Source organism: Rhinolophus sinicus, linkage group LG11 (genome assembly GCF_036562045.2).
Source record: "Rhinolophus sinicus isolate RSC01 linkage group LG11, ASM3656204v1, whole genome shotgun sequence".
NCBI lineage: Eukaryota > Metazoa > Chordata > Mammalia > Chiroptera > Rhinolophidae > Rhinolophus > Rhinolophus sinicus.
Window position 1 is genome coordinate 76,664,381 of NC_133760.1, and position 288,358 is coordinate 76,952,738.

Genomic DNA, 288,358 nt, shown 5'->3' on the forward strand with positions numbered 1-288,358 from the left:
ATCTGAAGTGAGTTGCCTATAAGCAGCATATGTAAGGGTTTTGTTTTCTTATCCATTCAGCTCGCCTAAGTCTTTTGAGTGGAACATTTAATCCATTTGCATTAAAAGTAATTGTTGATACATGTGTAGCTATTACCATTTTATTATAATTTTCATAATTTTGATCTTTTTTTTCTTTTCCATCTTGAAGAAGTCCCTCTAACATTCCTTGTAATACTGTTTTGATGGTGATGAGCTCCTTTAGCTTTTTCTTGTCTGGGAAGCTCTTGATCATTCAATTCTAAATGATAGCTTTGGTGGGTAGAGTAGTCTTGGTTGTATGTTCTTTCTTTTCATCACATTAAATGTTTTGTGCCAATCTCTTCTGGCCTGCAAAGTTTCTGCTGAGATATCAGCTGATAATTTTATTGGAGCTCTCTTATAAGTTACACATTGCCTTTCTCTTTCTGCTTTTAGAATTCTCTTTTTGTGTTTAACCTTTGCCATTCTAATTATAGTGTCTTGGTGTGGGCCTGTTTGGGTTCATCTTGTTTGGGACTCTCTGTGCTTCCTGGGCTTGTATGTTTATTTCCTTGACCAAGTTAGGAAAGTTTTCAGTCATTATTTCTTCAAATAGGTTCTCAATCCCTTGTTTTCTATCTTTCTCCTTCTAGTACCCCTATGATGCGAATGTTGTTATGCCTGATGTTTCCCAGAGTTCTCTTAAACTCTCCTCATTTTTTTGGTTTCTTTTTTCTTTTTGCTGTTCAGATTGGCTGTTTTCTGCTACCTTCTCTTCCAAATCACTGATTCAATCCTCTGCTTCATCTCATCTGCTGGTGATTCCTTCTAGTGCATTCTTCATTTCAGTTATTATATTCTTCACTTCTGACTGGTTGTTTTTTATGGTTTCTATGCCCTTTTCAATGCTTGCTATCTTGTGTTTCTCACTAAGTTCCTTGAGCATCCTTATAACCAGTGCTTTGAAATCTGTCTCTGGTAGATTGCTTTCATTCATTTTGTTTAATTCTTTTGCAGGAGTTTTCCTCTAGTGTTTCATTTGGGATGTCTTTCCTTGTTTCTTCATGTTGGCTGCCTCTTTGTGTTTGTTTCTGTGTATTAGGTAGATTGGTTATGTCTCCCAGTCTTGGTCGAGTGGCTTTATATAGTAGATGGCCTGTGGGGCCCTGACACAGTCACCCTGGTCACCTGTTCTGGGTGCTCCAGGAGTGTCCCTTGTGTGGGTTATGTGTGCCTTCCTGTTGTAGTTGAGCCTTGATTGCTATTGGCACATCACTGGGTGGGATTGACTCCAGGATGATTGGCTGTGGGATTGGGCCTTGTCCACAGCTTACAGTCTCAGTGTGGGCAGCTTACCCCATTGAGTGGGATGCCTCTCAGTGGACTCTGGTGCCTATTGAGACCACCTTTTGGATGTGCCACCTGTGGGGCTAATTGGGCAGTGCTCTGCTGTGGTCTGAAGCCAACTTCCAAGTATGTTGACACTGGGGCCTCTTGGGAGGGGCGCTGGTGCAGGCCCAGGTCACCCACTGCCTGTGACCAGCTGGGGGCTACCTGGTAGGAGCTACAAAGTGATCTGTAGTTGTTTGCTGCCTGTGTTAACCCTGGCACGTGGGAGAGGCAAGGCTGGGAACCAAGGACATTTGCCACCAGTACCAGGCCTGGGCTAGCTCTGCAAAATTCCAGGGCACCCAAGGCCTGCTGCCACCTGCCAGCTGTCTCAATATTCAGCCACTGACAAACCCTCGTGTGGTACGAGAGTTGGGTGAGGCAGGGTCTCAGGGAGTCACTAAAGTAAGAAGAGTTGTGGTCATCAGCTTAATGTAGACTTTGGTTTGGTGCCAGTGTTGAGCCTGGAGCTACTCAGCAAAAGTCTCAGAGCAAACTGGTGCCAGTCACCACCTGCCTATGGCCCAAGGACTCCAATAGTTTTCCAAGAAAGAGTGCAACGTGAGTTGGGTAAGGCAGGGTCCCAGCTGAGTTAGCAGGGCAGAGCAGCGGAGCTCCCCAGACCAATGAAGTTCAGATTTGTCTGTGAGGGGGCGGGCTCAACACAGGAAGGATGGCACCTGCCTGCCAGCTACATTAAAGGACGACCCCACACAGTGAAAGTGGCGACTGTCCTCTAGGCCTTGCTCTGCAGCCACATACCTGAGTCTGTCCTCTATATGCCTCTGAGTTCCTGAGTCCCTTCCCCTCCACTGGAGCCTGAGGTGAGTGTCTATGTGTGAGTCTGTGTGTAGACCCTTTAAGAGGATGCCTGGGTTTCCTGCTGCCTTCCATCCCATCTGGTCAGTGGCAATCCACACTGTATATCACAGTCAGATGCTGTGGGAGCTCCTTTTCCTGGCCCTAGTACTCTGGGCTGGGGAGGCCAGTGTGTGGCTGGAGTCTCTCGCTCTTCAGCGGGGAAACTCCATGACTGAGATATCACTCTTGTTTCTCAACTGCCACACGGAGATTTAGGGCTCGTTTTGCATCTCTACCCCTCCTACCAGTCTTGATGTGACTTTTTCTTTATATTCTTTATATTCTTTATTATAAAACTTCTGTTAATCCAGACTTCAGATGGTTCTCTAGGTTGATAGTTCTATAACTTAGTTGTAATTTTAATGCAGTCACAGAAGGAAGCAGGCACAGTATATATCCACTCTGCCATCTTGGATCTCTTTCCATATTGTATTTTTTAACATTTCATTAAAAAAAGGGAAGATGGAACTTTCTGAATTTGGACACGATTTTCTGACACTGCCTTATGGTACAATTTCAGGAAAATTAATATCACATAAAAATGAGCAAGAGTAAATTGTCAAGGTCAAATCCAATACCAAATTGTCATAAGAAAAAATGAGAAAATAGAGCTGAATAACTTTCTTAACAGATAAGGAAAAAACATCAGAAAGATGTGTCCACAAAACAGAACGATAATGTAAGCTATTGTTTTAAAACAAGCTAAAAGATTTTAAAAAGTTAATACATACCAAGAAAGAACAATACAAAACAGAATTTTAAAAACTCAGAAGTGAGGTGATAGAAAGAATTACAGATGAAGAAACAGTATGTCATAAATGAAGACTAAACTAAAAAGAGTACAAGGGGAAAAAACTAATAATGCCTAAGAATAATGGAAGGTAAAACAGGAGAAAAAAAGAAGAAAATTTTTATAAAAAATAAAAAAATAAATGAAAAAAGAAATATAAAGTATTCTAGAGAATGTAACAAATATTGAAAATAAGATAAAAAGATCAAACATAAGGTGATAGGAATCTCTGAAAAGTAAACCAAACCAAAGGAACAAACAAATACTAAAATCTATGATTCAAGAAAAGTTTACTGAATTAAATTATATATTATATATATATATGTATATATGACTACATGTTGAAAGATCACACTGCACACCTGAGAATATTGATTCCAAATAACCAACATAATACATATTCTAGTAAAATTCCTGGATTTTGAAGAATAGGGAAAAAAAAATTATTTGGGTATTCCTGCAAGTTTAGGGAGGGATATGACTTACGTATAAGGGGAAGAAAATTATATTATCAGCAGAATTTTTCTACAGTAATTCTCTAGATCAGAAGAAAGTAGAGTAACATAATAAAGATATTCAAGAAAGATAATGTGAGCCAAAGACTTTATATGAAGAGACTTTCACGTATGAAGGGCACAGACAAACTTTAATCAGGATAGAACTCAGGAAGTGCAGTTCTCACGAGCCCTTCCTGAGGAGTCTTCACAGGGCTATTTTCTCTGTGTATGTGTGTCTATGTCTGAATATTTCTCTCCTTTCTCTCACGAAGACACCAGCCAATGGATCTGGAGCCCAACCCCTAATCCAGTACGACTTCATCTTAACTAATTATATCTACAAAAGCCCTATTTCCAAATAAGGTCATATCTGAGGTTCTGAGTAGAGATGAATTTGGGGGAGACACTATTGAACCCAATACAGTGGAGGAATGAAAGCAACATAACACAATAAAGCTCCTGCTTGGAAAAAACAGAAGCAATCAGTGGTCATTTTTCCACAGCAAACACTATGTTGCAGAATCACCACTAACTTTATTGTCAGTGTAGTGTATTCATCTTCCATTTTAAATGCACTGGATTGTTACTTCTTGGAGGCTCTTCCTTATCCATTGGCCCCTAAGGTGAGTGTCTAGAAAGGCACTGATTGAGATTTTTCTCCTTGAGAGCTGTGCTATCATAAAAGCCCCTTTTGGAGTGTTGGGGTATTTGGGATAACAAAAGGAGATGAGCTACAGGCCCACTACGCCAGGCTTGAGACGGAAGGTAACCATATGCCTGTCACTTTTGTTTCAGGGGAACTTTAATGCAGTATTTCTCAGCCATGATACCCATGACATCTTGAGCCAGATAATTCTTCGTTGTAGGGGGCTGTTTTATGTATTATAGGGTATTTAACAGCATCCCTAGCCTTGACTTACTAGATACCAGTAGCACCCTACCCCAGTTGTAACAACCAAAAATGTCTGCAGATTGTTTTTTGTGGAACAAAATTGCCCCAGTTAACAACCACTGCTTTAAATGATTCCATAAATCTATTAGCTATTATTGTATAAGCAGCCACCTCAAAACTTAGTGGCTTTAAACAACAAAACATTTATTTTTCTCACAAATTCTCAGCTTGAGCAGGAAAGGCAAGAATCCTTTGCCCCTGCTGTATACCACGTCAGCTGAGAAGGCTGAACTGGAGCACTGCAAGATGGCTTCACATGACCAGCCTGTTGGTACTGACTGTTGGCTGGGACCTCAGTGACCTGTGCAGGTGGGGGCGTCAGGTATTCTCGAACACGGCCTCTCAGAGTAGCTTGGGCTTCTTTATAGCATGGTGACTGGGTTGCAAAAGCAAGTGTTCTGAGAAAGTGAGGTGGAATTCATAGCGTTTTTATGTTCTGCCTGTGAAAGTCACACATACAGTGTCACTTCCATCATGCTCTATTGCTTAAGGTAATCACAAAGATCTGCTCAAGTTTAGGGGCAGGAGACACACACCCTGTCTTGATGAAAGGAGTGTCAAAATCACAGTTTACAAAGAGTACATGTATAGGATGAGAGATATTGTTGCAACTTCTTTGGAAAATATAATCTACCACCTGCCCTATTGTAACAAAAGTTCACATCCTTTCCACATACCAAATATAATTGTTTAATCTTCTAGGACTGTCAATTCTCCTCAGTTCAAAGTCTAGCATCTGTCATCTAAATCCAGTCCAGGTGAGACTGATGCTCCTCAGGTCTGATTAATCAGGTACAGTTCTTTGAGTACCACTCCTCTTGCTCTGAAAAGCTATGAACTAAAGAAACAACATAGCTGTCCTTCACACACACTCAACAAAGAGTGGACAGTCCTAGAGTATCTGCTATATACAATCCCTTTGGAGAATGGGTAGAACTAGAAGCACATAACAGTCACTGTTCCATAGCAATTCTGAAATCCAGCTAGGAACATATTGTCACTTTCTTGATCAGGACTCATTCCTACTCCTTGGACATCGTTCTACATGGACCTTGGCTCCACTCTCTGGGACCTTGGTTCTGCTTTCTGACTCATTCTTCCTTTCCCATAAAAAATGTTCCATATTTGCTTCTGAGTCATTTTCTCACCCTTCTTCCTGTATGCAAAAGTTGGGAGTCCAAAGGCCTCTTTGTATTTTGTATTGACCCTGTTCCTTTCAGTACAAGCTGTTATAATTATTTTAAAAACCTTGTGTGTTTCTTATGTATCAGTGTATAATGCATTTTATTAGGCCAAAGCCACACCTACAAATCTCTTTGATATTATCCTTTCTCTATTTTGTGCTCCCAGTGTGAGATTTCCATGAGGTAACAACATATTTAGTATTCTTTAGTATTCTTAGAAACTCTTTTAAACGTAGATTTATGAGTCACACTCTTAAAATCATTAAAGGGTCTTTGTCTGTCTGAAAGGTTATATGAGTCCCTATGTTAGATATTTCTAAAATCCTAACAAAGGCTTTTACATGCCACCTTGGATTTAATCTTTACTCAGAAGTCATATCTTAATTCTTAAATTAATAAAACATTTGCCATATGGAAATGCTGGATATGAAAAACAATTTGACTTTTGAATCCAGAAAGTACCAATCCCCTTTCAGTTAACAGTGCATTCTTTAATTAATCTTTCTTCTCACATTTTATCATAAATCATAAATTCAGGCAGTAAAACGGTGGCATTGTTAATTGTCTGAAATCATTAAGTTCTAAGTATTTCCTATTTTCTACGTTACTGCAGACAATAGTCTTGGTGGCAAACTTTCTGCCACTACATCACAATCGCTTGCTTTCCTCCAGCTTCTAGTAAAATATCCCTATTTTCCTTTGAAGCCATCACTGACAGCCTCCTCCCAGTCCCTTGGCTTCATCTGTCTCCTAGAAATCCTCTAAACTTTTACACAGCATCTGCGAGCCTTCTGAGTTTCTTCTCACTTCTGCCCAAGTCCAAGGCCACGTTTTCAATTTTTTTGGCAGCACTCTACATCTATTATCCAAAAGCGGTTATAGTATTTATTGCTTTGCGATAAACCACCCCACAGTTAATTGCCTGAAACAGTCATTTTAGTAGACTTAGAAATTGTGTGGACCAGAAATTTGGCCAGAACACAGTGGGAACATCTGGGAAGGTCTTTTTCCATGATGTCTGAGGCTTTAGCTGGAAGTGTTGAAGGCTAGGGACAACACGGTGGTTGGGAGCCAGAATCATATGGAGGTGGCTTCATACATGTGGTTGACGCTGGCCGTTGAGCAGGACTATCAGAAGAGCGTCTACATATGATCATTCCACGTGTTCTTTCTGTATGGGCTGGTGAGAACTGCCTCACAGCATGGCAGCTGAATTCTGAGAGTGAATATCCCAGGGAGCCTGGTGGAAGCACCTGACATCTTTCTGAACTAACCTTATGTTCAGTGGAGGGTTAACTCATCAGACTCTGCATATTTCAAGCACTGCATATTCTGTATAAAGACTGGCTCTCACTAGCTCCTAGGAGATAACCTCTAAACCCTTGGAATATCCTTCCTGATAAGAATGTCTTTGTATACGTGGAAACTTAGGGCATACCAGATAGTTTATACTAAAAGTGTGACTTGTGGTAAGGGGCTTCGTCCATGCTATCAGTTTGACCACCTGAGGAGCTATAGACTGAGAACTGAGGTCCACCAAACAGGCACTCCACACCTTTGTGAATGACCGCGAACAGTAACACTAGACACAGAGGCTCAGATGAGTTTCCCTGGTGGACAATACCTCATGAGTATTGTCACACAGCATTACTGGGAGAATTCAGTGCCAGCGTTGCAATTCTACTGAGAGAAGAAAAGTAGAAACTCATGCCTGATATCTCCCAGATTCTGTCTGTGTGCCGTTTTTCTTTGCTGATTTTAATTTGTATTTTTTCACTGTAATAAGCCATAATCATGAGTATGATAGCTTTTCTGAGTTCTGTGAATGCTACACAATCCTTGAAACTGAGGGTGGTTTTGGAGACTCCAGACATAGGAAAGACTTTTTCCTGTGTGTGTGGAGTTTTAGCTGAAAGACCTGAAACCTGGGGGTGATCCAATGGTTGCAGGATAGAATCATCTGATGATGCCTGCATGTGTCCCCGGTGATGGCTATACTAGGACTATCAGCGAGAACATCTACAAATGGCCTCTCCATGTGATTTTCCTATATGGGCTACTTTGAACTTCTTTACACTTGGTTAGCTGGGTTCCAAGAATAAATATACCGAGAGAGCAAGGTGAAAGTGCATGACATTTTTCTAAACTAGGTTCATAAGTCTCATGGCATCGCTTTGACTCTGTTGGTCAAGACAGTCACAAAGGTCCACTCGACATAGACCTCACTGTGCAATAGGAAGAATGTCAGTTTCACATAGTAAGACCGTGGTATGGAAGATACCACATCTTTGGAAAACACAATCTGCCATGCTTGCAATGTAAAATGTTTATATCTCTAGCTTGTAGCCATAGATTTTTACCTCTTAGCAACAATTTGGGGTCTCTGTCTATCTCCTCTACCCTCAATTTAATTGCCTTCTCTAGGCCACTGTTTTAGAACAGCCAGAGATAGTAGAAAGCTTCACTTTAGTGCTGGGCAGATCCCAGTTACTGTGTTTTGAAATAAGGGTTTGGAGAGGGATAATTTCTCAAATATTTCCTTGTGGGCATATTCAGGGAGTGCTGAGTAGTATTTATGGAATTACTATCTAGAGCAGCATGCTTCCTGGGTGGAATACTTTTGAGCATTAAGCACTGAGGGCTTTTTACATTTTGCTTAGTAATTAAAAGCGCTGTGGAAAAGCTCTGTGAATAAAGAACCATGAGCACTGCTATCGCCTGAATGTTTGTGTCCCCCCAAAATCCAGATGCTGAAATCTAATCCCCACAGTGATGCCATTAGGAGGTGGGGCTCTTGAGAGATGATTAGGTCATGAGGTCAGAGTCTTCACAAATGGGACTTATAATGCGCTTATAAAAGAGACCCCAGAGAGCTCTGACACAGGGAGAAGATTGCGGGCTATGAACCAGGAAGCAGGCCCTCATCAGACAGCTAATCTGCAGATGCCTTGATCTTGAATTTAGCAGTCTCAAGAACTATGAGAAATAAATAGCATTTTTGTTATAGTAGCTGAAAGGACTAAGAGAAGTACGATACAAAATTTAAACAAATATCGTCCATTGTCTTACATTCTTTTAGCAATAGCCTCAATTTAATTTTTAAAGAATGTAATTATAATTTTTCTTGTAGGTAACGAGTCCATTGCTTTAGTGCAGAAATAGAGCAGTTGGCTTGTATGTAAAGTACCGTGCTATATGCAGTTCCTACAAGGCTCAAAGCTCACAGATACTTTTAATTTTACATTAATTATAACACAACACCTGGGCCTGATGAAGTATTACTACTTAATAGTAAACTAATTTTACTTTATAGTAAAACATTCTTCTACTTTATTGTCATTTAATAATTTATTTTTTTTTACTTTAAAAATTTATACAAGATCTCATTTTTTAAACTGCCTTTCCTTGAGTATACCATTTCCTGAGAGCTTAATATATTATGGCTAATGGAAATGTGTACTTTTAAGATTGCCTCTTAGTTGTACTATAAATACGAGTCTCTGGTAAGCCTCAGTGTGAACAAAAGCTACTAATTTATTTTTCATAAGTTGAATCAGTCCTAAAAAGGGATGGCACCAGCCGATTGGTGACTATTTTAGTGTAGTGCTGCGGTAATAGCTGGATAAGGGGGAGAATCAATTAGGGCGCTGAAAGAGATGCAGATTTTGTTCACTTAAAACTCAGGCTTTTAAGCCCCGGATAAAAACCTAGCCTGGAATGCATTCTGAAAGGCTAGAACCAAAAGAGGATGTAGGAATTCCTAGATGCCTATCATTTAAACAAATGGATTAGTCAAAATAATGATGTGAGAGATATGCCAAATAAGGCCAACTTGCTTTTTTTTTGGATGTGTGAAAAGTAAATTGTGCAACGAAATTTCCATCGTATTTCATCTGTTTTTGATAGATCACAGAAGCTGTATCAGTGTTCATATACACACTAGAAATTCCAAGAATATGAAAGGTGAATGAATTAATTGACTTGTTTGCTTCTTGTTATTAAGATTTAATTTCTCTGTAACTTTAAAAAGTAGTGACGTATACATATTCAAAATATGTACACATACTCAAAAGTATGACGTATACATATTTAAATATGTATATAGTTAATTTTATCCTGTTGCTTCTGCTTTTCGTGAATTAACAGGAAATAAACTATGTCATGATACATTTCACTGCCTACAGCAGGCTACTAATTACATTCGATTTAATTGAAATCAATTTATTTCCTACTGAGAGCTCATAGTCAATATGGCATATAACCCCAAAACGTTAGATGATCTTGTTTCTCTCAAGTTCTAGTGTGAAGAGAGTAAGTAGTAGTAAAAGTTAAATAGCAATTAATTGATTCAATTAATGCAACTTATAAGTGATAGACAGTAAGTGCTACAGACTTTAAAAATGAGACATGTGTAAGCATGTTTACAACAGCTCTGTTCGTAATTGCAAAACACTTGAAAAAACCAAAATTTTCATTATCATTGGAGGAGATAAGGAAGTTGTTTATATTCACACAATGGTGTTCAACCTTTAAAGTGAATGAGCTATAGCTATATGCATCGACAATGATGAATCTTATACATAATGTTGTGTTGGGGCAGCTAGGTAGCTCCACTTAGAAAACGATACAGTTAGATCCAGTCCTTATACTAAATACCGATAAAAACTCAAGGACTTAAATGAAATCATTTAAGTACTAGATGAAGACACAGGAGATTTTTTTTTATAAAATTGGATTAGGAAAGTATATTCTAAATTAGATTAAAAATTCAGAGCTATTTTAAAACAAATTAATTACATGAAAAAACTCCTCATGTCAAAACTATCATATGTGCAAAGTGAAAAGACAAATAACAAATCAGAGAGAAAAATTGTTACTTGTGCAATTCTAAGAATTAAGATGCTAAGGAATAATTTTTAAAAAGTATCAATAATCTAAGAGAAAATGTGCAAAAGAAATGAAAGCTATCTCACAGAAAGCATAAGAAAAACTTGTACAACTTTACTCATAATAATACAGTTTAAAATTAAACTACAACAGATAACATTTTTCACCATGAGATTAGCAAAAATCTAAGTTTAATGAAGCAAATGGGAAATGGGCACTCTTACGTATCATTGGTATGAGTATAAAATAGTACATCCTTTATGAAGGCAATTTGGTAATGCCTATCAAAATGACAAGTGTATTTCCTTTTGACCCAAGAGTCGAACTCACAGGAATTTATCCTACAGAAATATATGCACACATAAAAAACATCATATGTTATTATCTGAAACATTGTAATAGTAAAATATTAGAGAATATCCAAGTGTCCATTAATAAGGCACTGGTTATAAAAAGCTATGGTAGATACTCATCATAGAATATTATGTATGTAATTATAAAGAATGAGAAAGTGCTCTGAATACAGATATGGAATGATCTATATGTGATAAGTTAAGTACCCTTTTAATTTAAAAAATGGGGGGAAGTAAGAATACAGTTATGTTTGCTTATATTGGAAAGATTCAAAAGAAACTAACAAAAGTGATTACCTTTTGGGGAGGAGGTGGGGTGACATAGGGTGGCTGCAACAGGGGAGGAATTAAGACTTCAGTATATTGTATTGCATTGTTTTGATTTTTAAATCACATATATGATACCTACTCAAATTAACTAATAAACCCAGCGTGATAAGAAGGAACAAAGTACAGAAAATAAATACAGCATAATTGCTTTTGTGTGAAGTTAAAAAAGCAAGGAAAGTATAACAGTTTATTAAAACATGATTTCCCCTGGAGAAGGTTTCATGTGCATTTGAGAATATATATTCTAATTCTTGGGGAATGTTCTACAGATGTTCTCTATTACTACGTTTATAATGTTGATCAACTTTCTATTTCCTTGTTGATCTGCCTACTTAAAATGGGGTATTGAAGGGTCCAGTAATTATCGTTGAATTGTCTATTTCTCCCTTCAATCCTGCAGTTTTTGCTTCATGTATTTTGAATTTATGTGTATATATATATATATACACACACATAGATGGACAGACATAAATATAGATATAGATAGATATAATTGTTTTATCTTCTTAATGAATTAATCCATTTATCATGATAAAGTGTCCCTTTTGTCTCTAGGAACAATTTTCATCTTCAAGTCCATTTTTCTGATACTGCTGTAGCCACTCCAGCTCTCTTTGGTTACTGTTGACATTTATCTCCTGAGACAGAGTAGGGGGTGGTAAGAAAGAGGAAACTATTGTTTATTAAGCTTCTAAAATTTTCTATACTGCATTATGCAGGAAAATTTCCATATAAGAAATATTCTTTAACTGATGCTGCTTTAAAGAATGCTTAAAGATGATGATGCTTTCCAGGAATGAATATTTTCTGGCTTACCTTTATGTTGCTATTATATAATGAAGGGCTAAGTTTTGATAGACAAGGCATGGAATATTTCAAAAATCAAAAAATCCCATTCTATGTATCACATTGAAATTAGTAAAAATCATTCCACAGTATAACTACAGATGGGCCATGATTGCATTTATAGTTTAATAAAGTAGACCAGGTATAACCTTCAGGAACACATGATTTGGAATATGATTGATGTAGAAAACACATACACACTCTCACTCACATCCCTTAATAAATAATTGATTTAGGTAGGTATATTAATTTTCTATTGCTGCTATAATACATTATCACAAATTTGGTGGCTTAAAAAGTATGAATGAATTATGTTACAATTCGATAGGTCAGAAGTCCTACAGGAGTCTCACGGGGCTAAAAATCAAGGTGTCAGCAGGATGTGTTCCTTTCTGGAGGGTCCCGGGAGAATTTGCTTGTTTGTTTGTTTGTTTTAGCTTCTAGAAGCTGCCTCAATTCCTGGCTGATATTTCCCTTCTTCCATCTCCAAAGCTAGCAACGTGGCATCTCTCTGACCCCGCTTCTACCATCACAGCTCTTTCTCTGACCACAGCCAGGAAAGGTTCTCTGCTTTTCTTAGAAAGGTGATTAGCTTGGACTCACATGGATAAGGACCCCATGGCAAGGTCCTTAACCTTAATCACATTTGAAAACTTCTTTTTTCATGTAATGTAACACATTCATAGGTTCTGGGGATTAAGAGGTGAATATTTTTGTGAGGCCATTATTCTATCTATCATAGTAGGATTAATTACTGGATTCTAAAACCATTAGTAAAAAGTTGATGGGGAACACAGATTACGTGCAGGTCCCAAAAGAAAAAAAAAATAATTTTAAAACAGAGAGATTAGCTTGTCTCCCCTGTAATGTAGGAATCACATTTACTATCACTAATAATCGGATATCAGATATTACACACCTTTCAGTGTGCTGCACAGTGTTGTAGAGATTTGACAATTAGGCTCGTAAACTCATCCTAGAAAAAGTGCTACATACCTCATTGCTGAATATCACTACAGTTACCTTCGAAGTACTCCCCTTGGGAAGCTATGCACTGATGCCAGCGCTTAGTCCACCCTTCCAAGCAATTTTGGAACTCTTTTTCTGGAATAGCCATTAGAGCTGTCATCGTATTACCCTTGATATGTTCTGAATGTCATCCAAATGTCTTCCTTTCAGTATGTCCTTTATCTTTAGATAAAGAAAGAAGCCATTGCAGGCCAGATCAGGTGAGTAGGGTGGGTGTTCCAATACAGTTATTTGTTTACTGGCTAAAAACTCCCTCACAGACAGTGCCTTGTGAGTTGGTGCATTGTCGTGACGCAAGAGCCATGAATAGTTGGCGAAAAGTTCAGGTCGTTTTTGTCTAACTTTTTTTTAATTTCTATTTTTTTGAAGGGGAACAGTGTGTATTTTCAGGATTTTTTATTGGAGAACAGTGGTGTGTTTTTTCCCAGGACTCATCAGCTCCATCCAAGTCAAGTTGTTGTCCTTTCAATCTTCATTGTGGAGGACGCAGCTCAGCTCCAGGTCCAGTCGCCGTTGTTAGTTCCAGGGGGCGCAGCCCACCATTGCATGTGGGAGTTGATGGTTCAACCTTATGGTTGAGAGGACGCGCTCCAACCAACTGAGCCATCTGGGAGCTCTGTGGCAGTTCAGCTCAAGCTGTCGTGTTCAATCTTAGTTGCAGTGGGCGCAGCCCACCATCCCTTGTGGAAGCTTAGCTACTGCTCATTGACTTTGTTCTAGTTGTGGAAGGGGCAGCTCGCTGGCCCATGTGAGAATCGAACCGGCAGTCCTGTTGCCCAGAGCTCGCGCTCCAACCAACTGAGCCACCTGTCCACCCCTCGTCTAACTTTTTTACGCAGCTTTTTCAGCACTTCTAAATAGTAAACTTGGTTAACTGTCTAGTTGGTACAAATTCATCATGAATAATCCCTCTGGTATCAAAAAAAGGTTAGCAACATCATTGCAACAAGTTCACGAACTTAATTCTCAGACCTCAATATACAGCATCACCTGGGAATTATTCTTGTGAAAAATGTGTAACTTGACTACAATTCAGCCTATAGTTTTAACCTCCAGTGTATAGGAAATATGGAGGATGGAGGATTAATTTAAAGAATACCACAAGGAAATGGACAGAAAAATCAAGGATATGTAATATTCTACAAGACAACTTATCTCTTTGAAAACTCTGTATCATGAAAGAAAAAGGAAGAGGAAGTGGCAATTGCTTTAGATTAAAGAAGACATAACAATCAAATACAATTCTTGGTCTTTGATTAGATCTTGGTTTGAAAATAAAAAGAGCTATAAAATATGTTTAGGAGACAAATGGCGATACATAAATACAGACCAGAAAATAGATGACATTAGGAAGTTTTCTAAATTTGTCGGATGTGATGATAAAAGTGTCAATAGGTAGGAGAATGCTCTTATTTTCTGTAAGTGTATGCTAACGTAGATAGGTTGAAGCAGCATAATGTTTATAATTTATTTTCTAATGACCCAAAAGAAAACATATACAGAAAAAACAAATATGACAAAATGTTATTGCTGTAGGAAGTACACAGGGGATATTGTGCTCCTTTTACTTTCCTGTGTGATTAACATTTATTTTCATTTTAGTAGAACTTAAAAAGTCCAATGTGAAAGTACATATACACATAACATATTCAATTGCATTATAATCTGTTGGAGGTTGTCATGACAGAAATGATGTCTGCAGGAATAATTAGACAAAGGAAAAAGTTTAAAAAGTAAACATTTGTCAGTTTTTTCTCACCTTTTCTCAATTCTAGGCGACGGACTTATTTTCCTCTTTATTTTAGAGGGGAAAAACAAATAGTTTCTAGCATGATGGAATTTGTTTTTAGAACATTCAGTTCTTTTCAGGCTGCTTGGGGGCTCACCTTATATGGAGCTTCAGGATGTCCTAAGCAGATAACCAGTCTCAATTCTTGAAACAGACAGAGTATGTCTCATTCATGTGTTATGTGACCAGGTTGCCAATACAAGAGACTACATAGAGGTCTGCAAAGCACGCACCGTGAATCACTTGAAGGACCCGCTGAACTTCAGCTCCATCAGGAGTGTCAGGCATCCAGTGAACCGCTGCTGTTGTGAGCACCAGGTCTTCTTGCATGTCAACTGCCGCGAAAGCCCTTGTAATAACGGCTAAGAAACTTGAGAGCTCTCGCCCGACAGACATTGCAGAAGGTTGGAGACCCCTGGTGGCAACATAGAGGAAAACCAGCTCACCGCAAAGTCCCAGTCTTTCTAGTAGGAAAAAACAGAGTAAACGGAAACTGAAGCCAATCTCTTTGAGTCTCCTTTACTTCTCTGACCTTTTCATTTCACTTTTATTTCTCCCTCTATTTAAATACTTTGTCATCCTTAATGGTTTTTCCGTGCCACTCTTCTCATTTACATGTTCTCTTTAACTTATCTCATCCATTCACCAGTTCATACTGTTAGCATGGTTTTCTCTACTGAGCCCACACCTGTATTTCCAACTCCCTGCTAGATATTTCTATTTAGATATCTCTTAAACTTAACATACCAAAATAAAACTTATTGCCCAAACCTGCTAATCTTATATTTCCTATCTCAGGAAATGAGATGGTATCACAATACAGCCAGGCCAGAGGGCTTATACTTCAATAAAGCATAAAGGTACAAAGAGTCTTGCACAGTTAGAATGTATCAGGCACAGGGATAGGTACTGGGATAAGGAAAATAAAGACACACCTTAGAGTCGAGTGAAGAAAACAGACCCTTTAATGTGACAGAGGAGTGTATATCCTGCTTTGGGAATTCTGGGAAGGAGACGTAACTCAGCCTGAGATGGAAAGATTCAAGATGAAGGATTCCAAGAAGAAATCACTACCAAGCTCTGTATTGTACACAGTAAGAATTTGTGTTGTGAGCTGACTCCTGTCCCCACTACCACACTCAAAAGTTGAAGTCCTCACATCCAATTCTTCAGAATGTGCCTGTATTTGGAGATAGTCTTTAATGGGATAATTAAGTTAAATGGGGTCATTAAGGTGGGCTCTAATCCACTATGACTGGTGTCCTTGTAAGGAGAGGAACTTTGGGCATGGATACAGAGAGAATACAATGGGAAGACACAGGCCATATGTGAGCCATAAACACCGTCAACACTTTGATCGTAGGTTTCCAGCCTCTAGAACTGAGGAAGTAAATTTCTGTGGTTTTTATCCACCCAGTCTGTGGCACTTTGCTATAGCAGCCCTAGCAAACTAATATATTCTGATTTCTTTTCCAAGATAAAGGTAAGAGACCGTTCTAAGCAGAGGGAAGAGACTATGCAAAGCAAGTAATCATGATAGATTATAGCTTACCTGGGAATCTATAAGCAGTTCAGTAGGACCAGGTTACTGGGCATGCAGTGGGGAAGAGACCTGGGGAATTTGAGGCAATGAGGCTGGAGAGATAAGAAGAGGCCAGATTATGAGGAGAGCTCCACTGTACCAAATTAAATAGTGGAAATTGGGGCAAAGAAATAATAGTACTAAGGAAGTAGTCGTTTGCTCCCTCAAAATAAACTTAATCATTGGTGTACAATTCTTAGGGCTTTGTCTAATTCAGTTTTCCATCTTAACAGCTATTATTTCATGATGACAATTACCAACTGTCCACTAGATAGAGCAGTATTTTAAATAATCCTTTTCTTTTACAGGACGTTTATCCCTCCTGGGCAATGTAAATATTACTTTATCAAATTTTATGTCAATATTCTTTCCTCCACTCCTTTATTTCAAGCTTCAGTGATTTTTTTTTTTTCTTCAGTGTTTATGTTTTAACAATATCTGGAATTTGTTATAGCACATCTGTTGGGTTGGTGCTTATATAAGTTGGATTTAACAAAAATAGCATTACTTTTTAAAGTCAATATCTCTATTTCTCAAGTCTTAATATTTATTTTGCTTCTTTACAATTAATTTTCCTAATATCTAAGGCATGGGTAATTTATCTTTGTTGTCCTCTCTGCAATTTCCCTCTTATCTGTTGATTCTTGACTCTCCCATGGATAGAATAGAATTGTTGTTATAATAAAATAAGGTGTAAGCTCCATGGAGGGAGTAGCCATGACCCACTTTTTCATCAGTATGTTACCAGTACCTGATATAGTGCCTGATACATGATTGATAATAAATGTATTTTAAATGAAAAATATAATTTACTCTCAGCCACCTATCAACAAATCCTTATGAAACAGTTGTTCTTGAATTAAAGTAGTACTTTAGAACCCCCTGGAGAACTTTTTCAATATACACAGGTGCTAGTTTTCCACACACCAAATCTGAATTTGGGAGAAGAAAGGAGGGACCAGGCATCAGTACAGTGAAAAAGCTTCCAGTATTATTTTGATATCCATTACTAATGGATAAGGGGAGAAATTATTCCTTTCACCTCAGTTAAATTCCTCCTGCCCTGAGTGCAAAGATAAAAAAATAAGCTATGTAGTGAGAGAAAATGGAGTAGGAGATTTTACCTAGAATTTTTCAACACTTCCTTTAGCATATTTTACTCATAAGACTGGTCTCCACTGAGATCAAAGTTCTGTGTAGCATTATCGTTAAAATGGTGTCTTTGTACACGTGTGCTCCAATGTTCATTGCAGCTTTATTTACAATGGCCAAGACATGGAAACAACCAAAATGTCCTTCGATAGATGAATGGATAAAGAAGTTGTGGTATATATACACAATGGAATACTATTCGGCGGTAAGAAAAGATGATATAGGAACATTTGTGACAACATGGATGGATCTTGAAAGAGTAATGCTGAGCGAAATAAGTCAGACAGAAAAAGCAGAGAACCATGTGATTTCACTGATATGTGGTATATAAACCAAAAACAACAAAAGAACAAGACAAACAAATGAGAAACAGAAACTCATAGACACAGAAAATAGTTTAGTGGTTACCAGAGGGTAAGGGGGGTGGGGGGTGGGGGGTGGGAGATGAGGGTAAGGGGGATCGAATATATGGTGATGGAAGGAGAACTGACTCTGGGTGATGAACACACAATGGGATTTATAGATGATGTAATACAGAATTGTACACCTGAAATCTATGTAATTTTACTAACAATTGTCACCCCAATAAATTTAATAAAATAAAATTTTTAAAAAAAATGGTGTCTTTGTATATATCTATTAAGTCCATCTGATCTAATGTGTCATTTAAGGCCTATGTTTCCTTATTGATTTTCTGCCTGGATGATCTATCCATGGATATAAATGGGGTATTAAAGTCCCCTGCTATTATTGTATTGCTGTCAATTTCTTCTTTTAGGTATGTTAATATTTCCTTTATATATTAGGTGCTTCTATGTTGAGTAATAAATATTTACAAATATTATATCCTCTTGTTGGATATATTATAATTATAAAAGGATAATATCGTATCCTTTTATAATTGTTTAATGCCCTTCTTGTCTTTTATTATAGTCTTTGTTTTAATGTCTATTTTGTCTGTTATAAGTATACCTGTTCAAATTTCTTTTGGTTATCATTTGCATGGAACATCTTTTTCTATGCTTTCACTTTCAGTCTTTGTGTGTTCTTACATCAGAAAGGTCTTTTTTAAAATCCATTCAGTCACTCTCTGTCTTTTGATTGATGAATTTCATCCATTTACAGACACACACACACACACACACACACACACACACACATACACACACACAGGAATACTACACAGCCATAAAAAAGAATGAAATCTTGCCATTTACAACAACATGGATGGACCTTGAGGGAATGACACTAAGTGAAATAAGTCAGACAGAGAAAGACAAATACCACATTACTGAAGTTATGTGTTGAATCTAATAAACAAAGCAGAATAAAACTCATAGATGCAGAGAACAGAAAGGTAAGGGGAGGGAGATTCGGGGTTGGCATGAAGGGACTCAAAAGATAAAACTTCCAATTATAAAATAAATGAGTCATGGGAAATGTAATATACAACATGCTGACTATAATCCATAATATTGTAGTGCATACCTGAATCACACCAAGAGATTAAATCATAAAAGTTCTCATCACAAGAAAAAAAACAAAACACCAAGAACTCTAACTTTGTATGATGACAAATGATAACTAGGCTTATTGAAGTGACCATTTCGCAAATATTGAATCATTATGTTGTATCCCTAAAACGAATATAACGTTATATGTCAATTATAGCTAAAAAAAAAAAAAATAGTGGCTCTAGAAGGATGGGAAGACCACGACCTAGGATCAAAAGCCTGGGTGTATTGCTAGCTTTCATATTTATTAGGTTTGGGAGATCAAGTAAAACAGATAGCTCTCGGAGCTTCGGTTTCCTCACCTGTAAAATGAGAATAATAATGTCTATTTGAAAAATAAGTAAATGCAAGCATTTGAGGTATGAATTGTTTTGACTAATTTTTGTACTTGAAAAGTACCACTTACCACTCTAACCTTTAAGGCATGTGTTTAGTCAAGTTCTATTTATAGAAACAAAGATGGGTAAAGTTCTTAGTAATAGACTTCTAGAGTTAGCTGCCCTCGTAACTAAAGTGACTGCTAATTGATTTCTCCTTCTATAACTCAAATCAAGGATGTAATTGCAGTGGCTTTGGGCAATGGCTTTCTTCACTGCCCTTTTAAGATATGACAGGTCTCTCTGCTATGTCTTCTAAGGCCCACATATGACCAAGTTGATAGTTTTTCACCACTAGAGATTTTTTCCCCTGTGTTTTTCTCAAGGAACTTTTCATTCCAAACAACTGAACCTCTTAAGATAGTTTATCTAAACTTGAACAAATGATAGAGTTTACACAAAATAACGTTGTCCCAAGGACTGAGGTGCTGTTGGGCCTCATATACGTCTCGGATCAAGAGCTGGAAAGCCACAGGAGCTGAGAAATACCATAAAACACCAATATCTTATATTTTGGGGATGCTTTATGATGATAACTTCTATTTAAAATAGAGAATATGAGACCGAAGGACAGAGAAGTTGATCTAGAAAAAAGGAGGACAAATAAAATCTTGAATATTTGGCTGTCAAGCTAAAAACATTGATGTGCTTTACATTTTTATTTTAAAAATTGCTTTAGTTTTTTGTTTATTTTGAAATTAATATTGAGTACATTATTCAAATATTAGAAAATGGGAAAAAGCAAATGCAAACCCCCACATTCCTATCATCTCAGTGCAGTAACTGTCTTTGGAGTGTGTTTTCTTATGCATTCCCCACCCCCATGCTCCCAGATGCAAGCATGAAGGTACATAAGCTTGGTTAAAGGTTGGAGTTGGGTACCCCAAGGAATTTCTTCATTGTGAAGGCCTAAGTCCTTGGGTTCCTTTCTTTGTGACATTCAAGGGAAGCTGCTAGAATTGGAATTTATAGTTCTTTCTGAAACTGCTCTGATCTGTCAGTGAACCAGCTATTCAAGTTTCGTTGGTGTGGTGTGAATTCTTATGGAGGATGAAGGAAATGGTCTTTTAGGATCCGATGGAGAAAGAGTGTCAGCCTACTCAGACAACAACTCCAGGAGCCCAGATGGCATTGGGAAGTGCCACAGTGTCCATAAGGCAGCTGGAAGTGGAATTTCCCAGGACCTTAGAGAAATGTGCAGAGGAAACAATGCCACCATGAACTATTGAAGATACATGGGGTAAACTTGTTAGATAGATATTTATATAAAAATTCAAACGGAAAAAGTGAGATATAAAGGGTAAATCCAACAGGCCCACTATATGATAGCTGTTCTAGAAAGAAAGAAGAGATGTGGTAGGAAGAAAGGTATCAAAGACATACTAGAAGAAAACATCTCAGAAAAAAACCCCGCAAGTATAATGATAGAAAGAACAGAGTTCAAAACAGGATATAAGATAAAAAATGACTCACACCTACACGTATTCCCATGGGATTCAATTACTCCCTGAAAAAAAAAAGAAAATTCTAGTATCAAAACTTTTCTTCAAATATAGCTGTATAACACCTGAATAATTCAAATCACCAAAAATAATTCATCTAAGTGACAGCAAAAGATGGAAATAAAATTAAGGAGGTTTTTACCAAATTCTTGAATCTCGTTCCTTGTGGTAAGAAATTACTTTTGCTTACTTGTCTATAATATAACAGATGAACCTCTGTCTCTTTGTCTATCTCTCCTAAGATCAGTGATAAGGGATGTTGGGGATGGGGGAGTGCTTTTCATTTCTCATAAGTGAAATAAAAAATTGATCCTCACTATCAAAGTAGAAAATAAATGAAACTTCATAGATAACAAAGAAACAAACCCTTTGACTAATATTTCTGTCTTACAGTTCTAGATCTTTCTGCACACTGTCCTACAAAAACAACTATTAATTAAGATCCTACTGAAGCGAAGGGAGTCTCCCCTGCGAGTTGGCCAAGAAATACACTAAAATATTTGTATATCTTCCTTGGTTTTTATTCTTCTCTCTAGTGGCTAGTCCCATCTTTTTCAAGTTCCAATTAAAATAGCCTTCAATTAGGCATATTCTTTTGCTTTCCATAGCTCACCACTCTTAGATACAAGATCAGGATGACACTGATGATACACTCCCAATGCCCCAGGATAATTGCCCTGGGATCCTTTCTTCACACACTTCCTGTGAGATTCCAGTGAGACTAAATATTTGACAGGAACTTCAAAATACCATTTTTGTTATTTTTTAAATATGTGAGCGGCTATACTTTCATTTATATAAGTTTATACTTTACTAACATTTATACACACATTAATGAAATATAAACTTGGAATTTTGACTACATAAAATCGATTGTCTTCCAAACCACAAATTACCCTTGGATTGTAGCAATTTTCTGTTTAATAGTTGCATTGTTTCTGAGGTGTATTGACTAGGTATATAATAGATTTTAACTGAGTTATTTTTATTCATGATCTTTAAAACTAACAAGTACTTATAAAACATCCAAGGGCATCTAAACTAAAATTCTAGTCATTTTTGTAAACCAAATTTGACAAAAATAATTCCTTACATATTGGAAGATGGGTTATACCCTAGGAAGCTGAATTTATGACTAGCTTCCTACTGGGTTTTGATTATCTCGTTGATGCAGACCACAATGGGAGCTTCCAAATAGATGTTTCCAAGCTTTGCATGCCCTTAAAAACAAATCCAGGGATGTTAGCAGAATGGCAGAGTAGGCAGCTCCAAGCACCTGTCTCTCCACAGAAACAGCAAAAAACAAGCAGAAATTGGCCTAATCAACTTTGTGGGAACTCTGGAAAGCAGTCAAAGGTTTACAAAAACTTGGTGAATGCTGAATCAAAAGCAAACAAACAAACAAAGGCAGCCTAACAATGACAGGAAAGCTTTGTGGCAGTTTTACATGCCCTTGCCCTCGCCTTCCTCAGCTTGGTGGTGTTCTTGAAGATGGCAGCCCATCTACCCAGTGCAGGACCCTGGCCCCTGGTTCCAGAGGGAGCAGGGCGCATCTTATAGGCAAATCGTTGTGTTTGTCTGTTCTAACCTGTCTGGGGGGCTACCTGAAACACTGTTGCAGGGTCTCTGTTTTGCTTAAGTTAGAAGTCACTCAGGATGGGAAAATGGCCAGTGTTGCTTGGAAACATTGTGAGGAGGCAATGAACAACCCACAGTCCCACAGTCACGTGAGGCTAACGATGATGGCTGAGACGCAACAGACTGCCTAAAGGCTGGGAAGAAAAGCTGGGGAGAATTTTATTGTGAGAAATCAGGGCATGGAAAAACACCCAGGTACACTGGGGAATTTAGAAAGCCACACATGTGCCCAAGGTGGGCCAGATGTTCAGAAAACATCATAGAAGACCCTAAGCTTTCACCTCTGGCTGATATCCAGGCTCAGTGTAAGCAGGAAGTGGCGTCTAAGACGAGCTGTGAACAGCCTGGCTAAGTGTAGAAGGAGTGCCTTATCACGTAGCATATCTGCAAAAATTAGGAGAAGGTTTTTTGGCTTTTGTTTTTGCTCCTGGTGTTTAAGGAAATTGCTCTCAAAAATATTAGCTGAACACAAGACAAAGGAACAAAGACTTCAGTCACAACACACAGACATGGGAAAGCCAATCTTCATATTCATATGGAATCGCAAGGGGCCCTGAATAGCCAAAACAATCTTGAAAAAAAGAACAAAGTTGGTGGGCTCACATTTCCCAATTTTAAAACTTACTGCAAAACTACAGTAATCAAAACAATGCAATGTGGTATTAACATAAGGCTGGTCATACAGACCAATGGAATAAAACATGCTACAGCATGGATGAACCTTGAAAACATTGTGCTAAGTGAAAGAAGCCAGACATAAAACGTCACGTATTGCATGATTACATTTATATGAAATACCCAGAATGGATAAATCATGGAGAATGCAGATTTCCAGAGACTGAGGAGGTGGAAGAGCAATGGGGAGAATTTGCTTAATGGGTATGGAGCTTCATTTTGGAGTGATGGGAATGTTTTTGAACTAGACAGAAGCAGTGGTTGCATGCATTGTGAATGTACGGTTGCAGAATTATTACTTTAACATGATTAATTTTATGGTACATGAATTTCACTTCAATAAATTATGGAGAAAACATAAACATAAACGAACAAATCCAGGAAACACTTGAGACTGGCTTGAGGCAAATTTTCTCATTTCAGAAGCTATAGCTCATCAGATAATTCCATAGGGACAACCAATAAATACATTCTTACCTGATGTTTCATGATAATGAATCCCCTTTCTCCAGGAACAAATACATCACTTGTTCTAATCACTTTACACCAAACACAGTCTCCAGCAATGTCACAGGGAGTGAGTCAGGTTGTCACAAGGCAGTTGTTGATCCAGGGTTACCAAGGTGGGTTTTATAAACCCCAAAGGTAAGAAAAGAACCCGACATGAAATGTTTCTGAAGAAGCTTCCCCGCCACACAGTGAGTATATTGGCAGTCCCTTTCCATAAAACCATGACTCTGTAGCTCGTAGGCGACAACTCATGATGGAGAGAGCTTTCAAATAGTATGTGGATGAGCTTAGGAAGTCACAAGGGCACCTCCTCCCTAAATGTACACTTCCTAGCACAACATTTATAAAATAGAAATAAGAGGAAGAAGCTAATCTAAATTGATTATTTCACGGACCTTCTTGCGAATAGTAATTTAGGGCTAACTCATTCTGATGAAAATTTGCACAACTTTTGCCAGGTTTCATGTTTTATACCATGGGTAAGTCATATGCTTAATGAGAGGATGCAGTAGACTCATTTGGGGGGTGTTTTCTAAGCCCACTACTGAATCTTCTCTGAAAATGCTTGCTTCACAAGAAAATGCTTGCCTTCGCCCCTCCCTTTCTCCCTGAATAAAGAAAGAAGAGCAATTCAATTGAAGGGATGCTAATTACTAGCTAGGTGGCAAGAGATTCTGATGAAAATTGACACAACTGGATGGAAGTAGAAGCTTAAGTATATGTGTTAAAGTGCTTCTCAGGCTATTTCACGTGGCTTAGATTGAAAATGCTATTTGTATGGCACGTTGAGGTAAATGGGTGAGGCCCTTTGATCTGGAAGTGAGTAGCCAAAATCTGGCTGTTCTAGGCCTGCGGACCTCTACATACTCATATGTGGTACAACCACCATGCCCCAGCTCACCTATGTAGAAGTTTTTATTCAAGCCATATGGAGAACTAAGGGGAGGCTTAAAAATAATAGTATAATAAGCCTAAGGAAGATACTTCTTTATACACATTAGAATGGGTAAAATTTAAAATACTGACAATATCAAGTATTGCTGAGGGTGTAGAATAACTGGAACCCTCACATATTGCTCTTTGGTGTGTAAAAGTGTGCAACACCTTGGAAAACAGGTTGGCAGTTCCTTAAAAGGTTAAGTGTGCATCTACCCTATATCCCAGTTTCCTAATGGGCACTTGTAGGTATTTGCCCAAGAGAGATATCCATATATATTCACAAAAATCTTATACAGGAATTTCATAGCAGCTTTTTTCTTAATAGCCAAAAAAGTACAAACAACTCAGTCTATTAATAAGAGAGTGAGGAAAACTTGTGGTATATTCACACAATGGAATACCAGTCAGCAATAAAAACGAAAGAACTATTGATACATGCAACAACATCAATGAATCTCAAAAACCTTATGTTAAGCAAAAGAAATGTGACCCAAAACAGTAAATCATAACTGGTTCCATTTATATGATATTCTAGAACAGAAAAATTCAACTATGGTGATGAAAGTCCTATCAGAGGTTGGTTGGGATGCAGAAGTTTGACTAGACATGGCCTGAGGAAACTTAGGGAGATAGGGTGTTTCACATCTTAAGACAAGTGTTCCATGGATCACACTATAAGAGTGTGATCCCAAAATACGGTGAATGCTACTGCCGAGTGCCATCCAATGAAAAGGTGATGTTAACTGTGATTTTTGACCTTGATGGAACTGTGTAAGCTGAGTTTGTACCCAGGACACTACGGTGAACTCTGAATATTATGATCTTATTAGAGCATTTAAGAAATGATGTGTGTAGAAAGCCACCTGAAAAATGGGTAAATGGCTTCATCCTCCATCATGAATATTATCCTCTGTGTCACACAATGCTCTATGTCACACATCACTTCTGGTATGGCAATTTCTGTCAAATAAAAACATCATGGCATGTCCTCGTCCACCTTATTCACTGGATCTGGCCCCATTTGACTTCTGTCTCTTCCCAAAGTTAAAATGATTCAGGACATTGAGGCAGCCACAAGAGCACAGCTAAAGACATTCACAAAAGAGGACTTCCAGAACTGCTTCAGAGAGAGGCAAGTATATGGGATAAATATGTGTGAAATGATGGGGAGTATTTTGAGGGAGATAAATGGCAATGCGTCTTTTACTGTAATAAATTTTTAAAATTTAAACATTCACCATATGTTTTGATCACGTCTTATACATTTGTCAAAAGCTCATCTAGCTGTGCCTTTAAAAGCTGTGTATTTATTGGATGAAAATGGCACTACAATAAAGTTGATGAAATTAAAAATAAAAAAGAAATAACGTAAGCATACAATTCATTACTGTGGTAGTAATTATCAGGAAAAAATTTTGGAGGTACTAAGTCTGATTACCTCTGGTGAGTGGGATTGGGGAAGTACTGGGGTGGGAAACCATTGATTTTCACGTTATACAATATATTAATTATTCTGTTTACTGTGAAGATATGTTTTTTTATTTGTTTGCTTGTTTTCAGTATTTTAAGGCCAAGAAAAGGACTTAGGGTGGTTAAGAGGAAGGGCATTCATTTTTAAATTTTATTTTATTTTATATTTTAAATTTTATTAAAATTATTGGGGTGACATTGGTTAATAAAATTATATAGGTTTCAAGTGTACAAGTCTATAATACATCATTTGTATATTGCATTATGTGTTCACCACCCAGAGTCAGTTCTCCTTCTGACACCATATACTTGATCCCCTTTACCCTCCTCTACAACCTCCCTCCCTTCTTACCCTCTGATAACCACCATACTGTTTTCTGTGTCTATGAGTTTTTGTTTGTCATGTTTGTTCATTTGCTGTTTTCAGTTTTATATACCAAATATCAGTGTAATCATATGGTTCTTGACTTTTTCCACCTGACTTATTTTGCTTAGCATGATATTCTCAACATCCATCCAAGTTGTCACAAATGACAATATTTCATCTTTTCTTATGGCTGAGTAGTATTCCATTGTGTATATATACCACAGCTTCTTTATCCAATCATCTATTAAAGGACACCAGTTATTTTCATGTCTTGACCACTGAGAATAATGCTGCAATGAATTTAGGGGGTACATATATTTTTACAAATAAATGTTTCAAATTTTTTTGGTAGATACCTGTCGGGTCCTGCGCGACAAGGGTTGAGGGGAGCGAGGAGGGTGGCACAGGGTTAAGAAAAGACAGTAGCGGTGAGTAGAGTTTAAGGTGAGTAGAGTTTAAGCGGGGCCAAGGGACTGGCAGCCTCAAAGACTGGGCTGGGGTGCCTCATCGGCCAACGGCCAACGCATTAGCTTTTATTAGTTAGGTGGGGATAGAGCTTGCCAATCTCAAGACCTGTGAATGCTATACATCATAATAGGAAATTGATTCAAGCCAATCACCCTTGCCTGCAGGCAGCAGAACCATAAGTCTCAGGATGTTTGTACTTCCCCAAGGGACAAAACCTTTATGCATATGAATAAATGGAGAGCACACCATTGAATCTCTTCCCTTGTAGGTTTTGGTAAGGAATGTAGCCACAGAGGCAGAGGCTTTCCTTAACCGGGGGAAGGTGGGCGCTGTACCCACCTCTATGAACCCCGTGGGTTCTCCTGTTGGTCCCCACTCGACTGCGCCTGGCAAAATGGGACAGCCTGCTCCTCTAATCAACAGTCCGTATCTGCTATGCACTTAGCCAGGCACTGTGGAAGGTAGACTATCACACTGCTTATGTTTCAGGATTTCTCTCACTATACAGGCAACGATTGCTCTATGGGTACTTTGGATCCTTCGACTTGGTATAATTCTGTTCCTGTTTGGAACCTCTTCTGCTACACTCCAGGATATTGATAAAGGCAGGGACAAGACAGACTGGGGCTCCCTTGCCTGAACTTGGGAATAGACTTAGGCACTCCATAACACCTGAATTTGGGGATGAAGGGAATGGATATCTTTGTTTTATTTAGGACATTATAGACAAGTAGAGTGATTTTGATAATGTTTGTTATGATGATTTTTAAGCTTGAATTTGTAGTCAAGAAGTAACTTTTTAGAAAGAGGAAGGGTTTTCTCAGATGACAGGAAACTGGTGAGAGAAGAGACGAAGGTTGCAGCCTGATGTTTTTGATGTTGCTGGTGTTTATTGATTCCATGTCAAGTTCTACCCATTGGAGCCAACTTCGTAAAAATAGAAAACTCCTAGAATATTATTGGCATATATAGTTGTCACAAATTCTTTGGATTTAATTGAAAAATAAAATAATTCTGTTAGCTTTAAAAAAAGAATTGAAGCATAATTTACTCTAACCAGTAAAATTTTCATTTCAATACACCATAAATCTTGATGTTTATGGAGCCTCTTCCTCTGAGTGGTAACAATTAAACATTTTTATTTCTCTGTGTAGCAAAACCTGTCAAACCTAGTAGGAAGACATTGAAGACAATGCTTAGGAAATTTAACAGTATGGAAGAGTTTTGCTGCCACCTAATGGACTAGTGGAATATTTTTCATTATTCTGCAATGCACAATTTCCTTTTTACCTCATACAACATTCATATAAAACTGTAATAATTATTTGAACAAATATACTTGATTTGCACATGACTTTTTTTACTACATTACTTTTAATGTTATTGTTACATGTTGCGTGTATAAGTGTTATGATGGTGGTAAAGCAGTAGGTATGATAGAATGTGAAAATAAGTTTGATTAGGTTTTAATAATGATTCATTTTTAAATAATTTTTTTTAAGTTAAATGTATTAAAAACTTAAGGATCTAATATATGGCTTATGAATACTGATATTTTTTACTCAATAAACTTTAGGCAATTTGGATAAACTTATGAGTGAAATGAAGAATTAGCCGTAATAAGAAAGAATGCTGGGGAAATAAATAGGAAAAGCATATACATGTGGAGAGAGAGAGAGAGAGAAAAAAAAAGACATATTTGCTTACTCAGCTAAAAATAGTCAAATTTGCTTTCTTTCTAGTTATAATCTGCTTTTACATTGTATGTATCTAAAATATAGATAGGGATTGATTTTTGCCACTTTTGCTCACTGATGAAAAATGCCTGGTGCATTCTAAGTGTTAGTAACTATTTGTTGGATAAACTGTATTTATGTGACTATATAAACTCTAGAAAGGAAACCAAGTTACCCATAATTCCACTTATAACCCAACAACATCAGTCTTTTGATAACACATTACTGTATAACTTGCTGTGCACTGGGGCCTTCGATGAGGACCCCATGTCCACTGCTGCTGTTTGTTTTTAGCTGGTGTAAACTTCTCTTCTGGTCTCTTGGCATTGACATGGTGTAGAGATTGCTGCTGGTGAGCTTGGTAACTTCCCCCATCTGGCTAAATCCTATCTTGACTCCTTCCAACCATCCCTATCCTCTAAGGTCCAGCTGTGACTCCGATCAATCCTTTACATGGGAAGCTGACCTCAGAGCTCTGTGCTGTACGTTCATTTCCTACTCGTACAGGCCCTCACTTCATCTGCCTTCTACCCCACATGGGAACTTCTGCGTTACTTCTCTGTTACCCGGGAGGCAAGTGGGAGATGCAGGAACACCAAGGCCCACGTAGCTGGACCCCTTTCTCTGCCCTCGCTGCTCTAGTGTTTTCTCCACAGGGTGAACCGGAGCACCAGCTTGGTTGCTCTCAGATTCATTCTCAAAGTATTTGGAGTTTCTATCAGAATCTCTATAAACCACTGGGTTGAGGCCCTGTTCAGGTATCTGTAGTTCCCTTACCCTGGACTTGTCTCTTCTGAATTTCTCTCCTTATTCCCTGTACCTCCTATCCCACTGCCCACCCCCATCCCCAACATGCGCCTTCCCAATCGTCCCACTTGAAACTGATAGGCACATATGACCTTCCTGAATCTTCTCTGCTTGTGTCTCATAGGAATGTTTTATAGTCAGACCTCCCAGCTTGATTTGCAAAGGGAGACTTTGGATTTTAGACTATTCTTTACTCTCTCAGCAAAGCCCGACTTTTAGGAGTATTCTCTTCCTGTGGATTTAAAGATGTAAACTTTGAGCTTCAAAGAAAAACAGTAACTTTTCTGTTTTAAGCTCTTATCACTTTCTTCTTTTCTAGGACATTGAGCTTTATGCCTTAGCCGTAGTGGTGAAAGGAATGGCCTTTAAAAGAATGAGAAAAATAGGAAAGTTAGGATGATTTACCTCAAGATCTTTAACTTATGACATCTGCAAAAGATCCTATTTCCAAATAAGGTCACATTCTGATGTTCTGGGTTGACATGAATTTTTGGGCATCACTATTCGACCCACTAAGTCACCATTTATGAGGTTTGGGTAGAATAAGGAAATAAGCAAGAGAAGTGTTTAGTAGCTCTAGGGTTGAAGGGGCAAGCAGTGGAGATTGTGCCCTAGGACCGCAAAGAGCTGTAGCAAGGCAGGGGGCCCCACGGCAGGGATGCTATCTGCTGCATGCAACCCCTGCCAGGGCACTGGGCTCCGGGCAGGTAGAATGAATGCAGTAAGGAAACTGTTTCTCCTTCCAGTCTCCCAACTCCCTTCATATGCTTCCCATTCACCAAATCCTATCAGAAACCTGGTGTATTAATTTTTTATCACTGCTGTAAACATAACCACGAACTTGGTGGCTTAAAGCAATTGAAATTTATTATCTTACAGCAAGGTAGGTCAGAAGTCCTACAGAGGTTTTAATGGGTTAAAATCAAGGTGTCAGCAGGGCTTGTTCCTTTCTGGAGGCCTAGGGGAGAATCCTTTGCCTTGCCTTTTCCAGCTTCTAGATGCTGCCCACATTCCTTAGCTCATGCTCCCCTCCTCCATCTTCCGAGCCTGCAATGGCAGATTGAGTCCTGCTTTGCTGTGTAAGAACATAGTCATAGGGTCTAGGGTAAGGATGTGGACATGTTTGGGAGGGGCCGTTCTCCTGCCTATCATGTCAGTTGACAGTCTGTAAGATTCAGCCTCCTGGGCAGGGTTGGATCGAGGTTACGTGGGGATAAAACTTATACACTTAGGAGGCCCTCTACATGAAATAATTCAAAATTACCTTAGGCCAAGGCTTGGAAGGAGCAACTCCTGAAGGGCCCTGAAGCTGAAAGCTCACTAGCTCTAGAGTAAGTGAGCCTCTGCTCTTGCACAAAGCAAGGCAAAACAGAGCAGAGAATGGCCTGGCGTGGGGCTGGGGCAAGTGGGCAAGAATAAGGACAGCATGTCTTATCAGTTCCTCCAAATGACAATGAAAAGATTGACTTGTTTGGAATTGGCTGGCATTTCACTAGTGCCTGTACTTCAGAGTGATATCAATCTTCTTCCACCTAAACCAGCTGATATTTGATCATCTGTTAATATGGATAGCATGAGAGACGGCCAATAGCTTGGGGAAAATGACTTATACCATGCCTTCATAGAGCTTCACCCCTTCTTTTCCTCTTACTACGTTTGGGCAAATGTATAGTTGCGCCATTGGGGTTGGTGCATTTCCACTCAATGCTATTCCTTAGCCTTTTAAGGCAGCACCATTTTATTGTCACCTGTCCCTCCAGCCTCCTCCTCAGAAGACCTGTAACAAGTTGTTCTATCACTAATACAGAGAAGGTACAGCAGGACCTTAGATTTTATACTTAGAAGTTCAGGCTTATTGTGTTGCCTATGGAAATTCCATCTAGTCTACTCAAGTCTAAGTTTGCATCTTTCTTGTGACTATGTAGTGTATTTGATATAGAAGTTTTCTTCTAGACCCACTACGTTATAGGACTTTCGGTGCAGTCACATGAGAGTGAGTCAGCAGTTTAATTCCAATGTCTGCCTCACCACCACCCAGGGGCTTTCTAACAAGAACTAAGACTGTTATTAGTTTGATTATTACCCAAGTAGAATAAGAAGGAACTCCATTAGCAAGAACAGGGAAGTGAAGAATACCAATTGGCCATGTCTTAATTGTCTCAAAAAAAAGTGAACTCCATTGTAGATTTTACTTTGTGAAAATAGATCTACTTCCTAAAGAAAGTTTTGTTTTGAGGGTATTTGCTTGTTTAGTTTTATCTCTGCAAGTTAGATGAATTCCCCAATTGCCGTAGTTATACCAGCCTTTCAAATAGGAGTTGCATTGAAAACAGAAAAGTAAGAGAATTATCATAGTGGTAGACTGAAGAGGATGGCATACATAACCTAATGGTGGGTTCCTGGCTCGTATTCCTCTGTTCCCTGTTTAGGTCCATTGAATGAGCAAACCACAAACAACCACACTGAAGTTAGGTGTGGGTCATGTCTAAATTCACAGTGTGGGTTCTGTTTCTCATACTCTGCCAGTCAAGGCCTTTGCCTGACAGTCATATATTAAAAAAAGAAATTAGTGTAGTGAACACTTCTTAGATTTTTTTTCTTTAGATACTGAAACAAAATATGAAAGGAAATGGTTAGCAATGGAGTAAAAACCAAAGGAAACTCAGGGAAAGGGAACTTAAAATAAAAGTGGTGGTGATTTCAAGTGCCGGCCCCTTCCAGAAGCTCAGTGTCTGACTTAAAAAGTCCAAGGAACACAACTTGATCTTGAATTCACAGCAGGGCCAGCACGGAAGGCTGCTTTCACATGTCCCACGCAAGTCTTAAACAGAACTCGTCTGCACTTCTGGCTCTGTCACTTACTCACTGTGTGACCTTGGGTAAGATGCTTCAATTCTTTAAGCCTCTATTTTCTAAGATTTAAAATGGGGATCATATTATCTTCCTTAAGGTGCTGTAAGAATTAGGCATAATGTGTGTAAAATGCCTACGACCACCCCAGGCAATTGTGGTACGGTATTACCAATATTACAGTTGCACAGAAGTTCATAATTATTTTGGGTAACTCTTTTCTTGTATATTTACTTTTAAATAAAAATCAAGATTTTAATATAATCTCTAGCTGGGGCATTATATGCATTCATTTTTAAAGGGAATGATAATTTTGGGTGAATTAGACAGCATGCATCTTTCTCAATCTTTCTCAGTCAAAGGGGTTTTCTTTTGAGGATACGGTCTGCAGATGTTTATTTAAGATGTGCCTCTTCTTTAGAAGAAGAAATGAAGAGCTTAATTACAGCTAAGTTTTACATGGTACATTCTATAATTCTTAGTTTTCAAATGCCTGGACCATTGATCATTTTAAAAGTACTATGTGGAAGAATCAAACTATTTCCAGCAGTATTTTGCATAAATACAAAGAATATAAATTATTAAGGGAAACATGTATATGAACATTGGCTTTATAGTGAATGGTAGCAAGGAAAGTCACTTACCCATTTTCCAGATTTTTTTCTGAATAAGTAAAGAGATGTCATAAACTATATTTCAGTTTTTCATTGATAAATGGGAGGGAAAAAAACCCCCATAAATCTCTTCCTCTCACGTCTCACATCTGTGACACCTGTTGAGTTCCCTGTGGCAGAGTTTCTTCGATGGCATCAACATCCATTCTTCCCTTTTTATTAAAAGAAATCCTGACTTTCAGCAGCATGCCTGGCTGCCTTACGAGGCATTGTTTTCCAGTTTCCCTCTGAGACTTAGTTCTGACCAAAAGGATGGGAGAGAAAGTGATGTGTGCCACTAGAAGATGACAAAACTGGTGCTGGCTCTCTGGCCCAGAGATGGAAACCCCCTGTTGAGAGTGGCCGTTGACTCACACCAGTCCTGGCACCTCTTATCTCTGTACGATTATATGAGCACAAAATAAATGATCTTGCTTAAGCCACTGTATTTTAGGTCTCTGTAGAAGCTTAGCGTATGCCCATCAGAGGAACACAGCACTCACCTAGAGAAAAAGTAGGCAGTTTCTAGATAAACACTGTTGTGGGGTCTTTATTACCCTGAGTCTATACTCTTTAGTGCTGGTCATGGCAGTATAAACATCAGAGATATTTAAAAATTCCAGAGATTTTTATTGAGCAGTGGTTTATGGGGCAGAGCTGGTGCCAACGTTCATAGTCTCAGAGGTTCTCAACAGCTATTGGAGCAGCTGCTGTCTCCTGGCTGCCTGGACTTCAAGATGGAGACTCAGAGAACCGGTCACCTTCCTCCAGTAGTGTGGGTCTCTGCCCTGGGGCTTTTTGGCCTAGACTTCCCAGGATGGGCCTCCCTGCCCTCTTCCTGTGTACCTGGTACATGACCCCAACCAGCCTGAGCAACTGACTTTGTAAGTGTCCATTGGAAATGCTTGGGAATGTGGGTCCCGGTTGGGTTTCTCTGCCATTAAACACTGGGCTATATTTTAAAGAGTTTCCTTTTGATTGGTTAAAATGTAATTGAAATTTAGAAAAATGCGTTCTGTAGAGAATTTGAGATTTGTAAACCCAGACACTGGTAATAATCCTGCTAGTCATATGTGACAAAGGGAAATTTTGTTCAACAATAGAAACCAGCAACTATTGAGTATTATGCAAAATTATGTGTCACAGTAATCTCATGATGTCTCCGTTCAATTTTCTCCCTGTTAATTATAAGTTTTATGAAGGATTTGACTGATTTAGGGGTTCATCTCTGAGTTCCAGGCTGATGTGCCTGTGTACTTCGTATGCCTACATTGCCTCTTGCGGGCTGCTCTTTCTAAATAATTCTTCTGATGTCTACAGCAATAGGTCCACAGGTGTTTTCTTTCCCTATGTGTTGCCTCTATGGTTTCCTCTTTATCTGGGTTTTCTTGATTCCCAATCTTCTCAGTGAAAATTACTTTTTGAAAAATAACCAACTTTAGCAAATAAAAACTTTCCTCCTCTTCCTCCCCCTCCATGTTCTTCCCCTTCTTCTATGCAGACGCTGTTCTTGTGCATCTCTTAATGCAAAGACCTTCCTTCTTCCCTCACCATATCATGAGACTATTCCCGACATACTCAACATACTTGTATACACACCTACACATGCAGAATACTCCATATCTCTCCAGTTTGACTCTTGTCATAGTAACATAGCTCTGAGAATGGCTGCAGAGAGAAAATCTGATATATATCTATATCTATATATCTATATCTATATATATCTAATCTATCTACTATCTATCTATCTATCATCTATCTATCTATCTATCTATCTATCTATCTATCTATCTATCTATCTATCTGGTGGCAAAAATATATACACATTTTGAGAAAGGGAAACTGTATTGTAATACTCAATATATACCAATAACAAAATATGAACACAAGTTTGACTTCGGCAATTACAAGAGGTGCTCAAAATTGTTACCATCAGCGTCCAGACACTTCTGATTGCGGCAAACTACTACTTGAGCAACGTTGACCCAAGTGTCCACTTGTATACAATTTTTTTTGGCACCCTGTGTGTGTGTGTGCGTGTGTGTGTGTAAATTTTTATATAAATATAAATCAGTATATATCAAAGTACTTGGAACCAATTGTGTCAGCTGGACTAATTTAATAACTTCCTATTTCCACATTTGGCCCTCCTACAATCTATTCTCCACAAAGTAGCCTGGGTGATCCTTTGAAAATGTAAGTCAAATCATGTTTTCCCTCAGCTCAAGCCTTCTAATGCTTCCATCTTGTTCAGAATAACATTGACCACCCTCATCATTGCCAGCAGTGAACTTGGTTCCTCCTCTACTGCTTTGACCTCCTTCCTCACGTTCATGGTCTTGCTCATGTTGCCTTAGTCGAAATGGCTTTCATGCTATTCTTCAACCACACTAAGAACACTCCTGCTACAGAGCCTCTGCACGTGCTGTGCCCACAGCCTGGAATGCTGTTCCTTCAGTGTCTGCACAGTTTACATTCCTTCACGGAATTCTCTGCTCAAACGTCAACTTAACAAGGAGGCCTTTCTTGACCTCTCCTCCTCTCACACACAACCTTTGCTTGTCACTTTCTGTTTCCTTCATCACAGCAAAGAATTTGTCTAACTGCTCAGTTATCTACTCCTTTGGTGCCTAGAGCAGTACCTGGCATGTGGTAAATAATTAATGAGTATTTAACACATTAAAAATAATTAAACACTTTGCTAACAAAGTACTTCCTGAAAGACATGTTCTCAATTAGTCTATAAACCAGAGTTAGACATTAATTAAATGCTTAAATAATTATTGGAATAGAATTTGCCTTTAATTTCTAAACATTTATTTCTTATCCCTTGTGATATAAAATACTTTATTAGGTGATTGGGGATTTAGAGAACAATGGAATATATTTCCACCCTCTAGTAAGAGCAACACATAAAACTTGTAAATCATTTTATTTGATATTCAACTTTGTTATACAGACAGAGAAGCCATTATTGCCCCCATTTTACAAATGGGAAACTTCAGTTTAGAGTGTGTAAGTGACCTACCCAAAGTAATGCAACAAGTTAGTGAGGGGCCCAAACTTTGCTACTGACTAATTGGCATTATTTCGGCCAACTCTCCAGATCTCCAAGCCTTGTCTTCTTTCCACTTTACCACGCTGTCCTTCTAAACATCTTCTATAGAGGTAGCATAGCTCACGGGGTAAGCAGAAGTTTGTTCTTCTCCATGTGGGTAGTTAATGATACACTGCTTCTGAGAATAGAGCAATTGTAACTTCACCTCCTGAGACAGTGAGGATTGGTGAGGTTAAACACATATCTTCCAGATCCCGGTAGTTAATAAAGTCATTTTATTTTTATTGTAGCATACTACAAGCCCAGCATAGGTTATAGCAGGGTTTTGACCATCAGAGTCAGAGGGGCCCCTGGGTTGGTGGCCACTGCAATTGAATACCTACTTCCACAATTAACAAGGCAGCTGGAAAGGGGGGCTGAAGGACTATGCCGTCCCCTTTCACTGGCCAGAAGTAGTCCCATGGACACTCCTTCGGGTAAGTCAGAAAGGAATATGGATGAAAATTGCAAACACTGGCAATGATTATCATACCTACCCATTGACAAATATACACACAGACACACAGGTGTATGCATGTTACTTTTTCTGGGACGATAACTCACTTGCCTCTGACTGTGGTGAGCCCAGTGTTTCCTCCTTAGGTTTACTGGTTGAGTTCTCCAGGAGGGTTTGTAAAATCCAGGCAAATGGAAGCCAGATGATGGTGACAGAAATAATTTGTTTCCTCCTGGGAGCCTGTCCCCAACACCACAGTTTGTGTTTGCCTCTCAGTTTTTATCTTAACGTTTATTTGTATATAGTTGATAAAATAATAAAATATTTGATGAAGGGGAAGAAGGAAAATAAAAAAATTGGGTTGTCCTTTGCAAATGCAAACTATTCAAATCATGGTCTGCTAAATGTTGCTTATTCTCTTTAACATTATAGTCAAAAGTATGAGAAATGAATGTAATGCCGAAAAGAGGAACTAAATCATGGTTTATATAGCTTGTCCTCCCTTAGAGTAGAAAAACTAGAGAAGTAGGAGTAAACAGAAAGATAATGCTTACCGTACATAAAAAGCAAATGGAGAGATTGACTCTCACTCACTGTGTTCCTGAGCCTTACCAAAGGTAATGTTTTTCTTCTAAATTATTTAATTATAACTGTAAAATATAAAATTACTTATATCCAGGGCTTTAAAAGCACATAACTATACATTTCAACTTAATTTTGTGTTTAAGTATTATAAACAAGCAAACTTTAACTTACATTTTACTCTATAAGCTAGAAATAGATACAATTTTTAATGCTAATTTTAAAATTATTGGTAACCTTTGATTATAATGCTTCGGTGGTGAATTAGATAAAATAAAAAGGAAATGGTGAATTGAAGAACTGATATGTGAGGCTTCTATAATGTCATTCTCTTTTGACTGTGCAAGAATGGTTTCAAACTTTGCCAACATTTATAAAGAATTGGCACAAGTATGTTTATCTCATTTTATGCAATATATGTGTTTACAAAGAATGGATTTACATATCATATATGTGATTTACATATCATATATGTAATGGATTTACATATCATATATGTAATTACATATCATACATGTAATTAAGAAATATAATCTATTTATCTGTCATCTATTAGTCATCTACCTATTTATAAAAAGAGCACAGACAAGAACGTTATTTTATAGAACATACTTTTGATAAAGATCATATGCATTATAAATCTGAAATTCTGAAAATTGCATTTCCTTAATGTGAGCATAAATAGCTTTGAACTTCATAATTTACTATAAGACACTTATTTCTCATAATTTACTGCAGTAAATATATTTGCAACTTAGTGATCATTTCATTTATCATGTTGAATCCTATTTCACATAGCCCTTGAATGGAGAGAATGAGTTATTTAAAAATAAAAACTTTTAAAATAATCACTCTAATTAGATATAAATGATAAGAAATACAGATTATTCAAATTCATATTTGTAAGGTTGACTTTAATTATTGTTTGAAGCATGATAAATTATATAGTAAATAAATTAGCACAGCATTTTATAATATTTTAAGAACAGAAATGAAGGATTATTTGATTATAATTTTTGGCTACTTTATATTTTTAACATGAGCAGATATCAAAAATACAAACAAGTACAATTAAGCAAAGGCCCTCTTCAACTCACATAATATTACTGAGGATTTGTAAAATGCTGTAAAATATAATTTATATTGTGATAGTTTGATATTGGTATCACATTTTATAGTTGTATGCTATTACAGAAGAAAGGGAAAACATAACTGTTTATCCATCACTGACTACTTTCAGCAAGGGAAGCACAGAACTTCATAACATATTTTTATAGCTCGGAACTTACATTTCTTTTCTTTTGGATATCATTAAAACTTCCTTTAGCATACCTTTCACTTTTGGGGGGAATTGTGTTAGAGTATTTTAAAAAACAGAAAATCAATTGCTTAGAGAGCATAATTAGGATGTGAATTTGTTAAACTCTGCTACAGATACATTTAGTTGCTTAAATTATATGAGGCCGACAAGAAGAGGGAGCACATGCTTCAGAGATTTGCATAATTTTTCACATAACTAAATAATTTGACTTACTCAGTTTAGATATTTCTTCTTATCCATAATGCTCCTTTAAAGCCACTGAGTTTTAGCTGATAGTTCTTGTTAAAAATGAGAAATGATGTAAAGAAATAATCATTCAAAATACACTGTAGGTTGGGAAATGGGCCAGAAATACCTTTTTACAGCATTATATGGGAGAAGCTCAGGTGACAAATATAGGATTGAATTTTAGAAATATTTTTCTGTTGGTTTGCTTATTACCTGTACCCATTTACAGACTTCATAGAATTTTTTTTTTTTGTAGTCAAACCTGTTCAATTTGAATGGCACTATTGTTATTCCTTAGAAAAATATTATGAGACAAATAGGAAAAATGATAATGAATGTGAGCCACACCTATTATTAGAAAGATAAATATGAAAGTGGAAAATGGAGAAGGATTTTAATTGCATGTGGAAAAGAATAGATAAAGAGATATTGAAACAATTTAAGTATCTGAATAATAAGATCTGTGGGTGGCATCACACAGAGAGTGCTTCTTCTAGAGAATACGCTTTAAAAATATTTGGAAATAATTTCCAAAATGTGAACTGTTGACAATCCTCCTCAGATTGTCTTCTGATGCGATTAGTGTATTCTTCCCCAGATCAGAGTAGAAATCACAAAGCTATTTCTCTAGTTAGAACAAGCTGCTTTCCTGAACAGACCCTTCGGTTCAGCTTCCCCAAAATAACCAGAGGATCCCTGTACTGTAACACCCAACCTCACATTGACCGGGAACCTCAGATTATTAGATTTTGTAAAACTATATGAATTGTTCAAAAATACTGGAAAGACAAGAGCGGTCATATTTCTCCTTAGAGGGAAATAAAATAAAATTTCATTTCCCATTCACCAAATCTAGTATCAGTGACTTTGTGTCTCCTTCTTCATTTTTGGGGTTGTTCTTGGATGCTAGGATTTGCACAGTTCAGAGGACACATTGTGGAGGTTTAACTGTTAGTCTTCAGTTGTCCACGTGATGGTACTGTCTCTCGGGCCCAGTTGTGTCCTGTCCCATGTGGGGCCAGCCACCTCAGAGGGCCAGGTCCGTGGCGCTGGAACTTGCTGCCCTTTTGTGCCACCTGACCTCAAGAATCCGGCTGCCAGGAATTGGGAATTTTGCTTCTTCACCACTCTTCAGAGGTTTTCCTTTTCACAGAATCCAATTTAATATCTTTTAAAATGTGAGGCTTTTAAAAACAAAAGTATAGTTAATTCCCTAGTGCTTAAGGAAAGCGCAACCCTAGCTATTTTATTTTAATCTTAAAGTAGTGTTTTCTTAAGTTTATAAATGAGAAGATTGTGGCTCAGAAAAAAATCGGAAACTTGTGTATGTTTACGTGAATAGTTAATAGGGGACATTGAATTTGAAACTAGGTACCTAATATATGCCAGATGAAGAATTCAAAGTTGAACAACATACAGCCATGTGCTGAAGGAGACTGGTATTTGGTGGAAAGGAAGGCAAATGAGATGCAAATGAATGGTTTTCGGTGTGACAGAAGTTAAAGTTTGTAATTATATTGGAACATAAGAGAGAAAACAGAGGAGGAAATGGACAATTCAACATGGGTTGCCCAAGTAAATCTTCAAAGAGGAAGCAATAATTTTGAGAGTTGAGGAGTGAAATCTTACAAAAGACAGAGAAAGGTATTTGGGGCATTTTTGCTTGTATTATCTTGTAATCACTTCCAACCCCACATTTACCATCTTACATTTTGTTTTCCTTCTGTTTCTTGATTTTTTCCCCCCAAAACACTGTCCGTTCCCTACTAAGTGAATTTTGTCACAACACATCATTTGTAATCACTAATCCATTTCAGTTAGTGGAGTATGTTTTTCTTACTGTGTTATTCCATAAGTACTGAATATAGTACATATAGTATGTGCACTGTTGAATACATTCAATTTGTAATGTTATTTGTTCTTGCTTATTTGTTCTGAACATCTGAGATCTTCTCAACTGTTATAAAGGGAATTAATGAGGGGGGAGGGAAGAGGAGAAAATGGGAAAAGTGAGCCAAGGAAGACAAAAGAAGAGAATAAAGAGAGAAGAGAGGGTGGGGAGTAAGGGATGGAAAGGAAAAATAACTGTTAACAAATGTAAGCAGCTCTATGCTAGTTCTTTTATGTGCTTGCGAAGCTTCTACATTGAAAAGGAAAGCATCCTGTGATCAGCAATTTCAGGGATATAATTAAAGAAGGACACGACTTAAAAATAGAGCATGGGCATGAGAAAGTATAGGAAAGATCAGGTGAGACATGTTGGAGGCCTAACATAAAATCAAAACTCTTGCTATAATAGGAAGTCCCCACATTATTTTCTAAGTGATCAATTTTAGTTGAAGATATTTCAAAAGAAAAGTTAGCATTACGCACCGAAGCAGAGGTGAAAAGAGAGTGCCAGCAAGGCCCACTTAAGCTACGTTTTTCATATGGTCTAAAATGTGTATGTAGAGCAGAATTACCTGGTCATAGGATATAAAAATGGCAAAGTATGCAAATGACCTTTTAGTTCAAAACCTTCATTTTGGAGATGAGGAGATGGAGACCTAAATGGGACAAAAAGGAACGGTTAGGAGACTTGCCCAGATTCCACATCGTAGGTTCTTTTCCTATTGAATTGAGGCCTACTAACATCGATATGGAAGATGGCGATTTGTGGGCTACACTTAGGAAATATAAAATAAGCCCCTGAGAAATCAAGCAGAAATTCTAGAGAATCATATTAAGGAGAGAGCTACAAACACATGTGACCCATTGCTATGTGGCCAAACTGTTTCAAAGATTCAAGGCTGTGGATAGGTGCATTCAGGGGAAGCCCACATGAAATTAGATATTTCTCAGGGTCGTAATATCTCATTTTCTTGTCTTTTAACTGTCTTTTGTTAATTGTGAATTGATTGTAATCTCAGAAGTAGAACAGATAAAAAGTTTAACTAATTTTTAAAATGAACTCTTCCTCTTGAAATGTTTTTGCCACCTGTGATATATTTTTTATACACAAGTAATGAGTTTCAGAAAGAGTAGTGTCTACTATTCAAATTTATTTATGCAAATGTGCTCAATGACCTGTCTTTGTGCTTTAAGAGAATGAATTCTCTCCCTCCCTTTTGCAATTCTGGTCCTCCCAATGACTGAGCCTGGGGACAGTGTAGACTGGGAGGTCCCACTCTGCTCCTGGCACAGGCCCAGATTCCTTCAGAGTGTGACAAGGGCCAGGAGAAGAGGGTACTTGCCTCAGGTGCAAAATTTAAGGGGACACCAACAAACTCAGAAATCAAGACAAATAATATTTTTATGCAATCTTTTAAAAAAAATCCTGAAATTTTTAACACAAAAAAACTGCATAACGAACAAAGAATTAAAGGATCAGTTAACAGCATGAAGCCGGGGCAGATCAGAGCCTGAGGCAAGAGGGAAAAATCAGTAATACCAACCTAAAATTGGGAGAGTAACAAGGAGTTTTAATTTACTGGCAAGCTAGATTTTAATTAGGCAGTCACGACTCAAGGAATGTTATAACAAGGCAGAAAGACAGAAGCATTTATTCAGTCAGCCAACCTAATCTTTTTCGATATTTTAAGGCTCCAGTTAAATGTGTGGACTGAAGATGGCCAGGTCAGGAATGTGCTTGAGAGATGCTGGTAAAAGCGAATGATAAGTTTTCATGAGTGGACATTCTCCCTGGAAATGTTTCTCCAGGACTGTGAAGACATTAGAGTTGGTAAAAAGCAAAGCATCACTGAGTTTAAAATAGGATCACAGTAAAGAGCAAAACAAAAGAAATCTTTGAGTTAGTCCTCTGAGGTAGAGACCCTGGCAGGGTTGCCGTAGGTCCGATGACACAGTGAGAAGGATAATACAACATGGAAATATCTCAACTGCATAGCAAAGAATTGCCTTTGGGAGAGCAGTCCTTCTTTGATAGCTTACGTAACATATGACATTTGGCTACGAGGCTGAGGTTGCTTCCCTTTACCTGGCTAACTTCTCTTCGTACTCCAGTACTTAGTTCAAGTATTAACCTTCAAGAAAGCTGTCTCTGGTTCCCCAGTATTGGTTACATCTCCCATTATGTATGTTCATTGGACCCAGTATTTAGCATTAATCAAAATGAGAGTATATCAGTCAGAGAATCAGAAATCACACTAGATATGTGAAGCAGAGTGAATAGGCGAAATCATTATGCAGGTGGTGAAAAGGTTGATTCCACATCCTGGTTCTTTCCCTATTAAACTGGGGCCTATTAAGATTGATATGGAAAATGTCAGATTTGTGGGCTACACTCAGGAAATGTAAAAACAAGGTGAGGTAAAGCAGACTGGGAGTGTATTTGTGATTTGTTAGGGTGCCTAATGGGGTGCTAGACCTGCCAAGGAGGACAATTTGGCATGGGTTAGTAAAGCTGAAATGAGGAAATCAGGGCCAAGGATGTCACAGAAGGGTCATAGCCACGTTCAAAGACACCACCTATAAGGCAAAGAGAGAGGACTAAATACCCAAGAGAGAGGACCACCCATGACTTCTCTCCTCCTACCATCTTACAGTATCATATCAATGCCTTGCATTATCCAAACCTTACTGGAAGTCAATCGGCAAAGGATTCTGGAAAATAGAGTTTGTAGGGGTCTCTGGTCCCCTGTAATACATCATAGATTGTAGGGGAAGGAATTGAGCTGGGGCAAATAATTAATGTTGGTATACGCAGTAATTATATATTAGTTAATGCTATTATCAGGTCAGTGCCCATCTCTATAGACAATCTGCAATTCCCATGGGTCAGGAATGTGTCTGACTTACTAATATATTACCAGCATATTTCACAATGCCTGGCCCATAGAAGATTTTGGTGAACGAAAAAAATATGTGAATTAATCTCGTAATCCCCAATATACTTTCAAGAGTCACGATCCCCACTGAGAGTTAGCTGTGAGCTCCTTCCACTGCCAGTGTGAATAGGAACCTCATTAGATATCAAGAAATAGTAAAGCCTCCATCTGAAGAAAGTGGGGAACAGAGATGAGAGAGAAGAAGGAAAGGAAGTGGATTAGAAAGTGACAGAATTTCAGACCTTAGAAAAGTTTCTTCTGCCTGCATCTCCACGCCTTGACCCATCTTGCCCTCACACTTCATGGGCCACCCCAGTCCATGTATCTACTTGGGAAGATCTTTGTCAGAAGAGGGAAGACATGCATCATATGAATAATGGCCACAGTAGCTGAATCCTCATGAACTAACATTAAAGGACAATCTTCCTAAAGTCTGTTGCATGACTAAGTTTAGTGAACACTGTGTTGTTTACCAGTATATTAGGGCAGGATCACTCTTCTCTCTTTATGATTTCATCTAATCCTCTGCTTCAAGGAATGGGCCACATACACCAGATTTCAAAACCTAGGGACACTTGTTTCCCCTCTCCTTCTGTGAGTCCAATTAGTGTGCATTAGCCACGCGAAGTTGCCTTACAGTTCACTGATGTCCTCTTAATTTTTTCAGACTTTTTCTGTAAGTTTAATTTTAAACAGTTTCTACTGTTATCTCTTTAAATTCACTAATCGTAGGGTTGAATCTGCTGTTAGTCCTATCTAGTGCAAATTCATTATAAATTTTATTGGTTAGCTAATACGTTAAAGGAACAGAGATGGTTTTTGCTTTTTATTCTTTGCTCAATTATTGCTAATCACTATTGGTAAAGTGAATTATTAGACAGGGAATGCAAAACACAAAACAAGTAACTACAACTGTGACATCAAAGAAAGAAAATAGCCACATCATCACTACCATTGCTTAATTTACTTGAAGAATAAGGAACATCAGTGCTATTTGTCCAGCCTGTTGGTGTTTCCTGTGGTTATAAGCTTTTCCAATTCCCAAGCTAGGATTTATACTACCCAGTGTCATTTTTACCTAGATGCTGCATTTTAATTTTCTAGAATTTACATTTAGGGTTTTGCTTTTTTTATACTTTTATTTATTTTAAGTGTGTTTTTCCAGGACCCATCAGCTCCAAGTCAAGTAGTTGTTTCTATCTAGGTGTGAGGGCGCAGCTCACAGTGGCCCATGTGGGGATCAATTGGCAACCTTGTTAAGAGCACCGCGCTCTAACCAACTGAGCTAACCAACCACCCCTACATTTAAGTTTTTAAAAATTTGTGTGTCTCTTTAATAGCTTATGCTTTCCTCTACCTTCTTGAACATATGGAGTATAGCTATAGTAGCTGTTTTGATATGCTTTTAATGGTTGCTGCCTTCTGTGTCATTTGTTGACCAGTTTTTATTGAATGTTTTTTTCCCCCCACATGATCGGTCTTACTATTTTCCTACTTCTTTGCATGCCTGGTGATATTCGACTGGATGGCAAGCATTGTGAGTGTTGGTGCTTGTAGTAATTTTTAGAAACATTTTTGAGCTTTGCTCTGAGATGTAGTTAAGTTGTTTGTAAACATTCTGATCCTTTCACAACTAGCTTTAATCTTGCTGAGTGGAATCAGAGCAGACTTTAAGGGTAATTCGTCCCCATTAGTAAGGCAGTATCCTTCCCAGGACTCTTCTTGATGCATGCCCTATGTATTACAATGTTTCTTTTGTTCCCAGAATTTAACCTTTGTAAACCATTCCAAACTGTGCATGATCTCTGGAAATTGTTTTTCCTACTCCTTTCCAGTACTTCCTGGCCCAACCAAAAGGTGGTTTGCTGGTATACATGGTCTGATCAGTCCTTAGTTGAAGACTTTGGGGCACCCTCTTCCGATCTCAGCAGCAACCTCTCTTTGTGCCTCTGTCTGCTCTGGTACTCTGCCCTACAGATCTAACTACCCTGGGCTCCCCAAACTCACATTTCTGTCTCCTCAATTAAGAGAGAGTTCTGGGCTCTGTTTGGATTTTCTCTGAGCTGTGGTTTGGAAACTCTCTCCAGGTAGTAAGCTGAAACAATCATAGAACTTGGTCGTTTATTTCCCTTCTCTCCCGCAATACTGCTCTCTGCTGCCTATTGTTCCATGTCTGAAAACCATTGTTTCATATATTCTGTTTCAGTTTTCAGTTGTTTAAGGTATGGGTGTAAATCTGGTCCTTGTTCCTTTATCTTTGGTGGCAATAGAAGTCACTGACATTTTTTACTAAACTAAAGTTCTCACACACATTGATCCTACATGTTATTTTTTAAATTCAGAGTCTCGGTGCACTTGGAGAGATCTGAGTATTACTCTGGACCGTCATTTGACAAGATGATAAGACACATTAAAAAAAAATGACCATGGAAAAATCTATATTTATGTTTAAATAATTTTACTGCCACATTAGGAAACAATAAAAAAGTCTTCCAGGAATTTAACTTTGTTGAAGCATGGATGTTTCAGTGAAACAAAAACTTCAAAATGAAGTGAAACAGATCAATCCAAATTTTGTTATTATCTTTTGAACCAATTAAATTGGTCACTTTATATTTTCTCACACAAAAGTTCGCTATTTTGTCCATTAAAAATGCAAATCTCCCAATTATGAAAATGTGTATGATGATATAAAGAGACAAGTATATTTGTTCTGCTGAATGAAAGAAAGTCCATTGTAATAAGTTTTCGTTCTTAATAAAACACTTAAAAAATTCAGTTGGAGAGTAAAAATTTCACAAGCTAATATCAAATGAAAATGTTTTTTATGTTCAGATCAATGTTAGAAGAAATCTATTTTGAATTTAACTAAGATTGATCAATTAAGCTTTCCAAAGAAATTCAGACTTTCTCACACGTTTATTCATTTTCATATACTAATGATGGAGTATATGGAATGCTACATACAACTTGCTAAGGGTCCATTGCGTTATTTTCAAAAGAGATCAATGGAAACATTGTAGTTTAAATAAAATTAAGTTTGGGATTTATAATTTTGAAACCTCAAATGATGATTTTATATTATTAATTATACTTATTTAAAAGTGATGCATTACCAAAATTAGTGTTTAGCAAATCAAGCTTTGAGTCAAGAGAAAGCCATATATCACAAGGGCTTTATTTCTATATGATCAAATATAATATGAATTTGAGTCACACTCACATGGCTTCCAACCACCCTTACTCTACCTCTGAGTACGAATATAGGAACACAAAAACTCCTCTCATGAACTTTTAAATGTTAGTTTCACTTCCAGTTAACACAGTATCAAAATAGCATTCCCCTAACTCTACACTGTACAAGAAAGTAATGTGACAATAATACAAATGCAAACATATTCTCTAAACGTGTAGATGCCAGGGTTGTTTTTGTTTTCTGTAATATCCTTAACCATGTGATGCAGTACCATGCGACAGTGGTAATTTAGTTATTGAGCAGGAAGGAGTGCTGTGAATTTTTTTTTCTTTAAGGTCATTGAATCACATGTCTAGTGACTCTAAAATAAAATTCAAAGACAAGGAGGCCTGGAATCATTACTTGTATTCAATGTCATATTAGAGGTCCCAGGAAATATAATATAATTTATTTCTTGACTTCTAATTTAAAAACAGATTTAATTCTTTTTATTATTAAAAAAAATATGCATACCATTGAGAATCTTGAATATAGAGAGACATTGAGAATAGCGAGTCACAGTTCCACTGCCCAAAGAAGAGGAGCTTTAACAGAAGTGAGGTCTTCTGGTTAACATTAAGCAATTTTAAGTAAGAGACAGAAGACTAACAGTAAAACTATGAAAGTAAACAAAGTATAAAAAAAGGGAAATTTTAGAAAAGTGTGAAAAATGTTTTGGTCTGTTGGAATGTGTAATTATTTGGATTTTAAAGGCCAACAAAAACAAACTTCTTAATTTCAGAATTAACTTACTTGGTAGGGAATAAAGATAGGGAGCAGGAAGTTTTTCGGTGTGGTCTGATTTCCATTTGGTTTCACATCGTCTGTCTTAAAGGCGATTACTGTATGGACGCCCCATTACCAAGAGGCAAGGGAAACTACATGAGGATGTAACTGTGAATTGCTGAATCCAGTAGCCTTAATGTCTCTTTTGGAGTTCTTCTCTACTGTCCGAAGGCTAAAAAGTTATCTGCATTTTCGCTACATTTAATTGGATGTAGAATGTAGCGGTTGAGAGAATGAGAGAAAAGAGTGAATTTTTGTCTTGAAATTTAGCGATATCATCACCAAATGTGACATCAAATTTATTATTTAGAAGTAACTCTAAAAGACTCTGTTGATCACTGCAACTTGAAATATGATGATGCTCGAACTTGTGTATTTACATACATATATCAGTCATACCCTCACCTTGTTCTATGTGATTCTTGCACAGTATTACCGTTTCTTTAATCACTGTCAGCACTCTGTGTCTGTGGGTTCCGCATCTGCAGCTTCAATCAACTGTGGATCAAACACATTAAAAAAAAATTTCAGAAAGTTGGTCCCTAAACAACACAGTATAACAACTACTGACATAACATTTACATTGCATTAAGTATTATTAGTAATCTGGAGATTATTTAAAGTGTTTGGGAGGATGTGCATAAGTTATAGGCAAATACTACGCCATTTTACATAAGGGACTTGAACATCTGTGGATTCTGGTGTCTGGGGTGGTCCTGGAACCAATCCCCTTGCAGATACTGAGGGATGACTGTATTTGTAAGCCTCCAAATTACATATCATTGTTATTGATTTATTTAGATGCTTGTTTGTGTTTAACTGCTTGTTAACAACTCTGTGCTCATCATTCATTTTTAGCCTCCAAAACCTTCCTTCTCAGATAATTTTCTTTGTAGTTCCTTTAGTGGGGGTCTTTTTGGCCTTCTCTTCTCTCCTCAAATCTCCAATATGCCTTCCTCCAGCTTTATTCTCAGTTGATGATCTTGTTTTCTACTTCAATAAAAAAAAAAAGAAAAAAAAAAAAGGGAGGTATGAGAAGAGAACATGCAGATTTCCAGCCTTACTGCCTTCCCAGCATCATCTGCATGTACACTATGCTGTCCCGGCCAACACTTCAGACTGCCCCGTCCCATCCGAAGTCGAGCTTTCCACCCAATATTGGCCCCTATTCTTTGGCTGACTCCTCCGGCAATTCTTTCCTCTTTCTGCTGCACAGCTACTTGTTTCTTTTCTACTGGACCTTCTCGTCAGCGTACAGCACATTCTTACTTTTCCAATATATTTCTAACATATTTTACTCTGACTTGAATGGCCAACTACCATAACATTTTCCTGCTTCTCCTTGCAGGAAAGCTCCATGAAAAAATTACTATTCAAGGCCTTTTCCACTTCTTCTCTCAAATATGTTGTACAACTACCCAGTCAGGTTTGTGCCCAAGATGCCACCAAATTGCTTTTTTTCAAGGTTACATGGCCACATCCTAAATTTTCAGCTTCCATTCTACTTTACTATTAGCAGCATTTGACAGAGACTATGACTCCTCTTTAATATCAGTCCTAGACATGGCACGCTGTACTTCTTTTGGTTTTCCTTCTATCTTGTTCTCACTCTTTCTCAGTGTTTTGTGCTCATTTTCCCAATCAGTTGACATTTCCCTGGTCAATCCTTCGTCCGTTTCTTTTCCTACATTCACAGTCTGTCACTTGGTGATCTCATCCAGTATTTTGCCTTTAATTACCATCCATGTGGCAATGACTCTCAAATTTACATCTCTAGTGAAGACCTTTCTCCTGAACTCCAGACTAAATTACCCAACTTTCTGTGCAGTAGCTCTACATTGATGTCTAATATTTGATTTAACATGTCCAAACTGAACTTCTGATATCCTCCCTCTTCCTATCAAAGCTACCTCAGCCATAGTTACAATGCTCATTAACAACTCCCTTTTTTTTGGTAGCTCAGGAAAAATAGTTTACTCATGTTGATTTTTCTCTTGCCCAATCTGTGAGCAAATTCTGTTGATTCTGTATTCAAAATAAATCCAGAATCTAGCTACTTCTCACCACTCCCCTGTTCCCACTCTGGTCTGAATTATCCTTATCTTGTACCTGGGTTACTTCAAAGTCTCCTAATTTCTTTACTTGTCACGTCCACCCCCACCTTACGCACAGTATATTCTCACATAGTAGTTGGTGTGATCCTGTTAATATCCATCATGCCACTCTTCTTCACCCTCTCTTTGTCCTCCATTCCCTATTTCACTGAGTAGAAACAACGTCCTCTTAGTGGCTCTCACACTGAGCTCCAGCGACATTGGTGTCCTATTTCTGGAATTCTTCCACGATAGGATTGTGTACTGTCTATTCTCTTTCTTTGGAACACTCCCTCCTGCGAGAGATCCCTTACATCTTTCAAGTCTTTGCTTAAATCTCACCTTCTTAATGAATTCTATTCTGACAGCCCCATTTAAATTTTTAATTGTCTGTCTTCTCAATCCTATTTCCCTTTCCCTGGCCCATTGTTTTCACAGCATATTTTACTTATTTATTATGGCAATTATTTATTGACTCTTTGTTTCCATTGGAACATAAATTCCAGAAGAACATAAGTTCTTTCTGGTTCACTTGATTCACTAATGGATCCTAATCACTGTTTGACACGCAGCAAATGCATGATGCATTTTTGTTGAATGGGATGAATGAGTGAACGGGAGATAATTTTATAGAGTATAGGATTCTAGGTTGGCAGCTATTTTCTCTTAACACTTGGAAGCTATCTTTTTCCTGTCTTTTGGCCTCCATTATTGTCATTAAGAAGTCAGCCACTAGTCAAATTGGTGTTCCTGTTAATCTGTGTTTTCCTTCTGGATGTTTTAAGAACTCCTTTTTGTCTTTGATGCTCTACAGTTTCATTTTGATATGTTTAGTATGGATTTCTTTTCACTCATTCTAATTGGGAGTTAGTGAGGTTGCTCAATTTGAGGCTCTGTGTCTCTCATCATATCAGGAAAAACCTCACCCATTGTCATCTCAAATATTTCTTCTGAAACAGAATTCAAACCTTTTATTTTCTGTCAGTGTTTTACCTTTGTCTTCTGTATCTTTTCTCTCATTCATTTCTGGAACTCAAGTGAGCAGGCAAATGTTAGAATCTCTCTATTTTTCTGTCTCTTAACTCTCATGTTTCTCACTTTTTGGACTCTCTGTGCTCCATTTTGAGTAGTTTATCCACAGATGTCTCAGCATTCACAAATTTCTCTTCACTTTCCTCTAATCTGTTGTTTAATCCAAACTTTGAGTCTTTAATTCTAGATATTACATTTCTTCATTTCAAAAAATTTATTTTTATTTTTACTTTTTCAAATCTCTCTGGTCAGTTACCATAATCTCTTCTTCACTGTACTTGACAATATTCTCTTTTATTTACTTAAGTATGTCAAGTAAACCCTTTTTGTAGGCTTCTGATTGTTATAAGAGCAACCATCTTTGGGAGTCGTTTTGGCAGTTCCTTGATTTACATCTTGACTCTCACTTGTAGTTGTTTGATCCTTCAGTGTTTGGAGACTTCTCACTATGAGCCAATCTTGAAGCGTTTTTTGTGATATGTGTTAAAATTTGTCTCACTTTTGTCAAGAACCTGTATTTACTGGATCACTTTAGTCTACATATCTTTAGCCTGGATCACTTTAGTCTACATATCTAGGCATAAGTACATATTTTTGATGATACAGGTAGTGTAAAATTCTTCTGAGACTGCGGCTTGTGGTTAGGAATGGGAGACTTAAATTTTTCTGACCTCCACTCTGACTAAGTAACAGGCTCAGTAACAGGGCAATTTTTTCCAGACACTGACAGTAGTATCCTTTCTTTGGGGGTTTTCTGTTTGGCAGTGTTTTTTGTTTGTTTGTTTGTTTTTTGTCCACTCAGTTCCCAGACTTTGTCACTTGTGCCCCAACCATGCATCTATTAAATCTTGATTTCTGCTTGTCAGGGAATCACAAACAGCCCTGGGCAAACTCCGACTCTGGGGCTTACTCTCCTTGTGAATTGGCAGCATTTTGTTTGTTTGTTTGTGGTGGTTGAGGAATTCCTTGACTGTTTTCCCTTGGTCAGACAGACATTAAAATACTTTTTAAAAGTGCTATTTAACTGTATTGGTGTACTCTACTGGGAGGTTTTCCACTTACTGTCATGTTCTTCATAGTTGCTGGAAACAGAATTCAAACCTTTTGTTTTCTGTCAGTATTTTACCTTTGTCTATAACTTTACATTTGTCTTTATTAGTTTTACTTTGAGTTTGGAAATATAAAGGGAGTAGTGATGGTTGATTTTTATCACTTACCATACTTGAATCTTGAACTATTACTTTTTGAGTTGTCATAGGACTTATGATATTTTAATTTGTAAGCAACCTGAGAAGTTTTGCCTGCTCTAGTATTCCCTAGTTTTTGCGGATGTCATGGGTATGTCTGAGACAATGTGATGGAGGAATTTAGGTCCATACCAGTGGAGATTCAACTTGCCACCTGAACCTAAATTAATCCAAACTAACTTGATTTCCTGAAAGTACTTTTGAAACTGAAACTACTTGAAGCCTGATTAGAGCTTCTGGGTCCCTTTACAAATCAAAATTTTACATATTTTTGGCTTCTGAGTCTAGGTACTTGGTTGGAACTACTCTGGTTTCTAAGAATTGCCGGTAATTCATTGAGCTCAGAGCATTTGCTGGATATGAGTCTAGCAATTCTGATTATCTGCATGTGTGCAGAAAAGGAAGTGGCCTCTGTGGTGTGATTTGATGGGTGCTGCCATGCCCCTCCTGTCCAAATGATTTCCTTCTTTATTTTGCTGTGACCCAGAAATGACTGTTTTAGCTACTTCACCTCAGACAGCACGGGCAAGAGTCACTATCTTCACATAGCTCAGGGGAAAGGCAGAATTTATAGCCAGGAGCCTGCTCCCTCCTTAGCATGGATTTACGATAAGACAAGATGAAGGTCACTGTAGAAGGTTGAGAGACCAGGGGGAAGAAATTCAGGACAGCTAAATTTCCAGGGAAAGAAGAATCATTCCTTGGTTGTTTGGACAATTTACTATTGTGAAAGAATTAGAATCAAGAATTTCCTAAGATCAGGGAGAAACGGTGGTTGATTATTATCAGGATACAGCTGTAGTTGTATTATTTTCACTTTTTTTTGCGGTAGTAAGCCAGGATTGCATTCTTTTCCTAGGAATACAATCTAACACAGAGAAATAGGATGTAGATATAGATATAGATAGATATAGATGATATAGATATAGATAAGATAGAGATGATGAACATAGATATGGACATGGACATGGAGAGAGAGAGAGAGAGAAAGAAAGAGAAGAGAGGTTGATTTTAAGCAATTGGCTCACATGATTGTGGGGCTGGCAATCAGTAGGGTACACCAGCAGGTTGGAGATTCAGTTCAGAGTTGCTGTTGGAGCCTTGAGTCTGAGCTCTGCAGGGCAGGCAACCAGATGGGCACAGTTCCTATTCTTGAGGCAGAATTGCTTCTTCTCTTCAAGCCTTCAGCTGATTGATGAGGCCCACCTACATTATGGAGGCAATTTGCTTTAATCAAAGTCCACTGATTTAAATTCAAATCACATTTAAAAAATATCTTCATGGCAACATACAGACTGGTGTTTGACTAAAGGACTGAGCATGATAGCCTAGCCAACCTGACACAAAAATTAGTCATCACACAATCTAATGAAGTCTTAGTGGACTGCCTACCAGTTTCATTTAACATGATCCCATTTCCTAAAGCTTCATACCTCTTGCATCTTGCCTTTTGCATAATGAAATTTAGTAACCCAAATACCCAAATGAGTGATATTCATGAAGTTTTTGTGCTGAGGCACTAACTTTTCCTAATACTTGAGTATCAGTGAATCATGAAATGTTTACAAAATTCTGGGCTGAGGAAACATGTCTGAGTCCTTCATGTCTAGTTTTCTCTGGGTCTCTCCCTTCTTCCCCATAATGCTGTGTTAAACATTATCATTAGAGGCATTGTGATATGCTTGTAGAGGGGGGAGATACAGAGATATGTGAGAGGAATGTGAAGGATGGGTATCCCCACTCCTCTGATTCCTCCCAGATCCGGTTTAAATAGTCAGGATCCCATAATTCCCTAATAAAAGCATCAACAACATACATACCAAGGGGTGATGTGCAGAATTCAGTTTAGCAGGACATCTGCTCATTTCTTGATTTAGACTTCAACAACTTCAGTTCCTCAAACACGTTTTCTCTATCTGCTCCCAGCTGGGAAATCCTAGCCTGATGTTTTTCTCTTTCATGTTGTACTTCATTATCACGAAGAGTAGGCTTCACATTTTGAAATTCTCATACTCAGCAAAGAATTCCCCTAAAACATTGTCATCTTTGTTGAGAATATCATTTGAATTCCCCAAGACTACAGGAATTTAACCAACAACATCAGCAGCACATAACATGGAGGGTCAGTTTTCATCCTGGAATGACAATTATTACCCCACATGCCCTCCAGTCAACTAACTCTGCATTTTCTCTGAAGGTCTGTTATGGCAACCTCTCTGCATTCCTTTGGGGAGACTGGTCTTCTGTAGCAAAAAGAGATCATGTAACAGAGGTACAAACAAGATAAAAATTCATTTATCTCTCATGTTGGTAGTCCAGCTAGTCAGGTGGTCTGGGGATAATGATAGAATCTTTTCTCCTGAAGGTCAGCCAGGTACAACCAGGTTTGGTGGGTTGGCTGTGTCATCGCAAATGTGCTTCTGTTTCTGGTCTAAGGCAGTTGTTCCAGTGGTCACCATTTCCCAGCCAGTGAGAAAAGAGGAAAGTTCAGGCAGGCTACCCATCTAAAAGAGATAACCTAAAGTTACATGCGTAATTTTCACTCCTACCCTATTAGACTGAACTCAGTCACATGGCCACGCCTAGCTACAAAGGACGCTGGTAACTTCGTCCTCTATCTCGCAACCATGTACCCAAAGGGTACTATAAAGGAAAGAACGGAAGAAGAATAAACATACATACTGGGTGACAATCAGTGGTTTGTGCTACACTTAAGCCTGGTGTTAAATTGCTTGTTATTGAGAGTTAAGAGTTTTTACTATAAATCATAGAAACATGTCTGAGTTGGCTTTAAACCAAAATAGAGAATTTGTTATAAAGATACGGGGAACTGGAGGGGATGCCTCTGTACCTCAGGAACTGAAAATTCTCAGGACCCTCCTTCTGTCTGCATCTCTGGTTCTCTCTGCAGTTTTGATTCATTCTCTTCCCATTGCCTGGCTTTCTGTGGTCTTCGGGCCATGTGAAAAAAAGAGCATCTACAGAGGCCCTGATTTAACTTGCGACAATTCCAACTGCACGTAGAACTCATTTGGCTTCTCTGAATCCCAAACCCAAGTTTCTGGCGGGGGGTGGGGACAGAGAATCAGATTGGTCCAGTAGGGCCAGGTCTCTACCTCTGTCCACTTAATTGTGGTAAAGAGGTAGGGGTCAGGTAGTGTAACTATAGCTGCCATGACAGTGGGAGTACATTCTGAAAAGTCGGGAGGGGGTCCCTAAAATGTGTCCACTGCCTCCAGCCTTATCAGTAGTTTTAGCAATCCATCACTTCAAATATGATCCTTACCTCTTGTTTCCAGCTCTTCCAGTTTACTGCTAAAGCAAACATTTCTAGAAACCAGCAGAATTCATAGCAAAATGTCATTGGTTGGGAGTTGGGAAGAAAATGGAGAATTCCTTCTGAAGATTTACATTTTTCTTACCGTATGGACAATCTTTTCATCACAAAAAATTGTACTTGAGAACGAGCAGCTCTGACAGTTGTCAGCTGTCAGCTGGCCTGAACTAACAGCTAAGGTGCGGTGCTCTCCTGCTTATCCTAACACTTCTGCTGCGACATTGGACTATAGTCGAATGATATTTCCAAGTCGCTGACTGTGGCGTTCGACTTTATCCCATGAGCTCAGTGATCCAGAAAGGAAGTTTAGGAAACCAGATGTACATTTTTCTATATTTTTGTGTTATTCAAGAATAGGACATTTTTATACTTTAAGGTCATCATTTATTTTAATAAAATGTAGCGCCTTAAATGTATTTACCTAAAACTATAAATGCTGTAATTATTTTTTGTGGATTTTTGACACATTTTGGAGGGAAAAACTTGAAATCCATTAACGCAGTGAAATTAAACAGCACCGGCATCTCATAGTCCACTGATTCTGACAAGAAGACAGAAACAAAACCCTGCGCAAAACGCAAAAATGACCAAACACCTCCCTCTCCTGGCTGACGTGAGCAACTGCTGCTTTAGACTCATTCCTCATTCCTAGAAAATTACTGATACCCAGCTTCTTTCTGATAACACCCAGTTTACGGCGAAGGCTGCTTCTTTGTATCTGCCCTGAAAATCACCGAATGCAAGCTCAGATCTTATAAGAAGCCCCCCTGTAGTGCCCTCAAGCTGAGGTGTTCCACATTTCCTCATGGGTGCGGGCTCTCTGGCCCTGGCAAGTAATGCAACTTGGTTTGACTGCCGTGGTGCTTCCACAGTCCTTGGATGATGGCACTCCTCTAAGAAATCGGATTGAAAGAAAAACAAAGCAAAACCAGCAAAACAAAACACTCTAAACATACTCTAAACTCATATGCACAGAGACACTCTGTCACTTTTACCTTTTATACAGCTGTACCTAACATGTTTTTTGGGCTAGGGAATTGGTTTGTTTACAAGATGATTAAAGATACCTAGTGTTAGAATTTAGGGAGCTCAGTAGTTTGATCCAAGGGAATGTTGTTACAGAAACACTTTAGTTTTTACTTAACTATTAAAAATTTGGAAAAATCCCCATGAAGGGTTATTATTCATGACCTTAACATAATGATGAGAATGTAACAGTTTGAACTGCTCCAGATCTTTTTCACAGTTGCAGATATATAAAATTATTCAAGCGATTTAAGTTTGGAAATGGCAATTAGTCTTTTAATTTTTACTTTCCCTGGCAGCAGCCTGCCTAACTGCCATATCCCTTCTGTGAACTTCTGAACAACTCCGACAGCACAAACTTATTTAGCATACATTCTTAATTAACATGTAATGCAAATGCTTCTGTTTACATACTTCCATAATTTACTGATTATAAATTTCCAGAGGGTATTGACCATGTAATAGTTTTTTTCCTCAAGTCTCGTATGGGCTTGGTACTTTATACAGAATAATTGTTTTATAAATAAGTGGCTGATATCTGGGTGCTGGGGGAAGTTTGGTGGAAGCCTGGAAAAGACACTAGATTGCATAGATTGTGTCATATTCAACATGCCGTCTCCAGTGGGTAGTATAGGACTGACAAGTCAGGGCTGCCCTATAAATATTTGCTGGCTGATAGGAAGACACAATGCTATGGCCGCAACAGTGCGGAGAGTCTGATGAAGGTTTCAAATAGGAAGGGGGAAATTGAAGGTAGTTTTCGCCTGACTTACCACTTGGCCTCTAAGGCTGGGTCTGCAGACTACCATATCCCTTTAGGCAACATATTTAAAATAGTAATTGACATTCATATGTTGCAAGACACTGTCACGATATCGTTGCTTTAGTTTATGTGAAGCTTTTATTATGTGTTTTAATGATGTAATACCCTGAAACTATATAAAAGGTGTCCTTGAAAGAAATTTGGGGTATTTGGGGGGATCTACTACTTATTCTAGGCTCTTTCAAAGATGCTGGAATACTGTCTTCAGACAAAATATCTCCTTATGGGATGGAGTCACTAAACAGGAACATTTATTGAAATGCGTTATTCATTGTGTGGAATACTAAATAGAAAGTACAATTAAATTGGCTCTCCTTTTTGGTGAAGAATGCTAAATGGTAGGATCTAAACAAAGAGTAGGTTCTCTTCCTGTCTAAGCCACACTTTTTTTTTCACTTATCTCATTTACCTCTTAGCTTTATTTCTCAGATTTGCCTCTTTTTCTATATACAACAACAAACTCTCTGGTCTTGGTCCTTATTGTCAAAAGCTCAGATTATTTTAATAGCCAACCAATACGTTTCCTGAGAATCCTTCACCTCTCTTGGTAAACTTGTTCACTCCTGCCTTGACAGCCTAATCTGGTGTGACTGTATTTTCTAGAACATTCCTTCTACTGCCTTATGTCCCAGCATAGACACTGTAATGGCTCCCCTTTGCTTTTTAAAACTGTGGACCTGTTTCTCTTGAACTTCTACAATCAAGCCTACTGGACATCATGTCCATTTCTGTCCAAATCCCTCTGGATGCCTGGCCCAGCTGGCTTTCTCTCTGTCTTCTGCTTATGCAATGGTTGTTTTTGAAGTTGTGTCCTTTTCGTTTGTAATTTCTCATCTGGTCTCTTATTTTGCCTCCCTTATTTCTCCCAGTTCCCTGAATCATTTAAGATTTAGTTCAAGCCCCCACTCCGCTACAAACACCTCTTTTCCAGGGCACAGATATAATCATCTATGAACTACCATAGTAATTCTGGCCAGAATCCCATAGTTTCTCACTAAATTGTGTTCCAGTTTTTTCTTATGATTTGATTGACTTTCCTAACCTTTATTATAAACTAAATAAATTCAAGGCTCAATGGCTTTAAATTTTTTATTTTTTTTTTACATCACCCCCATTCTTGGAATACTTCATGAATAATATTAAAATACTAGGGAGATGAAAAGTGCTTTAATCAAAGAAAGCACGATCAAGAAATGACTCTTGAATGAAGAAGGTTTGTTGAAAGGCTGGGGACTGGCTGGGAAGCAGTGAGAAAGCCCCATTGTTCCCACACTGAGCGGGATGGAGTGCTGGGCAGTGAATGGAGGCTGTCAACTCTGGTTAGACTTGGCCATTGTTCCTGGGAAGCCCGTTAGCTCCTTTAGCTCCGTTAGCTCCGAGTAACAGATAATTCATCAGAATGCTCTTGTACTTTTTTTTCCCCTCTTGCTCTGGGGCATAAACTGCTCTACTTCACAGGCTGAACTTTTTACCTCTTGCCCTGCAAGGCGGAAGCATGCTGTCTGAGTGCTTCCATTTTGAGATAACCTTGTAGGAATCCTCATTGAATTGCTTCAGAAGAGTAGCTTCTCCGCCCTCTAGCGCAGCAATCGGCTACAGCAACCCCAGAGAGTGTTATTTTTCAGTCAGAGGCAGAAGCCTCCTATAATATGGGCTCACTGGGCTTCGGGGGGGAAAAAGACAGCATTTTGCAAGCCTCCTTCTAACTGAACAACCCCGTGTTGCAGTTATTATTGTATTTTAGTCTTGTAGCCTTTGTTACAGAGGTTTTTGTGTGTTAGGAGGGGGTGCTTTAGGTGACCGTTCAAGCCTTTCCTTTTTTTCTTTAATTTATTAAAGTTCAAATTAAACAAGGCTCCTGCTGTTACCAAAGTTTTCTGAACTATTTTGTGCAAATGTTATGCACCCTTTGAAATCAATACAATTAAAAGTTGTGTTAAAAGTTCTACTTTTCAAGGCTATGAACTTTTTCTCTAAGGATTTTGGACATGTTTCAGGTCTTTGATTTCTTCACATTTCAGAAAAGAAGCTATACATGTTCTTTAATTGCTTTTTAAATTGGCAAAGTTATGTGCTGTCTTTTAGACAAAAATCTTTAAATGGTTGCATTTCTCTGTAGATTAGTAGCTTGTTAATTTTGAGGATGAAATGAACTCAGGAATAAAAATCATTTGACAAGGTATCTCAGGAACTCACTTCAAAAAGAAACAATAGATGCAGATTCTGTTTAACAAGGCCACATCTGAGATCAGAGCTTCTGCATGACGTACTGGGGACATCTAGTGGGCAAAAGTCAGAATAGAAGATAGACTGGTACACCCAAGCAGGAGCCTAACTTTCAGATAATGCTGTGCTTTTAAAAAATTGGAAAATATTTCCCTCCTGTACCAAAATCATTATGCTTCTGTGAAGATAAAATGTTGTGTACATTTTAAATCTGATTTCAACTTTGTTATTTTGAACTCATTATGAATCCAATGGCCTATCTTCTTCGTTTCAACTTGGTACAGTTTTTGTGGCAGCGTCCGATTTTATACATGCTATACATGCTATGTGTAGAGGGAGATATATATCAACCTTGGAGAGGTAAATTTACATAGAACAAATTAATGTTGTATTTAGCTAGTTGTGTAATCTCGGGAAAGCCTATCTAAATCACACAGGATTAGACAAATGTTTCTTCTGGTTTGGAAATCTGGAATCCTGTTTGTATATTATTTCCATTTTTTATACTATTTAACACTTTTCTAGGGGTTTTCAAGACTATCATATAAATTTATTCTTAATAAAAATGTTTTAGTTATTTAGTTCAAATTTTATAAATTGATAGGACGGTAAGGTGATTCGTGTACTGAAGAAAGAGTCTGGGTTTATTGACACTCATTCTGGTACCCTTCTAGTAGATTCCACTGTGGATGCATTGCAAGTAAATTTCTTAATATTTGAGGGAACCCAGCTAAATTGTCAACAGCTAATAACTACCAGCTAGCATCAACTGTGACCATGTCCTTTACATAAATCTTTTCTAATCATTTTAATAATCTTGCAGAAAAGGATCGTCAAACCCAATTTATAGTTGAGAAAGAGTCAAAGACATGAAATAACTTGCCAGACTGTTTGTGACAGGACCTATATTCACATTTAGGTCTGTGACTTTATTACACAGAGCTGAAATCATCCCATGAGAAAGCAAGCTGTGTGCCATATATGTTTACTTCCCCTGGGGATTTAGAAGCCTGTAGGTTGGTGTTCCCAAGGTCTCAGACTAGACCTGTTCAACATAAAGACACAGAAACATAAATACAACTTAAAGCTGAATATCTCAGAAGATTTCTTAAAAAAAATATTTTAGAAGACAATTAAAACAACTTGGTAAGTCTCTTACCATGGGAAAAAAATCATCAAGAAAATTTATGACAATTGCTGGTCACGATGAAGAAATAATGTTTAAGATATGACAGAGACACAATGGGACATGGAAGTTTTAGTATTGCTTAGCCAAAGACAGATTTAAGAAAGAAACAATTCTGAATAGTAAAATTGACTAAATTGGAGAAATATTACATGAAATGAACGATTTTTACACATTCCAGTTTTCCACTCTCATTGGAATGGATGATGCAATGAAAAATATTCATTAGGAAGCAGTTTTGAATAGAGAGGATCAATTAATTAGATATGGTGACTTAAAAGGTCACATGATTTATTTTGATAACATTTTGATTTTATTAATTTTACTTGTATTTTTTAATATCATTAAAGTTAAATATTGATAATATCATTAGAAACAATGTATTTTTGATATTTCACTAATTTTCATACAAATGTTTATTTAGTTTTACAACTAAATTGAGAAGCTATTTGGATGAATTTATATTTATATAAAACAGTACTCAAGAATCAATTGATTTTTAAAAACTTGAAAGTCAATGAGTTAACATTTAAAATAACTTATTAATATTCAAATTTCTATCAAGTTTGAAACATACTATAATTCATTAATGGAAAGTGTTTACATTATTATTTTTGACTTATTTAAGAGAAATCCAGTGTGTTCCATAACGACATTTGGAAAGAATAAATCTTTCATGGTGAAGAAAGTATGTAATTGCAGATTTATTAGTTATGTAAATGTAGATTTCTCTGCATTTAGATCTAAATACAAACATATGTTGCATTTATAGCTACACCACTGGCTTGATGACATCTGCAATAATTTATTCAGTTTTTAGCATATGCTCATACCCATATTTGGGTTTTATGTAACTCTAATTAATATACATTTTAAAACAATGCATTTGATTATTTAATTATTTGGACTTGTTTTCATTAATCTAGTTCAAAATATTACTGCTCAAAATCATCCATTAGCAATGTCATTTTATTATGGTTCCCCCCACCATTTTTTTGCTTGAGTAAATTAAATGCACAACTTGAAACCGAATTCCTACACAATGCATACAATAATCTCAACACCTTCTTGGTGATATAGACAAACATATAGAAAGGATTGATGTAATTGAACCAAAGGACGTTATTTTATTATATGCAGAATAAACAAATAAGTCACATAGATACTAATAAGCTTTAAGTAAGGCCTTTTTACATTCACTGTGAGAACTAATCAGTCTTTGCAGGGAACTCTAGAAACAAATTTTCCAAAGCAATGTTTTTTTTCTCCTTAGTTTTAGTGATCATACACTTTATTAAAATGTAGGAGCTAAATACACATTATTTTAGTTTAAATGGATTGAAAATTAGAAATGCAAATTCTCCTTGTGCTGCATCTATAAGCCCGCATCTCTTTTTATGGTAATGCCCTTTTAATGGTTTAAGCCTATGAAGAAAAAAACACTGAAGATTTTTAACTAGCCGCTTTGCAGGGGGCAGAAAGGAGCAAAGAAGATTTAGTGGTGAAAAGAGCAAATAAATAGGTGCTCCAAGATTAAAAAGAGGGTAGAAGTGCATGCTGAGCTGTTGAAAGACCTCTCTGTGTTTAAAGAAAAATATTGTTTGGTGCTTTCACCAGTGCATGATCAAAATAAGAGGTCCAAATTAGTTCATGGCTGCCGCAGCTCCAAAACATCATGCCGAGCGCCGTCTTTGGGAACGTTTTAATGAGGAGAAGAGGTCATCAGACTGTGACATTGCTTTTCAGAATTCTTCAAGAACAACACAGATTTCCTGTTCCAAATGTGGCAGAGAATAAAACAACCTTAGTAGTAATCGTACAACTTTTGAACCATGTTCCTTGGAAATGCCGTACAGTGCTCATTTTGTAGCTTTAGTTAGCCATCTCAAAGGAAATGCTTCCATATTTTCCATGTGCCCTTATTTCAAAAGTACAGTGAAACGTTGGAGCTTTAACATGGATTATATTTATAAAATAAAGTTTTATTCAGGCTTCTAAAGAGATTTTAATGTTTTCATTGCTCCAGGTGAAATGGTACACGGTGGCTCTGTTCATTAACATTTAGCATCAGTGCAAAAAATCAAGGATTACCACATACAGCATAAAAGAAGGGATAGTATGACTTTGAAATGAAATTCACTACAATCTTAGTTTTGTCGCATTTCAAAACGTGATTTTAAAATGTATAAGTTGTTAATGACATTCTAGGTCAAATATTCATAGTCCAATTCCAGTCCTATGGCGACTGGTGTTATTCAAATGTGCAATGTATTTGAGCAGAAGCCGAAGAGATTTTCCTGTTGCCTAATAAATAAGACACTTATTTTGGTTTCAAAGACCAGTATTATAATATTATTTAATACTTCAAGTATAGGTTGGTGCATTTGTGCCACTCCACCACGCAGCTATCACATAGTTGTTTTCCATTAATATGGCCATATTTGTAAGATGTGTATATGTAGAGAAAATATTTATGTCCATATATTTGATGTACATATGAAAAACAAAAGACAAAAAAGAACTTGTAACCTTTCATAACATTCACAACGTTATTAATCTCAAAGTTTTCTCGAAATATTTTTTATCCAAAATAAAGGATTCACAAATAATCATATTTCCTCTTGATGTGTAAAATTAATTGTCAACTGTGTGAAAATAATGTCAGAGACCTACAGAGAAGAGTTTGAACAGCAGTTGAGGGGGAAGACAGGTCATTTCTGCACATAATAATGTTTCTGATTAACTTGGAAGAGGTGATTCAATTTGTGTACAGTTAGTTGATTTAGAGGTAACATCTTTTCATTCCTTCTTTCTTTTTTTTGGTCTTATTTACTTTTAAGAAATTTTTAACATAGAACAGAAGTTAAGCATAGACTCCCTGCTTTATGTATATAAAAGAATAAAAGCTATTATCTACTTTTGTAGCTTTTCAACTATTTAATCGAAAAGTTTCTATTAAATAGTTGAAACTTACATAGGTCATTTACTTGATTCAGTCTTTTATATTGATTTTATTTATTTTAATGTATTCAGCCTTACTTATTTATAAACCAGACACAGTTAAGTTGACATCCTTAGCATGTGGAATTTTTCTACAGGGACCTAGCGAAGTAGTTATTTTTAGCTTCAGCTTTTAGTCTGGATTGTCTGGTCTTCTAGCTTTTGGCGTGGTTTGCAGGCCTTTCCTGTCAGTGATTACACATTAGTTTATGCCAATCTGTTTTCTTTGTCATTGTTTTGGGTTGTTGCCTTTGAGGACCTATTTTTCTACTTTATCTGCCCTATAAATTCAACAGTATTCTACTTCATAAGCATTGTTCTTAAGTCTTAAAGATAGCGTAGGCATCTAATAAGCTCTATTCATGAGGTTTTAGTTAATAGGTTATGCCTGAAGAGTAACACAAGAAAATGAGAAATAGATTAAAAATCTAAAAATTTCTTTCAATTATTTCAAAGTACAATTCAGTCAGAAAGTAAAAGGATGAATTTTGGGCAAATCAACAAGAATGGCATGAAGAATCTTTAATTGAAATGATTAAATTGTTATATTTTCCTGAAAGCATTTACTAGTGAAGGAACTTTAATAATTCAGGAAGAAATTATTTTTTGTTTGCTAAATAAGAAATGTTTGCACTTTTTGTTACCAGAAATCTAAACATAAACCATTATAAACTAAACAAAAAATCAGTTACTATTTATCACTATATAAATTACTATATAACTTTTGAAAATCAAAAACTCAAGATTATAAGCACTTAAAAATTGATGATACCTTTTATTGCATACATTTATTTCTCTTTAAGGAACAATAATAAAGTATTTCTTCATCCCCTAATCTAGGAGAAAACTATTTTGAAGAAAAATTTAAAAGTAACTGGGCAAAGCTCTAAAATTGGCATTGTGCTGGAAAAAGGACAAATAAGAGATAAAGAAGAAAATAAAGTGATTTAAAAATTGGTAGATATTACATTTAACTTTTATATAAATATTTATTATATAAACATTCACAGTAATATTTAAGGATATTTTACCATTTAAGAAAATGAACTCTCACTTTTTCCCACCTACTAATAGTCAATAGTTTAAGTGTTTACTAAATGCTCTAGTTCTCAAAGGTTGCCCCATGATCCCCAGGGAGTCTCCAAGACCCTTTAACAATGCCCATGATGTCAACATTATTTCCATACTGATTGTATGATGTTTTTTTTTTGTTTGTTGTTTGTTTTTACCATTTTCACAGTTTTCATATTTGCATTGATGGTGCAAACACAATGGTGAGTAAAATTGCTGGAGCCTTCTCACGAATTAAGCCAGTGGCACCAAATTGCTAATAGTGACTGCATTCTCACTACCATGCACTCATGGTAAAAAAAAAAAAACAAAAAAAAAAAAAACAAAAAAAAAACAACACAAAAAACAAAACAAAATTAAATGCTGGTTTTATTTAAGAATATTTTTGATGGGGCAGTAAAAATTATTAACTTTATTAAATCTTGACCCTTGAACAAATTCCATTTTTTGAAGAGTTGTATTTAATTGGTGATATTCCAAGTAACTCCTGGATATGGAACTTGAGTCTTTTTTGCGTTTGTATTTTTTATTCAGTGTAGACCTAAATGGCCAAATACATCACTGAAGCAGCACCAACCAAAGAAGCAGCAGTCTGTTCAAATACTTGGGAAAATGCTGAGAAATGGTTTTTTTGAACAGTATTGTGTGAACAACACTAAAGGATACAGCTTATGGTTGTTGAAGGGGTTTCAATGAGTAATTTTGGTTATATAAATTTTTTTTGACTCATGAGTCAGTAGTGACTCTTCAGTCACTAATGCCTAAAAATAATGCTGCAGCTGCTCTGCAGGCCACCCCATAACCCGCTGGAAAACAAACAAACAAACAAACAAACAATAAAACATTCCGACTTCTCCATCAAATTGTTCTCAGCAGATTATTTTTGGAGCATAAAGTGAAGCCTAACGATCTAATATGATTACAGGCAAAAGTAAAACTTCAAAGGAAACATTTTAGGAGTGCAAAAATGTCAACAATAATTAAGGACCTGCATTCTACCACTTATGTGCCATGTAGAAAAAGCTCTCCTCAAGTCACTTTATATTTAATATGTGTTAGCATTTCAAGGTACTAAATGCTGTAAATCATCACCTGCAGGGGGGACTTGCAGGGCAGAGGCTCATCTTAATTTATCACTACTTAACAAACTCTTTCTCATGGATAGTGGAGATGATATAAGAGGGAGCAAATACTTGAGGAAAAATGATTTTTCAAGTACTTTCATTCCTCTTAGAAAAATATGTTTAAATATAGCACTAAACATTACTAATTAAAATCATTTCTTTTTTCTATTTATTTTCCAGAACTCTTTCTATGAGGCAGTATTGTGTCTGTTATTAGTAAAAATGATATAAAATAATATGATTGCACCTGTTTTTACAATAGGTATAAGGTTACTAAATTGGTAAATGAGGAATCTGCTCTAGATATATCTTTGTGGCCAAAGTAAAAATGTATGCTCTGGATGATGATATTGTTAATTAATACTGATTGATAGGCTAGTCTTGATTAGTGAGTTCATATTATCCCAGAAGGACGTCCATAGCGGCTGAGCTTTGTGCCCTGGCCTGGTTTCTCTCCTGTCCAAGATATTTATTAATTATTTGCATGAGGATTCTGATGACTTATTGACCCAGCTTACACAGGGTGTGAAAACCAGCCATATCTGTTTACCACTGATATTTCATATTTAGTAATTATTTATAAATTTACTTTAAAAAACTTGCTGCATATAAGCAATACTATAAATTAGAGTATGTGTCTTAATGTGCTGGGTGAAATTTTATATTAATACACATTAACATAAGTTCTATTAAAGCAAAAGGAATCTACATCATATAATCAAGTTATGTAGTAAAATTAGTGTGCATATCACATTTGGGGAAATTTTGATCTCGGCAAAGACTTGGTAAAGGGAATGAAGGTTAAGGGAGGTCTTTGAGAAGTAATGTACAGCGTAAAGACAGCAGAGCTGGAGACACATTGGTTAGCTCTACATTGACAGTTTTGCCAGTAATAAATTGATCTGCCTGTGGGACACAGGTGGATTTGTCCATTAGTTGGCTGAAAATATAGCCTTAGGGAGTCAGAGTTGTCACTTGTGTAAAACTTACATTATGTAATATATTTCACTTTATTTGATCTTCACCACAAATCTGTGACCCAGTTACCATTCTCATTCACTCATTGCTTTATGTAACAAATGTTTATTAAGTGCAAAAAGTTAATACTACACATTTAAGATCTGGTTAAAGTCCAGTAAAGAAACTGATAAGGAACAAATATTCAGAATTCTGAGTCATTTTCTTTTCCTTCTTTCTGCATTTAATAGAATTCCTTCCATTTGCTTTTATGTTTACTTAGATGTTTGTCATACTGTCCTCGATTGGCAACAGTGAAAAATACAGGCCAGGTGCTAGCTTTCATGGAATTCATAGTCTACCTAATGAATGGATAAGAAAACAAACTGTTAGCAATCTCTGATAAGGACAATCTTAATGAAATTATAGGGAGCTTGTAAAAGAAAACAACACACCTAACTTACACTTAGGTGTAAATCACAGGAGATTTCTTATTTGTAAGTTTGCAGAAAGAAGTTTGCCAAGCAAGTGTGTGTGTTTGCATGTGTGGTAGCAGGACTATGATGACATTGATAAGAATGTAGAAAAAACATTGAATCATAATGTGAGGCCAAGGAGAGTGCTGGGAGTTGAACGTGGTAGGGAACAACCACCAAAGGGGAAAAAATACGTCAGAAAAAGCAGTATTATCTGGGCTGATAATAACCTTCTCTTCTTCACAACGTGGTTAAGAACTAATTTCAGAAATTATTAAAATGTAAGAACATGGGGAACCACAAAGGTAACAAGAAACACAACATACACGTACAAAGAAGGTTGTAGTCTAGATCTTGTTCTTTCACCACTTTATTGGTGAATCTTGGGAATCAATTATATTACCTTTAATACACAAATGACATTTAATCTTCTCTATATGCTAATTGAAATATGGTTATCCAATGTAAAGGCAACATATGAGAAGGAAAATATAAATTTATGCTTGTTTCCTTTTTGTCTGTCAGTAACAACTTTTCCTCCACATTATACATCCATATTATGTTATAGCTTATCTATGTTGCCTTCTCTGGCCCAGTCACACCCAAATATTACTCTTATATTCTTTATCCACTTGTCCTTATACAACATTTTTACCTAAATTAATATTTCTATAGTCCTTGGGTTTATAAGTTTTTTCTAAATGAAACAAAAGCCAGAAATCACAAGAAAATATCTGTTGATGAACTACTAGAAAAGAGGTAACTCAAAGAACTCTTTAGAACTTTTCTAAAGAACAAATTACACATGCTGTGAATTAAAATGAAAAATAGTCAATAAAACTGATGCTGTGAGCATGTGTCACATTCCCTATACTCAAGAAGTTAAACCAAGTTAAACCTATACCCAGTAGAACATCATATATGAAGCAGAAATACTTAAAGCTAGTAGAGAGAAGTGAATGTGTACCTAAAAAAGAATGAGAATTAGAATAATTGAAGGCTTCTCATCAGCAACAATAGAGGACAGAAAATAATGGAGTTGTGGAGGGAAAATAATAATCAATCTAAAATTTTATACCTAGCTAAACTATTACTCTAGGGTTAGAGCAAAATAAATCTACTTTAGAAATAAAATTACTAAAACTTATTTATCAAGACTAAAATCGATGCCAAAGGGAAGGTGTGTTTTGCAAGAAACAGTGATGAACACAAATGATAAAAGTGTCAATATATTTATTTAAGTGTTGGCTGTATAAAATAATTAATTTTTGTTTTATAAATCAAAGCTACTAAAACTAAATATAGACTGGTGATACTCAAAGTATGGTCATCAGAACTACTCATTATTGATCTGCAATAAGTATAGGAATTGAGAGTAATTGCTTGAAACATTTTTAGACACTTGACTTTGCCTCAACATTATTGATTGGGAAGATTACTCTCACCTACTAAAATCAGAGATTATTACATTACATAAAAACCAAAGTCTAGACATGTATTGTTTTCAAGAGCTCCATCTGGAACAAAACCATTCAGAAAGGTTGATATTAAAATAAAAAATAATAAGCCAGGAATCTAACATAAAGAAATCTGAGAGCAATATTTAAATTAGATAAAACTCTGCATCTGAACTCTCCTGACTCTTAAAATTACTATTGCTCTACACAGAAACACTTCTTTTTTTGTTCCCTGCCCCGCTAAGAAGTCTTTCATTCTCTTGCTCCACTCTGAACTGGTTGTTGTTGTGTAACCCAAGACATAGCAACCCTTTAGGTATCTTTTTTTCTCTTCTTTGTTGGAGATCCAGTGTTTATCTTTTTAATCTCACTTTATTCCCTTTTGTATTTACTCTTATAATTAATCAAAATACATTATTCAGTAGTGAATCAGAAGAGTATACAAGGGTAATAAAATGTCAAGATCTTACATGTCTGTGAGATTTTTTTTTTTTATCCCACCCTACACCTTTGATAATAAATAGTTTGGTATGAATTCTAAACCAAAAGTCATTTTCCCTCCTATTATGAAGGATTATCTCCATTTTGTTCTAACCTCCCCATTCACTGACAAATTCCATGTAGGATTCCTATTTTTTTTTCCACTAAAATTTCTTGATAGTATGCCTTGTCATTCTTTTATGAAGGTGGTTGAGGACCTTTCAGTCTGAAAATTATTGAGCTTCAGCTCTAGAAAATTGTATTTATTAATTTATTAATTCTTTAATCGTTTTATCTCTGCCTTTTTTTCCCTTCCAGAACTCACCGTAGTTTACTTAATATTGTATTTTCTTTCTTTCTTTTTTTTTCTCTCCTATTTTTAGCACATTTTTATTTCTGCATTTTGGGATAGTCCCTTATATTTATTTATTAATTTAGTTAAAATGTATATTTTTTTCATTTTTAGTGCATCTTGATTTTTAGTTCATAAAATACATTCTTTTATCATTCTGAAGCTATTAATGTCAAGCTTTATTATTTTTTTCCTTTTACCCCCATACACATTGCCTCATTTACTCTAAATTTCTTTCCTATGCCATTCTTTTTGGGCATTTTTTTTTTTTTTTGTACTGTTTGGTTTAATTTCTGTAAAGTATAAATCTTCAACCTCCTCCCATTTTGGAAGAGGACTAAATGAAGGGTGGGGATATGGGGATCCAACTGGTCTTAGTCACATTTTCTCATGATCTTCCTGTTTTCACTGCTGGGCCTCTGTTGTACCCAATTGGCTCTTCTTGTTGTCCTTCTGTACAAGCTATGAAATTTCAGTTTGCTCAGTTATTTTACATTCATTCTAGATGGTTTCTAAACCTACAACTTTAGCTGTGATCTCAATTGTCCTATGTTGCAATTCCCAAGTGGACATTTCCTTCAGAAAGATACTTCAGGCTGAAAACATGTCTTAATGAAGTCGTCAGTTCCCCAATGTTATGAATTTTACTCCTCGTTTGTTTTCAGTTTCTCAAAATGGCATCATCTTTGAGTTGATGCTCTGGGTTACCCTTCAAGCAAGTCTCAGTCAATTTTATCTCTGTAGGGTCTCTTGGAATTGTCTGTTCCATTTTGTCCTGATAACTACTGTGCATACTGTATTTTCCCCAAAATAAGACTGGGTCTTACATGAATTTTTGTTCCAATAGATGCATTAGGGCTTATTTTCAGGGGATGTCTTATTTTTTTCATGTACAACAATCTACATTTATTCATGTACAACAATCTACATTTATTCATTTATTCATGTACAAAAATCTACATTTATTCAAATACAGTCATGTCATCTTCTTCTGGAACATGGTCATAACTCTGCAAACCCTGAATTCCAGCTTGAATTTCTTGTGACTCCATTTCCTGTAGAACCATTGGCCCCAATCTCTCATGTCCAGCAATCGAGCTCTCGTTAAATGAGCGCTTCTTGTCCATGTAGCCTGCTAATAGTGCATTGGCGACACAGCTGTCAGTGATTTTATCCCATGAATTCTTCACCCAAGTCACAGCCTCTTGCAGGCTAGGCTTCACAAAGTTTCCACGCTGATTTCTGTCCATTCTATTTTCAGTGTAATCATTGATTTCCATGAGCAAACGGTCCTTGAATGGCTTGTTTATTGCAATATCAAGAGTCTGGAGATAGGCATTCATTCCTGTGAGAATCATTATTTGATCTATTCTTCTCTCTGCAAGGAAGTTCTTCATGTCTTTAGCGTGGTGAGTGCTGGTTGAATCCCAGGCTTGCAGATCTCTTTGGCCACCTCACAAAACAAGTGGCTGCATGGAATTGACCCACTTCCTTACAACTGCTTGTGTGCACCAGGGTTTTTTGGTTTCAAGAACACAAATGCCTGAAACATGTTCAACTGTATCTTTCTTGCCCTTAGTGATGATTAGAAGTGGGACTTTCTTTCCATCCAGACGAATAGCCAAAGTACAGGTAACACGTGCACTTTTGTAACCAGTAGAAGGAACGTAGATTGACGAGGCACCTTTCTGATCAATTTTCATTTGAGATCCTTGGCCCATAAACACTGCAGTTTCATCCACAGCAATCCGGTTGGAGAGTTGGCATTTAGAAAAGTCGATGCCATAAACAAAGGACTTGAATGAAAGTTCACGTTTAATAACTTCAGTATATCCCAGCTTGAACAATGTTGTTGATCTTAGAGACAGTTCATATCACTGAAGGAAGCCATCCAGCCAGTGTTGTGCTGCTTTGAATTATTCCAGGGATATTTCTAACTGTGGTGCCGTTGCAAGGGCAAATGCTTGAATATCAGCCCTGCGCACAACCAAAGCCTTTGCTCTCCTATCAGCAATCCATTCACAGATGATGTCTTCCAGCTCAGGAAATAATGGTTGCCGACCTGATCCACACTTGTGCTTCTTAGCATTTCCCTCGTCCACCTGTTGACTGAGGTTATCATACTCTGCTTGCCATTTTCGGACCTTCGGAGATCCAACTTATTCTCTTTGCAGAAAGCCGTAAGATTCTTGCCCCAGTAGTCCTCCACGATTCCTTTCTTGTACTCGACAGAATAGCTCTTTCTTTTTGCACTCCTCTTGTCTGGGGGTTAAAATATTATTCCCTTTAAATCTACCATTAAGTCAAGTGTTAACTGAAGACTTACGAGACAGGAGTGGCAACAAAAATGATGACAGTTATGAATGATGGTCCACACAAAAGCGACGAAAAATTGCAGGCACCAAAATTCAGAAAACGTTTCTTTATTTCACACGTGTGCATTAAGTACGTCCATTACAACACACGACGTATTGAATTATGAAGATTCACATTAGACACAACCACATCCATTCATTATCAAGTGTGCATGTTATTCGTGCATTGTGTGTGTACTCTGATTGGTCATTTGGCAATAAGTCTCGAGTTCATCTGTTTACATAGGCATTTACCTTTTGTTCAAAGGTACCTGCTTGGGTATTTACAAATATTTAATTATAATTTATATTATCATTTATTTCAAGTATTAATGTCAATAGTATTTATTTATATTTAATTACATATTAATATTATTTTATAATTCAATACATCCTATGTGTGTTGCAAGAGACATACTAAGTGCGTCTGGCGGACAATATTAACTGGGGCTCTTTTGGGGGGTAGGGTTTATATTACTAGCATCCTGAAAAATCATGCTAGGTCTTATTTTCCAGTTAGGTTTTATTTTCAGGGAAATACTGTACTACCAATTTTACTTCTCTAAACTGATGGACTATGGCCTCTTGATGGATTTGTCATGCCTCCACGTTTAAGAGCATTGTATGAGTTGCTATCTGATTAATTGCCCTAAAGCACAATTATCACTCAGCTGATCAAAAACATTAATGTCTTTTTTTTTTTTTTCTAGATTAAAACTAGATTTCTCAGCTTGGAGTTGAATGTCTTCCATAGTCTAGTTCCAATGTAGATTTCCAATATAATCTCTCATTGTTTCATGTCATGTTTTCTGTACATCCTGATAAAAGGAATGAATGAATATTCTAAGACCCATCCTAGCTTAACCATCTCTGTGCCTTTGCACATAAGAGAATCTCTGTGCCTGGAATGCTTTCTATAATACCCCTGAACTCTGCATATATAAACCATACCTGTACTTTAAGGTGAATCACAAATTCCTCCTTTCCCATCAAGTGACCTCTTATCCCTGTTTAACATAACTGTCATACATTTCGTACTATACCGACTGCTTTCCAGGGTTATTTGAGTAGTCAATTTACTGTGTACTCCCAAATGTTTAGTATAACATCTTGCCAGCTGTGGGCTGTGTGAAATTAATACTGTGGCGGTATGAAAATATAGACGATCTGCATAATATGTGGTATCCTTAAATATTATCATGGAATTATTTGCTATCTATTGATATATGTAGGCCTTCTCACCCCAGTAAGATACTTGAAGACAGTGACTCTGGCATTTTCATTCTTTGTTTCTCCCCACAGTACGTTGAACAAGGCCTTGCATAGGTATCACTCTTTTGTGGTGAAATGGCAATATATACAGCATATAAGTAACTGTCCTTCTATAATGCCTTTGAAAATGTCAGTTTGAGGAATTGGGGGGAAAATTTACATAGGAGAAGCGTGTGTGTGTGTGTGTGTGTGTGTGTGTGTGTGTGTTTTATTTCCTCAAGATAGAATCAGCTGCTTCTCCTTAAAATAGTCTAATTATTTTACCGGAGGCCTAGTTATAAAACTACTTGCAGCTGCACTAGAAATAGAATTCTGGTGTTGCTTAATGAGATTTTTCAAGTTCACATTACTTATTCTGCAGACTTCTTCATTTGAGTAGATTATTTAATATTTTATTTGTTTTATTATTCACATTTTGGGGGTAAAATATTTCCGTTCACATTCGAAGTTGGTTGAATTGTATGCCAGAGTTTGAGTGCAGAGAACTTTCTCTAGGTCCTGTTATTTCTAAGTGTGCAGCTGCCTAATCTGTCTGAAATTCACATCCTTGGAGCAGGTTTTCTACTGCTGCCCAAGAAGTAAAACTTTGTCCTACCTTAGAATGCAAGTTAACATTTCCTTACCTGCTTAATAACAATTCCTTTCCCCCTGTATTTCCTCCCCCCCACTTTTTTTTTTTTTATCTGAGAAGTGAGCTTCTTTCACTGTCTCACCCAAAGTTTTATGATTAAATTCTATATATATTTTGGAATATGTTTAAATGTATCCTGACATTTTGGTGGATACTTTTCTATTTAATTTGTCACTGCTATTTTACATGATAAAGGTGGATAGACTTAAGGTTTTTCCATCATAGAATATAATCGAGACAATCTTTCCCCCGTACTCTCCCTCCTCTTTTTTTGCCCCCTCACCAGACCACTACAAGCACTTTAATTACAGGATCCTTCTCTATCCCTTTCTAAACCAGCCATTTATTTATTGCACCCTCGTGTTGTTTAATACCGTACTGAGATCTGTGGGAGATACAGACATATTTAAATCATCATATTTCAGACATAATACTTATAAAACCATTAGAAACTTATTAAACAGTAAACTTGGTGGCAATAACGCTGAATGTAAGAAGTTAGAGAAGCAAGAAGTGAGCTTGGCAGGAGTAGTAGAGGAGAACGCCTGAGGAAGGTGGATCAGAGTCCTCAGAGCTGGGTACGAAGGGTGGCTGTGTCTGAGATTTGGGGTCGAGAAGTAACAGTGTGGAACGCAGCCAAATGGGCAGGCAATGTACATGCTAAGTGGAGCGTGGGGCGACGTGAGGAAGACCAGGCTTGGTAAAGGTGACAACAGGATCCACTTAAATGCTGAAGCTTTTAGCAGTGTAGTCGTACAAAACGATGTGTAAAGGAACTGACTTCAGGTACATCTCATAGGGGCTTGTGGTACATAATAAAAGAAGAAGAGCTCATAATGTGACAAAGTAGACAGCTAATTGTAAAGGTTAAAATAATGGTAATTATTGCTTTTGAGACCATTTAGAATTATAAACCAGGAGAAACCAAGTGGAGAATGAAAGGAAAATGGGAGGTTGGAATCCAAGGGACAAAAAAACGAAGCTTCAATGTTACCTTACATTCTTGCAGCAAACCCCAATGATTATGAATTCCAGTACACTTTGTTCAAGTGCAGTTATGGTGCTGGGACCACTAGGTGGTGGTCTTTATTAGTTGGTCGCTTGTGATGCTTTAAAGATAAGAGTTCAGCAGTTGCAAGAAAACCCATGTTTTTGTTTCGTACAAGTTCCGATATGTAACATTCATACCTATGGTTATACATTTATAAATGTTTCCCTTTCTCCTTTATTTTTTCTGATCTCAGGTGAGATAAGGAAATGGGAAGGAAACAAAAGTTTAGATCTCAGTCATCACACTTGTTTGGCTTTAACACCATTCTTTGGCATTTCCAATCTAGGTCACTGCCCTAGGGGAGTGAGAGGCAGGAAAAGATATCTTTATTTTGATGGCCTTTATTGGTATCATCTCCAAGGGTTTCCTACCCCAAAGCCAGTGTTGACCAGTGAGATGAATTGGGAAGAAGGCATAAGCAGCTTGGCTGACAGGTAGTTCCGTGCCATCACCTCGTTTTACTGGTCTCCAACCCTCGTTACATCTGCTTGCCCTAGAGCCTCATCTTCTGCCCCTACAGAGACCCTACCATGATGGAATTTATAAGCTAAACCACACTGTACTTACTCTAAGTTGAAGAAAGTCTGTTACCTGGCAGGTGGAGCGGGAGGTGACTGACTAGTCAATGAGCCTGGCACATAGCCGGCACTGCCAATGCTTGTTGACTGAGCACTCCAGTGATGAATGAATAAATGAGCATCAGTAACAGTGGAGGCTCCAGAATGCCGACAAAATGTTTCCATGGAAATCTTTTTACCTGTGTGCGTGCTCTTCAGTACTGTCAGTGCAGGTGTGCATGGATTACCTGGTCTTTTGCACGCTGCTGACATAGAGCCCAACCACCATGGCTGAAACTGATCTGTAGGGAAATGCTTTCTGAGTTCTAAACATTCAACTTACTAATGAACTTTTGTTAACCTGTGACTTTATAAGAAGTTCTTATTAAATGAAATAATGGCACAGTGCATAAAAGTCACTTTTGAAGTGCTTAGTCACAGCAACATGTAATTAACAGTAAAAGATTAAAGTGCAAACAGGGGTCTGATCTATCCAAATACCTTTTAAACGCCAAGCTTCCTGACGAGCTTTAATAAACCCTTGCAATTGTAACAACTATTACAACTTCAGTGGCTTCAGTAAGTCTGAAGGCTCCTCCTAAATTTATTTCCAACATTTCCCTGTAGAGAAGAAATTCTGGGCGCCTAACTATACATTTGCTACCTCTTCTGAAAATTAGGTTGTCGTTTTCTCTTTAGCACAAGAAAGGAAGGTTATTTGCTTTCCTCCCAATAGCTAAATTTTAATGAATTTTTTATTTTACTGATTTATTCTTGATTTCTTTTTCCTTTCCATTTGACCTTTTGGGCCAATCACGGCTTTTAGCCAAGGATCAAAGAAATCTGAGTCCTGGCTTAGGCAAATCCTTGACTCATTTCTTTTACCTTATTTCTCTGCCTTATCGCTGTCTGGCAGAGATAGTCGTCACATAATATTAAATATTTGGAATCCTGACTCCTGATATAGTGAGTCTATAACACAATATTTTTTGATAGCAAATCAATATATTTAATAGCTGTTACATTTTAAAACAGTAATTTACTTTTATTTATTTTTTGAGGTGAAATCATATAACAGAAAATTCAACATTTTAGCCATTTTAAAGTGTACAATTCAGTGACTTCCAGTACATTCACAATAATGTGCAGAAAGTATCACTATCTAATTCCAAAACATTTTCATTACCCCAAAAGAAAGTCCTTACCCATTAAGAAGTCATTCTCTATTTCTCTCTTCTACCAGCCCCTGGTAACTACGAATCTTCTTTTTCGCTATGGGCTTGCCTATGCTGAAGATTTCATACAATGAAATCTTTTTGTGTCTGTCTCTTTTCACTTATATATTGTGACTTTTTGTGTCTGGCTTCTTTCACTTATAATATTTTCTCGGCCTATCCTTGTAATATATATCAGTACTTCATTCCTTTTTTGTGGCTGAATACTATTCCATTAATTTATATAATGCATTTTGCTTATCCGTTCATCTGTCGATGGGCATTTAGGTTGCTTCCACTTTGTGATGGACAGTGCTGCTGTGAACATTCACATCCAAGTTATTATTTTCAGTTCTATATATTATATTTAACTTTTAAAGAACCTACTTTTATTTTCACATATGCTAAATATTCATTATTAGTTAGAAAGTTATTAGATAGGATTTATTATGCAACCATGAACATTATTTATAAATGATGTGTTGGGCTGGCTGTTGCTCTATTAGCTCCTGTCTCTCTGTATTCAACAATAGCAAGGCTCCAAAGACACAGTAACTTAGACAGTTTAAGGAAACGTGTAATAGTATTTCTTCAAAATTACTTAGGCATCTTTCTCCATTCTGCGCTTTCATTCAGCAAACGTTTATTTGGTTCCAGCTGTGCATCAAGAGTAATTTTAGGAACTGGGGATAGAGGCAAAAAGACAAATACATTTGCCCTAATGGAACTGCAAGTAAGAAAGGAGAGAAGATGTTAGCTATACAGAAGAGCTGTGAAGAAAATGATACAGGGAATCAGTATTCTTTATCACTGACTATAAAGTCAGTGCTTCCCAAATTTCAATGTGCATGCTATCACCTGGGGATGTTGTTAAACTACAGATTTGAATTTGGTAGGTTTGGGTGTAGCGCGAGAGTTTGTCTTTCCTACAGATTCCCAGGTGATGCCGTGCTGCTTTGTGCAGACAGAGAAGGCCTTACTCTTTAGTAAGTGGACTTGCAGCAAGGATATGGATGGAGAATATGTGTCAGGAGCCAGCTAAGGAAAAACCTGGGGAAGAAAATCCCAGGAAGAGAAACCAGCTTTTGCCAAGGCTCTTTGTAGGGTGTGGGCTTGGTGCACCTGAGGGGAAGTGACGTGGAGCAGCAATTCCATCTCCTTCCCTGACACATAGGAGCTACACAGACATAGAACATGCCAGAATCGCTCGACCGCCTGTTATACCAGTCACAGCCTATTCCTCAGCAACAGACGAACAAATCATTCCTAAATGAAAATATACCTTTGCATCAGCTTCCTGTATCTCGTTCAATATACTTTTGCAGAGGTATTCTCTTCTCTCGTACAATTTATTACAACTCTAATTTCTTTTTAACCATTAACTCTTTTTTTTTTTTTTTTTGGTATCTTGCCCTTTTCACTTACCATTGCGAGCATTTCCAATGTAATCAACTATTCTGCAACATGATTTTTAATGGATATATAAAGTATATTTAAAAGTTCTAGGATTTATGTAGTTTTTATTGTTTTAATTCTTTGAGGGGGTATTATAAACGAGACTATGATGAATTTTGTTGTATATAAATCTAATGGCACATCTTTGATTAGTTCTTTTATTTAGAAACATAATAACTGGAATTTTGATTAACAAAGTTTAATTACCCTTCAGAAAAAAATGTTTTAATTTATATTCATACTATCAGTAAACAGTCCTTATTTCACTCCCTTTTCCTTCATATAAACTGGTAGTGTAATTTGTTTCTTTTTACTTTTCATTGAGATATACTCTACATACAATAAAATTCATTGTCTTAAAGTGTATGATTAAGTGGTTTTTAAAGTATATTCATAAGTTTGTACATGTAATTTTTTAAAAAATTGTTAAATTTATTGTGTTTAAACTCTTATTATTTACACGTTTTTAAAATTTTGGTTTGTTGTTTCTCAGACTTTCTATATAGTTATTTGTATCACTTACAAATAATAATCATGTATTCTTTCTATTACTTTTAACTCATTTCTCTTCCCTGACCTATTGCATTGGTTGGATCCATGTTTTTCTCAATGATTGCTAAGACTAATTTACTACATGATATAGATATTTAGAAGCATACGTTTTGAAGTCAAATTGATCTGGATTTAATATTCCACTTAGTAAATGGGTAGCATTTGGAGCAAATTACCTGTTATTGTTGAGTTTCAGTTTCTCCATTTGATCACAATAAGCCTTAATAAATCAACTTATTGAAAATGTTGAAGAAGATAGAAGATATAAAGTGTTTGACAAGTGTTCAATATATTCATATAGTGATTTTGATTCTTTTTTCATGCAGTTTTAAAGATCAATGCTGCCTACAAAAAACCCCAAAAAACAGAAAACCCAAAAACAAACAAACAAACAAAACTATGGAAAGATGATACACAATAGAAGATTTGGGCTGCTATTAAATTATGCTTATATAAATATAGCTGTTGAGCAGTTTCCTCCAGACATCCTTGAGCCAGACTGTCTCTATCTTTTCTACACAGATACCGTGTTTCCCCGAAAATAAGACCAGGTCTTATATTAATTTTTGCTCCAAAAGACGCATTAGGGATTATATTCAGGGGATGCCATCCTGAAAAATCATGCCAGGGCTTATATTCCAGTTAAGTCTCATTTTTGGGGAAACACGGTATTTATGTGTTTTATTTTGCTTCCCACCTGTAGCCAGGATCTCATTACACCAGCTCAGAACTAGAGCTGTTTATGTCATTAAAAACCTCCAGAGAATCTGCATTCTCCCTTGGATAACCCACAGAGGTGCCCCACAGCCTTTACAGCCATAAATTCTTAATCTCTAAATTAGATACCTCCGACTGTACTTGTGGACTTTTCTCTTTGGTATTGTAATCTTTCATAATATGTAACTGAGTTTGTTTTCATTAGAGAAAGACTGTTAGACTGTACTAATCATGTTTAAATCCTTTAAATATACCTCACTTATTACACTGAAGATAATGGGATAGCGCTGAACAATTGTGTATAGGTACAGGATTTACCAAGGGGGTAAAAGAGGTGCCAGAATGCCTTAAAATTAATTTCCCCGTTAGGAAAGGATGCCAGCAGGCAGGCAGTTGATCAAAAGAAACTGTTTTAACTTTTTATGTTACAGACACAATCTGCTGGTTACTTTTAATTGTAATTGAGCACAAACATTTTAGTGAGAGCTTAGTAAAGTAGATTATTTTGGAATTTGCAAACATTATACTGTTCTGAATATATTTGAAATGGAAGAAATAAATAATTGAATAGAAAGTTCTAGTGTTTTCTAAATGCTGAGAAATGTTTTTTCTTTGTTTGACTGACCATCATCAGCAGTATAAAGGGATGACTCAGAGACAGGGTGAGTGAGATGTCTATTCTCATCCCAAGTCAAGGCATACGCTGGAAAATCGCTTCAGGCCATAACTTTGGCATGCCATGGGTTAAATAAAGGTCAACTCCAAGTGAAAAATAAAAATCAGTTGATCTTTTGGTGCTAAAGGGGCAAAATAGTTATCATTTGAGATGCTTTTAGTGCTCTTATAATTCAAGGATTTTGGATTTCTTTTTTCCTCAGCTGAGAATTTTCAGGCCAGTGGTGTCCATAATGTATACCTGTGCCTTGGGGCATTTTGAAGGGGAAGAGAAGAAAATTTACAATATTTTTAAACATGTTCTTACCTACACAGGCTCTTGCATGATATTTAATAACTCAGTGATGTGGCAGCCCTCAGGGGCTGACAGTACTTTTTATATTTAAATTGATCGTCATTTGGAACACAAGTATCTAGAGAACTGGGTTCCATCTTTAACTCACTGTTTATTTCTATAAAAGATATCTAAATGCAGAGTTGTAATTATTTTTAAATATTTTTTCTAACTAATTTGTCTTCATTAGGGAGGTGGTTAAAGGTTGTGGAGTCAGTTTGTCAGTCAATGGGAGCTCAGGAGCTCCATGTCCATCTGGGTTTTAATCTTGGACCCTTCATATTCTTTAGACAAGGACAAAAGTACCTGCCTGACAGAGTGTTGAAAGGATTGCCTCTGATGGTTCACATGATGTGACCATCACATAGTAAGAGTTTATTGAAGGTCAACTTGTATTAGAGTTATTATTATCCCTGCTCTGTAACTTCTGCAAAGAAAATACTGTAAGCAGCAAAAAAATCAAATAAAGGGCTATTCAATTATCTGGTTAATTCTGACACATACTAACAGCTGCGTTACCAATGCCATTGAGTGCTGTGTGATGAAGAGGCATGTGGGTGATGGAGACACTGGGCACATTGTGATCAGTGGTGGGAGACTTTCTTGTGTTACCTTTGTAATTCAGGTAATTCTCAAAACGCAATCTGCAGGGCCAGCCTGGTGGCTCAGGCGGTTAGAGCTCTGTGCTCCTAACTGCGAAGGCTGCCGGTTCGATTCCCACATGGGCCAGTGGGCTCTCAACCACAAGATTGCCAGTTCAGTTCTTCGACTCCCGCAAGGGATGGTGGGCAGCGCCCCCTGCAACTAGCAACTGGCAACTGGACCTGGAGCTGAGCTGCGCCCTCCACAACTAAGACTGAAAGGACAACAACTTGAAGCTGAACGGCACCCTCCACAACTAAGATTGAAAGGACAACAACTTGACTTGGAAAAAAGTCCTGGAAATACACACTGTTCCTCAATAAAGTCCTGTTCCCCTTCCCCAATAAAAATCTTAAAAAAAAAAAAAAAAAAGCAATCTGCTTAGCCAAGGAGATCAGGTGAGAGGTAGGTAGACAGCCTTTTAATAATTCTCAGGACAAATCATATTTAATATATTTCTACCATAATTCATTTGTTTGTGGGTCCAAAAGTGCGAGTTAAGTTTCTGCAAGTCTTTGCTGGAGACAATGACAAAGGACAGACTCTTCCAAAAGTGGTGTCTGCTCCAGATAAAATGAGCAGGGTCCCAATGATTCCCTTTCTTTTGGTTAAAAGATGTTGATTGTTATTTTTTTTTGCATACGCTGAAAGGAAAAAAAAACAACAACACAAAACCAAACATTGTGGAATCAAATGCTCTTCTCTCCTTTTAAGAAAAGCCCCTCCTATAAGAATACAAAAATGGATGATTTTTCATATTAAAAACTATCTCTTTACTGTAGAAAACGTCTTCCTATGTCTAGTGATACAGGATCATGAAAATAAGGTTCGTTGCAGACCATGCCAGACAAAACGGAGAGCCTGAGAGCTGAAGAATCAGTAGACCCTTCCAATAAGAATTAGCCTGAAATTAATGTCCACTTTTGCAACATATGTTCTTATTTGTTTATTCACAGTATAGTAGATTCTATTATTTTTAGAGTTGTAAGGGGCCTTACAGGCACTGCACACAAAAGATGGCCAGTAAATATTTGCTGAATAAATGCATGAGTATTTGAATATGCCTCTCATTGTTGAAATCCATTCTGTATTTTCTATACTACAGAGAGTCATTTAGCCTGTGCTTGAACATTCTAATGAACTGAAAGCCTACAAAACTCCAAGGCAGCCTTTTTCATTGGTGGATCACTCTAATCATATATATATATATATATATATATATATGCCAGATTTTATCACTGTGTAATTTCTACCCTTAGGTTTTAGTTTGGTTTTATGGGGTAACATTAAAATAAATCTACTTCCCCTTTCACATGAAAGTTCATTACATATTTTAAGAAAGCTAATATGTCCTCATAATTCTTTTCTTCTCCAAACTAAACTACTGTTTTCCAGATAAGAGTGTTTCCAGTTCCCTATCCATCCTTGTTCTTCTTTTTTTTCTGTTTTTCTTTTTTTAAATCTTTGGTCAAAGTTTCTAATATATTTATTTATTTTATCATCTACTGTGTAAATGAGTAAATCTTAAACAAGCAGCTGTGATAGCTATTTTGTACTTGTTGTTTTATTCAGTCCTCACACCAGCCATGTAAAATAGGTTTTTCGCAACAAAACTCTAAGTCAAGGCCATTCAGATAAGAGACATGATTTGGATTCATAATGGCTCTAAATAACCACCAAACTTTGTGTAAGTAATTTATCCTTTGTACACCTCAGTTTTCTCCTCAGTAAAATGGGAATTATAATGATTCCTACTTTGTAAGGTTGTCATGAAAATTAAATAAGTTAATATTTGTAAAGCACTTAGAAAAACATTTGGCCAGTAAAAAGCATTTTAAGTGTCCGTGAAGTAAGCAATGGTAGTTTCGGCTTTCACTCTATACCGCACTCCCTCCCTATAATGTTTCTTTTAAAATGGGTCTGGTATGCTGAATAAAGGTCCCCCAGATATGTCCACATCCTAATCCCTGGAACGTGTGGCTATTACCTTATATGACAAAAGGCACCTTGCAGATGTGACTATTGTATTTTTCTATGTATAATGTACACTTTTTTGCTCAAATTTGTGACGGAAAAATAAGGATGCACATTATACATGGGTAGCACTAATTCCATATCTATATAAATGTTTTTATTTTTTTATGCTTATTAGTTAAAAGTGTAACTCTAGAAATTAATAACAATATCTGTATGCAAAATAATACCCTGAAATTTGATAATTGGTTTTGTTGAATTTATGATGACCTTGCAATAACAAAGAGTTCTTGGCCTTCTATATGATGCGTAAATACTGTAAATTTGTTACTGGTACATAAAATTTCTTGTACCTTGTATCTGTTCTTGTGTTTTGTAACCATTTGTTACATAAAATTTCTTGTACCATAATATGTTTAAAAATAAATGCTAAAATTCCTTTATAATACAAAAAACAAGTACCTAAATGTAAACAAATAAAAATTTGATTTAAAAAATTAAAACAAAAGATATTTTCCCTGAAAGTTTGGGCCAAAAAAATGGGTGTGCATTATACACAGGAGAGCATTATACCTGGCAAAATATGGTAAGTGAAGGACCTTGAGATGGGGAGATTATCCTGGATTATCCAGGTGGGCCCAATGTCATCGCAAGAGTCCTTATAAGAAGGGCATATGACTACGGAAGCAGAGGTTGGAGTGATATACTTAGAAGATGGAGGAAGGAACCACAAGCCAATATAGGCAGCCTCTGGAATCTGAATAAAACAAGAAATGGACCCTCCTCTGGAGCCTCCAGAAGGACCTAGCCCTGGTGACACCTTGACTTTAGCCCAAGGAAACTGATTTCAGATGTCTGCCTATAATGATAAGAGAGAGAGAAAAAAATTAAGCTACCAAATTTTTGGTAATTGTTTTACAGTATCCACAGGAAACTAATACAGTGGACATCCAAAACTGTTTGAAATCTTGTATTGGAAAGAACGCAAATATAAAGAAATTGAGTTACTTCTGTGATGAGTATCAGGCATTGTATCCTAGTCAGCATATAGGAAAATGCATTTTTCATTCAGAAGTTTCCAAACTGCATATGAGAAAGAGGCTTAATTAACAGAAAGCCACACTTCACATTAGACCTGCCCTATGTTGCCTCCTTTGCTTGCATGTTACCAGTGCTCATGACAATCAGGGTGGGCAAAATTTTTCTCATTTGACACCCTTGTCTTCATCCTCTGTCAAATGTCCTCCCATCTTCCTTATCCTTGGGACTCCTTTTAGACTTTTGACAGTGAGATGCTGCAATGTCTCTTCCTAGCTGGTGTCTTTCTTTTAGTCTCTCAAATGTTTGTGGACATTCTTTGCACTTCTGTCTTCACTGAGGGAGTCTCTGATGTTTCTTATTGTTGTTGCATTTCTGTTGCTGCTCTTGTGAAGCTTCAGTTTCTCTAGGGGGCAGAAGAAATGCCTTTCACCCAGATCTACTTCCCATGGCACAAATTTGCATGTTTTGGGAAGCTACATCTTTTTATCTTCCTGATGTTTGGATGGGAATGTGCAGAAACCCTCCATCTCTTTTGGAACTTTACCCAATTCCCTCTACTGTGTAAACCACTGTCAAATGTAAAGACGAGAATCTCTGCTTTTAGAAAAACAGACCTGTTACCTTTCCTCTCCACAAATTATCACAGACTTACATAAACCCGGTAATTCATCCCAAGTTCTCACTTTTGTTATTTCTTTTGTTTTTGTTTTTGTTTACAAGGCCACAAAAACACTGCTTGGACACTTTGAAACTTTGGTCAACAGAAGTCTCCAAATCTAATCCATATGAATGATAAACATGGGTATTTCCCACGTTATGTCTATTTAAATTGGGAACCCAAATGAAATGTTGTCCATTTTCCACTTAAATGGGTTTGGCCTATTAGCTATGCTACCACACTATTAATAATTATAGTAATTTATTGAGTCTCTACCATATGTCAAGTACTATTAGGGGTGTAATGTATTAAATTGTTATTAATAATGCTTCCTAATCATGTGATAGTACTAATTAAGATAATAACAATTTTATTTTTAAATGTTGATTTTGTCATTCAGTGTGAATGTTATTTCTCCCAACTTATCTTTTCCCCCTATATTTGAGTCACATCCATTCCATGTATTTCTGTAAATCCTGTTAAATATGTTAAACAGCAACAGATGAATGAAAGGTTCTATGTCCACAAAGGTTCTGTAATATTACAAATGTTACTCATGGTCAGTTTCCAAAATCCTGTTTGTTTGACTCGAACGGGCCTAAAATATAGGCTCAAGAGCTATTTTCAATATACTGTATCAATAAGTGAAAATCTTGGGAAATGTTAGGTTCATGTTGAATTTTTATAGTTTTTATTTTTATTGGGAAATATTGGGGAACAGTGTGTTTTTCTAGGACCCATCAGCTCCATGTCAAGTTGTTGTTTTCAATCTAGTTTTGGAGGGCACAGCCTACTGGCCCATGTGGTTATTGAACAGGCAATCCTGGTGTTATGGACCCTGCACTCTAACAACTGAGCCACCCGGTTGCCCCACATGTTGAATTCTTAATCAGCTTTCTTTGGAAATGGTAGTTTTAACAACTTTGAATCTAATAATTGACCTCACACAGACTTATTTTATCAATGAGCATATTATAAAAGATCTTTGCTGAAATTGAGAATTGCTGATAGGATGTTATGATCCTCCTGCAAATCACCTTAAGAAGACACATCACTAATTACATTTTGTAGAATGGTCTGTTAGATTCACAACAAATTACCACAAACTGGGTGACTTAAAACAACAGAAGTTTATTCTCTCGTATTCTGGAGGCCAGAAGTCCAAAATCAGGTTGTTAGCAGGAGTTATCCTTTTGGGGGGCTCAGTGGGAGATTTCCCTGCTTCTGCCCAGTGCAGTCCCAATTTCTGCCTCTGTCTTCACCCGGTGAAGTTTCCTGCATCTCCTCTGTGTCTCATCTCTTCTTCCTATAAGACACCAGACCTGTGGATTAAGGACTTATCCTACTCCAATATGATTGCATCTTCACTTGCATTTAAATGACATCTGCAAAGGCTCTATTATGAAATAAGATCATATTTACAAATACCAGAGGTTAGGACTTCCAGATATTGATTTTTTGGGGGTGTAGAAGAACACAATTCAACCCATAACAAATAGGGATAAAGAAAAGTCAGTGCAGTGACCAGGACATACATACAAAACATGAACCTAGAACTTTAGCCTACATACAGTACTCTTTTGACTGCAGGTCCTAGTGAAATCTTTGTTTTTCATGACTTCATAGACTGTTTAATAATCTGCTGTAGCATTTCATGGGAACTAAAAATCAAACTCACTGTCCTTGGTTTCCAAATCTATCATTTCCCATTTTTAATAAGTTACTCTTATCATTAACTTTGGTTCCTCAAATAATTTTTTTGTTTCCAAGCTCATATAATTGTTCTGGGCCTGGACAATTTAATTTATTCAGATTGGTTTTCTGATCCTTTATTACTTTCACTCCTATATTGGGCTTTAATTTTATTTTAATGATTGTTCTATATAATCCAGTCTAAAGCATTATTCAGAGTTGAGTAGTTCTGCCTTTTGCATGTTATCCATTTTCCTGGGCTGTAGTTTGTCACAGAAATTGGTAGTCTATTCCTAGATTCAGCTTCTCTTTACAGTTCTTCTGCTGTCTTCCACTAAAGAGTTGGTAGTTCAAAGTGGGGTACAAATTATCGAGTGTACAAATTGGTTAACCAATCAACCAATTGATAATTGTTGAATCCTACTGTGTGCCAGAGGCTGTATGAGATGGGGCTCCAACCATGTAAGAAACAACATATAAGAATTCTTGCCCTTGAGGAGCTTGCATTTTAGCATGAGGGGCAGAGAAGATGAAACAGACAAGTGGAATAGTGCATGGTAACTTCTGAGGAAATCGTTGAGCAAAGGTGTCGCCTGTATACAGGAGGAATCCCTTACCCAGCTTTGAAATAATTGCTAATACCACACTTTTGTAATTAGGCATATTCCCTCAAATATTGTTTTCTTATTATTGTAGATTATTACCTACCTTTTGAAGGCACATCCTCCACTGACATATCCTGCTATGCCTAGGACTGGAGTTATCACACTGAGCATCCAATGTATGTGTTTGCCTTACAATAATGTGCAATATACTATAAAATAAGAAGAGCACTATTAGAGTTGAGCAACATTAACTTCTTTTTTTTTTGCAGGTTTATATCAATGATACAGTTCTCTAGAGGAAAAGCAGGAAGCAAAGATTGGTATCATATCTTATAACAGCTTAAATCAGAGTTTTTCTAAGAGATTATTTAAAGATATACATTAGAGCATTAATTCTAAATTCCCTAGGGTGTGTTTGTTTAATGCAGCAACTCCACATTATCACAATGTCTTATGTAGCATGAGATTTTACAGAGACTAGAAAGAAGAAGATGTTTTTCCAGATACAGTGAACCATAGTATGGGTGGCCATTAGCTACCCATTCAGTTCCTCCAGCAGCTTCCTTGTTTTACTTTCATGGCTTTTTAAGAGGTTACTTCTAGGACAGCACCTCTCTTCAGTCTGCAATAGCTCAAGTTAGAAACGGATGGGGGAAATGTGGTATCTATTGTGGTCTGTTTTTCTGTGTGACAGTTGTTCCTATTTTGTGTTTGTTTCTCTTTTAATGAGGATACAACTTTTATCCAGGGAGATGTATGGGTCACTTGTTAGTGTGCTTAAATGTACTGAGGCAGTCCACCAGCTGGCAATTGTGACTTGTGGCTGAATTATTTTTGCACAGCGAATGGTTTTCCTTTTGACATATTTTAATATACTTGCACACTGAGAGCAAGAGTGGGGTGAACAGAAAACAGACTGTTTTATTAACCCAGCAGTCACCTTTGAGGTTTGTACACGTCCACTTTTTTTCTTGCCTTTGTACATAATCCCAAGAGACTGATACCTGGCTTTGCTCAGAATAACAAAGTCAGACACAAATCTCCAAACACAATTGTTAGCTGCATGCCAACTGTTTCTTCTCATCTTTTTTTTAAAAAAACTTGAACATTAAGAATTGTATGTTTATGGGTGAACCTTAACCATTAAAGAATGAGTTTGTTTTTCTTTCAGATGCTTCCCCTATCATTTATTAGATTTATTTTACAATATGTAATCTCAAAAGATAAAAGAAAATAATTTTTTGCATTTTTTTTTTGCAGCACTCCTCTTTTTCATATCCATTAACAGTGAGAAGAAAAGAAGAAAAATGTTACAAGCTTTAACCGGACTCCAATTTCAACTGAAAGAACAATTAGGAGAAAAGAAGAGAGGACTTCAACTCAGCCAGGAAGCCAGGGCCCAGCATACACAGTTCCACATGCAATTTTCATACAAACCAATGTTTCAGAGACTTTTCCCAGTAAGACCAGAAATCTCTTCAAGTCAATTATCATCTGTTCCTAAGGTATATATCTGTATACATATAGAGCCATAGTTTCTAAGCAAATATAGTAGGTAATCACCTCTGAAAATCCATACATTTTAATTGTACTAAAAAGTGGAAGAGAAAACAAGAATAAATATCCAGAGCCCTCTCCCAGTTCTGAATAAGTGGTTACGATTCCCAGTAAGTGGCTCATTTAACAGCATGTAAATATTATAGCAACAAAGCATCCAAAATGCATAACTTTCTCTTTCCTATCATCATTATCGTAATAATACGACGACTTGATATTTGGGAGCATTTTTACTTTACAAGGAAGGTTCGGATCATCTCATTTGACTGTTGAAACCAGTCAGTGAGCTGTGCTGTATGTGTAGGAAGATGAAGAATAATAAGTTTTCTAAAGGACCCAAGATTCCTCACACAAGTAAGGGGTGTGGTGCACAGAAAGGACGGTGTGTTGGAGCTGGACTCCTCCTTGTGCTTTGCTGTGGCTACGACTTGGGGCCTTTTGAGGCATTCCTCTGTTGAGTGGCTCAATGTGAGGGATAATAATTACCAAAAGTGGGTATGAAGTTTGATTGAAGGTTATTTTTTGTAGAGGGTCTATCTCAGTGTGTATAGGTGCCAAACGCAACACAGTAGGAGGTTAGAGTACATCACTTTGAAGGACAACACAGTAAGTATATGACCCTAGCGCTAGTAACTTCTTTAAGAGAACATGCCTAGTAAGTGGTGGAGACAGCACTGGAATCCATTTCTCCCGGTACACTTCTAAAATTCATAATAATTTAAATACTATATTTTGAACAGCTACTTTTGACCAAGTTCTTAAGCTATAAATTATAGGATACAGATATGAAAATAGAGACCTTGTTACAAAGGTATTATAACATAGAGGGGTAAATAGATAAATACAATGAAAGAGAAACTGTGCACCATGGTGTGGTGCATAGTAACCGTGTGTGTGTTTGGTGATGGCAGGGAAGCTTTATTATTGTGGAGACATTTGAGCGGCATCTAAAAGTGTTGCTCCATCCATTCTTAGGGAATAGCTATATTAATCACCTTTGTTTTACCTTTCATGTTAAACTTATTCTTAAAAAAATAAAACTGTTCCATTAACGTCTAGTAAAGTTTCAACCACAAATGTGTATTAATTGTAAAGTAAGCTTTAAAAAAATTGCTTGTTAAGGTAACAAATATGTTTTGTTTATAATCATTTCTGACTTTATTACCCTTTTTTCAGTCCTTGTAACTTTCTTTACTAAAACATGTTGAAGCAGGCATGCTTTTAAAGGGAAAGACCAGATAGATTCTGAGGTCTACAGTCTTCTTGGGGTTGTCATCATCATCCTCACCTCCTCGTTAGCAGATCAACATTTTTAGCATTTATTAAGCAAGCGCTGGGAGGGCCATCATGCTAAGGCTTTTACATGCATTATTCCTGATTTTTCAGTAATTCAGTAGAGTAGCCGTGAGCCCCATTTTGCAGACAATGAATAGAGGCTCAGAGATTGTAAGAAATTAGCTCAAAATTACACAAGTATCAAGAATGTCATGGTTCTGTGACCACAAGGATGCTGGCAGTTATTATTGTCCCTCTAGTTGGGGTTTACACGTTCTTACTAGCTTTATTAGTGAGGACCCAGATGATTGCCAGTAAGAACAACCCAGATAGAAGTAGGTTAAGCCACAGAAAGAACTTGTTGTCTTCTGTCTGCTACTCAGAAGGATGGCTGATTCAGGAGTCACTGGAACCAGGACTTCAAATATTGTTAAGAACATACCTGTCTCTCACCTGTACTTTCCTCTGCATGTCTTCTTTTTCTGGGACCAAGTCCTCCTTGCAGCAAACTGTAGGCTTCATTCCCTCCAGGTTCACATCCTCACAACTTGCCACTTAGGAAAATGGAGGCTTATGTTACTCAGCTCCAGGGTGAGAAACTCCAGATAAAGATTTGCCGGGGTCACTTTTCCAGCTCTTGGCCCAGTCATTGGCATGATGGTGAGAGCTGTGCTCAGTTGCTCAGTTTTTACTGGTCAGATGTTCACTTTGACGGCTGTTGGGAGGGGTGGAAGAGAAGTGGGGAGCAGTGCTCTCCAGCCGTGGCCTGTAAGAAGTCAGTATGAGCCAGGCAGTCATCTCAGTTTGGGGTTGTTGACATAGGCCATTGGCTACCATTCTTGCTGCCTTAGTTCGTTCTCGGCCAGTTAACACCCTAAATTATCAGATCTGTTAAATCATATCTGCAGGATGGAGGCGTTTGTCTAATTTTGTCCACTAAGCTAAAGTCTGTCAAGTTTGATTGGAACATTTGCAGTAGGTTTGACTCTGATGTATTTTCTAGATCTAAAACTTTGGTTATTTATATAATCTAAAAAGTTCTGTTTCTGATTGGGAGCAGAATCAGCCTCTAAATTGAAAAATAAATGAAAATAAACATGTGATGGATATAGTTTTCAGACTCCGTGGAAGTGATATGTGGACAGACACGCCTTACGCAATGGGACCATTTGGTTAACTTAGCATCTTTGGCTAGCATGCGTCAGCATCTCAGAGCCTGATCAGTACTATATGATGTGATAAAAACTAAATTTCTCTGCTTAAAAAGCTGAGGAGCAGACACTTGTCTGAAGTTAGGAGGGACTGCTCACTCAAAGCTCTGCTTGAAGTCGTCAAGTAGCGCATAACTTTGAGTTTTTGAATGTTGAGGCATGCTACTCTACTGTAAAGGGTTGTAAGCTTTAGAGACTCGTGCTGTGATACACATTTTAAATACTATATTACGAGACTTTTCTTGATAATGCATTGTAATATGTTTCAATAAATATTGGTTAATTTATTTTAAAGCATAAAATTTAACTGTTTTAGAGTATGTAAAATAGGAGACTTTGGAATAATATTTCCTTCTAAGCAGGCTCAGGAGCCAGCCCTGTGTTGGGTGTGAATGGAGAGACTCTCTAAGGGGAGATCCAGCCTCTTACAATGTTAATTTCATTTGTTGATAATGTGTAGAAAGGATAAAAATTACAAGAAAAATGTAGTCTCTTTTCTATAACAATTTCAAACTTCTCTTGAATTCCTCACTGCCCTCCCAACATTCATATCTTACTAGGGGTAGGGGGTGATAAGAGATGGAGGAGGATGAGATGGCTAATTGGGGAGCAGATAGTGAGGTAAAAAATTAACTTTCCAGTTAAAGCTTTGCAGTTTAAAGTGGTTACTTTCAGGTTGAATCTTCTTTTTCTAGCAAACCCTGTCTTTCTGGGTGTGAGGTGAAGCTATGTGTCCGTAAGTTCTCTGACCTGACGAATTCCTCTGTAATGCTTCTTGGTTGGCCTGGCCACCTGGCTTTCTGTTGGCTTCCTGCTAGGTGTGTGGCTGATGGGATTCAGGGCCTGCTCTGGGCAGAGGCAGCGTCAGCTGTCAGTGCCAGTGGACCTTGGGCCTCAGTCACGATCCCAGGCTGGGCTCTCCTCATGCCACCTCTTATTCACTGGGGGGCCTGCAGGAATATTTGTCAAGTCATCATTTCTGATATGCTGAGGTCACTCAAAGCTATCAGAGGTCTAAATGGAAAACAGCAAAAGCTCCTATTGTTTATGTTTCTTCCTCTCTCTCAGGGTTTCGGTTCTTTTGCAAACTCTCCATTGCATACACAGTAACGGTTTTGCCCCTAAATAGAGTTGGACCCTCATATCTGTTGTCTTGTCTCCTTTTGTCCTTTTTGTATAACTCTGTGTGTGTGTGTGTGTAAACACATTATTTCTCGTTGGTCTGCTAAAAACTTCCTACATCTTCCTTTTCCAGTGTTGGCATTTACCTTTTTCTCTGGGGTCAAATGGCAGAAGGGCTGCAGAGAAAGGAGTTGGGATACAGAAAGGGAAAGATCCACAAGAGTTGTATATTGAGGATATTAACTCTAATGCAGAGATAACACTATAGAACAAGAGAAGACAGTAAAAAGAAAATCATTCACAGAATCAGTTGTAGATCTTCCATGGTTAGACCCCATTTCTAGTTGTACTTCAGGTATCCTAAATTTGTTAAATAAACTGTAAGATTTGGTCATTTCATCCAGATATAAATCTCATTTACATTTCTACTGAACAACCTTTTGAAGTTATCTATTTGAAAAACCTCGTAAAACCTAATTAAATTCAGACAAAAAAAGAAAAAGGAAGTTATATCAAGTGTCTTGTGTTTTATACTTTACATATTTTAAAAGTGTGTCTGAATCTAGTGTTGATAAAAGGGGTAGAAATCACAGAAGCTGTAAAGCTGAAAACATAGTGACAAAGATGTATCACCTGTAAAAAGTTTCTTTTTGTAAAAAATCTGAATGAAGGCATTTCTTTCAGAAAGTTCTCTTTTGTTATGAATGTGAAGTATGCATGATTCAGACCTAAGCAAATGTAGCTACTACAATTGGCTAGTGAGTAATGGATGAACTGATATGGTAGCTCTGGTGTTATGCTAAGTTCATCCAATTTATAATCAACTTCATAATCAAGAAGCCTAAAGAAGACACCTAATCCCATTGTGTTGTCTGAGCAACACTTAGTATGCACGTGAGAACCGTAGCATCTCATACACTGAGAAATAGCTTTCTGGCCCAAGAGATCACTAATGGAGGAAAATCGCTCCCTGCAGCCAAGGAACCAAGGTGTGGGAGTCACTGGTTCCCTGAGGGTCCGAAAGTTCAAGACAGTCTGGCGCTGTGACTCTTACTAATCAGTACTTGCTTCTCAAGGTCTGCCTCGACTTTAGGTAATGAAGCTGAGAGGGTTCTATAACCTTCTGGGTAATATATTGCAGCATCCAAAGAAGTTGTAATATTAATGTTCTCCTTCACAATGATTGGCCTATAATTTTAGCCTAATTTTCTTTTACTTATCTTGAAGCAGAAAATTGGTCACCTTTGCCTTTATAATCTCCCTCCATAAATGTGAAGATTGTTGTCCATTTCCAACTTTTCCTTGTCTGTCTCCTGTTTTTGAAACTTTAAATGAATTATTAGGATTAGGAGAGGTAACTACTAGTTATTAATTATGAATGCACAATTCATAAGTACGTATCATGAGGATTGGCCGAAAAGTATTTTATTAGAGTTTTAAAATAATATGTACTCAACATATAACTTTGTTTTGCTAAGTTTTAGTGGCAACAGTGCTATATTCATTTTCAATTATTTTTTAAATATGTAAGTCCAGATATATAGAGGCTAATTATTTCTAGTAGCTTCCACTAGATGAATAATGTCGTCTATATGTGGTAACTGACCCTGTGGGTAAAATCTGAAACATGAATAATTGAGAAAAACTGGAAGGGTATACATTTCCATTCCAAGTTACATTTTTAAATATTAATATATAACTATATAAGCTAAGAAATTCAGCCCAAGATTTAAGGAAATGTCTTGTCTTAGTGTTTTGTTAATTGTTTCAGCTCACTCGTTTCAGCAGTGCCTAATCCCTCCTGCTTTCCTTTCAACTTTCTAGAGTTTCGGTTTAAGACACTGTCTTTCCACAACTTTTTTGAGACTTGTACAGTCTGATTGCACACTGTGTAAGCAGCAGTTTTGGCAGAAACACTTTTCACTTCCTTGTGGACTTATTAGAGAGAAAAATAACTTTCCATTTTCTGTTTCTTTGTTGGCTCCAACTTACAACAGTTTCCCTTTGTCTGTCAGAGACCTATGCCTATTCCCTGCTCTGCTTTCTCTCGAGGGGCCATCTTGTTTTTTGCTTAAACAACGGAAATTTATATTTTTACAGGAGGTCTCTCTTTATCTTCATATGGTCTTCCCTCTGTCTTCTCTCTGAATCTTCATATGGTCTTCCCTCTGTGCCTGTCTGTGTCTAAATTTCTTCTTTTTATTTTAAGGTTACAAAAGGATTTTTTTTTCTTCTTTGTTATGTGAGTTTCAGGTATATAACATTATAATTCGACATCTGTAAACACTGTCAAATTATAAAGTGATCACCCCCAAAGTCTAGTTCGTATCCATCTACAATTGACCCCCTGCACCCTTTCCACCCTACCCCCAAACCCCTCCCCCTCTGGTAACTACTCATATGTTCTCTATGAGTTTGTTTTTGTTTTGTTTGTATGTTTGTTTTGTTTTTTGTTTTTGTTTTAGATTCTACATATGAGTGAAATCATATAGTCTTTGTCTTTCTCTGCCTGATTTATTTTATTTAGCATAGTACTCTTAAGGTCCATCCACGTTGTCACAAATGGCAAGATTTTATTCTTTTTAATGGCTGAGTAATATTCCACTGTATATATGTATCACCTCTTCTTTGTCCAGTCGTCTATTGATGGGCACTTGGGTTGCTTCCATATTCTGGCTATTGTAAATAGTGCTGCAGTGAACACAGGGTGCTTATATCTTCTCAAATTTGTGTTACTTTCTTTGCCTGCTCCACTTTCTCACCCCGTCCTTCATGTGTTTTCCCATGTTCCAGGCACTTGTTATCTCAGTTTATTTCCTACACAGCTCTTCAAAGTATCTGAAAATACCTAATCTATCATGTTGGGGGTTTTGTTGTTCTTTATTTGTTTACTGTTTCATTGTTTTGTTCAACACTTAAAATGTAAATTGCGTGGGAGTGTGAACTTGGTCTGTCTTATAGATATAGCACTGCGGACTAGAACGAATACAAAATGTTTGTTTAATAAATAGTTTTCTTTAAAACTCCATTTTTGGGATTACTTACTTCTGACTTTTTACACTATCCTCAGGCAAATTTTTCCACTATCACAGTTTCAATAAATGTAAATGCTAAAAACCTATAAATACTTGTTTTCAGTTTAGAGTCCTCCTTTAGCTACACATCCAAATATCCACTGGTTCGACCTCGGTGCCTCTTCTAACTCAATATGGCCCAAACTAGATTAGTCATCTAGTGTCCTCGAATTCCTTCACAAATAAAATGGAACAAAGACCCTGCTCACTCTTCAGGGTTTTCAACTTCATAATCTGAACACTCGCTCAAGCCTTGAAACAGAGATCAGCCTTTCACCCTCTCTCTCCCTTTCATTTCTGCTATTGCAAACTCCTGTTGAATGTCCTTCATAAATACACGTAGTCCTCAGATCCATCCACTTCCCTCTATTGCTGCTGCCACCATGCTTGTCAAGGTCACCATCTCTTCTCATCTGCGTATGTGACTATAATACCTCATACCGATGAGCTCGTGCTTCCTGTCTTGTTTCCATGCAGTCCTTCCCCACATGTCTCCCCAGGGATCTTTCTCTATGTAGATCTGACTGTGGTACCCTTCTCCCAAATAGGGAAACACACCAGCAAAAGCTTTTCAGTGGCTTCCCATTCCTTTAAGATAAAGCCCACAACCCATAAGTTGCCTGGTGTTGTTGGTATATATTTACTCCTATTACCATTCTTGCTTGGAGACCTCAGAAGAGTGAATGATCTCTTCTTAGGCAATTTCCCTTACACTATACTTTTTCTCAGCTGGACCATAGCAGAAGAAAAAATTGAGATTATGTTCTTCGGTAAGGACTTTGTATCCTTTTTTTCCATCTTGACAATTGAAAATGGATTATTAAACTTTGAAAACAGAGAAATGTGGTAGGATTAATATTTTATGATACAAATATATTCCTTAAGATTAAAATAAATACAAAAGGATACTAGAAAGCAAAACTTAGAATTTTCCTTAGAATCATCTCTGCCAACACACGAACAAATGTTCCATTGAATCCCAGCTTTCAGATATTATTGAATGACCAAATTAATTTTGTTTAGAAAATGTTCAAAGCACTTATTGCTTGTGTCCAATTGTAGTCACCAAAATGTATCAATAGCACCCTCTAGCATTTTCTAATTCTGAGGTATCACTTAATGACTTTTAATAATTTACAATAAATTCATATTATCTCCCATCCCTACCCCCAAGCTTTTTTCTGCAATCAATGATATTTTAAAAGTAAAAATTCCTTTGCTATTTCTCTTGAACAAAAACACTCCTTCTCCTTCTCCACCCATTATTTGGATAGTCAATCATGTCTCCTATCAGAACAAATAGTTTAAATGTTTTAAAAATTGTAATCCTTGAATTGTGTAAAGTATGAAAGCTATATATGTGTTAAACTTATTTAAAATGGTTACTTTCTGATTCTACCTTCATCTTTTTTTTTTCCATTACAGTTGGAGCATATTGCAATTGCCTTCTTTCTTCACTGTTATTAACTTTTCCCCTTTTATCAGAAAAAGGATCTCGCTTTCTTTGATTCTCTTATTGATATTTTAAAAGAACTCTTTTGCCCTCTCTTGCTGTCTCTCTCAGGCAAGTCACATCTCAATTGTACTTTATCCTTCATTGTCAGTCTTTGTGTCCATCCTCTTATCCCAGTCTAGTTTTTTCCTTTTTTGGGGGTTGGGGGGGTGGTGGTGGGGGAGAGGTGGCACTGCTGTTTGGAGCTTCACATCAGTTTCAGGCCTTAAGCAAAATGCATTAAATTCAAATGGATATTGCAGCTTGTATCAAAAAGGCAAGGTTTCTTTGTTTCAGTAAAATGTAGCCTTACACAACACACACCCATCCAAAGAAATTTTAGAATAAAACTTCTAAACAACTAATACTGTAACTAGAAAATTCTGATCTTGGGCTTTAGTCATTGAAGATGAGGAACGACATCTGCTTCAGAACCCCCCCGCCTCCCCCCTCCCCCGTTTTTACACGTGCATTTCCGATTCAGTATGCTCTTGCTCTTTCTTTTATCTGTGCCCATCTGCTGGTATGGTGTGTTCCCACCCTAACACATTTTCAGACCCTTGCCATAGGGCAAAAGTACCAAGCAATTATTTGTTGAGATAGATAGCCCACAGAATACTGTAAGTGACATCTGTTCTGTAGGAAATCCCTCCCTTGTGGCAGGAGTGTCATATTGGCAGCTCATAGAAATATCGGAATTGACATACAGAAACAATTGAATGTTTCATCTTATCCTGAATTCTCTCTCATAGAGCATCTAATACCAGATGCTTTGGAGGGCTGTGTAACCCCCTGACTCTTTCTCTTGTTCTCTTTACACCTATGATAATTGGTGACACTACACTATGGGGAAAATTGCTTCCTGACCCCAGCTGGTAGCCAAATTATGCCCTAAAGCATGAAGATTGGCATATTTTAAAGTTTATTGTAGTTAAGCTGGTGAAAAATGGAATGTTTTTCATATTAATGTGGTTACTAGATTGTTTGATCTAAATAATAAGTTCCACAAATTATTCTTAGTAACTTATTATTTGGCAAAATTACACTGACAAACATTTTAATCATTTAAAAGTGATGATCCCCACGTTTGGCAATTGATCCTACTTCTTTAAACTATTTGAAACAGATGATAAGAAAAATAGTTCACAGGACACAATGTTTCAAGACTTGAGTCTTTGTACGAAAGTGTATTTGGTAAAATTTACATTAATTGGTTCTGAGTAAACTCTGAATTTATTTATTTTTTTCTCTATTTGATGTTAAGAAAGTAGGCAGAGTTTGGAGCCGAAATTATTATTGGCAAATTTGAAATATAATGTACACAGTAGGTTCTGGATAAATTCGCACTTAGTTCAATGTTCCAAATCGCCTACATTAATGCTTCTACAACCTTCAGTGATCCTTAGAACACCAAGAACATCTGCAGAATCAAAAAAGTTAGAGAGGATTTTAAAATTAGAGTTGAAATGAAAGTACTCGGTTACATAATTCAATCCATTTACCTACATTTATGTTTAAGAGTTAAACATTTAGTAATAAGCTGTCTCAGTTATGTGTTGTCACAATACCTACAACTATGAAAATGAATGACCCCAAATAACAACTGATTGACTTGTTTATGATTATCTGGGTCAGCGGTATCAGCTGGGCTCATTTTAGTAGTTCTTTTGCTGCTCATCCTAAATACTACCTGGTCACTCTCCTGGGGATTGATGGTCTAAGAGAGTTTCACTCAAAAGTCTAGTTGTTGGTGCTGGCTACCGGTCAGACCGTTTGTCTCCAAGAGGATAACTTGGCTTCTTCATATGTAGCAGGGTTCTAACAGCTGGAAGAAAGGGGGTCAGCTTTAAAGGGGAAATTGTTTTAAACTTCCGCCTGCATGATGTCCCATCAGCTGAGCCAACTGGCTAAGCTCAAACACACTGAGGAAGAAGACACGTAATGGAGTAGATACAGAAAGGTATGATTTTTGGGGGTTGTTCTAATTGTAAGAATCTATCACACATTGCTATCCGGGGTTATCAGTTGGAAGAAATTTCTCTCCCTAAATACTAACACAGCACAAGCCATTGTGCTACATTCTGTAAACCTATACGAGAACTGCATACATAACATAAAGATCAAACTAATTCCTGACTCTGTCTCTCTTTTTGTATATTTTAGATACAAGTCCTTTGTCATACCCGTATAGGTTGTTTGCAAATACTTTCTTCAAGTCTATAGTTTGTCTCATTACCTTTTTAATAAAATCTTTCACAGGGCAAAATTTTTTAATTGTGATAAAATCCAATTTATTAATTATTTCTTTTATGGATTATATTTTGATGTCATGTTTAAGAACTCTTTCTATGCATTGTTAGATTCAATTTGATAATCTTTTGTTGAGGATTTTTGCGTTTAAGTCCATGAAAGATATTGATCTGTAGTTTTCTTTCTTTCTTTTCTTTTTCTATTGTTTTTGTCCGACTTTGATATCAGGATAATACTGACCTTACACTGAGTTGGAAAATGTTAGTTACTCTTCTTTTTTCTGGAAATGATTATGTAGAGTTGGTGCCAGTTCTTAATGTTTGATAGACTCTTCCCTTGAGGCCATCTGGGCCTAGAGATTTCGTTTTTTGTAAGTTTTTAAATTATACATTTAATTCCTTTAACAGTTATAGGGTGTTGAACTCGCTAATTAAAACTGTGGATTTTCCGATTTTTCCTTTCAGTTCTATCAGTTTTTGTTACATTTATTTTGATGCTCTGTTGCTTGGTGCAAACACATGTAAGGTCACTATGTCTCCTTGGTAGATTGACTCTCTTATTATTATGTAATATTGTTCTTTGTTGCTGGTAATTTTCTTTGCTCAGAAGTCTACTTTACATAGTATCAATAAAGCTACTCTTGCTTTTTAAAAACGTTAAGGTTTGACTGGTATATCTTTTTTCTGTCTTCTCAATCTGTCTATATCATTATACCTGGAGTAAGTTTCTTGTAGATCTGTCTGTATCATTATATGTGAAGGAAGTTTCTTGTAGACAGCATATAGCTTAATCAACATGCTAATCTCTGTCTTTTAATTGATATATTCAAAACATTTACAATTAATGAAATTACTGATATGTTAAGGGATAAATCTATTTGTTTTCTATCTGTTCTCTCAGTTTCTCATTCTGTTTCCTTTTCATGTCCTTCCTATGGATTATTTGAATATTTTTTAGTTTCATTTTATTTATTTACAGTGTTTTTGAATATATGTCATTGTATAGCTTTTACTGGTTGCTCTAGGCATTTTGGTATACCTATATCTACTCTTACAGTCTACATATGTAACAGTCTACTGCTATTGACATTTTACTACTTTAACTAAAGTGCAGAAAATTAACTTCCATACGTCTGTTTAGCCTGCCCATTTTTAAAATGTGATTTTCTTAATTTTTCTACATACTTTGAGCACACATCAGATGGCATTATAACTTTCGCTGCAACCATCAAATGTGATTTTTAAAACTCATGAAGAAAGAACACATAAAACTCAACAATAACAAAACAAATGACTCACTTAAAAACTAGACAAGAAAATCTGAAGAGATACCTCACTGTAGATGATATACAGGTGTCAATTTCACATTTTAAAAGATGCTTGATATCATATGTCACTAGGGACTTTTGAATTAAAACAACAACAATGGAATACCACTACATACCTATCAGAATGGTCGAAATCTAAAACACTGACAACACCAAATACTGGTACTGGCAAGGATATGGAGCAACAGGAACTCTTACTTATTGCTGGTGGGAATGCAAAATAGCACAGCATTTGGAAGACAATTGGGTGGTTTTTTACAAAAGTAAACATGCTCTTTCTTTTAGATTTCTACATAGGTCACCATGTCATCTGTGAACAAATGCATTTTTATTTATTCTCTTCTAATCTTTATTTTTTATTTCCTTTTCTTGTCTTATTGAATTAGCTATAAATTCTAGGAGGATGCTGCAAAGCATTGGTGAGAGAGGACAACCTTGCTTTGTTCTTGATACTACTGAGAAAGCTTCAGGTTTCTCACTACTGAATATGATGTTAACTGTAGGTTTTTTGGTAAATGTTCTTTATCAAATTGAGGAAGTTCTCACTTATTTCTAGTTTGCTGAGAGTTTTTATCATGGTTTTGGATTTTGTTAAATGCTTTTTTTGGATCTATTGATATGATTATGTAATTCTTTAGCTTGTTGAAGTGATGATTTATATTAGTTGATTTTCTAATGTTGAACTAGCCTTGTATACCTAGATCAAATCAATTTGCTAATATTTTGTTGAAGTTTTTTTTCATCTATATTTATTGGGGATATTAGTCTGTAGTTTTCTTTTCTTGCAATGTCTGTCTGGTTTAGGGTAATGCTGATCTCATAGAATGAGTTGGAAAACATTCCCTCTACTTCTGTCCTCTGAAAGAGATCGTACAGAATTGGTATAATTTCTTTGTTAAATATTTGGTAGAATTCACTAGTAAGCTCATCTGAGTCTAGTGCTTTCTGTTTTGGAAAGTTAATAATTACTGATTCAGTTGCTTTTATAGATATAGGCCTATTCAGATTGTCTATTTCTTCTTGTGTGAGTTTTGGCAAATTGTGTTCTTCAAGGAATTGGTTCATTTAATGTAGATTATCAAATTTATGGACTTAGAGTTGTTTATAATATTCCTTTATTATCTTTATAATTTCATAAAATCTGTAGTGATGTTCTTCATTTATTTCTGATATTGGTGACTTGTGTTTTCTTAATCTAACTGGAAGCTTATTGATTTCATTGATATTTTCAAAGGACCAGCTTTTGGTTTTATTGATTTTCTCTACTGAGTAAAGTGAAACTGTTTTCAGTTTTATTTCTGCTCTAATTTTCATTACTTCTGTTCTTTTGTTTAATTTGTATTTAATTTGCTTTTCTGCTGGTTTTCTTAGATTATTGATTGATTTTAAATAGGTCCTCTTTTTAGCATACATATTCAATGCTATACATTTCCGTTAAAGCATTGCTTTCACTGCATCCCATGAATTTTGATAAATTGTATTTTCATTTTCATTTAGTTCAAAATATTTTAAAATTTATCTTGAATTTTTCTCTTTGACTCTTGTGTTATTTAGAAGAAAGCTGGTTAATCTTCAAGTATTTTGGGATTTTATGCTTTCTTTGTTTAATCAATTCCTGGTTTAAATCCACTGTGGTTTGGGAGCATACAGTGTAACCTATTCTTTTACATTTATTAAGATGTGTTTTATGGCCCAGAATGTGGTTTATTTTGGTGAATGTTCCATATGAGCTTGAGAAAAATGTGCATTCTGCTGTGGTTGGATGAAGTAACCTATCAATTTTAATCATATCCAGTTGATTGATGGTATTGCTGAATTCAACTATGTCCTTAGTGATTTTCGGCCAGCTGGATCTGTCCACTTCTGATAGAGGAGTGTTGATGTTTCCAACTATAATAGTGGATTGAACTATTTCTCCTTGAAATTCTATCAGTTTTTGTTTCATGTATTCTATAGTTAAAGATTCTTAAGTCTTCTTGGAGGACTGACTTATTATTATGTAACATCTCTCCTTGTCTCTGATAACTTCCCTTGCTATGAAGTATACCCTGTCCAAAATTAATATAGCTACTTCCACTTTCTATTGATTAGTGTTAGTATAGTGGATCTTTCTCCATCCATTTACTTTTAGGCTATACATTATATAATATATAGTTATATAGAAATATAATCTTTATATTTAAAGTGAGTGGACAACATATCATTGAGTCTTATTTTTGATCCACTCTGACAATCTCTGTCTTTTCATTGGTGCATATAGACCATTGAGGTTCAAGTAATTATTGATATAATTGGATTAATATTTATCATATTTGTTACTGTTTTATCTTTGTTGTCTTTGTTCTTTGTGTCTATTTTTGTCTTCCGTTCTTCTCCTGCTTTTTGTGGTTTTCACTGAGCATTTTACATAATTCCATCTTCTTTCCTTTCTAAGCATATCCATTATACTTTTTAAAAAACTTTTTTAGGGTTTGCCCTAGAGTTTGCAATATACGTTTACAATTAATCCAAGTACACTTTCTTTTTTTTTCAAATAACACTATATTACTTCATTGTAGTACAAGTAATTAGTAATAATAAACGAACCCTAATTTTCTCCATCTTGTTCTCTGTATTATTGCTATTATCTATTTAACTTATATGTAAGTGTGCACACACACACACGCATACATAATTAAATAATTGTTACTATTATTATTTTGAATAAACTGTTTTATGTTAGATTAGTTAAGAATAAGAAAAAGTAAAGCTTTATTTACCTTCACTTATTCCTTCTCTGGTGTCCTTCCTTTATGTCGATCTGAGTTTCTGTGACCTATATCATTTTTCTTCTCTCTAAAGAATTTTTGAAAACATTTCTTGCGAGGCAAATCTACTGGCAACAAATTCACTCAATTTTTGCTTGTCTGAGAAAGATTTTATTTCATCTTTACTTTTGAAGGGTAATTTTTACAGGTTACAGAATTCTAGGTTGGTGTTTTACTCTCTTAACTCTTCAAATATTTCACTCCACTCTCTTTTTTTGCTCGCATGTTTTCTGAGGAGAAGTCAATGTAAATATTATTTTTGCTCCTCTATAGGTAAGATATTTTTTCTTTTGTCTTCTTTCAAAATGTTTTCATTATCTTTGATTTTCTAGAGCTGGAATATGATACGCCTATGTGTATCCTGCTTGATGTCCTTTAAGCTTCCTGGACCTGTGGTTTGGTGTCAGACATTAATTTGGGGGAAATTCTCAGTCATTATTACTTCAAATATTTTTTTCTCTTCCTCTCTCTCTTCTTTCACTTTCTGGTATTTCCATTACATGTACGAGTATGTTACACCTTTTGTAGTTGTCCCACAATTCTTAAAGAGTCTGTTATGCTTTTTCAGTCTTTGTTCTCTCTCTTTTTCATCTTTGGAAGTTTCTATTTTCATATCCTTAAACTCAGAGATTCTTTTCTCAGTCATGTCCATTCTACTAATGAGTCCATCAAAGCATTCTTCATTTCTTTTATAGTGTTTTTGATCTCTAGCATTTCTTTTTTATTCCTTTTTAGGATTTCCATCTCTCTGCTTATATATCTATTCTTGTACGTTGTTTACTTTTTCTACTAAAACTCTTACATGTTAATAATAGTTATTTTGTTTCTTTGATTTTAATTTTTAGTCTTATAATTCCAAAATCTCTGCTGTATCTGACTGGTTCTGATGCTTGTTCAATCTCCTCAACTGTGTCTTTCACCTTCTGTGTATCCCTTGTAGTTTTTTGTTGAAAAGTGGACATGATGTGTTGAGTGAAAGAATTCACTGTAAATAGGCCTTTACTCATATTGTGGTAAGTTGTGGGGGAAGGGAAACAATCTATAGTCCTGTGATTCGGTCCCAGCCTTTGCCTGAGTCTATGCCTCTTGACTATGGTCCTCACAGCTTCTCAGTCCACACTTCCACATTTTTAGGTGGGGCAAGATGGCTACATGGGGCTGAAGTTGGGTATTTCCCTTTCCCAGGTAGGTTAGGATCTGATAAAATCATTTCTTCTGATGGAAGATCTTATTAAGAACAAGAGAATACTCTGGTTTATTTCAAATTGGTTGCTTTTCACCTCCCTCTGCTAGAAGCAGGTGGAGATTTTTTTTCTAATTATTCATTGTGAGAACCTGGTGGAGTTCCTGGAGGTAAACCTCATAAAAGTGGGATGGCCTCATATAACTGGGTCCTCCTAGAGCTTTATCACTCTCAGTCTGGTCCTTACTGGGGCTCCAGCAATTCATCATTTAGAGTTTAGGTTTTTCTACCATGCTTCCGGTTCCCAAGATGTTTTCTGCTTATGGATTTCTGCCCAGGTAAGTTGTGATTCTCTACATCTGTTTGTTAGTCTCTCCAATTTGGGGGCAAGAGTTTGCCCTGTGATCTCACTTTTCTGATGGTTTAAGAAAACTTGTTGATTTGTTTTAGTTTGTTCAGCTTTTCACTTGTTTTTAGGATGGAGTGGCTACTTCTAAGCTCCTTACATTCAGGACTAGATACCAGAAGTCACACACTTTTGTTTTTGCAGTTGGTATAGTGGCATTAGTGAAATGTTTTTCATTTTTAATTGAACAGAAAACACAGAGGAAATAGATTTTGAGGTGAGATAATGCAACACAGTTTTGAAAATTCTGTGGTTTTATGGCCAAATATTAGACCACATTTTGAAAAGGTCAAACTCTAAACGGAATATTAAGTAACCAACCCTGTATTATAAACTCTATAAATCTTGGATACCATTTCAATGCTATCTTTGCAAGTGGGTATTATACCTGTTAATTAAAGTTGAACATATAACCAACATCCTCATTATTAGTGTCTAAAAGTAGCATTCATCTGCTGGGTATTCTAGGCACATATATTTAAAGCACAATGTGCTACATAAAATCAATGATAGTTTAATTAGCATCTGATGGGAGTTAGCAATTTAAGTTCAATTTATAGCATAAAGGTTAGATGTGGCGAGCTTATTCTATAATACTGGTGTTATTATAATAATAAATAGTAAATTGACCACTGAATGAAAAAAAAATAGAGCAGAGGAAAACCATCCACAAGTTTGATAATCTCATCCCAATAAAAATATAAATTTTAAATACATTTGTTACTACATGGTAGTGCTTATGGGAAGCTAAAACCTGATGTCTAGTCTAGACCTAGATAATGAGAAAAAAGTAATCACATTAACAGCAGTTGGTCTTACCCATCTGACTTCAAACTAATTCTGATTTTCATAAAATTATTCAGGTTACCAGATGCTGGGGGCAAATTCCCTGTAGTGTTTACAATCTCGCACTGAGGGATCAAGATTATTTGTGTCCTCTTCTACCTCCTTAATGTATTTAAAAATACCTCACATATTATTTTCTTGGTCTCTAACCTGTCTTAGTGGTTTCTATATGTATTCCTTATACTTTACAATTTTCCTTGTGGTATTTGTTTTTGTAAACTCATCTCACTTTTATAATAAATTCTATCAATTTGTACAGCATTGGGGAAAGTGGATAATGAAACAAAACAGGAAAACCCTATGTACAATAGTTTTGCAACCACCTTTAAAAAGTTAGTTTCTCAGGAAGATGAGACAAGTGAACATAACCAAATTTCTGATACTGATTTTTTTCCGGGTGGGGTTATTTCTCTATGAACTTTCAGAGCTAGCATTCCCCCTTAATGTGTATCCATTTAGGAATATATATATTTTTTAAATCCACTGAGACTTGTTTCATTATCAGAGCTTCAGAAATCTGTTAATTCATAATAGTTAGAAAAAAAGTGGGGATTTTTCTGTAAAAACTGAGAGACTATTTTAGGAATAAATAGATGTAAGGATAAAAGTAGGGAACATGAAGTTACAGAGAGAATATTCATTGGGTAAGAGCACAATTTCAAAGCAATACGTTAAAAACATAAGAAACAAGAAAACCCCAAAGCAAATCCACTCCAAAACTATCTAACTGGATAAGTCATATATTAAATTGTAGGTTAGGTAAACTTAATCTTCAAAATTCAAAACTTCAAATTCTGCATTCTTTATTGTTTTTCCTAGAGCCCTTTTCTGCCTATTTGTTGCCTTGTATCTTTATCATCTCTCTTCCTCACATGTGTATCTTTGAGAAATTTTCTTTTGCTTTAAAACACAAAATTGAAGGTCTCTTTTATGAATTGAACTGCAGATTTGTCTTCTACTTTCCATTTTTAAATATATATATATATATATATATATATATATATATATATATATATATTCTTTAGACCACACTACAGAGTTCATGAATACATGGGTCTTACCATGGTTTCATGTATGTCACATCTTGCCTCTTACTAAGAAATTTTCCCTTCAAGACAAGGCCCAAGTCTACAGTTGTGTTTGAAACTTCAAAGTGTTTAGTCTGCTGATTTGTTAACTCAATAGGTACTCAGTAAATGTTAATTGGTTGAATAAATGAGCCAATGAAAGCAATGCAAATTCTTTTGCCTTTGTTAAGAATGGTTAATCTATTCTTTCTTTGAATTGTTTTAAATTGCTGTAAAACATCTGTTGGGTGCTGTTTGTGGACTTAACTTGCTTTTTGCTGTGGTCTATGGAAGGTGGAGGGTTTTCTAATAATGATCATACTCACTTCTGAAGTGTACATTTTGGACACAGGATTAGAGGTCCAATCTGGAAATTATTCAGTGACTCCTGAGGTGACCAACATTTTTTACATTAAAAAAAAAAAAATTAAAAATAAATAAATAAATAAATAAATATAAATATAAATATAAATATAAATATATATATATATATATATATATATATATATATATATATATATATAATGCACATTTTAGGTAACATCTTTTAAAATGTGTATAAATTTTTTTTGTCACCCCCTGGTATATACAGAGGGTGCCAAAAAAAGTAGACATGTTAAGAAAGGAAAACTGTATTAAAATTGTAATAATATAAACTGATAACAAAAGATGAATATAAGTCATATTTGACTTCTGCAATTACAAGAGGTACTCAAAATGGTTACCATCAGCGTCCAGACACTTCAGATTATGGCAAACTACTGCTTGAGCAACATTGACCAAGGTGTCCACTAGTGTACATTTTTTTTGCACGCCTGGTATATATGGGTAAAGGGAGCAGTAGTGATCATGGAAAACTGCCTGTTAACTTGTTAGAGATTACCCACCTCAAACAAAGTAAATTTATTGATGTGTTATCCATTTTAGCCATGGTCCTGATTTTACCTCAGAAGAATATCACCAAGGAAGAGTGTACCCGTATATTGAGTAAAACTTTAATTCATACACACACACCTATCAATTTTTCTTTTAAACTTTGGGTTTTAAAACTTTACCACAAGGGAAAACATGCTTTAGTTGAAAAGTAAAATGCCAAAATATCTGACTATGCTTATTTTGCCTCAGGTAACACATTTATTTTAGCATTAATGGGATGCATGAAAGATATATTTGCCAAGATTCGTCTATTTAAATCTGTAGTTCCAAGGCAGTGTTTTAATCCTATTAAAGCTAATTGAATAGTCTGTTGGCTTTGTCAGTTAGGTGAAGTTCAAGCTGTAACTAGTATTAAAGGAAGAAAAATGTAAGAACCAAACAGTAACATCTAACTTCTGCCATTTATTCTTTCCACTTGAACTTTAGGGCAATGTGAAAGGGTGCTTTCTGAGTTCACAGGGCAATTCATTGGAGACATTGTGATGAACTCTGATTTCTGAAAGGACAATTAGTACCTAAAAAAGGCCCCAGTGTTTGGAAGTTTAAATTATGTCTTTATGGGGCATCTAGTAGCTTTACCGGAGACAGAGGTCTGACAATGTTTCCATTAAAACAGCACTTTCCAGAGCAAACACTGTCATTGTAAAAATTTGCTCTGGGCTAAAGTTGGCATCAAGATTCTAGCCTTGAAGCTTTTATTTTAGAAATAAATAACCAGTTTAGCTTAATGCTTAAAAGGGATGACTAAATGTGTCCAGTCGCTTTTTTAAAAATTGTGGTTAAGAATTTTTTTTTAATGGCTTTTGCAAATGTACTATTTTTTCTATACAAATAAACAGATACACTCTTATAAAAAGAGCAGTTTGGACAGGCACATTTTCAATCTTGGATGATTTTGTAAATTGAGTTAAGCGATTAGAGTTCTTGTTTATTTTTACTTAAAAATTTTATGTTGGAGATATTTCTCCATTTATAGTGCAACTCAGTTAATTTTGACATCCATTTGGAAGCCAACTATCTTTGTTTATGTAGGGTCTTGAGTTTCTGGTCTTATTCTCTTATGGAAAGATTTTGTAAATAAAGAATGCTAATTTTCCAAAGGCAGGGACATTGCAAATGTTAATGAATTGTCTATATTAAGAATCTCCTGTTAGCGATGACTTAACTGGGGGAAAAGCAAATGGGGAAATTATAGTCCTAAATTTTTATGTGAATGGCAGGAACAAAATCTTATTTCACCATTTACACAGTATTTGCTTTTATTTAGAATCTTACATCATTTAATATGTTTTGCAAAAATTAAAGCTCTCTGTAGTCTAACCTGTGAGATTTTGATACTAATGCTCTCTCCCACTATATTATTCAATATTCTTCACACAATTCTGATGTTTGTAATGGATTTCCCTAGAGCATTATTTTATACATAAGGAATTGGAAGAAAGAGTATTATCTGTGTATTCTCTTTCAAGTCTTCAGTTCAGATCTCTAGAATGTCCAATCTTTTAACATTACAGGACTCTATTATAGTCATGCAAATGATGTATATTCCGTATTTTAAAATGTATACTCAAAATATTATACTAATTATTTTTCAAATACAAGTATTTTTATCTTTTATCTTTGAGAAAGAAAATAAGCAGTAGAAAAAGTCTCCAGTAGTTTCTCCTTTCCCCTCAGTGATAGGACCTCATTTTGGAGGTCCCGTATTAGCTGCCAGTCTGTGTGATGTTTTGACACATCTGAGATAAGGCATGTAGTCCATTGGGGTTAGGGATCTCCTCCCAGGAGGCTGGATTATGTGATCCAAACCTTGACACCCTTAGCCTCTGGACAGAAGAGAAGTTCCAGGGACACAGGATAGGAGGACAGAGGGAAGAACTGACACTTTTCATTTTAAAATCAGCTTCTCCATACTTTCTTGTTTGTGTGCATCCTCCCCCCACAGCTAGTGGTTAACATATGCCTGTTCTCAAGGCCCAGCTTCAGTGGTTCTTCAGAGAAACTTTCCTTAGTCTCCTCCACCCTCAGTAGGAATTAATATTTCTATTCCTAAATCATCGTTTGAATTTCTATTTTAAGAGTGGCCATAGCTGCATTATAGCAGAAATTAAAAAAAGGATATATATTCCTTAATTCATTTGATTATGTTTTTTAGCTTATAAAGCTAAGGTATATTATTCAGCTTATACGGCTAATGTATATTTCATCATTGCATCCCCAATGGCGTTAATGGTTGTCATTTGAGCCTAACAGTTATTCAATAAACACTTTTGGCCAATCTCTTGCTTAGGCCACTATAAGAACTATTAATTGATCTCCTTGCTTAAGATTCAACCCGTTCTTATCATCTTACATATTTTGACACATTGCATTTCTGAAACAGAGTTCCGGTTGTTTATTCTTCACTAAAAAGCTTTCATTAGTTACTCGGCCCATTAAGTGTACACTCTTCATTGTTATATTCAAGGCCTTAAATACTCTGGCCCATTCTTACCTTTCCAATGTTACTTCTTTACTACTTCTTATGTACCATATTTTCAGATCCTGTCATAGTGAGATATGATACTCACTATTCATCAAATATGCTCCATGCCTCTCTATGATAAATATTATGAGTAATTATAGGTCCAAAAGATAGAAATTGCTTTGTTACTACGGATTTAAGCAAATATATGCCAAAGTCATAGTGAAAATATTGATCTGATGATAATGTACTATGGTGAATTTATAGTTGGCTGAACCTCTATACACAGAGAGATTAATAATAGAAGAAAGTTACCAACTTTTCCAATTTTGTACAATCATTAGACGTAAGAAACGAGAGTTAGACTCAAGGTTTACTATGTTCAAAGTTGTTATAATTAATGAATAAATTTCCATCTTTACCTGTCCCATTTCTCCTTCCCTACCCACCCCCATGTCTCTCTGTTTCTGTGTCTATCTATCTATCTATCTATCTATCTATCTATCTATCTATCTATCTATCTATCTATCTATCTATATCTATCAATCTACCTATATCTTTAATCTTTGACAAAAAAGTAAGCTGTAGTAAAATTTCTAGTAGTTTCTACTTTGACCTAAGTAGTGAGACCTCAATTATGCACACACACAGACACACACACACACACACACACACACACACACTTAAATATATATATAATATATTCAATGTGCACATAATTTATATTTTGTATGTTTCTCTTATTCCTACCTTAGGTGAAGATATTAAATACATATGTATTTCAGTTATTTGAAACAATTGACTATGGTGAAAAATAACAAATATAAATGTTAAGTTTTTCATTTATATTTTAAAAATCAACACTATAAGTACAAAATTTTGTAGACACAGTTTAACGTTAGCTTATAAGAAAATGAAACAAAAGGGGTTTTCGTTGACCACAAAAAATAATAACCAAGATTTATTGAAACCATCCTACATAATAAAGACTTTTCTCAGATTTTTATATATATTGACTCAACTGATGTATATAAGAGCCGCAAGAGGCTGATACTGTTAATCATTTTCATTTTATGTATAACTGAGGAAGACAGATGTTCATCATTCTGCCTCGCTCTTTGGTTTCCAAATGACTACCCTGTGCTGAGTTTTAGAGATGCAGCAATAATTAGGGCAGTTCCTGTCATCAGAGAGGAGGCAATCTAATTGGAAACACAGAGAAAAAGGAGAGAGTTACAATACACTATGAAAAATTCCATTTGGGTCATCACACAGTTTTCTAGCAATACTAAAGGTGGGGGTGGAAGTGATTGCCCCACTCTTTCTTTGAGAGCATTAGAGAAAGCTTCCCCTAAAAAGTTATCCCTCGGTTAAGATCTGGTGAATGAGAACCAGGTAGCCTGGAGTAGTAAGTGGCCAGGACACAGTGGTCCAAGCACAGGTAAAGCAGGTGGGCAAGCTGAGGTAACAGAGATCCTGAGGGCTTGGTGACAATGTCATACCAAGAATGATGGAAGGATAAGTACATGATTATCTCAGAGATTGGATTTAAGGGAACTGTGATAGCAAATGTTTTGGGAGGAATTGTTATATGGAGAAAAGAATCGTATGTCACATTATTCCCGATGGAAGAATGACCAGTAGAAATCAACATGTTAATTAACATGTTAACATGTTAGAATGTAGTGATTTATAGACTAAGATTAAAAATAAATACTGAAACGATTAGACTGATCCAACAGCAGAATGGGTGTGAGATCCCTGTTACTGGAGGCACTTAATTACAGGTTGGAAGATTTTTCTCTTTCACGAACAACTGGAAGGTTTTTTCTTTCTCTCATTGGAAAGGAACGTTTGTTTTCAGATACCTTCCCCCTCATCCGCCCTGAAACCATTGCTAGATTGAAAGGATGATGTTAAGAAAAGATGAACAGCAGAAGTAGCACTCTGATTTGCTGTCTATAGCATTTGTGGAAAAGGAGATGTACCTGCTAATATTTGAAGTCCTATTTGTGAGAATCTTATAACTCGTGGGTCAAAACCCCTTGCACATTGGAGAAGTGGTGAAGGAATATAAAATGATGGCCTTTTATTATATATATTTTTTCAGTTTAGATATGAAGAGTAGGATAGATACAACACAGGCAATACTAGTTTATATTTCTTAGTATTTCAGACATTCTTTTTTGATAGGACACATGTTTTAGAAGGCCCAAACATTATTGCAGCAATTTTTATTTTTAAATTTTCACCTAAACCGTCCCTTAAAAGAGAAATTATTTCATTAATATGTGAAATGGTTTAGTAAAATATTTAACACCATTTTTAATATCGTTTATTCTGAATAAATGTATTTTAAGCATAGTTTTATTGGGATAAAATTCTGGATTCAAGAATGGAGTTGGCATCCGGGTTTAGTTGGAAGTTTCTAATGTCGGCTGAGATAGCTTCTTCTCCCTGATCTCTAACTGATTGTGGGTCATCTACCGATTTTGCCATAAAATCCACAGTAATGGTCCAAATAGTGGCAGATTACATCAGAGAGATAATAAATGTAGCAATGGAAAATAGCTCAGTTGCTGCCCTTAGGGTGTCACTTCACTTATTGTACAGCATTTGGCAGATTCAGAACTGTCTCACCTATAGATCCAGAAGGGAATATGTTGGAAGAATAATTATGTGAGATAAGGAGGAAACAAATATGGGAGGAGAAATTGCATAATTATATAATTTCCATTCTATTTTAGTGCAAGCAGTGTACTGGCAGTTTACAAATAAGGGAGGGAAATTTAAAAGCATGATGTGGCAAAACATTCCACTTTCTTTCCTGTTCAATGCTGAGTTACTATTCTAGAATTTGATCCCTAAAAGTCAGGATCCAACTTCCTCAGAGTATTGATGTTGTTACTTTGCATGTGTTAACCCCTCATTGGGAGGAAAGGTTGTATCTTCTAGCATCACAACTTGGAAAACAGTGGGGAGAGTAATGGTAAAGACATGTTCAAGGTCGTACCAAATGGGACAAGAATGGTTGAATGGCCATTGGGAGTCGGCCTTCTCAAAGTTCTTGGGCCTAAGCATGGTATCATTATTTTAAGAAAGGGCCTGTTCAAGCCAGAAATAGAGAGAGAAATATGTAGCTTGACAAACTGGGACAAGAGAGATGAGGGGACTTGAATGAAGAAATAGGTCGTTGACTTCAGGGTGGTGAGGTTGGGGAGTGGGGGGTCACATCAGTCTAGAGCACCCCTCTATTTCAAGTATGCAACTTTGAGTTAAGACAGGAAAATCATTAGAATGAGACTACTTTTTTAAAATTATCATTTACCTTTCATTTATATTAAGAAAAATAGCTTAATATCTTAATAAATCATGGGTGAGAGAAGTTAAATTTAAAAGAGAATAATTGGGATTCTAAAAATGAAGAATAGACAAGCCACATGCTCTGAAAGATGTATTTTTGCAGATGTTACATAAGAGTCAATTAATTCATAGAACTATTTTTGCCATCCTAATGTTAAGCTAGAGCATCTTATGAAAGAGAGCTTAAAAGGATGCGTTTAATAACTTTGGAATCATGGTTGGTTATTTTTGTGTTAGCTTTATCAAAAGGTCAATCTGAAAAGTTCTGTCATTGATAATGCTGTGAACTAACCAAATACATTTAATACAAATATATTTAATACATTTAATACAAAGGTGATATCTATGGAACTCTGAATGAATGATTGGTCTAACTTCAGTAGAGCTAATAATTTCGTTTTAGCTTCATCTTGGATTTATTTTATTCTTATACCATTTAATGAAATCTATAAACAAACTTTTAAAAAATCTTATTCAATAATTATATACTTTGGGATTTTAAACATATTTTTGTTTAACCCAAGAAGTTATTGTCCTGTTCTTTTGACATGGCTGCTTTGTGGGATTCTGTCATCTGCTTAATGGAGATTGACAAATACAATCCATGTGATCAAACTAGTTCTATAAACTAAACTTTTAAGTAAAGTTTTATGGATATGTGCAAAAACACTCTCTACCACAGAAGTTATTAGAAGGTTTATGGAATTTCTGCTTAAAAACTAATCCCGGGCTTCACTTTTTTCTTAGTTTAAAAACTCTTTGATGTATTCCTCTCAGCAGTATAAAAATCAATCATGTCACATGCCTTGTTCCTTAAAGAAGATATAACTTCTTATCACTGTCTAAACATGCTGCATGATCTGGTTCCTATCTATCTTCCAAGTCTAGTGTTCAGTCATTTTTCCCCCTCTCACTATAGTGCAAAGTGACCTTAATTCAGTTTCTCAAGCTCAGTTTACTTCTAATGCGGAGCTTTTACATGTGTTGTTCCCTCTGCCCTGTTCTTTGCATGCCTGACTCCTTTCATTCTTCACGTTAATGGTTCTGTTGGTTAATGGACTTCCTCATTTCAAGTTAGCTTCTGTTTGTTTGTATTTAATCTGTTGATCTTTTGACAATTCCATTAGCCTAAAGTTCTGTGAGGTCAGAACTCTAATTCACCTTTATTCACAGCAGCCAGAAAATGCTTGATATACAGTAGCTGCTCAATAATTGCTAGTCAATGAAAACATAACTGTAATAACTGAAAATAAATCAAGTGCTTAATTAGAGCAGAGCTCTCAAATAGATGCCTTTAAACATGCCAGATATTTTTGAAATTGATATATGAGGTCTGACAATTAAGTTCACGAACTCATCCTAGAAAAAGTGCTACACACCTCATTGCTGCATATCACTACGGTCACCTTCGAAGTACTCTCCTTGGGAAGCTATGCACTGACGCCAGCCCCTAGTCCACCCTTCAAGGCAATTGTGGAACTCTTTATCTGGAATGGCCATCGGAGCTGTCCTCGTATTATCCTTGATGTCCTGAATGTCATCAAAATGTCTTTCAATATTTCCTTTGTCTTCAGGTAAAGAAAGAAGTCATTGGGGGCCAGATCAGCTGAGTAAGGAGGGTGTATAGTTACTTGTTTATGGGCTAAAACTCCTTCACAGACAATGCTGTGTGAGCTGGTGCATTGTGTGATGCAAGAGCCATGAATTGTTGACGAAAAGATCAGGTCGTCTAACTTTTTCATGCAGCCTTTTCAGCACTTCCAAATAATAAACTTGGTTAACTGTCCAGTTGATACAAATTCATAATGAATAATCCCTCTGATATCAAAAAAAGGTTAGCAACATCGTTGCAACAAGTTTGCAAACTTAATTGTCAGGCCTTGTATATTAAAATCAATGAATTCTTGAAGGTTTTCAAAAATATAAAGAAGTATAAAGTATGGTATGCCTTGTACATCCCAGGAAGCATTACAAGGCATGATTATCTATTTTTCGAATTGTATTTCAGAATTATAATAATGTTCAAATATTAAAAATATTCCAGAAACTGTGTAAACTCATGAATTGATTCCTTTAAATATCCTGATAATATTGGGGTTAGTTCAGACATTACAGAAACCTCACCAACATGCTGTACAAAAACTGAATCTTCTCAGTTCAGATCTTTTCTGACAAATGTTCAAAAAGTCATTTTTATTAAAATAGGTTGTGAATCAGTGCAGGATGGTAGAATGAATAATTTAATATTGCTAAGTGTTCAGCAATTGGTTTAAGATATTTTTTACTGATCATAAATAATGTTTTTATGACATAATACAGAAAAAATTAATTGTATTATTAGTTTTTAGGAAAGATTATATCGTGATATGAGATTTACTCACATCTTAAAGTTGCCTTGGTTTATTCTGTAGGTAACCCCATGAAAATATTTCAGGCAAAACTTAAAAAGATGCTGAAAGGCCAAGCAAAAATGCCAAGAATTGGGATAATTGGCATAATGCAAGGTGGCTGGGCACAGTTGGGGAAAGTGTCAGAGTAGGGAGAATCCCTACCAAGAAAGATGGTTTGTGCAATTAGCTCTCTGAACTTTAACCCTTCCAGAATAATTAATGAGTAGCAGAGGGGATCAAGACAAAGACACAAAGTGATATGGTGGGTGCTAGCAAGTAATACATCAAAGAATGTTCGTAATTGGCCCTGTGGCTTTCATTCTTTGCCCTATTTCTTTCAATTCATTGACTCAAAATAATGGGTTCAGGTTCATTATCAACAGGTCTTTAGCTGTAAGAGTACAACATAACAACAAAGCTTGGATTGTGGCAATGTTTAATGGCTAACTAAGTAAGAAGTAGTAGTTGGTATACTCTTTGAGGAGGGAAAATAGCAGATTTCTTTTGAGTGAATCAACAGCTTTTACAGACATATTCAGAATCTTGAAAGCTTTATATTCTACAACTCTGCAATGCTGGAATATGGTTGGTGTGGGCAGGTATGTATATTTCATTTGAATAATGTTGGACGCTGTGGTGAAAGGTTTATACTCCCTGTTATTTTAAATGCAACTGAATTATTGGCATATGACACAAAAAAACACCAAGAGTTTTGTCACTCCAAGCATGTAACTGCAGAGTATTTCTTACATTTTTTAATTATATAGTTCGGAGAAGTTTTGATTCCTTTTGATTATTTACTTCAGTTCATACTGGAAGAAAAAGTGAAAAGTTGTCTGAGAAATTTCTAAGACAGTTTTTGTGAATTCTTCTAATTTAGTAAGCTAAATTTATTTTACATATGGATGGATATGTTTTAGTAACAACTTATATTGTTGTACACAACATTTACAAATGTTTTCAAGATTTATGCTTGGTTATTTAATTTTCTGTGGTCATTATATAAGGCAGGGTAAATTTTATTTTTGCATCTGGATACTTGACAAATATCTTCCTTAGCTAATTACTTCAAAGCCTTTGGAAGAAGTTAGCATTGTAGTTATTAATTTATGTTTTCATACTAATATAACTAATTTCAATTTTAGAAATTAGATATCATAATACAATTGCAAATATCAGAGTCTAAAACTAAAGCATGCATCTGGTGTTTATCATTTAAAATTTCAAATATTTTTGTAGTACTTAATATTATTATTTTATTTAACTAAAAACAGCTAAATATTTTAAAGTAGTATTTCATTAAAAGCTTCTATATTTTTAGCTATTTATTACATTTTGTTTCTCAAAAGCATACCGTATATTTGTAAATCAGCTATATATTTTTTAATGTTAATGAAATTTCTCTCAAACTTTAGAAACAAATACAAAATATGAAATTGATAGACATTCACTTTTGTTATTCCCATTAAATAAACATCTATTAAAGTACATTGAAAATGATTGATGGAGATGAGACTGACTAGACTTAAACATACACACACACACACTTATATATATATGTCATTTCATACTGATTACTTACAATGTATCTGCTGAGACTATAATTTACCAACAAAAATTTATTACATCATTACTAATTCATATGAGCATACTGTTAGAAAATCATATGATTCACTATAATAAATCCATGAAGCTACAAATTTAGATTTATACATTTCATGGGAGACAGTGTTTAATTGGTACTTAAATTTTAAATGGAGATACTCATTTTTTAATTTTAATTCATCAGTAACAGAAAGCACTTTTTCATTTTGGTTAATAAATGATCTGTTAATACACAATATTGGCCAAATATTTCCAGTGGTGAATTAAAAATTTTTGGACTTACAATTTTAGAGTTTTAAGAGTTCATAGAGAATGTCTTCTGGCTTTAGTTTATGAAGTTAATTTAGCAAAAGGCCCTCCCAGCTCTAATATGCTACTTATGCTAAATCTGGGTGAAGCAGTAAATTTAGGAGTGAGGCTTTTGGAGGATTTGCCCCTCAGTGTCAAAGTCTTCACTCACCCTGAGACATACGTGTATGTATACACACTTATCACTCCTGTATACATCCCATGCTTTAATAAGTATTAAATAAGCATTTCTTAATATAACAAGCCTTGTAATAGATGGATTGGAAAACAAAAGATGAATAAAAGTGTCATTACTAAGTTTACAGTATATTGAGTGAGACAGATGTGTAAACAAATAACAATACAATACTCTCCAAACTATAATGATTGTATGAATAAAATTCTTCCCAAACAGAAGGAGTCCCTAGATATAGCGGAGGGGTCTCTTCGAAGACCTCAAAGAAAAGGTGGCATGTAATCTGGGTTCCTGAGAGATAAACAATCAGGCAAGAGAGGTAAAAGTGGAAGGGATATATTAGACCAAGTTACCGAGGCATGAAGAGTATGTGTTCAAAACGCCGCAAGCTAATTTGCTTAACGACTACCAGGAGTACTGAATACTGGTTGGAAAGTTGCAGGGATATTAGGCTAATTTAGTGTGTGAGGTCAGGTTGGAAAGTACCTTGTGTCTATGCTAAAGATTTTGGACTTAATTCTGGAAGGTATGGGGGAACTTTGGAGCATCTTTAAGAGAGTGTGCGTTAAAAAGACAAGAGTGTGGGCAATGATTAGCTGATCTGGAGAGAATAGACACTGGTGGCTTGCAGCAAGGGCCTCTGGGAAGCTGTTGTGATTAGACAATAAACTATGACTTGCTCAACAAGCCAGAGACAGTAGACATGGGAAAGAGTAGAGGTGATTTAAAGAAGACAGCTGAAATTGATTCCATGGGATTTGATATTACCAGGTAAAGAAGTTGGAGTAGTTGAGGGAAAACCCCAAGATTTTACATTTTTGGTGTTTGAGACATTGAAGGTGTAATATTTCTTTGTGGGAAGATACTGAGATGGACATCTTAAAAAATAGCATCATTGAGATATAATTCATACACTATTCAGTTCACTCACTTGAAATGTTTCAGTGGTTTTTTAACATATTCACAGAGTTGTGCAAACATCACTACAGTCTGATTTTAGAATGTTTTCATCATTCTCATCCATGCCCCCATAAGAAACGTCACCATACCCATTAGCAGTGATTCCCTATTATCCCCATTTTCCCAATTCTGGACAACCACTACTATGCTTTCTATTTTTTGCCTATTTGGGCTATCTCTTATAAATGGAATCATATAATAAATAGTTTTTTGTGACTGGCTTCTTTGACTAAGCATAATGTTTTCAAGGTTCACCCATGTTGTAGTATGTATTAGAACTTCATTGTTCATTCTTTTTTTATTGGCGAATAATATTTCGTGTATAGACATATTGTATTTTATTTATCCGTTAATTGGTTGATGGACATTTGGATTGCTTCTACTTTTTGGCTATTGTAAATAATGCTGCTATAATATACATGTAGGAGTATGAGTTTTTTCAATTTACATATATAAATATATATAAAATATATTTTCATTACATATATATGACCAAAAAATGTATACACATTTTAAGAAAGGAAAGAACTATTGAAATTGTAATACTCATTGTATACCGATAACAAAAGATGCATAGTCACATTTGACTTCTGCAATTACAAGAGGTGCTCAGAGGGTTACTACCATCAGCATCTAGACACTTGTGATTACAGCGAACTACTGCTTGAGCAACGTTGAGCAAAGTGTCCATTTGTATACATTTTTTGACACCCCCCGATATATACAGAGGGTGGCAAAAAAAGTATACACATTTTGTAACAAGAAAGGAAAAAACTGTATTAAAATTATGCTGATGGTAACCACTTTCATCACCTCTTGTAACTGCAGAAGTCAAACGTGACTTGCATTCATCTTTTGTTATCGGTATATATTGAGTACTACAATTTTAATACAATTTTTTCCTTTCTTGTGTATACATGTTTTTGGTACCCTCTGTATGTGTATGTGTGTGTATATATATATACATATACATATACATATATGTATATATACATATATAACACACACATATATATGTATACAAACACATGCATACACACACCCTTAGGTGTTGAATTACAGGGTCATATAGTCATACTATGTTTAACATTTTAAGGAACTGCCAAGTTTTTTCCCAAAGTGACTGCATAATTTTACATTTCCCACAGAAATGTATGAAGATTCCAATTTTTTCACATCCTCACCAACACGTGTCATTATTTGTTTTTTTTTTTTTTGTGTGAAGTCATTGTGGTTTGGATTTACATTTCCCTAATGAATAATTATGTCTAGTGTCTTTTCATGTGCTAATTGGCTATTTGTATATCATCTTTGGAGAAATGTCTATTCAGATTCTTTGCCCATTTTAAAATAGGGTTCTCTATTTTTTTATTATTGAGTTGTAAGAATTCTTTACATATTTTGGATAAAAGTCTATTTTCAGGTATGTGATTTGCAAATATTTTCTCCCATTAGGTGGATTATCTTATCACTTTCTTGATGGTGTCTTTTAAAGAACAAACATTTTAATTTTGGAAATTCAGTTTACATAATTTTTCTTTTGTCATTTGTCATGTGGTTTGAATGTCATATCTAAAAGCATTACCTAACCAAGGTCACAAAGATGTCTTCCTGTTTTCTTCTAAGAAATTTATAATTTTAGCTCTTATATTTAGGCTTAGCATCCATTTTAAGTCAATTTTTGTGTTTAGTGTGAGGAAGGGGTTCAGCTTCATTCCTTTGCTTGTGGATATACAGTTTTCTTAGCACCATCTATTGCAAAGATGATTCTTTCCCATTTTATTGTTGAGCACCCTTGTTGAAAGTCAATTGACTGCAATGTAAGGGTGTATTTCTAGATTTTAATTCTGTTTCATTTATGTGTTCTTTTATTCCTAGTTTATTGAGCATTGTTTTTTTCTTAATCATGAAAATATTTTGGATTTATTCAGATGCTTTCTCTGCATCTATTGAGAAGATCATGTGGCTTTGATGAAATGGAATTAAAAATTAAAATATTTAGCAGCCCATGGATAGACATAAATACAGTATAAGGCCACCTAACCATTTTTATAAGAAAGTTTTAATTATTCTTTTAAAATTTTTTTCCTAATTAAAATTTATTGGGGTGACAATGGTTAGTAAAATTCCATAGGGTTCAAGTGTACAATTCTATAATACATCATTTATATAGCACATTGTGTGTTTACCACCCAGAATCAGTTCTCCTTCCGTCACCATATATTTGACCTCCTTTACCCTCATTTATTACCCCTCTCCCCGCTTACCCTCTGGTAACCACTGAACTGTTGTCTGTGTGTATGAGTTTTTGTTTCTTTATTTGACAAACTTTTATTTTTACTAATAACACACACACACACACACACACACACACACACATATATATTTTTTAACTTTTATTAAAGTGTGTTTTTCCAGGACCAAGTCAAGCAGTTGTTTCAATCTAGTTGTGGAGCGCTCAGCTTACAGTGGCCCAGGGGGACATCAAACGGGCAACTTTGTTGTTAAGAGAACCTTGTTCTAACCAACTGAACTAATCAACCACCCAATACTACATATTTTTAAGAAAAATGTTTGAGCCCAAATATAAAAACATAAGCTGTGTATCATATAATTCAGTATCCCATACTGAATGTAGTTTTTTGTATAAGATTTAAATAGATTCTTTTTGTTTACAAAATATAATTTAACTAATTTAATAAACACACACAAGGATGCAGCTGCAGCATATTTTTAAATGTATTTTTTTTTATTAAAGTTTATTGGGGTGACAGTTGTTAGTAAAGTTACATAGATTTCAGGTGTACAATTCTGTAATACATCATCTATATATCACATTGTGTGTTCATCACCCAGAGTCAGTTCTCCTTCCATCACCATATATTTGATCCCCTTTACACTCTTCTACCACCCCACTCCCTCCTTACCCTCTGGTAACCACTAAACCACCAGAAACAAATGAGTTTTTGTTTCTTCATTTGTTTGTCTCTTTTTTTGTTGTTTTCAGTTTTATATACCACATATTAGTGAAATCATATGGTTCTTTATTTTTTCTGTCTGATTTATTTTACTCAGCATAATAATCTTACGATCCATCCATGTTGTCGCAAATGGTACTATTTCATCTTTTCTTACGGCTGAATATTATGCCATTGTGTATATATACCACAACTTCTTTATTCATTCATCTATTGAAGGACACTTTGGTTGTTTCCATGTCTCGGCCACCATAAATAAAGCTGCAATGAACATTGGAGCACATATATCTTTACAGTAGATACCCAGGAGAAAGATTGCTGGGTCACATGGTAATTCCATTCTTAATTTTTTGAGGAACCTCCACACTGCCTTCCATAGCAGCTTTTCAATAAATACAGAATAGAGGCTAATCTTTGGGAAATAAATATACAATGAATAAATTTACTTCTTACAGTCTTCTATGTATTTCTCCTATGAGAAATACATATTTTCTACTTTATGTAATACATGTGTTTTACTTAAAATGGTGGCATACATAAACGAAAACCAGTTTCTACTTTCAAATGTGGTATTTAAACTTCAGAAAATCCAAGTACATTATTATAGGCAGTGAGCCATCATAAGCAGATGTTTAGGTCAGAATAGGAAGTCATTAGTATTCATAAGATAATTATTTAAAATAAGATTTGTGTATTATGTGGCAACTGCAGAGTTTCTCTCATTGTACCCTTTACATAAATATAGGAATGATTACAAATAGACTAAAGAAATCTATTTATACCTAGTCAAGTATACTTTTTAGGAAACAGAAGAAGGAATACTTTTCAAATTTAGTAGTTATTCTTAAAGTAATAAGTCATTTCTTTAAAGTACCTTTGATTATATAGTCTATTAAAATCTCAGTTCAAGATAAATATTTCTGTATTGCTACATATCTGAGTTGCCCTTTAAATGCCTAGTACCTTCATTCATATTCAAGTTTTTTTTTAACTTTAGTCTGCCTGCTGTGATAGTCATCTCATCTTGTATTAATTTCATTTAATATATAGAATGTCATTCTGTCACAGCTGTTGCAATAAGCTTAAATTTCAGAGAATCTCTAAACTTTAAAAGTAACATTTTAAGCATTTTTTTGTGTGTTGGGAGTATTTTTCTTTTCATTAAGATGTGCTATTTTAACATCACCTAAATATAGTAAAAATGTTAACTTGTCGATCATCAAAATATTTTATTAAAAATTTTTCTTTCTTATACAATAACCAAATACAATAGCTTCAAATGCATTTATGCATTTTATTTTACTTTTTCTTTAGTCATTCATCATTGAGTATACAGACATGTTCATATTTATAGCTTAGAGAATATTTTAAGTCAATTTCATTGTGTATAACTTTAGAGAGTATGTGTGTATCTATGTGTTGTTACTTTGGGGGTTTGTGCCTTTTTTCATTCTGTCTTACTCTTCTTCGAGGATTGTTTCTTCAAATACATATTTGAAAAAAATATTTTCTCATGCTTCTCTGAGAAAAGTAACATGGATAGTCACATTGTTACATTTGATTTTAACTACATGATAAAGATATCTAAAGTGTCCCCTAATTTGGTTATAAGAGAACCTTATTATTTAAAAACTAAATTTTGTTATTGAAACTTCAATTTAGATCTGATAGACACTGGTAATTATTGGGATAATAGGCACTGGTATTTATTGGGCTATATAAAAGATAATGGTCTAATCAACTCTTTCAAAGGATGTGTACATTGAATGTGTTTCCTTTTGTTTCCAATGTATTTATGTTTTCTTCAGATTTATCTCATAACCAAATAATATTCATTTCTGAAGGTATAATATTAGATTCTTAAGTGCCAAAATACTAACGTACCTAAAACTATAATTTTGCATTAGGTGATCTGAGAGAATTTATTAGGTTGATTAGGTTGATATTTGGTTGATATTAGGTTGATTAGGTTGATATTTGTTCATAAATACTAGATTTGTACATAATCTTATTTTTTTCAAATAAATATATGTTAGGGTATTATTGCACAAATAAATAAAAGTGATCCACTTGTTTGCTCAAGGGGTTAATTTGATCTCTTGCTTTGTTTTAATAAAAGAAAGCATATTGAATTGGTAGATTTTATGAAGAATTAACAAGGTTGAATTTATTTGGAAATTTTGAAAATGGCTGTGTATTCTAGACCAGTAATTTGAGGACAATTTCTAAAAGTATTTTAAAATTGATTAATATAAAGATTAATTCTGGTTGGCAAAAGACCATTTGGGAAGGTTTTATAACTTTTCAGAGAAGAAATTAAGCTTATGAACTAGGCAGAGACAATGAGAAGGAGAAAAATGGGAAGATGTACTGATGAATACATTAGTGGTACAGGATTAAACATTAACTTTGAGCTCTTCAGACGAAGAAGCAGTGCTCACTAAAATCCTAAATGAAGAAGTCATGTCAATGTAAATTTATAGTTAAGTATCATGATGGCTGACTAGTACATTGTTGATTAATAATGTTCTTTCAAATTGAAGGTGAGGCTCTAGCAGCATTTCAGAGAATATAGTCTTTGAACTTTTTTCTTCCACATTTTTTATCATCAACATGAAGAGGGAAAATGTATCAAATATGTGCATAAGATTACTCAAGCTGTTCATTTCTTATTGAGTCAATTCTAGTGAGACATATTTTTTGGAATTTGTAAATTTTGTTTTCCAAGTCATAGCTTTTATAGGTATTGATAATCTCTTATCTTTTTGGTCTCTTTTTAATCTGTGGTTATGTTCTTCTTTTAATTCATTATATTGTATACGTCTACTCTTTCTTTCTGATCAGTTTTGCCAGGATTTGTCTGTTTTGTTAGGCTTTTTTTTTTTTTTTTTTTTCTCATAGAACCAACTTTAGCTGTGTTAGTCTTCTCTAGAGCATTTCTGGTTCATTTAATTTGAAAAATAATCACTTTTTCTACACATGAGAATTCAGCATGTTAGCCAAGAATCAAGTAGGAGAAATGTAGTGTTTACAAATCCCAAATTTAACAAATCTTAACAAATTACATTTATTTAATTTTCTTATTTTCTAAAAGTTTTGTTCTTATTTCTATTATTTCATCGTATTCAATCTTTGTATTCATTTTTATTATTTCAATGTATTCAAGTTCAGTATATTTTATTCTTGGAAATATCCTTGGAAAATATAAATATCATTGTAAAGATGAGAAGGTGGATCTTTGTTAAATAGCCTGCTTATAAATTAAAGAACTATATATATTTGATAGATTCTCTGCAGTTGCTGCATAACTTTAGGATGTATTTTTTGCCTTTTACTTTTAAATTTGTTATTTATTATTAAAAACATTCTTTTCTGGTGGTATCCAAATAATAAAAAAAATCATAGATAATCTGTTTATATCAAGTCTGCTTTCCCCTACTTTGTTAGTTCAAAAACCTACAGTGAAATCATTCAAAGAATTATACCTTTACTGTATTGTACAATGTTTGGAATGTTAGAACTTTTTAGTGGTAGGGACTCAGCTTAAATATTTCTTAGACATAGATGTGTATTTTCCAGGTTTTTACTTTCCCGTTTATTTATACACCCATGCTATCCACACATGATTTACTGTCTTACTCTTTTACATTTTTAGAATCAGATTCTTTGAATGCTTGTTTTTATGTTGCACTTAGCGTAATACTTAATCAAACTGTTCCCAGGCTTAACAATGTTGAAATAGTATTTGCCCTGGTTCAGTGACATCAGGGCTGGGCTAATGTAAGGGAAGCAAGTATCTCTAAATCTCTACACCCTTCTCCAAAATACAAAAAGGAAATTGCTCCTGTCTTGATTGAAATCCTCATTTCTTTTTACATCACTCCCTGAAATTCTACCCATTAAACATTCATTTGAGATCCCAACTATTCTCTTTTAAAACAAACAAACAAAAATTCTTAAGTGGTGGACTTTTATATGGATTTATTCTTTTTGAAGTATCTTAGATAAACCGGAGAGATAGAGTAGGATTTTTGAGAGGAGAAAATAGTGAGATAAATTCTAGGTCAGTATTTTCCGTGAAGGACGGTCTTAGGTGACATATTGCACGTTAGGTTAAAAATGATACTAGATTTCCTTCCTTCCCCTCCTCCCTCAGAGAATTTGATTTACCAAGAGCAGCGTGATAGCACTGAACACTGCAGGTTAATAACTAAACATTATTAGGTGGAGGAGGAATATAGAGTTAATGGAAGAAAGACGTTAGTCAAGGACAGTCCATTTTGACTAAAGATGGATTATATATTATAATAGTGAGTTTAAAGATGGATTATATAATAGTGAGTTTGAGAGCAATAGCTACAATTAGCTCATAATAGATCTTCAAATATATTTATGAAATTAACAAATAAACGCATGATCAAAGAGGGTAGAGCAGATGTCAAACATTCAAAGCAACTGAGACAGGACAATGTGCCATTAATTAACCTGCATGACAGAATATTGCCCTGTGCATCTGGCCTAAGCAATACAAAGTAAAAACCAGTCAAGCTGAAAGCTTATAATCATGGATATCCAAAATTCTTGGTTTATTGACAACGGGTTTTTCCATATTTCTCTTGTCCTACTTCGTGCCTCACCTTCTGTTCTATAATCCAGAGCTAAGAATGGTAGCATCTCACTGGAACCATTGTGTTTTTGCTGAAATCAGAGGCATTACAGATATTCTCAAATTAGCACTGGAAAATCATTGATTGATTTCTGCCTTATACTTGGAAACATCTATGAAAATTAGATCTGGCTTAATCATCTGAAATGAGTAAATCAAAGTTTGTGGAAAGATCAGGGAATCCTGATTAATATAAGCTGTGAAATATAAAGAGCTTTTCTCAGGCCCTGCCAATGTTTTATGGCTTGTACTGGGCTAGAGCGGTTGTCAGAAGGATCCTTCTAACTCTCCCCTTTATGAGACTCAGTAAGCAATAATTAGAATCTAAGAAATATTAGTAGGCAAATCAGAATTTAAACATTCATTTAAAATGTATTTTACATAAACTGTGATCTCAAAGCTTATGATATCATTTAAAAGTTTTTCCTTAATTCTTAGGTGAGAGAATGACTGAACTCCTGATATTTCACTTGATATCACCACTTGTCCAAAATGAATTATAGTGTTTACATAAATTGTACTTTGGCTTTGATCGGTCACATACTCTTACTGTGTAAACTGTGCTTAGGGAATAATTTGGTAAATTGTAAATTGCATTATCTTCTCAGAATACTAGGGCACCATTCAGTTTATTGAAGAGGTGATTTACGCAGGAGACATAATCCATCTTGTGTATTCAGGTCTCTCTCTACATATGTATGTAAGTGTATATTTTAAACACACCAAACAATTACAACTTGGCTAAATTGCTTTATCTAAACTAGTTTAACGCTTCCCCCAATTAAATTCAAAGCTCTCAAGAATTTTAAACTTTTCCCAGGCTTATTACAATTCAAAGAAAGAAAATTTTTATTCTCAAATGTAATTTGATTTTTTAAAATTAGAAGGTATTTTGCTCTTCAGATTTACCTCATACAGTAGGTGATGAAGACTGTGACAACTTCAAATGATGAAATATTCTTTGCTTTAATAATCAATTTATAATCCATGCTATAGTAAGTTAATGTGCTGTAATTAAAATTTTGTGTTGGATGTAAATCCTTTTGTTGGTTTTATTTTTATCCTAGGTATACACAGTCAACTAGTTGAACAAGGCTTTTATGAATATTGGCATTCTACCACCCTCAACCTCTTTCACCATTTTCCCTGCCCCAGAAGCAACTCCATTCACAACTTGAGCTGATTTGTTTGGTACCTTTCAAGTCTCTAAACAGCATGGCTAAAATTATACATTTTGGTTTGTCAGTTTTATGCATTATCAGTTGACTGCCCAGTCAAAAGGATCAGGAATTAACTCTTTTTTCTTCCCACCCAATAACACATTAAAAACAGCAACAAAGACAACAAACAAAATTTCCTACCTCTCCATTTCCTTATACAATATATAATAGTGTTGTTGTTTTGGATAGATCAATATTATGTGTTTACACTATTATGGCCATGTAAGCACTATTCAGAACTGAATGATATGGTAAACCATGATTAATGTTCTTTACTGCTCAAAGTTTTGCTTTTCCTGGGTTATTAGTTATCCTCCCTCCCCATTTAAATTAGTTTTTATGTAATTATAACTAATTCAGTGCCAACAACTCCCCAACATTGTCTGCATTATCTGTCAAGATATTCAAGTACATCAGTATACTATCAATTTCATCTTTTTTTTTTAAATGTGATATTCTCCAATACAGACTGGTTGTACTTTATATCTGGTGCATAGCTGTCCTATGGGATCTCTTTTACTACCGCCCTGGGGACTCCCATATTCTCCCCCATGTTGGATTTCCTATGTCCTATACCACATCTTCCTCTTACGTTTAATCCCTTATCTGGACATGAAAAAAGGTGAAGTTTAATTACAGCACGTTAACGTACTATAGCATGGATTACAAATGTCCACAAATATCTTTTCGCTTAGAAATAATTTCCTTTCAGAATTTTTTTAAACCAACGATAGTTTCAGTGATGATTATTGAGAAGAAAGAGGCTTCTTGATCTCTTGTATGAATTCTTTTTCTTTGCTCTTCTTTCTGGAAGCTTGTAAGACCTTCTTTTAGTCCCACTGCTCTCAGTTGCGGAAGGTATATTTTCATGTATTGTCCTCAGTAGGCCATTTTAATACTTAAACTCATGTCCTTAAATACTTGGAAGTTTCCATAAATTATTCTATTCATTGTTTCCTTTTGTCTCAGTCAGTTTTCTTTTCCGTTTTGAAACTTTTTTATTTGAATAGTGACTTCCTAAATTGATTCTCTAGTTTAAAAAATCTTTCTTTCCTATTTTCTATCTCCTTACCCTTTTGTTCTTTCTGGGAGACTGTCTCAACTTTATCTTCTAACCCTTTTATTGAACTTTTCATTTCATATTTATGTTTTTAATTACCAAGAACTTTATGTACATATATATATTTAATTACCAAGAATTATTTATATATAATAGTTATAATTTTAATTTCCAATTTCCTTTCTGTTATGCAATATTCCTTTAATAGAAATCCTGTTCTAATTTTGTGCTTATAATATGCTTGTAATATATTCTCTTATCCCTCTGAAGTTATTAATAACAGCTTTTTTTGAAAGCTTCAGTGTGTTTCCTCAAACTTGTTTTTGTGTGTGTGTGTGTGTGTAAGTTTGTTTTGTTCTTTCCTAGGGGCTTTTCTAAGTTTGTATGCTCATATCTAATCGTTGGTTTGTGCTCATATTTAAGAACAAGAGTCTCAAAAGGTGCTTGAAAACCCCAAGAGCCTGTCTGGGGCTTGTTGACCATTAGCTTCATTGTAGGATGATCAGATTGAAGAGTTTCATACTTTTATCTTCAGTCTTTTCCTCCTTTGTCTGATTTCCCAGAAAGACCGTTTATATTTCCTATCTGGAGGGAAGTGGCCTGGCTCTGGGTGATCTGGGTACTCTGGAGGAGAACTGGCGGACAGGCGCTCACGTTATCCTCCTGTTTTCAGGAGAACAGAACACTCTTACCTGGGCCCAGTATGTAGGACATCTGCTTTGTCCTCTTCAGAGAATTAATCTCCCGTCTTCTATTGAGGTAACAGAAAGTATTGGGATCTAACAACTTCCCAAATAACTTTTAACTCATCGTTCTATATTAGAATTTTCTGTCTCATTTTATTTTCAGAGGTAGTGGGCCAACAATTCCAGAGATATTTTTGGTGTAAGACTAAGAGCTCCTTGATTTATTTTTTTACTCTTGCTTAGAATCCAAAATTTTCAAATCTTATTACTTGCTACTTAGTTAGCTGCTTTTCAGTTTCTAAAACTTGTTTTTTTCTTTCATTTCTTCCTGTTCTTGTGAGTTTACACTGTTTACCTTTATAACAGCTTTACTGAGGTATAACTGACATGAAATAAAGTGTATATATTTAAAGGATATAGTTTGCTAACTTTTGATATATGTATACACCTGTGACACTAAAACCACAATCAAGATCATGAATATGAGGTCGGGCAATTCAGATTGCGAACTCCTCCTAGAAAAAGTGCTACATACCTCATTGCTCACCACAGTCACCTTTCAAGTACTCCTCTTGGGAAGTTATGTCCCGACGCCAGTGCCTGGTCCACCCTTCAAAGCAACTTTGGAACTCTTGTTCTGGAATGGCCATCAGAGCTGTCATCGTATTACCCTTGATGTCCTGAATGTCATCAAAATGTCTTCCTTTCAATATTTCCTTTATCTTTGGGTAAAGAAAGAAGTTATTGGGGATGATCAGATTGAAGAGTTTCATACTTTTATCTTCAGTCTTTCCAGATCAGGTGAGTAGGGAGCCTGTTCCGATACAGTTATTTGTTTATTGGCTAAAAACTCCCTCACAGACAGTACTGTGGGAGCTGGTGCATTGTTGTGATGCAAGAGTCGTGAATTGTTGGTGAAAAGTTCAGGTCGTCTAACTTTTTCACACATCCTTTTCAGAACTTCCAAATAGTAAACTTGGTTAACTGTCCAGTTGGTACAAATTCATAATGAATAATTCCTCTGATATCAAAAAATGTTAGCAATAGCATTGCAACAAATTCGTGAACTTAATTGTCAGGCCTCGTATATGCATAATTACCTCCACAGTTTTCTCTTGCCCCTTCATAATCCTTTCTTCCTGACCCTTCCCACTTTCCTCCACTGCCATTTGTAGGCAACCTCTGATCTTCCTTCTGTCACTATGCATTAGTTTGCATTTTCTAGATTTTTATATAAATGGAATCAAACACCCTGCTTGGATTTTCATTGACTTTGTGCTGAAATTATGAATTAATTTGGGAAATTTTTGACATCTTAAATATTGAATCTTTTGCCCCATGATCACAGTATACCTCTCCAATTATTTAGGACTTTAAAAATTTTTCTCAGCAATGTTTTTAACGACTTGTACTGGTAGTTCACATATTTTGTCAGATTTGTTCCCAAATATTAGATTTTTTATGTGATTTAAATAGGATTGCTTTTAATTTCAATTTCCAAGTGTTCATTGATAATATATAAAACTGCTATTCATTTTCATATTGATTTTTTTGTATTCATTTTGTATCATGCAACCTTGAAAAAAATCACTTAATTCTAGTAGCTATTTTGTATATTCAATTTGATTTTTCACTTAGGCAATTATGTCATCTAAAAATAAGGACAGTGTTACTTATTCCTTTCCAATCTAGATAGATGCCTTTTATGTTGTTATCTGCCTTACTGAACTCACTAAATCCTTCAGCATAATGTTGAATAGAGGTTTTTGGAGTGGACATCTTTGTCTTATTTTTGATCTTGTGGCAAAGCATTCAGTCTTTTATTAAATATGACATTTTCATTGATGCCTTTTTATCAGGTTGAAGAAGTTCCCTTCTATTCTAAGTTTCCTGAGACTTTATATCAAGAGAGGATGTTTTATTTTATCAAATGTTTTTTTGATGTATTGAGATAATCATCATTATTCTTTTTGAGTCTGCTAATATCTTGAATTACAATGATTGATATTTCAATCTTAAACCAACCTTGTATTCATAGAATGGACTCCAATAACTCATGATTATTTTTTCCAGTTGATATATTTTGGATTCAATTTGCAAAATCTTTGTTTAATATTCTTACATTTATGTTCTTAAGGGATATTGATTTATAGTTCCTTGTGTTATAAATTCTGGTTTTGGTTCAGAGTAATAGTGGCCTCATAAAATGAGTAGGAAAGTATTCCCTCCTTTCCAATTTTCTGGAAGATTTTGTGTGGAACTGGTACCGGTATTCTTTTATCCTTAAAAGGTTAGTGAAATTTGCCGGTAACTGATCAAATCCATCTGACCTTGGATTTTTGTTTTTTTTTTGCAAAAGTTTTTAACTTCATATTCTTTTTCATTATATTCTTTTTCATTTTTCATAGGTTTTTTTTTGCAAAAATTTTTAACTTCATATTCTTTTTCATTTTTCATAGGTTATTCAGGTTATTTGTTTCTTCTTGAAATTTTGTTTGTCTCTCTTAAAGATTTGTCCATTTAATTTATTAATTTTTATATTTTTGGTACAAAGTGTTTTGTAATATGCACAGATCATCTTTTCAATATCTATAGTGTCTGTGGTGTTCTATTAGAACCTTACTTTAGTAACCTTCCATTTCTCCTCTCCTTACTTATGTGCTATTTTTAATTAATTTTACTTTTACATATATTACAAGTCTCAATTGCATTGTTATTATTTTTGTTTAAATAGTTAATCTTCTTTTAGAGAGATTTAAATAATAAGAAAAAAATTATATATTTACCTATAGATTACTATTTTTAGTCCTCTCCTTCCCTTACCATTTCTTATAATATGGGTCTGCTGGTGATGAATTCTTTCAGATTTTGTGTGTCTGAGAAAGTATTTCACCTTCATTTTCAAAAGATAGTTTTGTTGAGTTTAGAAATCTGGGTCTATTGTTTCATTACCTTAATGATGTTATTTCACTGCCTTCATGACAGAAATCTGCTGTCATCCTCATCCTTGTTCTTCTGCGCATAACATGTTTTTCTTCTCTGGCTACTTTTAAGATTTAGTCCTGATCACTGGCTTTGAAAAATTTAGTAATGATATGCCAAGATGTTTAAGGCTTTGGTTTAACTGAGCTTCTTGGATCTATGCGTTTATAGTTTTCATCATATTTGAAAAGTTTTTGTCCATTACTTCTCTAAATATATTATTTTCTGTTTCTCCCCTGTTAACTCTGGGAACTACAATTACACATAGTTTAGGCTGCTTGAACTTGTCCCACAGCTAATTGACACTATTCATTTTTACTTTTGTTATTCTTTTTATACTCTATGTTTCGTTTTGGATTGTTTATCTTGCTATGACTTTAATTTTCCTAATCTTTTTTTCTCAGCAGTATCTAATCTGCTGTTATCCACATCTGGCATACTTTGCATTTCACACATTGTAGTTTTCATTGCTAGATGTTCGGTTTGAGGGTTTTTTTTAATATCTTATATATCTTTATATAATTTTTCAAACATATGCAATACACTCATTATATTTTCATGCCATTTTCTTCTATTAGGTTGGTGCAAAAGTAATTATGGTTTTGCAATTATTTTTAACCTTTTAAACTGCAATTACTTTTGCACCAACATAATAATTCTATCATCTCTGTCAGTTTTGACTATTTGATCAATTTTTCTCATTATGGGTTGCATTTTCTTGTTTGTATGTTTGATAATTTTTAATTAAATTTATTCGGGTGACATTGGTTAATACAATTATATAGGTTTCAGGTATACAATTCTATAATACATTGCATTGTGTGCCCACCTCCCAAAGTCAAATCTCTTTCCATCACTTCTTTACCCACTTCTATCTCCCCCTCGCCCCCATTTCCCTCTGGTAGCCACTAAACTGTTGTCTGTACCTATGAGTTTTTGTTTGTCTTGTTCATTTGTCAGTTTTATGTCCCACATATGAGTGAAATCATATGGTTCTCGACTTTTTCTGTCTGACTTATTTTGTGTAGCATGATAATCTCAAGATCCATTCATGTTGTCATAAATAGCAGTATTTCATTTTTTCTTATGGCTGTATAATATTTCATTGTATATATGTACATCTTTTTTTTGCATATCTGGAATAAAAAATATATTAAAAAAATATGTTTCTTACATAACTCTGAATCAGTTTTTCTTTCTGTTTTTTTAGATTTTTTTTTAGTAGTTTCAGGTACACAAGACAAAGTAATACTTAGACGTTTATCATTTATATCCCTCACACTGTGTGAACCCCCTTCCCCCATCCACTATCCCTCTCACATCACACAGAGCCATTACATTTCCACTGTCTCTATTCCTAATGCTGTATTCCGCTTCCTGTAAGTACACACACACACACACACACACACACACACACACACACACACACACACATATATATATATATATATATATATATATATATATATATATAAAATTATAGTTGGCATTCATTATTGTTCAGCTTCATGTGTACAGTGCAGTGATTAGGCATCTACATCATCCCTGAGGTGGTCTCCCAAATGGGACAAGTGTCCATCGGATACCCTACAAAATCTTTACAACATTATTGATTACATTCCCCAAATTAATTTTCAAAACCCCGTGGCCATCTTGTGGTTACCGACTGTTTTCTAATCCCCTTACCTTCCCCCTTATCCCCACCTCCCCCCCGCCCACTAGCAACCCTCAGTTTTTCCTTTATGTCTCCAAAACTGTTTCTGATTAGTTCATTCACTTATTCTTTTCTTTAGATTCCACATATAAGTGAGATCATATAGTATTTGTCTTTCTCTGTCTGAGTTACTTCACTTAACATAATGTTCTCTAGGTCCATCCATGCACATCTTTTTTATTCAATCGTCTATCAAAGGACACTTTGGTTGTTTCCATGTCTAGGCTACCGTGACTAATGCTGCAATGAACATAGACGTACACATATCTTTACCAACACATGTTTTCAGATTTTTGAGGTAAATACCCAGAAGAGGGATTGCTGAGTTGTATCAGTGATTCTATTTTTAATTTTTTGAGGAACCTCCATTCTGTATTCCATAGCAGCTGTGCCAATTTACATTCCCAGCAGTAGTGTATGAGGTTTACCTTTTCTCTGCAACCTCTCCAACACTTGCTATTACTTGTCTTGTTGATAAGACCCATTCTAACAGATGTGAGGTGGTATGTCACTGTGGTTTTGATTTGCATTTCTCTAATAGCTAGTAAAATTGAACATCGTTTCATATATCTGTTGGCTATTTGTATGTCTTCTGGGGAGAAGTGTCTGTTCAGGTCCTCTGCCAATTTTTTAAAGTGGATTTTTGTTGTTGTTGCTGTTGAGTTGTATGAGTTCTTTATAGATTTTGGATATTAGCCCCTTATCAGAGATGTTGTTTGCAAATATATTCTCCCATTCGATTGGTTGCTTCTTTGTTTTATTGTGTTTTCTTATTGTGTTTTTTATTGTGGTACAGAAGGTTTTTAGTCTGATATAGTCCCATTCATTTATTTTTGCTTTTACTTCCCTTGCCTTTGAGGTCAATTTAATAAAATCCTCTCTAAGGCCAAGGTCCATAAGATAAGTTTTTATTGGATGCCAAACATTGTGAATTTCACTTTAATAGATGCTGGATATTTTTTATTCTTATAATAAGTTTTTTGAAATTTGTTCCGGAACACAATTTAGTTACGTGGAAAGCATTTGAAATTTTGCCGTGTTTTAAAAATACCTTTTAGGTGAGACCAAGGAAGTGCTAGATCTAAGGCTAAGTATCCTGAAAATCAAGCTAAGATCCTCTGTGTTTTCTGCCCAGTGCCTATGAGTCATATGCTTTGCAGTATGGCTTTTGCCTCTAATCACTTCAGGTGGTTCCTAGTCTGAGGTGTTTTCCTCACATGAATGCACTGATCAGTGCTTAGCTGAATCCTCTGAGAGGGACACATGCAGATATCTGGAGTTCTCTCTCTGTACAGCTCTTCCCTCCCCACTGTACTGTCCTGAGACCTCTAGCCATCTTGGTCTCCATCTATTCTTATATGTGCTTTCTCCACTCATGGTGGCTGCCAGCATCTGCCTGTGTTTACTTTCTTTGTACCCCAGCTTGGAAACTCTCGTGGCAGTAAGCTAGGGAAGTCATTGAACTCACGTTTTCCTTGAATGTTTCCTGTTTCTCAGGAATCACTCTCTTTTATTGACTAATGTCTAGTCTTTTGAAAGCTGATGTTTCAAATATGTTGTCTGTGTTTTGGTCATTTCAGTTAGGAGGGTAAATTTGGTCCTTTTACTGAGTCAGCTGTAGTAACATTCAGTTTATGCTTTCCTAACAATATTTTTATTACTGTTTCAGTGAGATTTCAACAATGTGCTAGCAATAATTATAAAGACCTTTAATAGCTGTTAATTATAATACCTATACAAACAGAAATAATATAGTACAGTATGCACTATAGGAGCATCTGAGGATATAGGTTATTATAGTAAAAAGATTACAGAAACAATAATAGGAAAATCTGGTCCTTTAATTAAACTTGACATTGATTAGCTTGTCACATTTTAAACTTTCTGTTCATTCTTGATATTCTTACTTGCAAAAACAGAGATTATTATAGGTACACTATCTCCTTCACAGAGTTGTGAAATCATTGGGTTGATGTCCATAAAATTACTTTGAAAAATCAATATTTTATGTAAATAAAAGATCTCTTTAAACATTTAAAATTTTACGTCTGTATAAAATATTTATTACAGAAGTTTTGCAATATATAATCAACATATATTTCCTATATTACTTATGTTTTGTATAAAAAACTTATAGCATGAAAACACAAAAAAATCCTAATAAACTATAAAGTCACCATATAACACATATTTTAAAATACCATATTTGTATATTTAGTTCATTTGGGATTATTCAGATTTCTATTCTTTTTGACACACATATATTCCTGTCCTTCTTGGTTTTTGTCTACATAATTCAATACAGATTTAAATTAAAGGTAAAATAGCTTTAAATAGCATTGGAAAAAGCAAAAAAAGAGAACCATATTTCAATGATGGACATTACTATAACATTGATTCCAAACTGTGGGGCCTGTTGCTTTTAAAAGCATAACTTCAAACACAATGCTAAATTTGTTTTAAAAATAACTATGGAATTACCGAGAGGAATCTTTTCCCATTTATGTCAAAGATGAAAGATGATTTGTGATAATGCTTAGCTATTTTCCTGTCATCATAATTGGATTTATTCGCTAAACTGAATTAACAACAGAGATGATTAGGGAGCTGGCCCATTGATATCTTATTACACATGTAACTAGTAAAAAAAACTTTTACATTGCAGTTTATGCTTTTAAAATACTTTTGCTTTCATAAAATGCCATATGCATTTATGTATTCACATGAATATAATATTGTAAGATTACTAAATACATTTATTCTAATTTAGTAAAGTAGGAGTATAATATTGACTCGGTAAGACTTATTCATTATTTTATTTGTTTAAATTAATACTAGTGATAAAGTATATTAAGTTTAGAAACTCAATCTGCGAGTAAGACAAATTTGAATTCAGATGCTGGATTCATTATTAGGTTTGCCAGATAAAACACAAGATGCCTAGCTACATTTGAGCTTCAGATGGACAATACAAAATTTTTTGGCATATGTATCTCACATAATATTTGAGATATACTTAATAAAATATTCAGTTTTTAGTTAAAATTGAAATGTGTCTGAAATCCTGCATTTTTATTTGCTAAATTGGGCAACTCTATCCATCAGTCACCATTTGAGTGTCAATCCCCTTTATTCCCTGAACATTTTAGCCCCTGGATTCATGTCATTCCCTAAAACTGGTTCTGTCTTGGTGATTTCAATACCTCTACAGATAATATATCCAATACTTTGGTCTCTTAATTTCTTGATCTCTTTCCTCCAGGGATCTTGGAATCTATTAAGTGAACCAATCTTTTAGGTAATTATATTCTAGACCTCCTCATTGCAAACATAGGCACATCTTTCAAATCTTTAATGCTAAGAATTCCACTCTCCAACTAAACACTTCCCTTTAAAAAAAAAAAAAAGATTGTATCATTGAAGACCCAGAACTCCAGGATTTGTTCTTTTTTATTCAAGTAGGACCTGCAATCCTTCCCCATTTCATTACCTTCATCCTTCTTGGTGTTAATTATCTTCTTATTCAATAGATTCCACAGTTCCTCATGGAAGTAAAGAATTATTGTTATATGGGAGCCTACCTACCTGGAATTAAAAGGCTTAAATCCTGCCTTCATGATTTACTAGCTATAACCTTAAATAATTTACTTAAGTTTTATGCCTCAGTTTACTCATTTATCAAATGGCAATAATAATAGTTACCCATGCCACATAAGAGTATTGTGAAGGAAAAATAACTCATGTAATATGCTCAGAACACTCCTCAGAACCTCCGTTCCTTTCTGGTACATAGTATGCACTATAAGTTTAGCTTTTGTTGTCATTGTCATCGTCATTAACATTATCTCATTGGCAACATCAAAATGTACTCTCAAGTCCTTTGTCCATCTCTTCAAATTTTTTGTCTGGCAAAATCTCAATCTTATTTTTTAAACTTTTATTTATTTAAGCGGGCTTTTCCAGGACCCAGCAGCTCCAACTCAAGTAGTTGTTTCAGTCTAGTTGTGGAGGGTGCAGCTCACAGTGGCCCATGTGGGGATCAAACCTGCGACCTTGTTAAGAGCATCGTGCTCTAACCAACTGAGCTAACCCGCCGCCCCTCAATCTTATTTAAATCCAACTGTACTCTGTACATACATACAGGGGGTAGAGGGAAAAGCTCAAAATAAGCTCTTCGGTTTCACTTTAAGTTAATAACTGTGAACTTCACATTGGCCCTTACTGTTATCCAGAAATCCAATTATATGTCCAGGAGTCATTCCATCTCTGTTTCACACCCCTCCTTTCTCTCTAACTTTGAATGCCTCTCCCCACTCTAACCTTCTCCTTCACTGAGGAAAGGTAAGCCATCAGCAGAGAACTTCCACCACCCTCACAGCCATGTTCCCCAGGCTGTCTGAGCCTGTCCACACTCTCTGGCTTTGCTTCTTTCACTGTGAGTGGACTCTTGGTGCCACTGGCCATGACCAATTCCCCACCCCATTTGTGCACTACATTTCATCCTTTCATGTATGTTTGCATTTGGATGTCTAAAAGGCACCTCAAAATGAACATGTCCACACTGCTAATTTCTCCAGCAGATTATGCCATTTCAGGAAATGGCAGCTCTATCCTTACAGCTCTTCAGTGCAAACCACCTGGTTCCTCCCTTCCTCTCACACCATGCCTTCTTTACATGGGGCTCCAAAAAGCACCTGATGCACCAAAAAGTTAATTTAGCCAATCCTTAGTTACATAACCTGGAAAAAGTAGAGGGTAACAAATAGTAGTAGCACCTATCACATGTTAGGGGAAGAATTAAAACAATAATATATGAAAAGTGCTGACCACAGTATATGGTGTGCAGTAAATACTCAATAAATGTTTGCAGCTATTTGTACTATTATTAACACTACTCCTTACTCTGTTCCTCTTCCTCTAGACCAGGGGTGTCCAAACTTTTTTCAACATTTTTCACCAAGGGCCACATGCGGTAAAATACACAAACAGCCGGGCCACTCACTCGAGGTGAAGTACGTATTGCCTCACCTGGTTTGTTTAAGTAAACTAAATATACTTTTGGAATTTGCTGCGGGCCAATAAAAAAATGGATTGTGGGCCGCAGTTGGCCCGCGGGCCGCAGTTTGGACACCCCTGCTCTAGACTACACTAATGTTGATAAATATACACATACATGCACCTGAACATAAAATACCATGGGCTTAAATGGCCTCAGAAGCATATTAATACAAAATACGCTATTTGCCCCAGTTCTGTGGAAGAGAATTTCCTTTTGGAGTGCTTACATAGGTTTAGTTTGAGAGGTACCCCCAAAATCTCATCATTGGAAGTGATGTGTATGATGTTAAGAATTCAACTTGACAAATATATGGTGATGGAAGGAGAACTGACTCTGAGTGGTGAACACACAATGGGATTTATAGATGATGTATTACAGAATTGTACACCTGAAATCTATGTAACTTTACTAATAATTGTCACCCCAATAAACTTTAATAAAAAAGAAAAGAAAAAAGAATTCAACTTGAGCTAGTCTTCCGGAGCTTGACTTTTGCCTCTAGTGTGACTTTGGTGACTGACTTGTACTCTACGTCTCAGTTTTCTCATCTTTAATAGAGGGAGTATAATAATACCTCCTCATAGGATTGTTCAATTTCTTTATATTTGTGCAGTGTTTAGTGCCGTTCCTGAGATATTATAAGTGAGAGTGTCCACTACTTTTGTTTTTATTGTAATAAAATAATCTCCTGCATAAGAAGGTTCTAAGGCATAAATTCAAAAGATTGTATTAGACGAGATTGGGCGCCTTCAGGGTGGTTTAAAAAAAAATTTTAAAAAAAGAAAAAAGAAAAAAACCGTGGAGCTTCTATACTCCAGATATAAACAGTTAAGCCAAATTTCATCTAAGATATTATCAATTGTAAGATGTGCCATTTTTATGAACTAGTAAGAAATAAATGTTGCCAAAGACAAAAAAAAAAAAAAAAAAAAGATTGTATTAGAGTTTATCTCTCTTGCAGGTGTTAAAGTTTATGTATTTTGTAATAGTTTCCACAATCTCTAAAATATAAATCACAACAGGTTTTTTTTCCCCAGATTCTTCACCATTTTTGTTGTACATACATCTTTCTGGAAGGATGATTTTAGCTGCCCTTAAATTGTGGGGAATATAATTAACATCAAATATCAGTCAATTTCATTCATTCAATGGAGAAATATTAAGCACTAATTATAATATTGGCACTAAGTTTTGTAGTGGGATAAAATGCTGATTGAGCCAAAAACATTTCTGCCCTCTTTGAACTTATAGTATGAAATGAAAGATATTTTTCACATAAATTACTATAAGACCAACTGTTTCCCTTCTTTTTGATATGTGTGTTGGGTTAAGGATCCTTCCAATTTTGTAGCATCATAGGGTGACAGTTTTTAGGTGACACTGATATGTTGACTATGGGGTGGGCTGCTAGTTTGCTCAGATTCCCTGATGCAATTCTTTATATAACTGGTAAAATCTAATTTGGTCTCCCTTCCACTGAAATAAATAGTGCTACTCGGTGGAAGTAAATTTGGAAAAGAGAAACGTTTTCACAGATGCTGGCCTTTCCCAGTTGAGTCTTTTGCATCTTACATAGGCAGGTTCCAAGTGCAATGACAGAGTATACCTCGGATCCTAAGACCAGGCAGCTGTCAGATGTCTCAAGGAAGCAGGTGGAAAAGTAAAAATGCTCCAGGAGAGAATGTGGTCTGCATCTGGCTGTTTACCAGCAACCAGTGATTCACTTAATCACCTAAACTTTAACCCTTAGATATGCTGCCCAAGCAGTTGTTGCTAAAAAAAAAAAGAAAGCATACAAACACTTAAGAAACTGAAGGATGTTTTGCTAATGTAGGTAGCCAAAAGACAATAAACTTTACATTCTGATAAGATTTTATAGCAAAATACTGGTAAGTATAAGTTATTCACATTGGTGATTATAACATTGTGAAAGAATATTCCAAGTATTTTCAATTTTATGTTTACAGCATGTAATAAATCTCTTATATTGAATATAAAGAGGTACTTACTAAGAGCAAATGCCTTCTCTCTTTAAACAGATTTTCTACAGATATCTTACGATATCAATTAGAAAGGTGTGACACATTATTAGCCTGTGTGATAGCCCATAAGACTTTCTCTGGCTTTCGTGGAGAGTATGTGTAGGACAACATTAGAATATTTAATAAATCCTACTTCTGTCTTCTTTGGGACAACTGACTTCTTTGTTTAATGTTCAGAGACCCAAGTTTACAACTCCTGTGTAAAAATTTACATCATTCATATTGGATGACAAGTCTAATTCTGTCATAAATTTAAATGATATAATTTCAGAGATTGCAGATTACCTTTTATTTTTGAGAAAATAACTAGCATTATATGGCAGCTGAGAGACCCAGAAATGGGATATTAGTGGCTCTGTAGCTCGCATTCACAGGAAGGCCTTTTATAGCACCCTGCAGAGTTTTCTTTCATAGCATTACTATTTCCGCCCATACAGTCTACTTTATTAACCAAAGAGCTCAATAGTGGTTGATTCATTAAATGATCCCATGTAGACTGAATATGCATAAGAAGTTGACCTTGGATTTGTTAGTATCTGAGAGAACCCATTGGTGAGCTCCCATGACATTTCTTATTTGCAGCATCTCAAATGGTCACACTCCATTAAATAATAAGACATGCATTTTCATGTGGGTTTCCTTTCATCTATTGTTTGCAGGTAAAACTATGTTTTTAAATATGTTTAACTATGTTTTCTTGTTCATTTAGAGCAAGGAATGGTTGATTTTTAACATATTTTGATAAATGTAAATAGGTATCTCAAATTTGATCATAACTTGCTTAACAAGATTTACTAGATAAGATCTCCTTATTTTTACTTAAACTCCTATGTGCTATTACTGAGTTTTTAAAATAATTTTTCATTGTTCAATGACAGTTGATATATAATATTATATTAGTTTCAGTTGTATAACATAGTGATTAAACATTTATATAACTTATGAAGTGATCACCTCGATAAATTTAGTATCCATCTGACACCGTATAGAGTCATTATGACATTATTGACTACATAAACTATGCTATACTTTACATCCCCTTGGCTATTTTGTAACTACCAATTTGTAGTTCTTAATCCCTTCCCATCCTCCAACCCCCCTCTCATCTGGCAACCATCAAAATGTTCTCTGTATCTATGAGTTTGTTTGTTAGCTTATTCTGTTTTTTGTGGGTTTTTTTTTTTTGGATTTCACATGTAAGTGAAATTATGATATTTGTTTTCTCTGACTTATTTCACTTAGAATAATGCCTTCTAGGTTGATCTATGTTGTTGCATGTGGTAAGATTTTATTCTTTTTATGACCAAGTAATATTCCATTGTATGTACCACTTCTTTATCCATTCATATATTGATGGACATGTAGATGGTTTTCATATCTTGGCTATTGTAAATTATGCTGCAATGAATATATGGTTACATGTGTCTTTTCAAAGTAGTGTTTTTTTGTGTTTCTTCAGATAAATATCCAGAAGTGGAATTACTGGGTCCTTCTTTTTCTCTTGTTATAGCCTTTATTTTAAAATTTATTTTGTCTGGTGTAAGTATTGCTTCTTCAGGTTTTTTTTTTTCATTTTTATGAAATATCTTTTTCCATCACTTTACTTTCAGTTCGTGTATGTCTTTCAATTTGAAATGAGTCTCTTGTACATAGCATATGGAAGGGTTTTATTTTCTTATCCATTCAGCTGCCCTATCTTTTGATTGGTACATTAATTTGTTTATATTTATATTTAAAGGAACTGTTGATAGATATATAGTTATTGCCATTTTGTTATTCATATTTTTAAATTTTTTTTTAATCTTAAAGAAGTTACCTTAACATTCCTTATAGTACCGGTTTGGTGGTTATAACCTCCTTTAGCTTTTTCTTGTCTGGAAAGCTCTTTATCTGTCCTCTGATTCTAAATGATAGCTTTGCTGGGTAGAGTAATCTTGGTTGTAGGTCCTTTCTTTTCATTACTTTCAACATTCTGTGCCAATCACTTCTGGCCTGCACAGTTCCTGTTGAGAAATCAGCTGGCAGTCTTATGGCCGCTCCCTTGTAGGTAACTAACTGCATTTCTCTTGCTGCTCTTAAGATTCTTTCTTTGTCTTTAACCCTTTGGCATTTCAATTATGATGTGTCTTGGTGTGGGCCTCTTTGGGTTCATCTTGTTTGGTTCATCTTGTCTGCACTTCCTGGGCTTGTATGTCTATTTTCTTCACCAGCTTAGGAAATTTTTCTGCCATTATTTCTTCAAATAGGTTTTCAATTTCCTGCTTTCTCTCTTCTCCTTCTTGTACCCCCATGATGTGAATGTTGGTACACCTGATGTTGTCCCAGATGCCCCTTAAAGTATGCTCATTTTTATTTTTTTATTTTTTTCTTTTTGCTGTTCTTTTGCTGTTCAGGTGTCTTCTGTTATTTTATCTTCTAAATTGCTGATTCGATTTTCTGCTTCATCTAATCTACTGTTGATTCCCTCTAACATATTCTTCATTTCAGTTATTGTAGTCTTTATTTCTGACTGGTTCTTTTTTATGGTTTCTCTCTCCATTTTTCTGTTTCCTATCTCTTTGTTGAAGTTCTCCCTGCAATCAATGAGCATCTTTATAACCAGTGTTTTGAATTCTGCATCTGGTAGATTGCTTGTCTTCATGTTGTTTAGAGCTTTTTCTGGAGCTTTGTTCTCTTCTTTCCCTTCGGACATTTTTTGGTCTCCTCATTTTGGCTGCCTCCCTGTGTTTATTTCTATGTATTAGGTAGGGCTGCTATGCCTCCCAGTCTAGGTAGAATGTAGTAGATGTCCTGTGGGGTCTAGTGGCACAGTCACCCTGGTTCACTAGGCCAGTGTTCCAGATGTGTCCTTTGTGTGGGTGCCCTCCTGTTATAGTTGAGCCTTGAATTCTGGTGGCATCTCAGTGGGGGGATTGACCCTCAGTCTGATTAGTTGTGAGGACTGGTTGTGACTACAGTGGAAGAACTCTTGTGCAGGGGCTGACCCTACAGAGAAGGATTTTCTTTAGTGGGGCTCTGGTGCCTTCCCAATCTTCCCTTTAGATGTGTTATTTGTGGATTTTGTTGGGTGGTGCTCTGGTGTGGTCTGAAGCTGGGCATCCAGGTTTATTGGTTCTGGGGCCCCTTGGGAGGGGCTTTGTTGCAGGCCATGTCCAGCCACTGCTTGTGCTATGCCAGGGGCCACTTGCTATGAGCTACCAAGTGATCTGCAGATGATTGCCCCTTGTGCTGAGGTTGGAAGTACCTGGGAAAGGCTAAGCTACAAACTGAGACTGGTAGCTGCTATTTCCAGGCTTGGACCTACTTAGCAATGGGACATGCCAAGGCCAGATGCTATTTGTTTCAGTTTTGTGAACATTTGAGAGATTTTTGTAAAGTCCGCAGCATTAGCCAAGACAGGCCATTTGTATGGAAAAGCCACTGAAAGCAGCTTGAGCGGATTCACAAGTTGGGAGGGAATCTCAGGGAATCACCAGGGTGGGGCAAATAGTGTTAGTCAGATATGGCATCCGCTATGCATGCAGGCTGGGTTGGGGGAGGGCCCAGTAAAGGAACAGTGTCCTCTGCAGCACCTCTGTCCAGGAGAAGGCCATGCCCTCAGCTCTCACCCTGAAACCAGACAACTCAGCTCTTCCCATATGTCCCCAATGTCCCCTCACTCCCTGCCCCAGTGCTGAAACTCAGAGCGGGTGAGTCCATCAACAAGTAAGTCTGTGTGCAGTCCCTTTAAGAGGAGCACCTGAGATTCCAGCCATCCTGTCTCACTCCTCCACAGTCTCTGCTGTTTTCACAGCCAGAAGTTATGGGGACTTATCTTTCTGGCACTGAAACCCTACACTGGGGAGCTTGGTGTGGGCCTAGGACCCCTCCCTACTCAGAGAGGACTGCATAACTGAGATATCCCTCCCAATTTTTAATGGCCACATGGTGTGGGACTAGCCTGCTCAGCCTCTGCCCCTCCTACCAGTCTTGCTGTAGCTTCTTCTTTATATCCTTAGTTACAAGACCTCTGCTAAGCTAGCTTTTCTTCATGGCTATTGCTATAATTGTAATTTTGATGTGGTCATGAGAGGAGGTGAGCACAGCATTTACCAACTTCACCAGAAGACTATGACTCAGTTTTAACATTTCATGTTTTAGCCCACCATTTTCTCATAAGAATTTGACGAGGGATTATTTAAATGATTTTTTCCATTCATAAGCTTATTTCTGTCTGTATAACCTTCACTTAAACTGCATATAGTTTTTCAAAACTTTTGATTTTCTGTTTATAGAGTGTGAGACATCTATAATTAATGAAATATTGGTGGATTTTTATTTCTGAATTGTCTTGAGAGAATAATGTTCTCTTCTTCAGAAAAAAGTCCTTCAGAATGAGGTATTCTTATGAAAAATCATTACATCCACATATGTTCATAAGATACACTATTAAATTTAGTAGTCCCATCACATGTAAGCTTCAGATATTGTTGCTTTAATGCATTCCCTCACTACTTTGATAAAAGCCTTAAGATGTTGCCACTAGTTCTTTGATGATTTCCTCTGATGTTACAGTACCTTTCTTTTTTCTCCAAAAAATCTGTTTTGCATAAACATGAGAAGTCAAGGCAGTTTGAGTTAATGAGTAAAAAGATTCAAGTTTTAGCAACAAAAGTACATATATTTGTGATCAGTTCTCTCACATATTATAGTCCTTCTCTTAATGTAAGGAAAGGTTTTTCCGATATCTGCAAAATATAAATCATTAGCTTTAAAAGAAGCCCAAATATGAGTATGTTATTCACGTTTATAATTTTGAGGTTTATATAGCTATTTCCCCATTAAATCAATGAGATTTATTGATGGAATTTGGAAGGAGGAGCATCATATTGACCTAGATATTGACTTATTCTTATTAATTTCCCCATCATCCCTGCTTGATGTCTGAATGAGTTTTGCATTCTGTTGAATTTAGGAATGGATATATACGTATATCCATTCCTAAATTCAACAGAATGCAAAAATAAAGCCATATATAAAGCTAATGATTTATATGTATATATATATTATATATATCCAGAGCTCAGCTCTGCCTGCTTTGTGTTGAAATGAGACAATGAAGTATAGTTCTCTCTCTCTCTCTCTCTCTCTCTCTCTCTCTCTATATATATATATATATATATATATATATATATATATAATTTTAGCTTCCAAATTTTTGTGGCGATTACATTGAATAAAAACCCATTATGGATTATTTATTATGTCCTTATTTAGGTCCTACATTCCTGTAAGGATGAATTATTAGCAAATAATTAATAAACTTAAGTTTGTCTATTTTAACGTGAAGTTCTGCTTTCAGCTATAGTTAATAGTATCGTATTGCATACTTGAAATTTGCCAAAAGTAGATCTTAAGTGTCTTCACCATAAAATAAAGAGTTAACTATGTAAGGTGAAGTATGTGTTAATTATCTAGATTATGGTAATCATTTCACAATGCATACATCTATCAAATCATTATGCTGTATACTTTAAATATATACAATTATATTTGTCAGTTATTCCTCAATAAGGCTGGAAAAAGTACAATAAACACTCTCCATTTTCAGAATAAATTAATACTAGCCAAACAATTCCAAACTTACTTGTGATACGGGTAGTCTCTATCTCATATTACTTCTCTTTTTATCAATGTCTACATTGTGACTTTCTCTGAGCCTGTCTAACCCATTTAGTTCTTTCCTCTTCATATACAATACAATCCTTCCACTGTGTGTATATATATCCAAACATGTTATTCTGTGGTCTATTCTAGACAAGAATGGCATTCGACTAGCTCTCAGTGGTACCTGTGGGATTTCATTTATCTCATTGTGTTAATATGTCATTTTCACTTTGCTACCTATATTCTGTGAATTGCTAAGATAGACATCTAAAATCTGACTATTTGGTCTGACATTTTACCCTGTATTTTCCTTTCTTTAAAATTAAGGTTACTAAGCACCACTTTCCCTATTGTTTCTTCCTTGTCACACCTGGTGTGTTTCTCTAATACCATATTTATAGCTTTATAGCGCTTGCCAGCAGAAAGTGAACAGTCATAGGTGTGCATATTTTGTTGGAGATGCATCTCTTGCCCCTTGTTTTGGAAGCTGGCAGATCATCAGCCTGTTCCTGGAGGAGTTAGAGTCACCAATAGTCATATTATTTGTGTGTGTGTGTGTGTTCTCTTTGTTTAAGAGTTGTCATTCACAACAGGGAGAGCATGACAGAGAGCATAGGACTCGTGAAATCCTTCGGTCTTTCAAAGCTCAGCTTTGCCTGCTTTGAGTTGAAACGAGACAATGAAATATAGTTTTCTACATGATTAGCAAGATCTACACACAGAGAAAAGAATGACCTCTGAGCACACCATTACTTGTCATAGATTGTCAGATATACCAACTTGGTCACTGCCACTTACCAGCTCTCTTTTTTTCTTTTCAACATAGGAAATTTTCAAGGGGTTGAATTTTCCAGTCTTTCAGCTTTATAATTTTTGAAGTATGTTACCTTTAAAAAAAATCAGTGCATTTCATGAGGTATGCAAGTGAAAGCACCTAACACATCTTCTGGCACGTAATACACATGCCCTAAATTACTTGATTCTAGAGCTGATATGTAAATAGAATTGTGCTTATACTTTATAATAGTTGGCTTTCTCTAGCATTTCTTTCTTTTTTCCCTTTTATGTCTTCCTTCTTTTTCCTCATTAGTTGATAACATACTGAAAAGGAAACATTACTGTATGGAAAATGTAATACTTACAAATGTTATGTTGAAAGATAAGGCAACTCACAAAGTATACACCCAATGTAATCAGAATGTTTACATGCTAGTCTAGACACACCCAGTTATTTACATTTTTGGGAAATATTTCAGTTAGCAGATTTAACAGATTCTTCTCATTTCAGTGTCATGACAGGAGATAGGTAATCAAGCAACATGAACTAAGTATACTGGGAAATTCAGTATTACCATTTCCTTGAGGGAAACCTCCATCTACTAAGAATGTATTCCATTTTAAATTTCCTAAGACATGGCAGTGTGAGAGTATATATATATATATATATATATATATATATATATATATACACACACATATATATATATATATATATATGACTGCGTGTGTGCGCGTGTGTGTGTGTGTTTTAAATTAGGAAATGAGAATAAATCATGTTGGCTACTTCCTAAGATACTATCAATTAAAAAAAGAATATTGTTGCCAATGCATTAATTTTCTTGAGATTTGTTAAGACCTTTATTGAAGCCTTCTGAGCCTTTTATTTTCCTTTGTTTAATTGCCACACCATGAAGTACCTACTACCAAAGTGATTTTAGACACTGCTACATTTCTTGTCACCAAGAGTATGAGTTATCCACAAGAGAACATTTAAACCTTGCTTTACTCTACTCATTTTGTTGAGGTCACATTTAGATTTTGTTAGAGGATTGCCTATTACATTCTATCTTACATGAGAAATAAGAAAATCTTAGCCCCTTTGTCCTCCTCCTTCTACTTCTTATTTCACTTCATCAAAATGTAGCTTTATCAACTAAAAATAATAAAATATTATTAGTTTAAAAAAGTGCACATTGATGGTTCTTTTGTATGCATGGACTTTTTTAACCTCTAATGGAGTGAAAATAACTTAAACGGAAACAGGGAAAATATTTCTACATATTTCTTTATTATATATCTATGATCTTATTACCCTTTCCAGATTTTCTTTCTATAAAAATAATTGTACTATTATAATTTCCTCAGGAAAACTTTGCTTGTAACAAAATTTGAATTTGTGAAATATCTCTCATATTTTTATGTTCCTCTGAAAGATGACAATTTCCACCTTGCAGATAAATTCTGGAAGGTGTTTTTGTTATAGATCTTAAAAATGAAAACCACAATGCTGATAAACACATATACTTTTACATAGAGTTTTTCTTCTAGTTTATTTCTTGTCTCCCCAAATCATGGTAATCAAAATTATCATCTTGAACTATCTGTCTACCCGTTCCCTCTCTTATTCTTGTGCCTACACGCTCTTCTTATTTATATTTATAGTAAAATGGTTGAATAAAGCTCATAGCTTATTAATGGATGGACTGATTTTGTTTTTTAGGTGACATTATAGAAGAATTAATCTTTACTAAAAGTTGAACACTAAATGCTGTTGGGAGACTTATGCTCATTGGTCTTAATAACAAATATCCAAGTTCTCTCTTCTCAACACATAGTCAGATTGCAGGTTAATTTCTTTTGAAGTAGGCATGGTCATTGACAGCTTTGGCCAATGAATGATGGACAGAAGGGATGAGTGTCACTTCTTGCAGAAGCTTTAAGTACTTGCACATAATTCTCCATATTGTGTTTCTTTGAAAGCATATATGGAGATGGAACCTCTCGATACTGAGTCCTTGAGTAACTACGTGGAGCAGAGCTCCCCCACTAATCTTCACTGGACATGTACAGTATGAAATAACACTTTGTTTTTAATACTCTGTGTTTTTTTCGGAGTTGTTTGTTATGCCAGCATATCCTATCCTCCCCTGTCTGACAGAGAGCACTGTACAGTTTTGGCAGGCTGTAGAAGACTTGTCATTTTTTTAATCTCCAAGAGAGCTACAGTGTCAATCACGGGAGATGCCATCTCATTTGGAGCCTCCTAACATTACAAAGGAAGAAGCTTTATACTTTTATATATGTTATGGATAACACATCGTCTAGTCAGAGTATAGCAGTGCTCAGATTAGATGGCAGTCTCCATGGAATATTTTTGATTTCTGGAATTTTATATATAATAATCCCTTCCCAATTTTAAATATATCTTCCCTCCTTTACCTTAAGGATTTGTTACCTTCCAAATGCAAATGCTTGTGGGAGGGAGAATATTTTATGTCTCATCAGTCATTTATACCTCAGTGAATAAAATGTGTAATGAATTAATTATAGAGTTTTATAAAAATAGTTTTAGATAGTGGCAAAGTGGGGAGATGATATGGCATCATGGCACCTGTCTGGCAAAAGGGAAAAGGACAGACATAGAGATTGCATGTTTAAGACAAATTTTGCCTGCTTCATAATTTTCAGAAGGGCTGACTCTTTGTGGAATACTCCAGTGTATGCCACGATTAAACACAAGCTCTAGGGACATCTTAAAACCCTTAGCATCATAGAAGAATTAAATTATATTAATGCCCTTAAGGTTTCTAGAGACTCTTTGTTCTTCAAAAGTGAGTTGTTGGGGACAAACTTAGGAAAGTCATTTGATTCTCGTGATTGAACTTACCCATTTCACACAGAGCAATGATAAGTCCAGGCACTGTTGCTAACATGGATGGATTAATGAGTTGATGTTTCTGAAGTTCACTGAGGTAGACAAAGAGCATTTTGGAAGTTAAAAAGCACTACTATTGCAGCTGTATAGTGTTGTGAACATTTTACATGTGTTCCACAGCCCTTGTGCCTGATGTGCTCTTGTTAAGGACATGATAACTTAAATAGAATAAAAGAAGCGCAGTTTTAAAATACATTTTTAAAATTTACAAATATTATACTTGCTCATGGGCTAGTGAAATGGTAGGAATCTAGATAAGTTTTAATGTTAGTGTTTTAGTGGAATGAACTCCTGTATGTTAGGTGCTCTTAAATGATACTTGAATTCAAGATCAGATTTGACATTTAGGGTTCATCTTAGAGTACTATTCAGGCAAAGTCTGGAGTTAATCATGTAAAAACAGGGCACATTCACTTTCTAACTTCTGCACTTCCCCAAACTAGTAATGAAATCTGACTTTAGAATAATTGATATCAATTATTTGCTGATATCAATTATTTGCCAAATGACTTTATTGTAATATTAACTTCTCTAAAAGTACAACTCATATTCATGAGTGACATACAAATTCCAGATCTATATATTCACATTTATTTGTTTGTTTTCTCTAGTAATACTGATCTTGGACTTGCTTTCCAAACTTCTTAGAAGAGATAAAACTTTTCCTTTTATTTATTTGATTTCTTTAAGGAAAAGCTAGGTTTCTTCGGTGTTTAACAGATTGGATGTTTTTCATAAAATTAGATGTTTTTCATAAATTAGTGATTGTCTTTAGCTCAGCTACCGTTGGTAAGGTTACAGGTGTCCTCATGAACATAAAGACTCTCACATCCCATGTGTGGTGTGTAGAATCAATTACGATTAAAAGATTTGTAACAATAACCTTTTGTCTTTGAGACTGCTGTAAAAACAATCTGAATAACAACAAATACATTGTTTTTCTTTTCTGAAGGGCTAATATTCTGACTTCTAGTCTGCTTTTTACTTATTTGCAGAACTACTTTCTGAGTCCATTTCCAAAGATGCATTAGCTGCTACTTGGCAAGTAGCATTTCTTTTCCTGTTTCATCTGTTAATATTTTTTAACTTAAACGTTTTTTAACTTAGACATTACCTATTGTTAATTGATTACCTCAGTGTCCCAAAATACGTTTAACTTTAGAAACCAACAAGCTCTACTTCCATGGCATTTCTCATTTGGATATTCTATTTCCTCCAAAAATCACATGTAAGAAAATAATCCTTTTATTCCCCACATCATATTTTTTTTTGTTATTTCATACATTACCCTATTAGATTACTGCTTTCCTGCCTTTAGCTAATTTAAACCATGGGTAATTTATCTTCCAAAATCTATTAGATTTTAATCTTCGCGAGGGTATTCACAATAACTGTTTGTATCCCAGGGCCTGATCCACAGTAGACAGATATTCAATAGAAGCTTATTAATAAATGAATGAATGAATGAATGAATGAATGAATGTGGTGTTAGTTTTGGAGGAGGGGTTAATATGAAGTTAAGGCTTAGTATTTAATACACACTGTCTACTGCGTGAGGGGATCAATCCTGAGTCCTTGGAGTAGATGCTGCTGGTGTTCTGTCTGTACTTCCATGTCCCCGTCACCATTTCAGTGAATGAGAGCTTGTCTTCAGTGGAAGTTTTGTCAGAGGGCTGCCCTCAGCATGACAGAATCCACTGCTCATGTGTAACTTGAGCAGGAGTCATGATGTTTTCCAACAGAAAGGCAAGAGAAATGTGAATGTAACCTATGCATTAACATGAACACTTTGCTTCATATATATTGTTTTGGTAAAATAAGAAAACATATAGGTAAAATAAGCAAATGGTGTAACTGTTATAGAATGAATGCAATTTTTCACAGCACAAATTATAGTACAGGCAAAGCTGTATCTTTAGATTTTTTAAGTTCATGAAGATAACTACGTAATATATAAAATGAGACCCCTTTAGAAATTCCATTTATAAAGGCCGTGAGTGAATAGTGCTTAAAAATACAGATCAAAGTGGTTATGAAAAACAATACAAAGTAGAAATCTTATAAGCTGAATTGCATGTCTTCCATCTACATGGACAAGATAAATATTATCCTGGAGCCACACTGAAAATAAAATTACATGTAAGGAAAATGTGATTACATGAAATATGGGAAATTTGATGGCTTAGGTAAAAACTCAAAATCTGGTAAACTCTATACAAAACTGCAATTCTTAACTGAAAATTGGTGCAAGTCAGTTTGTTGAAGAAATGTTAACTGTGGGACTTAACATGCTGCAATCAATGTGGGATCTTAGTACATTTTGATAACAGCCATATACTGCTTGTGTATATTGTGGGAAGAAATGTTAATTATGGGGCAATCATGGGATAAATGAGAGATTTTACTGTGCTGGAGTGGTTTTGTTAGAGTGCTGTTTCTCAAATTGATAGCATATTTCAGATAAAGAAAGGAAGTTCCCTTGCTTGAAACTGCTGTGTCATTTCTTCTTCCTTAACTGAAATTCCAACCAAGTTTCAGGAAATGCCCTAATGAGCCACTTCTCTTTTCTCTTTCTTCAGCTAAGTGGATTCCAAACAGCCCAAATTATTCACTATCTGATCGTGTACTTTGGTTGTCTCTTTTGGCATGGTGCTTATATTATGGGAAGAGGGATTATAATTTGGTGCTGTTTGTAGAGGTGATAACACTGATAGAATCCAATCCTTGCTGGTAGGTAACTAAACTGCCAGGTTAATTTTCTGTATTTTAAACAAATTCTGAAGATGAGTCTAATTAATACCTATTTTACTTTGATATGTGTAGCTTGCTTATAAGTATGGTTTCATTTTGCATGATCATTAGGTATCAAGATATTAGAATAGTCAAGATGTGATTTGCTGTAATTTGGGTAAAATATATCTGAAACTCTATTAATGTCTTATTTTAATGAAGGTGGAGAAATCACTGTTTTAGTTCATGATAACGAAAGCGATTTCTTCTTCCAGTTTAATATTCTTAGATATTTACTAAATTGGAACATGATTTAACATTTTATTGCATCTTATATGTTATTTTTTGAGTAAATGTTAATTTCTGTTTACATTTTAGCCATATATATTTCATTGGCTTTTAAATGTAGAAAAATATGAGTACTGTTCATAGAAGAAATAACATATGTTATTTTTTAACATATGTTTAGCATATGTTATTTTTCCAGGATTACATTTTTTTTTTTTTTAAATGAAGATTTGGATCCAGAAATTTTGTGTAGGAGATGTCAGGTATCCCAAAGCAGTAATTTTTTGTAGTAGTAGTTTTCAACTATAATAATTAGAGTTGGAGTAGGGGCTTGAAGATTATGTATATATCTGTGCATCTACTATGCACACATATACGTGCATAATATAAATATATATATAATATATATTTATTTATTTACATGGATTATAATCTCATACTTTCAATACTGTCTTAAAATGTTTCATTCAAATAGACGTTTTGAAAAACAATAAACCTGAGGTAATATTTAACTCATTTCATGAAATTTATTAGTAACTTATTTACTGAAAACTGCACTTAATATTAAGAGACATTAAAATAACTTTCACAATTCTTCCCTGTACAGAGACTGTATCAACAAAGCAAAATGAAACAGAATGTAGAGTTCATTTCAATATTACTCAGACAATTCTGCTTCATTTCTGTTTTAGATGAATTTGAAGATAGATTTATACTTTTGAGTAGCTTTTGAATTAGTGGTAAATCTTTTACTTTTTTTGGTAGAAGCTATCTTAAAGAAGCCAAATTTTGTGATCTCTATTTGCAGACTTAAAATAATCTTTTTTTAAATCTATAAGATAAATTATATATAATTTTCATGTTGTCTATTTCTTTGGTTTTAATTACTATACTTTAAAATTTTCTGTTTCAATCCAAAGCAGTAGAATAGTTCAATGTACGAGTAAATTTTGTTGAAGTGAAACTTGGAGTTGACGTCAAAAAATGAAACAAGCTGAAAAATGTTTCTTAAAAGTCAGCGTAATTTTAATGACTGTGGCACAATAGTTTCTAATAAGTTCTTGATAGCCAAAATAATTATGAGGCATTTAAATATTATGCAAGTTTCTAGCGTAAGTGAAATATTCAGAAATGGTTATAATTAACACAGTGGAAGTAGAAAATAATTTTGAAAACAGTGGTTTGAAAGGAGAAACTGAAAAAAACTACAGCAGTTTTAAATGAACTAATGAAATATGATTAAAAGGGAATAATGATGGATATGAATAAAATAATAAACATATTATTATACATGTGGTAATGCAATAATTCAATTTAAATCAATGTACAAATAAAATGACCTGAAATCAGCTGGACATATCAGACTGTTCATAGAGGTAAGTTTAATTAATTCTTATAGTAAAAAATATTAGATTCAGCAAGGGAGTGATAGCAGATCCAGAAAGGTAATGTTTACAAATAGCAGATTGCAAATTTTATTCTATTTGGCAAAACAAAACAAATGTATAGTGTGAAATATAGTTCCTGTGCAGTTTTAGAAAGTATGCTTATATAGAAAGAAGCGTCTCTGAGGCATAGAGCAGAGGCTGCATGAGGAGAGCAGGGAGAATCACAAGTCTTGTAACAGGAGTCTTGTAGAAAAAATGACTAACAAGAAACTAATGTATAGAAATATTCCTTATTTTATAGAGTTGTGAATTATCAGCCAGTCAAGCAATCTGTGGGATGGGGTGCAGGTGTTGGGAGATATATCAACATTTGGCAGATGTTTCTTTACCTATGAAACCTTAGAGATTGATAGATAATTTTGTGATTCTGTTAAATTGTATTTATTGGACCTGAGACAGTCTTGGCGGCTTACTCATGAACAAAACAAAACAAAAAATGGTATGAGAATGTATTATAGTTAGTTTATGTTAAGCATTGGGAAAATTGGGGAGATCGATATTGTTGAAAAGTGACATAGTAAGATAGGTTGTGGAATGTCCTCAGGTGGCCACTTCTAGGAATAGATTGCTTAAGGAGAGAAAGCCCTTGTTCCCAGTTTTGTAATTGCTCTCAAGATACAGCAGAAGATTGAGCCTAATGATCTTAAAGACCCATTCGATTACAGTTTTTCTATCTCTTCAGGTTTGAAGAATAGGTGATAATTCTAAAGTAGAACTACAAGAGACAATTGAAGGGACTGGCTCTAGGAAACAGAGATTGAGTTTTAATAAGGATTGCCCTGCCTCCCTCTATTCATCCTTGAGTTTCCATGGAAGAGTATTTCCAAATCACCTCTTGCCTTTCCTGGAACACTTCTCAGCCTGCATACTAGAACAGGCTGCGATTCACTTTCTAGCTCCTTCCACTGAGACAGAGAATCCTTTCGTCCCTCCCTTTGTTCCTTTCTTTATTTCTTGTGTGAACATGTTTCCAATACGGAAGTTGATAGGCACATGAAAAAAACAACTTTTGAAAGATATTCAGCATCCTTACATGTATTTCCATCCAGATAAAAATTTGAGCCAGAACTTTCTGTGTGTTCAATCAGTTATTTTCCTATTTCCTTTATCCCACATTCTCTCAAACATCTTTCCCCACTCTCCCCAAATCGAAACCAGTCCCTACTGCACTGAAAATCTGACAGGTAATGATCTCAGCTAGTGTCTGTAGGGAATTTCTTAGCAGCTAAGATATTTACACTCTATTCCCTTTGATCCCGAGCAAATTCAGATGGATTTGAACCTACTGAACCATCTGAAGTCTGCAACAGTTTTGTAAGCAGCATTTTTTTTTTTTTTACCATCAGACTAAGTTCTGGTAAACTTCTAAATTTTCTCTCCACTTAATCAAACACTTTTCCTCTTCTGTGGCTTATGATTGTCCTTCCCGTGTGCCAGGCACTTTTCACATGATGGGTGATTTGCTCTTTCCATCAGAATTATGCCTACCATTAAACATTTTTCCATAAGCATATTCAACCTTTATATCCACTCTGCTCTCAAAATTTAAAACATCTATTGTTTTTTATTGCAAACCACCATTTTTTCTTGTTAGCCTTTTGAACACTTATTGTGACATGTGGGGTTATAGAGTTTGGAAAACTCTGAGCATATCCATTCTTAAGTATAGAAACAAACCAGGGGGTGAGTCTGTCCAGTGAGATGACTGATAACACCGTCCTCTGGAGAAGGTAGAAAATGTGTGGCTTTTTTCTTGATCAGTACCTTAGTTAATCTTTACTTAAGTTTGGTCAAGTTGAAGGTGTATAAGTAGAGGACTGTACCAGTTGCTAGGTTTTGAGGATAAGATGTATAAGCTATTATATGTTACCTGCCAGTTAACAATCGAGGCATTTCAACAATTAATCACACTGTAAAGTGTTCTAATAAAAGTATACAGAGGGTGCCAAAAATGTATACACATTTTAAGAAATAAAAAAACTGTATAAAAATTGTAATAATACATATCTATAACAAAAGCTGAATACAAGTCACGTTTGACTTCTGCAATTACAAGAGGTGCTCAAAGTGGTTACCATCAGTATAATTTTAATAGTTTTATCCTTTCTTAAAATGTGTATACATTTTTGTGGCACCTTCTGTATATGAATTTGCTGTGAGTCTGGGGTTTTACAACATGTTCAAAGAGATGAGGTTGAAGTATATCTTGAAAAATAAATAGCTATTCTCTAGGCAGGCAAAGGGTAGGAGAGAGGCATCATACTAGAAATTAGCATGTGCAGCGTTATGAAAAGCAAGCCATATTCAGGGGTCTTTGTTAGAGCGTGGCATCATTGTACGGAATAACGAAAAGTGGGCTGGGGAGATAAGGCACGGTAGACCCTAAGAGCTCTGCTTTAAGTGCTGTAAGATTTTAGCAAGGGGAGTAGTTGGGTCTGATTGTGTTTTAGCAGGATATTTCTGGCCATTTGGGACACATACTGGAGGGATGAGAGAATACAATCATTGGTTTTAGATTTGGTTTATAGAATGCTCCTGTATCTGCTTTGAGAAACCTGGAAAAGCGTGTGTCTCTGGGTAATACTTTGCAGAGTGGTTGCACCTCTGGCAGGAACCGAAGACAAGCATTTTGCTAAAAACATGATATAACCTCCTTCATAAGAAAATCAAAGGTGGTGGACTGTGTCATTTTCACTGTAGAAATAACCACTTAAACGGAACATGGATTAGCTCCCAGACCAGTGGGCCAAGCAAATATTTGCAGGTGATTCAGTGATTTCTTTGTGGTTGCTGGATTTAGTGCTGATAGAACACACTGTGAAATAGGAAGTCAATTCAGCAGTTTTAGCCTGCTACTAACTTGCCATGTGACTTTGAATAAGTCTCTCTCTCTCTCTCTCTCTCTCTCTCTCTCTCTCTCTCTCTCGTGTGTGTGTGTGTGTGTGTGTGTGTGTGTGTGTGTGTGTTTGCTGAATACTTTAAGTTATGGTGAGGGGTCTGTTGGTGTTAAAGTTAGGTCTTCTGGGCCTGAAGAGCACTTCTGAATTTATTCCTGGGATATCAAACTCACATTGGATGTGGGAGCTCTAAGATTGGAAATCCAGATCAGAGCCCAAAGGTGGGATCTCTCTCCACCTTCTTATGGGACTCATGATCTCACATTTTTGACAGATTTTCAGAGCATGAAGCATAACCATTGGCTGTTATTTCACGTATCTGGCTTCCCCCACCCCAACACCCTCTCCTGAAAACAGCATTAGGACAGAGCTCTCAGAGCAAGATAAAATATAGAACAAGGCAACTCTTTGCATAATTTGGGAAGTAACCTTTAAGTTATCTTTTCTTCATAGGTCCTTTCTACTTTTCCATATTTTCTAAAAAATTGTTGCCAATAAATTTGCATTTCTATTTGTTTCAACATAAAACACTGGTTGTAGTAAGTTGTATTTAAATTCACTTACATTGAGTCCTACTGAACACATCCAGTGAAATGTGTGGCAAAAAGTTGATTAGTTTCTTAAAACATATTTGTCTAAAGACAAAATAAACAACAACAAAATAGCAAGCAAAGATATTCCAGAATATCCCAGGAGAAGGAAAGAATTTATCAAATAAATGCATAAGCTAAAATATTAAGTCCTCTACTGGGGGTTAAATGAGAGTCAGTAAAAGTTCACTAGTCTGCTTGAGTAGCAGTCATCTTACAAGAGTGTTAGTGAGTATCAGCATCAGCTATGTTACATGAAATGTTCTTTTTTCTTCTCTTTTCTTCACCAGTTGATAATGGCTAACACTGATTGGGCTCTCATCAGTTTAAAAGGCTTTGCATGTCTCACCTCATTTGAGTCTGACAATACTCTCCAGAAAGGTGCTGTTATCTTTATTGTTCAGAAGAGAAAAGTAAGGTTTTTGAAGGAAAGGTGCCTTTCCCAAGGTGACCAGGGAATAGTGACGGAGCAGGACCACGGATCTAAGTCTGTATGGTGCTCAGACACAGGTAAATTATACAATCTTTTTCGGGCCACTTTCAAATGTAAACTTTATCTTTGTTGTTCTGTTGCATTCATTTTGAACAAGGACCTATCTTTATAGCAGAGAAGGGGAGACAGTACAAGGGACAGGTTTGGGGAGAATCAGAAAGCACAGCTGTGTTAAAAATGGCTCCTAGGCTTTCATATGAATAACAAGGTCTGTGCCTGTATTAGATTTGCAAAAATAGCAGCTGCAGAGGTAACAAGGGACCAGAATAGATGGCTCTATTTCATAAAATAAAGGGGCAAAGTGAAGAGACTCATTAATGTTGAAGCAGTAAATGGATAACCAGTGACAAATATCAAGTAGATTTGCTTCAGTTTGGTCAGAGAAAGGTCATTGATTATTTTTGGTTAAACTGGTTCACAGAGGCCAGGTCTCCACTAAAAAAGGGAATTAATTGCTTCCATTTCCCACTAATTGCCTCAACATTTCCCTTTGCTTTGTCATTGGAGATTTGGTCAGAGAGGCAAAAAGTCAAAAGTCAGAGTTTGATGGAATCTACATAAAGAGGGAATCTGAGGAGACCAAATTATGGCATTTGGTGTAATAATGATAATGATATTTAGCATTTTTCCCTGGGAGTGCTGTGGATTTTTTAGAGACCTTTTCAATCTTTAATCAGACCATAGGGCACATTTAAGAGAGTTCACTGTTTTTATTTCCACCTAGAGGATAAGGCATCACAGAGAGATGAAGTGACCTAGGGCAAGTCTCCTGAGATGTTAATCCTGTGTGTTGGATTACACCCTCCTGTCCCGAGTTTTAGCTGGAAGCCTGGGCTCTTCCCAGAGGTCTAATTCATTCATGCTTCTTCGGAGTCTTCAGGCTTTTTGCACATTACCGTGTGAGATGACTACTTCTATAATGACAGAGAAATCAGCCAAGAAAACAGCAAGGAAAATTTTGATGTCACAACAGTTGCTTGGTTTGTGGTTTATTAATTGATGTTCCAGCCATCTTCAATTAACAAGACATTCTACTTTGTATTTGCTGAATTAACTAGCTTTTGAAATCCTATCCAGCTCTAAATCCTTTGAAATACATGAGTTTTATATTCCAGACATTTTTGTTTTATTTTTTTATAACTCAAAGTGGAAAGGACATGGGCTCTGGATATGATAGGTCAGTGTTCAATGATTTTGGCTTCTCTGATTTACTTGTAATACCTTCAGAGGCCCAGGAGACAAATTCTCTCTAGGAAGTCCCAAATATGCAATATCAAATATCAAGTCCTTTTCTTTGCTTGAAGAACCAGAAATATAAATTATTATTAATTAGATATGTATTACATTATGGCTCTTAGAAACATGGTGAATTAAAATTAGTGTTGTTATTAGAAATTATAAAGATATTGAATAATGAAACTTTTAATTGGAATAAGGCCAAACAAAGATGCTGTTGCAAAAGGAGTCTGGTACTTCATTAAAATACTTTATTCGAGCAGATGTTCTCACAATGATGGTGAACTTGAACTGGACCATCTTCCTGTGGTCAGATGCCTCTCCACAAGAAGTGGCCCGAACCCTACCCCATTGAAAGTGCCGTGTGCACATTAAGTCGTTTAGTAATCAGAACAGTCTGAGGAACTGAGTAGTAGTATTGCAGAAAATTCAGATCAGGGTACTTACATCCTGGGAGGGAAATGTTTGGTCCAAAGGCACACAGCTTGTCAGTGAGTCACTTAGGTTTGAAGCCAGGTGGGCTACTTCCCAAACCTGCAGTACTGACTGGGCTCCACCAATGCTTTTGAAACCTCAGGCTGCTATTCAAGGTTGCCATTTGTGCAAGCTGAGAAATTAAGTCACCCTCACACTCATGTTTAAATTAAGTAAGGGATTCTTAAAGTTTGTTTTTCTTCTGACAAAAGTGACTATTCACACTAGGAATGGAAAACCATTATCAAGAGTGACATCTATGTCACCAAACCCTACACTGAGCCCTTTCTAAGTGTTTTAATTTAATCTCAAAGAATACAACTAGCCATTCCATTGTCAAGACACATGTCTCAATCCTCTGACCAAGAAACATTAGGAGCTGGGTGTATGGATCCTTTGGGTTCCTAGGGTGCTTTTCTTTTGTTTGCCTCTCCCCCTTGCTTCCATCTGTAGCTCTCAGGCAGGCCCAGTGAGCCTTTCTCCCTGTGTGGAAGCTGAGGAAGAAGTCTGAAGGGAGCAGTAATTGTCAAACTAGTTACTCACAACTTCTCTGACTTGTTTCTCTTTTAAAAAAATATCTTACATTGTCAATTACCATTGACATTCAATATTGTTTTATATTAGTTTCAGGTGTACAGCACAGTGGTTAGACATTTATATAATTTACGAAGTGATCCCCCCGACTTGTTTCTCTTAAACAATGTAACTTAATAAAACCCCTTCCAAATATATAAACAGGGCACACCTACTAAAACAGGAAGAACTAGGACTGTGTATACATGGGAAACTGGGTTTGACTGTTTTGATTAACTTGACTGCTCAAGTCAGTCAAAAAGTAATCACCAGTTAAGCAAACCATTTTGACAGATTTTTGGCCCACTGTGACTGCTTATTTGACTGGCTTGCCTGTCAGGTTTAAGTGGTCAGATTGACTGGAGACAATCTAACTGGAAAATTTAACTTCGGAGGACGTGGGTGTCTGTATACCAGAATCTACTTTAAATAACGTTATTTGAAATCGGTACTTATTTTCCTGGGGCCAGTGAGAGAAGTTTGAAAGTGACACATCGCAACATTTGACTTTCTAGAGTGAGATGTCTTGCTGCTTGCTAGAGCTGGCAATGTATTTATAGGCTAAAAAACAATCACATTTTTCCCTATGCACATATACGAGTAGAGTTCAATAAGATTGAAACTCTACCCTAACTTGGCCAAGTCCTAATAAGGCATCATATTCTCTAACTCTTCTGAAGGGTTGATGACAGACGTGTGACAGCAAATAACTTCTCAGATATCAGGTTACTAGTTCAGTTGTTAGTGACTTGTGGCTCAGCAAAGTTGACCTTGCCACGAATAGCAGTCTTTCAAAGAAGAATTTCTGAGAGAGAGAGAGAGAGAGAGAGAGAGTGAGAGAGAGAGAGAGAGAGAGAGAGAGAGAACCAAAACAACAAAACAACAACAACAACAAAATAAAACAAAAAAAACAAAACAAGCAAAACCTTTGGCGAGGCAAAAAAATCTGGTTGACATTATTATTTGAGCTGTTTTTTAAAAGCAAGCTCCTTTATATATCTATGCATATGTTCTTTCAGGAATTTTACTTTGAAATGAGCTCCCAGGTTTGGGCAAGATAAAAACACCATCATAAAGACTGAGAGAATGATTTATTTTCACATTTCTGGGGAGAACATAACGAGGTTATTGTCTGCTATAAGCACATTGTTATAAGGTCTGGTTTACATTGGCTGGTTGAAAATCCTAGTGCATTTACACTGAGAATTTGAAATATCCTGTTGTTTGAAAGACATTCATGTGCTGCTTTCCAGCGCTCCTAAAATCCTAACTTTCCCATGCCAATGTTTCTCATGTACTTTATTAAATAAGTTCAGTGATAAGATTAGATAGATGTTAGGACCAGAGTTAGTAATGAATACAACGACACTGTTCTTAAAACATTTTGCTTAATAGTCACATTTCATCTGTGTTAGAGTCACTTGATATATCATTCTACTTTTTCAAATTACATGATTAATAGAGGGAAAGGGAGCATACTTCAGCTTTGTTTTCAAAGTTTATGCTTTCTAGTCATTTTATGATTGTTTTTACCAATAAAGCCCGTTGACCTCAGTAAAAGTGAGAAGTAAATTAAATCTCACAGTTTGAAGAATGCTATAGAGAGTCCTTGGAGATATACTTACATTTTATATGTTCTCTACATTACAGTCATTACTAATAATGCTTCAATGATCATCTGGATGCTTCAAATCTTCCACACAGTTAAGATTATTTTCTTAGGCTATGAAAGTGTACAAATTTCCCTTCTGGCAGCAACTCCTGCTGCTGCCTGATACGGTGCATTGTGCCTTCAGGACTAGGTATTGCCATTTGAAAATATTTGTTAATTTGAAAGGCAAACAGCTTCATTTTCACAATCACTTCTGATGAGGAACAAAGACTCCGTAGTCAGACCAGTGAGGCTGTGAACTCCTGCTTTGCTTCAGGGCTCCTTAGCCTATGCTTTATGTCCACATTCTCACGGGCAGTGCCCAGAGAACAAGGCTCCTCACCTTGCTGGCTTGCTGTGGGGGTTACCTGTGACTAGGTCGGGGTGCTCCAAACCCTGTGCCTGATGCAAAGCAAACTTTGTGTACGTATCAGCAATATATGCTATTATTATCACTATGATTATTAACATAGTTTTTACTTTAAAGAGAGCACTAGAATAGAGATAAGAGGGTTTGGATTGATTTTTAACTCTGTGCTACTTTAACAACTTGCTTTACGTCTCTGAATCTTAGTTGGCTTATCAATAAAATCTGTCAAATAAGGGATCATATTCATATGGGATCAAATAAGAGATCCTAAGAGGGATCAATGGATAACAAAGTGGTCTGTAAATTATAAAATACTGTATAAACACTATTCATTATTGTCTTTGGGTCTCATACCAGTTGTCTACTTGCCCTATAGTCTGTGGCTACATATTTAAAAATTCAGTGTCAGTGAAAGAGAAGGCTCACCCAAATGGTGACACTGATGGCAAAAGTTATTAAAATGGTGGAAAAGTTTAGAAACCAAATTATTTATACCATGCATCACTTTTTTAAAATTAGCTCTCATGGAAACATTATATTTAAAGTTAAGAAAAGGGCCTCCATTTTGTCATTGTAAAATATCCTACAAATAGTAAGGAAGAAGATTAAAACCATCTTTGGTGCTGCAATTTTTGGAGATAATTTCCCATTGATAAGAGGAAGCATGGTTGATAGACAAGTACACATGGCCAATCAATCATATATGGTCAAATGTTTGCCCCAACCAAGCAAGTGATCAGTGTTAACAAGCATGGATATTTCTGGAGATGTCCAGTGGCTTCCTAAGGTGGAGGTTAGTGAGCAATCGAAGGGAAAGATGTTATAGAAGTCCGAGGGGTCATGGAGCACATTGTTTCCCAGATTCAGCAGCTTTCGGGGGGTGATCCAATGTCAGGCTGGGATCACAGCTCTCAGCCTTTCAGTCCTCTTGCTCTCTCTCTCCTCACACTTGCTCTTTGGTGGGATTGAGTCTTCTCATCCATTGGCTCGTCCATTTTCTCACCCCTTAGCCTTTGCTCCCTTCCACATCCAGCCTTCACCCAGCGAATTCCAGTCAGTTGTCACAAGCACAGTCACTTCATGCCCCGTTGCGCTTCTGCTATAGGTGACCATCCTGGTCCAGTGCAGCCTCTAAGCTCAGCCTCCAGGCAGCGGTCAAGGAAGACAGGACCAGGACAATATGCAAATTGGGACGTGTGCAAATTTGTGATGTTCAGTTTCAGCTGGGCCTTCTACACAGTGGGCATCATTCCTGCCCGTTCGCTCCCTTTCCCTTTGGTAGCTTGTGTATACTTTCCTTCCTCATCCAACATTGTACCTCGTCTCCTCTACCCACATTCTCAGCAGATGAATTTACCTATAACTTTACTGAGAAAATCTAATTTAAAAAGACATTTTCAACTCTCTTCCCAGAAACCTAAAAGTACCTTTATCAAAATACATTTTTCCTTTTTTCTACTGTTTCACAGAAAGAGAATATTTCCGCCAAAGTGAGGTCTCTTGCTTTAGGTCCCACTCAATACCTGTCTTTGCAGTCACTTATTTAATCAGTCATTCTTTTTTCACTTATATCTATGACCTCTCCTTAATTACATGTTACTGTCTGCATGTAAACATGATGAAATCTCTCCACTTATAAACACACACACACACACATACACACACACACACACACATACACACACACACACAGAGGCTGAAATCCAAATACTCCCAGGTATTAATAATTAACTGATTGGGAGAAAACTGGGGAGACATAGGTTTTGGGGGTTGTCATTATGAGTACTTGTTCATATAAATTTTAAATTTTGAGGTATTTGTGATCTCTGTCTGTCTATCTGTCTCTCTGTTTCTCTCATATATATATATATACATCCTGTGTGACTTTATCTAAAACCCTAATTCAATGACTTCTGTGCTGACCCCCAAATATGCTTCTCTAAATCCACACATCTAGCTGTTTACTAGGTTTCCCTCTTGGATATTCCACAGGCACTCTGATTTCATTAAGTCTGGTGTTGAAAGTATTATCTTTTCTTCAAAACTTTTGCCTCCCTCCACTTTTATTCCTTATTTTGGTAAATGCCATCTTCTCCACCACTTCCCATTTCAGACTGGAGTGTTGTAGCTTCCTTCCTCTTCACCCCATGTATAAATCAATCAAATATTTTCCTCTATATCATGGGGTATATTTGACCTATCTTTCCAGTATCAAATATTATTGCCTTAGTTTGGGCATTTTGTTCTTCTCTCCTGGAATATTCCCGAAAACTCCTGATTGTTCTCCTTGTGCCCAGCCTGGTCATTCAATAATTCAGTCTCCATATTATTGCCTGAGAGATATTTCTAAACAATTGATTACGTTACTATCCTGCTAAAAGCTTCATATGGCACATTAAGGTTATAAGAACAAAGCTTAGGGTAATATTTATTCCTTTTTATGAACTGGCTTCTGTCTAGTTTTCTATTTTCATCTGTCCTCACCTGTACTTTCTGTATATCATATTAAGAAAAAAAGGAAAAAAAGAACTAGAGGAAGAAGGAAGGAAGGAAGGAAGAATATTTTGCCTTTGTAATTTCTATTACTAGAGCATTTTAGTAACATTGAAAAGTTAATTAAAGGTGTTAGATTTAGGAAACCGACCTGTTAGGATTTTCCTCAAGGGATTTCAGTTCTGATAAGGAAATCCTATGGTACCAGCATTTCCATGGAGGGCGTTTCTTCAAAGCCATCAGAAAAATTCGTAATGCTATAAGAATGATAAAAGAAAACTTGGAATTAAAAAGGCATACATATTAGTTTCCTATTGCTGCTGTAATAAAAGTCATCAAACTTCGTGACTTAAAATAACACACATTTACTATCTTATAGTTCTAGAGGACAATGTGAAATCATTTTTACTGGGTTAAAATCCAAGTGTCAGTAGGGCTTAGTTTCTTTCTGGAGGTTCTGCAGGGGTGTCAAAACTGCGGCCCGCGGGCCAACTGCGGTGCACAATCCATTGTTAATTGGCCCGCAGCAAATTCCAAAACTATATTTAGTTTACTTAAATAAACCAGGTTAGGCAATACGTACTTCACCTCAAGTGAGTGGCCCGGCTGTTTGTGTATTTTACCGCATATGGCCCTTGGTAAAAAACGTTGAAAAAAGTTTAGACACCCCTGTGGGATAGTATGTTTCCTTGCCTTTTCCAGCTTCTGGAAGTTGCCCATATTCTGTGGCTCAACATTCATTAACATTCATCTGCTTCTGTAGTCATATCTCCTTCTGTTGGATTCTGACCCTCCTGTCTCCCTCTTCTAAGGACCCTCCCCTGAGGGTAATCCAAGTAATCCGAGAGAATTTCCCCATCTCAAACTCCTTAATTTAATCACACCCACAAAGTCCCTTTTGTAATGTATTCTGACAAAGCCACAGGTTCTGGGGTTTAAGATGTGGACATCTTTGATGAGTGAGGCATTATTTTACCTATCACAAAATAATTGTAAATAATTGGTAAGAGTTTTAAAAGGCTAAAACAATATATTTTCTAATATATTTTTGTTTTCTCCTTTAGTTTTCAATGAAAAAGTTTTATTTTAATTGGTTAGTTCAAATTAGCATGGAAAATAGAATCCTGGATCTTCACCTCTGAAGTTACAGTAAAGTACTTTCCAAGTATTCCAAATGACAATGGTAACAAGCATTTTGATTTTTTCCTTATTTCTCAAAAGTAATTGACACAAAAGAAAGATCTTACAAAGAACTTTTCTGTTACTTCAATTCTTGCCGGCTTTTTATATGCATTTGTTTATTTCTTAAATTTATCCCTCAGAGAAAGAAGTTAAAAATTCCCAAATAGAATAGTCATGATATTTATATAGAACAAGCCAAGCTGAAAATAATATTTTCTGCCTTCCCCACTCCTGTCTCTCCCCATCCACCCTTTCTCTCTTATAAAAAGGAGTTAGAGGTTTTTAGAAAAGAAACATCAAAGTAATAGTAAAGATGCTATAATGAAATTAAAATTTCTCCTGGGGAAGAGGGCTAGGACTCTTCAGAATAGTGTATATTTAATACACAGATCTAGAGACTGAAGTAGAACAAAGCACTTTCAAGAAAGACTCATCTAGAGTTAATATTTTCTGATGGCAGATTTCTATTATAGCATTGTCCCATACTGTATGGAGAACCCAGATCTTGCAGCACGTGATGGTTACAAAACAGGTGATGTGAAACACAAAATAAAACAGAAACAAAATCGTACGTGAATGAAGTCAAACTGTATTATGAGTGGGGAAGTAATCCCAAAGGTTTCTTTACCAGGGTGCAGTCAGTTGGTTTATATTTGTAGTAAGATATAGGACTCATTTTTTTCCTAACAGTAGGGACTGGAGTTGAATCTTATTATCCTTGTGAGTAGATAATAAATAACTTGCAGTTGAACGTACTTGCAATCAAAAGAGGAGAAGTCAAGTTCACTTTCTTGCCTGTGGGATTGTGAGCAAGTCTGATAATCTGTTTGAGCTTTAGTGTCTTCATCTACAAAATGAGGACAAAAGTCCTTACTGAAATCATTGGACTCTTTGATACCTGTGACTGTGGCTACTATTATTTTGCATTCTGATGTCTCAACTAATCCACGTGGTCCTGGGATCAGTCTTCTTGATGAATCAATGTGTCATGGCCATGTATTTTCTATAACCGTGAAAAATTTAAAACAGAAGTGTATTTCTTTGATTCTAAAAGAACATTGTTCTTTAGTGACAAGGGGAAGCTGAAATTACAATAACTATAACTGAGGGCCTTTCCTACAAGAAGGCCTAATTACTTGAAGAATTTGATTAATGTAGGTAATGTAATAACAGGTACATTTAGAACACAGAGAATGCAAAATAATCATATTTATTAGTTAAGTAAAACAAAGACAATATAAATTTTACCTTTCCATTCCCCCAGGGAAACACTAGTAATATCTACAAAAATTGAGTGATAGAAATGTACTTATGAAATAAAGCCATTTTCTTCAGTTTGTCAGTCAAAATGAATAATTTCAAAATCTCATTTTCAGCTAGATTATTTTAATATTTAACTATCTAAAATGCCCCAATCATATTCTTTAGAAAATGGTTAGACTAGAAGACTGCAGTTATAATGATGACATTTTATTATGATAAAAATGACTTCATTAATTGATGATCATATATCAACTCATAAAGTAGATAAAAGATTTTAAAGGTTTTCAAGTTTGAGATAGTATAAAACCCTTTGAATTGTTTAGAATTTTTTCAGGAATAAACATTTATGATTCTTTTATTCTTATTGTATAAATTTCTTTATTATAAATTCAACTACATTAAGTGGCCAGTCCATTTCTTTTATAAGATTAGCATATGTTGATCATATATTGATATTGTCTGTAATCTAACCATTAAGAAATAATTAAAAATGAGAAATATAATGTATTTGTAACAGAATGATACAAGAGGTGGCAAGTATTATAGGATTTTTATCCCAGATATTCTTATTTATGGCTTTGGAACATGTAAATTAAAAAAAATGCATTGATGACTTTCCAAGATATTTGAAATATGACCTTTTAAAGAAGTCAGTCTTGTTTTTCCTTTATTCTCTGCATCCTTGAAAGAACACTCACAACTTCATAATCAAAATGTCATTATACTGAGGATGAAAAACAATGCATTTAAGCATTACATGAGAGCTTTGTTTTAAGTTGAAAGTAACTGTGAAGTGTAAAAAGCATCAGCTAAACACAGTTGTTGATTTCTGAAGCAAAATGTCTTTTGCTTTATAAAAGTCTTCCTAATAAATATTAATGTTTAAGAATTAATGCAGTCAGACAAACTTTTTTTCTGAAATTAAGACATTTTATTGAATCTAGCTTAAGTAATTAACTTGTATATTTCCATACTTATAGGAAACAATTGAATTGTATGCAAAACTCTAAAAAGCATAGAAACTGAAATATTAATTTACTTAAATATAGCTATAAGCTCTAAATATGAATTTGCCTAATAATATCAAAACATAATGTTATACATGGATGACTCATTCTTGGGAAGAATACATCTTTAATTCACTGAATTGGTTTGTTGAATTGGAAAGGACGTATCTTCGCCTCATTTCTTTATATATTATCAAGAAATAACATATGCTAAATTTAAATTTAAATTTTTGATACATTGTAATTTCTGAAAAGAAAAATCAATTAAATATTGTGCTAATATTTTAAAAATTAATTGTGAAGGGCCATTTCAGTTTTTATTTATGATATTGTAAGGTTCAATAAGATAATATATGCAAACCATATAGCATAGTCCTTTCTACATTCTATTCACCCAATAAACAGGCAGTATGAAATCTATTATTCAAAAAGTAGGGCTAGATGTGTTTCAAAATTCTCACTATTTCTGATTTTGAAAGGCAATATATACATATACTATTTATTCCTTGATACCCACCCTCCTAGAGGGGCCAAATACAGCATCCCATAATCAAATACATTACTATAGCTGCAGCAATGCATTTGGATATCTACTGCAGGTGGAATAAAGAAAGACTATACATAGCCTTACTTCATTTTAGATCTGATTTTGCCACCAAATCGGAAGGCACCAATTTTTTTTTTTTTTAATTCTGATTTTCAGAACTTTCTGGATTTTGAAATTGCACTTGAGAGGTTGAGGACTGATAACATGACAGTTGCAATGCAGTTGGACAAGGAAAATAATACATTATCTATATCAAAGGGATTAATGAATAATTTTAGAAATAGGCAAAATAGTAACTATTTAATTAAGGAAGATTTACCTGGCAATGTAACACACACAAACTTCAAATAAGCATTTTGTAAAATGTGCGGAAAAAATCAATGGCACCTAAGGCAAATTGGGTTTAGGATCAGAATAGATTTCCCTATGTGTAAATAGAATGTGGGAGTCTACCATGTGTAATTCCAGGCCCTCTTCTCTTGTAATTCTGTACATCCTCCAACCATCATCTCATCAGCTATCACCTAAGTATAGATGGCATGTAAATTTTATCCACAACTCCTTCCTTACTTCGGAATTCCAAACCCATACATCCAGCTGCCTACTTCACATACCCTTTTGGACACCTTCAGAACATCACAAACTCAGTGTGTTCAAAACCAATCTTATGATTCTCTGCCCCCTGACCCCAATGTAAAGGACAGTCTTCTATGTGAAGAGTGTTACTATCCATTCAGTCACTTAAGCCAGAAGCTCAAGTGTCATTTCTTAATCCATTTCTAATATCCCTCAAATCCAGCTACTAGTTATCAGGTGACCACCTTACCCTGATCACATGATCATAGTTGAAGCAGCCCTTGTTTCTCTCCTTGACTCTCTCAGTTACCCCTCTAAAATTCTTCCAACCAAACTACTATGTCCCTTTCTTGTGATAAAGGAAGTAAGACACCTTTATATACCTAAAGGATTGCATGGACCACTTCCACTGGCCACACCGGCCTCATAGCACACGACAATGTCTCTGTTCTAGTCCCATTACCTCGTTTCAGTGCTTTTTCTCCTCTTGCTTCCTCCGACCAAGGTCATTGCACACACTGTTCCATCTCCCTGGAATGCTTTTTCTACATCTCCCTCTAGTTACTTCCTATCATCCTCCAGATTCGGCTCTATCGTCCCTTCCTCGCAGAAGTTACCCCTAACTTTTATCTAGATAATTTTTTCTACATGCTCATACTCAAGTGTACCTCTCCTTCCTATCCTTATAGCATTTGAAAATTTAGTCATTTGCGTGATCATTTGATTAAAATCTGTCTCTTTCACCTCTCCATGAACTAGCCACGTGAGGAGAGAGACTTTGCTCACCATTATTACCCACCCAAGTGGCTAGCATATATAGGCATCCATATGTTAAGTGAATAAATTAGTGAAATTAGCAGCAGAAACTGTCGTTTGAATGATTTGTTCACATTTTATCTAGGTATTTCTGCTTGATTTTGTGACACATTTTACTTTCATAGGATTTATTCCATTGAGTTATAATGATATGTTTAATTATGTGTCTCTCCTAATAGACTGTGAACTCTATGAAGACTGAGTTATGTCTATTTTGTTCATAATTTTATCCTCAGAGCTTTTACAGTTCCATAAAACCTGGTGTGTGAAAGACACTCAAAAATATTTATAGAATTAATGAATGTTAAACCCATGAACACAATGTCAAGTATATTTTAATGTATTGTGGCTTAAGTTTTCTGCATGTTTCATATTAACTTAGTTTGGTTACTAACGATGTTGCCAGTTGATTTAAGTGTGTGCATGGCTGTTGTGCTGTTTTGAAGCCAACATGAAGTGGCTTAATTGATGTTTATGGCTCAAAAATTCCAAATATGCATACTCTGAAAAAAATATCAGATGGAATAAACCACATTTATTGCTGGTTTATTTAATTCTTTTAAAGGTACAAAATGGTAATTTTAAGGAGATACTAACATAAACAAAACAAATCAATGCAGTCAATGGAGCTGGATTAATTGTAAGGGAATGTTAAAGAAGCTTGGACTTTATAGTGCAGATATAAATGTTCATGGAGTGCAAGCATTTTTACTGCTAGAACACTACTGAATTAGGAAAACTCTGATTAATAATATTCATGCCTCTTTAAAGTCTTTTAAGTGTGGGTCTCCCCTCAAAGACATACCACTGGAATTACCCAAATTCAAATGATTGGGACTGAATGAATATGTTACAATCACATTTTATATTATTATCCATCAAATAGCTTTGGATTATATAATGCTTAGCTGAAATATGCTGACAGTTATTCAGAAACCTAAGTAAAACTTTTGATGAACTGGGCCCTACTTTGTTCAGTAGTTATATCTCAATCAGACAAGCTCGACTATATAATTTTAGGTTTAGTCAAGATGAGATTTATGGGTATATTATATCCAAGGCTGCTGTGAAGAAAGTAAGACTTGAAGAAATGAGTTATCAATCTTTACTACAGAACATTAACAAATGTCATATGGCTTTTATGAGTAGATACCTAGGAGGTAGTAGATTCATAAGCCCCCCAAAATAGATTTCCTCTGATATACCTCTGATACTAGGAACATAATTGATAGTTACCTATTACTCACTAGTGAAGTCCAAGCTTTTACTTCATTTATTAAATTCAAGCTTAGTACAAAATTAACAAAATTAAATAAGTACTGTCATAGCAATGGGATTGTCTGTCTTGCTTTTTGGTGTGTGGGTGTGTGTATGTGTGTGTGTGTGTGTGTGTGTGTGTGTTTGGTGACTATATATATATATATATATATATATATATATATATATATATATATATATATATTTAATATCACCTGGCAATATATTTAGAAGAAATTTATTTCTGACTGAATATATTTCTGTTTCTGTCCTTGCAGATAGTTTAAATATGCTTATGAGGTAGGTGCCTGATTAATTTGTTTGGCTAGTCAAATTAATGATGATAAAAAGTCTTGTTATTGAGGTAATTGCTTGTGTGATATTTGCCATCGCTTTTTAGTTTTGAGTTTCAAAAGGCTAGTACCCAGAAGGTGTTTCATCTCCTCCCAGGTTCCATGCCCTCAGTTTAGATAAGTGGTCTCCAGGTGGATGATGACACGTGGGTCACAGACCTGCTTTCTGGAGAGGAATGACTTTCCCTTGAGACTGCCTTTAACAAAGAACAAACTCTCATTAAATGTTTGCTGAGTGAATGCTGAAGAATTAGTTGAGGGCTTTTACCATTACATTGTACTTTCTTTATAAAAATACAACATTTTTAAAGAAGCTAAAATATATATGCCTGCATAAAGATGATATATAGAAATATTTATAGAGATCTGATACAAGTAGTGCATATATGTACAACCATACACACAGAGAATCACAGGGTTGGTGGAGTCCTTCAAAGTTTTTTAATACAACTGTCCATTTGTTTCTCAAATGTCCTTGTACAATATACTCTCCCTATTGTTATCCACTGGATCAGATCTGAAAACCAAATAAGAATTAGGTCAAAAGACTACAGTGTAAACACTGAAAAGTAAATTGAAGAAATTAACTCATGTATCTAGGAGCATAGTTTGGAAACCACTGTGTGAAACTTTGAAAACCACTCTGCAAAAATAAGAATAACCGCACATAGGGACAGAGAGTCTTTCTAGGTAACAATGCTTGGCTCATGCACATTACATCACTCCCTCAGCCCTCTACCGACCAGGAGATTTGAAATCCAAATGCAAATAAGACCACATAACATTTTGTTAGTCTTAATTCATTCCTAATTAAATATTTGCTAATTTACAGAGTTGAAACATCCCAAGATTGGTCTACACTCTGGGATTAAAAAAATAGTACTAATAATAACTCATCAGATTAGCAGATACCCTAAATCATCTTCTGTTGTTTCAACTGCTATTGTCAGAGATTGAGAATTGACTTGTTTCTGCAACATTAGACTGCATTCTCATGGATCTCTATCAATTCTCTCAAAAGGCAGAATTCCTGCATCCATTCTTGTCTAAAAGCAGGAATAGAAAAAGGAAAAAAGGAAAAAAATAAAACCCACAGATACATACATTTTGTATTTGTGATTGTGATTTCCCAGTGAATGTTTTCTGCAACCAGAAAAATGATTTTTGGGTTTTTTTTGTTTTTTTTTTCCTGACTAACTCCTTCCCTTAGCTCATTATACTTGGAGGAGTTTGTGTGATTCTAACGTTTTTTAAGAGTCCAGATTACCCATTAAGCACATTGTCCTGGTTTCTTATGAATGGATCTAAGCATTTTTATAGTTTAGCAATACATATGCTTCTAAATTTTTAAGACCCACATTTCTTTATTAGAATATGGGAATTTAACCACATTTGAAACATCTTTTTAATTAGACTTTTTAATCTAAGTTTTTATTTTTGTAACTCCAAATAATGGAACTTTTTTTTTTTTTTAATCTAAAGCCTCGAGTGAGACAATTGTTAGTTGGATAATGATCTAATTGGTGAACTTTTATGTTAGTATATCCAAATACGGAATCTGCTTTATAAATCGGTTTGGAAAACACTGTTCTGCCCACTCTGTTATCTAAAAGGTCAGTCAGATCAGTGCAACATTATATATTTGGGCTTTCCACTTGAGCTGATTTACATTATTCTTTGGGCCTTTGATCAAGAGTGAACATGGTGGATGTTACAGCGCACGGCCTATATTATCCCCTCCTGACTGAGCCTCTCTGCCTTATCCTGGTTTCTTCACCCGACTGTAGCTGAGGTTCCGATACCACTGGCCTAACCTCCCTGGGCAATGTCAGACTATGTTTCCTGGATGACCCAACTTCAGACAATAAATATATATATTTTTAAAATAGAGGCATATGAAAAATTTCATTCCATAGTTTGCAAAAGCTGCTATTGAAATTTTGTTCAATATACCATTCAAGTCCTTCATGAAAAAGATCGAGTTCATAAATTCTCAGATACTATTCTGAAAAATATTTGTGACTCCTTAGAACTGGTATGATTTTATTTCTTAATAAGAAATATATATCAGATTGAAGCAGATGGAACTGACATTTTATAGATGAAAAATGGTCAAATATCTACACTTTCACAAGGTTCCACCTAATTTTTCTTTCCGTTTTCCTTGGCTGCCAGGATGCTCATGGGTAAATTTTGTACTTGATTACAATGTTAATCTTCAGCCTACATTTTTAAATGTAAATACATCTCACCACCTTCACACATCATAATTATTTATGTTTTGAAAAACAGGGAGACTATAAGTAAATAAATTATTTAAGTGAAATTAAGCAGATTTCTCTACATACACAAAACCTTAGACTTAAATTGATCATCATTGTTCTTAGTTTCTAGTAGTAGCATGTCAGGTTAATACTGTTGAGACATAATTCAGAGCTCTGGACATATGATTTAGTTACTGTTTTCCATAGCAAAATGTCCCTACATCCAGATTGTCTTAATTGCTTTGACAGCTCAGTCAACCACATCACCATCTACAGATGCTCCATCGGGTCTTCCAGGTGAAGACTGATGTCCTGATTGTGGTTTATCTGCTCCTCTTGGGGATTTCCAAGGCTCTTTGCAGTCTTCGTAGTGACACACGCACACTGTACTTCAAAGACTCATTCATTTACCCATTCACTGAATACATGTGAATACATAGTTTATAAAGCCCGTGGTGTGCCTGGGTTGTGTATAGGAAGTATGGCAGTACAGCAGCCAACAAGATAAACCCAGTCATTGCCCTTGGACATCTCATATATTTTTTCCTTGTCTAGAATGTGACTATTTCCTTGAAGGTAGACGCTGTGGTTGTCTCCTTTCTATTGTTAGTGTATCATTCTGTACACACACACTTGGCTCACTTTCCTACATACGTGAATAAATGAACAATGGCAACCTATGATTTCATTAACTTCATCCCACCATATATACTGGGACCTTCAGTAAAACAAATCCAATAGTTTTATAGTTGTGTCTGCAGATCCCAGGAAATTTAAAAGTATTTTAAAATTGGCTGTACATGGTTTAACTGGTGTTTTCCACTTAGTTTCTTATTGTTGTGATAAGTCCATGATTGGAAAAGACAAAGATTTTCTGAAGAGTAGCTTAATCACATTCCATTGACTATTTCTCTGCTCCACTAAGCTTTTAGACTCTTATGCTTAGTTTACACGTTATGTAGAGACACGTTATGTATGCCACTTTTGCCTGCTAAACTTTTGGAATTCCCTATAAATAACCAATAATTTAGACAAAGTTAGAGTTGGTTCCGTTATCTATTTTAATATGTCTCTGTATCGGGTTGTCGAAAGAGGAGATGGTCGTCTTACTTTGAGAAAGGAAAAGTATTCACGTGAGTTCCTTTTCACAACTAACTGTGTGACTATCTCCCAACTTCTTATATTCTTTCATTTTGATATTTTGCGTTTGAGATTTCCTCCCCTTTGCCCGCTGTGCAGGACCATCTCCTTCCAACACCTGATTTATAACCATTTTTATCTTCCAATTAGTTTTTAAAAACCAATACATTTTTTGGCATTTTAATTTATTGTACACATTACAGGGCTAATACACATAGTGTTTAGGAAGAAAGGCTCTGTATTCCAGCTCCGTCCCTTACTAGAGGAGTGATAACAGGCATGTCACTTAAACTCTCTAAGACTCAGTGGTTTCAGCATTATGGTGCAATGGGGATACTAATGATACCCATCTCCTAAGGTTGTAACAAGGTTTAAATAAAATAATGTGTACAGATTGCTTAGCACAATGTCTGTACCTTTTGCACATTATTATTATCATTATTGTTGCTTTGGCTACAGTTGATATTAATACTGCCCAACTAGATCAAAAACTCCTAGGGCCCTGGGATCACATCCATGATTTCTCTTGTACTCCTGATGTAACACAATATACAATAAGCACTATAATGAAGGCTTTTAGCGTCAGTGAATAAAAAGTGAAAAATGAGTTAGTTAATGAATGTTCTAAATTTTGATTCAACATACTCTTCTGAGAATAAGAGATATTTTAATTTGTAGGTATACACTGTTCGTTAGCATTCAGTTATATTCTGTAAAAGATCATTCAGATTTTTGAACCTGAAAATGCTATTTATAATGTATATTTTGTAAATGTATACAGATTAAGAAGAATTAACTTAAAACTGCAAAATAATCTAAATAGCTACCCTAAAAAAATTACTCCTGGCATTTTAATGAAATGTTATTTTACAGCTTCAGAGCGCATAGCAATATAATTAGTAATATGTATAATCTTTATTACCAATCTTAATCTTTTTTACATGACTGAAAAATTATTTTATAGTAGTACAATTAAAATAATGCTAAAAATGTCAGCATAACAGAATTAAACTAAAGTAACTACTACAATATTGTACCCCAAACCAGCTAATTTAAATGCAAAATATTTCATAAAGGCTATTTATCTGGGCTAATGCATGTTAAGGGATTTAAAGAGTAGTTTGTGTAACTGAAATAAAAGAAAAAATAAGCACTGTAAAACAATCTTTACTATTGTTTAACATGAAGGAAATATTAAATAGGTTTATATATAGGCCACTTGAGGAAAATGTATTAGAGCCACATCACAGCATAGTAAATATCAAGGAGACTCGCAAGCGATACTACTTCCAGAGGCTTTTAAAGGGAAAGCTTGAAATGCTTAAAATTGCCCTCTTACAAACAATGATATATGGTCACCTATGATGGCTAAGCTGAAGATGCCCCAAATTTTAAGTCTATGTTTTGAAAGTGGGGTTTCAGAGTACTGGAAAGTTGCTTAGTTGCACATGACACTAGTTAGACTTTTTTCTGAATGCTTTTTTTTCTGTCAATTCATGATGACTCTATCAAAGTATTATTATTACAAAGTGAGAATATGGAAGGGTTGAAAAATAAGATTTTTAAAAATTAAAATAAGCTCAGTATAGAAACTGAAAAATATAGAAAAATGAAAAAAATCACCCATAAAGTATTACACTTAATATTTGATATATGTATATATTTCTAGTTTCTGCTCCCTCCTGGATAATTTTTAAAATTTTTAAATGATAGTTGTGAGTATATGCCATGGAATATTCAGATTTGTAATGCAAAGGAATCAAAAAAATATATTATATAAAAATCACTATTAGTAGTTAATCAGCTGTATTTTCCTTGTATTATTTCAACCCTCCTTTTTAGACCCTCAAGAAGTGTTGCTGCCTATATATTTTTTCCAAATTTTGTTTGTTACACGTAATTTTGAGGGCTATTCTAAAAAACATGGTTAGCATTTAAAATATGTTTGTAAAGTTTAAATTACTTCTTAAGAGCTATAACCAAATTAATATCTTATGTAAATTATGACAGAAGCATAGACCATTATTTAGAGAGAAACTAGATGTTACAGTGTGTATATTGTGATAATTCGACATAACTCTGATTTACCCATTGCAATTCTTTGGTTTCTATTTTATAGGTCCCCGCACACCTGGAAAGTTCTGCGAGAACTCAGCTACCGAAAGTCCAGAGACAGCAAGTAAAACCCTTCATGACCCTTGATCACCAGATCATCAACCAGACTCTTAAGCGGTCCTACCCTCCAACGCCAACCAGTGAGCTTCCGCTGCAGTATGGACACCCATCTCTTGACGGTGATGCTGGCCTCTCGGGAAATCCGCTCACCACATTGCTGACTCTTGGGAAAGAAGATGACACTGTGGAATGGCATGTATGTCTAATGGCTCCTTATGAAAATATATAATCATTTAAAAAAAATGGAAAGAAATTGAAGTTGACATTTTTATAGTAAACATTCCAAATACGTGTTCCTTTAACAAAAGGGATGTCTGAATTTATTAATTTGTGATAAGGAGTGATGCATACATTAATCATGCATAATAAAATATAGCAATTAATTTTAATACTCATTTCAGTTATGAGTCAAAATAATCTCTAAAAGTAATATATGTTAAGAAGATTTACCTTTAATTGTAAAGGTTTTCTGATAACTTTAATTAAAATATTTATCAATAGTTATATTATCTTAAATAGCCATTAAAATAAAGCAGACATTGTTTAAATAGTAGTAAATAAGTCCTCTAGAAATGTTCATTAGAATAAGACTAATAATCTTTTTGTACTTAATATTTTATGGAATTAGATTGGGATTTTTTACTATTGAGTATTCATTTCTACTTTCAAAACTTAACTTGCCTACTGTTTACTAAATAAGAGGAACTTAGAGATGCTGAGGATACTAAAATGAATGGGAGTATCTAGCTTCATGAAGTTTGTATTTATTATGACTTGTTTATAAATGACCCTTCGAAAAATGTTGAAGAATGTCTAGAACTGGAAAACTACTAGAACTGGGAAAAATACTTTTTTAAATATCTCAGTATAGAAAAACTACATGAATAATCGAGCTTTCTATGCTTTCCTTTTTCTTTTTTCCACTTGACTTGCTAGATGGAGCCATGGTCCTATCTATGATCTCCCAGGTTTAATCTTCCAGTCTACATTCCTGGTGGATATTACTGATTTCAGGTCGCTGAGTTTTAGCTATTAAGTCTGTAGCCTCCAGGTACAAAAGAGTAATGCTCAGTATCCCATTATTTGAATTCCAAATGATAGAGGAAGATTTTTGTGTGTGTGCAAATTTTATGTTAATCTGGGAAAGGGAAAAGACTAAGGTTCTGGTAGATTGTTTAATGAAACATAAGACAACCACAAAACAGGACTCATTGAAATCCAAAACTGAATATAAATTTTTACATGTATATTTACTTAAGCTTTTCAATAGTGGGTATATAAAGAATTTCAAAAAACTGTGGAACTAGGTTCTTTATTCACTCTATGAGAATCATAAAAATATATGTAGGATGAAAATCATCTGTACAGTAAATATTAGAACTCACCCAATACAATTTATTTTATGACAACCTTCTTACAAAGATCATTTCCTTGTGGGAAGATTGAATTCTAAAGAAAAAAACAAATCCCAAAAGATATGCATATGCCAGTCAATTCTAGGCAAAACCTAGAAAATGATCTTATTATGTATCTTAAGAAGCATGTTTTCTAAAAAATGAGAAATGATAATTAACATGTATCAGACTTCTTAGTTTTGCTTATTAAATTCTCTTAGTTTTTATTCCTTAGGCACACAGCTTACCTTTTTAAAAAATAATGAGTCTGTACATTATGAAGGAAATTAACATAATCTTAGTGTTTTTTTAGGTGCTATAAGTCAAAGGGAGTTGCATGGCTTGGACGGGTTTCAAGCTCCAAGAGTGGTTTAAGGGCAATGAGCACATGGACTACAGACAGAATTTTTCTAGTTTTTAAACGATGATACTTTGAAATACGTATATAGAAGTCTCTTCCATCATTGATGCCCTATCATAATTTAAATCAATCTGTTATAGTTTTAATAAGTGTGTGTTCTTTTTGAATTTGATTTATCATGTACGAGGTCAGACAATTAAGTTTGTGAACTCTTTGTAGAAAAAGTGCTAAATTGATGAATATCACTTTGTCATGTTTGAAGTACTCCCCTTGAGAAGCTATGCACTGACACCAGTGCCTAGTCCACCCTTCAAAGCAATTTTGGAACTCTTTTTCTGGAATGGCCATCAGAGCTGTCATTGTATTACCCTGATGTCCTGAATGTCATCCAAATGTTTTCCTTTCAATATTTCCTTTATCTTTGGATAAAGGAAGAAGTCATTGGGGGCCAGATCAGGTGAGTAGGGAGGGTGTTCCAATACAGTTATCGGTTTACTGGCTAAAAACTCCCTCACAGACAGTGCCTCGTGAGCTGGTGCATTGTCTTGAGGCAAAAACCATGAATTGTTGGTGAAAAGTGCAGGTTGTTTAACTTTTTCACGCAGCCTTTTCATCATTTCTAAATAGTAAACTTGGTTAATTGTTTGCCCAGTTGGTACAAATTCATAATGAATAATCCCTCTGACAACAGAAAAGGTTAGCAACATTGTTGCAACAAGTTCACAAACTTAATTGTCAGAGCTCGTACACATTTTCACATGCTGCCATTTTTCAAAGCTTTGTTATCTTTATCAGCTAAGAGGTATCTTATGTTTTTGCAATTTTCTAATATCCTTTGATTGGTGATAGGAGTCCATGCCACAAAGCAGAAAGTGTGCGGGCCTTAGAGCCGTACAGCATGAAGTTACAGCCACCACTTACTAGCTTTGTGATCTCTATCCTTAACCTCTCTCACCAATGTTTCTATACCTTAAAGAATTATTTTGATGCTTACATTTTTAAAGTTCCTAACACAAGGGAAGTGTTGGATATTGTCATTATTTGGTGTTTCTTTCTTCTAAGCTTGTCCTCCTATGATATCGGGGAGCATTTCATTAATTCAAATAAGACCCCAGAAATCATAGCTACCACAGAATAATTCTATGAGAGCATCCTTAGATTCAGGATATGAGAGTTGGAAGTAGGAGTAGCTTGGTGATTAAAGGTCTCTGAGACAATGAAATAGAAAATCAAAATAATCATTTTATAGTTTAACTATTTCAGGATAAAATTCAAGTTTGTACATATGGCACACAAGACCCTTCCACACTTCATCTTTGTCTATTGACCTAGACTTATCATTCAGTACCTACATGGCACTCTGTGTTTTAGCCCTATTCGTTTCAGTCATGTGATTCGCACAGTGGCCAGGTTCTCTCTTTTTTTTTATATCCTTTCTTTACCAACTACTCATTCGTTCCTCACCGTTTGTCTGGATAATTCCAATTCACTCTTCAAAATTCATTTTAGGTTTCTTCTCTAAGGTGATTTCCCTAGTGGTTCTTTGTGTAGATTTGGTGCCTATTCTCTGAGTTTTTAAAGTAACACCTATATCATATGGATAAATATTGCACTTATCATAGCATTTTCACAGCATATGCTAAATTTTAATTATTCATTATATTGTTTTACTTATCCTCTGTACCTTCTAGGAGCTCCAAGTTGAGGAGAAGAGAAAAGAAAGTAAGAAAATAATAATAATCTTATGTAGAAAGGGCAGTGGTATATATACATAAGAGCACAGAAGTACTGTACTTATCAGAAGTTTATCAATAGTAAGACAGAGGAAAATGGCTAGTGGGGAATTTAACTAGGTAAGATAACATGAGCAAAGAATAGAGATGGGAAACAGCACGAGGTAAGCAAAAATGAGAGGCAGATGCTGCTAAAAGGTGACACCAAAGAAGTGGGTGATAGACAAATCACAGAAAAGCTGGCACTCCATGTTAAGCAATATCAAATCTTTAAAGGGTTTAAATGTGGGGGCTGAAGTGACATAATCAGATTTGACCAATATCACCCTTGACCAAGGACATTCTGTCAGCTATGCGGGGGAAGAAGCCTGCAGTTGAGAGATCATTTCTATAGGGCAGTGAGAGATGATGAGGCCTTCTATTGGAACATGTTAGGGCTGAGATATCTGTGGGACTACCATGTAGAGATGCTGGTGACAGCTAGATATCCACGTTTGCCTTAAGGAGGGATAATTCAGCCTGGAAGAATAGATTTGAGAGTTATCAGCATGTGGATGGTATTTGAAAACTTGAATGAGGAGAGCTCCTGGAGAGCATGAATCTAGTAAGGAGAGTGGTGAACCAAGGATGGGATTGAGGTTATCACCAATATTTAAGTGTGGTCAGAGAAGAGGGGCCATAAAAATAAAGTAAAAAGATAACCAGTGTGGTGTCACCAAAGTAAAAGAAAGAGTTAGTTTAAAGAAGAAGGGAATGATTCACACACTCAAATGTAGCAGTGGAGTCTGGTAAAATAAGGACTGATAAATATTTATTGAATTTGGAATTCAAACAGTCAGAGAAAAGAGCAACAGGTCAAGATGATGAAGTAGGAAAATGCTGTGCTTGCCTCCACCATGACCACATTAAAACTACAACTAAATTATAGAAAAATCAATTTGGACAACCATCTGAAAATCAGCTGAACAGAAGTCCTATAAATAAGGCTATAAAGAGGAAGACATGTGAGACTGGCAAAAGGGGTAGAAATGTGATATGCGCTGGTTCCACACCCACATGTGGCTGAAAAATCAGGAGGGATATCTCAGCTGCAGAGGTTCCCCCAAGAACAGCCAGAAGTCCCAGCCCCATACCAGGCTCCCTAGCTTGGAACACCAGTGCCAGGAAGAGGAACCCCCACATTTGGCTGTGAATGATCAAGGTGTATTCTGTCTGAGTGAGATTTAAGAGTCTCCCACTCCCAGGAACACAACCTGAGCTCCAGCAGAGGGATGTAGCTTGGGAGGCACCAGAGACATACAGGGAAAGACTGAGTTATATGGCTACTTAACGAAGGCTGAAGGGATAGCAGCCATTATTCCTGTGTCGAGCTCTTCTCCTGTGCAGACTACAGGTGGACACCATCTTTCCTTTGTTGACCCTCCACTCACATGGCCAAATCTGAATCTTCACTGGCTTGGTGAAATCTGGCCGCTTCACCCAGCTACCTCCCTGGGAACCTGACCCACTAAACTTGAGCATCTCTGGAAGCACTTTTGGCAGTAGGCAGGCAACCCTGGCCCATGCTGTACTCCTCTTTGGGGTTTGTGGGCCTCAGGTGGGTGGTGGCTGGCCTCAGTGTGCTCTATTTTGTGGCGTGGCCCAGGCTCAGCATTACTGCTAAACCCGAGTCTGCAAAAACCTGGTGAACACCACTTGCCCCAACCTGGTGACTCCCTGAAACCTTGCTTTATCCAACTTGTGTACCACCCTAGGACTCTTTTTGTGGCTGAGACTTATGAAGAGCTGGCAGGCAGGAGCAGGCCTCAGGGTCACCTGGGCCTTTCACCGAGCTGCCCCAGCCCCAGTACTGGTGGCAATTGGCCTCAGTTCACAGGTCCAGAGCAGGCAGTGACCAACCATGCATTACTTTATAGCTCCCATCAGGCAGTCCTGGGTCAGTGACAGGCAACAACTGACTTTGGCCTGCACAGAAGTTGCTCCCAAGATTCTCCAGAACCAACACACCTGGAGGCTGGCTACAGATCACAACAGAGCATCACCCGATTAGCCTCACAAGCACACACCCAAAGGGTGATCTCAGCAGGCACCAGAACCCCACAGAGTGAATCTAGCTCTGTGGAGTCAGCCCCCACGCAGAAGCTCCTATGATGTGGGGGTGGTCATTTTTCACAGCCAGTCAACCTGAGGGTCAATCCCACCAACTGAAATGCCAACAACAATCAAGGCTCAACTACAACAGGAGAGCACACACAACCCACAGTACACCTATTATATAAGGCCACCCAGCAAAGATTCAGAGATGTAGTATATCTACCTAATAAATAATAATAAACACAGAAATGCAGGGCAAAATGATGAAACAAAGAAATAAGTCCCCAAAGAAGAACAAGAGAAAACTCCAGAAAACAAACTAAATGAAATGGAGACAACCAACCAACCAACCAACCAGGCAGATACAGAGTTCAATACAATGGTTATGAGAATGTTTAAGGAACTTAGTGAGAACTTCAACAAAGAGATAGTAAACATTAAAAAAGACATAGAAAGCATAAAAAAGAACCAGTCAGAAGTGAAGTATACAATAACTGAAATAAAGGATATGTTAGATGAAGTCAACAGCAGATTAAACCACAGGATCTAATCAGCAATTTGGAAGACAAGGTGACAGAAAACAATCAGAACAACAAAGAGAAAAAAGAATTCAAAAAAATAAGAATAGTTTAAAGGGTCTCTGGGATAATGTCAAGTGTACCAACATTCATACTATAGGGGCACTGGAAGGAGAAGAGAGAGAACAAGCGATTAAGAACCTATTCGAAGAAATAATAACTGAAAATTTCTCTAACCTGGTGAAGGAAACAGGTATACAAGTCCAAAAAGTGCAGAGAGTCCCAAATAAGATGAACCCAAAGAGGCCCACACCAAAATACATCATAATAAAAATGCCAAAGTTTAAAGACAAAAAAATCTTAAAAGCAGCAAGAGAAAGGCAATTAGTTACCTATAAAGGAGATCCCATAAGACTGTGACCTGATTTCTCAACAGAAACTTTGCAGGCCAGAAGGGTTTGGCAAGAAATATTCAGTGATGAAAACTAAGGACCTACAACCAAGAGTACTATACCCAGCAAGGCTATTATTTAAAACTGAAAGTGAAATAGAGTGCTTCTCAAGCAAGAAAAGGTAAAGGAATTCATCACCACCAAGCCAGTATTACAAGAAATGTTAAAAAGTCTCATTTAAGAAGAAGAAGGGTGGGGGAAAGAACACAATTATGAATAATAAAATCACAAAAACTACATATCTATCAACAATTTCTTTAAATGCAAATGGATTAAATGCTCCAATCAAAGACATTGCGTAGCTTAGTGGATAAGAAAACAAGACCCATACATATGCAGTCTACAAGAAACCCACTTCAGATCTAAAGACACACAGAGACTGAAAGTAAAGGAACGGTAAAGGATATTTCATGCAAATGGAAATGAAAAAAAGCTGGAGTAGCAATACTTATGTCAGACAAAATAATCTTTAAAACAAGGGCTGTATAAGAAACAAAGAAGGAGATTTTTTAATAATAAAAGGACTCAACCCAACAGGGGATATAACCCTTGTAAACATTTAAGCACCCAACATAGGAGCACCTACATACATAAAGCAAATGTTGACCAACATAAAGAGAGGGATCAACAGTAATACAGTTATAGTAGGGGAATTCAACACCCTATTGACATCAAGGGATAGATCTTCCAGACAGGAAATGAACATGGAAACATTAGCCTTAAATGATACTTTAGATCAGAGAGATTTAATTGATATTTTTAGAGCATTTCACCCTAAAGCAGCAGAATATACATTCTCTTCAAGTTCACATGACACATGTGACCTAAACACGTTAGGCCAAAAAACAAGTCTCGATGAATTTAAGAAGACTGAAATCAGACCAGACATCTTCTTTGACCACTAAGGTATGAAGCAATAAATCAATTACAAGAAAAAAAATGAGAAACACACAAATACATGCAGGCTAAATAACACGTTATTAAACAATGAATGGATTAACAATAAGATTAAGGAAGAAATCAAAAGATACCTTGAGACAAATTATAATGAAAACACAACAACCCCAAATCCATGGGACACATAGAAAGCAGACCTAAGAGGAAAATTCACAGCAATAGAGGCCTACCTGAGGAAACAAGAGAAATCTGAAAGAATCTAATCTTACACTTAAAGGAAGTAGAAAAAGGGCAGCAAACAAAGTCCAAAGTGAGTAGAAGGAAGGAAATAATAAAGATCAGAGTGGAAATAAATGAAATAGAGTCTAAAAAAACACTACAAAATATCAATGAAAACAAAAGCTGATTCTATGATGAAATAAACAAAATTGGTAAATCTTTAACCAGAGTCAGAGAAAGAGAGAGAACCAAATAAATAAAATTAGAAATAAAAGAGATGTGACAACTGACACCACAGAAATACAAAGTATTATAAGAAAACTAACAAGAACAATTATATATCAACAAATTGGACAATCTGGAATAAATTGATAAATTCCTAGAAACATACAACTTTCCAAGATTAAGTCAAGAAGAATCAGAAAATCAGAACAGATTTATTACTGCGAACAAAATTGAATCAGTAATCAAAATTCAACAAACAAAAGTCCTGGACTAGATGGATTTACAGGTGAATTTTACCAAATTCAATTTACCAAATTCAAAGAATTAACACTTACCCTTCTCAAACTATTTAAAAAAAACTCAGGAGGAGGGGAAGCTCCGAAGCTCCTATTACAAGGATACAATTACCCTGATTTGAAAATGAGGCAAAAAAAAAAAAAGTTGTAGGCCGATATCCCTGATGAATATCAATGCAAAATTCCTTGACAAAATACTAGCAAACTGAATTCATCAATACATTAAAAGGATTCTACACCATGATTAAGTGGGATTCATTCTTGGGATGCAAGGTTGTTTCAAAACTGCAAATCAAAGTGATACACCACATAAACAAAATGAAGGATAAAAAAATCATACGAACATATCAATAAATGCAGAAAAAGTGTTTGACAAAATCCAATATCCATTTATGATTAAAAATCTCAGCAAAGTAAGAACAGAGGGAACATACCTCAACATAACAAAGGTCATATATGACAAACCCACGGCTAAAATGATACTTAATGGTGAAAAACTAAAAGCATTTTCCTCAAGATCAGGCACAAGACAAGGATGTCCACTTTCACCACTTTTATTCAACATAAAATTGGAAGTCCTAGTCAGAGCATTCAGGCAACAAAAAGAAATAAAAGGCATCCAACATGGAAAGGAAACATTAAAGATATCATTATTAGCAGATGGCATGATATTATATAGAGAGAACCCTAAAGATTCCACCAAAAACTATTAGACCTGATCAATGAATTCAGTAAAGGAGCAGGATACAAAATTGATATTCAGAAATTGGTGGCATTTTTTTACATCAATAATGAGCTATTAGAAAGTGAAATTAAGAAAACAATCCCACTGATAATTGCATCCAAAAAAACACAAATATTAGGAATAAATTTAACCAAGGAGTAAAAGACTTATACTCAGAAAATTATAAGACATTGGAGATACAAATAATGGAAGCATATACCATGTTCATGGATAGGATAATTTAAAGTTGTTAAAATGTCTGTACTGCTCAAGGCAATCTATAGGTTCAGTGCAATCCCTATTAAAATACAAATAGCATTTTCCCAAAAATGGAACAAATAATCCTAAAATTATATGGATCCTAAAATTTATTGCTGAATAGCCACAACAATCTCTAGAGAGAAGAGCCAAATTGAAGCTATCTTACGATCTGAAATCAAACTATACTATAAGGCTATAGTAATCAAAACAGCATGGTGCTGGCATTAAAAACAGACACATAGGTCAATGGAACAGAATAGAAAGCCCAGAAATACACCCACACTTACATGGTTAATTAATCTATGATAAAGGAGGCAAAAATATACAATGGAGTAAAGACAGTCTATTTAATAAGAGGTGTTTGGAAAACTGGAGAGATAAATGCAAAAAAATGAAACTGGACCACCTACCTACACCATATGTAAGAATAAACTCAAAATCAATTAAAGGCTTAACTATAAGAACCAAAACCATAAAAGTCGTAGAAGAAAACATAGACATTAAAGTCTCTGACATTGCCCTTAGCAATATATTTTTTTTCTGATATATCTCCTTGGACAAGGAAAACAAAAGAAATAATAAAGAAATGGGACTACACAAAGTTTTTGCACAGCAAAGGAAACAACCAACAAAACGAAAAGACAACCTACTGAATGGGAGAAGATATTCACCAATGATGCATCCAATAGTGGTTAATATCTAAAATTTATAAAGATCTCATATAACTCAACACCAACCCCCCTCCCACACCCCCCAAAAAAATCCCTCAAACAAGCCGATTAAAAAATGGGCAGAGGACCTGAATAGACATTTTTCCAAAGAGGACATACAGATGGCCAATAGTCATACGAAAAGATGTTCAATATCACTAATCATCAGATAAATGCAAATTAAAACCACAATGAGATGCCATCTCACACCTGTGAGAATGGCCATCATCAATAAATCAACAAACAACAAGTGTGGACAAAGGGGAACACTTGTGCATTGTTGGTGGGATCACAAATAGTGCAGCCACTATGGGAAACAGTATGGAGTTTCTTCAAAAAGTTAAAAACAGAACTACTTAATGGCCCAGCAATTCCACTTCTGGGTATTTATCTGAAGAAACCCAAAACACTAAAAGCAAAAAAATCTATATGCACCCCTATGTTCATTGCAGCCCTGTTTACAATAGCCAAGATATGAACACAACCCAAGTGCCCATCAATAGATGTTTGGATGAAGAAGAGGTGGTAAAATATATACACTAGAATATTACTCAGCTGTAAGTAAAGATGAAATCTTACCATTTGCAACAATGTGGATGGACCTAGAGGGTATTACGTTACGTGAAATAAGTCAGACAGAGAAAGACAAATGCTATATGACTTTACTTATTGTGGATTCTAAAGAACAAAATAAATGAAACAAAACAAAAACAGACCCATATATGTAGAACAAATTGATGATTGTTGGATAGGGGAGGGTTTGGGAGCCTGGGTTAAAAAGGTGAAGGGATTATGAAGTATGAGTTGGTAGTTACAAGATAGTCAATGGGATCTAAAGTAAAGCATAGGGAATAGTCAATAATAAGGTAATAACTATGTATAGTGCCCAGTGGGTACTAGACTAGTCGGGGGATCACTTTGTAAATTATACAAATGTCTAGCAACTATGTGGTTTACCTGAAACTAATATAAAATAACATTGAGTGTCAACTGTAATTGAAAAAATAAAATAATAAGAAAAGGAATTTGGGTAATAGGATGTTGGGCAGAAACCACTCCACTTTGAATTAGAGTTAGCAGGAGGTGGAGGTATTGAACTCCTGGGATGTTTGGGACAGTTGGGGAGAAAGATAATAGGGCACATGCATAGAGATTCATAAAATGAAAAGTTTTCAGTTGATCTGTCACACAGTCTAGAATGGATCTGAAAAGAAGTTTGTATTTGATGAGTGAGATAATGGAATTTAAGATTTCACAAATAGAACAATTTAGATGACAAGACCAAAGGTATGGCCTAGAGAATAGGTGAAGAGAAGGCCAAATTCAGATTTGTAATTTCAACAGTGGTGAGATAAAATATTCATACATAATTATTGATTTAGTTTTACATGGAATTCTGACAGTTACTGTAGGCACTTTTTAGGTGCATATGCATTCATGATCATTTGGTGTTATTTTTCCTTTAAAATTTTACGTTGAATTGTATATGGCATAATAGCAAAATTGCTACGGTGACTTTCCTTTTGGTCATGTTTGTGGTAGAAGTTTTCACCTTTCTGTATTTTTTTTATTTTGAATGTAGCTCTTATAGACAAACTATAGAGTATCTTTTTAAAATCCAATTTAGGAAATAATTTATTGATCAGTATGTTAACTAATTTACATTCTTTTAATTAGTTTACTGCTAAGATTTAATAGTTATCTTTTTTAATGTTTTTAAAATTACTATACTTTGGTTCCTTATTTGCCTTTTTTTTTCTATCCACCATTGGACAGGTTAAGTCTCTCGCTCTCATTATTCCTAATGTTTTAAAACACACACACACACACACACACACACACACACACACACAATATGTATATAATTGTTTGAAAATATCTATGTCATACCCTAAAGTAAAATTTACCTGAATATAGTCTCATTTCCTTTTGTTCTCCCCTATCCTCCTGTATTGTTATTTAGACAACAAAAGTTTTATTGTTACTCCTTCTTGTATTTTGTATCGATTTCATAGTTTTATTTATCATGTGACTGGAGTATGTCCTGAAAGAATGGATTTAAAAGGACTTATTGCCTTAAAACTTCTGAGGTTTTATACTTAAGAAGTATATTACCTCACCTACATGCTAATAGGATATTTTATTGGTTGTAAGTAAATGTTTAGGTTCAAAAGTCTTTACCTTTAATACTTCACATATTATCCCATTGTCTTCTTGCTCCTAGTGTTGCTGAAAAGCCTGACTCTTGGTCTTTTGTAGACCTTTATTTTTAACTCTGTCAAATCTTAACAAATGTTTTCCTTTATCCTTGAGCCTTATTCTTTCCATGCCTATTTCTTTACTTTAATTGTAGTCAAAATAATTTGTTATTTCTTTGTATTTCATTATCTCCATTTATCACTTTGAGAATGCTTATTCTGCTGATTTGTCATTTTTGCTTTTGTCTAACTTTTAATTCTGTTTCATCTGATATAAATGTTGTATTTGTTGTCTCTTTAAAAATAGCAACTTGATTCCAAGGTGATTAATTATGAAGATTCTTGGAAGCTACAAAGTTTTATATTGGATTTTAGATCTTTAAATCAATACAGGATAATGGAAGAACCAAAGTCTTTAATCAATTAAGGAAAAATATAGTCATATAGGTGTAATTAAAAGATATCCACCTACATGACTAAAGAAATAATGGAGAGAGGTGTTAAAGACAAAAACAGAGCAAAAACAGAGCCTCTAAGGAGAATGAACTTTCACATGTCGGAAAGAAAGATTTCCTCTGGAATACAAGAAACCTAAGCACGTTCATATGCAGGAGGAAAAAACTAGAGATGCAAGAGACTCGGTCATTTATAAAGTAGGCTTCCAGAAAAAAGAAAAAGAAGGATGAATGACTTATGCGTAATTTTTACTGAAACTACCGGTACCAGAAGTTTCAAAGAAAAACATTTACCATAAATTGTTTTTAGCATCCTTCTTTGTTCAGATCTTCACATCTGTTCAGAACAAATTTGCTGTTCACTTACTGGTGGAAAGTGAGTAAAAGAAATATCATGAAATGAATATTTGAATTTAGTAACAATATGTTGTAAAACTTTCAGAGGCTAGAATAATCAAAAGGAACAAAACATGCACATTTACTATTCCAGATCCTTTAATGAAAGATCTCTCAATGCACATGGAATAACTTCTGAAGTCCAGATAATAGCCTAGACCTATGCTCTTGAGAATGGTACCCACTAGCCACATTGGCTCTTTAAATTTGATTTTAAATTAATTCAAATGCAATTCAATCTTTAAAAGTTGAATGAAATTAAAAATTCAGTTACACTAGCCACATTTTAAGGCTCAGTAGGCTTATGTGGTTAGTTGCTACTATATTAAACAGTCCAAATATAGGACATTCCCATTACTGTAGGAATTTCTGTAGGATACCACTGGCCTAGATGATTCTTCAATGTAAGTTCCTTGCCTACCTTTCAACTTCGTCTGAAACCTTTCTTGCCCTTGCTCAGTCTGCTCCATTCCCATTTGCCTGCTCACTCTTTCTCAAACACTCTGAGCTTGTTCCTAACTTAGGGTCCTTTCATTTTTTTGCTTTCTTTCCAAGGACTACCCTCCCCCATGTTATTCATTCTTCTGTTCAAATATCAGTAAATCCTTCTCTGACCATTTTCTAAAATAACCCTCCTTCCCATCAAGCTCTGTCCTTTTCCTGCTTTAATTTATTCAGACCACTGTTTTGTTATTAAGCTGTTTGTTGTCTCTTTACTCTGTAGAGTTTGACCTCCCTGAGGGCAGAGACCATGCTGTTTGCTTCTATAGCTCCAGCACTCAAAACAAGGTGTTGCAATAAACATTGCTCAATAAATCTTTGTTTAATTAATACCAGGGGTGCCAAAAAAAAGTGTACACATGACTTGTATTCATCTTTTGTTATCGGTATATATTGAGCATTACAATTTTAATGGAGTTTTTTCCTTTCTTAAAATGTGTATACATGTTTTTGACACCCTCTGTATATGAGTAGTGTTCGATTTTTTGACATATGACCTCTGGCAGTATCTTAGTAGAAGTTTCCGAACATTGGATTCCTTGAAGTTCTCAGACATTATGCTTAGAAGATCCCATTAACAGAATCTTAAAACACTTTTATATATCTCCCAGACTTTACTCCTGGTTATTTCTGCACCTCATGGGAAATTCAGAGTAGTGTAGTTATATAAATTCAGCATTCTCACCCTCTTTGCACTTACTTCGTATTTTAAAATGTGACTAAAGAGAACATGGTGCGAGAGAACAGAGCTAAAGAGAGGACAATGGGTTGGTGGCAATTGTGGTATTTTAAAAGTGTAAGCTTTGTAAATCTCCAGCTAAAGGGAAGGGGAGGGAGGCTATTTCAGAAAGATGTAGAGAGCTGATTTAAATTAGAGCTATAGAGCCAGACTTCCAGGATTTCGATTCTGCCTCTGTCGTTCTCCAGCTATGTATTCAGGAACAAGTGACTGAAGTTCCTTTTCTCTCAGTTTCCTTATATGTCCAATGGGGATAATGGTAATATGCATTTGGTAGGATTATTGGGAAAATTAAATGAGCTGATGTGTGCAGAGCACATAGACCAGGCCAGGCACAACTCCTGCACTATATAAGTGTGTGTTTTTGTTCCTATTTGAGGCATCTATGATTACATTTTTGTTGTTATTATTGCTAGTATTATTGTTGGTCATTATGAAAAGTTAGATCTTTCCATGCAGTTTGTATCCATGTAGACTAATCAGCTCAAGTTCGACCACTGATATTTGGATATCAACCTGTAAGATGCAATCAAAACATTGTAAAAGAAAAGTTTGTATGAAGTCATTTCTCTATGTATTACGTATATGGGCTGTGGAGGTACTTCATCATAAACACTGATTTCCAAGGGACTAACCTGCCAGATGGTGGAAGCAAAAGCAAGAAAAAGCAACATAGATCAAGGAGTGTCAGGGTTACTTCATTTTAAGTTCTAAAAGTTGATATACATATATATAAAACTTTAATTTAAATATTAAAAAAATACCTTTTAGTGATCACTAAACTTTTTCTCTCTGAATTCAGGATGAAGCACAACTTTTATCATTATACACATTATTCTAAGTGTACTATATTTTGCTAGATGGAGGACGTTATAGAGGATATAATCGGTATGGAATCAAGTTTTAAAGAGGAAGGAACAGACTCTCCTCTGCTAATGCAAAGAACAGTAAGTGTTTCCAGACCTGAGGAGGTCAATCAGATTAAAACAAATAACAGCTTCTGATAATGAAAAACATTCATTTAATTAGTAAATGGTGTTTTCTTCTACACTGTTGAAACACACACTGTAACAGATGAATATTAGAAAATATTTATTGGTCTAGGAAAAAGATTATATAATATGACTGAGGAAGATAGATAATAGGGCTTGTACTACCTTTATCTATCTAGTATCTATGTATCTATCTCATCTCTATAAACATCCATCTAATTACATATCTCATCTTCTGCAGCATTTTCTATGAGTGATTTAATCTGCAGATTTCTTGTCTGAAGCACAGCGTATAATCAGACACCCTCATAAATTCATTACTAAATTGTGCTTATTTTACCATGACTAACAGCTATTAGATTTAGAGGCTCTACATCTTGTAGAAGTAAGACAAAGATAATTAGCAACAAAAAAATGTAACTTTACTTCTGAGCCAATAACCAGAAGTTAAAGATGAACTGAAAGAAGATAGTTAGGCCTCACCCTATTTAAGGCATATAGACAGATGCGTATGTTGAAATCAGCATAAATTCCTGGAATAATAGGCAATGGACGGATGGCTACTTATCTCCTATTTTATTGCTGTTGCTTTCTCATGGTCCACTTATTAATCACTAAAAATGTTATCTGTAAAGAGTGTGTAAGCTGTTTCCATACATTTTGAAGGATTATTTAATTTGTTTATGGTTTTAGACCTTTTAGAAAACATGAGAAAAAATATGAAAGACTGTGATTGAATTGTTACTTTAAACATTTCATTTACTGAAAGTGAATTATAACTATATTGCATTGTGTGGATGCTATTCACCTGTAAATCAATGGACTGGGCTATATTAATGGCACGTGCCTTAAATTCCAGGAGGCACCCCTTTTTCTTTATTAATTCCCAAAAAGACTCTCTAAAGAGAGAAGCATTCCTTTCCTCCTGTTCTCTGGTATACAGGACCTCCACTTTATAACAAGTCAGTCACTAATACTAGTATTATCTGACAAAGGTCAAATGAGGTTTAAAACCTAGGTTTCTGTTGTTGTTGTTTTGTTTTTGTTTTTATTGTTTTGGTTTCACATTATTTCACAAAATGAGGATGCTGTTTTCTTAACCACTGTTCAACTCTGGGTATAAGGCAATGATATTAATTTTCTGCAATCTTCTCTTGTATGTGGTACTTAGTTCATTGAAACTGTATATTGAAACATCCTCTTTGTCAATTATCTTACTTGTTTTGTAGAAACTGAATAGAATAGCTTACTCAGTGCAAATTGGTGGCAGTGACTATTGGGGATTTGCTTTCGATATATAGAATGTATTTTTAAAAAGGTAGATACTACTGGCCTATCTATCTTATTATAAAGAAACATCTGCCATTAACCAATCAGCAATCACTGATAATTTTTAGATCTAAGCAGTTCATTGACCAAATATTGATTCAATACTTATTTTGTGGAAAACATAATACTCTCACTATAGGAAACGAAAAGTTGAGTGAGACAATTAACATGTTGAGAGACCATGTGATAATGGGGCCATGCAGTGAGGCAGGGGTCGTGGTGCTAAACCCACGTTCTACTCTAGACATTGGTCAAGTTGTTTAATCTCTCCTTACTTTGCTTCCCTCTGTCTTATGAGAATAATTAAAAACAGTTATCTCCAAGGCTATTTTTATAGTAAATCTTAGTAGACTACATATATACAGAGGGTGCCAAAAAACATACATACACATTTTAAGAAAGGAAAAAAAACTGTTAAAATTATGTTGATGGTAACCACTTTGAGCACCTCTTGTAATTGCAGAAGTCAAACATGACTTGTATTCATCTTTTGTTATCAATATATATTGAGTATTACAATTTTAAAACAGTTCTTTCCTTTCTTAAAATGTGTATACATTTTTTGGCATGATTCCCTGTGTATTTTCCATTTTTCAGCTGATTTCTCTTTCATAATCTTTTTCAGAGAAAATATACGCGTTTGATTAGAACTTACTCATTAGCATTGCATCATCAATTCTACTAAACCTCCTGTATGTTTTCAATTTCTCTGTCACCCCTTCTATAATAATAAAATAATTGTCCCAGTTCATAATCTAAAGCCCGCTCTACTACTTTTGTCCTAGATCCCACTCAGTCTTACCTTCTCAAGCACTTTCTCTATCTAAATAACAGCTCCTTCTCCTATATCATCAGTATATTCTGATCTACTGAATTATAATGTCAGCATTACACTAGTCTTTAAAAATAAGACACCCTGAAATTAAAACCAAACAAAACAACTCCCTCTGAACACATTTTCTCTGGCTGCCATACCATTTCATGACTCCCTTTCCCCAAATACCTCACCTCTTTCATTGTCACCATGACTGTCCCACCTTTCATTCTCTACTCTCCATTAGACCTATTGTTATCACAATTCTAAAGGGGTCCTTAAACCAACCAGTGCTGAAGCCAGTAGTAAATTATTCATTCTCATCTGACTTGGCTTCTCAGTGGTATTTTCCATGGCTGACCATGCTCTCCTTCTTGAAGTACTGTCTGTAATTCTGTGGCACCATTTTGTTTTTTTCCACCACTTTGCTGGTTCTTTCTCCTCTAAGAGATGTCTAATTGCTAAAGTGTCCTAAGGCTGAGACTTCAGCCCATTTTCTCAACCCATCTCCAACCCTGATCTCTCCACTACATGCCAGCACCATTTATCCTACTGCTTATTTGATATCTTTTGTGCTTCTAACAGTATCTCAAACTTAATATGAGTGACAAGAAGACGTTGCCCCTGCCACCTGCTTTTGGCTCATCCCATCACTTCAAGTCACTTTTTCTCTTCTGTCTCTTATTCCTGCACCTCCACATCTATCGATAGGCCCCTCCAATCAGCATCTGAGATTTCTTGCATCTCACAGCTTCTTATCAGCTCCTCTACTAAAACACTTATCCAGGCTACCATTGTCACTAACTTGAACTTCAGAAACACACTCCAACATAACTTCCCTGCTACTCCTTTCTCCCATATAGCTGTTCTTCACCCAGCAGCGAGGATGATGTTCAGAAAGCAAAAATCAGATCCTGTTTCTCTTTGCTTAGCATTCTGTTCACTTCTTGAAATCCTCAGTATAGTGTAGACACTTTACCATAGTCAGCATTTCCCTTGAACATGACATGTATTATCATCTTAGGACCACTGAACTTCCTTTTTTGGGCTTGGAATATTTTTGTCCTAGATCTTTGCATGGCTGCCTCCTTATGCTTCAGAGAAGCGCTGTCACCTAGTCAGAGGGTCCTTCCACAATCACCCTAGCTAAAGGATACCATCGCATTACTCCCTAAATGAATATCTCGTTTTAATTTTCTCTGCTGTTTATCACTTGAGTAAAAAAATTATCTTCCTTAGTATTTTGTTTACCTATGTATTGTGCGCTTCCATCCCTAGAATGTAAACTACTTGAAGATAGTGATTTTGTCTGTTTTGTTCACCGGTGTGTTTCTGGAGCCTAGAGCAGTGACCTGCTCATTATTTTATGTTCAGTACCTAGCAGAGCGCCTAGCACATCATAGGTGCTAAGCAAATACATACTAAATACACATTATGAAATTCACACGTAATATTGAAAAAATTGTTCCCAGTACATATTATTATTTAGGAATTTTTTAATGGAAAAAAAGCAGCAGCAACGAGGATAACAACAATAATAATAGCTACTATGCCATGGGAAATTGCTATGTGACAAGGATTGTGCAAAAGGTTTTTTGTGAAAAATTGCATTTAATCAGCACAAGAAACCTATGAGATAGAGATGGAGATGGAAATGGAGAGAGAGAGAGAGAGAGAGAGAGAGAGAGAGAGTTACCTACCATCATTTTACATATGATTACAGGGGCTTAGAGAAGCTCCGTAACTCATTCAAGTTCATAGGGTTAGCGAATGGCGGGGGAGGGGTTTGAATCCAGTCCTGTGTGACATGGAATGACAATCCCACCCACCTTGCTGTGCCTAAGGCATCAAAGGAAGCCATTTCAGAGAACTGTAGAACCTCGGGATCCGAAGAGACCTCAGCTGAGTCGTCCTTTCCCACATTCCCACTGAATGATTGCTTGCCATCTGAGTTTAGATAGGTCTCCCTGTAATTTCCACCCATGGTCTCAGTTTCCTTTCTTTCTTTCAGAGAGTTAGTGTGCATAATGACTCATTCCTTTTATCATATACAGGTATTTTTCATTCAGGTGTCTGTAAATGCTGATAACTTTTGGCAATCTCAGTAAACTCTTATAGTTCAAGATCATTCCAGAAAGGAGGGCCAAGTAAACATTAACAACCACCTGTGTTTGGTTGGAACTTGAAAGGACTGCATAACATCAACAAGCGAGCTTTGTCAGTCACAATCTAGACCAGATTAGTCCTAAAGTCCAAGGAAGAACCAAAGTTCATCTTCGTGCAGACGTTTTTGCACAGCTCTCCCGGTTACTATTTCCAAGTTTAAGGAAAAGAAAATGATGAAGGAGAAAGAGAAAACCATTGCTATTGTGAAGGTTATAGACACTTCAAAGTTAAAACTGGTGAGCAAGTGCCTTGTGGCATTCTTTCAATGTTTGGAGGTGAATCCATCTTAAGTACTGAATTTAAACTTTATAAGCTATAATCAGTGAAATTAGGTATGTAGAAATTGATCTTTGAAATATGTAATATATAATCTGCTCTATTGACAAACTGGTTTACTGACAAGATAATTTTCAGTGCTCTGGATACAGTAAAATGTTTATAATCTATTTAGTAAAAAAAAGTTAAAAATAAAGTAATGTTTTATTGTAACTTTTTAATAAAAAACTGAGAGTTCCACCATTTATTTGTTGCAATGTTTACATTCATAACTGCTTTTCTTAGTTTAGTGCTAAATAGATCATATACATATTAAGTATATAATGCAAAAGTATAAGTTACTATTCTGTTTTGTAATTTATCTTTTCTCTTTGAGTTATATGCCAACCAAGGACAAGGGATCACCCACTCCTGCCCAACACATTATTTGTCTTCACTCATCATACAACAAAAATAATAATAGTAGTAACTCAGTGGGACCTCTCTGTTCAGTGTTTGTCATTCAAACCTTATAGCCCTACTTTACCAAATAAAATCAAGTTAGAGGGAGATCAATTGCATGTGTCCTAAAACCGGAAAAACCTAGTTTATTACATTTAAATGAATAACTACCCAGAAGGACAGAAAATAATCTTCTCACTGCCAGTTTTTCATATATGCGTACATTGTGTGGTATGCCTCCCTTACAATGCTCTCTGTTCATGCCTGAAGTTTGTCATCTTTTTATGTCTACAGTTATTTTATCTAATAGTCTCATGCTCACTTTGACCATTTTAGGTTCACTGTGAATGTCTTCACAGAAAAGCAAAATAGGAGATCCAAACAACTCAAAAAATTTTCTCTCAGTTTCCCATGAAACTCACACTAAGTATGTGATATAGATGTAGATATATAGAAATCAAACATATGTAAGTGCTCAGGGTTTTTGTTTTTCTTTTACTATTTATGTTGAAAAATTATCTGGAGATATATATACATATATGTGTGTATATATATATATATATATATATATACACACATATATGTATATATACACACACACACATATATATGTATAATTTTATTTCCTCATATGTATTTATAGTGAAGTTATTTGGGAGATAGATATATCACACACATATACACATATAGAATATACATAATACACACATATATATTATAAAAACATATATACATATATTATATATGTATATGTATACACACTCACACACACACATATACCCCTCCAGAAAATTCTCAGGGTTTTAGGTAATCAATTTTCATGAACATGGTGAGTATGTACTATGGTGCCCTCTTTCTTGCTGAGTGAATGTAAATGAAGAAGGGTAAAACAATAAATGTAATTTAAATTCTTAAAAATATGGCCAAGTTTATTAGTTCGATAAGGTTTTGGTGAAGAAAAATAAAGCAGGCTGCCATGAGGGAAAGTGTTGGAGAAGGTTTGGACCTTAAATCGAGGCTTAGAAGATAGGTTGGATTTTGATACTTAATGAAGGGGTGAGGATATTTGAGGTTCAGAAAATAGCAATTGGAAAGAATAAAACTGAGACAATATAATAAATGGATTCCAACTTTTTTGAATATTCAAAATATTTCTAACCATTAAAAGTGTTAAGACAAGAATCCTTCTGCAATAGGATAGGTAGTAAAGAAATCCCAAGCCCCCTATTTACACAACTGTATAGTTTTGAGATAATTACTTAGTTTTTTCAGTTTCAATTATTTTATATTTAAAATGGGAATTGTAATCACTACCTCATAGAGCTGTTATAAAGATTACTTGAGATGTTATTATTTATTATTATGAGAAATATGCTTAGCTTAACACCTGGCATATAATAAATACTCAACTATCTATGACATAGCATATATGTTATGATAATGTGTGTGTTTTATTATCTTTTAAAAAATTTCCCATATTCATGGATTCCCTATGGCAACACATTTTCCCACAACTCTTGCCTCCTACTGGAGTCTGAATCTATTGTTGGAAGCCATGGCATAGGGTATATGTATGTGGTGATGAGAAATCTTTCATAAGTTGACAATAGTGGTAAATAATGTTGACTAGCTAATGTAGGACCATTTAATAAGACTTGGAAAGCCAGACAAGAGAGTTTGAGCTTAATATATGAGTTAAAGGGGAGATGTTTCATATTTTAGATCTTGAGCTCAGAGAAATCAGAAGAAGTTGTATTTTTTTAAACATGAGTTGATCTGAGAGGGGCAGTTGGTAATTAGTTGAGAGGGATGGAGGGATACTAGATGAAGGGACACAATTTAGGCTTATGGCCCTGAGGAACTTGAGATAGGAGAATAAAGAAGAAAATTTAAACTGATAAATGATTTAAAGAAAAAGAAAAGTCATAACCACGTCATAGAATGAACATAGTATATGGAGAGGGAAGAGGCCAAAACAGTTGGAAAAACATATAATTTAGGTGAATTATTTAAATTGTGCTTTAGCATATTTGACCTGATAAGTATAAAGGGATATAAGAATGTTTTCATGGTTTAGATGTTTCTATAATAATTTTAGACCCAGATTTTATTTTCTCATAGGGCAGCACTTATTTTAAACAGGAAAATATATATTTCTAAGATTATGAAAAATTATTATCTTCTCAAAAACTAAGAGTTTTATCATAGATGGGATTGAATTTTATCATGTACTTTTTCTGAATCTATTGAGATCATCATAGATTTCTTTTTCTCTTTTAATGTTTATTAAATGTACTTATGGGAAACCTAACTTGATTATAGTGAATTATCTTGTTTAAATTCTCTTGGATTCATATTGCTAATGAAATTTTGCTTAAGATTTATAGTAATGAGTGAAATAGGCCTATAATTTTTCTTTTTCATAATGTCTTTGTATGGTTTCAGTCTAAATGAATTGGGACATATTCCCTTTTGTGTCTTTTGTCTGGAAATGTTTGTGCAAAATTGAGATGATATTTTTCTTGAAAATGTTAACACTTTAGCCCATAAAAAACATCATGTCCAGATATTCTTTTTGTGTAATATGTTCAAAGTTTATTTTGATTTCTGCAGTAATCAAAAGACTGTTCAAGCTATTGATCACTTCTTCAGTCAGTTCTAAATAATGCTAATCACAATCATTGGCATTCACAGTTATTGTAGGTAATATCTCTTATTAGTCTTTTATTGTGGTACAAATATACATAAAATTTGCTCTCCTATACGTTTTAAAGTGCACAATTCGGTGGCATTAATTAGATTCACAATGTTTAACCATCACTACTATCTATTTCCAGAGCTTTTTCATCATCCCAAACAAAAACTGCATCTATTAAACAATAGCTACCCATTTTCCCCTGTCCTTCATCCCCAAGTAACTTCTATTCTACTTTCTGTCTCTATGAGTTGGACTAATCTGGTACCTCTTATGAGTGGAATCATACATTATTAGCTCTTTTCTCTCTGGGCTATTTCACTTAGCATAATGTTTTTAAGATTCATCCACGTAGTAGCATGTATCAGAATTTTATTTCTTTTAAGGATTTTATGGTAATACATTATATGCACAAGGTGTGGTCAAAACATATGGTGTACGTCTAAATAAAAAAAAAATATTACAGTAAAGAACACATTGCCATTAGTTCCCCTCAAAATAATCCTCCTCGCTTTGAACATACTTATACTATTGTTCTTGCCACTTTCTGAAGCAGTTCTGGAAGTCCTCTTGTGTGTCTGTAGTTGCACTGTCGTGGCTGCCTTGATGTCCTCAATCGACTCAAAACATTTAACTTTCATGATCATTTTGACTTTGGGGATGAGCCAGAAGTCACATGGTGCCAGATCTGGTGAATAAGGTGGATGTAGACACACCATAATGTTTTTATTTGACAGAAATTGCCATACAAGAAGCAATGTGTGACACAGAGACTTTCCATTGTGATCACAAACTACAGTGAATGCTGCTGCCGAGTGCCATCCAACAGAAAGGCAGGATCTTCAATACGGGAAGCAGCACGTCAAACCTTAGTAACAGTGTGTGGCAAGTTTCAACCTGTTCTGTGCCGTCATTTGGGTGTGAGCTACAGTTGAGAGAAGGTGTGTTTTAAAGTGTGCCATAAATCATCCTCCATCATGACAATGCTCTGCGTCACTTCTGGTATAACAATTTCTGTCAAATAAAAATATTACAATGTGTCATCATCCACCTTGGGATCTGGCACCATGTGACTTCTGATTCTTCCCCAAAGTCAAAATGATTCAGGACATCAAGGCAGCCATAACAGCACAACTAAAGACACTCACAGAGAGGACTTTCAGAACTGCTTCAGAAAGTGGCCAGAACGATGGGATCAGTGTGTTAAAATTGAGGGCGAATATTTTGAGGGGATAAACGGTAATGTGTCTTTTACTGTGATCTTTTTTTTAATTTAAACATTCACCATATTGTTTGATCACACCTCGTATGTACCACGTTTTATTTATTCATTAAGCTATTAATGGACATTTAGCTTGTTTCCACCTTTTGACTACTGTGAACAAAGCTGGTACAAACATTGATGTGTAAGTATGTGTTTAAGTCTCTGCTTTTAATTCTTTTTGGTGTATACCTAGAAGTGGAATTGCTGGTCATATGATAATTCTATAGCTTTTTGAGAAACTGACATGCTGTTTTTCATTGTGGCTACATCATTTCATTCTCCCCGATGGTAATACACCAGGTTTCCAATTTCTCCACATCCTCACCAACACTTGTTCTTTCCTTTTCTTTTAATAATAGGCATCTTTATGAGTGTGAAGTGGTATCTCATTGGGGTTTTGAAGTAGTATCTTACTGTGGATACTTCCCTAATGACTAGTGATGTTGAGCATCTTTTCATGTGCTTATTTGCAATTTGAATATTTTCTTTCAAGAAATGTCTATTCAATCCTTTGCCCGCATTTTAATTGGGTTGTTGTTGTTGATTTGTAGGAGTTTTTTAGAATATAGTCTGCATATTAATCTCTTAGATATATGATTTGCAAGTAGTTTCTCCCATTCTATAGGTTGTCTTTTTCACTTTGCTGATAGTGTCCTTTGATGCACAAAGATTTAAATTTTGATGTAGTCCATTTTTTCTACGTTTTGGTTGCCTGTGATTTTGGTATCATATTCAAAAAATGATCTCTGAACCCAGTATCATGAAGATTTTCCTCTATGTTTTTTTTTAGGAGTTTCATAGTCTTAGTCTTATGTTTAGTTTTTAAATCCATTTTGAATTAATTTTGGTATATTGTGTAAGGTAAGGGTCCAAGTTCATTCTTTTGTATGTGTATATCTAGTTTCCCCAACCCCATTTGTCAAAAAGATTGTCCTTTTCTACTGAATGGTCTTAGCACCATTGTGAAATCATTTGACTGTATATTTGAAAGTTTATTTCTGGGCTCTCTATGCCACTCCTTTTGTCTATATGTCTGTCTTTTTGCCACACTGTTTTGATTACTGTTGCTTTATTGTAACTTTTGAAATCTGGTAGTGCAAGTCCTCCTACTTTTTTTTTTGTTTTTCTTAAAGCTTGTTTTTGCTACTTGCGATCCTTGAGATTCCATATGAATTTTAATATAGGTTTTTCATTTTCTGCAAAAAACAGGATTTTAATAGAGATTTAATAGAATCTGTATGTCACTTTGGGTACTATTGTCATTTTAATGATATTAAGGCTTCTCATCAATGAATACGGGATGTCTTTCCATTTATTTATGTCTTCTTTAATTTCTTTAAGCAATATTTTTTAGTTTTCAGTGTATAAGTCTTGCTTCCTTGGGTAAATGTATTACTAAGTATTTTACTTTTGATGTTATTGTAAATGGAATTGGTTTTTTAATTTCCTTTTCAGAGTGTTCATTGTTAGTGTATAAACATGTAACTGACTTTTGCATGTTGGTTTTGTACCTGCAACTTTGCTGAATTCATTTATTAGCTCTAATACCTGGATGTGTGCGTGCATGCATGTGTGTGTGTGTGTGTGTGTGTGTGTGTGTGTGTGTGTGTGTTCACAGGGTTTTCTAAATACAAGATCTTGTCATCTAAGAACAAAGATCATTTTAATTATTTTTTTTCCAATTTGGATGACTTTTCTTACTTTTCCTTATCTAATCTCTTTGGCTAGAACTTCCATTTCTATGTTGAATAAAAATGGTGAAACCATGCATCCTTATTCCTGATCTTAGGAGAAAAAACTTACCGGTTAAGTCTCCATTTGTACTCTAGTTACATCTTCCTTTCACTTAAAATATTTCTTCTTTCTTTTTAAAAAATCAGTCTTTCCAGAAGAATGTCAATCTTGTTAATTAAAAAATAAACAACTTTTGCCTTGTAAATCTTCTCATATTGTTTGCTTTTTATTCTTTCACTGGTTTATGCTTTTACCACCTGTTCTACTATCTTTTGGCTTTTTGGTTATTTTCCTAGCTTCTTGAGAATGATAATTTATCAAATATTAAAATTTTATTTATTTTTCTCATATGATTTAAGGGTATGAATTTCTTTTAAAGCATTGTTTTGCCATATCCCAGAAGTTTCTTTATGTTTGTTTTCAGTAGTATCTTTCATTTATTTTTAAATTCTAGCATTTATTTATTTTTAAATATAACATCTTTTTTACCCTTGAATTATTTAAAAATTTCCAAATAATTTGGAAATTAGGGACTGTAAGAAGTGTGTTGAAGATTTCTTTTGGCTAAGTTCACAGTGAATATTTGTATATATTCCATGTGTACTCAAGAAAATGTTATATTCTCTTATTTTTGGATGTAAAACTATATATCTATCTATTAGGATGAGCTTTTAGTTTTATTGTTGAAATCTTGTGTAACATTAGTGATTTTCTTTTTTGTCTGTTTGACTTTAAAAATGAAAAGAAAGGTTGACACTTCCCACTACATTGATCGATTGTTAGTCTCTCTTTGTAATTCAAACCATTTTGTTTCACATATTTTGAAGTTATTAGGTGCATGCATGCTTGTAATTGCTATACCTTGTTGGAGAATTGAACTCTTGATTATTATATAGTGACTCTATCCCTGATACTTTTTCTAATTTTAAAACCTATTTTCTCTGATATTAACAGTCATGTCAGTTTTCCTATGGTTATCATTTGCTGGATATATCTTTTGCTACCCTTTAACTTTTAAGCTTTGTGTGTTCTTTTACTTTGGAGATTGTCTCTTATAAGCTACATATATCTAAATACTGTGTTCGTGTCCAAACTGTCCATCCTTTAGCTGAGGAGTTTGACCTAATTACATTGATTATTATTATTGACATATTTTCACGTATTTCTCTCATCTTTATTATTAAAGTGTGTCCCATACTTTAATACGTTTTTTCTTAGTACTATTTTTTTAACCACTTTCATATCCTTTAGGCTCTTCACTACCACAATCATACTGATATTACCTAGACTTAGTACTGATTTATATGTTATATATTTTACTTTATCTTTGACCTTGGTTCCTCTCATCTTTTTTTATACCCAAACTGCTTTACCAAGATAATTGATCATTTTATTTCATATTTTTGAGGCATATCCTTTTCTATTTAGGTACTTCATCCAAAATTGTTTTCTGTGTTAGTCTTTTTGGGTAAACATTCTTAAGTATTTTATACCTCTAAGAATATTATTATCATGCTCTAATATGTGGATGACATTTGGACTGGATATAAAATCATATTTTAACTTCTTTTCTTTCAACATTTAAAAAATACTGGTTCACTTTAGTTTTCAACTAATTTTGCTCTTGAAAAATCTTACGTTAATGAGATTATTGATGCTTTAGACATAATCTCTTTCTCTATTTAGGCTTTATATTTTTCTCTTTATCATTGTGCATTTTTAAATTTTAATACAATGTATCTGGGTGTAGGTTTTTCCTTTTCTTTTTTTTCTTTGGCATTCTATAAGCCCTTTGATTTTTAAATAAAAAAATGATAAAACAAAATTAAAGAAATAAATAACAAAATAATGATAAAACAAAACACTAAATAAAAGACTAAAGTCTTTTATTTAATGTTAATTCTATGAAATGCCTTCACATTATTTCTTAAAATATTTTTTTCTTTCAATTTTATTTTTTTTCTCTCTGAGACTGCTAATGTATGTTTTTTAGTTCTAATAATTCTGTCTTCCATACTGATTAAATTTTCATTTATATGTTTAGTTCTTGGTCCATTTCTTCATGCTCCTGAGAGATTAATTTGGTTTTATGATTTACTAATTTCTTTATTCTTTTCTCAGTGTATCAATTATGCTATTTTTTCATTCTTCAGATTTTTTTCAAGTATTACATTTTCATACCTCTGATTTCTACTTGATCACTTTCACCATTTTTACATTTATTTGTTCTTATAATTTATTATAAATATCTTCCTTCATTTCCATACAAATATACATGGCTATTTAAGAACTTGGTTTATGTGATATTTATTTATTTTTATTTTGCTTTTGATGTTATTTCTAACTGCATTTTGTTTTACTTCTGATATAGTTGTTTTACTCAAATGTTTTGATATTTTGACTTGTGAGCTCATTTTCTTCAGAGAATATTGGCTACTGTGAAAAGCATTGTATAGGTGAGAAAATCAGATCCCAGTCCTTTTCAGTTTCTGTGATCTTAGTAGTGGAAAGGTGATTAAAATCTAGGGTGGAGAACCTTAGACAGCAGGAACCACTGTTAATCACTTCTCACCTCAAGGCAACTTTTTAAATCAGGAGTTTGCTTTTTTTTTTTTTTTTTTTTTTTTTACCAGTAGGAAGTATTGTCTCAAGCAGTATTTTCTATTTTGTTGAAAAGATTTTCTGATAAATTCTTTATTATATCTTCAAATTTTATGAGTTTGTGTTAATAGTAATATGTTCTTTTATTGTCATTTTAAAGGTTTTGCTTTACTGAAAATACAATCTGTTTTTTAACCTGAATAATAAATATTTCTTCATAAACTATCTATCCATTTGCCAACTAATATACAAAATAAAGTCAACACGTATACCTCATTACCTCAGTGAATTATACCTTTGAGAAAAGTAGATATAATTTTGCTTTGTAAACTCGTTCAGATGTGCACGTAATCTTTAAATTTTCACTAACATTGTACTCATATCTTTTAATGGAGAAAAGGCACTTTAGATCACATGAAGTGTATTATACTTTGAAATTGAAACCAATTGTCTAATGATATTCAAAAAGTGATTAGCCATTTACATGAAATAGAGTAGTATCTACAGCATAAAATTAAATAGGATATTAATCATTGTGCTTTAGGGCATAAATTAGACAACCACCAAGGTCAGGAGAAGATGTAATATGCCTATGGTTAAGCAGGATTAGATTCATTATCAGAATCCAGCCCCATTTCTAAGGAAAAACACTTTGAGTATGGTTTGACCAGATAATATTGGACCCAGCGAAATGCTATAGTTAGAAAACTATCACTTTATTCTTACAGTGTATATGTAATATGGCTCTTTTCTTAAACATTTTTGCAATTTGCCACTGCTGCATTGAAATCCATCTGATTCAAGCTCTTCAGAGAGAAGTGCCCTGTCCCTAGTCCTTTCCCCTTCCTTCCCCCTCACTCCCTGTCTTTTGTTTGGCATGACCATTATGCTTCTCAAAGGCACTGTGGAAATGTACAGTTCAGGATGGTGATGCTTCAGCTTATCACCAACACGGTTTTCAAAAAAGATCTTGGAAACATTTTACTTTTACAAATATGACTAAACGACTCACATGTTAGGGAAATACCTGCTTTTAGAACTTCCTTAGTGTGTTGTTCTGATACTAATCTGATACTGATACTCTATCCATTTTGATCAACTTTGTCCCTATTTTTCAAATGAGAAAATTGAGAAGCAATAAATTCCCCATTTAAGTAGCTCCCTTCCAAGATCTATGAGTGAAAATGCATTTCAAAACAATGAGTTTATATAAAAGATAGATGAGGAGTCCTAATAAGAGAACATAATGAAAAAAACCAATAATAGAAAACATACATCAGAATTATGTCCCTATTGATAATGTCCCTACTGATATGCACGTGCCCTTACATATTGGCCTGATTTCCACTGTATTTTCAAGGTTTTTTCCCCTCAGAAATATACAATAATTATTACATATAGTTTAATGGATTATTATGTAAGAAATTAATTTTGATCCTATGTTCTTTCCTCATATTTATTTCCAGTCTGACTTTATCAGTATTAAAAAAAATTCCCTCAGTTTGAATTGGAGTTTTACAGAAAGAGGGGCTAAGGGATTAACAGTCTTAGTGGCAATCTGGTTATAGCTTTTTTTGATTATTTGTAGTGTTTCTGGTCCTTAAGAAAAGAAAAATATTACTAGTTATTCAGTACCTGGTTTACTGCCCAGAGATGAAATAAAGATACATAGGATGCAAATATTTCAAATGTTCAATTCATACATACATTTTAATGTAGTTTGTTCTGGAATAATGAATATTAACTTGAATTATGAATGTTATTTAAATTTGATTTTCTTGGGAGATCAAATCAATAAGCACATTTAAAAAATAAATTGGTATAATTTTGAATTGTACATAAAGCATCTTAGCTTTCTATATAAATTGTTCCCAGCAGCATTTTAAGAATTGTGGTGTTACTATGGGAATAATTAGACGTACCCTATATCCACTAGAGGAAAAAATAATCTTAGACTGCTTTTGGTTACCAGCTGGAATATTTATAATAATTTAGAACATCAAGTGTACAATGAGAAAAAGTATGTCTTCCAGACAAGAAAGAAGTTTCTCACTTAATTAACAGTGTAAAGCACCTCTTGACTGTGACTTGCTGATGGCACTGGTGGTGTTAAGAAGGCTTCCAAAATGTGTAGCCATTATACTTAATTTATGATATGCAATGGACTTTCTAGCTTGGCTAGTATGTGTATTGATTTTTGTCCTAATGATATTTTTAATCTTATTCATTTATAACCAGGTAATGTGCTGGATAGAACTTCTATAACTTGGCAAATATTAATCAGAATTTTCCTTCATGAGTGAACTAATTTCCTTTTTTTTTTTTTTGCTTAAATACAAGTAGCTTTTTGCAACATATCCATAAGCTTCCTGTATTGATTTTTAAAAGTCAGTGCAAATTCACTTTACTTACAATTAAAATGCTACATGTTACAAATTATTATTAAAGGGACAAATTTAAAATATACAACCAAATATATCAATGTCCACAGAAGGTTTAATTGACCTTTTCTTCTGTTTTCCTCTAAAGTTATCTGGAAGTATTTTGGATGTGTATAGTGGTGAGCAGGAAATTTCACCAGTTAACATGGGCCTTACAAGTGCTTCCTGTCCAAGTGCTCTACCAACAAAACAAGAAATTACAGGTAATGTTCTTTTTATAGATTTATTCTTTGTAATGTCAACCATATAAGATATGAATGACAAATATTACCAAGCTAAATAATAAAAATATTATCAAAATTGTCAAAGTGGGATACTTTTAGAGAGTAAATCCATCATTTTTTTCCTATGACAACCAAACCATAAGTTAATATAACTTACAGTTCAACTGAATTAATTCAATATTCTGTCTCTTTCTCTCTGTGTGTGTGTGTGTGTGTGTGTGTGTGTGTGTGTGTATGATACCAAAAAATGTATACACATTTTAAGGAAGGAAAACTGTATTAAAATTGTAATGTTCAATATATACCGATAATAAAAGAGGAATACAAGTCGCGTTTGACTTCTGCAATTACAAGAGGTGCTCAAAGTAGTTGACTGGCAGACATCAGCGTCCAGAGACTTCTGATTACAGTGAACTACTGCTTGAGCAACATTGACCAAGGTGTCCCCTTGGTATATATTTTTATGGCACCCCCGGTGTGTGTATGTGTATCTGTGTGTGTGTAAAATATATATATATATATATATATATATATATATATATACACATATATATATATATGTATATATATACATATAGCAGGTTGACTAAGTATTCAACTTAACATACATTTATTTTGATATTAAATAGATGAAATTTATTAACATGGTTGCAAATAATATATTAATATATTAGGGAAAATTAGCCCTTTTTGTATGTAGAATTTGTTGTGAAACAAAGAACGAGATTTTCTCTTTTAGCTTGTTCTATGAATTTCATGATAAACTCATGTTTAACTTTCTCAAGTAGATTTCAAAAACAAAACAAAACAAACCCTTAATTTTAAATAGTACATTTCAAAATTGTCACAGCTCAAAGGAATTACTGAGACACTGTCAATTTCCTCCAACACAGAGATGAGGAAATCAAGGGTCAGAAGAGTTACTTTCCCAAAGTCACACAGCTGAGTAGAGGGAGAAATGGATCAAAATAAGGATTTCTTGACTTATAAGTCAGTTGTTAATTCCTCCATAAGAATAAAAGGAAATTCAGTTGAAATTTCTGTAAAACATTTTTAGTTTGGAGCCCAAACATTGGTCTTTAATAATTTTTACACAGCTAATATTCACATTTTTAGTATATACAATATGTCCATTCTTGGACTCTAATCAATAACTCAAAAATGTCTATGCTTTCAAATAATTTTGATTAAAATTAATAAATTAATTTTAAATGAAAAAATTTAAATAAATATATTTCTATATTACCTATGTTAAAAACTAGAATTATTCAAGGAACACTGTATTAATTATTTATTTCTGTATAACAAATTACCGCAAAACTTAACAGCTTCAAATAATAAACACTTATCATCTCATATAATCTCTAAGGGTCAAAAATTCAAGGGTGGCTTAGAAAATTGGTTCTGGCTCAAAGTCTCTCATAAGACTGTAGTCGAGATGTTGGCCAGAGAAGCAGACATTTGATACTTCACAGGCAGGAGGATATGTTCCTAACGTGGCTTGCTCACAGGTCATGCAAGTTAGTGCTGCTTCTTGGTAAGTGACCTTGGTTCTTTACCATGTAGACCTCTCCATAGGGCTGGTCAAGCATCCTCATGACATGACAACTGGTGATCCAAGACACAGCAGATTGGAAGTTAAAAATGTCTTTTATAACCTGGTCTTGGAAGCCACACTAGTCTTTTCCACAATATTCTACTGGTTTCACAGGTCAGCGCTATTCAATGTGGGAGGGAACTATCAAGGGTATGAATATCATGAGTGAGAATCATTGTGGCCCATGCTGGAGACTGTCACAAATGCTCCAAACATGTAACACATACAGTGTCATTTACTGCAATTGTAGATTTGTTTGATAGGAATATCTAAGAAATGCAGTTTGTTCCAATTCCTGGAAAGTAGAAATCATAATCATTTAAGAAAAATGTAAGTTGTAAAAATTTAGGTTGGAATAATTTTGAATAATCTTAAAATTCTGAAAACAATAGTTGAGCAGTTTAATATTTGCTGTGCACTGTACCTCTTTTAACCACCCTAATGATTACCAGATAGGTATTATACCAATTTTGTGAATGAGGAGACTGAGACAGAGCATTTAGGTAATAGATTACATGGTATTAAATGGAGGGCCAGAATACAAATTCAAGTTTTACTACTCAAAGCCTAAAGGTTTGCTATTGCTTCTTAGTAAAGAGTACTCTACTCCAAATTTCTAAATGTTTGCATAAAAATAGCATTATACCATTCGGATAAGTAATACTGTATTTTCACCTAGTATTCCTGAATTATGTAGGGAAGTAAAGTAAAACTAAGTACTGTTTCAATTATTTCCTGTTGATCAGAAACTGATACTCGAGCTTTGGCAAAAGAGAGACAGAAAAAGGACAACCACAACCTCAGTGAGTATATTTATTTTCCGATTATCCAAACAAAATGAATTAATGCAAGAGGAAATGCATGTAAGTTAAAATGTAAGGTCTTTCATTGTAACTCCATAAGTATTTTGAGGTCAGACGATCAGAATTAATAGTACATACTTACTATGTAGTTGAGCTATTTGGGGGAATTTAAATGATGTGAACTGCAGAAAAGCTAAACACTTTTATGAAGTGAAACATCACAAGTTCTCTCCTTGATCACTTTCTCTCAAGAAGGCTGCATGTGATGGAAATAAGTGCACTTAATTACATTTGAACTCTGATATCATTCATGACTCAAAGGTTTAAAGAGATAAATTGATTTTAGAAAAATTCACACCATTTTAATTTTAATAGCAAGAAACATAACCCTAGTGTCATGCAGGGTGTCATGCAGGGTCGCTGGTCCTGCTACCCACATAAAAATGCAGGACATGGTGAGGCCAAAAAGGAACACCCACGGAGCCATAGATAGGGGAGTCATACCACAATATTCTCGTTGACAGCTGGGTTGGAGACACAGGAAGCAGGAGCCACAGGATCCACAACCTGCCGTCTGCTTCTCTCTCTGCCAACCAATCCACCTTGCTAGCCGCAATCCGCAATCTGCGCTTGCCAGCCACCATCTGCTTGCTAGCCCCCATTTGCTGCTAGCGTAGCCACGGCAGTTATATTAGTGGCCAATGGCTCACTGGTTACAGCTGACGGCTAACTAGCCACAGCTGATGGCCATTTACTACTGGCGTTCACCTTTCCATGTGAGGGTGTGAACCTGGAAACTGCACTCCTTGCTCTGTCCTCACACCCAGGTATTCATCTTTCTGTGTCAATCTGCTCCTCCCTTCCTAATCATAAGTTATCTGAAATGTATTGCTTGTGTGGATTGTTGAAATCCACCTCTGCAAAAAAAAAAAAAAAAAAGTCTCTGATTCCTTTCTGGGGGGCAATTTAACTGATAACAGATCACATGAAATGGAGAAATACAGGCAATGAAAGTAGGTTAGCAGCAGTGTTGAGTTTAATAGTGTTTGGTCATGTCTCAAGTGCTTAGCTGTCTCAAATGAGCTTCGCTAAATGAGTGTGAATGAAGCCTTTTTGTTCTGGGAACCAAATGAAAAAATGAGAAAAGAATAAAATAAAATAAATAAAAACTTTAACGCTCTAAAACAAACCAGGAATTTCCTTACATGTGATCAGCTGAAATTGATTCAATGAGTACCTGTGAAACCTGCATCTGTCTGTCACAGACTGATCAGTTTGCTGACTACATACATGACTGAGGAAAGAGCTGACTGTGGGGACAGAGCCCCAGAAAGTAGTTTACAGGCTCTCGGCCTCACGTGGAAGGGTGCTGGCTTGGGTGGTGAATGGCCGTCGGCTGTGGCTGATTGGCCGTCGGCTGTGGCCGGTTAGCCTATTGGCCGCTGGTATAACTGTTGCGGCTACGGAGGATTGCCGAGGAGCTGAGCAGAGCGGAGCAGAGCCGAGGAGAGCGGAAGAGGAGAGCGGAAGAGGAGAGCGGAAGAGGAGAGCGGAAGAGGAGAGCGGAAGAGGAGAGCGGAAGAGGAGAGCGGAAGAGGAGAGCGGAAGAGGAGAGCGGAAGAGGAGAGCGGAAGAGGAGAGCGGAAGAGGAGAGCGGAAGAGGAGAGCCGAGAGAGAGGAACAGAGGAGAGAGTGGAGGAGAGTCGTCGGTCGGTTGCAGAGAAAACGGACAGCAGGTCGCACGTCCAGTGAACCCAGCCTCCAGTGAGACCATAGTGGTATGACTCCCCTACCTATGGCTCCGTGGGTGTTCCTTTTTGGCCTCACCATATCCTGCGTTCTTGTGTGGGGAGCGGGAGCAGAGACCCCGCAGGCCGCGCTGCCTGAAAGATGGTGCGGTGAGAAGGCCTCCGCGCACGACAAATGGCGCAGCCAGCAGGGTCTCCCGCCCGACACTGACTCAAGGTTATAACAGGTTATAACAATCATTAGGGTAGTGTGAGAGGGAAGTGATCTGATTTCAATAGCCCTTAGTGGTATGGCAGATAAGCTTTGGTTGAGATTCTGAGGCAAGTAGAGCATGAGTAGGGAGAGCTGATTATTGAGAGAAGGAATGAATGCATCAAGGATCTACAGGCTTTCATAGTTTTAACCTGCTAGCTATTCTCGCCTGCTTCTCTTTTCTCTCCTCTGTGTCTGTAGCTTGAACAACAGGTCATTTAATGCAAAGTATGAGAGGTGCCTGGTATGCCCATTATCACAGTGTTTCTAATCTGGATTCCCATACTAAATGATCTTTTTGGAGGTTTCAATGTTAAAAAACAATAATAATATTACATTTCAACTACGATGAATCTAGGACAAGCCCTGCAATTTGTGAAGGTTATGGCAAGAGGACTAAGGAAGTCCACTTGCCCGATGTCTAAACATTTAAAAGTTATAACTCAAGCTAGAAAGTGCTAAAATAAGTATGCTCTCTTCTTCCTAAGGACGGGAAGGCTGGATGTGAGGTTAGAATTCTCGGGTCCTTGGAGTTCTGAGCGGTAATGTCAGGGTTGGGGAATGCCCGCCCATCTCTCTTCCCCCCAACTCCCCCCCCCCCCGTTTTCTTCTGTGCTGCCAATACCCTCAAACATGAATGCGAACTCCTCATCTCATACGTTCAAGCTCCATTCACATCTCTGCAAACAACTGCCTCGTGTGTACCTCCTGGGCCTGGGAGTAAGCATACTGGTGCCATGGTCTTCCCTCAGGAACATGGACCTTGGAAGTGGCATACACAGGCTCTGGAAGGTGGGCTCTGGGCATTTGGCCCGTGCAGATTACTCATGCAGATTACCCAGAGTGCTGCTTAGAAGGGGTTCCCTGGCTCTGCGGCTGCTGCCTTGCTCAGTGGGGAGGGTTGTGGTGAAAGAAGACAAAAGTGATTCCTCTTAAGTATGGGCTCTGGAATGAGGTTGCTCTTACTGGGCCTAAGGACAGGGATAAATGAATATATCAAACCCTTTGTGAAGAGTGAAACCACACAGGGCATGAAATAACAATAAATTCTTAAAATTTGACTCCTTTACAAATAACTAGTACGGGATATGAAAACATCTAGGAACCAAAGTTCTCATTATAATTAGCCATTAAAAATGTATCAAGCACAATCTAAGAAGAGTAATGTATGAACTTCTGATATTTTACATAAGGTGCATTTAAATAATAGATTTTGGAGAAATATTGTAGGACTAAAACACTCCCCTATTTTGAGATAAAATCCTTCATAGCTGTTCTTCATCTTATATTTAAAAGTCTGTTTTATGATATAGGAGAATGTGTGAACACAGAATTATTAATAAATTCTCACTGTAAAATACATATATATTTCTATCAGCTTTACCTTTGTTTATTTTCTTTTCAGTTTTTTTTTTTTTTTTTTTTTTTTTTCTTGCGGTGTCATTGTCTTTTTAATCACATGCACAAAGAAAATAGGATTGGTAAAGAGGGAAAACAAACGCTGTCAAGAATCAATTATATTCCAATTTTAGAGGAATTCCAATGTATTAGTCCTGAAGGTCAAATCCATTCATGGTAAATTGCTTTGTAGAATGAGTTTGCCAAGACAATTGATAGTTTTCATGACTTTCCTTGTTTCTGGTAGCAGATCTTAACTTTTGAACTTGTATTGTTTAAGTATTTTCCAGTGTTTTTGATATATGGTTTTCTCTTTCTTCATGACTGTTTTTTCCTTCAATTCTCTAGAAAGCATTAAAAATGATACTTTTTCAAAAGTATTATATACAAGTATACATTCTAGTTCTTGATACAGTAATAGAGAGTAGACTACAAAACTACTCTATGCTCTATAAACTGGCATTAGAAAAGGTCAATATAGAAAACTACTTCTTTGCATCCTGACACTTATTAAACATCTATCAGATGCCCAGAGAAAACAGTCTTTGAATAAGGACTTGTATCAGAAGGTCTCAAAGTGTGGCCCCTAGACAAACAGAATCAGTGTCACTTGGAAGCTTGTTAGAAATGCAAAGTCTTGGGGCGCAACACAGACATGCCAGATTCAGAATCTGTTGTGTACAAATTTAATAATACCTCCATGTATGTCTGATGCACACCAAAGTTTAAAATCCACTGTTTTGTATATTATTGAAAAATTTTAAATTAAAAAAATATATTTATAGTTAAGTCAACATACATTTATTTAGTACCTCTTATATGCGAATCCATCTGGGGATACAAAAATGAGGAAGAAATGGTCCTTGCCCTCAAGGAGGTTATATTCTAGTTGGGCACACTCACCTACCATGTGCCAAACTTTGTGTTAGGCCTTTAGTGGAGTATATTACAAGGGTAAAGCGTGGTACAGACATCAAAAGATTATAATCCTTATGGACTGACAAAAATGCATGTGTCAAATAGGATATATATATATATACACATATATATGTGCATACATACAGAGGGTGCCAAAAAAAGTATATACATTTTAAGAAAGGAAAAAACTGCATTAAAATTATGCTGATGGTAACCACGTTGAGCACCTCTTGTAATTACAGAAGTCAAATGTGACTTGTATTCATCTTTTGTTATCAGTATATATTGAGTATGACAATTTTAATACAGTTTTTTCCCTTTCTTAAAATGGGTATACATTTTTTGGGACCCTCTGTATATATATACACACATACACATATATCCTATATACATATATATACATATATACACATATGTATTTCAGCATGAGTAAATATTATGTACATATATACATATATACACATATATACATATATACATATATATTTCAGTATGAGTAAACATGGCATTTCAAAGAATAAAATACATGTTTGGGAAGAAAATGTCTTTAAAGCATTGTGAATAATTGGACTAATAATTCTAATATTGTTATTTTTACTTTTAGAATAAAACATTTGAATTTTTATTTATTTTTGGGTACTCTTGACTAAATGGAAAATTTTTGCTCATTGATTCTTTTCAATTATTAAGAAAGTTTACAGCTGACCAATAGTGAATTGTGCTTTAATGAGAATAATAAATAATATTTCTTTTTTAATAGTTGAAAGAAGAAGAAGGTATAACATTAATTACCGAATCAAGGAGCTTGGGACTCTTATTCCAAAGTCTAATGATCCGTGAGTTCAACAATTATTTCTATAATAATGTTGTGGTTTCAATAGCCCCTCCCCCAAAAAATGAGTGGGAGGGAAGAGGGGGCGAGAAGTACTAATGATTAGGAAAGTAAGCAGCTGATGGTAAAGATAGGCTACTTCTGGTCTCAGTTTTAAGGATTATTTAAGGCTGATAGTTATTAAGCATCAAGGTTGTTACTAACGCTTGTCCTTTTGAGTGCTAAGAAATAAGCACATTATTTCTTCTCGGTTCATAGCAGGTCATTCTGTATGGCACCAATACCGACAAATTTAGTGGTAGTGTCAAATGCTGTCTATGACACCCCCTGGTATACTCGATTTATGGTTATAATGACTCTTCCAATGTAAGATTGATGTGTACATGAATATTGAATTGTTGGATTTTCAGAGGTTCCAAAATGCTGGAGACATGAAAGTAAAAAAGGGAATTGTAAAAACATGCTGATTGATAGCAACTACTAATTGGTTATTGCAATGAAGTTTTTAGCCAGGTTTTGGTGTCATACACATACAAAGTCAGTTAAACAAGATGTTTGAGGTTCTCAGTTTCAAGAAATAGTTGATTAATTAAATTATCAATTCAGAATGTGAATGTGTCTCAAAAATCATAAAAACATGATCTGTAGCATTAATGACTTGAAAAATGTTTCATTCAAAGTGAGAATTGTCCTCTTCAAATACTGACAATTGTCTATTATTCAGAAACAATGATGTTTGATAAAGTGACATTTGTGAAATTTGGAAATACTTTTTCCCTAAATCCATTTAGAAACTCAATAATTTGTAATAGAAGCAAATGTGATATTTATCCTTGTGGGCATATTAGATCGAGATGGTGTCTAGAGAAGAATGGCCGAAAGAGCGCTGGATTGGGAGTCTGACGCGCTCAGCCTCAGTGTAGGCCTTGCTAATAACTTAAATCTTTTAAAGTCTCTAAGTAGGCAAATCTTTCTACTAACAGAGAGAATACCCATTTTCCTGATAGGATTTTTTTAACACTTAAAATACAAAATGCCCATTTATTTACCAATAATTTGATAAAAGGTCAAGGCCTTTTTGTTTGAATATGTTTCAACTTTTCTTTTTTACATAAATTGCACTAAGATGTATAGTCTATTTTAATTTCTTTAACATAAAACAAAAACTTACACAACCTAAGTATAGATAAAGTTTTTTAAATGTTTACAGCCTAATTTGTTGCAGTAGATTTTTTAGCAACCTACTTTTACCAACATTTTAACTGAGTTTTCCAAAGCTTTTAATCTAATGTTCCTAAAATCAATAACTTTTTTATAAATGCATTCTTATTTTGCATTCATATCTTTTTAGTTAATGTACTTGTAATTGAACAATGTTACCATAACTACAATGGGCTTTAATTTAACAGCCTCCCGTTAAGTATCAGGAGTGCCCGGGTGTATCAGGAGGTAGCCAGTGGCCTCTCGTATCTACTTTGTTGTGGCTCTAGTCAGGGGGTGCCACACAGGGCAATGGAGAGCATTAATTTTTCCTGAAAGTGATTAGGTAAAGGTCAGTTAAGAGTGCTTCTCCTGTAACTTGTAGAGCTAACCCACAGTGCCAGGGCACGGTTATGTCAGACAGCAGATGACACTATAACATTGGATTCTGAATCCTAATGGAACATCTTGAGATGTCACCATGCCTATAAAACACTAATTGTATGACTATATTTATAAAAATAAAATCAAATAATATGGATGAGAATACTGTATGAATTACAAAGCTTCTGTAAGGGATTATTATTACTCTACATTTTTATAGAAATTTGATTATAAAGGCCTCCTTTCTAGCTTTAATTCACTGTCTAGAACAAAGGAGGGTGAATTTGTTCTGTAAAGGGCCAGAAGTAAATATTTCAAGCTTCGTGGGCCATATAGTCTCTGTCGCAATTATTCAACTCAGCAATTGTGGCATGAAAGCAGACATAAACGATATGTATAGGAAAGAGCATAACTGTGTCCAATGAAACTACTGACAAAACCAGAGTGCAGGCTGTAATTTGTCTACCCCGATCTAGAATATGAAAAATCAATTTATCACAGAATATATCTGAAAGGGACCATAACTGGGAAAACTTCACTGTAAGCATTCTCAAATGTCTTTCTCTTCTTGATGGATCTCAGAAAGGAGGATTATTATGTGTTTTAACTGTATTATGTTATGCAAATATGTAGGCAAATTACATTTATTTTTGACCTAATTGAAAACATTAGTCAAATGTTGAATATGTCTATATGTGAATACATCTACCTTGTATAAGCAGAAAATAGACTTCACTGCTGGCTGGTGCATCCCAGACATTCAGTACCAATTCTGTTGGTATCCTTTGGCTTCCTGTGGCCTCACCTGTTACTCTAGTATCCTTCTTGAGGGTTCACCAATGAGAGTCTCATAGTTGAATCCAGAATGTAGCCTCTTTAAATTGACTTTACCTGAGAAGTAGAGTGTGGATCCATGGGCCTAAGGAGCAGCCATTTACTCTATGAAATTACTTTGGACTCATGTATTGAATTTTCAGATGCTATTATGGATAATATAAATGTTACAGAAAAGAAAATTAGTGAGGATAAAATACAGGAGGCAAGTTTCACTTTGAAGAAACATTTTATTACCATGTTGTGGCAATGATGAAGTTAAAAAGTGGATAAAAAAAATCAAACATGCTTTCGATTTGAGTTTAACAAGTTTCAGGCTAATTTGTTTAATGACTGCGACCATTAAAAGGAGTAATTTTTAAAATTTTAATAAAAAAATAAAAAAATATATATATCAGATTGTAAAATTGTCTAGAATGGGGTTTTTCCAATTGCAGGCCATAACCGATTAATAGATCATGAAATCAATCAAATGGGACAGATGCAGCATTTTTAAACAAAAAACGGACAATAGCATTGAAAATATCAGATGTGTTACATATTACATCTAAGAAGAATAGTAAAACTTTTGAAAACTTCGTTGCAATTTTATGCACTAAGAATTCACTGAGTCACAACAGAAAATATATTTCTTAAGACAGATGTATTTGAAAAAGCAAGAAAGCCACAGATTTGCAGAAAGATTACTTAATGAGTGAGAAGAACTGGGGCTCATCTTCTAAACACCACCTGATATTAGGAAAAGAGCAGGAACCTTAGAGCAGTTGACCTCTGAGGACCTTTCCAGCTCATGATTAGAATTAATTTAAGGATTGGCTTCGGAAATCAAAGCTAATACTGGAAGAAATTTTGAATTTTATGAAATTGCCATTTTTATGTATCAAAAACATTCAGAAATTTGTATTTCTTTGCTAGGTCAAAATAATAAGGTCAGAAGGGAAAATAATATAGTGAACAGCTGTAGTTGAGATATATAGGTTGAGAAAATTAAAACAAAACAAAACAAAACCACAAAAAGTACCATGATAATCTTTTGACCATTGTTAAAAAAATAAAATGAGCAAACACAAAAAGTGAAGAACCTCTACGGATGTGTGGTAGTGGTCTACTTTATACAGGCTTTTTATGAATCATATTTAAAAAAAATTATATTACTAGAAATATAAAATATGATAAGAGCATTAATTATTTTATTGGTGCTAGCAAATTACTATTGTTTTTCTACTTTTTAAATTTATACAACAGATCACAGTTGTTGTTTTTTTAATTAAAGTTTATTGGGGTGACAATTGTTAGTCAGGTTGCATAGGTTTCAGGTGTACAATTCTGTAATACATTATCTATATATCACATTGTGTGTTCACCACCCCAGAGTCAGTTCTCCTTCCATCACCACATATTTGCCCCCTTTTATCTTCATCTACCATCCTCTCCTCCCTTACCCTCTGGTACCCACTAAACTATTGTCTGTGTCTAAACAAATGAAGAAACAAAAACACAGTTGTTGTTGTTTTTTTAAACTAAATTATTCTGGGTTTTTTTCCCGTAGTCAAAATTATTTCCTGCTTTTATGTAAGAATGGTAGTAAATGAGACCTAATAAGACTTTCTAAATTATAAGTTATAAATGTTGATCTAAGCAAGAAAAATCAAACCTGTCATGGTGTCTCCTTTCTTTCTTTCTTTTCTTTTTTTAAAATATTTTAATGCTTTTAAGTGGTTGTGCCCTCCTAAGATGACAACAGACTGTGCATTTTCCATAGTTTTGCCTGGCCACACTTCTAACTCCAGTGTAGATATTTCTATTACCTGCTTTAACTCTAAATGCATTCAAGCTCCTCAAAACTTTTAAGTTCTTCAAAGAAAGTTATTTTGTAGAAAATGAAAAGTCAGTTTCAACATTCATTTCTTAGGCATTCTTTATATGTTTAGTGTTGCTGTCGTACATGATGTTTTCAACGCCTAGCTGCTTAAAATTGTCTCACACATCTCCTTAAGTTTAGAAAACTTAAAATATTTTAAGAAGAAATACATTTACTAAAATGGCTTCAATATAGCATGAATTTTAAAAAAAAATTAGTGAAAATGACACTAGAAATTGAAAGAAGACCCATTGTGTGGTCTCCAGCACTGTTTTGAAGATTGCTTTAGGTCTAAATAAACAGCGCTTTAGGCTTCAAGGGTGGTTAGGGTCAGCCTTTTCATCTCACTCCTATCCTTCAAGTTTTTCTTCCCATTAGAAGAAATGAAACAAAATTAGAGCCATAGGGCTTCTGCTACTATTAGAGTTTAATTCAGGAGTTCACTCTACTTTTCAATTAGATACCTTCTTGCTTTAATGACAAACATAGCCTCTTCCCCCTAGCTTTTCCACCACCAGATAATGGTGAGAAGAATGAGACCAGCAGCTATTATGGCCCTAGAGAACTGACAAAACATTTTCAAACTTGAGACAGGCCACTGAATTGTTTGTGCATTTCAGGAGAAAATGCCTTGTCCAGGCCCCAATAAATATTTTTACCCGCCAGTAAAAACATGCCTTTCCCTTTAATTTGTTACAGCTAGTGGAACTGTCATGTAACATGAACTTCTAATGAGGCGTGTACAAGCCAGATTTTTTTCTTAAAGTATATTTTTCCTCTTTTGATCACTTAATAAATATATATTAAGATAGTGCAAGCATATGTATGTATATATATATATATATATATATATATATATATATATATATGTTCTTAACATATATCAAGATATTTCACTAAGATCATGTAAACTAAAAATATATGCAGTATAATGTCTTTTTAAAATTTCCCTACGTGCTTACTTTATGCTCTATTTAAAACATGTGATGACTCTAAATTGAAAATTCATCAAGATTTTCCAATGGCTCAGGTTAATTTTAGCAGTTAGTTTGGCCCCATTCTCTACACATATTATCAGTTCTCATATAGTATTAAACTCATTGACGTAGTTTTCAGATATTAAAACTAGTAGCTTGTTCTGCAATTCCAGATTTATCATTCTCCTGTCTCAAAAATAAGTTTCAATCATTTTTTGTCTATCCTATAGCCTGAAAGGTTATCTGGTAATGTTGAATTGCATTTATTTATATTAAACTTATTTAAAAATAGGTAGCCAGCTTTTCAAAAAAGTATTGATGTTTTATGTGCAGAAAAATTTGCCAAATAATTCTAGAATGTTTTGTTCTGTTGCATAAGGTGATGTTACAAACTCTGATTTGTTCACAATCACTCAGGATCACCATTCAGGAGGAACCTTATTTTTTTTTCCTTAGAAGCATAAAAGCAACCTTATTAGAAAGTAGGTTAAAAGATTGGTACATTTAAAATGATCTTAAAAAATTTAGGCTTAAATCCTCAGTAATGTACATTTCCTAGTTCATTAATGCAGAAATACCTCACATAGATTTTAATCTTGGAGTTAATAATAAAAGCAATTTTCACTAAAAATATAAAAACTGTAATGGTAGAATCATGATATTGCATTTAGCTCTCCCACTAAAAGTCACTTTATTACTTTCTTTTGACACTTATTTTCATTCTGGGATTAATTTTACTATATAAGGGCTTCTTAACTATTCTATTAAAATTTCTATTCAGAAGCAATAATATCTAAAAGTGAATAATAGTCATGTAAATCATTATTTCATATTAATGTAAAAGATTTTGTAAGTTCTTATGAATTCTGCTGACATGCACAATTGTGAAAAGGTTATCTCTCCATTCTACAGTGATATGCGCTGGAACAAAGGAACAATTCTAAAAGCATCAGTGGAGTACATCAAGTGGCTACAAAAAGAACAACAGAGAGCCCGAGAATTAGAACACAGACAGAAGAAATTAGAGCAGGCTAACAGGCGGCTTCGACTCCGGATTCAGGTTTTTATAATAATGTTGCCATAAATATGACTAACCCGTCATAAGTTTTATTCATTGGTCTCATTTATTTTTTTCTTATTAACAATAATTTTTCCTTCTGAAGGATAATTTTATTGCCTTTTAGAAGTTCATCAATTGGGTTGTTTCAATTAGGTTTTGATTAGGAATTTAGGATCAACATGACTTTAAAAATATATAATGAATGACAACACTAACTGCAAAATGCAGAAAATAGAACTAATTTTATATAAACCCAAACAATATTTTTTCAGCCAAAAAAAATAATAAAGTAGAACATTTGTTTCTCTAGATAATATTGGATACTACATTCTCCCTTCCTCCTTTTATTTCTTTAGTAACGTTGCTACGGATTTCATTGCCTCAAGGCATATTGTGATGGTTTATATTAAGTCACTCCTTGTCTGTTCATGTGACACAAAATATCAAAATATGGGTTTTCATAACTCTCAAGATTTTTATGTAAGCATGCTTATTGCCAGGTAAAGTACCTACTTTGTTTCCATGAAATGGTCCTACAGTGAGACATTAATCTGGAAGAATAAATGGAAGATTTTGCACTATTTCCAGATGTCTGCATTGTAGTCTGAATCACAATGGGACTGTTACATCTCAGGTATTCCTTTAAAGCACATTGGGAGGAGAAGTTTTTTAAAATCTGCGTATTATTCTAAGGGTTATTTTTCAGGCAATAGAAACACACCAGATGTTATTATTTGCAAGAATATTTATAATCTGTATTACTCTTCATTTTGAATAAATTTTAATACCGTGGTTCTATTTCTGATTTATTCTCTAGAGTTAAGTCTACTTTCCAAGTCATTATTTAATTATTCTTGTTTTAAATTGCAGGAACTAGAAATACAGGCTCGTGCTCATGGTCTGCCAACATTAGCTTCACTTGGCACGGCTGATTTAGGTGCGCATGTCACCAAACCACAGACCCATCTTGAGCAGAATTCAGTGGACTATTGCCAACAACTGACTCTGTCTCAGGGAACAAGCCCTGAGCTCTGTGATGAAGCGATGGCCTTCTCTGATCCTTTGTCACACTTCACAGATTTATCATTTAGTGCTGCTTTGAAAGAGGAACAAAGATTGGATGACATGCTACTGAATGACACAATATCTCCTTTTGGAACAGATCCTCTGCTATCTGCTACTTCCCCTGCAGTTTCCAAAGAGAGCAGTAGGAGAAGTAGTTTTAGCTCAGATGATGGTGATGAGTTATAAAAAATAAACTCGCTCAACTCATCAACTAGGAACCAATTCTATGCTGGTGCTATGCAGTTATATTATGTGTTTTATGTATTGCTTTGGCTTCATTTTTCTGGAAAGAATATATTCGTAAAAAAACAAATTTATTAAAAACAACAGAAGAATGAATTCACAGGAAGAAGAAATATGGTGTTGAAGAATTATTGAGGGCTAAAAACATTTTTTTCCTCTTTGACTGCAGAGTTCAGATCTACTTAAATTTTGTTTTCCTAGAAAGAGGTACAAACATAAGAAATAGCTCTTCACTTGATGATGTATTATTGGAACTATTGCAAAGAGTAAACCTACTGAAATCTACAACCTTTTCTTAGTTATTCACTTCCATCTCCTTACTATTCAACTCTTAAAACATTACATTTCCAGAATTAATATCAACAGGTCTGATGGTTCATTTCTCCACTTTCTCCACTGTCTGGTAGCCATGTTGTCTAAAGTTCAATTTTATATGGGGAAATAATAAAAGGATAGATTATCTGTCACTTGTAATTGAAAAGTGAATCTACAATAAAAATTTAAAAAATTTCCACAATGAAATATAAGAAATTTATTAAAAATTTTGATTTCTAAAATTAGGCTCCAATTTCTTTAGTCAGTTTAATTACACAAATTCTAAAAGCATCTTTATATATTTATGAAGACATGCTCTGTTCAGAAAAAGGAACACATTGAATATTTTCCTCAAGAATATGGACTAGAATTTTAAACATACCCCTACACACATGCACACAATGCAGGTAGAATGTATTCTTTTTTTTAATTCCTTCACTCTTCTGATTTTCTATTCTGCATCAGAAATCACATTCCAAATTCTCTTTCTTTATCAAGATGTGATGTTAATCAAGGTAAGCAAATTAACTATAAAATGTCCTGCTAGGATAATTGGTCAGGTATTTAAAAAACTGTGTCCAATATTGGATGTCAATTAATTAGTTTTGCTCCAACTTGACAGAATATTGAAAATTGGACTGCCAACTGACAAAACAATTCATAAAACAGAAACTTTTATTACATTCAGCTCTGAGTTAAAGTTCTCTTCCCATAAGTCCTTAGAGTACACTATGATTTTTTTGCTAGCTTTGTTAGCATTTATTAAACATATTTATGTTTATGATATTTTACTCAAATTTCCTCTTTTGAGCTTGTTTTAGGATTGGGAGTTGCTCTCTGCTGGCTCTCCATGAGTTGTCCTTTCATCAATGAGTATTTATAGAGTGATATTCAAAATTGCCGTAGGTCCTGTGAAAATGTCAACCAAACAAGCCAGATATGGTCTTATTCCTTGGGGAGTTCACAAGACTACATGAGAAACAAAGCAAAAGATAAAAACCATATAGAATTAAAGTCTACGTGCAGCAAAATAAGGTATAAATACAGAAAGTCAGAGAAAATGAAAATGAACGAGGTTTGGAGAATCACAAAAGTCTATAGGAAGAGCAGAATTTAACTTCTTTTACAATTATAAATTGGGTGAAAGGAATGGAAGATAGAGGAATAATATCAACTAAACGATAAAAATGAGAATAAGTTGAGACATGTATTAATGGGACGCTCATTAGAAATAGAACATTCATCTGGCAGTCCTAGAAGATGCCTGTTGGGGAGTTCTGGAAAATAATATTGGCAACAGACTGTGAAAGCCCTTGAAAACTAGGATGAAATGACATAGTAGAAATAGAATGTTTTATTAGGAGAGAGAAGCCTAAAAGTTAAAATGCTTCTGTATATTACTAACATTACTGAGACATAATTTTTAATGAATATTAACTTGGTGATAAATTTTTCAGAGTGTTTTAAGTATTACTCATATGGAAAATACATCATCACAAAATATGAGACTAATGCTGATGAAAGTGGGAAAATATTCAATTTTTATGGTATAATAATTCTCTCAGGCTTAGCTTATAGCCTTAGCTTGGAGTTTGGAGAATTAAAATAATTTTCATTGTTTGACATGGAAAAAAATAATTCTTAATTTATAGGAATAGTCATTAAAACCAGATAGATAAATTCACCTGTAATATGTCATGTGTAAAAGAGCAATAAGATATACTTCCTCAAGAATTTTTGGGAGAACATTATATACGTTTAACTTTCTAGAAAAATTCCACTTTACTACCTGAGTTGATAATTTAACTTAACATTACAAATTATAGAGCAGGAATGTACTTTTGGATCCATGAAAAACACATCATTCTAGGTAGGGGCTAATTTCAGATCTCATATTATCCATTCTCTTTTCTTCATATGCTGAGAGGACTTGCACTGATGATGTCATTACCCCATCATCATTTTCCATTCTGTTAAAATATTACAACCCAGGTATGAAACCCATTCCTTATATTCTTAGCTAATTGTAAGGACTTGACACAGGATGGTAGAGTCGGGACAAAAGAGATCTAGAAAGGGAACTAAGTATTTGTTGTTATTCTCATAATAGCTATAAGGGGATTGTATTAGGTTGGTGCAAAAGTGATTGCGATTTTGCAATTGTTTTTAACCTTTTAAAACGCAATTACTTTTGCACCAACCTAATAAAATGGGTCATAAATTTTTAAAGAGTAAAGAGTGGTGCTGTGTCACAAAAGTTACAGACCCTCTCCCCAGAAAAATACAGAATTGTATATATAGTCAAAGACTTGTATGCACCAAGAGGTGTCAAGGACTTCCTGAATATCTCCTTGGATCCCAGGTGAAGAATTCCTGCTTCAGGTCTGTTACTTTAATAGATAGAATTGTAGCGATGTATCTATCAAGAGATAAGTGTGTAGTTGATGTTACATATAGCAATGGAGGAGGGAGCCCTAGTTATCTCAATGTCATTATCCTAACTTCAATAGTGATGAGGTTGCATAGGAAAATGAAAGTTTACCAAACACTTTATTCCTTTCTAAAAATGTGTAAACATTTTTGACACCCTCTATCTACCATATGTGTGTGTGTGTGTGTGTGTGTGTATGTGTATATATATATATATATATATATATATATATATATATATATATACACTTCTGGCTACATATTTATGTCATATATTTATGGAGCAGTTTCTCCGTGACTATTGGATGTTGTAAACATCTGACAATAACATTTTAAAATGTTGTTCCATCTAATATTTTTCTCTATATTAGCATATTGGCTACTTTTTCCTAGATTCACATTAAGCAACCTTATCTACTCCCAATTATCTTAAAATAACAAGGGCCACCTATGAATAGATATAGATCTTCATAATTTTTTCTTTGTATTCTTCTCAAACTTTTCCCATAACTGAAGAATATATAAACAGACCACATTTCCTCAGTTTATAGACATAATATCAATACCTATAGCTTTCTTTATGTGGGTATAAAAGCTCTAAGTAATAAATAGCCAGTTGAGCTGAGGACATTGAGAAATAGCCTTCCTCCTTTTTTAGCTCATTTTTTTCCACTCACACTACTGTAAATAAAATATTTAATAGCTCTTATTTTTTAAAAAATAGACACAATGAGTTTCTTGATTTGGTTTGCTCACTTACCTTTATGTCAGTGGAGAAGTTAGATTTCACAATGTAAAAGAGAATACTTTTTTCCTTTGTTTTGATAGTTTGATATTGGTATATTCTTGTACTTCAAGGTATTATGAAAATACTTCATGCTGTTCTGATATTGTGAATTTTGACATTCAAATAAATAAATGGTATAACTGAGTAATTCAGTGTTTTTACAGTGTATCTAGGCTGATAACTTACTGACCTCATGCTGTCTAAGATGTAGATGAAAACTGGAATCAACTAATCATTTTGCTGTGTTATTAGCATAAGGTCAACAACCTCGGTTTCTTGAAAACACCTGAAGGATTAACTTTTGCTTTGGTAATGATAGTGGCACTGCCTGTGTGCTCCATGGAATTACACCATTTGCCACCCCCCGCCCACCCCAGTGCCATGCATTTTGAAAAGTATGACAATTTGAGTTAGTGTAAGTCATACATAAAGAAATTGCATTATATTTACTGAATAAATACTAAACACATTTAGAGTGTTGCTGATATAATGTATGATATGAACTTCCTGTAATCATCATGTATTGAATTATGAATAGTTTATCATTTGTATGATTTTAAATTTGTAAACAAAGAAATTATTCAAAAATGATAAAAATAGTTTTAAAAGTTTTTTTCTGTTCTACATTTTTCTGTGAGATTCATAGAGAATTTGAGTATGTAAGAAATTATCAGAAAACAGTTATTCTGATTTTTAAAAACTTCCGCTGGATTCAACCAATTTAACGATGAAATACCACTATCTGCTCCTTTATACATAAAGGGAACTTTTTATCTTCTTGTAAACAGATTTGTGTATTTATTTCTACATATCCAAATGATTTCTATTGTGTTTTCTATTGATGAAATCCTCAGTAAAATGTGTTTTTCCACATTTATCCAGTAGTCTTCAAGAATAAAAAACAAATACTTTTTATGTTTGCAATGCTACCTCTCTCATTCCTGCACTACTATTTTATTTTTAAAATTCTGTATTTTCAATTTTTATTTTCCACAGAAATAAATTTTATTTGTGTGTTATTTAAAGCTGGTGGCTATATATAACAAACAAGATAGAAAATATGCAAAGGAAAGGGGAGACTGTTATTTTGCTGAAAAAATTATTTATAATCAGGAAATTACATATTATCCTTTGATATATGACTACTAAAGTTTAAAACCTAAGTAAATTCAGGATCTTATTTAATAGCATTGCAATTGCTTATGGCATACAAGGCTAAAATTAATTCAACTATTTAATCTTAATAATAACAATGTAGTTTAAAATCTTTGACTTTAATAGTATTTTATATATATATATATATGAATAGCTGAAGTAATATTCCTATAATTTAATCTAACATTGGTTAAATCAAGAAAACATTGTTAGTGTAATAAGGCTGTAGAATTTGTAATTATTGCTATTTTTCATTTTTAATAACAAAGTAATGTATCTTATTTTCTAATATATATATGAATCTTTGTATGCATACTTTTTAAAATATACCACTATTTTCTTTGCTTATGTTAAATGTAGTTATTGAATATTTTCACCTACTTTTTGTGATGCCTTAGTATATAGACCATGCTGGAAAACACAGAGTGGGGACTAATCTGAAGGATAGTTAACAGCCATGAGACTTCACAACTGACAACTGCTCACCACATAACCCACTCTGAAAACGATGATCCACTATTTCCCTATTAATGAAAATAACTGTTACATTCTTTAATATAGTCTCCTGCCATCTGTTTCTCCATGCTGTTATGGTTTTGATTTATGGAAAATATTTATCAAAATGTTGCAAAATTGCTAACAGGCATAATTGTAGCTGTGAAGTCACTAAGAAACTCTGCAAATCTTTTAATATACTACATGGTCCCCAGACAATCTAGGATAAATAGAATACTGTATTTTAATATGTAAAACATTTTAAAGCTGCTAATTGGTATTGACTAGACATATCCCTTGATAATGAAATGAATAAGGATTTCAGTTAAATGTTAAGACTTTCTAATATTTAATACCATGTTTATGAATCTTTTTCTACAGACTTCCTTCAAAATTAATAAAACAGTACAGCTCTGAGTTGACTATAAAAGATGGTATTGTTTTTTAAAAAAGTTATAACAATTTTCTTAAAGCATTATCAGTACCAAAAAACTACTAATCAACATAATTTCTGTGTGGAAAGGAATAACCAATCTAATATAGATAAAAATAAGTCAGGATGATTTTTTCTGACACTATTCAAATTGAAAAGATGGATGACTGAATGGATTTTATACTTAATTATTTATTGTGTGTCTATGTACATGCATGGTGTATTTGGGTATAGACCCGTGTGCCCATGTGGGAGCTTATAAAATGGTTTTCTAACATCTGATATTAGAAAGGTCTCTAAATGTAAGAATATGTTATTCTTTATTTGAACCTATGCCTAGGCATCATTTCAAGCTATCCCTAAATCTTGAAACACACACACACACACACACACCTTAGTTTAGTCAAAAATATGGAAAAGATAAAGTTGTAACAGGTTTTAATATTTTTGTTAAAATAAGTGATATATGCAGCTATAAAACATTTAGTTACAACATAAGCATTGATTTTATTGACCATCAGAAGGAATATTAAAACCCACCTAAAAATTTGTTGTTACTAACACCTGCAGAGTTCTAGCTATGGGTGGTTAAGTGGTAAAATACAATAAGGCTTACTGGGTAAGTAATGGATACCCATCATGTTAAATATATATCATTTTCATTAATTGACACCATAAGACAAGAGTACAACATTCTAGATGGTGATGATTTTGATAAGATTGACCACATTGTGGTTAAGTATATAATTCACGTAATAAGAAAAAGGTGCCTGCAGGCTATTGTTCCTAGCATGGATTAAAATTTACATATTGCTTCTCCTTATGTCAAAACATCTGGTGCCTGCAAATGCTAACATATCCTTAAAAAGTTTCACAAGCTGGGAAAAGTGGATTGGAAACATTGCATGTGAGTCATTCAAGCATTATAATAGAATAAGAGCTATGTTCAGAAAAAATTGAATTGCTACAAACAATACTGTAGTCGAGATTATATTTATCTGCTTACACAAGTGAAAGGTGATGCTGTATATATCTGTGGAGAAAAATAACGTTTGGGTTATATGGTTATCTCTTGAAAAATACTTTTGTATAATTATAGGGAACAAGCAGTCCCCTAAGTCCTTCAGGATTTTACAATCACTCTATGTTCAAAGAAGTATATAGTTGTATAAAACCCATTCCGATATTCCTCAGGATTGGAAGAGGGGGCTACCTGACATTTTATTCATTCTGGAATTAAATTCCTATTTATTCATTGGTAAATATAAAAGTAGATTTGACCTTTACTACACGGGTCCCAAAATTAATAAAGATAGTCAGTCCTTGCAACTTCTATCCTAATGTTGCCTTCTGTTCTTTAATCTAACAAGGATACTTCAATATTTTCCTATTTTAAGGCTTTTCCTCACCACCCCGGTCAACAGCTATCATCATCATGGTCCTTGGTAGCCACGCAGCTAGCTGCTTTAATTCTATCTTTGTATTGCTGTTTTTTATAGCCATGCATAGATTACCTTCCTCACTAGACGGGCATTGGAAGCCAACATTATGCCTTAGCTTTCTCTATATCCCTCATGACTTAACAGTGTCTTGCTTACTGTGCTGTTTCCTTAAAAAATGGTGACGTGATGGTTAATTGTAGGTAAGGGAAGTGTGAGGTGGCAAATTCTTCAGATAATGAAATGGTGCTCACTCAAGGCTGTGACCATTTATTGCAATGCATCTCTTCCAGTCTTTCTTCACTACCTCTTTTAATTGAAGCAAGTATTTGTGTTTTCTTTTGGCTTATCTAAGTAAAAATCATATCAAATATTGCAACACTGGATGTAGAGAAGTCTTCTACTCTAGAATGTATCCATTAATTCGTTCACCGTTTCATTAATAAGTATCCCCCAAAGAACAATGTTCATTACTGAGGGGAATATAAAAGATGATCTTTCAATAGAGTGTGGTAAGTGCTATCCTGGCAGAATTAAGGGTGGCATGGAAGCCCAAATGAGGGCATCTGGACTAGTCTCAGGGAAACTGAGACCTAAGGCAGAGTAGGGGCTAGCCTGGTGCAAGATGGGAGATGAGAGAGAGCAGGCAGAGGATTCTTCAAGCAGAGGCAACCAGTGGATTTACTATTACTAATTCAGGAGGCTCAGCAATGCTTTCATTACATGGAATGCAACTCTTTGGGGTCAGAAATTTAGATTAGGAAAGACAAGGGCTACCAGATTAAAACATATCTTAAAGTCTTACTAATTAAAACTCTGCAGTGTGGGACATGAATGAACAGACAGTCTAATGGACAGAAATAAGCCTAAATACATGTTGGAATTAAACAAAAGAGAACTGCAAAGCAGTTCGATAAATGGTTTTGGAGTTATTATATACCAAATGCCACCTATGTGATAATTATGGTACATCCATAAAATGGAATACTATGATCCCTGAAATGAGAAATGAAGGGAAAAAGAACTCCGTGTTCTGACATGGAGAGTTCTCTGTAGACAGTGTTTTACTTATTAATATATGGTATTGAGTTGTATATATAGAATAGTCTCTTTTGGGTGATAAGGAAAGATAGGGATATGTATTAGGTTGGTGCAAAAGTAATTGTGGTTTAAAAGATTAAAAATAATTGCAAAAACTGCAATTACTTTTGCACCAACCTAATACTTACATTTGATATATATGCAAAAATAAACCATTGACAGATATACAAAAGCCTAATAACTATATTAAAGAGGGAGCAGACATGAGAATATTTTCACTAAATAGCTTTTTGTTCTTTTAAAAATTTTTGCAGCATATAAATGTTTTATTCAAAGAAAAAAAAAATTAATCCATGGTTTATACTGCAGTCCCCCCTTATTCAATTTCGCTTTTTGCAGTTTCGGTTACCTGCAGTCAACCATTGTCAAAAATATTATATGGAAACTTCCAGAAATAAACGATTCATAAGTTTTAAATTATACACTCTTCTGAGTAGGTGACGAATCTCGCATCGGCCAGCTCCATCTGACCCAGAAGTGAATCATCTCTTTTCTGGCATCTCCATACTGTGTATGTTCCTGCAGTCAGTCACTTAGTAGCCGTCTCAGATATCAGATCTGCTGTCACAGTACAGCAGCACTTGTGTTCATGTCACCCCTATTTTACTTAGTGAAGGCCCCAAAGCTCGAGTAGTGATGCTGGCAGTTTGGATATGCCAAAGAAAAGCCGTATCATGCTTCCTTTAAGTGAAAAGATTAAGGCTCTCAACTTAATAAAGTATTTTATCATCTCATACCATCATCATGAGAAGAAGTGTGGGTACAATATGCTATTTTGAAAGAGAGACCACATTCATATAACTTTTATTACAGTATATTGTTCTTATTGTCCCATGTATTATTAGTTATTGCTGTTAATCTCTTACTGGGCCTAATTAGTAAATTAAACTGGTTCATAGGTATTGTATGCATGTACAGGAAAGAACATAGTATACCTAGGGTTCAGAACTGTTTGTGGTTTCAGGCGTCTGCAGGAGGTCTTGGGATGTGTCCTCAGCACATAGGGAGGACTACTGTATTAATAGTTTATTGCTCCAGTTTTATTGTTCCATTCTCTTCATTCACCAGTAGTACTTTCTGCCATCTTGTCTTTCAAGTCACTGCAGCCAGTGACAGTTCTAATTTCCTTGTTCGAAGACAAGAAAGGCAGAAGAAGCAAATGAAAGTGGAATTTTTGCACTTATTTTTTTCTGAGGATTAGAAGTAAGTAGGTCTCCACCCTGACACAAACATTACCTTTAGGAGACCTGTGGTGGGCAGAATGATGCCCCCCCACCACCACCAAAGAGTCCATATCCGAATCCCTGAAGCTTGGGAGCACCTTACATGGCAAATGGGACTTTGTGAATGTGGTTAAATTAAGTATCTTATTTGAGAGATTATCTATGTGGTCACAATCTAATTTTATGGGTCCTTAAAGAGACAGAGCCTTTTCGCCTGTGGTCAGAAGGATTTCTGACTTTAGGATTCAAGATAGCCAACACTGTACTGAATGGAGACAGGAGAAGTTGTGTAACTTGTCACAATCACAGAACTAGACTTAACATTATAATACCAGGTCAACTGATTTCAGATCAGTGTGTTGTTACCCAGATTGTAAGACCCCTTGCTAGCTACAAAAGTAGCTGACATAGTGTTTGCAACACATTTATTTCTTCAACAAAGGTTTATGGGAAGAATAGTCCTTAGAATTTGTCAGTAGATGAAGGAGTACACAGTAAAGAATTAGTTCAAGATTTTACACCTTAAAGATGAGAAAGATCATAATACCTGTATAGACTGGGGCTTGAAAATCATCCAGTTTAGACTGGTGTGGGTGATATGCAGTTTATTAGAGGGTACAGTGGAATAGTGATAGTTTTGCAGACTACTGAAGAGAGCATCAAGGAGATGCAGACTGCTTATAGTAGATTTGGTATTCAAAACCAGGAGAAAAGTGGGGTCTCAGAAAAGGCAAACACAGAAAAAGAATGATACAGGGGTTAAGAATAAAATGAGTAAAAGAGGAGGGAGAAAGAAAACAAGGGAAGAAAAAAAGGAAAGGAAGTAAAAAAGGGGAGAAGAAGGAACAGGATGAAAAAGAAGAGGATGAAGATAAATCACCTCAGTGTAAAAATTCTGGATTTTTACTCATAAAAAAGAAAGGAAGAATGTTGAAGTTTGAATGACAATTTTTGCTTTTCAAATTGTATTCTTCACTCTAGAGCCTATTGTTATTAGCCACTCTTTTGAAGTAACCCCACTCACTGTGGTATTTTTCCAGATAGATCATATTCATTTAGATGATAAGAAAATGCAAAAGGTCTTAAAGACTTTCAGATTAGATTCTAATAAAGTATTTGAGATATTTGTAATATTTGAAAGCCTCACAATATTTGCAATCAGACAAAGTTAAAGTCTCTGTTCTGCAGTTTAAGGGCTGCATAACCTTGAGGATTCACTTAACCTCTCTGTGCATCATTTTCCTCAGGTGTAAAACATGAACGAACTTAATAAGCACCATATTGTTAGTGGGGATTAAATGAGAGAATGTGCGTAAAGAATTTAGCACAATCCCTTACGTATGTTTAGATAGCACCCACTATATATAGCTAGAGTAACTATTATCAAGGTGCTTCTCTCTGTTGTTGTTTCCTAACAAATATGAGGGGTGATAAAAAAACACGGTGAATGTTTAAATTTAAAAAAAAAAATTATTACAGTAAAAAAACATATTGCCATTTATCGCCCTCAAAATACTCCCCCTTGCTTTGAAGGCACTTATCCCATCATTCTTGCCACTTTCTGAAGCAGTTCTGGAAGTCCTCTTCTGTGAGTGTCTTTAGTTGCACTGTCATGGCCGCCTCAATGTCCTGAATCAGTTTGACTTTGGGGAAGAGCCAGAAGTTGCACGGTGCCAGATCCAGTGAATAAGGTGGATGAGGACACATCATAATGTTTTGATGTGATAGAAATTGCTATACTAGAAGTAATGTGTGACATGGAATGATGTCATGATGGAGGATGATTTACGGCACACTTTAAAACAACCTCTCTGACATCTGACTGACTGCACTGAACAAGTTGAAAGTTGTCAAACACGTTACTAAGGTTTGATGCACTGCTTTGGTATTAAAGATCTCTGCCTTTCCCTTGGATGGCACTTGGCAGTAGTATTTACTGTATTTTGTGATCACACCTTGTATGTATTCATTTAATTTTCAGGTAATATATTTGGTGGCATACTATTATTGTTTCTATTATACATCCCAGCATTTCTTCCTGTCTATCTATCCATTCATCTAATTCATTCATCAAACAACTTCCTTATTACAGAAAGAATTTAAAGTGTGTAGGATTATACCATTTTCAAGGTGCTTTCCCATACAATAGCTCATTTATACATTGTGTGTATCCAAAATCTCAGCATAAAAGTGATGAATGACTGGCCTTAGATCACATAACCCAGATCATAGCTTCTCATTCTAAGTTATTTGCTCTTTCTATCACAAAAGGTAGTGTTGGTACTTTGTTAGCAATTATAATAGACATGAAGACATTGTACTAAATAAGATCAAGACCCAGCCAGCATTAGCTTAGATTTAAATAGGGAATAATAGTAAAAATTATTTTAAAGAAATGATATAATGTTCTGAAGTACTATTAGTCCTATGAAGAAAACAAAGGATGATAATAAGACAGGGATGAGAGTGGAGATGTATGATTTGAACACATGATTGGTGACAGAATCACAGACTAGGTGACATTGACAGGGATCACAGAGCTATAATGTACAAGCTGCACAAAGGACCAGGCCAGGCAGAAGCGAGAACAGATGTTTAGAAAATCTCACTGTGGAAACAACTTCATCTTTCTGAGGAACAGAAAGGGCAGGATGCTGTGCTGTAGAGGAACAGGAAGCATTATTAGAAGATGTCACTATAGAAACAGGTGGAATTTTCTAGTTCTGCAGATATCACCTGCATATCTTCCTGCTACAGCTTAATCTTCCAAACTGGTCTCATAAGAGGACATGTCTGTTTGGATTTACTTGTGGGCTAGAATTATGGCCATGTGTATCCGGCAATATTATACAAATATACGAAGACTACATTATTACCAGTTAGGATATAAGAGATGACTCAAGAGTATTAGAAGGCACTTACCACAAATATGTCAAAAGAATACCCCAAAACATTTGAGTGCTGGCAGCAGCATTGAATGTCTTCTGCAGCGGTAGAGTCCCGGCCTCCCCCATGGGAAGCAGGTGTGTCCATTTGGTAAAACTTCCATCCCGAGTTCCAAGCATGGGTTCTTGCAGTCGGGACTGATTCAGGCAACCCAGGAGCACAACTGGTTCATGGCTTTTCCTCGACATCACAATTCGTTCAAGAATGGTAAAGCTCAGGAAGCTCAGGATCTTTGTTTATAGTTTTGCAAAGTGATTTGCTTGCCATCTCTCCATGTTTGTGAACAGGGCGGCACGTGGGACCAGTTAATGCTGGCTGCCGTCTCGTCACCTGGCAGGAAAGTCAGCCTGAGAACAAAGCTGACATATGTGGGGAAGGAGGAGGTCTGAGATTCCAGAGAAACACTACTGGAGTGCTAGCGGGGTCCCACGCAATACTGCCCTATCACTTGTCGTTTTAAGTTCTGTTGTTAAAAACATCTCCTTTAATGTTTCAACCAGTTTGGGTGGGAAATTCTGTGACTAGCAGGTGGAAACAGCTAATACACGCACCAGAATAGAGGAACCTCACCTTTTGACGGACGTAGCCGAGTGTACGTCCCAGTCACCTGCGGAGCTGCAGAGCAGGAGTCCCATGTGTTGATGTTTAAGGTGGGAGCACAACAGCCAGGGACTCTCCATTCGAGCTCTTCACGGGCATCTCAGAATCGTTCACATATTGAGATCTCCAGTTTCCATGTCTTGGACTCGTAATGAATGTATTATATTCCTTAACTTGAGACCCATGCTTGAGAAAACTAGGTGTCAGAGAGACTGCTCTTCTTCCTCTTAAAACACAGCAGAATTCAGTCACACTTCTTTTTTGCATTCTCCCTTAATCTGAGTAGATTCTTTCTCCTATTGGTGAAAATAACTTGATGTATGTCATTTAAAAAATTGCTCACTTGACATTCACAGACATGCAAGGAATTCTGAATGAAACATGAACAGGATCACTGTGAAGATATAGCTTCTTCCATTTATTCATTCGTCAAACATCTCATGATTTCTTGCCAGCTGTCTGATATTTGAATTCCATCGTGGTTGACAGAAATAAAAAAGCAGAAACAAAAACAAAAACAAACAAACAAACAAACAAAAAACAGGAGAGTTTCCATCCTTAAAGAGCTCATTGGTGGAGAAGAGGAACCAGTAGACTCACGACTGCACACAGGATCACACAGGATGCCCTAGGAACTGGACAGGCGATCAGAGAGGGTTTTTGACTGAAGTGGCTCTTGCCCTGAGTCTATGATAGGTGCCGCTATTCCAAAGCACTGTAAGCAGTTTCTTAACGTTTTTAGTAAATCATTTATTTTGTTTTTTAAAGGAAATTAGAGTTTATCATTTTTAAAAAGAGTTTATAGCTAAATATATAAAAATAATATAAACAATATATGAAAAGAGAAATATGCATTTATACATTAGTCCTAACTTTTAAAATAATATACAAATATTATGTATTAGTGAAAATATATACAATAAAATGTAGGTATGGACACTCATATTCCCCCCATGTAAAGAAAGATTTCTTTTAATATTTTTATCCTACCTTCATCAAGTCTGTTGATGCATGTGTATGCAGGTGTGTAATGTGTGACTCTGTACATAACATGTATACGATTGGTATTTGCAAAAACTAAGATCACATTATAGTTTACTTTTCCACTTACTGTGTTGGGATATCTTGTTCTCATGGAAGTCTTCTACATTGTTACAATGGCTTCATAAGACTATATTGTGAAGATGTAACTGATTTAATATCCCCCATTGATAGACTTCAAATTTTTACTTTTAGAGAAGATGAATGAATCTACCCATATGTGTGTCTCCTAGTATACATCCTAGTATACATCCTAGTATACATGTGGAACTTTTTCTCTAGGAAATTTATATATATATATATATATATATATATATATATATATATATATATGTTTATATATGTATATATGTATATGTATATGTATGTGTGTATATATATATATATATATATATATATATATATATATATATATATTCTCTTACTTGGGAGGACATTACCCCCATATTCCATATATGGGGGTAATGTCCTCCCAAGTAAGAGACTTACTTTATATATCTGTAGTTGAAGCATTTGATCATTCCCTGTGGCCACACATCAACAGCACTAGGTTTTATCATGGTTTTTTTTTTTTTTTTTCAGTTTTATGGGCTAAAATGTTATTAGTTTGCCTTATTTCACATTTCACTGACTACTACTAAGAATAAATTTAAAAACATATTTTTAGCCCTTTGGCTTTCTTTCTATCCTTTGCCTTTCTGTTGTGTTGTTTGTTATCTGAAGATATTTTTAAATGGATTATAAGGATTCTAAATATATTTGGGATGCCAATTCTTTGTTGATTATACCTTTGTAGATCTGTTTTGGTAGCCAGTGGCTTGTTTGGGGTTTTTGGTGTTTGTTTGTTTGTTTTTAGTTTTGTTGATGATACTTCCCTTAAAACAACTTTCAAATGGTCATAGTCAAATTTTTCAATCATCCTTTCTGAGTTGTGTTTTATATATCTAATCTCGGAAAATTTTGTACTCCTGTTAAAGATATTCCATATATTATCTTATAATGGTTTAAAATTTTAATTTACACATTTGAAGCAAATTCTTTTGGAGCTGATTCTTGTATATATTATAAGGCAGTGATAAAGTTTTCTTTTATTTAACTAACCCTAATATCATTTATCAAGTAATTTCTTCTTTCTAAATTGATTGTAATGTACCATGTTATGATATGTACATGGGCATTTTTTCTGTGTTTTCTCCACTTTGTTTTTCTCTTAAATATATGTTCGCCAGTTCCACACTGCTTTACTGCTCTAGTTTTGTAATAAGCACTAACATACAGGAGAGTATGTTCTTACTCCCTTCCCTCAGGATTTTCTTTGCTGTCTTCACGTGAATATCAAAAATTGTTTTCTAGCTCTGAATCATGTACATATTTTTATTAAAATTGCATTTAATTTCAATGTTAATTTGGGGAAATTTATATCTTTAATATGTCAAGCCTTTCTATTTTTGGCAAGTTTTTGTTCCTAACAGTATTTTGTACTTTTTTCCTAGTATCTTGCACATCTTATATTAGATTTATACCTGTTCTTAAAATTTTTCCTCCATTAGAGATGCAGGTTTTTACATTAAAATTTTTCTTTGCTTACATTTGGGGTAGGGGAGAACTATTGATTTTTGTATTTTGAGGAAAATGTCCATTTTATCTAGGTTTTCTAAGTTGTTAGCACCCAGTTATTCATTGTATTCCCTTATGATCCATTTTGTTTTTATGAGATCGTTAGTGACTTCTCTCGTTTTGTTCCTGATTTTAGTAATTTCAGTCTTTTCTCTTTTATTATCTTGGTCATTCTAGGAGAGTGATCTTTGTATATCAACATTTAACCCAGAAATCTTGCTGGATTGTGTGTGTGTGTGTGTGTGTGTGTGTGTATTAGTTATAATAATGCATTTGTAGATGTTCTTGGATTTTCTATATAGGCAATCTCTGAACACTTTTTTCCTTACTTTGCAATGATTATATCTTTTAGCTCATTTTACAAGTATCAGTTATTGGCTTCTATCACTGGTACAGTGTTAAAGTAGCAATGATGGCGGCTACTTGATTTCAGTGGTATCAATAAAAATTATACTTTCAGGAAAAAGTATCAAAATTGGAAAAATGTAAAAGAGAAAACGGGGTGCTTTTCCATTGCTTGTAACTTTGATCGACTTTCTATTGACTAAATGGTTTTACAACTCTGAAGGGATATTTGTGAACTGGCAGAGAATTAATTGCAATGTAAATTATTCATGTATTAGAGAAAAACAAATGATCCTTGTCCATAGCAATGCAAATGATTTTTGTCTGGTAGTCATACAATTGACCTTGATACAAGTTTATTTTATGTTTGTATGAGAGTTATGTTTTAAATTTTTAAAACTATGTTTAGCAATGGAAACTTTTATACATTTTTAACAATAAATATAAAGTTTGCTGTAAGTTTTACTAAATTGTTTGTATTGGTCTAAGGAAGTTCAATCTATTGATATTTGTGGGGAAGGGTGGGCATTTGTCTTTAAGTCTTTTTGTTTCTTTTTTTTCAGTTTAGTTTAGTTTTTTCTCTCCTTTTATTTTATGCATAAAGATATCCAGTTTTTCCAGTATCATTTTTGAAAATACTACCCTTCCTTCACTGATTTGTCTTTGCACCTTGTTGAAAATAAATTGTCCATATATTTGCAGGTGCATTTCTAGACTTTCTATGCTGTTCCACTGACCTCTTCGATTAATTTACATCAGTACCACACTGTCTGTATTACTGTACCTTTATAATATGTCTTGAAAGCACAGTGTAGGTTGAAGAACTTTTCTCATCTTTGTTCAAAATCCTTTATATTTCCACGTGAATTTTAGAATCAGCTTGTCAGTTTTTGCAAATAGACAGCTGAAATTTTCATTGGGATTGTTTTGAATCTAAAAATCAATTTTGGGAGAAATGGCATGTTAACTATATTGAGTCTTTGGACTCATGAAAATGGTATTGTCTCCATTTATTTAGGTTCCCTTTAATTTCTCTCAGTTTTATATTTTTCAATATATAAATATCACACATATTTTGTCATATTCATTCCCAAGTATTTCATATTTTGATGTTATTGTGAATGATATTTTTCTTTCAACTTCTGATTTTTGTTTCCAATATATAGAAATAATAATATTTGTAAATTTGTTTTGTATCATACAACCTTCGTAATCTCATTAGTAGCTTATTTTGTACAGTCCCTTAGATTTTCTAGATAGATAAAATCTTTCTAGATAGATGTTTGTGAATAAAGATAATTTTACTTATTATTTTCCAATGTGGATCCCTTTTATTTGTTTTTCTGGCCTTACTAGTTCATTGGCCAGAATTCACAGTGGAAACTGAATAAGTTGTGAGAGTATATTGTTTAGGAATCTTGTATGTTCCTGGTCTTTTGAGGAGAAAAGGTTAGTATTTAGCTATTAATATGTTTACTAGAGGTGTTTCATAGACACCCTTTTTCAGATTGTGGAAAGTTCCCTCTGTACTAATAATCCATTGCTACATTACAAATTACACCCAAACTTAATGGTTTAAAATGACATTTGTTATCCCACAGCTTCTATGGGTCAGGAATCCAGATGTGATTTAGCAGTATTTTTTGACTCTGAGCTTCTACAGAGGCTGCAGTCATCTCAAGGTTCAACTGCAAAAGAGCCACTTCCTAGCTCTCGCATCTGGATGTTTGTTTTGGAATGTAATTGAGTTACTTTGATCATTTTGAGTTTTACTTTATAGTTTTGGAGAGTCTGGAGCAATGCTCAATCTAAGGCTAAATGTTCCCCACTGAGCCAAGATCTTCCTAAATACTTCACACAAACATTGTGATGAATCCGTTTTTGATTCATGGCTGGGGACTCTTGGCTGGGGAGCCTGGTGTGAGGCTGGGGTCCCTCACTCCTCTGGGGGGAACCGCCACAGCTGAGATAGTCCTCCTGATTCTCAACCACCACAGGGAGGTTTGGGACCCAACCCATGTCTCCACCCCTCCCACCAGTCTTGTTGTAGCTTCTTTACATTCCCAGTCACAGGACTTCTGTTTGGCCAAACTTCAGGTTGTTCTCCAGGTGGATTGTCTTACAATTTCATTGTAATTCAATGAGTTCATGGAAGGACACAGGCACAGTGTTTATCTCATCTGCCATCTCAGATCTCACTCACCTCCTTCCAAGCTGTCTTTCTTAAAGAACAATTTACTATCTTAATGACAAACATATATATGTTACTTTTCTCTTGTTAGTCATTACTGTGGGTACTTTATATGAATTAAATTACTAAATCTCCTCAATTAGTTTATGAGGAAACTTAGGTAGGGAGAAGCTAAGTAACTTGACCAAAGTCACAGAGTTAGCAAGAATTGGAACCTAGGTAGTCTGATTCATGAAATCTTGCTCTTAGTCATATTGTAGTGTTATAAGTTTTCCTTGAGTTTTCTGAAATATTATATACCTCTGGAAATCAGTGGCTATGAAAATTCTTTCATCTGAGTGTAATTAAGGTTTGGAGATGTCTTACACACATATATACATTTATATTTATATTGTGTATAGGTGGGTATGCATGTGTATAGCATATATGTGTCTCTGTGTGTGCATGTGTGTGTGCGTGTGTGTATGATTAATGGATTACAATGACCAACCAATTCAAATTAAGTGTTTACACTGGTTTGCCACAGTATCAACTGCCCATTCTATTTGTCTTCATGTTTCATCTTTTGGATTAATTGACTCTAGACTTACTCCCAGAAAGTCACTTGAAAATAATCTATATATAGTAATCACTGCTGTGGCAAATGAATAGAGATAGTTTATTAGGCAATTAATTATTATCCTTGTCCTAAAGGAATAAGATTGGAACAAATTTATTTCTGTGAAATGGGAACTATGGCAGCAACAAGCCTAAAATGATAGGACATGGCTCTGACACGTGATAACCTAGATGAATAATTCTGGAGTTTGCTATTTGATTCTTGGGAAACTAGGGGTGAGCTTGGGGGTTGATGGCCTGGGAGAGAAATGTGGGAGATGCTTGAGTCTTAACCTATTTTAGAGTATTACTTGGGATAGACTTCATCTGTGAAAATCTGAAGAACTCAAAGACCTACCTAGAATATTCTGAAGTTGCTTTCTATATCCCACCACATGTTAATTTAGTTTCTTTGAGGAAAAAAATAACAGACAAAAGAACTATTTGGTATCAACCCAGTCCATCTGGTTTAGCCACATAGACACATCCACTAGGACAATTTACTCATAATCAGAGAAGAAAACAGCTAAATAGGCTAGAAGACTAGATTCGTCTTCATCCTCAAAGACATGCCCAGAATAGTTAAAGAACTGCCATTGTTATTTTATCTTCCCAGAAAAGAAACTTATAAATACAGATTATTTCAGGACTTCAGAATGGCTATGTGTCTACAAAAACCATTGGGAAAATAAGTCCATCGATAGTTAGAATTTTCTTGTAGAGAGCACTACCAGGTTGATTGATCTTTTATGCTCTTCAACTCGTTTTTAGAGCGCTATACTATATTATAGTCATTGTCTTTGACTATGTACTCATCAGCCGTATCGAGTGTGCCGGTAGCCCCATAGCCAGATAGTCTTTTGTGCTTCTAGCAACTGGGTTACATATGACCTGTCAGGATATGGTCTGACTATTAGGGTCTACTCTCAGAGTACACAAATGTTTTCTCAAGAATGACAGATATTCTACAACCCTGGATTTTTTTTTATTTTATCCCAAAACACATCTTTTTGAGTAAAAGCCCAAGAATACCAAGAAAAATGACATTTCCATATGTGTGTATTGTAATACTTTAGCCCCAATTACAAATAATAATACCTGCATGTGGTACATAATTCCAATGATATAATCCAGTCTTCGTGTTTTACTGCCATTCATAAACTGCTGCAGCAGGACTTGTGATTTACAGTGTCACTAGAACCCTTTAAATTGTAGCCTGTATTATGTCGTAGGGCATGCATTGCCCCATGGTCTTGCAACGTCAGAGACACAGGGAAAAAGAAATGGAGAATTGTGATTTCACTGTAAATCAAAAGGTAAGTGTTGTTTATGAGGACTCAGGTTTTAGCACATGATATCCTTTCACTTTATTTTTCCTGTAGCAGTTAGCCTGATGTGGAACAAAACTTAATCCAATCAATGATTATTTATAGTGTAATGTCTTTTGTATCAATAAGACAGGTAGTAAACGTATTATTTATTTTTCTAAAAATTATTTATTTTAAAAATTGCCTGGATTTCTACTGTAAGAATGGAAAGTATATAGAAAGATGTGTATACTTATCCCAAACTATGTATACATTGTAGCCTGTCTATAAACAATTGTTGACTTTTCCATTAGTTTTAAAAAAATAAAATTTCCAAACCAAACTAATTTATTAAGTTGTATTTAACTAAGAAAACAAAACAATGAGAGTTGCACTTGAGAATCGATCTACAATCACCAATGATTTTTTTTTTAATTTGGATAATGCATTTTAGCAAGTGAAGTCCCAGACACCCAAACACAAAAGTTGGATTCAGAGGAGACACTAAATTCACTTCATGACTAAATATTTGAAATGTTCATATCATATTTAGTGGTTTATTTTAAGATTCAGGATAACAACGGTGCTTTTCCAAAGCATTTTAGAGTAGCCTGACCTTGATATTATGCAGAATAAAGACGTCTTTTGACTCAGATTTCCTCACAAAGCCTGAGCCTACTAATAATCAGGTAAGAGTAGTTACAGATAAGAGAAGTAATAATTTTTTATTCAAATGCAAGTGTTTAATTTGAGCACAGACAGATTTATTTACCTGGAGGTAAAATAGTATAAGAGGCAGACAAAATCAGAGTAAGACGCAAAAAAAAAAAAAAAAAAAAAAAATGAAGTACTTTTGGTATTGTAAACATTACTTACCCCTAGCACACAGATAAGGTGATACGCCTGCTTCCTAATAAATGGGATCTTGTCCTTTTCCATTTTTTATGTCCTCAAATCCTGTTCATACCATAAGCAGCAATTTTGTAAAATTTCCATCAAAAAATGTGATGTATACAAATGAAAAAAAGTCATTTAAAATAATAGATTCTCAAGCCCATTTGGATTTAGTTCATCTCTAGAGGCTGGTTAAGAAATTAAATGGGGTTATTTCTACATTCTATGTGTCTAATATTTACCTGAAGGCATATATGAAATAATTTTTAAATAGCTGTGGCGACTTAAAATTTACAGAATTGAACCTATGCAGGGAGTAGTTGATCTTAAACTGACACAAACCAGATAGTCTCTTAATGTTACTCTAAGGAATTTTAAACTGACTCTGTTAAAGCTGAGGTTATTTGCCTTGGGGATGCCTAATGGAAGGGTTATTATAACACTGTCCACAAATAGGGGCCTAGAGAGAGTCAGGCCATAACACTCCATTGACAGCTAACACATTGGGCCATTGCCTTGTCACAGGGATCTCCAAGGCTAAAGGTCACGTCTCACCCTTAATATTTAAATAAAGATACTTAACAAAAGCAGAAAACACCTTATTGCCAATGATAGCTGCTGCTCAATTTATAAGAACCTTTACAAAGTCATGCTAATTCTCGGCCTTCTTAGAATGCATGGTAACCTTTCATAAATCCATCTTTTCCAGATGTCCTTGGAAATGACAGTTATAAAACTACAAATGATTTGTAATGCAAAATGGGACTGACAGACTTGAAGATTAGGGCTCCATGTACTAAAATGACTAAGTTTATAGCTAACCAAAGGCGTAAAATGCATTGATAAATAGCTGCTGAAGTAGCTCAAGATTATTTTAAACATCCTTAGTAAATGCTGGAACAAAAAAAAATAAAACGTATGCTTATAATACTACAAGAGCAGTTTACTTCTTTAGGATAATGGAAAAGAATTCCTCTCTGTGGGTCAGCTGGAAGACAGATAGCAAATCAGTTTTGCTTTGTTTTTTTTCAGGCAGGTGAATTGTTTTCTCTTATGTCATTTTTAAAAATGTAAACATAGGAACTTGATTTTTTAAATCCTTAAAGAATATTGGAGGAGCCAAACTTAATTATATATTCTTTTATCCTTAACTTTTAAAAAACAAATCAACCAAATGCCTTATCCTATTAGCATATCTAAGATGAATCACAAATTAAAACCTAATGAGAAACCATTTTCATATTTAGTCTTACTGCTGGAGATGACTTACAGTAACAGGGCTGTGCATTTAAGTAATACACACCAATGGATGTCTTCAACTGCCTGTTTTCAGGGAAAACAAAAGTCAGGAAACAACTTGAGGCAAAACTAGAACACTATAATCTGAACTTTTGAACAATACTTAAAGAAATGTCTAAATATGAATTTGCATACTTTTGAATAATTTACATGATAAGCCGCATGTCCTGTTGTACTTTCAAGTCTCAAATACAAGGCCTGCCTCTGTAGCTGCCAGGCCAGTACTAAGAGCTTGGAGACCCTACATGACCTTCTGCTGGAGAAGAAGCTTATAGCTGATGCCTTTTCAGTGTTTTGGTTCTGTTTGCGTCCTATCTCTCTTTTCTCCATACGTCACCTACTTGAATGAATTCCTTCCATTTTATTTTCACTTTTTTTTCTCGATGACTGTTCAGTAAAAATGAAATTGAGTCCATGCCTGTGATTCTGCTACATGTGGAGGGGAAAAAAAATCAACTTAAAATTAATTGAACCCTTCAGGTTTCAGTCCTTTATTTGCGTTCTAAAATCTTGAAAGTGAGCCATAAGCCTTGCAATATTAATGACCTAGAACTAGAATTGTAGTAAAGACATTTTTGTAGAGGAGGCAATACATCTTTAAAACAGGAAATAATATATTTTCAAGGCATCTCTAAGTTTTTCTCTGAATAGTTGCATTCATTAGATCAAATTTACTCAATAGTTCATTTCTGAACATTTCTGGATACTGCCTGTGTGCTAAGTTTAGTTAACTATAAAATATATTTGACCAAAGCATGGAAGGCCTTGCTTATTTTTCCAAGTGCCGTAAAATACGCTATCATGTTTTCAGTATGTCAGAGTGATGTCGTGTGGAGAACACCAACACAGATGATGTTTTCAGTATGTGGGTAAAAAACATCACACACACTAACACACACACACACACACACACACACACACAACAACAACAACAACAACAACTCAGAGCTTACTTGGAGCCCTAAAAGCAAATGCCAAAAACCAAAACGTGTTGAGACTAGGTGGCCTAGTCCCCACAGGCGAGGCCCCTCTGAAGACCCAGGCATGTCTTACCTGTCACATGGTCTACTAATTATCATTTCTCACTCAGTCTTGTCTTATGAAATGATTAGGTGGTCGGGTGAAAAAAGCCATGCAGTGTGGAGTCAAGCAACTGAACCAAGAAAACTGGCATTTTCTAGATATTTTGAGTATCAGGCCTACAGTTTTTATTTCATTCACCATTAACTTAACATTTATTTAGTCACTGGAGCCAAGAAAACTGACTTTTTTTGGGTTCTTTAAGAATTCAACCTGCAATGTTCATTCCACTCACTCATTCATTCATTCACTCAATATTTATTTGTCATCCATGTATCAGCAACTGCTCTGGGCACTGTGGGGATAAAGATGAACCACTCAGTGCCTCCTTTTTTAAAGACCTGATAATCACATTGGTATTTTACCCTCATCAAATGTCTTGACCTTCTTCGTGTTCATTTTGACTCTTATCTTCAATATTAACTGATATACTTTCACTGAAAGAAATAATTGCATTTGTCTTTCTTCTATTATTAAACTGTGAATTCTGGGTGGATACAGGGAAAGAGTTATGCTTCAACATTTTTATAACACCGGGTAGATGTTCAATAAAAATTTGTAGAATTAATGAATGAATGAATGAACAAGATACATTGCCGCAGAATTATACATGATTTGTGATCTGCAGCTTTCTGATCTGCAATCTGAAATATTCAAACACTCCAATGTCATGGTATCTTTCATCATCTTAAACACTATTCTATCCCAAACCTTGGTTTGGTAAAATTAAAAGGAGAAATGGAATTTAAAAGAAAATTGAAAGGCAAAATTTAAAAGAAGGGAAAGCTTATCATTCAAATATGGGCCAGAGATGCCGCTGCTTATGGTATAAAATGCTTGGGACTAAAATAGACGCAAAGTCAAGATGAGATCCATAGCACTTTCTACACCTATTACAATCAAGATTTGTCATATTGACTCTTAGAACATCTTATACTTTGTTTAAGTAATTCCTCAATTGATAATTGCATATGCAATTTTTATCTGATTCGATCTACTCTTTACTCTAATTAACATGCACATCACACAGTCTGGTGGTCTTAGATGATTATAATGTGTTTTAGTACATGCAAGATGCCATCGTTGCCGCACTCCCCTGCCACATGACTCTTTTGGTCACAACACAGGAGCTTTTGAGTAACATATTATTATTTTTTCTCTTTTTAATACAAATACAGCCTGGCAGGCACAGTGCTATATGTAGACTGGATTGAATCAAAGCAGGATTCTACTACTTTCCCTGTGTATAGGAAGTGATACTAACAAGAATCAGATTTTCCTGGACCCGTAACAGAGGAAACAACTTTGGCACAGTAATTCTTTGAACTGGAACCATGAAGGCATGTACTAACGTATTCTTCTATTGCATGCAATGCCTTATGCACACAAGCAGATTTTTCTGGCTGTTGAAATTGACTGAATCAGATTTGCGGTACTAAATTTTTTAGGGTATGGAAATATTTTGATTTATTTTGAAAGATCCTATGTTCACAATTCATCTGGTCAATCAGGAGTTTCAGTTTTGACTCCATGTAATTTATTTATGGAATGGATTTAAGACCAGATGTTTAGGAAGACGTTTTATAAATGTTTTCATTTGATTGGAAGAAGAAGCAAGACAACTAATAATCCATCAGTATTAATAATCCAACAATCTGCTTCTGCATTGTTGGATTATTAGTAGTATTTATTAAGCACCCACAGGATTTGGAGTGAGAAGCCTGGAATTCATGATTGATTAGCTGAGTGACCTGAAGCAAGATAATTAACCTCTGTGAAACTCACCTTCCTCATCTGTAAAAATGGGGCTAATTATACCAACCTCACACGGTTGTTAAGTTTCAAAAGATATCAAGGAAGTAAATGTGCTTTTCAAACTGTATACTTGCTAAAAGTATAGAATACAATATTATTTTATTTTTATTAGACTGTGAGTTCTTTTAGGATGAGGAGCATCATTGTATCATATTTGTAAACATTTCTACACGTAAAACTATTCCTGTTACATAGCAGGTACTCAATAAACGTGGAATAAATGCACAAATGAATAAATGAGGGATACTAGAGTTACAAAGATTGATATGATCCTTGCCCTTAGAAAACTCACAATCTAGTAGAAGGTATGGATATATGTACAATAGATGAAATGATTTTAGAATTATACCTGCACAACTTCAGCAATGTTATATTGTTCACGTATCTGCTAATTTCTCTATCTTTTCTATTGTGTGCAAACATCTGCAGAACAATATGCAAATACAAATTCAAGCTCACACTGATATGTGCTGTTTTTAAATTCCTATGAATTTTACCATATGAACAAAGAAAAATAAAATCAGAGTTTTTAGATTTGGAAGAGATATTTTAGGTAATGTATCTACCAAGGAAGTTATGCCCATATTACACGGATGTTCTTTTAAAGAAGATAAGTGAATGGCCTTTTCCTATTTCCCTATATTGATGTAGGAACAATGGTCTTCTAGAAAATCCATACTGACTGAGTTTCTGATTTCTCACGAGAAAGGGAAAGTAAGCCTAATGTTTAACTCTAGTGAAAAAAATCTTGAATTGATTAAGATGTCAATTATAATAACTTAGATCTCAAGGATATTTCCTACCAGAAATGTTCTTGTTGACAAACCAGAGGAAGCCCTGCTTAGTAAGTGTTTAAATAATTCCTGTTGTATGAATGAACCAGATGACCTCATTGGTTCTTCCTCTGAAATTCCTTAAGGATGAAAAGCCTAGAATAATCGAGGGTTAGACACCTAGCCCTCTTTGGTGCAATTGCATCTGTAACATGAAATCACTTATCGGGTGGAAGATGATTGTTGAACACTAATTGGCCACAGCTGCTTTACAGGCACAGGGAAGGAAACACGTAGAGGTCAATTCAAAGTTCGGCTTAGGTTCACCCACAAGTCAGTGCCAGTCATTTGTGTGGCTGTAGTAAGGTTCCAAAGCAATGGACACAGGATTTAAACTAGGGACATTTCAAGGACAGCCCTCAATTCTGTTAAACAGAGGGATTCTAAGAGTATTCTACAGCTGCTGTCTTCATTTTTAGATACATAATGTTATTTTGTATTTGTATTTCTTCTAAGCGTTTTATCTTTATATCAACATTTGAATATGGGAAACAGTGACATTTTCATATTGCAGACAGAGAAGCCAAAGCACAGAAGCATTAGGGACCTGTGAAGGACACTTAACCACTGGCAGTGCCGCAGAATAAGAATTCTGGGGTCAGCTGAGACCGTCCATGGCTGTTTGTTGGCTTTTTACTCAAGTGCTTCTCATGTCTTGTGCCTACTTGGTAGTTCATGCTGTTGGAATGGGAATAAGAGTGAGAATGACATTGAATGATGGGAAATGAAAAATCCGGAACTAATTTGTTGCAGTCTGAAAGCAGAGTATATAAAAATACAGCTCCAAACTAAAATAAGCAAAATTGAAAACAGTGCACACATAGTACAGAAAGGACTGAATCTCTTCCTTCCTTTATTTCTTCCCTATAGTTTGCACCCAAAAGAGAAGCAAAAAAGGCAACAGCAGTGTGTAAAGGTTAACAATTAAGACAGGGATCTGTAGACTAAAATAAGGGTGAAATTGTGTTGCAGAGCTTTCCTGGTGTGAGTGTGTGTGAGCGCTCAGAGAGAGAGAGAGAGAGAGAGAGAGAGAGAGAGAGAGAGAGGCGTCAGGGCACAAAACGGTAAGTGAGGACTTTGCATTTCAGCCCCCTGGCCAGAACAAATTGACTTTTCCTTTTCCGATGAGAATCCTGGAGAACTCTGAAGACTTTTGTTTCCATCTTCACTCTTTCTCATGTCTTAAGGTGCTTGTGGAAATTAATTTTTCTTGGAGCATGGATCTATTAAGATCAGAAAGAGCGCGAGGAAACCCAAGAGGTGCACATGCTGGTAGAGGCTGGGTTAATATTGTTAAAGGAACGGTGATAAACAAATGTATAGTTTTATGTAAAGAACACATGGCAACCTGGGAATGTGATTAGTTTCCTTTTAAAAAAGAGAGAGTGAGAAAGGAGGCCAGATTAACATGTTGCTTTCTGCTTTTCTACCTTTGGTACTTTTTTTTTTAGCATTATATTTTTAAATACAAACAAAAAATCTAATTTCAAAGCCTCCTTAATTTGAAGCTATTTTTCTTTCTCTGAAGATGCTCCATTCTAAATTGCAAACAAAGTCAGGGGACTAAAATTTGCGTTATGCTCTCCAGCAATGTCCTCCCCCCCACCCCACACACCCCTAACCATTCTAATTTACCTGGCTGCCAGCCGCCAGCCCAGATTTGAAGAGATTATGATGTCCTGTTTTATGGGATATTCAGACTTTTGTAAGAATGGAAAGATAGATCCTCTTCAGCATTAATGGAGATATATTAATATAAAAATATAAGGGCTGTGAATAACCTGCCTTGCAAATAGGCTTTAAACTTTCATTGTCCCAAAGAGAAATTGAAGAGAGTTTTGCTAAAGATAATAGGCAGAATTAAAAATGGGTAAGAAAACTAGGGGCTGACATTGAGAATAAAATTAGTCTCACAAAATACTCCTTTCCTAAATATGAATGCTACATCTGAACAACAACAAAAGCTAAAGCTCTACTGTGGATAATTTTTTTAAAGGTGTATATAACAATTATCATTATTATGGAAGAGAATTTCAGAAATTATTACTGGAAGCAACTGGTTCCCACAGCTATAATACTTTTCTTAGAAGCCATAACAATATTTCTGTGCTGAGTTAAAGCTGTACCCTTGGATTATCAGCTTCTTCCAATTTTTTTTCCTCACGCCTGAAGCCCTTTCTTAAATTATGCAGCCCTGGGTCACAGCATTTCTCTGAACTGAAGCGGATGTCCTCATTTCAACTACAAGTTACATCCCTACCTAGTTGGTAAACACAATGAGGAGACCCAGATTTCTCTGAGATTTAGTGCTACCTATCTAACTAGAAAACATATCCTAATTTTCCTACTTATCATCAAGATATTTTAAAGCAGAAAATTTTGATAAATTGTTAAAATTTGTTACACATCAGAGGGTATATTAAATGCAACTGTGTGAAGAACAGAGAAGAATAATCTTTAAAACTAAGGAGCATTAGTCGAATGAGGTATTCTGCAATCCAGAGGCAACTGTTTTCTTTAAAAAACCTGTACTTGGTGCCACCTCACTCTGCATATCACCAACCTTTGACATTTTTCTTAAAAATTAACTTTGAGTTAATATTTTAATGTTTTATTAATAAACGTTATGATTTGTGGAAAACTGGAAAATCACCCTAATCTCTGCCTCACCCACCACACATAAAAATGTGCTTGGATATTTTTATGTCAAAAAATTACCTACGATTAAAGAATTGATTCAAGAAACAAATTAGGCAGTACCTCCTAGATCTGAAGTGCCTTCAAATTCTGGTTGCCCTCTTTTACAAATCTTCTTGTCTTTCTCTTAGATGCCTATAACTTGTTTCCCAAAATCTACTGTCTAAGAGGTCTCCTTCAAGGCCTTTATTGACCCTGCTCTGAAAAGTATTAATTTCTTGAACAAATTACTTGTAATAAGCATTAAAGAAGACTTTAGTTTGCTGTTTTGTGGACGCTGTTTTAAACAGCATATACAAATACTGGTTTTTGAGAAGCGGCTAAACAATAAAACCCCTTGCCAAGGCACTTGCCTTTTTTCCCACTAGAGGTCGCTCTCGTAACACCTTTCTTTTTGTTGGGATCATTAATTATTTTACTCAAAGGAACAATTCTACCTTTTAGATTGGAAAGCTGCACTTAACATGTTATGCTAGAGAAAGATATAATACCTCCTCAGCTTGTTCTCCTCCTTGACGAGTAGATATTAGGTTGACTGAATGAATCATCTTGGGTATTTTATTACACAATGGCTGCACTTTAGTAAAGAAGTTTGAACTTTCACCTATACTTCCAAAAGTCTCCAAATTTGACCACTTAAAACAATATGCTTCCATAAATATGTCTTATCAACGAGCGCTAAGTGGCTGGGCTTTGAATCCTCCTGAGAACATCCTAGATCTGTGCCAACTTATATCATATAATTGCAAACCTGAACCATTTTACATTCATCTCTTCTACTTTTGCTAGAAATGAGGGCATATTTTTTCATTTGTGTGAGGGTATTTAGTTTTTGCTCTTACCTTGTATATTCCTTTTATGAAAAATAAACTATTAACTTCAACCAAATCCATATTCTATCATGGAGTTTTTGTTTTTAATATGTTTTGTGGGGGGAATACTAATTAGGAACTTTGTTTTTCACAAAATTAAAAAAAAAAGTCTGCTGTCATTAACTCCTGTGCAAAGACCAGTAAGTAAGTTTCAATAATGTTAAACCAGACAGAATCCAAAATAAAAGCAAGCACTGAATACTCTCAAAGAATAATACAAAATTGCATTCAACAAAGTACTACAGAATGAAACACACTGATACCAGTCACAAAGCCATTTAAATATTCAGAAAACCCAAAGAGTGTTCAGATTTCTGCGGATGGAAGTGGAAAGAGTGCTGTGCTCCTGACACAAGAAATTCAGTGGGAAGATGTGAAATGTGAAGAAGCAAAGGAGCACCTAGCAAATCAATTTTAGTGTTAAACTGGAGGTAGAGGATGTCTGCATGAACGAATACAGTGGCTAAGCACAGAGCAGTGTGTCTAATGAAAAAGGGCGCCAGCAAGTTTGACAGGCTGAAAAATGTACCATCACCTGGCTGGGAGAACCCAGACCTGTCAGACAACAGTTTGGAGAATCAGAAACTATACTCTAATGGAAGCAGAAAATAGACAATGCATTATTTACATGATTGAAATTTTATTCTGCTACCTGAAGAGTTTACATGATGCCTCTTCCTCCAACTGTAATTTATTAAGCAGTTAAGTACATGTTTTCTTTCAACATCAACTCAGACATATCAGTGTATTTGGTGACTGAAGCTTAATCTACACAGGCACTGTTTCAGCTACTTTAACTGAATTACTGGTCAATTAACCAAAACAAATCAATGAAATAAATGAGATTGACTGCATATTTTTAAACTTGAGTAACTAGGTTAAACAGATTTTCTACAAAATTTTGGTCTCTTTGTGTTACTGACAGCCCCCCGCCCCACCCCCAATAAAAGCACACGCAGGTGATCTGTTTGGCTCCTCAGATGGCTGAAATAATAGCATGGCAGACTGGGGGGAGTTTAGTCCAGAAAGGAGTCTTAGAGACAAGTTTTTTTGTTTTACAGTTGAAGAGACTATTCAAAGAGGTTAAAAGACTACTTACTGTTGGACCCCTATATGACTGGATTATTCTGGTAGTCAGGGAAGAAGACCCAATTGTTTAAAAACAAATAAGCAAACAAACAGCAACTTCATATCATCATAAACAGCATGTATACACCACAGAGACATGTAGATTCTAAAAGCTTCGAGAGTTGAGGACATGTTAATAGCATTTTACCTAGAAAAATGTATTTTTAAATATTAACCGGCTCATTTTGGTGCACTGTAAAGTAAGTACTATCTTTAAGGAAAATATTTTTTTAGGATAGGCATTCGATGCAGGAGGTTTTATTTTCAGAAGACACTGTGCCCCAATAGGTATGTTTCCTTCATGTTTCTGTTCCTAACTTATGAACTATTATCACTGGTTTCAGGCAGTTCTTATTACTTTTTATTTAATCTGGAAGATTCTAATTGATAAGAGGATAGATTGACCCAATCAGCCACATGCAATAGGACCAACAATATTATGCAAATTAGAGGACTAAAGAAGGGTTCTGTATGAGTGGTAGGGTTTTTTCGTTTGTGTTTTTTTGTTTTGTTTTGTTTTCCAAGGCAGTTTGTTGTGAAATTAGTCCATGGTCAAACTTGTGCATTTCAAAGTACAATTTTGAAAAATCAATGGTGAAATAAGTTGTCATTAAAACACAGAAGTTGAAAATCTCTGCAAGAGAAAGTAGAAGTGAAGGAACAAAGCTGGCTTTTTCCTTGAAAAGAGTATGATATTGCATCTTTCTGAGATCTTTTTTCTACATATCCATATAAACAAGACAGTTGATAACTGCATTTCTGTGAGTTTATCAAATCGCTTTTATTCAGGTAAGTTATTAGCATTCTGATGTTGAACACTTGGGTTAAAAAGTATCATAAGCAATTTCCAAAGTTTAAAAAGTTACACGTTTTTCTTAGTAACCCTTTAGGTAAAAATAGTGTATTTATTAGTTTCCAGGGAACGATAAAGGGATGCGATTGAATTGAGTCAGATTGTTTCAGACATCTATGCAGCCTTAATAATTAGGCTTTACTTTTAATGTTTTGGAGTGGGGGATAAATAACCTTGAACCCTAAGAAAGCTGTTTTCATTTCTTCTCCACTTTTCATCATTTTTCCCTCTATCTTTTAATCTTTTTTAAAAAATATCTTTGTCCTTCATTTTCCTATGGCATTTTAGAAAGTTACTTGCTTTTGTTCTCTCTTCCATTTTACATCCTGGATGAGTTTCATGAGGTCAGTGCAAACCATTTGGAAGACAATGTAAATTCATTTTAGTGATTTTTAAAGGATGTGCTTCTTAATTCATATGTATATATAGATTTTTTTTTTCTTTTTTTGTCCACCATGCAAATAGAACTATTCAGGTGTCCCCTCCCAGTGTTAAATGATCGATTGTAGTAATCCCTGATCAGAGATAAAAATGCCGGGAAGATATGGATCAACAGTGGTCTCTCCCTCAGCTGAGAAGATTGGGTTTATTGCCTAAGCAATGAGCCTTCCTGTGTGGCAACCGGTCAGGATGTGGGTCCGATTTAGGAGACAAACCCAGAAGCAGGTTCTTGTTTTCCTTTAGGAAATGTGCACGTTCTCTTCCCTCACCATTAAGCTTTTAACAAGCCTTTCCCTAGGTGGAGTCGTTTACAGCTGGTTGTTAAGGGTAAATAGTATGTTATCCTGCCTGTGCCTCGACATTTGTACATGGACGAGCTACAGGCGCGTGGAGTTGACTCCAACTTGGGTGAACTTAAAAGAACTTGGCTTTTCTTGCTTTCAAGGACTTTTTCTTAATGGAGAAAGATTATTTTTCTGAAGCAAATGTTCAAACATCTTGTTGACAGTTCTTTCAGTTTGGCAGATAGCTAAAATGGCACAGGAAACATATGATGGAATGTCACTGGCTTTAGTTTACGTTCAAAGGACCTTCTTTATTTTCATAGGACTTTGACATATTTATGTGATTTTTTTTCTTTAAAGTATAAGTGAGTAGTTTTAAAAACCTCTTTGTCAGTAGCCGTCTAATACATCATTTCAGTTGCTTTGTTCACAACAAAACTTTGACATAAATAAGTCTGAATACTGAACTAGTACAAATGCCTTGCGCAGTCAGCTTAGTGAATCAGACATCAGCTGTCGTCGTGAGTCGAAACACGTCTACATACAGAGTAACATGTTTGGTGCGCCTAACACGAGAACAGTAGGTAATCTGTGAGTGCATATGAGGACTTGCCAAGCCAGAATTAGTTATAAGTTGCATTTTGTGTCCGGGAAAGTTTCATAAATGAAGAAAAAGATATCTGGAAAAAAAACAAAAACCAAATCAAAACAAAACAAAAAAACCTGAAAACCAACACGCTGGGTTCAAGTACACCAACAATTTAAAAAGTGAATAAGAAAAAAACTTTGAGCATTGTACTTAATAGATGTTATCTAACAGTCAAAGTTTTATAGATCAATTTTGGTAAAAAAAGGTTCTCACTAAAATTGCTTGTTTTTATTATTGTCTATACTGATCCTCTACTCCCGGTTTCTGCAGATCTGGTGTCAAAACATCTTTTTGGTTAGTTTTCTCTTTTCTAATTCTCAACTCAAAATGCCAAAGTATCTGATTGACAACTTACCCATGTAAGAGAGTGTGCCTGTGGTTGATTAGTCCATGTTTGTTGAGATAAACTATATCATTAAAGGTAAATTGATATGTGCAATGTCAAGAAGGTCATAGACGGATTCTTAAAAGGGAAGGAAGGAAACGGTCAAGTCTAGGAAGAGCCTGGAATGACCAAATTGTATTTACAAGGACTTCAGATTCCTGTTCTATACCCTTCTTTCAACTTCAGACCCTAAATATTCTTACGCTTTCTCTCCCTATTTACCTAACTTTCTCCCACCCAGCTCACTCTTTCTACCCTGTTCTCAACGCATTTTAATGAGCATTAAATTGTTAAATAAAATGGGACAAAAATGTATCATCGACACTTCAGAAAAATTTTACCTACGTCATGTCCCGAATTCACACCACAGATTATGTACCCATATATTACCTAGCTTTGCTCTCACTTTGCATACATTTGTGGGTGGGGTTTTTCTTCAAACAAATATAATATAACAAGCTAGATCGATATTTGAGTAACTTAGTTCTATGTTTTTAAATCAATAATAATGATAAGTAGTATGGTATTTTTAAAGTGCAACTTTGAAAGAAATGGCTAATAACTCATAAATAGGTAATAATTTCATAATTAGAGTTCAAATCACTTTTTCTTCTATTAATGTATGCTACTATTTTATGCTATTCTTATCTTTCACCTTCTATGATAAATTGTGCATGCAGGAGACTAGAAAGAAGAGGTAGGAATGAAGGAGTTTTGCAGTAAACTATTATTAGTTATCATTGTTATTTATTATATGCTATTCGTAGTTATTTATTAGTGTAACAGCATATCTAAAAGTGTTTCTTTTGAAAAAGACTTGCTATTTTAAGTCCCACATGACTTAACTGTTATCACCTAAAAAAAGTCGGCAAACAGATCTGTGTGAACTCCCTTAAACTTATTTTGGCTGTTAGCCTTTTCTTGACTTCTGCTATTTCAATCTGTTAAAACCTAACATGTTTTCTTAAATTAATTAATGCTCCAAAATCACTGTAAAATTATTAGAACTTAGCTTGAAAACATGACATTGATCAAACTTGATAAGAAATGTCTGCTTTTTTTTTGTTGATTTTTGGCTACAAGAATATAAGACTCCAAAGATTTTTTTATGTAACTTTTAAAGAAAGTCTGGAGTTCTGTACTTGTAGAGCGAAAAAATTGGAAATAGATCTCCGTCCTGCTTAGTAGGAAATTAATTGATAGGGGTGTAGGGAGCTATGCTGGATAGTGATGCTCTTTGAGGAAATGACTATCTGAGAGACTGCTACATCTGTACGATATTTGATGGTATTAGTAACATGAAGTCTAGATTTTTAGAAATTTCGAGATGTTAGTCATTGTGTAGGAAATAATCTAGATTTGAGAATGATTTTGATTTGTTTTTCTTTTATCTAAATGTATACTCTTGGGTATATATTGATCGTAATATTTCAGTCTGTTATAGTAAAAATGAATGAATGTGCCCAAACAGCTCCTTATTTTTTACCATTAAAAGTGACAGATTTAAATTGTTGTACTAAATAGGAACAATATTTAAAAACATAAATGTATAGTTATAGATATACATTTTATAACTCAGTGCATGTGTTCAATAGGAGAGTTACTATATCAGTCCCTGTTTTCAAGTTTTCCTAATAATCCACAGCTTTGCTTTCAACAGGTGCTGATCCTAGAAAACATAGAGGAAAACATATTTTGAAAATAAACTTTCATTTTCCAGAAAGTATGTGAGGATATCTATGAATCCAGGAATTTGGTGACATATTTAAAGATGTAAGGAACTTAAAAACATATAAATGTGTCCAATAAAAGGAAATTACTAAATATATATTCCTCGTTGAAATAAGAGTAAATGAAAAATGAATACTATAAGATTAGTTATTCCATGTGGAGATGCACATATTTCTTGTCACAGTCTGTTCCACAAGGTTCATCAGTGGTCACTGAGATTGCGAATCAGACCTACTTAGTCTTTTTTTTTTTTACATTTAATATTATTTTATCTCAATTTCAGCTATACAGCATAGTGGTTAGACATTTATGTAAATTAAGAAGTGATCCCCTGACTAATCTAGTACCCACCTGGAACTGTACATAGTTATTACCATAGTATTGGCTATATTCCCTATGCTGTACTTTACATCCCTGTGACTATTTTGTAACAACCAATTTGTACTTAATCTCTTCACTTTTTCCACCCTGCCGCCACAACCCCTCTCTTCTATCACCCCAATTAGTCTAGTACCCATCTGACAGCATACATAGTTATTACAATATTATTGACTATATTCCTTATGCTAGACCCTACATCCCCATGATTACTGTGTAACAACCAATTTGTACTTCTAATCCCTTCCCCTTTTTCACTCACCCCCAAGCCACCTCTCATCAGGCAACTATCAATATTTTCTCTGTATGTATAAGTTTGTTTCTGTTTTGTTTGCTTATTTTGTTCTTTAGATTCCACATATAAGTGAAATCACATTGCAACTGTCTTTCACTGTCTGACATACCTCACTCAGCACAATACCCTCCAGGCCCACCCATGCCACCACAGATGGCAAGAACCCATTCACTTCCCTAGCTGAGCAAAATTCTATTGTACGACGGACTCCCCAGCTGCCTCCACATCTTGGCCATTGTAAACAAAGCTTCAATGAACATATGGATGCACATATGGATGCTCAAAATAGTATTTTGGGTTTCTTTGGATAAATACCTAGAAGTGGGATTACTGGATCTTTCTTTGTCTCTTGTTATTGCCTTTGTTTTAAAGCCTATTTTGATGGTATAAGTATTGGTATACCAGGTTTTTTGAATTAGAATGGAAATTCTAATGAAATATTTGTTTCCACCCCTTTACACATGTATCTTTCACTCTGAAGTGAGTCTCTTGTAGGCAGCATATGTAAGGGTCTTGTTTTCTTATCCCTTCAGCCTTCCTAAGTCTTTTGATTGAAGCATTTAATCCATTTACATTGAAATTAATTGTTGATAGATATGTAGTTATTGCCATTTTATTATTCATAATTTTTATCTTTTTTTTTTTTTTGTCTTAAGGAAGCCAGTCTAACACTCCTTGTAATACTGGTTTGGTGATGATGAGTTCCTTTAGCTTTTTCTTGTCTGGGATGGTCTTTATCTGTCCTTCGATTTTAAATGGTAGCTTTGCTGGGTACAGTACCCTTGTTTGTAAGTCCTTGCTTTTCAATACGTTGAATATTTTGTGCCAATCCCTCTGGCCTGCCAGTTTCTATTGAGATATCAGCTGACAATCTTATGGGAGCTCCCTTATAAGTCTAGTTGACTTTCTCTTGCTGCTTTTAGGATTCTCTCTTTGTGTTTAACCTTTGCTATTCTAATTATAGTGTGTCTTGGTGTGGGCCTGTTTGGGTTCATCTTCTGTGGGACTCTGTGCTTCTTGGACTTGTATGTCTATTTCCTTTGCCAGGTTAGGAAAGTTTTCAGTCATTATTTCTTCAAATAAGTTCTCAATTCCTTGCTTTCTCTCTTCTTCTGATACCCCTATGATGCTAATGTTGTTATGCTTGGTGTTGTCCCTGAAGTCTCTTAAATGCTTCTCATTTTTTTTTGGATTCTTTTTTCTTTTTGTTTTTCTGATTAGGTGTTTTCTGCTACCTAGTCTTCCAAATTGCTGATTTGATCCTCTGCTTTATCTAGTCTGCTGGTGATTCCTTCTATTACATTCTTCATTTCAATTATTATATTCTTCATTTCTGACTGGTTCTTTTTTATGGCTTCTAAGTTCTATTTTATGCTTGCCATCTCTCTGTTAAAGTTCTCACTAAGTCCCTTGAGCATCCTTTTAACTATTGTTTTGAACTCTGTCTTTGGTAGTTTGCTTGCCTCCATTTTGTTTAGTTTTTTTCCTGCGGTTTTCTCCTATTCTTTCATGTGGGATGTATTTCTTTGTTTTCTCATTTTGACTGCCTCTCTATTTGTTTCTTAGTATTAGGTAGATCAGCTACATCCTGCTGTCTTTGCCAGGTTGCCTTATGTAGTGGGCTCCCTGAAGGGCCCAGTGGCACAGTTTCCTTGGTCACCTAAGCCAGGTGCTCCAGGAGTGTCCCTTGTGTGTTTGTTGTGTGTGCCTTCCTGTTATAGTTGAGCCTTGATTGCTATTGGCACATCAGGGGGTGGGATTGACCCTCAGGCTGATTGGCTGTGGGGTTTGGCTACATCCACAGCTTACAGGCTGCTGTGTAGGGGAGGTTTACCTCACTGAGTGGGATTTGCCCCAGTGGGCTTCTGGTGCCTGTTGACACTGCCCTTTGTGTGTGCCACTGTGCCACATGTGGGGCTAATTGGATGGTGTTCTGCTGTGGTCTGAAGCCATCCTCCAATATGTTGGTTCTGAGGTCTCATGGGAGGGGCTCTCATGCAGGTCCAAGTCACCCACTGCCTGTGACTGGCTGGGGGCTACCTGGTAGGAGCTATCAAGTGATCCATGGTTGTTTGCTGCCTGTGCTAACCCTAGAGGCACATGGGAGAGGACACCCTGTGAACTGAGGATGTCTGTCACCAGTACTAGGCCTGGGGTATCTCCTCAAAAGCCAGGACACTGCAAGGCCTGCTGCCATCTTTTGGGTCCCTTAAGGTTCAACCACTGATACAGCCATGTGGTATGCAATTTGGGTGAGGTGGGGTATCATAAAGTCACTAGAGTGGGAAGAGTTGTGGTTATCAGATTAATGTAGACTCTGGTTTTGTGCCAGTACTGAGCTTGAAGCTACTCAGCAAAAGTCTCAGAGCACACCGGGCCTGTTGCTGCCAGCCTGGGGTCTGTGAGACGTTAATAGTTTTCCAAGAAAGAGTGCAATGTGGATAGGGCTGGCTGCTTGCAAGTAAATGCCTCCATTGTTGGGAGAGCTGGGTGGGATGGGTTCTCAGTGAGTCGTCGGAGTTGCTGAGCTCACCAGACCTATGAAATTCAGATTTGGCCTGTGGGGAAGGATCAACAGAGTAAAGATGGTGCCTGTCTGCTGGTTGCATGGGAGAAAGACTCCACACAGGGAAAATGCCCACTGTCATCCAGCCCTCCTCCCAGAGCCACACAACTCAGTCTGTCCCTTATATGTTCCCAGCAACCCCTGAGTACTGTCCCTCCACTGGAGCCCAAGGTGAGTGCCTGTAAGTAAAAGAGTCTGTGCGCAGGCCCTTAAGAAGACTCCTGGGATTTCTTTTGCCTTCTGTCCCACCCTGATTGTCAGAATTCCCACTGTTTCTCATAGCCAGATGTTGTGGGAGCTCCTCTTCCCAGCACCAGCACTTTGGCTTGGGTTGGCCGGTGTGGGGCTGGGGTCCGTCGCTCCTCTGGGGGAAACCTCCACAGCTGAGATATCCCTCCTAGTTTTCAACAACCACATGGAGGTTTGGGGACAGTTTTGTATCTCCACCCCTCCTACCACTCTTGATGTGGCTTCTTCTTTATATCCCTTGTTATAAAACTTCTGTTCAACCAGACTTCAGATGATTCTCCAGGTTGATTGTTTTATAATTTAGTTGTAATTTTAATGTGTTCATGGAAGGATGCAGGCACAGTATTTATCTACTCCTTCATTTTGGATCTCTTCCCACTTAGTCCTTCTTGACCATCTTAAAACTCTGAGGTTTTTAAGTACTCACTCAGACTTGGTACTATAATAATAAAATGATTTTGAATACTATGTAGGAAAAATTTCCTCATGCAGAAAAATATATTATTATAATAGGGTTGGCAATGCATTTGTGTGTTAATGTGCCATTAAGTATGGGAGTATGGTGGCAGTGTTCCTTTACACTGTGGAAAGAGCAGAAAGACATGGCATGTGCTTTCTGACTATCGGGCTCACCAAGAGTTGGAGGGGCTTTACGTTCTCACAGGAGCAGTGGGTAACTCTTACAAAGCAACACTGGCCATGGCACCAAATATATGGCACTGACTCTAGGGGCCATGGCAAGTTTGTGTCCGTGCAGCAGCCCTGGACTATGGAATTTTAGGAACGTGGAGAATGTTGTGGAATAGATGGGAACCTCTTTGGAAGAAGCCCATTGGCTGAGTGATGCTCTACAAGATTGAAATATTTTTTGTGTGTGGTTCATCATCACTTATGTACATGGCACTTATATGTTTTAAAAAATCCAATGTCCTGCTGTATCAAATATTTCTCATTGCTTATTGAAGCAGCATAGTTGTCAGTCAGGTAAACATATCATAGATGATGATGTCTCTTGTGAAAAGACTTTACGTAGTGATTTTAATTTTGAAAGTGTCTACTGAACTGCTCAATGAGAACTACATAATCACTAATAGTCTGATGGCTGACAAAATAAATACAGAAAGCCAGTAAGCAGGCGAAATTTTATTTGAAAATATACCCTACATTAGTGTTCACTTTTGAGCCAGATATTTTGGTCTTGTATAAGCACACCTAAATGTTCCCTGTGAGCTATAAACTTAGTTTATCATGTTAGTATTATGCAATATTTAGGCTAGGTACCTTTTTAGCTGCAATAAAACTTATTTTTACCTTACATTTGAAATATAATTTACAGTTTTATAAAAAGATTTTCAGATAAACAATGATTCTCAAAATAATCCTGGTCATGTGCAAAATAATGAGTCCCATTTTATGAACATGAAAATCAAAGCCCGGAGAGATGAAATAGCTTTCCCAAGACCAAATTGCTATTTGAAAAAACAGAACTAGGATTAGATATTTCAGTATCCTGGGCCAGTTTTCCTTTCTGTTGCCAATACTGCCTCTTCCATTAGAAGGTATATTTGAATTGCTTACCATAGCCTTCATTGAAATATACATATACTTAAAATTAAGTCATTAAAAATAATTGAACTCTGCACTTTTAGGGAAAGAGGGAATATGAAATGTGTTGGCTCCTAGCAGGAGGTAGTCCCAACTAAAAGAGCCAAGGGGCACTCTATCAGGAATGACAGAAAGTGTAAAATTTGTCACAGGGAAAACATCACTCGTTTCTTATACTGTCTACTTCACTTGTAGTCCAGAATTCACTCATAGGTAATAAAAGCTGAAGCAGAAGAATAAAAGGTATCTGCCTGAATGGCTGTAAACGAGGCTGTGTTACACTCAGAAATACACATTTGATCTCTTCGGAGAGATGCATTCGAAGTTTGCAAAATACACATTAGTTAATAATGGAACCATGTCGATAGTTGCCTTAATGCTCATTTAGAAATATTCACTGAAACACTTAAAATTTCAAAAATGACTTGATGAAAATATCAAAGTATTCTTAAGAACTTTAAATGAATGCTAAAAACTAAAGAATGCTACAACATAAAAATACGAAAACATACCCTAACGGTGATTACGCTTCAACATTGTTTTTAGAGATTTCTAGTTTCTATTATAGTATTTGCCTTGTCTAAAATATGTGGTGAGGTTTTTGGTTTCCATGGTGACACAACTCTTTTCATACATATTTATCATTGAAATGCCAGAAACCCACCCCTTTCTATCAAAGAATGCTACTTTAGCACTTAATAATTGAAGTTAAAGCTGATTTATTTTTTATGTCAGAGTGTTTTAAACAGATCCCTCTATCACTAAAAACTGAGGCAGCATTACAGTTCTTTTCTCATAAGCAGTTTATTTCATACATGACTCCTGAAAAATACTTCTGGTTTTTAAAAACTAGAGAAGACTTTGCGTCCTTTTTTCCTTCAGTCAGCACCACAGGGATTCCCAGCTAAGCTTTCAAAATGTTGCAGAATATACATTGAGTAAAGCACACAACCTTCAATTTCATTAATACGGTGTTCAGAAGGAAAGCACGCACATCTTGCCTTTGCCAATAAGCAGAGAGCAATGAAGTTATTACATATTACTAAATTAATATTTAGCAAAGTGAAATGCTTCATTTTCACTCCATTTACTGTCTTTTTCAAGTTGTCTAGTTTCCCTGGATGTCTGAAAAGAGATTCCGGTTTTTCATCTACCAATGTCCTTTGTCTTAAAAATAAAGCCAATAATGGGGCATATGCTTATGTCAACTTAAATAGTCCCCCTATTGTTACTATACCATTTGTATAGTCTAGTGAACAGTGCTCTCATTTTGAGTTTTAAGTATCATGGTTAGTTTATTATTTAACTCGTTTTGCATATTAAAACCACCAAAACAGTGAAGAAATGTAATTGAGGTAATTAATTGTTATTACCTGTCTTTGTTGAAACACAACTGCAGTAATGTATTTAAGAACTGAATGAAAACACAGTGAGTTTAAGAAGTTCAACCACAAATAAAACCTGTTTAAAAGCCCTGGGAGTACATCAAAATAATATAGGTACACGTAAAAAAGTGTTGGAACCTCAAAGAAAGAAGCTTGAATGTGAGGTAAAAGTCTAAAGTGTCACTCAAAAAAATAAATTGGACAGAGTGGTTTGAATACTTCTATCTCCTTTTAGGATATGATGTTCAGTTTGCATTTATTTATTTTTCTAGGAGGAAAAGCAAGGAAACCCCAGAGTATGGCACAATAAAGTAGTTGTCATCAGTTTCTGTAGCATCATCTTATGCATTTATCCACGGGAAGTCCAGCTCAACTGTCACAACAATTTAACATGTTTTGATTTATACAAATAAGCCTTCTTTGGGACTAGAAATTCAGGAATGAGAAGGGAAATTTTTCAAAATTGTACTTATATGAGAGTCTGCTTTATCCTAATTTAAATTGTTCTCCCATTTTCATATTCTTTGGAGAACATTTTCCTCTTGACAACCTGCAACAATTTTCTTTGAGGAAAGTGAATTATTCGACTGGAGTGATTATAAATAATGAAATTTTTGTTGTATCTTATACACATTCCACTATGGCTCAGAGATATCATAGCTTTTACCAATGTTCCCGAATTTAAGTGAGTAGAATGGGATATAAAAAAATATATAAGGGCATTTAAAAAAAATGCCCCCTTAGGCTCTGTATTTTACAGCACACCTATGTAATTCAAAATAGCATATATTAATATGATAAAAATTAGAATATATATTAAAGTATAAATAAAGATGATGAAAATAACGAAATTGATACAAATCAGAAATAATAATGATTGGCACATTTTCTTCCAAATTTTCTTATTTATAAGTACAAACTATGGTGTATTATATATATTGTGATAATTTCTCATTTAATAATGTATTAGGTCCACACACAAAAAAAGAGCACCAGTTAAGGTAAATATTTAGGTAATCAAAAAAAAGAAAACATTTTTTCTTTTAACTGTTTGAAAACTATGTAAAGCAATATTTATATATTTATATACATGTAATTTTGTTAGTGAACCTAAAACATACACAAATGCAACATATTTGACAATAGTAATGCAAAATAAGTTTGTGGGAGCAAAGCTGTATTGAAATAGGAAAATAATAACAAATGATAATTTGAATCTGCAGGAGCAAATGGAGAGAATCAGAAGGTTAATATACCAAACTCTACAAGTATATCTTGTACTCCATTCTTCTCTCAGTTTTTTAATAAAGATAAATTATATAAAGTAACAAATATCAATGTTTGTTGTGTTTGATATATATATATATATATATATATATATATATATATATATATGTAAAATGTATGACAGTAATAACACATCAAGGGTGAGAGGGAATAGAGTTATAGAGAAATAATACTTCTATATTACACTGGAATTAAGTTAGAATACATATGAAAAAGATTCTAAGTTAAGTGTGTGTTGGAAACCCTAGAGGAGCCACTACGAAAATAACTGAAAACATATAGTTTTAAAAATTGCTAAAGAAACTAAAATATTACACAGGAAAATCTTCAATTAATGCCAAAAAAAAAAAAAAGATTGAAAAGGATAAACAAAGGAACAAAAAAGACATGAGACAGAAAGGAAACAAATAGCAAAATGCCAGAAATAAATCCAACTATATTAAAGATAGCATTAAGTGAAATGGAGTAAACAATACAATCAAAAGGCAGAGATTATCAGACTGTATTAAAAGACAAGCAAGATTCAATGATATGCTGTCTACAGGAGACACATTTTACATTCACAAATGAAAATAGAATGAAGGTAAAAGGATAAACAAATATATAATATGCAAATAACAACTGTAATAGAGCTGGAGTGGCTACATTAATATCAGACAAAATAAATCTAACAAAAGTTGTTACTAGGGACAAAGAGGAATATCCTATAATAATAAAGCCTCAATTTATCAAGAATCTGTAACAGTTAATAGACATATATGCATCCTACATGTCCGAAAATACAGGAAGCAAAGACTGACAAAACGGAGGAAAAACAGACAACTCAACAATAATAGTTAGATATTTCAACACCCCCACTTTTAATTACATATAGAAGAAATAGATAGACGATCAACAAGAATATAGAATACATGACCTAACAGACATCTATTGAACATTTTCCACTCAAGCATAGTAAAATACACATTCTTCTCAAGTGCATATGAGACATTCTCCAGAATGTACCATACATTAGACTATATATAAGTCTCAATAAATTTAAAGGAATTAATACCATAAAAGGCATGTTCTTAGAACACAACAGAATTAAACCAGAAAACAATAACACAAGGAAAATGGGAATTTCACAAATATGTAGAAATTAAACAACATGCTCCTAAATCATCAGTAAGTCAAAGAAGGTGTTACAAGGGAAGCTAGAAAACACTTTAAGCTGAATGAAATGAAAACACATCATATCAAAATATATGGGATGCAGACAATGCAATGCTTAGAAGGAAATTTAAAACTATAAAAGTCTATATTAAAGAAGAAAGATCTCAAATCAAAAACCTTACCTTCTATCTTAAAAAAAAAAACAACCCAAAAAACAAAACAGAAAGAGAACTAAACTTGAAGCAATAACTATTAGAGCAGAAATAGATGAAATATATAATAATAATAATAATAATAATAATAATAAACAAAGATATCCAGAAGTTGGTTCTTTAAAAACAGTAACAAAATTGACAAATCTTCAGCTAGACTGACAAAGGAAAATACAGAGAAGACTCAACTTATTAAAATTAGAAGTGAAAGAGATAGGAATCATTGCTACTGACTTTACAGAAATAAAAAAAAATATATTTTAAGGGACTACAATAAAAAAGCATAGTTCTACAAATGAAGCAAATTAGATAAAATGGACAAATTCCTAAAAAGACACAAACTACCAAAAGTGACTCAAGGAAAAAAGAGGAAAATCTGAATTATTTAAAACAAGTAATTGAGATTGGATTAATAATTTTAACAGTTCTCACAAAGAAAACCCAGGTCCATAGGGCTTCCCTTCTGAATTCTACCAAATATTTAAGGAATTACACTAATCATTCTCAAATTCTGTTAAAAAATTAAACAGAAGGGACTTTCCAAATTATTCTATGGAGACAATAGTACTCTGATACCAAAACCATACAAGAACATCACGAGAAAAGAAAACTACAGAACAATATATAATATAATATAAATTTTAAAATTCTCAACAACATAGTAGCAAATTGAATCCAGCAATGTATAATTAGAAATTATATACCATGATTATATGGAATAAATCAATTTATGTAATGTACTATAGAATAAAGGGAAGAAATACATGATCCTCTCAATAGATGTAGAATAAAGTCTTTGACAAATGTCAACACCCTTTCGTGACAAAAACACTCAGCAAACTGGAAATGGAATGGATCCTCTTAAACTTGATAACAGCCATCTACAAAGCCCCACAGTTAATGGTGACTGACTGACTGCTGTCTACTCTCACCACTACTATACAACACGGTACTGATGTTTCTACCCCAGACAATTTGGCAAGAAAAAGAAAAAAGGCATTGAGATTGGAAAGGAAGAGGTCACACTATTTTAACAATTAGCAGAAGAAATGATCTTGAAAAATCCTAAGGAATCCACAAGAAAACTATTAAAACTTATGTCAAGTTGAGCAAGTTTGTGGAATATAAAATCAATATATCTAATCATTGGTACTTATAAAAACTAGCAATAAAAAATCCAAAAATGAAATTAAGAAAATTACATTTATAATAGTATCAACAAGACACAATATTTAGGAATTTAACAAAATATGTAACACATACACTGAAACCTACAAAATATTGTTGGAAGAAATTAAAGATCTAAATAATAATAATAATAATAATAATAATAATAGCCTATGTTCTTGGGACCAAAGATTTAAAATTGTTCAGATGGCAAATATCTCCCCAAATAGATCTACAAATTCAGCACAATCCCTGTCAAAATCCTATGTGACTTTATTTTGTGGAAATTCAGAAGCTAATCTTAAAATTCATATAGAAATGCAATGGACTTAGAAAAGCCATAAGGTTCTTGAAAAAGAATAAAATCAGATTTACACTTCCCAATTTCCAAAATTACTACAAAGCTACAATAATCAAGACAATATGGAACCAGTTCAAGGACTGACATGTAGATCAATAGAATGCAATTGAATCCAGAAGTAAACAGTGACTTTTATGGTCAATTGTATTTGACAAGGGTGCCAAGACAATAAAATGGGGGACAGAATAGTTTTTACAACAAATAGTGCTGGTACAACTGGATATTCACATGCAAAATAATTAAATTGAACCTATTCTTCACAGCATACATAAAATTCTTTAAAATAGATCATAGATCTAAGTGTAAGAGCTAAAATTATAAAACTCTTACCAAGAAAATACAGGACTAAATGTGTTTGACTTTAGGTTAGACAATGGTTTCTTAGATGTGATGCCTAAGCATAAGTGACAAAAGAAGAAAATAAATTATATCTTATCAAAATTAAGACCTGTTGTGCTGCAAATGATACCATCAAGAGAATGGGAAGACAACACACAGGATGAGAGAATATATTTGTAAATCATATATCTGAAAATAAATTTTATTGAAAAAAGCTGTTACAATTTACAATATTTTTTAGAATAATACAGTTCTGGAATTTGTTTTCAATCCCTGAAAATTACAGAATATTAGCCATACAATTTTATGTCAACATTTCTAGAGGTTTTTAATTTTTTAAAAATTTTCATAACTATTTATTTATTCAGATATACTTTTTATATTAATTTCTGAGGTTTCTTTTCATGGATGTTATTTATGTAGAAATTTCCACAATTGTTAGACTAGGATTATACTTTGTATTAACTTAGGTTTTTATTTTCCAATACCTAGATTTGTGGCTTAAATATTTCTGTTCTTCTATTGTGTCATCTTCTCCTTTGAATACAATAAACATATTTTATGCATGTGTATTATTTTTAGAGCCAACTTGTGAATATCAATTCTATTGTTGTTTTCATTTATGAATGTAAAATTTTTGCTTTTATACTTTGTAACTCAATTCTTCTGTTTCCTTTAGCTTTGACTTCATCTAACCTCTGGAAAACAAATGTTTAATTTATTTATTTTATTTCTCTTGCTAAATAATTAACAGTCTTAAAATGATGAATTTGCCTCTATTTATATTATTGGCCACATATGTTTTAATTTGCAGTGTTTTCATTTTTTGAGTATTATATAATTGAAGATTTAATTTTCTTTCTGTGTAAGAAGTTATTTAGGAATTTTTTCCCTTTTTCCACGTCAAAGTAGTTAGTTTTTCATTTATTTTAGTGTGGTCTAATAAAGGGTCTTTACTGAAACATACTGAACAAATCTTTATGTCCTAATATGTGAACCATTTAACAAATACTCTACGGACACATAAAAAACGAATTCATTAAAATTAAACTATAATTTTACATTACTAATTTTTACTTTGAAGAAGGCTTTACAGCTTTAATTTCTATTTTGTAACTAGGGTTTTGATGTTCACCACCCCATCCTTTAATGTTACACCTACCATGATTTTCATTTATTTGCTTCATCTTGGTTGACTGCTGTTGGCTTTTGAATAATTATTTCAGAAAGCGTGTGTTTGTGTGTGGCACACTTTCTGAGTTCTGAAATATCACGAGCTCCTTTTATTGACTTCACACAATTTGGCTAGGTTTAGAATTCTTAGCTCAAATGATTTTTCCTCCAAGTTTTGTACACATTATTTTTCCATGCATTGTTACGGAATGTTACAGAGCAAACGATTTTCTGTCTTCTTATGAAAACTGGCATTCATTCCTTTTGGAGTATTTGGAAGATTGTTTTTTTGTTGTTGTTGTTTTTTTGAGCGTGGGTGTTTGCATAATGTTTACCCATTGTTAAAATCAAACATGTCATCAGGAAATTTTACCTGAACTTCCGGAGAAGACCTTGGTGTTCTTTACACCCAGTACTGTAGTATAGAATTGTTTGCTTTTTTTGTTTGTCTGCCCCCCGCCCCCAGTTATAATACTGCCTCTTTGTAGTTCTGATTTCTCTTTATATAACACCTAATATCCACTTATTGACTATGTACTGACATGTGTGTCTACTACATTGTTCTATTGTTTTAATGACTTGGTCTTTTCCCTGTTTTCAAGACTTCTCAAGTTTGTCTGTCACATCTCTATTCAGTTTTCTTCAGTGTTTGTTCTAATCTTTACTACATTTAAAGACAATTTACATTTTTAAATTTCACTTTCAACCTTGCAATCCTAATTTCGTTCATATGTCTTTTTTCAGCCTGTTTTTATGCCTCCTTATATCTCATCTCAATCTCTGTGATCAAGCCTTTTGAATGTTTAGGCTGCTGATATAGAAAACAGAATTCGCTGTACCTAGCTTAAGTGGAAATGGAGGTATTTCAGGGTTCGTAGTTTACAGAATAGCCAGAATATCTAAGGAAACAAATTGTGGGTTGGGATTTCAGGACTGAGTCCAGGATTGAAGAACCTGGTCACCATGGGAGATGGTACTTCCTCTTTGATCAGAAAGCTATCTCTTAATGTGAAACATGGCTGCTGTAGGCTATAGAACCATACTGTCACTAACTGGCCACTGTGGTCAGTTAGTAAGGCACCACCATCAGGAAATCACCTTGTTACCAGTTCCAAACAGTGCTAAGCCTATTGCAATCTGTACAGCAAAACAGAAGCCACAAATCCTGCCTTGACATCCATGAATCTAGTGACCAGGCTCTGAGAAGAAATCAGGTGCAACAGAAAAGAAATCACATGCCTTTTTGACTATGATTGCCAGTAAATATAGAAAAAAACCTTTTGTTTCACTTCCACCTTCCAAATCTCATTAGATTGTATCTGACTGGTAGAAATTAATTCACATCTAGAACCTTAGCTGTAGTGGGATCTGGAGGAGAAAAAAAAAAAGTATTTATTTATTTTCTAGCATCTGGAATATTGGAAGTCACTTTGACAGGAATCTAGATGGATATTCAGTACCAAGCCAGCATATCTACCTCAATCTACTGCTCTGGATACTCAACTTCATTCAAGTTCTTCTTTCCAATCTTAACCTTTCAGATGATAGCAATAGAACAACAACAATGCAGCTTTCAATAATATCTGTAATGATGCAGCTTCCGATAATATCAGCAGTGATGCAGCTTCCAATAATATCTGCAATGATGCAGCTTTCAATGTATAAATGAGAATGCTTTCATCTTCTCTATAAAAATGGAGCCATTAGTTACTACCTCTACTAGTCAGTGATATGCATTTCTCCTTATGTTCAATGATATTGTTTAACTTGTGGGCAGAATTGCAAAGTAAATTAACACCAACATACCCTATGTAAAAATGACAGGATAAAATGATGAGTAAAATAAAATTGTTTAGTAAAAATGCAATAGATATAAGCACACAAGAAAGACAATATGAGAAGCTACCTTAGTCCTTATCTCTGTAATTTATCATGTGGCTGTAATTATTATGTATAACTTCCTGCAAAACCCTTCCCTTGGGCAACATATCCAGTGAGCTGTGATTTTCATCTGGCAGAGTGACCCAAAGCTTCACACGTTGGTGTGTGAGCCTTTATTAAGCCTGTGTGCTATCGCATTACTCCCATTATGCTGTTAGCTGGACATCGCAGGTGTGTTCTAGAGGACTGCCTGCCTAGTATTCTCTGTGCCCCACATGAAACAGCAACCTTATTTCCCCTTAGTTATCAGGATCAAGCACCCCAGCAAACAATCTCCTTTCAATATGTAGGTCCAATGGCATGAGTAGCTCAATAGTGAAAGGTGACGGTTTTAACTTTCAACTTAAAGAACCATTGATTTATTCCTGGTGGAAGCATTTATCTCTTGAGTACCAAGACCTAAACCAGTAGAAGCAAAGTCACAGAAATGAGAAACAAATATACTGTGAGTGGGTCATTCAATGTAGTAAAGCAGATGCTGTTCGGATTTCCACACTCAGTGCCTAGATCAGGGTGTTCCCATTATGAGAGGAAAACAACTGTATATCATTTGCTATCTGAAAGCATATACCATCCTGTAGGGAACATCCTATCCTGGCCAGGTACTGAGTTAACTGTGTTCAACAGTCCGTCCTATCTTTACAAAAGGCCCATTGTTTCTGCGTACATGCTAAGAATAGTGAATCCCTTGGAAGTCAGCCCACTTTCTCTCCTATTTCCTCTGTATAATGAATTTCACGGTCAGAGCTGAGTTGTGTGGTAATACCATGATAAAAAATGAAGTATTTAGTAACTCCCAAAATGTTGTCTTATGAAGTAGGCAGTGAAGGCAAATCTCCTACCCCAAACAAGTGCACTCACTAGTCAGTACTCACACGTCCTCCTCTATGTGGAGCTAAACCCCACAGACACCCGATGGAATCCAGCTGTCCCAGGTGCTGGCTGAGCCATGCGGTAATGGTGTGCAGGCTGGTGAGTGCCCACAACCAGCAGCAGAGATGCATGCTTTCCCTTGATGATGGTAATGAGTTGAGTGAGTCTTTATCACCATGCGTCCACCTTCTGAGGTGAACAAGATCATCGCTCTACTCAAATGCAACTAGTTCAGGAAACTGATGCCATATTCACATTTTCTGAGAGTGTTCCTGTGCAGTGACTGCATTCATCGTACAGTGTGGAGAATGGAAGAGCACTCCAGGTAGTTAAAGCCAAAGGGATTTGTTCTAGGGTCTCAGGTGGCTCAGAACGTTTGAAGGCCTGAAGAAAATAAATTCACCACACCCAGCCTCTCAGCACAGACAGGGATATCATCCAGAAACTGGGGTGCCCACTCATGCTGTGGCCAAAAACCAAATATCTCTGTTGTGGACTTGCCTGCAATATAATTGAAGCAACTGCCAAATTTTTTGCTTTTAAATCTTACCCAATGCCGTTCAGTGGATGAAGCCTAAATCATCTTAAGAATTTTTAAGCTGCAAAAATGTCTGGGAAATGTTGTTCTCAGCTTTCCAGGCACAGTAGAGGAGTGTGGAATGGATGTAGAATGCCAATTCATTCTTCCTATATAGTCACTCCTTTACCTTTCCTTTGCTTGTATTAGTTGACTCATTCATTCATTCATTCCACAATACTTGTCAGTACCTGACATTTCATTTATATTTCATTTATTTTACTGGAATTTATTTTAAAAAGCTTTTTTTTTTTTTTTTTTTTTTTTTTTTTTGATAGCAGGAACTGTGTTTCAGCTTATACGGTATCACCAGAACATGTCACACCTATAGTAGGAGACCAACTAATGCTTGGCTTTATTGAATTTTTAATAGTTCAGAGTAGACCTCTGTCAAATATTTACTTCTACTTTCTCTAGATTAAAAGAAATAAAGTAGACACTTCCTAATAGATGCTTTCTTTCATGCTGTAGAATCTCGTGACAATTTTCTGTTGGGTTTTTATTTATTAACCTATTCTTGAAAGAAGAGAGATAAATCCAGCTGGAAGTCTGCCCATAAACAGGGCTTCTCTTTTGGGTCCCGCATTACTTACTTCCTCAGTTGTTCTTAGATTTCTGCTTTGAAATATTCGGCTGGAGGGCTGGTAAATGCAAATACACATTAGCTGTGTAGAAACCTCGCTTCCTGAGAGCAGCGAAGGGCAGACTCAAATACAGAACTTCCCAGCAAAGGCAGTAATTCTTGTGCAATTTCTTCTTTCTTTGATGAAGCTAGTGCACCGGGATGAAGTGCTCTGGGCTTTCTGCCCAACCTCCAGGGCCAGCTACATTGTGAGGCTTCTGTGCCTCCTCCCGGCATGGCTGCCTCCTTGTCAGGCAGGGGCCACGCTTAGAGCTAACAGAAAAAAATACAGAAGGCTCAGTGAAATTTTAATTTCAGATAAACAACAAAAACATTTTTAGAATAAGTATGTTTCAAATTGCATGGGACAATGCAATTGCAGTAAAGAAATTTTTTTCATTGTTCATCTGAAATACAAATGTTTGTGGGTATCCCGTATTTTTGTTTGCTACATCTGGCAAACCTGGCCATACCACACCCCGTGGAATTGCCTTTGTATCATTGAGAAGCCAAGATAGCTGGTGGCGCTATTCACTCTGTAGGTGCCAGATAGAATCTTACCTAAGGGCATCTTCTCCAGTCAGATTGCCAGAGTGTAAATCTTTGCTTCTTCACTTATTATTATTTGACTGTACATAAGTTACTTAAGCTTTCTGTGCCTTAGTTTATTTACCTATGAAACTGATCTAATAACTACCTACTTTTAGGATCAATAGGAGTGTTAAGTGTGATAATTCATCGCAATCATTTAGACAAGCATGTAGCACATGATGAACTATAAATATTAAGTATTATAATTATTATTTGCATTTTTCCTATTATTATTATTTCTGTTGGGAAAACAAGGAAATGCTGGGGCTTCCCCCAAACAACTGGTTGGAAAAACTGTTCACCTGAAACAGTAAAAGTGATCCCAAATTTACAACCTCCTTCTGCCCCATCGATGTGCCTCACACCAACATTCATGGTTCCAATTAAGAAGGAGTTGGGGTCTGCCATCCCATCCTCGGACTGCGTCCTGAGAGTCGGGGCGGCTTTGTCCAGAGGGGAGTTTGGAGCCAGCTTGCAGGGCCTTGTCATTTCCACTGCACTCAATCCAGCAAAAATTCACAGCTATTTCTGACACTGGAAATGATAACCCATCTCGGGTTCTTTAACTGATACAGATTAGTGTCTATTTTTATATTCCTTTGGTCATTTTAGGAGACATGTAACAGAATGGCAATTAGACCCCTCGATTCAAGTCATCAGCTTTCTCAGTATTCCAGAGCAGAAGCAGAACCTTCATTTTGTTTTAATCACTTGACTATATTGATACTTAACAACTAGTATGATACCTGAAATTCAGCAAGACAATAGTGAAGAAAGATCTTTCAACATGAGCTTCATTGACTGGCTCACGTCTGTGTTTATAAGTTTTAGCTCAAATCTCCTCACCAGTTCTCTATATGTTAATATATGAAATTCCCTCTTTCTGTGGTTAATGTAATACAGACCTAATCCTTATGCAATGATTCTAGTCTAGGCTTCTTTCCAGTCCTCTGGAGTTATTCATATGCAATTTTCAAACAGAGATGATCTTTCCTAGATGCACTAATAATATTTACATTTTTAAATGGAACACAGACTCAAAGTTGAGGTAAAAGGTTATGAGGTCAAAGAAACATAGAGATTAAATCTTTAACCATGGCAGACTGTTACATGTTGAAAATAGCAATATCACATTTTTGCAAATTTCATACTCTCATTGGAGACATAGATGCCTAACACAGGGAAGGTTTCTTTTTAAAAGAACAACGGTGTTCCGCAATAGCTATTAAGCAGCCCACATAGAGATCAGTGATTATTAGGAAAAAATACATCTGAACAATTCCAAACAATGAAGTCCAAAACATTGCATGTAAAGGATTGGAAATGATGAGTGATTATATTTCAAATGATCAGTGATAGAGAAACAAATGTAAAATCATAATTAATGGATTTGGCTTTCTAAGAGGCGAAGTCACTATTTGCAGGAAAGCTAAATGCTAAAAGATTATTTTACTGGTGCTATGCACAACTCTTGATAAATGAAAAAACAAACATTATGGGGTGAATACCATACCAAGGCAAGATCTGAAAGCGAAAAGTAGGCCAATTGAAAAATGTCCTCACTTTTCCTCGGTTCTCTGGATGCATCCCTTCAGAGGACAACGGTTTCCTACAAGAGCAGTCTGTAGACCTCCCATTAGCTTGCACAGGTCTTGGTGCCTTTTTACATTATAATAAGGTTCTGGGTGTAATGGCTGACACTCTATGCTCTCTACTGTATGAAGTTAGATCTTTTGTAGGGGTGATGAATAGCTCCTTCAGTGTCTAATAGAAAGTTTCCTATAGTATATCTCCAGTGATGGTGGTTTATACTATGGCCATTGTGCGTTTTCAGATATAATATTCCTTTCTTTTACACATGGGCTCTAGTTTCTGCGTCTCATGCCTGGTTAGCTGTACATAAAATATATTTATAATTTAACCTTAGAAAATGTAACAGCCACCACGTTCAACCTCTAAATTTTGGGAATATTGGTTTACCAATATGTGTGCTAGATCAGAAGTCAGCAAAGCTTTTCTTTAAATGGCAAGATAATAAATGTTTTAGGGTTTGCAGGCCTTATGGTCTCTGTTGCAATTACTCAGTCTTGCCATTGTTGGGAATGCAGCCATAGAAGTACATAGATAAATGGTGTTTGCTGTGTTCCAATATACCTGCATTTACAAAAACAGGTAGCAAGCGTATGGGTCTTAATTTGCCAACTACTGTACTTCATTAACACCATTTTTGAGTAATACAGTACTAACTTGCTCTTTTGTCTTATGCATTAAAATGTTAAATAAGGGTGAATTATTTTGTTTCTTCTCTCGAGTAAGTTTATGATACATAATTCTTATACTTTTATTATGCATGTGTGTTGCTTATATGTAGATGAGGTGTGATCAAACCATATAGTGAATGTTTAAATTTAAAAAAATTATTACAGTAAAAAACACATTGCTATTAATCCCCCTCAAAATAATCCTCCTCGCTTCCAAACACACTTATGCCATCATTCTTGCCACTTTCTGAAGCAGTTCTGGAAGTCCTCTTTTAAGAGTGTCTTCAGTTGTGCTGTTGTGGCTGTCTCCATGTCCTGAATCATTTTGACTTTGGGGAGAGACAGAAGTCGCAAAGTGCCAGGTCTGGTGAATAAAGTGGATGAGGACACACCATAATGTTTGTATTTGACAGAAATTGTCGTACCAGGAGTGATGTGAGACATGGAGCATTGTCATGATGGAGGATGAAGTAAAGACACTTAAGAAAGGACTTCCAGAACTGCTTCAGAAAGTGGTGAGAACGATGGGATAAGTGTGTTTGAAGCGAGGAGGAGTATCTTGAGGGGTATTAATGGCAATGTGTTTTCTACTGTGATACTTTTTTTTTAAATTTAAACATTCACTCTATCTTTTGATCACACCTCACTGACTACAAATTACATTTAAACTTTTATAAATGAATTTTTCCAGAATCAAAAGAAATATTTTATAAATGTATGCCTTTTATCATAGCTATTTTATTTCAAGGAACTCATTGCTATCTCTTTTATTTTTATTGAATTTATATAAATAAACAGCACAAATGAAAAGGTAAAGCTCATTTTTTAACCTTAAAAGGCATGGCCTAAAATGAATACAGTAGCTCATCCTAAAACCAAACCCAATATGAGAAAGAAAACAAAGTTATGAATTAGAACTGATTAATCAGATACCACCCAATACAGCCTAAGCAATGTACTAGTTAAAGCACTCAGAAATATGGGCAGAAAAATAATGAAAACTACATAACTTTGAAAGCAATGGTAATCCAATCCCATACATCAGACATGTGACTAAATTCCATTTGAAACCTTCAATAGAAGTACTGTATATTAAAAGACAAAATAGGCAACTTCAGGTATATTAAGAAACAAAATAGGCAACTTCAGGTATGTTAAAGAACAAAATAGGCAACTTCAGGTTATTTTTCATAATTTTTCTAATTCATTGTTTTAATGGAATTAAAGAGTTCTGTAGGAGGGAAAAAAAAGAGAGAGGCAAGTCCTTACTTGTGAGCTCTGCAAATAGTACCTGCTACAAGATAAAGTAAAGAACTTTGAATGCTGGTGATATTGTCAATGATGATAATTATTATTGTATTAATAAGTATAACAAATATTTGACAAGAACTTGCAGTTCTCCTATGGAAATTAATAAACATCCTGATTTACAACTATAAGTAATACTTCTGAAATTGCAGCAATCTACAAAAAGGAAAAGTAGGGCGAGGTGGTGCCAGTAGTATTTCGTATACAGATATAAGGCCCGTCCACATTTCAAAAGGAGCTTCCCATTTGCAAAAATGGGTAGTTCTGAATTTGAAGAAATATAGTCTAGAAGATTACTTCTATAGCACAATCAGTTAAATCCAGTGAAGGACAGAAAAAGTTTGCGTTGTCCAATGGTATCTTTTGCCATAAAATACCAGACAGAAGCCTATGGACCTGGTGATGAGAGATTACTACACCACTTGATTTCTAAGCCACATGACCAGAACAAGGGAGTTACAATATAGAAAAGAGTAAAAGAAGACAAACAGAGCATTTCTATGGTGGGAGAAGGTGTGTTAACAAGAAGACCTTGAGCTTGAATTGTAGGCTCGGAAAAAGGAGAGGTGCAGTTGGATGTGTGAGCGTGTGGCCAGAGTTGTCCTTTTCCTTGCTGCCTGCGGCCCTGCCTTACACCTCTGGTGCTGCATCAGTTGTGCAGTGTTATTATCACACCCGAGCTCTGCATTCTAATAGTTACAGAGCCCAGAAAGCATTACTTATCCTGGATTCATTCAATTCTCTGTTATAAACATAGAGAGAGATATGCCTGGGTGGGGAGCTCAGTGTTTTTTGTGGTTTTTTTTCCTGATGAACTAGAAATCACAGTGGGGTTTCAATACTCAGTTTTAGCCCTAGGTTATGTCAGGGAGTGCAGTGTCTCAAAATTAGAATAAAATAAAAGAACTCATTAAGAACATGTTATAACCCGGAGCATTTAGTCTTACTTAGATAAGACTTTGAAAGAAGATGATAATAATAACTCTTCCATTGTATCAAGAAATCTATTAGGATTTCTGCCTAAGATACCATCATGTAAGTAAACCTGGTGACCATCTGTGTAGAGAAATTATAGTCACTTACCATCTAGCTATCTATCATGTTGGTGCAAAAGTAATTGTGGTTTAAAAGGTTAAAAATAATTTCAGAAATCGCAATTACTTTTGCACCAACCTAATACCTATCTGTCATCAAACTAGAAAGTTTGTTTCCTGATCAGGACTATCTTTAACTCGTGGTAACTAACTGCAACAGCACATGCCTTATAGATATTACAGACTCATGGTTGTTGAGATATTAGTTGATACATTTGGAAATTTTAGCTGCAAGGACGACAAGAAGCCAACTGCTTAACTATAAAGAAACTAAAATAACATTAGTAAATGTATTATCTTGTTATCACAGAAAGTTCTGAGTTGATAGAAATCAACTCTAGCTGACGTGAAATCTTAAATGGATGGCTCTCAGAATCGCTGGGACCATCAGAGAAATAGGTGTGGAGGTTATGTAGCCAAGGACAAATCTCATGAAGCCTGTCCCATGGAGAAACCATGTCATCACGCCTGGGCATGGGCAGTGTAGGTGAAAGCAGTACCAAAGCTGAACCTGAGATACTGCTGCTGGCAGTGCTCATTAGCTGCCTCTGGAAAGTAGATACATCCACTGCTGGTTCCACCATCCTCCCTCAAGTTGCTTCCTTGGGGTTCAACGCTCTCATGTCACTGGCACCTATTAAAATCGGGGACAGTGTCTAGCTTGTGTTTCCAAGCCTGTACTGCAAGGGAAAATTGGAAAGTAAGCATCCTACAACTTGAGTTTTATGATGTAGGACTGACTCTACCTAATAAGGATAAGGATGTCCTAGCATAGGAGGGGATTAAATTGTGGGTAGTCAAAACAGAAGACAAATGTCCATTGCACCCATAGAAACCAAAGTCCAGTGGTTGCGCAGTTCTGGGTTAATAATTTATTAGCCTAGTGCTGTCAGTAAGAACTTAGATTCTTCCCATTTCTTCCCTCTGCTGTCCTCAGGAAGTTGGCTTTTTGTCTTAACTTGGCTGTTTTATTGTCTTTCTGCATCTACCCATATGTATCCTAAAGCAGCTGCAGATTTTCTTGATCTCCCTGTGTTCCAGACTCAGGGAATATAGCCAGGAAGAAAATGGTCTGGGCTTTAGAGGCATGAAGTTTTCCAGATAATGGGTAGCCTGAAGCATCAAAAGAGACATTTGATATACTTGAAAGATATTCACTTAAAAATGTCAGCCCTGGGAGTGAGCGAGGCGGAAAGTCTCCAAGGATAAAACTGCTCCTTTTACTACCAGTTGAACCCTAGAGAGACACTAACAAGAAGTCTGCAGAAACCCCTAGGACTATGTGTTGATATGAAGAAATTCTTGAAAAGGATTCTGGCAAATGGAAGATGGAGAAAGGGGTCAATAATTTTATTATTATTGCTACCTCTGCAATTACCCTAAAAGGCTCCAACTTGCACCCCCCAAAAACTATCCAAACCCAAGACTAATACCAATAGTATAACTTCAGCCTTTTGAGTAAGTAAGTTAAATAAGTGTCTATTATAACATGTAGAAACTGTCTCAACTCTTTCAGTTGTAAGTGAAAGAAAGCTTAACTTAACTGGCTTAAGCATAAAGAAAACTGATGGATCATACAATGAAAACATATATGAGAGAACTGACTTGAAACACAGCTTCAGGCAGGGGCTTACATGATACCACCAGGACCCAGCTTATCTAGCTCTACTTCTGCATTGACTCTAATCTCAGAGAGACAGAGCTGTTGCAGATTTTACGTCCTCACAATTTCAAGGCCAAAACAAGAGAAAAACAAACTGATTTGTTTCCGGATGTTCCAGCACGATCTCACTGGCTGTGATTAGCTCACGTGACCATGCCTGACCTCTCACTGGCCCATGTCATGTGTCTGCTCCAACAAATCACACGGTCACCCCTATTCTGGATGGTAGTCAACCCAACTAGAGAAGCCCAGAAAACAAGAGAGGGTTAGAGGATATTCTCTCAGAAGGAAGTTTGGTCAAGGTTTCCAAAGAATGCTGGGGATAAAAATAGATATGCCCTAACAATTTATCAAAAATTATCTGATCTCTCGCCAAAGACAAAGATTGTAAAGAAGGTAAATGTTTAGGGGAGAAAGGAGCCAGGAAGGAGGAAGTGGATGGAGATGGGCAGGAGCATCAGAGTACTGTCTTCACAAATGGGCCCATAGTAAACGTTTACAGAAGAGAAGCCTCTGGACTTTTCCGCAGGACTCTTCTTCCTACAGAACTAGGCTATTGTTTAAGGCTAGGTATGACAGTAGTTTTCTTTACATCTAAAAGTTGGAAATTTTTCTTTAATTTGGGGAATTTATTATTTGTATATGTTAACATTCAGTATCACTTATTAAGAGCTGATTATGTGTTAGTTTCTATGCTAAATATTTTGCACATGTCTAGTAATGATTAGGAGCATAGGCTCTGAAATTAAACTACTTATAATTTAGTACTCATTTGATAATTTACTAGCTTACAACTTGTAGCAGATAACTTTAAACTCTCTATGCTTATGTCCTTATTTATAAAATGCAGATAGAAAGAGTACATAATTCATAGGATTGTTGCTAAGATTAAATAATTTCAAGTTAGAACATTATTTACCATATAGTAAATGCTGAGTAAACAAGAATTATAATATTAAGTATCATTGTTATTAAGTATTAATGTCTTTGAGTCTCACAACTTATGTGGTAGGTGCTATTATGACAAGGAAACTAGAGAAAAATAGATTAAATAATCTTTCAAGTAGCATAGATAGCAAACTAACTTGAATTGGGATCTGAACCCAGCTGTCTCTATTCTATAATCTTTGTTGTAAGCCATAAATTAAACAGCTTTTAGGACTATAGCTCTCCTGCTACAATTCAGGACTCCCTGGATCCCAGAAGAGATAGAGGGAAAAAACACAGTTGGGCTCTCTACCTTTTTTCCTTGTGTATTGCATGAGGCATGGTCTTCAAAGCAGTATAGACCATTGTATATTAAGTAATAGATTGTACTCTGTGGAGTATCTCATGTAGGCAAGAAACAATTCACTTTCCTATTTCTAATTCAAATTTGGTTACAGCCTGAAAACAATAGTAACTAGAAATTCGACTTGAAAATGTAATAGATCAATCAACCAAGTAGCCTGCATACCATTAAAAACTTAATTTGCTGGGACTAGGAGTCCACCTTTTACAGTTAAAATAAGACTAATGCTTAGCATATCAATATTTAAGCTGAATCTATTTTTATTAATTAGGATTTGAAGGTTGTCAGAAACTCAGTGCAAATCGTCAATTACGTTGTACCTATGATGTCCCTTATAAGACTATCACATTACACAGCCATTAAAAATTCAGAAATAAAGTAGAATGTGCAGGAAAATCTTCATTTAAAATTGAAAGAATGAATATTAACCCTTATTCTTTAAGAGGCCTTATATTTAACTTCGTGTCTTTCTAGGTTTTAAAACTATTAAAGAATACTGCAGATACCAGTACTTTTTTGTTCTGCCTAATCCAATTGAATCTACTTTAAATAGCCATAATTGGTGATTTTCCAGATCAAAGGTCTCCCTCAGATCAATGAGCAGAGCTTGTCTATATTGATTACTAGCCATGCCTATGAAAATATCACTCGTTGCCTCGGGAATGATAGTGGAATGAAGAGGCTAACACCAAATTGGAAGGAGATCAATGAGTTTCATGTAGGTAAAAATAAGCATGTTACCTGAGAAGAGAACATCAATTTTTTATGGACCCTGGACCAAACAGCAAAGGAAAAAATTATCTAGTAGGTCAGTCCCTTGAATGCTCAGAATGTCTTCTTATTCACAGTAGAACTCTAACCCAGCTGAATTTCATCAAAGAGAACAGGAAACACAAGGGTTTAGAATTCTTAATTTTGATTGATTGCAATAAAAACATCTCTACATTTTGTTTTTTAATGTGTAAGCTTCATATTCTCTACATATTTATGAAAAAATATTCCAAATATTTGATTTTTCTGCAGAACTTAGTCTCACATAACTAACTATTCCATACTGACAGTTATGACTTGTGCTGCATTCAAATAATATGATTGACTAAGAGAATTACTAATTTGGAACAATTTAAACTAAGGAATCTTCTGAACAAAATCGTAGTTTAAAAAAAATCTAAGATTTTGACATAATTTTAGTTTCCCTTCAATATTCTTATTGCCATCCAAATTAAATTACATCCAAATATAGACAGCCATGACTATTAAGACATCCCTACTACCCTGAATACCCAGAAAATTTTGGCCAACTCAGAACTTAGCCCTGCTGAATTGGAGGTGTTACAATTACACAATCAGGAGCAGTGGGTTAGGCTGAAACTTAGTCAGGCAACTGAGGTAGAAACTGCGATTTTAGTTGGATATGGTTAGGCAGAGGCTACTCACAAAAGAAAAGGTAGTAAGCAGAGTTTATATAAAAGAAGTAAAGCAGAAAATCAGAGATAGAACAAAGAGAGCAGGATGTTGGTCTGACTGAGGGTGGTACCTAAGAAGAAGAAAGGAATAAAGGTAAAGAATTGAGCTTAGATCAAAGGCTAAGAAAATTCCCAATGGGCTCTCTCTGCTCATAGCAGCTTTTTACATAATGTCATCTTCAGCAAGATGGTTGGTCGAGATACTCCTTTAGTAGCCCAGCAAGCATCCTTTCGCATTTGTCCATGCTGATCTCAGAGAAGTCTGTGATATGTGTTCTTCAGTCCAGGAGCTTTCTGCCTCTATACGCAGAGGTCATCTCACTTCCTCTGAAACTTCCTTTGGGGCTAAATTCTCAAACTCTGAAATTGTCCCTTGGGATATAGTCCCAGAAAGTGGACATTTGTACAATATAGGAACATTCCATAGGAACTCAGAAATTGGAGTTATTAGCTTCCAGCATTGACTGGGATGCATATATGCAATGATTACTTTCTAAGATAGATTGTCCTCCATGCCTGGTCCATGTGGGAGTCTACAGGCCGCTGCTGTAAATATTTAGGCAGGGAGCATGATGCTCACTAGTATTTTTAGCTGCTATGGCCATCAATCTTCTTAAAAGCTCCCATTCAAAGGGAAATTGCCTGAGACTCTTAAGACCAGGGATTGGGGAAATCCAACAGACACAAAGAGTTGGGACAGTTCAAACCACAAGACAAAATTAATGCAGAAGAATTCAAGTCCAAAGTGGACTGACATATAAAGGGTCTTGAAAACCCAAGGTTAGTTGGTGGGGCATGGCAGTTTCTAGGCACTGGCAAGAAGTCTCAGCATTAGGTGAGCAAATAAGTCACAGAACAGAGAAGTCCATCCAAGGTTATGTGAAGGATTTCAAAGATGGGTCCAGACTCAGAACTTCAAGGAGCTGGCAAGAGCCCAAGGGCCAGCTGAAGAAGTTCCCTTCCTCCCCAGAAGACAATTGGAATTGAGTCAAAACCAGAGATTAGGTCAGGAGGACCAGCCACCATTGGTCCCTGAACAGGAAGAAAGATTCAGCCCACAGCCCACTTAGTTCTGCACACAAATTTGGATGCCTTTCACTAGTTGGAACTTACCTCAAGGTTCAGAGTGGTTACCTGGGAGAGAAAGGACACAGTTTGAGTTTTTAGATAGCAAGTCTTTGTTGCTGAGAGCTAAGGCAGAGCCATGGCAGTTGGGAGTGAAAGCTCATGAGTTTGAGATTCCGTTGCGTTAGTCAGACTTTGATACAGCATTTACTTAGCGGACCAGGAGCAGGAGCAAAGCCTCTCTCAGCCCAGTAAACAGTGGAGGTCTAGAGATATAAGGTTGGACAATTAAGTTCATGAACTCATCCTAGAAAAAGTGCTACATACCTCATTGTTGAATATCACTACGGTCACCTTGAAAGTACTCCCTTTGGAAAGCTATGCACTGACACCAGTGCCTAGTCCACCCTTCAAAGCAATTTTGGAACTCTTTTTCTGGAATGGCCATCAGAGCTGTCATTGTATTATCCTTCATGTCCTGAATGTCATCAAAATGTCTTCTTTTCAATATTTCCTTTATCTTTGGGGAAAGACAGAAGTAATTGGGAGCCAGATCAGGTGAATAGGGAGGGTGTTCCTATACAGTTATTTGTTTACTGGCTAAAAGCTCCCTCACAGACAGTGCTGTGTGAGCTTGTGTATTGTCGTGATGCAAGAACTATGAATTGTTGGTGAAAAGTTAAGGTTGTCTCACTTTTTTACACAGCCTTTTCAGCACTTCCAAATAGGAAACTTGGTTAACTGTTTGTCCAGTTGGTACAAATTCATAATGAATAATCTCTCTGACATAAAAAAATGTTTAGCAACATCAATTCAACAAGTTTGTGGACTTAATTGTCAGACCTCGTATGAGCTGTGATATTAAACTATAATATTAGTAAAACCCAAAATACTTTTAAAAATTCAAACAGGTTACCTTTAGCAGCGGTAATTACAACAAACTAATGATATAAATAGTATTCTGATTAATGATGTTTCCAATTTTTTAATGTTTTTAGCCAGTTTGAATCTTTATTCGCTTAAATATTGCTTCGGTAAGCCCTTAAGAAATTATATCAATGATGAAACATGATGTGACCTATGGGAAAACTCTAAAATTGTACCTAGTGATTAAGTAAAATTTGAAGTTTGGACAGTGCTAGTTATGTATCCCTGGTATTTGAGTCACTTTCTGACTCCTATTTTCAAAGTATTATTCCTCCCGATATGTATACCAAATACCAAATGCCTATTGGCCAACGCTCACTGCATCTCTTGCCTATCACATTGCTGTCTTATCATTTCTAGCTATTTCTTAACTATTAAATATTCAGGGAAGTGGTGTCTTTTTCTGGTTACTTAAATCCAATTTCACCTCTGTGATTTAACCATATTTAGTTTTATTAATAACATAGCTGCTACCTTTTAATCCTTAAAAATATTTAACTACTATGGAGAAGGGAAAGGCTGAAACTGTAGATGGGAGCATTTATTGGGAAAAGTCTTTATTGAAAAGGAATTATGGTAATTTCTGTCAATTTTTTAAGTGTTCTTACCTTCCAGCACAGGTTTTCCTTCTCCAAGAACTTATGCTACAGGTAAACACACTTATCTAGAAAATGACATATTGGTTCATATATGCATAAAATATTTCTGGATGATACAAAAACATTGGCTCCTTTCAGGACAGGGGACTGGATAAGGGGCAGATGATGGGATAAGTGGGAGACTTTTCACCATATATATATC

General features: G+C 35.3%; 1 protein-coding gene across 4 annotated transcripts; it reads left to right on the top strand.

Annotated features, from left to right (window-relative positions):
* The first annotated feature begins 37,234 nt into the window (after positions 1 to 37,234).
* Positions 37,235 to 228,866, top strand: TFEC (transcription factor EC). 4 transcript variants are annotated; one of them, XM_019743198.2, is made up of 9 exons: positions 37,235 to 37,318; positions 88,251 to 88,495; positions 178,345 to 178,596; positions 193,434 to 193,520; positions 209,415 to 209,529; positions 211,894 to 211,950; positions 217,028 to 217,103; positions 223,268 to 223,415; positions 224,286 to 228,866. In XM_019743198.2, exons 2-9 carry the CDS (start codon positions 88,298 to 88,300, stop codon positions 224,664 to 224,666), a joined length of 1,314 nt encoding a protein of 437 aa, XP_019598757.2. In that variant the 5' UTR covers positions 37,235 to 37,318; positions 88,251 to 88,297; the 3' UTR covers positions 224,667 to 228,866. The 4 variants fall into 4 exon arrangements, with proteins under 4 accessions (XP_019598757.2, XP_074171790.1, XP_019598758.2 ...); XM_074315689.1 differs by lacking the exon at positions 193,434 to 193,520; XM_019743199.2 differs by lacking the exons at positions 37,235 to 37,318; positions 88,251 to 88,495 and adding an exon at positions 153,167 to 153,307.
* The last annotated feature ends 59,492 nt before the right edge of the window (positions 228,867 to 288,358 follow it).

Excerpts from the sequence above, each read along its gene's own strand:
- TFEC (XM_019743198.2), top strand. The coding sequence starts at position 88,298 with ATGTTACAAGCTTTAACCGGACTCCAATTTCAACTGAAAGAACAATTA. Across the intron at positions 178,597-193,433 it reads ATGACACTGTGGAATGGCAT|ATGGAGGACGTTATAGAGGA; the intron begins GTATGTCTAATG and ends ATATTTTGCTAG. Across the intron at positions 209,530-211,893 it reads AACAAAACAAGAAATTACAG|AAACTGATACTCGAGCTTTG; the intron begins GTAATGTTCTTT and ends CCTGTTGATCAG.